This window comes from Oxyura jamaicensis, chromosome 2, assembly GCF_011077185.1.
Source record: "Oxyura jamaicensis isolate SHBP4307 breed ruddy duck chromosome 2, BPBGC_Ojam_1.0, whole genome shotgun sequence".
Classification (NCBI taxonomy): Eukaryota; Metazoa; Chordata; class Aves; order Anseriformes; family Anatidae; genus Oxyura; species Oxyura jamaicensis.
The window spans coordinates 45635446-45863716 of NC_048894.1; the positions used below are offsets into that span (position 1 = coordinate 45635446).

General features: G+C 42.8%; 5 protein-coding genes and 1 long non-coding RNA gene across 18 annotated transcripts in view; 3 read left to right on the forward strand and 3 right to left on the reverse strand.

The window, feature by feature from the left end:
- Positions 1-2127: 2127 nt before the first annotated feature.
- TMEM108 (transmembrane protein 108) lies at positions 2128-158103 on the forward strand. Of its 6 annotated transcripts, XM_035317061.1 has the most exons (7): positions 2128-2219; positions 8118-8247; positions 77991-78072; positions 80445-80785; positions 145772-146884; positions 156378-156532; positions 157762-158103. In XM_035317061.1, the coding sequence occupies exons 5-7, from the start codon at positions 145861-145863 to the stop codon at positions 157882-157884; spliced, it is 1302 nt and encodes a 433-aa protein (XP_035172952.1). In that variant the 5' UTR covers positions 2128-2219; positions 8118-8247; positions 77991-78072; positions 80445-80785; positions 145772-145860; the 3' UTR covers positions 157885-158103. The 6 variants fall into 6 exon arrangements, with proteins under 6 accessions (XP_035172952.1, XP_035172950.1, XP_035172947.1 ...); XM_035317059.1 differs by lacking the exon at positions 80445-80785 and having other exon boundaries at positions 156381-156532; XM_035317056.1 differs by lacking the exon at positions 80445-80785 and having other exon boundaries at positions 157762-158097.
- Positions 158104-160177: 2074 nt separating this feature from the next.
- BFSP2 (beaded filament structural protein 2) lies at positions 160178-178157 on the forward strand. Its single transcript, XM_035317067.1, has 7 exons — positions 160178-160883; positions 168166-168248; positions 169878-170034; positions 171845-172006; positions 176151-176282; positions 176892-177112; positions 177917-178157. The coding sequence occupies exons 1-7, from the start codon at positions 160437-160439 to the stop codon at positions 177918-177920; spliced, it is 1206 nt and encodes a 401-aa protein (XP_035172958.1). The 5' UTR covers positions 160178-160436; the 3' UTR covers positions 177921-178157.
- LOC118161584 lies at positions 177651-180250 on the reverse strand. Its single transcript, XR_004748088.1, has 2 exons — positions 180039-180250; positions 177651-179803 (listed from the first exon to the last, which is right to left on the reverse strand). It is a non-coding gene; the product is annotated as an uncharacterized LOC118161584 (long non-coding RNA).
- A 2452-nt stretch (positions 180251-182702) lies between these two features.
- CDV3 (CDV3 homolog) lies at positions 182703-197752 on the forward strand. 6 transcript variants are annotated; one of them, XM_035317088.1, is made up of 6 exons: positions 182703-182942; positions 184569-184648; positions 186775-186911; positions 187912-188074; positions 189134-189183; positions 189315-191410. In XM_035317088.1, the coding sequence occupies exons 1-6, from the start codon at positions 182712-182714 to the stop codon at positions 189320-189322; spliced, it is 669 nt and encodes a 222-aa protein (XP_035172979.1). In that variant the 5' UTR covers positions 182703-182711; the 3' UTR covers positions 189323-191410. The 6 variants fall into 6 exon arrangements, with proteins under 6 accessions (XP_035172979.1, XP_035172978.1, XP_035172980.1 ...); XM_035317087.1 differs by having other exon boundaries at positions 189565-191410; XM_035317089.1 differs by lacking the exons at positions 189134-189183; positions 189315-191410 and adding an exon at positions 194974-197752.
- Positions 197753-199552: 1800 nt separating this feature from the next.
- On the reverse strand, positions 199553-221384 carry TOPBP1 (DNA topoisomerase II binding protein 1). 2 transcript variants are annotated; one of them, XM_035317029.1, is made up of 28 exons: positions 221311-221384; positions 221111-221198; positions 220126-220260; positions 219404-219547; positions 218453-218634; positions 218130-218323; positions 216999-217178; positions 216207-216376; positions 215526-215689; positions 214755-215002; positions 214176-214495; positions 213215-213387; positions 212165-212376; positions 211728-212026; positions 210377-210550; positions 209552-209661; positions 208313-208436; positions 207777-207926; positions 207169-207277; positions 206400-206592; positions 205408-205610; positions 204194-204357; positions 203183-203297; positions 202507-202670; positions 201531-201671; positions 200809-200898; positions 200172-200333; positions 199553-199791 (listed from the first exon to the last, which is right to left on the reverse strand). In XM_035317029.1, exons 2-28 carry the CDS (start codon positions 221189-221191, stop codon positions 199648-199650), a joined length of 4545 nt encoding a protein of 1514 aa, XP_035172920.1. In that variant the 5' UTR covers positions 221192-221198; positions 221311-221384; the 3' UTR covers positions 199553-199647. The 2 variants fall into 2 exon arrangements, with proteins under 2 accessions (XP_035172920.1, XP_035172919.1); XM_035317028.1 differs by having other exon boundaries at positions 205384-205610; positions 221311-221382.
- A 2790-nt stretch (positions 221385-224174) lies between these two features.
- LOC118161576 (C-C chemokine receptor type 5-like) overlaps positions 224175-228271 on the reverse strand; it is a 19852-nt gene continuing 15755 nt past the window's right edge. Inside the window, exons 1-2 of one of the 2 annotated variants that reach the window (XM_035317076.1) lie at positions 228217-228265; positions 224175-226945 (exon numbers count right to left, since the gene is read on the reverse strand). In XM_035317076.1, the coding sequence (XP_035172967.1) occupies positions 225864-226934 (1071 nt within the window). In that variant the 5' untranslated portion in view covers positions 226935-226945; positions 228217-228265 and the 3' untranslated portion in view covers positions 224175-225863. Of the gene's footprint in view, positions 226946-228216; positions 228266-228271 lie in introns of those variants that run through there. The other variant, XM_035317075.1, reaches the window with a different exon arrangement.

A 228271-nucleotide genomic window follows, 5' to 3' on the forward strand; every position in this document is an offset into this window, starting at 1 on the left:
TCTTCAGAAAACATCTTTTAACCTGTGAATAACTAATGCTGGCTAGTTAAAAATAAACTACTAAATTGGCTTAAAATGGTTAAGCCCAGGTATGTAAAACACAGACAGACAAGTGATTTCTCTGAAATATGGCTTTCATATCTGGTCTACATGAATCCTAGGGTAAAGTTTTCTCAGCAGCTGATATTTCCTACTGAATTGCACTAAGCAATTCTAGAAGAAAAAGCTTTTACAGAACAAAATTATTCTGAAAGTTACCAGAGATGATGGACGTTCTGCCAAACAAATCCCCTCTGTGTGGAGCATAGGGGTGCTTTTTAACTTCGGACTAATACCTTATTCTGTACAGCCCAGCTGGAAGAGCTAACTGGTGCTCCTTTTCTCTTTGAATCTGGACCAGGGCTTCATTTCTGTCAAAAAGAAACATGTGCTTCTTGAGCAGTTACTCCATTTCCAACATGGACTCTGCATCGAGTCTACTCTATTGGAAAAAGATATAAAGCTATTATCCACCTCCAGTAATATTCCTGTTAATACCAACTACAGTGCTAGTAAAGGTACAGTAACTGCACAAAAGCTGGGAAAAAAGCATTTTTGAAGGGCTAGCAGCAAGCAACACTTGCTCAAAGAGGATATGCTTGATCCCACTGATTGCTAGAAAGCATTGCATATTGCAAAGCTGAACTGTGCATTTACAGCTGGGATTTTCACATTCCTTGCGAGCTGGGCACTTAGTGTAGATGAAACATTTTACAGATGCAAACCCTTTGTTGCCAAATATCGGGGCATTGATGCTCTCTCGTATTCTATAACTCTAAAAGCTGTTGACTATGTTACTGAGTCGATGAGCTGGCAATTGGTTTACTTTGTGTGAATGCTATAAGCTGCGTATCCACCAGCTGGCAGACATAACTGGGGAGGCTGATCTGAGAAACTGTCCTTATACTTGCTCATCCTGCAGGAGGCCAGGAATCTTACACTTCCTAGCCAGTAGTGAGTTTCTCCATTATTACAGCTCAGTTAGCGCTTTGGGCCCAATTATTTCATATGTGCACTGTGATTCAGAAACTTAACCAACTTCAGATGTTGCCGGTTGCTGGTGTGTGACATCAGCCATTTTGTTATTAAGCGTGAGGCAACTCAAAAGAAATACTGGGCAAAAGAAGAAAAGAGAATGGAAAGCCACAAAGACAGTGCAGCAGTTGGTGCTCTTCCACTGCCAAAGGGAAGTCTCATTGACTGTCCCGCAGTCTCAATGTTGGTAATGTTTTACCAGTAGCAATTCTTTCTTGGATTGGAAAGAAGACTGAGAAGCTTGCAAAGCCTTTGGGGTGAGATGCGGAGTGACCAGGCTGCCGGGGTGACCTTCCAGGTGTCCCACTCCTAGGGCACATTCGGAATTCCCACAGAAACACTGGAGGAAGTGAAAATTAAGACAGACTATGCTGGAAGAAGACAGATGCAGCAGGTTAGTGTTTGCTGCTAATGACCATACAGCAACCAAAAACCCAGGGCAGGAAGGTGCGACAGAAAGGCGGTGTTTCCACCCTACAGCAAATACAGGACCTCACAGACCAGCCATGGCCATGGTTGCTGAGGAAAGGGGAGCAAAGGCTCGGGGCTGTCAGCGAGCAGGAGCTCCTGGGGACGATGCCCAGCACGGAGCTCCGGGTTTGCCCCTGCCAACACCCCGGGCGGCTCCTCACCGGCGAGATGCGCCCACCCCGAGGCCCACCGGCCCCCTCCAGCCCCCCAGCGCTGCCCTGAGGGCACAATAGCCGGTTTTTAAACCCCGCTGCCCTGAGGCGGGAGGAAGGGCGCTGACCAAGCGGCTGCCGCCGCCTCCCGTGGGCGCCTTGTGGCCCTGCGGCCATCGCCCCCCTCACGGCCGCGGCCCCCTCCCGCCGTGCCCGGGAGCCCCGCCTAAGGCGGCGGGGCCGGGGGGGCCGTGCCGGTGCCCGGGCCAGGCGAAGGAGGGGAAGGGGCTGGGGCTCTGCTCCCCCCCACCCTTATTTTTTCTCTCATTTTTTTTTTCCTTTTTCCCTCCGTTCCGTGTGAATACGCGGCTGGGGAGGCAGGCGAACAGCGCGGGGTTCGCTTCCACTCGCTCCGCCTGGGCGGGGAAGCCGCTCGGAGGGGGGGACATGAATATCTGCCGCTGCCTGCGACGCCTCGCATCCCTAGCGGGAGGCAGGACCTTGTGAAGCAGGAGCTGCCCGGTGAGTACATGGCTGCTGAGGCACCGACCCGCTGCTTCTTGTCGCAGGGAGCCGTGGGGCTGGGGCTGGCAGCCCGCTCCTCACGGTGACAGAGCCCTGCAGGGAAGACGGCGGCCCTTTTTTAGCAGCTCTGGAAGCATAGCCCTAAAGAAAGCCTGTTTGTAGCTCTTAAATAGGCAGAACCTTTTATCTGGGCGGTTTACAAGCGAGAGCCTTCGTGTATTTCTTTTACATTGTAGGAGGGGCCAAGGGACTGTTTCAGGAAAATATTTTTAAAGCTTACAGTGAATAGAAGGGTGGTAGGAGAAGTAAGGCAGCCCTGGGTTGAGAATTAAGGACTGAACTGACTTCTGCAGGAAGAAATGGGAAGGGAATTGAACTGTGCTGTGAATAAATGGCCGTGCTTGTGCGGCAGAGCTACGAGATGTTTGATCTAGCAGAGGAAATCCACCGCTCCTAACTACCCACTGCGCCCGGCTCTGCGGAGGGAGTGCTTCGTGTGGAGGGGCATCTGTGGGGAAGGACACTGCTTAAAGCAAATAGGACCAATCCCTCCTTCTCCTATTGATAATTGCATGTTTTAAAACGACCCTTTTACTGTTCCAGGCGCTAAAGCAGCGATGGGAACACGCTTCTGATGAGCGACTCGGTCATTTTACAGACACTTGTTTGGGGGGTGGGCACAGGAGAAGAGTGGGTTTGAGGAATGCAGTTCAAAAACAGATTTTGAAAAGCTGTAATATCTTCTGGTGACTTGCAGCAGTACTTCTGGAAAGCAGGAGCGACTGTTCAAATCTATATAAAGTTCCCACTCCTGCATTTGCAGTGTGATTTAACCAGATCAATTGCAGGAACAGCTAACAGTATGGTAACAGCAGTATTACCTGTATCTGAAAACAATCTAGCAACTTTACTTAAATACTGTATTAACCAGAACTAAATCTGGGCATGCAAGCATTTAGGTGTTGCCTACTTTGCTGTTGTCCCAGTGTGACCTATTCTTATCTGCTTTCTGTAGCTGACTTACTGTAGGTCCTAACCGTAAAGTAACCTGTGCAGATGCAATGAAATAATTATGGTAAAACTTAATAACAGCTGTTCTGATTGTGATGAATCATGCTAATCAGCTGTGTGAACACCAGCTATTCCTTTTAAAGATATTTGTCATTTCTAAGGATTTGAAAACAGCAAAACAGCAGAAATACCTTTAATCCTATTAAGAATGATGGAATATACTTGACCCTTTAAACTGATATTTGCTAAATTAATGCCAGATAAGGAATAGATTGAACTTCAGTCTTTCTACTGGAGAGATTAAAAAAAGGGAAGGCTATTACAAGTGTTACAATGGGAGAGATGCAATTATGCAATTGTACACAGGATCTGCAGTTAGAATAGCATAATGCAGAATAAAATAAAACTCAAGCTATTATTGAAAAGGCCTTTTATTTCTGCTAATAAAACTGACACGCCAATATTATGCTAAAATAGCTGCAATAATGTGCATACATTAAAGATGTTTTATGTATTGATACAGCCTGCCTCAAAAAGTTTGAAAACACTGGGCAATCTTTCCTCTCCTGGCAACAGGAGGCAATATTGCTAAGTGCCTGCGCTGTAGCGTCTGCTCTGGTGCTGCCTTCCCTTGGAAGTTTTGCCAGGGCTGAATTTTGCCATAACAGATAAGCTGAATCAGCAGACATCATGTTCTTCGGAGGCTGCAGCTGCCCATGGCAAGAGTTCAGCTAAGCCAAATCCCTTGGTGGTGTGCAACAGATAAAACCCAACAAACTCATTCTCCAAACTAGCTCATTGCAGGTAAACAAATTCTTCTGTGAGGATAAACCTACGCCAGAGTTTTTGACTGTGGTATAAATGGGATTAATCAATTGCCAGGTAAATAGAAGCAATTAATGTATACATAAATTGTAGTGTAGATACTTGCAACTGATTTATTCTAGTCAGAATTTATGGATCTGTGTAAAAATTCTTTCACTTAATTATTTCATGACATCCTTGTTTGGGGAATATATGAACTGCTGTGTCTGGCAACACTTACTAAATAATTAAATTAATTAATAAACAAGAAATTTATGAATAGTGTAGTGTTTGCCTTCGAAGCTCATCCTGTGATGGAGCACAATTCAAGGCACTATGGTGCCTGCAACAGATCTCCGTTGAGTGGTAAGGTGGGAATTTGACTGTAAAACTTAAGTTAGTGTAATTGGCACAAATTAAAGTGAACCAAAACCTATTTTTGCATCCCCTGAATTGTTTCATAGGAAATCATGAGACAACACAGTTAGTTTGGGCTGACAGTATGTAACTCAACTGGAGGCATAAGCTGGCCACGCTAAATATACAAAATAAATAAACCAGTTAAATTTTTGACTTAAAATTCACAAAAAGAAAGCTTCACAGTTGTATCTCCTGACTGAAAACTAAAGTATTCTTCACAATTAATAGGTTAGGGTTGAGACCAGATTGTAATTTTGGACCCACTTTGTACCCTGTTGTAAATAAAGCTCTTCCAGTTGAGTTTCTGAAGTACTAGAACTCAGGATGTTGAGGGTAGAGGTGTTACCTGTAGTTAATTAGTGACATAATGTTAGGGATATGATACTCCCCAATGGTGATGGGAAGCTGTGATCCACCTCTTGCTCCTGGCTGATGGAGGGACCACAGTTTTTGTATGAGTGTGATGCATCTGTGACTGCTGGGTTGCCCTCACTACTGGCTGGCTGTTTGTATAATCCACAGTGGAAGCACTCATGGCCTTTGGTTTGCTGATGGCATCAACTGAAAGAAGTATACGAGCTGGCATGCTTACCAGTTTTCCTTTGCAAAGCTCTCTTTAGCACTGGGTAAGGATCCCGTTTGTCCTTTATCATGGGGGATGAGATTCTCCACACTCTCTCATCGCTTCAGCATCAGAAGGCAGGCTTTGTCCAGTGTGCTGTGAAAGAGAGGAAAAGATTTGCTCGAATTGCTTTGGCAGTCTTTGTTTGGGAGAATGATATAAAGGAAGAGGCATAAGATGATGTCAAAAGTGGGCAATGTATTGAATGCTGCATGAAGAACTACTGAGCTTGCTGTGAGCAGCAGCGACCACCGGGGCCATTTCTTACAAGAAAGGCACAAGAGGAGTTGTGTGATCATTTAAGTGAGGAACAACTCCAACATCCAGTTTGATTTTCAAATTCCTTGTTTCATCAATGCATTCCATCCATAGCGTGGAGACCTCAGATGAAATTCCTGTCCCACTGAGTAAACAAAAAGTGAGGAAGGAAAGAAAAAGGTGGGAGAAAACATGAGATGTGCGCAGAGGAATGGAGGCAGTTGGAGCCAGTGTGCTAGTTGCTGCAGGCTGGTTTAGCTCAGCCTCTTTACAATGCTTTGGGGGACAACCACAGGCTTGGCTGTAAATCTGCAGGTGCTCATGTGTGTGGTAATGTTGACAGGATTTAGTTTATCCTGGAACTATAAACAGTGACATTGATATCAATCAGAAAGGACACATGAGTTTTATTCTGAGGTGGGCGCATACACTTCTAGGGCACTCAAAATGCATTCCTTTTCAACAGTATTTGTATCAGCATAATTATTGCAGTTTTGGTATGACTTTAATTAAGAAGTTTGGCTGAGCAGCTCATGTTGCAGCATTAAGCTCTGTCTACTAAGGGAGACTTTACCAGGAGCAGCCTTCAAGTAAAGCATAACAGTGCTTCAGAGGAGCAGGTGGAGTCTTATGACAAGCCACTAGTACGATATATTAGTTGTGGAAGACATGGGAGAATTGGTGGTGAAAGAAGCCTTAAAGGATCACTGGCATTCAGTTTGTAATCCAGAGGTAGTCCTCTAAACGGGGCTACATTTAGGTGTCCTTTATGATGGTTTTAAAATGGCAGTTATGCAGTAAGATTGATTTTGGGATTTAATAATACATGTACACATTCACATTTTTGCATATAATTCTTTGAAAACGGGAAATGCATAGCTATTTTTGGAGTTCTTCCTATCTGAGAAATACTTGCAGCTTTGCTCCTCTCATCACTGGTCCAGATCAACATCCAATGTAAACAGGTTAATCAAAATCAGCGGAGTGGTACCTGTGTGGCCTTTGTGCACCTTGCCTGACGGCTTTCTACTTTCTGGAAGAAAAAACACACTCAGGACACACAAAATAGAGGGATTTTGCTTGATCAGTGGTGTTCCTACTCAGACACTTTGGAGGGGTGATCCATATATATTCAAGCTGCTAAAGCAATGTTTTATAGCATGTTCTACAATAACTTCAGATTAGAGTGGTGCAGGTAGAGTACTTGTGTACACAAGCACACAGAAAAATGGAGATGTGCTTTTCACAAGGTGAGATTTTTTGAGGGGTAGTTCTAACATCTGCAAGTAGAGCCAAGAGCGATGCAGTCGCTTTTACATATTGCTAATACTCCTCTGCTCAGTGATTTCTTTGTTGTTGTTTTTGTTGTTGTTGTACCTATGTAGATTAACAGTGTAACTGAAATCAGGACAGAAGCTAATCAAGATACATGTTTTCTTGAACAGTTCCCTTCGCTTTAGTTTCTGAGTAAATAGCTGAAGGCACATCACGTAACAAGACACTTGAAGGCACTCCAGGCATTTTGTTAGTTAACCTGGACATTACTTCATGTAATGCCTATCATTATGTGGGACAAACACTGTAAAATAATAACACAGTATTATGTACAAAGGACTGGAAATAAAATACATCCAAGGTTTGAATGCAAATAATATTGTAGCATTCAGTAAGTAATGGTAGACTAAGGAGATCTATTAATTTCGCTGTTTTCATCAGTGTTTGAGCAGAGTCTGTGTATTATGAAGATAATTAATCTTACTGAGCAACCAAGAAAAAAAATTCTAGATGTCTTTTCACAAACTCTTTATCATGCTTGTTGCTCTTGGCTCATTCTTCTTTGTTCTCCAAATCTATTCCTGCAGCCACATAATTGATATGTTTGCATACACTGAGTCCTTGTCCTATAAGAGTTTGGCACATAACAACCAATTTATTTTTTTAAAAAAATTTAATCAGTTCTTTCATAGCGTTGTGGCAGTGGTATGCCTCCAGAGTTCTCTTTACCTGCATACAGCTAAAGTTTATGTCCCTTTTCTTATTCCACTGCCTCCTCCTGAGAAGCCAAACAATCTGGTCTGTGGTTCAAGCATACGTATCTGCCTCATAGGTCCTGCCAGTGCCTAGGCAGAGAACCTGTTGCTTGGTTTTCAGAGCTCCTTTTGATTTGGATGCCCAAATTTAAATACGAGCAGCGCAGTTACATGTGCATTCAAGGAATCTCACTGTGTTTCCCTGAGTAGTTCTACCAATAATAATCCCTCTGCTGCTGAAAAAGTTTGAGCAGTGTTCAAAATCAATGTTTTGAAGGAGTTATTTTCTGATATCTTAATTGCTGAGCATAGATCTTGGCCATTCTGTCAACCTCCCGTTTCTCAAATCAGTAGCATTCCTACTCCTGAGCCAGTATTTAAATTTAACTTAGCCTCTTTCCACAAGAACCAGCCTTTAACAGATAAATTCGGAAATAAACTGACAATTCAAAGTCTTAAGTACTTGAAATTAATCGGGTAGGAGCATGTTCTCAAATATATGATATGCACATATGGAAAATGACTTTCTGGAAAGTCAGCAAAGGAATACTACAGAATAATGTATTTCTTTATCTACCAAAAAAAACAGTGACACACTGAAACACTGTGGTCTGTAAGTCATTGCACTGAAAGCTCTTGAGAGCAATAAGAGCCACATGGCACAATGCCATATGTATTAAAATTGAGTGCCTTGTAGAATGAGATGGATCAACATCTTGGAATAACATACTCACTTTTGTAAATTTACAGGTTGCACCAGTTGGCAAATTAAAAATAAGAAAACAAGAAGCTCAAAGAATTGCTGTTACCAGAAAGGTCAGAATCGATGGACTGTATGGATATAGATATGTTTGAAGACATCAGCACTTCCCATTACAAGGTAAAGCACAAAAGTGTTTTTTCTGCCAGCTTGTTTCTCTTCAGTGCGGTGCAGCTATCTCTTTTGCGGCATTGCACAAGGTGCCAGTTGAGGTAGTCTCTGAAGCTTGTTCAGTCTAGTGGCTCACTGCTAATAACTGTGGTCTACAATAAATGTGTAACTGGACAATATTCAGACCAGAAAAGGCCTACGTTTTCAAAGTTAGTGACAAATGTGGTTTCCCAGAGCCTGTAAAATAACATATAAAGTATCTGCTCAGGTAGATCTACAGGTTTCTTTTTTAGAATGTACCAATAGGAGCCCTTCCCTCTCCTCAGTTTTTTTACATGTGGTATATCATCTGCTTATGCGCTTGTTAATTGCCCAGTGATATGGATTGGAGTATACTTGAAACCTGTGCCTCCTAGTGCTGCATCTTAATCAGGAGAAAATGTGTCTAAACTAAATGTTGTTAGAGACACAAATTATGCCATTTTCTTTGTACAGTCTTCGTATTCTTTCACTTCTTGGATTGCTGTATGATTTGTTTACAAGAACTGGTACATTTCTTCTATATATTCCAATAAAAATGTTAATGATGCATTGTTTTAAGCGGGTAGTGGTGGAGAACTTCATACATTTTCTTGTTATCTTTTGCCTAATGCCTGGAAATAGTGCCACTTATTCTGAATGCTTCCTTTACTGAGTTATTTTCAGGAAACATGCACACAAAACAGATTAAAAAAAATAATGGTAGAAAGATGTGAAACAAGCTAATATTTTAAAATAAAATTTCTCCATATTTTATAGTAGGTGTGGTTCTGCATGACTGGGGTAGGGTTGATTTGAGACTTCAGATTCCAAAAATTCTGATCAACACAGGATTGCTGCAGAGCAAATACAAAACTGCAACAGCAGCTCTGTGTTACTTAAGAATTCAAATTAGGCAGCTGTGCAGTTACGAAAAAAAAAGGGGACAGTTACAACTGGTCTTAGCTGGTGCCTGCTAGTGCAGGGAGGACTTTTAGCAGAAGTCTGTGTGACGCTCCATTCTCACCAGCTTGTGTTGAATGATGAAGGAACAATCTCTGCAGGGGGATGCATTGCCTTTGCTTCTACTTTGTACAGAAATATGGACCAGTGTTATCTGTGTTTCTCACAAGCATGACATACAGTCCTCTCTTTCTTCTTTTGTGAAAGATCTAAGTTTTAAAGAGTTCGTCTTAAGGTGGAGACGGAAACAAGGCATGACATCCTATGAAGTAGGAAATGCTCCCTTTTACACTGAAGGAACAGGAATGGAATGTGTGAAGTATTTAGAAAATGCACAGATAAGCATCAGCAAATAAAATGTACAAGGAAAAAACACATTGAAACTCTTGAGTGCTTGGGACATTCCAGTAAATTTCCACAACTGTTGCTATGGAATGTACGTAGAAAGACCATAAAAACCTGGAAGAGCTGGTCTAGATAATAGACACTTCTCTGAAGTTTCATTTCCCCTCCCATATGCTCAGGTGATGCCTGGTGCCCATGCATGGGTGCTCTGATGGAATCTGTATTACTACCTACCTACTATTGTTAGGTTCAACAGGTACGAATACTGCTCTGGCCTGTACTTTCTCATTCTGTACACCTCTACACTTAAGTTTAGTGAAATCCTCAGCTTTAGTGCCAATCGCTAATATAATGGGGGCGGAGAGGTTAGAGCAAAAGCTTCGATTCTGCGTATGAAAAATGAGGATACCATTTTGTGTTCTCACCTTGCCTACTTTAATCCTGTGCCCTTCCGAGCAGGAACGTCCAAGTTTGTGCTCTCTGGCACAGGAAGGAGCTCAGTGTAGGATAGGGTTTTTGGCTGTTGTGTGACAAGTAATCCTTCCAAATAGGATTTGCATTCCTGCGGCAGCCATTCTGGGAATGGAGAATGAATACATAGAGAGAAATTCAGCTTACACAGACATAGCTCAGGTTCAGTCATTCAGAACACAAGTCAATCACGGACAGAGTTGCACATGAATTGACTCCTTTCTGAGAAGATCTGGTACTAGGGGCTAAGAAAAATGTACAGGGTCAGAATGTCTGCACTGTCTTACTTAACTGGATTTATTGGCACTTATGCACATCAAAAATGTTGTTACAGCCTCAGTGTTGCTTTGTTAGTTTTAATTTGCCAAAGGCTTTCATCCCTGCAGTAGTTGTGGTGTGGAACGTGAGCCAGCAACCCAGCTACTTCCGTGTACTGTCCGTGTCTTCATTTAAAACTTCGTTGCTCTTCAGTGCTGTTTACTGTCTGCTTTAAAACAACAGAGAGAGCAGAGTTACCATAGTAAACTCTTTGGATCGTAGGCTGTGGGATAGAATAGATAGCTGGAGGTAATAATGTCATAAATGTAAGCTAGACCTTGAATCCCCAAACTTTCATATTGCCATTTATTTATGGACATTACTCTTTGTAGCATCTTAGGTGTTTTTATCCTTTTTTTAATAAGAAATGTTTGAACCATAAAATAAAGCCGAGGAAGTAAAGGAATAGAATTCATTCTAGTTTAGACTCAACACAGGTATATCCATAATAACAGAAGTTATGCGGGTTTCAGTCGCTTTGTTTCAGCAATCTAGGTTTTAAACGAAAGCCTTTCTGGAAGAGCACCTGGAAACTTATGGGAAATAATACTAGAAGAGTTCAAAACTGAATAAAAATTTCCTTCAACTCATCAAAATGTTTTTTAGCTCTTGTTTTCTCTGCAGAACAGAGGGATGTTTGTTCTCGATATTGAAGCTCTCTCATACTTACTTGAAACGTTTATTTTCGAATATAGGGAAAGCTGAAACCAAACCAGTTTATTTTGCTAGGAGTTCACAACTTAGTGAAAGATTGCCATATAGTTAAAGAAATTGACCTTATTTATGATTTAGCCACATCTTTTTCCTCTCTGGTGCACTGAATTTCACGTTCCTATTTTTCACTTTTACCAGTAGTGCTGAGGAACCCCAGGCTTTGTCAAGACATCAATGGTACCAGGTCCCATGCCAGGCGTAGCATAAATGCAAATGATTCTTTCTGCAAAGAGCATCCATCTAAGAGGCAAGAAAGACTAGAAGGGTACATATGGACCCTGGAGTGGAGTATAAGGGACAGACTTTTTTCATTAGCACAGTAAGCAGTGGCTTCAAGTACTTCGAGGCAGCCATTTATATATACAGTTCTGTAGACTTGAAGCAATTGTATTTTAAGGTGGTGGAGAATCAAAGCATTTCATCCCTCCAGCTAGAGAGGGATCCTGTTGCCACTAATGTCACTGTCATACTCCCTGTGCACTGTTTTGATTTGAGTAAGAGTAGTTTTGATATAAATCGACTCAGAAATGGAAGCAGCTTCTTGGTGGGGGGATGGAAGCTTTGCCTTTTGGAAGTGAGGGTGACATAGAGCTTGCTTGTCCTGCAGTATAATTTGTCCTGACATTTGCTGGCACAGTAAGTTCTCACTAACTGTAGTGACACTTGCCCTGTGTGACATAATTCAAAACACTTTTTAATAATATTTCTGCTTGAATTGAAAACAGCCAAACTGTCTTTTCTAATTTCAGCCTGTTTGATCCCTCCTCCTCAGTGGTAAATTCTGCTTTGCAGTGTTTCCTTGTGCTGCCTGAAGGAAAAAGACGAGATAGCGACTAGTAATCCAGGTGTTTTTTGCCATTGACCTAACACCATCATAAGATCATGCTAGAAGTCATTGATCCTTCATCAACTAAATCCTGAAGGAGCTCGCTTCAGGAGGTAACCCTCCCAAAGCAGAGGTGTTGATATAGAAGTAACATCAGAGTCAAGTAGCCATATGCTGGTTTTGTACGTGCCACCATTTATTACTACTGACATTGAACACCAGTCACAAAGCATAATACTTAAAAACCCATCGAAAGGAAAATGGTGTGGAGTGAGATCAGAGCCTTCACAATCAAAAAGACTGCTATTTTCTTGTTTTGATGTGGGTCACTGAAAGGGGATTTTTTACAACTTTGTTTTTAATTCGTTTCTCCAAGGAGAGTCTGTGTTTTCTTCAGCAAAGAAGAATGCTTAAACACTTGTTGCCACTTAGTCATCTACTCAAGTAGCACACGATATGCGGCAGTTATTTTCCATCTAGTCTTCTGGGACTCTAGCTGCTTTTGATAACATTTTGTTCCTGCTGGCGCCACCAAATATGCAGAATTCACTCCACTTGGTGATTTGCCCTTCTTTGTTACTATTCCTAACAGTAAGCACTAATGCTTCTGTCGGATGGGAGCACACTGGTGCGTGTGATGTGGGTGAAAGTCTTATGGTGCAGTTAAAAGCATTCAGTAAAGCGTGGTGAGAAATTCACCTGTACATGGACATAGCTTGAGAGTATGACTTCTTGTTTGATAGTTGGTGTGAAAGCAAACTGGTATACTCAGTAAAGTCAGACTGGGAAATGCAGTGTAAAGGTAGGCTTGCAATAACATTAACCTAAGAGGTCTGTAAGAACTAACAAAAAGAAGGAAGCAGATACTTGAGTATACAGGATGCATAGTGCTACCTCTCTTTTCTTGCCAAGCACAGAAACAAAAGCGGGGGATGTCAGCTACTTTTAGCTATCCATTTATTTCTTGTCAAGCTTCTCACAACCCATGAGTCATGGGTTTGAGAACAACCTCATATCAACTGTGTGTGGTAGGGAAATACCCTTACCCTGTTCCCCCATACAAGTGGTCACTGAGCTTAGCCCAGGACTGTGCAAAGCAGAGAACGAAATTCCTCTTCTAAAACCCAGAACCAGGCTCGGCTGGTCGCTCAGGGCTCTTCTACCACAGGGTTGGTCTCTGTACACAACAAATAGCCCATACCACCCCTAATCTAAATTAGAGTAAGGATCAGGCCGTCGAATTTTAACTGTGCATTTCTAGGTCAGACTTAAAGTGTGAGAAGGTCACACTCTGCTTGAATTATTTGCTGTTCAGGAAGAGAACTGAGAATAGTAAATGGAGTACAGACAACTATAGAAATTCAGGAGACACTCAGTTTTGGAGAGAGTTCAGCTTCTTACAAGAAATAGGCCAAAGGGAACTTTTAAACTCTGGTAGCCTGTAAAGGTGAGGTTGCAGCTGAGACAGCATCACTGTTGTGCTAGAGAGGTAAATAAAGATTCTCTTACTGCAATGAAGTTATTATAGAAGATGTTACAGGTATATTCCGCATGACTTGTGTATTTGTTTCTGTGTATGTGCTGTTAGATTACTAAAAGTGGATTTTAAAAGTTCTATTTGTGAAGTAACCTTTTCTCTGTTGTTGCTGTTTTCATATTTTTATTAATCCTTATGCATACGGGCTAATTGCTTAGATTGCTATATATGTAAACTACATAAAACAAATGATAAATATATTTTTTAAACAGGTGTCTTCCTCCAGCATTTAGAATGGAAGCAGCAATGCTGAGAAGTTAAACAAATGCTCTTGCCTAGGATGGCAGAAACACATCGTGAATTTTCACAAGTGAAAGCCAGCATCCTCTTTTGCACTTAGTTTGGAGTTGCGTGTAGCTGCAAAGAGATAGCAGAGTGCTGAATCACAGTGTTTAAAAAGTGGGGAAAGATTTTGACTTCTTAATGTTCTGTAAAAGCTTGTGTTTATGCATTTCAGTCTGGGATCTGAATTTAGATTGTTGGTGTCTTTCTAAACGTGTATTAAAAGGCATGGGAAAATGGCGTGCATGGTATACAGTGTCAGAAGAAGGAAGGGGGGTTTCTTTTTACTTTGCCAGAATGTGAGGAAAAGATGGTCTGTGTATGGCCTTACCCACAAGATCTTATTTTTAAAAAATTATTTAAAATAATTTTTCTGTGAAATTAGCTAAATCACCTAATTTATCAATCTTATTTATCTTCTGTTAAATGGAGTAATAGCACTAGATTCATTTGACTTAGAGAAAGAAGTAAGGAGAAAATGTGTGTGCAGTTGTTGAAGATCCGGGTTGTTAAAATGCAAACTATTGTTCTTGTAAGACTTTGGTCTAGTATGAGCAATATAATCAGCTGGCAACTTTGTCTAGGTGTCCTGGTGAACTAGCAAACAAGTAGTTAATACCCTACGTCTTATACCGAGGTTGTCTTTTCATTACATCATTGTTTTAATTCTTGCTTTCTTTGATAACTATTCAAACACAAGGTTATCTGCTGCTTTTCTGAAAGCGATAGGCTTATTTAACCCAGAGCTTTTCTGAATGTTCTGAATAGTTGTGCTGCTTGTTCATTTAGCAGCATCCAGTGCTGGCTTTCCTTGCTAAGCTTAGTCAAATTTGGTACGTAGAATGTATTGTCTATAAACCTCATATGGTTCAGCTACTGTCTTTTACTCTGCATGTTGATGATGATGTTGTTGTTGTTTGGTTTTGTTTGTTTGTTTTTACTCCTTCAACCCATTTTCCGGAAGAGATTTGCATTGGTGCACGTAAAAGCTGATTTTCAGAGCTTTTCTCTGAAATGAAGGATGTTTTATGCATCACATCAAGCTTTATTAATTTGCAAGTGTTGCTGCCTCTTTTTGGATGCGATCTTCATCTCCTGGAATAGAATCTCTCTTAAGGTGCTCTTGTCTTAGGTACTGCAATTCTCCCCCACTGTCTGCTTTATTTCCTGAGGCTGCCACACAGCCTAAGAGCTTTCAGAATGGAGGCTGTCAGGTACCAATTAGCAGGAGCCACCACACTGCTCTCATTTGGGTCCATCTTTGGCGGTCTGTTACTGTATTCTTCAGCTTTCAGTTTCTCAGCAGGTAACTTGCCTTTTCCTTCATCTTTCAAAATCCATATGTTTGTCTTGCCTTTATTTTCCCCTTTTTGGAAATTTGATGTCTTTCCCTCCTTCCTTAGGCTGTTGAAATTCTTCCTTCATCTTATTGCACCTTTCCAGGTTAATTTTAGCTGTCTGCTTACCAGTGATCAATCTGCTTTTATCCAGCTTTACGCTAAGTGGGATCTTCTGTGTGGTTCTCTCTCCTGGGACCTTGTCATCCCTTGAACTTTTGCTCTGTAGAGAAGTGGAACTATTCTGCTTCTCGGTCACAGACACAAAAATCGAACTTGTTTTCACGTTGGTAGTTAGTATTTTGCTTTATCTAATTTCAGATCAAATAGATTCACAAAGAGTCTCTTAATCTGCAAAGAAATTATGCTAGCATTCTTGTACTCTTGTCCTAACTCATGAGACAAGCAGGTGCTGCCTTGCAGCTTCACTTCTGTGGGGATATACAAAAATGCTGCTCTGTGCTCTACACACACACTTGTTTGTGTGCTCTATACACACACAAGTTTGCAGTGGCTTTCTCCTGGATATCTCTTAAGAGAGTCTAGCCTGATTCATGCAGCCTCCCTCCTAACTTAACATTATTTCACTCACGATCAAGTTGCAGGCCACCTGACTTCCAGGCCTGAAGGAGTGAAGGGAATTTGGAGCTCATTAAAGAAATTTGGCAAGAAGTGGTGGTGACCAGCAGAGCTCCTTAGAATTAGGTTTTGATACGTGCCTGCCAGTGGTGACTTTTATTTTTCTTTTTCTCAAAAGAAAAGGCAATTTTGTAGAAATCAGCAACTCATTACAGTGCAAAACCACAGTAGCACTACGTCTGGTAGCGCAGCCCGCGCAGTTTGGGTCTAAGGCAGGAGCTTGTGAGAGAGGGATGGGAGAACGGGGAAGATAATTTTCACATTCTGCACAAGTAGCATAAGCTCTTTGTTTAATATCTTGAAATCTGACACGGATGACTATCCACTGGGGATATTCAAAGACTGTAATTAAAAAGTTTTAATGTAAGGAGAGGGTAAGTCATTGAAGCATTGCAGGAAGAGTAGCTATGGAACGCTTTCACTGGTATTTTTCAATGTTTTTATCTCCAGTTTAACCTCCAGTTGTACTCAATCACCTTCATTTTCCCTATCTCATATAAAATGTTTTAGTGGGTTATGACAAATACTCTATTGCAAAGAGGGGATCATTTCCTATTTTTCCTCAAACGACCAGTAACGGTCAGTGCTCTGCGGCTGCAACATGCTACCTTGCAGTGATGTAGCAAACTAGTCTGAGGCACTCCAGGTGCTTCATGTTAATGAAACTTCATCACTGCCATCCGAGGCAGCGTCTTATGTATGCTGGATAGTGCTCTGTGAGTAGTTGCATTGTAATTAGTGCAGCTATTTATGATTGGAACAATGATGTGGGTAATATATTGGAAGCTAGCTCTATCACATGTCCTACTCCTAAGGTCTTGAACACTGTGACCACAGGAGCACCAGAAATAGAAATCAGGATTCTCGGCTCCAGGGAGAGTGTGATTTCATCGCCAGGCAGTGTTTCCTCTCTTAGGAACTTCTGCCCATCTACCTTAACCCACTTTTTTATTTTTTTCCCTTTACCTTTGTTGCAGAGAAGCAGTCTCTCACTAAATGAGTTTTTAAATGAAAGGTAATTGCAATCAAATCTCTTAAGTGAGGGCTTGGTGTTGGTGATCGTGATTTTTTGTTTGTTTGTTTAAATTAGACACCCTAGGAATCATACGGAACTGTTTCTTGCCATGGAGCCAGTAGTGAATAAAAAAATGACAATATTTAGGCACCTTTTTTTAACAGAATGCCATTGCCATGGTGCAAGGCAAGTTGTTATTTGGTTGGAAATTTTCAACAAAAACACAGCCACCATTTTTTCTCTCCTCTCCCTCTTTTATGACCCTCCCTAAGTGCATAGATGTTAAAAGCTAAAATTCTTATTCTTCAGAGATCTTGCACAACTCCAGTCTAATATCTGTGGGGACATCATGTCAGGTCTAATGCAGGCTTTTTGTTGTTGTTGTTTTGCTACGGTGTTATAAATTCAGCAAAGTTCATGAAATGTGATCACCAAAGGACGGCTCAAGCTGATCTCTTATCACCAGAGCTTACTGTCTGTGGCTGACAGCTGAGCAATCGTAAATAGGTAAAGGTCAGGATTAATCCACCCCTTCACATTCTGACACTGCAGACCCTTTCCAAGTACAGTAATAAACTGTGTTATAATGAGAAAAGTAGCTAATGAAAGCTTAGTTTAATGTGGCTGTGATGCCTTTCGTACCTCAAAAGGTGTTGCCCAATTTCTGTTATCAAATAGCTGGATACTCACTGCTTTGTTGCAACCCTTCCATCTTCCGAAATAACATATTGGCCACAAGTACGGCTTGGTAACAGAGAAATTAGTTGATTCCATAGTGCTGTATGGTCGAGGGCAAGAACTATCACAGAGGTGCAGTCTCTTTGCACAGATCTCCGCTTGTTTCTGGGACAAGTCCTTTGGCTGAATTTATTTCCACTGTTTGCTTCTGCATTTTGAACTTTAATCTTTTTTTCAGTCACTTCAAGGGAATTCCTAGAAGCACTTTCTCCTATTTATTCATCTTTTTCTGCAGGGCAGGTAATCTGGTCCTTACTTAGTATAAGGCCATCTTGAGTAATTTATGCCTGTATGCTGGCTGCAGAAAACAGACTACATCAGAAACATTTTTGAAAAAGCATGCGGGGCCACTCCTTGAAATTCACAATAATCTATCCATTGACTTAATGGTGGAAATTGTGTTTTGGTGTTTTTGTGCAGTTATTTTCAATTATTTGGACAGGGCTGATCACATCAGTGGGACAAAGATTTAATAGCAAGACAGAACCGTTAATTAGAAACCTTGTGGTCCTGCAGTGGCCCTAGAGACCACCTAAGTAGAAATAATATCAGTTCTCAGCTTCAAATCAGTGATACCAGAAAGTACAGATAAAGTTGTTAAAAATTGAATCTGCTCCAGGTGTTGGGCCCTGTGCTATTAGTGATCATAGTTTTAATTACAATTTTTGGTGCAGCTTCTCTAGTTGTAATTCTTCACTGATGGGTTATGGTATTCTTCAGTTAGTTTCCATACTACACATTGTTTAGCACATTTGAGAATTGGATTTTGCCCAGGCGTGGAAATTCTACTGTCCTTTTGCAGGACAAGAATGGATCTGTGTTACCATACCTTTATATTCTTCTGAAGAATACCAGCCCTTGATTCCCACGGGGCTTTGTTCATGTACAAGGCTGCTATATAATGATCTACTTTATTTATAGATCAGGAAAAAAAAAAAAAAGAACACTCTAGGAACTTTAGGGATAAACAGAGTGTTAGTTACTCCTCTCCACAGCTTTTTTCTCCACTTCCTCTTCATAAAGAGGAAGAATTCAACTATTAACATGTTTATTCTCTTTTATTCAGTGAAGGTATCATTTGATATGTAGTAGCTAACTGCAGAGTTTCAGGGAAGTCTAGTAAGATAATAAATTACCTTGAAACTCCTAGGCAACTTTCTGATAATCTTGTTTCAGGACCATGTCATTTCACAGCTATGTACTAAAGCCAGTGTCCTCTCAGATATTCTCCCACAGTTATTATTACATTAGGTGAGTTTGGGCCAACTTACTATCTGGTGTGAACAGCAGTATCAGAATCTGGTCTTAAATCAGTTTATCTATTCTGATCTATTAAATGAAATACCAGGAATTTCAGGTCTTCTCTTTTTAATTAATAATTACAGTGTATTTATACTGTCTTTCAGTTCACATAATTCAACAGCAGATGATGAAAAAGATCATAGATAACTTGATTTATTGCAGTGCTGAAGCAGGATTGTTCCTGGTGTCATACTTCCCATTGCTTTGCCCTGTAGACTCTTAGGTGATTCGAAAGACAGATTGCCCATAATTTCCTCCTCCTCCCTAGGTTCAGAGCCTTCCTAGGCTCAGATCCTTAGATGAGTTTCAATAAGAGGCTCGTTCTTTGTTCCAGTAAGCAGTTCATCAATGCAGGATGACTCACCGGGTAGGGTGAGACGAGTCTATGTATTTCTTGTAATAAAGGAGCAGTTTATAAGCCTTTATGGCTGGATGGTGCAACTGGAAGAGAAGACATGACTCCTTGACTTAAAAGGCTCAGAAAAGGCAGAGATGTTTTCCTTCAGCAGTAGCCACGTGACAATGCAACCTGTTGTGGCAGAAGTTGTGGCTTCAGGCCCTTGTTAGGGAAGTGGCAGTGCTCCAAAACCACAATTACCAACCTCTGTGTATTGTAGAGAGGCAGGTTAACTAAGAGAAGATCTCTAGTATGAGTCCTTCCCTTTTTTAATAACGCAAAATGATGTGGACAAATTAGCAGTCCAGCCTTGTCATGTAAAGACTTCTTAATCCAGGCAAAACTTCTCTTCTTTTCTGCAGTCTACCAAACTTTAGTTTTTAAATAAGCCTTTAATTGTGCAGGATTTATCCAGCTTATTTTTATTCTACCTACTTTATTTTTCCCCAGGTTACACTCATAATCTCTTCCAAACATAATTGCTAGTGTGAAAGTGCTTCAAATGAGCTACTTCCAAGCAGAAAGTTTTTCCACTCTCTTACTTAACAGAGCAAAACATACGAACAAATTGTAGATTTTGAGCCGCTGTAGCCATTGTCACTTAAGAGGAGCTAGCACAAGTGATTACTGAAGTACGTTACATCCAGGTTTACCCCCATTTGATTAGTAGATCCACCCACTGAGTTTTAGTCTTCCTGTCCCTGTGGAAATGAGGTTGTTTGCCCAGTCTTCTCAATTTTGATCAGGTAATTATATCTGTAGGATTAAAAAAAAGGGGGGGAGGGGGGAGGAGAGGGGATAGGATAGGAGGAAATGGTCTGTGATTTATTTTGAAAACAGATGTTAAATACTTGATCCTACTTCAGAGAATCATGGAACAGTTTGGGATGGAAAGGACCTTAAAGACCACCTAATTCCAACTGACACTGGACCAGGCTGCCCAAAGCCCCATCCAGCCTGGCCTTGAACACCTCCAGGGATGGGGCATCCACAGCTTCTCTGGGCAGCCTGTGCCAGGGCTTCACCGCCCTCTGAGTGAAGAATTTCTTCTCAATATCTAATCTAAATCTACACTCTTTTAGTTTAAAAATATGTTCTCATCTTTAAGGAATTGTGCTGACAAAAGCACTTCAGTCACAAAATAAGAGCAGAAGGAAGACAAGAAGGCAAAATAAATAAGACAGAGGAAAGTGAATGTGGCTCAGCAAATCAGGTAAGGGAAGAGACGGGATCAGAATTCCTGATTTCAGAGCTGAATGTCTGATTTGCTCTGTGACACAAAGTACCTTCACCCTACAGTATGCCTATCTGTATGAAGGTCATGCATGCTGCCTGATTTAAAAGGGGTCCTGGTGTTTGTTTGTAAAATGCGTTGGCAACACTGAATGAAAAGGGTTGTATGTAGATGGAAACAAAGAGATGCAGAAATACAGACGTGCAGTTCTGCAGCACAGAACTGTTTCGAGCATAGAAGAACTGGAAGAAATGTACTGGGAGCTGTTAAGTAATTCCACAAGGTTTTTTAGACATTTACTACAAGTTACTTTGGCTTTGCAGTAAGTATGAAGTACTCAGCTTAATGCATAAAAGGTCTGGAGGGAAGAGGGGGAAGTGTGTGGAGGAAGGGTTTTTTGTTTATTTTTTGTAAATTCCTTTTGTACTTCTTCCCTTGTAATTAGACCTGAAATTCATTCTTTCCCTCTTCTAGAGCCCCAGCTGCTTACTCTGTGTTAAGTAACTGACATTCTAATATGAAAGATTTTCAGTAGCCAAGGATTATATTATGGAGGGAAAATAAAAAGCTTCTTCGTACATGCTCTTCCTTGAAGACAGGATGCTGGTAATGGATGGCTGGTCAGCTTCAGGACGGCATGTTTTAGATTATTATAGCAGCTCTTCTCGGACCACTCACTTCTCCTACTGCTCATCAATTCCATTTGCAATAAACCATTTGATGACTCTGTCTGGAAAACAATTCAGGTTATAGTGGTTTTCCAAAGGTAACACTAACCTGTTCTTCCACAGCATCATAGTGTACTTTCCCCTTGCTTTGTAGCTTCTGTGTATTTTTTTTTTGTCTTTATTTTTTTCCTCCCTTTATTCCTTAATTTTACCTGTCCTTCTAGCAGTGGTGCTCAGATGGAGTAGAAAGCATGCAGAGAAATAGCTCCCTTAATACATTTTTGCTGCACAATTCGGAGAGCAGCCTATTGCTGTGTGTGTCAGCGGTGAGGGAAGGAAGAGGTAACAGATGGCATGAAGGGAGAGCTAAGAAGCCTTGCATGGAGAAGCAAGGGAGCAGTATTTCCATAAGAAAGATGAGCAATGTTGTCAGAAAGTAATATGCTAGTGGATGAAGACACAGCTGGGGACCTAAGGTAAAGCCAGAGAACTCGAAAGGAGACTAAACACCAGCCTTCCCAGACTGAGCATCCTCCCTGGTGAAGGGCCTCTGCTGGGTTTCACGCTGGTGAACTTTCTGCTTCTCCACGCTCAGCTAAAAATCCTAGGTTTCTAGGTCAAAAAATGTACAGTCATCTCAGGAGTTTTCTTATGTTACTTCTTATGTTCAGGATGGAGCAACAACCTGTCTTGTGCCATTAGGCCATGTTGTGAGGGAGAAAGCTACAGGGCTGTGCTGCAGCTGGAAGCTTGTTACCTTACCTGGCCACTGTGACTACATTGGTATTAATAAATGAAATGGGGCCAGCATGGCCAGAGTCATCTTGGGCTGTGAGGACAGCAGGCGGTGCGCAGCCCATCCCTGGTCAGTTGAACTTTTTCAGTTTCCAGAATAAGACAGATCCATGCAAACTCCAGTAAGGGGGTGGGGTCTGCTTTTTGCTGACTCCTAAGCTGTGCCTGAGGATGGCTGAAACCAGACCAGTGACCATTTGAATAATTCATCAGAACTTGATTGATTTCCAGCAGCCATGGGTATTCCTTTACAACGTGGAACTTACAAATATGACCCTGGGTGCAACCAGTTGGCCTTTTCTGCAGAGTGTGGAAAGGGTTGGGGAGCTGATAATACAACGATAACAGCAGGTCAGGCATGTGCAGTGAGAATGCACAATGAGACAGTGATCCTGGCAGTGCCACTATGGTGTTTTGGGGTGGTTGTTTTTTTTAATGACCCCATTATCAGGAATTGAGAGAATGATTTGAATGAGTTTTGCTTTTGAATTTCTGCAGTTTATTTGAGCCCGAGGAATTTAGCTGGCAAAGCGAGCAGGGGCAGATTGCTGTCTACAATTTTTCAGATCTCTCTGCAAAAGGAAAACAAGATATTTGGGATTTTATTCCATGAGGACCAGTCATAAAACAATGCGTAATGGAGGCACTTTCTGATGACTGCACAAGGAATTGCACTTGGCAATGCCATTATATGAATGCGATCCTAATTCCTGTTTGCACTAGCACTGTAAGCAAACTTAGACCGTGGTTTGTTTCTAACTAATTAAAGTGTTATTTAGGAATATAAGTAATCTGTATACCAGAATGATTATTTATTTATTTTAAATCACAGAGAAAGGCATTTTATACTAAGTTCTGCTGCTTTTGTAGTGCAATGTATTACTCAAAAACTGATCTGGGGTTGCTCCTCTCTGAATCCAAGCATCTGTGACGTTGATGTTACTGCGTTTTATAATTGGTACTTGATAGTTTAAGTGGATAATCAGCTAAGACATAAATGCAGCTTACCAGGAAACAATTGAGAATTTAGGATAATAAGGCTGATTAGACGCTGTTACGCCAGTCTCATGCTAAGATAATTCTGCTGAGCTGAAGTAGTACAAATAATACTAGAAGATACGCAGTAGCCAGGCAGACCCCCTTTGCCTGTGCTTCTTTGCTCTACCTTTTGAGTAGATGCAAGTCAAATGATAAGCGGCTGGTAGTAAGACAGATGAAGTGATCCCCAAGTCTGCTATTCGAGACGTTACTTCCTTGCGATCTTTCATAAAGAAGTCTGAAAACAAGCTCAAAACACCCTGTGGCACTCATTTAAATATTTCCCTGCTGTTATCTAGCCTTAATACTTTAAATTAAAACACAAAAGGAGAGTCGTCTTGTCCAGCTTTACACAAACCTGATAGCATTTAGCATCCACTGGGGACACTTGTTTGCTGCTGAAGGAGGTGTTAACGCACAGCAGAGGGAATCGTGTGCGTCCTTCTAGCGGCCAGGCACAAGAGTGGCCATGCACAGCTTGTTCAGGCTCTTAATTCATGGCCCAAGCGGTAGAACCACGTGCTCTGTACAAGAGCTGTTTGGGGAGAAGGTGAACAAACAGCTTTAAATTACCTTCATGACTCCCAGGCACAAGGCTTCGTGAGGACCAATTTAGTCCACGGCACGAAATATTGCAGCCTTATTGCCAGGGTATTGAAGAGAGGTGACACAGAGCCTGCAGCGTCAGATGTTGTTGCTGGATATAGTTTCTCACAATGTTATTTGTAGCACGGGAAGGAAACCACTCGTTCCTGTGTCCCAAGGGCTTGTTCTGGTGCTATTTCTCAGGGTGGTGGAGGTGCAAAGCAAATGGAGAAAGTCCACTGATGAAAATATTCCTCTTTTTTTTTCTCTTTTTTATCCCTCTCTGTAGTGTGTGCAATGCTTCCTGCTACTGGGAAGTAGTTTTACTAAGTAGATTGACCTGTCAGTGTCTCATGTTGTTTTGGGGCTCATGTAACCGAACCCTTTGGATCCCTTTGTCAGATTCCTCCCTACTTGTGAGGCTCACCAAGCCCGCAGACCGACGAGCAGTAAATCCTCTATCTGAAAGCACGGGCTAATCCCCGCAGTGCCCATCTCTTTGGTGTGCCCCAGTGTCGTTGTTTGGCATGCCCTTGACAACTTCAATGTCATGGGAGCAGCAGCTGGAGCTGTATGTTCAGTGGTGGCTGGGTAGGATATGGTAGACATATGCTGTGTGTTTCAGGGCTATTTAAAGGATTAATTTGCATGGGCCATGCAGCTGAAACACTGCATGGCTACTCTTGTTACTCCACCATGCTTAAGCACAACAAGCTGTTCATCTTATTCAGTGTTTATTTTTCCTCCCAAAAAAAAGTCACTGGAAGAGAAAGAATATCATAAAACAGCCTCCATGCCTGGATAGAAGGGAAAGAGTGAATTTGTTTCTTCCATGGAGGGAGATGCAGGCAGAACTCAGCTGCTCTACACCCTGCTTGGCAGAAGCCAGCTGGCTGGGCTGTCGGGTTTGTAGCTCTGGATTAGCCACAGCATGCGTTTCTCTTACCCAGCGAAGACATCAGAGGGGACTGGGATGGCAGGAGGCCTTTCCAGGGCTTATTAAAGCAAGGGTGAGAAACATTACTGTTTAGGAAGCAGGCTACCAGTGGAATTATTGCTTTCTAAAGTAATGTTGCCAAATTTCTGCTTTATCTGCTATTTATGTATATTGAGCTATTCTTACATAAATTTGAGACTTTATTTTCCATGATGGTCCATATTTTCCCCCCCTGTATCATGAGAGCCATTTCTCCATGTATCCTCTTTTGTCCAAGGATAGGATGCTTTACCTTTTGCGTTCTGTGAACTCAATAGGTACAGTTTGTGACCGTTAAGATTTTGTTGTTGTTGTTTCATCTGCAGAAGTATGGCAAAGGTTCTGAAAACTGAGTGTTCAAGAGGAACTGGCTCCCATTTCAGTTCTTGCTTTGATGCCAAAGTAATTTCTGTGAAGGGATAGCTCTGGTCTATTTTTAGAATTTTGTCACAGAGGAAATGGTTGAACTGATTTCATCAGCATCTGGTAAAACTGGTATCTTCCTTAACCCATGGAAAAAGAGCCTTCGCATCCTTGGCCTGCTTCCTAATAACACAATACCATATCCATCAAGGTTAGGAGATTCTCAGAAATTTCCTGATAAATGCCATCTCGGCTGTTCCCTGCATTGCAGCTGTGGCTGTGGGTCCGTGTGGCTGTGAGTCAGAAAGACTGAGATATTGATTTCTGGCCATTTTTCTTGGATGCCAGTTATAAATCTACCTGACCTCCTATAACGCTGCCATTGGTGCTTGGACCGTACACTGAATTTCTAATAGACAACTTTTTCTTTTTTCCCTGCATCTCTATGTAATATTTGTTTTATTTGTTTATGCATTTTTGTATTCATTTATCACGCATCCAGCAAGATCAATCTGTCTGAAGAGCAGCTGAAAGCAGAGTGTAATCCAGCAATGTCCTCGCACAGCGTTTTCCAAGGGGAAATGGAAAATCCCACTATGACAGTCACAGGCCAGCTGCACAATTTAAACCCTACTGCGGCTCTGAATGACTCCATTGTAAAATTTAAATAATGAAGTAGAGCTAAAATGTTTTTATTGCAACCGAACAAATAGGTACACGTTGAACATGGCCCTGCCACCATTAACTGACATAAAACACTGGGAAATGTCATATTTCACGGTGCAGTTAAAAACCCACCAGCCCTATCTCAGCATGGCTGTCACATTTATATTGTTACAGTGTTTTATATGGCTATGGTTTTTATTGATGACCCTTACTACTCACATGAAATGTGTTTTCTTCCAGCAGCTGTATTACTGAGCTGACATCACCCCCCTTTCCCACCCATTTCCTTCTCCACATCCAAAGCAACTTTTCAGAGTAAATCAATTTAGGCATTAATACTTCAGATATTAAAAATAAAAAATCACTAGTAGGTTAAAATTATGAGATGAAATTATAACATTTGCTGTAGCTCCCCTCACACAAGAGTGCCTGACACAGAACATTATGGGAAGGAAATGAGGAATCCAAATGCTTTATGTAGCAAGAAAAATGTGTTTCTAGGCAAACTGAACATGCTGAATTTTGGTAAGTTTGCTTTGTGGAGAAGGTCTTGTGCAGTTGATCTGGGCACATACAGTTGTCGTTTGCATTTTCAATATCAGCTGGTGCTTTCTGACCAGGGCTGTTCGGTATCCAAAAATTCCAGACAAATAAGTGATTTTTTTTTTCTCTTGTCCATACAACTTTTCAAGCAGCAAAAAATGAAGACACAAAGAGGAAAACTTGGACATAGTGTTGCTCTGATGGGGTTGTCTGTTGTGATAGGCTTTGGTTTTTAAAGTAGGGCTGGTGATCTGCAGTTCATAAATGCAACATACTCTCCCTTGCTGACTTTTGAGCAAGTTGGCGGGGGCTCACATGGAAAGCTGATGATAAGCAGGTGGAAAGTAGAATTGCAGAGGTTGTCACCTGTTCTGCCTGAGGAAAAGCAAGTTGCTTACTGACCTCTTCTTGCTTTAATGATCTCTCTGTTCCTCCTCTTATTCCAGGAAGCTCTGCTTGCTTACTGGTGAGCATGATCCTGCACACTCAGTTGGTAAAGTGCTGTTTATTTACCACCTCAGCAGCTGCAGTGTTGTAGCGCAGCCTCTGAGAATGAGAAGAGCACATGATGGACACTAATTGGAAGGTTCAGACAACTGAGCAATACCTGCCTTGAATTATAACCTTGTGCTGGGCTCTGCACAAGATTTTAAGATCAAGGCAGAGAACCTTGCTGAGAGCTAGGAGAGAGTTTCAGAGACTGCAAACCTTCTGTTGGCAGTCGTTGCAATGCCTCATTGCCTGCCAGGGCTGAGTGGTAGAAGCGCCTCTCAGCTGCAGCTACCTGATGAGGAGGAAAAGGTTTTGACATGCTGCTGGGGAAATCTTAGCTGTAGGGTGTTAGTATTGCATGTCCTGCAAATCCTCATGAATGTAAGAAAGAGCTAAGCCTAAAGGCCTGAACAGGCTGGTTTTTCATACATGGAGTTGCGCAGAGACTGCTCTACGGAGAGAAGTTTTTAGGTAGCCGTGAATGTTGCAGGCTGCATTATGTAGATGGATGGGCAAAATGAAAACACCAAATACCAGAAGTACAAAGATCTCGGTCGCTTTTGGTGGTTTACTCGGTAGACACCAGTTTGGAGGCAAGATCCTGTGTTTCCTATGTGTCTGCTTGAAAGGAGCCGTTGGCCCTGCCCTCCTTTTTCTTTGTGGGCATACAGCAGTCAGAGGCAAAACAAATTTATACCATTATCCTGTGCCAAAAATCTGTTCAATGTTTTCCTAATGCAGCTAGAGTGATTCTAGGCATGTGTTTCTTCTCTTCAGCCTTCTTGCAAGTCATCTGTAGGCCTTAAAGAAAGCACTGTTCAGGGTCCTGTTTGGCCATCTATGTGATACTACTGGCTTTGAAATGTGTTGGTTTTTGTGTCTAAAAACGGGAAAGTTCTTAGTCTTGGCCATCCAGAGAGGCCTATTCAGTACAGATATCCACTTTGTAGGTAAAGCACCAAGGGTAGAAAGGAAGAAAAGATTGCTTGGCTTCTTGCTTCTTGGGCACACGAGCCCAAAGCAACCAGCCATGAAGAGAGCAATGGCTGTGGGGCCTCCCAGATGTGGAGTGACTTGCAGAGAGGCCTTCAAAGGCAAAGTGCAAAGCAAAGCCCTGGAAGCCCGCTCATCAGCCCAGGAAAATACTGTGGAGCAAAACACATACATGCAAACCTGGCATTTTGTGACATACGTTACGTACTTCCATACCCACTTTTGATGGGAGTGATGTTTAAGAAGCCTCAATAACAGGGCTGATGTTATTTGCACTCAGTCCTTTTCACATCAGCACAGCCAGTGTCAGTTGCCTCTGTAGACGGAATTTTAGCATGGGGTAGATATTCCCTAACAATGCAATTTGGGAATATACATGCTCATCTCTTAGCCTATAGGTAAAATTGTATTATTATTGTTTATAATAGCATGCGCACAACAGGTTTTCTAATCCAGGTATCTGAAATGCAGGTCTCATTTTTGTGGAAGTGCCGGGATTAGAGGCTAGCCTGTATGACAAACAGCCCTTCCTTGCTACGTGTGTCTCATCTCGGTATGAAGTGTTGACCTAAAGCCTTGCTTGTGTTTCTGCTTGTACACCCTAGCAGTAGAGTAGCTGTTGTTGTTGCTGCATGAGTAACAAAGGCATCCTATTACCATCTGTCATGTCATACTTATAATTTTCCAGATCCAGCCATGGCCCTCCTGGTGCGACTGACTTAGAGTCATGATTGACATTAATAGCTATTCTTAAAAGTCAAAAACTGGGCTTTATTTCTGACAAGGGGGGCACTTTTGATTGATAGTGAACTCATTACAATCATTTACTGGAGTCCGGCAGTCCTGATGCCATGATGTTTATGACAGCTGTGTTTCAGCGCGCACGCTTACAGCCGCACTCTGGCTGCTCCAAAACTTGGAACTTAATGCTGTGGTTTGGGGGTCAAACAGGGGAAAGAGGAGGGAAGAGGCACCTGTAGAAAGTAAACACACTTTCCAGACATCACATGTCTTTTCACGGAGTGGGAGAACATAAATGAAAATCTTGTGTGTTGACTTTAGCCATTTGTTTTGTTCTCGTTGATGCAAACTTTCTTCGTTAAGCTGCAGCATGCTGGCAGTGAAATGCACGAGGAGCTGAGACTCTTTCTGCCTGGTAAAAAATAAAAAATAAAAAAAAAATCCCCAAATGCTCAGCAATGGTATTAAATCCCTAGCCTGTGCGAAAGCTTCATTACATGCTTGAGAAAAGCAGACTTTTCAATTAGCCTTACTTTTGTCATTCATGCTTGGTTACTTTTTGTTTAATGTACAGTAAATAGTCAGGAGAGATACAGCCAAATAGTTTCAATTCAACTTTGTAACCAAGCTAGAAATAAAATGCTGTTGGAAAAAAAATGGCAAACACAGACTTGTATGAACTAACTTGGCAAGAGTAAATATTACACTAGCTGTAGTTGCATTGATTACAAGAAAAAGAAGGGACGGCTGTGAATGAAGTCCAAAGGACAACAGCTGTGGCCTGAAAAATCAATATATTAGAATAATTTGTGTAAAATACCAGCTGAAGTTGAAAAGCATGTTCTGTTGAGAAAATCAGTAAAAGTAGGTATTGGACTGCAGAACCTTTCTCCTCAGGAGTTTTTCTCCTTTGTTAAATTTTTAATGAATTGTGAACAACACTCTGAAATCTAAAGGAAATTTTGAAGATTTTTTTTTCTGTCAAAAATGACGTTTCAGTACTCAAAATGCAGGGCAACTTTAAGTTTAAATGATTACACAATAACATCCAAGTCTGCCACTAGAAGTTTTTCTGTGCAGCTTTAAAGAGTTTTTTTTTTTTTTAATGGTCATGAGCCTGTTCCTGATCCTTATAACAAGTTTTTAAAGCATCCCTACCCAGCATGCTGCCTCATTTTTATAGGATTGTAAGTTTGCAGGGCTGGACTGACAGCAAAGTAAACCAGAGCGCTAATCTCCACCGTGAGAGCCGTGAAATAAATAACAAACAGTAAAGACTAGAGCTCGGAAATTCTGCATAAGTAAATAGTGGGATAAAAATTAACTTTGTGCAGTGTCAGAGGCAATTTTGACTTTACACCAACTGTCATATCTTTTAATGAAACACCTTACAAAGATGCAGGCTTATTGCGTAGTCTGTGAAAACAGCAAGCTGTGAGTGGTGTAAGTACTTGTAAGTCTATAGGAACATGATACATGAGTAGAAATGACTAATCTGCTTATATCCGGTGCCATTTCTTATATAAAGCAAGGCTTTAAATGAGGCATTTGTCATTACAGCCCTCTGTCAAAAGATGAAGCAGGATATGTTGGTCCCGCAGCTTCTGGGAGCACAAGTATCAGCTGACAAACACATGAGGTTTTCTGGCAAAAATGTACTCATGCCTGTGGGAAAACAAAAACTCCCTCTTGAGTAAGGACTCTGGATCATGGTGCCTACCAACAGGTAGCACAACTGTCAGGATGCACAACCAAACTGTTGTTTGTGTATGTAATAAAGTTTTTTTTGTTGTTGTTGTAACCAGAGCATGAACATTTCTGTAGGTGTTTGTTGGACATGCTTGTGCAAACCCGATCTTTCAGTCAGCCTCATTGATTAAGGTTGCATTTGCATTTTCACTAAAAGTAGAGTTTATTTTGCATGAATATCCCTGGAGAAAGAATGCAAACCTATATTCAGGCCCATCAATTTTTGTCCCTTTTTTATATTACTTATTTTATATCTCTTCTAAAGCAACCCTCCTTTGTTGAGCTGACTTAGCAAAGTGCCCCAACAGCTCGGTAGCATTTATGGTCCGAATGCAAGGTTGAAATGCAAAGAATGTGTCTGCTTTAATACTACTAGTCGGGAGCAGAGAAGAGAACATAATTCTTCTCACTCTCAACGTAATTCAGTGCTTCCATCTCTTGGGAATAGAGTGGTTTTTTTGTTTGTTTGTTTTGTTTTGTTGTTTTGTTTTGTTTTTTAAATCCTCAATTTGGAAATGATTTATAATCTGTCTTTGACTAGTTTTTATTTTAGACCCATGGCCAGGTAAGATGTCCAACCTGGGTGTAAAGATATTCATGTTTTGGAGAAAAAAAAAAAAATGTGGAAATAGCTGGGGCAAAAACTTTTAAGGAGTTCTGTACACAGTGCAGATTTTTTTAAGCACGACAGTGCTTTCTGTAAAATCGGTAATAAAAGTCTTATCTTTTTTATGTTCATATATATTAAAAACCTGAAAAGCAAGATAGGGGGAACCAAATAGTTTTGATCAATGTTGCTTTTTTATTTATTAAAAAAAAAAAAAAGATATCTGAGTGTTAGTTATGCCTTGCATTATTCTCTATAGCTGTGGGTCATGTTGGACAAGGCTTCCATAATTATAACTAAAAGTAAAACAAAGTTCAGTTGCTAGCTGAAGGTTTCCCACTCAACAACATGCCCATGGCAGCATGAGTAGACCTGCAGTGGCAGCGCTGTGGTCATGAAGGTGATGGTTTGCAGATCCGTGGGACTTTGTGAATTGCTTCTACATGGTTCTACAGCAGAGATCACAGTCAAGTAAGTTTACTGTCAGAGACTTAAATGTGCATTAGAGATGGTCTCACCTTCATCAGAAGATCCCGCGGCCCCCCGCTCTGCAAATGGAGAAAGAATGAAAATCTCTGGACAACACCATTATGTATGTATTTTTATAAAGAGGAGCTAATTTGAACCTAGCTATAAGCTCCCAAGGTGGGTTGTTTTAACAATTAGCTTCCAGTATATTCTGGAAAACAAAATGCTTTTCTTTTGACTTCTTCAAATGAAGAGCATTTAGGCATCAGATTTTGACTTGCAGGGCAAAAACCAGATCACTCCTGAGAGCTTTCCTCCATGTCTGCTCTGGTTGGTACTGTTTTAGCAGACAGAATGCTTTTATGGTCAGTCATCAATTAACAAGAGTTTTAAATCAATTATTTAGATATCAAACATTACTTGGCACAACTGTTATCTTCTAGCAATGACTTTCTAAGTAGATTGTACTCAAGAGACAGATCAAAGCCTCCGTCTGTTGTTAGCGTGATTTATGCTTAGTGTTATACGTATCTTCAACAATGATATTTGTATACTCAATTATAACCATTTACAAGGGGAGCTTTATAGTCAGTTTTAGTTACTTTTGCTCACATGGTGTGTGATATGATTAACAACAAAAAAACAGGTTTCGAGGGATGGGGCTACTTGATACAAAGCTGATGTTTTCTCAGGCTATCTGTAATTGAGGCAAATTTCATGCATAAATTGATGTTTAGATTCTAAATGCATGTTTTTGTCTAGAGATTGAAGTGATCACATGTATAAATATTTGTGGCTCACATTCTGCCTGAATGTCTGGTTCTAAAATACTAGGTTGGGCTAGGAAGTATTAACAGGCTAGATTTTTCAGGATATATCAGTATGCCGAATAATCTGTTGTTTTACCGTTGTTTCAATACATTTGAGATGCTTATTATTTTTTAGCACATGCATACTAATATTATGCAGCTTTTTATGGGCTTATTTTCTGTTCTCATTTGACTCTGATTTTGAATGAAGGGGGATACTTGTGAGCCCAGTAACCAGAAAGGTTACTGTAATGTTGAGGGAGTCTAGTCTTAAAGACTCCATATCTTGCATACTTGAACTAAGAGAGTCAGAAGGATTTTTTCAAGTTATCCTATGTCTTCATTCAGCTGCTTTTGGCTAGAGAAGCAGCTTATGATGAGAGAGAAATCTGTAGTGATTACACACCTCCATGTGATTATGTCTTTTGCTCACTTGAGATCTTGGCCCTGATCAGCGTGGGGAAAGTATTACGACTTTTTCTAAACGTACTTTCTTCTATTGCCACAAGATAGGATCCCTTTGAGGATGCAGGGTGGCAGAGAATTTCAAACATATCCTCATAAAATAAAATCTCCCACTTCCTATTTTCACTAAAGACTCTCCACTGGGAGAGGAGTGCTCTGGAAATAGCAGTTCCAGGAGAAGTGCCTTCTACCTTTTAGTCACCCACTAAATACAAAGAGATGGAATCATACAAGTTGTGGTTGGAAGGGGCCTCTGGAGGTCTTCTCATCCAGCCTCGAGGTCAGTGGGGCTTACTGCCAGCAATAGATGAAGTTGACGGTGACTTCGCCTTGCTGAGTCTTGCAGACCTCTGAAGATGGAGATTCTGCAGCCTCCCTAAGCAGAGTAGCTCTCCGGCATGGTCATTTGGCTGTTGGGCTGGAGCTTCAGCTGGTAACCAGCAGGGCTTTCTTGAGCGCACACATCTAGAGAAAAGGGTAACTTAACCGCTTAAACTCTAAGACCTACTGAGCCCAGTCAAAACACTTTCCATGTGCAGGTGTGCTGAAGGAAATGTAAAGAGGAAATTCCACGCCGATTTCCTTTAATCACTTTGAAAATCAGCAGAGGAATTTGAAAATCAATTACGCAGATTTGACTGCAAGCCAGCACAGCTCTTCTGAAAACAGGCAAATTTCTGCTCCTTGTTTTGCTGATCGTGTCGTGAGGAATCTAAAAGCAGCAATCTGAACAAACTGGAGCTTAGGCAATGTTTTATCAGCAAAACGGTTATGGATTTGTGGTTAACAGCGTATCGACCATGTATTTTAGTGCAGTTGGCAGTTTTATCCTTTAATCTGCTTGGAAGCCCTTTCACTGGCTTGTAAGATAGGCTTTCTCCAAATATGCAAACTGCAGAAGGGATTGGAAACTGTGTAATGCTACAGTGAGGTGAGCACCTCTTGTAGTTAAAATGGAGCCATTTCTTAATATTAGAACTATGGAAGCAGTTTGATAAATATAATGGAGTTATTGGTTTAAATAAAAAGGGCAAGTCAAACCTGACTGAGCTAGGTACCACAGTAATTCATTTGAATATATATTAAAAACTTGGGGCGAACTCAATAAAAATCTGTATGGGGGCAAGAAAACGTACTCAGCGGTATGCCTCTAAGAAGTAATTCCTGATTTCTGCTAGAAATATGACTGCACAGAAATAACAGCAATAGAGATCCTTTGAGACACCCTTTTGTTGTTGTGCAGAGAAACCCAACAAGATTCCTTCAAACTAATTTCCCCTGGAAATTTGAGTGCCATTCCCCAATAAATTTGCTGATGTCTTTCAATTTCAAGAATGGATGATTGTTTTGAGTTGTAACTCATGATTATGGAATATGTCTGCAAATTGTACAGTATTTGTTACAGGACACCAAGATTTTAGTATTCAGTTGGCCGGAGTTTTTCACACCTGTGAGGGATGCACGTGTGAGGGCAGGCCTTGGTCGGCGCGCCATTTCCATGTGAGCCCTGCAGTGGAGGTCCATGTAGCCAAAGGCTGACTGCTCATTCCACCACTTGAGTTTGCAGGCTGCTGTGAGCATCAAGAGCCTCAAGATGTGTTATCCCATTTTAGCAGCAATAAGTTCCTGCCTTTCCAGGGCTGGCTGATGGTGAAGTTACTGTGAGGAAATGGGGAGAAGACAAGTGCTGCTGAAAAGCTACATTGTGACAGGCAATGTGGAGGAACAAAACATTTCCAGGGCTTTCGTTTGTGCTGCATTATGTGAAATGGATGAGAAACAGCTTCTTTGTTCTGTCAGGTTTCTTGTTAGAGGAAGCTAGGTTACCAAGGTTGGTTTCTAGTGAAAACAGGAGAGGAATCTGACTGAATCCTCATTGCTAGCCAAAAGCAGGATTAACAGTAGTTCATTCACAACTGAGAAACTTGAACTGGCATGGGACAGAAGATTTTCTGTTCTGTGAGATAAGCTAGGTAGAGAACTTCTTGTTAAGAATAGGAATCATTCTTGATTGAATGTGCAATCATAGATATTTCAGGTCTCAGAGCTGTATTAGTATCATTAGCAGTGGCCTTCCCATGTGATCCACAGTGGCTCTGTAGTAGTTGCATCAATACATTCCATTGAAAAGGAATGATTGAGAAGTCTGTTACTTTCTGTCTCTTTTCTCCCTCTAATGGTTAAACATTTTCTGTCTTTGTATGAAATGAATCAATACAAATGGCTGAAACTTCTTGAAATGTACATCATTTTTTTTTTTTTCAGTTAAAGGTTTTTTGATGGCAACACTTAAGGTCTATTATGTAGTTAGGAATCTTGAACTTCCCCTAAGGTAGGTAAGTAATATTATCTCCATTTACAGCCAGTTAAACTCCAGCAAAGAGATAAAGTGACTTGTCAAAAGCAACACAGAATCACTGCCAGAGACAAGGCTGGAACTCACAAGTTCCTAATGCCCATTGGAGCATGTTTTAAATGTCTTCCTGCTGTGTCCTCACCCAGTAATATGCACGTGATTAGCATGTAGCTGCACAAGTGAACAAGAATGTAGGTTTCTGTATTTCTTCACTGTTTCCTCATGCCAGTCATATGCTGTTTATTTAACATCACCATTTACTAGGGTTTTTAAAATTATTTTGTTAGTTTTTTGCATTTTTTCAGGTTTTCTGAATTCTGTGCTGGTGATGTACTGAGACTAGCAAAAGGGCAAGAGTCAACTTTAATAAAAACCTTCTTGAGGCCTTTTCTCCATTGTATCCAGATCTTTCTTCCCAGGTATCAGAGAGGAGTGGATTACTTTGTACAGTATATCAAGCCTGTGATGGAATGGGTAACAAAATTCTTCAAGGGATTGAAACAGTAATTTGCTTTTCTTGCTAGGGCTGTTCTTAAATATGATTGTTTACCCCTTTTCAGATCGTCTCCATTGATCATTGTTCATTGCTTGGTTTCCTTTTCTGTTTTAACATTTAAAAGCCACTTTGTTTCCTGAAAACAAGGCAAAATGGTTTGTACATAAAGAGTAGTGTGGAGCATTACCTTTCTGTGTTCAGAAAAACATGGAAACAAGTTGAAGCAATTAAGCATGCAAAATTAAAAACGTAAAATGCTGTGCATATATATAAGCATGTAAATACGTGTGCAGAATAAGTAAACGTCACATACCCATACACACTTTTCCTCAGTCACCCCAAATGCTCTAGATGTGTTTTACATGTTCACAAACACATTTATAAATGTGTCAACTCACATACATCAACACCTAATTTCTTCTTGTATGAGAGGGGGAAAAAAGTGGTGTGAGATGAGGTTGACATTGTGTGAAAAATCCAGAAAGAAAGGGGTGTTTGTTCTTTGTTGAATTCTGGCAGTGCAAAAGGTCATCTGAGCTTGTAGTTTTTCCTCTCAGCTGGAGCTGCAGGGGTTATATCCCTTCAGCTCACTGACAAGAAAAGGAGGAGACAGATACACTAGGTAGTGGCGAATCCATCAGAAGACCTTGATCCAGAACTATTTAAATTGCTTGGGGTTTGATACGGGGAAAGCATCAAGCCACTTGTGCCTTGCGTAAGGAGAGTAGTTTTTGGTCTTGCATTGGCTCATTACCAGTGGCAGCCAGCTATGCCCCTGCATGCCGTGTGTGTGTGTGACGATATGGCAAGAGTCTGCTTTTGTCCACATTCCCTTATTGACCTTGCAGATACCCATGGCCAATATTGCCACATCACTGCAGAAACATTGCTGATCACAGTGCTGTTGCAGCTCCGGGTGATACCAGCACGCTGGAGCTCTCAGCACAAGAAAGTGTTCCACTGGACTGCAGAGCAGATAATTATCTGCAAAGTGTGCTCTGCTGCTGCCAGAGCTGCTTGGAGGTAGGTAGCAGCCCAGTCCTTGTTCCACTGAAACTTGGTGTGTCTTACTCCAAAATAATGTATGTTAGGAAAGTAGGAGAGGCTGGTGAGAGGGAGGTTATAGGCATTGCTGCAGCGCTGTCTAGTATTGGGATAAACGAGAGGCCCAGAGAACGAAGGAAGAACACTATACCCAAGCAGTCAAAGAGAAGATTAATTTACTAGCAGCCTTATTGAAAATAAGCAGAGGATCTGGGAGTGAAAGCTAAGCATCAAATTGTGTTTGTCTTCCTGCTTGTTTCTTCACAGGGCTGAATCTGCGAGTAGTATGCAACCAGTGGTACAAGCTCTGCGCAATTTGGTTTCTGCTTCCTACGAGAGCATGCCAGGATGGTGCTGGGGCATAGCACACAGGTGCAAACATCACTGCGTTCAGCCCTGCCTGGTGAAAGCAATGCTAGCAGACTCACAAACAACCACAATGTAGAGCAGCTTGTATGTTAGTCTAAAATCATGCCACTGTATTTCTACTAATTTTAAAGGAATAGACAGGCCATTTAGGTATATTTATCAGTGTGAAATTCTTGTCATTTTCTCTTGCTCCAAGAAGGAGAGTATAAGTGTGAATCCAGATGCCCTGTGTTTTCATACTCAAGTAAAAAGGGAAAAAGTCACTAACCTTTCACTGTAGATTATTTCTAAGTATGGCAAATTCTACTTCAAAACAGCCAGACTTTCATAACAGACTGTCTGCATTAACAAATAATGTTTTAATGTCATTGAACAGAGAAGTCATATGGCCAATGAAGTGGGCCTGCCTTCCCAAGCCAACCTTCCTCCTAGGGACGAGAATGACCTTACTGCCCTTCATAGACCTGTGTGCTTCAGGCTGGAAAGGACATGCTCTTTGGCTTTTGTTGCCCTGGTGATTGTTGTTGCCCATGGGGTATTCAGCATTGCATTTTTCGCCTTTGGCTTGATGACAGCTTCATTTATGGAGCTCACTCTTAAAAACCTAAAGCTGCTGCTGTTCCTTTTTTTTTTTTTTTTTTTTTTTTTTTCATAGAATATTTTAAAGACCAAAAGCCCCATCTCCAAAATTTTAGAAGGTTCGGAGGAACAGCAGTCCATAGTCAGCTCACATTCAAGACAAGATGACTGGAAATGGTGTATTGCCTGCAAGGACAGTTCCCTTGAACCCTTGATTTAATACACTGTGTTTGGCCAGTGAAGATATGACAATTGGAGAGGCATGATCCTTGATGTAACTTTGCTTCTTGCATTAAAGGTCTGACATGGAGTGTTGCTGTTGTTCCAGACAGCTCATGGCTAACACTGGTTCAGCTCTGCTTAGCTAGCCAAACTGTACAAGAGCAGCAGAAGACAAAGTTTTCTATTTCCTACATGTTCAAGAGCACACACTTCTTCACAACCCCTAGCACAGGATAAACCTTAAAGGGATGTAAATGAAATTCATCTACCCCTCTCCCCTCTGATTATATGGTCAAAGTCACAGTTTAACCACCTCTTAGCTGTGTGATGTGTGAACTATTCAAAACTAGAAGTTAAATCCACACTGCTGTGTTGGTCTTGTAATATCTGCCCATCAGACATTGTATGTAGTGCACTGTACAGGGGCATGTGCAGTGAGATTCTGTCTCATACACAGGTATTAAATCACTTTTAACTAAACTGAACGATTTGTGGAGTGGGAGATATAGGATTTTAAAGAGCATGACATGGTTTCATAAGAGTATGCCTTTGAAAGTGCACGAGGAAGTCTACAAGCTGGCAGAATGTCATGTCTCAGTGCAAAATTAACAGTTGCTCCTGATCTTCCAAACAGTACCTTAGGGCTTTTTCATCCTCGTGCCGTACTTTTGCACCTCCTCTAAAACATGTTACTTCCAGCAGCAAACTGAAACCTCAATATCACGCTGGTTTGTCAGCAGTGTCCTGACTTTGAGGTAAGACTGCCATCTATTGAATTTCCTACATCATCTCCTGCAAAATGTAGTTTTCCATCCAAATACTGACCAGTTCCAGTCCTGCTTTGCTTACAAGACCTGACAAGATTGGAGACCTCTCTGGTATGCCTACAGGCTAAGTCACATTGCGAGCAGCCATTGAAGTGTCAGAAAGCAGCAGCTGAGCAAGAGCTCATACCTTGCTGCATCGATTCCTTTTACACTGAAAGAAGCCATTACAGATGCATCTTTCTAGGGTTTGGTTGTCAGATGCATTTTTCCAGGGCTTGTCAACTCGAATAGGATGCAGCTGTCTTCCATCAAAGAGCATTTCAGGCACTTGAGGATAATAGAGAGAAAGAAAGACAAGAATAACTTTCAGAAAACACCCAATTGGACCATGATTAAGAAGGAAAAAAACCCTTCCATTCAGCTTATTGATTCCTCTCAGTGGTTTCTTTCTACTTTCATTTATATGCAGAAATACTGTCTAGTGTAATAAGATTCATACCCTGCACAGTAGCAGCACAAATTTTTAAAAGCACTAGCAGTATGCAATTTTCCAATGCCACTTCCCTAGACACCACTCCACCTTAATAGTTTGATAATGTGGAAATCCCGTAAGGACAACACTTGGCGTTTATTCTTGCGCGTCTCGAGATGCGTTTTGTGATTAAGAGCCTGCTCCAAGGCCTATTGAGCTCTTCCATTCAGTGCAGTGGACTTTAAATCAGACTGTTTCATTCCAAGGAGAAACCCAGCCACAGCCATTTCATCTGAACCCATGTAGCTCAGTGCTCTTTCCTGGATGCCAGTGCAGAGTGATTTACCTAAGCAAAGATGAGGAGCCTCGAACACCGTTGCAGAAGCATTCTTTGTGAGGCTCGGGGGACTTGCCTTATGCAGTCAATAATAGTGTGTGTTGGCAGCTGGCGAGGCAGCTGGCCAGCTGTGTTACTAGCCTAGCGTGTGTGAAGTTCTCAGGCATTCTCTCTCCATGCACTGAGCAAGCCAAAGGTGCCTGGTGAAAGGCCTCCTCATTTCGCTTGACATTGTTTAGAGATCTGTCTGGAGGACCTGATGTCCCTCTTGGGCCCCTCCAACTTGTTCTTCCTCTTTGCTTTCCCAGGAACTGAGGTTACTGTGAACACTCAGTCCCAAAGTATTGGGACCCTTTGTCCCTTAAGAGATAAAGCAGCAAAGCCGCTTGTCCTTGCAGATCCTTCCCTCCGGATTAGAAAGGACAATGCTTCCGCGTTCAGGTACCATAAATGAGATAACCCATTACTGTCAGAAGGCAATGGAAAAAGAAAAGAACAAAAGATGATGTAAACCTTGTGCTGTGCAGTGCGGATGCCACTGTCCCCTGCTCACTTTCTACAGCACAAAAAGCAGAGGCCTTGTCTGGTTCTGCACATGGTAGTGCCTTGTGTCATTTACCCTGAAGCTGTGTGAGCAATGAACTCCTAATGGAGCCTGAAATGCTCAGCCAGTGTAATGTACAGGATGAAAGGCGGAAATGTCGTCCCTGGTAAGGAGATGAATTGAATGGGCACAGAAATAGGTTTTGGAGTGGATGGAGCAAAAGATGCATTTCACCACAAAGTACTAATGCATTCAGTGAATATATTGCTCAAAAGAGTATGATGAAGCATGTGACTGCCCATGCATGGACACATGCTCCTGTGTTCTTTCTGTTCTCATGGTATAGGACCGAGTGAAAGAAAACTGCATCAAAACTGAAACGTCCTGTCCATCCTTGCAAAATCTCCATTTTCTGTGTTTACCAGCCAGACTTGGGGCTTTTTATTCAGCCATCAATAAACTCATTCCCAAGTGCTAGGCACCCAGAGGACATTCATGGACGAGAGCTCATTGCGTGCACCAGCGGCAGCCTCTTGACCCTGGCTTGACTTTGAAGTTAAGGGAGATCTGATTTCTCTGGCAATATTGGGAAAACACTGAGAAGTGTGGTTAGATGTTTGCAAAAGTAAATTTCCCCACTGTGTGAAGAATGAGCCAAGAAAAACAGATAACTAGTGAATTTATCTGTGTTATTCTTCCTGGAGAAAGTATGAATATGGATTATCATTTGTTTATTCTGGACAAAGAACTTGCATAAGTTTAATAGGGCTTTGCATTAGCTTGTGACAAATAATAAAATGCCAATTCCAAATCATTCCAAACCCATTAAAACCATCAGCTTCGCAAATGATTGATATAATGCTCTCATTCCAGACATACACGCTTCATCCCTTACCATAACCACTGCTTCATGTATGAGGCATGGCATTCTCACCAGTTTCTCATCAAGAATAAGTAATTGGCCAATTAAATCATAGGCCATGGTAGCTTGTAGAGTGGGGTGAAATCAGTGATAGTCTAGCTGCAAACAATTTGAATCTTAATGCAGGATAAATTAAGCTCTCTCTTTTGCAGTTGCCTTCATATGGAGTCCTCTGGTTTGAATAATGAAAAACTTGAATTTGTTTTTCAGGTAGGGTTTAGATCTCTTATTCTTAAGGATGTTTTGCAGGACTAGGCTCTGCCTTTACCTTTGTTACTGAAAAGGCATTACAGGCTAGGCTGCTAAAATAATGCCTGCCTCATTTATGGCTGAATCCTGATATCTTAATAGCAAGAAGAGTTTTGTCAGTATGAGGGCTGCAGGACTTGAATTTGGACCTTTTGCAGATTACGTCCCCCTAGTAATTTAGACTTCTGAGTGGTAATTGTTGACCTAATATTACTATTCAAGTAGCATCTAGAGGTTCTGAGATACCACACAGCCCCATTGTATCACAGATGCTGCATAAACCCATAGAGGGGAAAAGTCCCATTCCTGCCGAGACTGTAGTGTAAACAGGCAAGACAATGCGTAGCAGAAAGGAAATGCTATCTGTCTTTTTCAGATGGGGTATCACTATTCACGTGAGATAACAGAACAGTAACACTGTTTTCAGAAATGTGGGAAATAAAACATTTTGCCAAATGTCAAAAACACAAATGTCGCCCTCAGAGTTGGGAGCAAGCCTGGATTTGTTGAGTCCCAATACGCTGCTCTGATCAAAAGACCATGCTTCTTGGTGATTTCTAAGGAAAGCTTAAGTGTACGTCTGGTAGGGTAGGAACAAAGTAGCATTTCTCTGGTAGCTGGGAAACAACACCGCTGGGTAGGTAACCTGCAAAAAGTAAACAAAGATCATAAAAATGAATTAGTTTTTCTTCTCACCCTCTTAATAATTTACAGATATCTTAGCAACGCAACTGAAAACGAGTTGTTTCTGTTTTGACACAGTGCACCTCCTCATACTTGGAATATCTTTGTAGCACTTAAGTTTAGCCAGTAGGGGTTCACAGGTATTTTAGGACAACATTTTACCTGTTACCTGGAGCAAAGCCAAAGTCAGCAGCCATGCAGAAACCTTCAATCCACGGTTGGATAATAAGGAACAAATGTGGTCAGTGTTTGAGTGCCTAGTAATGGAAGTTTTGTATGTGACACAGGTTCAGCGCTTACCCTCTCAGATCACTTCTCTGCATTCCTATGCTGGCAGTTGCTATTCCCACATTCAGAACTGAATGTTTTCAGGAAAGTCCCTGAGATAGGCAAGAAGCCCAAATGCTGATTTTTAAATTAATCCCATGTCCAGGTATTTTTCTGCACAGAAATGGGGACTACAGTTAAAAAATGTGGTACTCTTAAGAAAAATCCTTTTATGTTTTTGAAGAAGCTGCTTTTCTGATACGGCTTACCCATTCCTGACTTGCACCATCCTTTGGGTACAAGTCAGAAAGCACATTTGCAGAAGCAGTGGTAGGACTGTGAAAAGCCCGACCTTGGTTTGCATTCTCCACTGAACCTGTTCACAGCAGTGAAGAATTTGGTCTGATGTGTTTTGGCAACTGCAGGGGACAGATGAAGATGACAGTAATGCTGCTTCTGTTGCGCCAGAAAGGTTTCCTTTGCCTGATGACTGAAGCAAAACGCCAGCCTTGCTTGTGGTGGGGCTTTTCCCAGCCCAGCATGAAAAACTTATTTGCCAAGCAACTCTTTTCAGCACTTTGTGAAACTTTGTAGGTGGATCGTGTGCCCATACGTTGAAGAAGAAGCAAAGTTGGCCTTTCACACTGCATCAGAAGAGGCTCATTGCCTTTTGGAGGGAATGTGCCCAGACACCATCAGGAAGATAAGTGGTAACCAGCTGGTGAGAGGTATTTAGAACAGAGACACATTTGGACATTAAGTTTTGACTGTTGCACTGATGGCCTTCAGCCTTGTCGTGGTAATGGGGCAGACTTGGCAGCACAAAGGAGAAGGAGCACCTGTCTGTTGGCTTCCCCAGCTCTGGCTTGAGCACCACATCATCCGAGATGCTGGACATCTGCTGCTAGACATTGCTCTTGTAGGAGCACTGGTGAGCACTTGCATACATTTTCAAATAGTTGTTCATGAGATAAATGCATAATTCAGCAAGTCAGCTGGGGTAGCGTGTCAGGAAGCAAAAACTGAAGGTGAACACCTTTGCTTCTGGAGTGATCAGTGAGCTAATTTAGAAAGAGCCTGAGCTGCAAAACAGTAGCGAAATGGGTCTCAGCTGTGCCGCACACCAGGTTTGTGCAGAATCTGAAAACAAGATGCAAAAAGCACCTGCATTTAATCAGTCTGGGGAGAGTTGACTCTGAGCTTTATCAGTACTTCTGATCAACTGCTGGTGCCTGACAGCACCTGGGGAGGCACTGGGAGTTGTTATGTCACCGGCAAGACATAGTAGTGTTATTAATTTAATGTTCTTTATATTGTTTAATTTGGAAATTCAGATTTAATCAAATGTCAAACTCGCTGTCCAAATTCTTAAATTAAACATGAATTGCTTGGGAGATTTTCCAGAACTGCTGTTTGTTGCATCAACCCCACTGTCACTTTTATTGGTTATAGAAGCAACCATTTTGCAACAAGCTAATTTGGTCTTGGCTACAGGAGCCAGAATAGCTGCCTTGAGACATTCTGAGCCCATTTCCTATAAGAACCTGTGATTTTTAATAACATCATAAAAATCATTTTGTTGGAGGCTGAGCAGGAGTGGAATAAAAAGAAACAAAAGGAAGGGCAGTTTCCGTTCTTATTATGTCATTCATTTGGTCTCTGTATCTTGCAAGTTGTCTGCTTATTGACTGTTGTCTCCTTAGTGCTCCCATGAGTATTGACGTTTTTGTGCTTGTATAAGAAGTGAGTCATCTAAGCTGGGCACCCTCATTGCATAAAAGCATCTACAAATATGTAAATGTAAACATGAGATTTGTGTTTTGCTGGTTAAAATCCCGCTCCGGGATTCAACACTGCAAGTGCTGTGCTACCTACAGTTGCCTTGTAACAGCATTGTGGAAACTGGAAAAGACAGGTTTAGGATGTAAATCGGAATGGTTATTTGTTAGCAGATTGTTAGCAGCGTTTTATCTGACCCATACTGAAATTCTTGGTGTATATGGATGAAGGCTGCATCGCTGGTTCTTTGCTAGGAACAGCATTGGTGCAAGATGTGCCCTGCTAAAAGCTGTACCCCTTTTGTGTGTGAGCAGTTCTTTGCTTAAATACAAACACGTCCGTTTCGTATTCTCTTCCCTCCCCTCCGGCACCTTGTAGTGAATCGAGGACAGGCTGTGACGCAGCAGCCGTTCTGGAGCAGAGTACAAACGCCATGTGTCTGCCCCCATACCCTGAAGGACTTGAAGCAAGGGCTTCGCGTGAGCCCGCTTTCATTGCGTAAATGCATGTGCTATCACTACGATTTTCTGGATGAGTGTGGTTTCCGAAGTTCTATAAATCCAACATTTTTTTTTCATACTTTTGTCAAGCTAATTGAGAATATCATTTAGTCCTTCAAGAAGAATGTAAGAATGAAATGGTCATTGAGTTCATTATGTGCTCCACAAATAGATGTAAGCAATACCACTAGTACTTAGCTTTTTACTGTATTTATGTCTAGCCATTCCACTTGATTTCAGTTTCTGTATTAGATAGTATTCAATTGATTGTCTTTCAGCTTTTCTTAAAACCAGCCAGGGTATAATTCACTATTTCTGCTGTTGGAGTCCTTGTAAGAAAGCCAGTTACAATTAGGTTGCGTTCGTGCAGCATGGGTTCTCAAGACTTCCCAAATTTTGGCCTGATCCCTGGACTCTACACTGAGAACACCAAGATTTTCTTCTCCCACTTCTGTTCAGAGATCTTCAGTGCTACCAAAGCACTTGTGTTCCAGTACGTGTAAAAATCCTGAAGCATTCTTGGGATGCTTCATTTCAGCAGTCCTAACATTCGGGTATTGACCATGACTTCAGGGACTCTTGGCCTTGTGCTGGCACTCGAATTGCAGAAGGAAGGCTTGTCAGGAGCTCTAGCACAGTGGAGCTGTGCAGAGGCATAACTTTGGGTAATTTTTAAATGACCAAATTTGCAGGATTGTTGTTTTGTTTCTGTATGCAGTCAGAGCTGTCTCAGCAGGATGTGACTGAAAATTTTTCAGTCTAGACCAGTAGAAGTGTGTGTTTGTGTGTAAGATTTGAATCCTCTGAGTTCAGCTGAGCTGTTGAACAGTTTTCAGAAACCAGCAGACAGCTGCTGTTTACTTTCTGCTCACTCACTTGTCAGTTTTGACCTGTTTCATTTATTTTACTTCAGTATTGTTTCCACCCAAATGTGACTCAGACTTTTCACTGACACCTGCAGTATGCTGAGCTGGAAGGAAGTGAGAAAGGGAGAGGAGAAGAAACTGGCAATGGAATCGCAATTAGATGGCATAGGAGCAAGACTTCTTTTTTCCTGAAGGGTAGTGAAACCTTGGCACTCATTGAAAAATACACAAAGCTTTTTTTTGGTTTTGTTTTTGTTTTAATATCTCTTCCTTTAAGGCGAGTCTGGTAAAGGGCGGTATGACTATGCTGTGAAGTGGACGTACAGAATGGATAATTTAATTTTGTTGCCGTTGTAATCTGCTGGGCATTTTTCCAAAACAAGAGCAGGGAGTAACTGGCATATTTCATTACAACTGCCCAGATGACTAGGAGGAGATTAAGCCTTTAATTACAGGATGGAGCATCCTGAGCTCTTGTTACAGCTTGTGGCTGAAGCCACAGCCAATCTAAAAGTAACCTAGAGGATGTCAGATAGATCACCTGCTGCACATACCTGGTAAAGTCTTTTTCTGTCTTGGCTACTTAAGTATTCATTTTATTGAAATTATATATGTGTGTTTTTAGAAGATGAATATTTTCCATGAGCTGCAATAATTCCCATGAGTCTGGTCTCTTAACCATGTGGCATTGAAACAAACCGACAGCCAGTTTTCTTCTGTGTTTGTGCATCAGCAAGATAATTTTTAATACGTCTTACCCTGTCTGGGTAAGACCTTTAAACAATGCAGTGGAACCTCTTGTCTTACTTTTGACTTTTCCCTTCAAATTTGCGGGGCTGGTTGCCATCAGCAGTTGTGAATGATTAACATTCTTGCTGATTTTGCTTGCCATCAGACTGCCAAGCTTGGAGATGATATGCAATGCTCATGTAAAAGTGACAGATAATAGAATTTTCCCCCCTCCCCCCTTTTTTCCTTGTTGTAAAATGGGTAAAAAGCTGAACGGAGTGAGCTTCTCCAGAGTACCAGGAAAAGTTGTAATTTGAGAGTATTTCATTAAATCAGCCTCTATGAATGAATAGATTTCTGTTTTACTCTGAACATTTGGAATAATGATCTTTCACTTGAATGTTTTGGTTTTTAGGGAGCTCCTTCAACTCTACTCGGCTCTAGTGGGAGTTGAGTGGACTCATCTTAATACAGGAAGAGAGCCCTAAAATTACTCCTTATAAACAAGACTTCCTCTATTAAATTTGGGATCTATGTGTAGATGGTGTTGTATTCAGTAAAATATGCTGGAATAGTAGGCAAAGAGATTAAATTTATTCTGCTAGTTGTTACACATACGTTGGTGATTGGCATGGAAAGCTGCGTTTTGCAGTGTCAGATGGTGTGCCAGTGAAACGGATGAGGTAAGCATTTCCTGACGTGCTGCCTGCACAGCGCAGGCAGTACCTGTGAAGACCAGCCGTTCCCTTGCAGCTCCGTGAAGCTGTAAGATGCGGGCACTTTGGTTATTCAGGTGCCTTAAGAGTTGGGTTGCCAGTATTGATCCTGAATGTTCAATTAGTTTGTATCGTTCCTCATAATGCAGTGGTGACCAGAAGTCCCAAATAACATTGCCACCTTGGTAGAGCAGTGTTACCGGGCTGATCGGGGTCAGAAGTTAGTGGGGCCTCACACTCTGGGTATTCAGCCACCACTTGGCTCCAGCAAACCCTCCTAGTAGTGAGATGTTGTTGGGAAATATTCTGAGTTCCTAGAGGACAGATGGCAAAACAGAGGGCATGAAAATTGGTTGTAAACGTGTCTAAAGCCACCAGAGCAATGTGGATGGTGTGGATGGCTTTATTGGCTCAGAAATCCTGACCTTGCCTCCCCATGTTAGGACTTGGGCTTGTGTATCTGAAAAGAGGGGAGCTGAATGCTGCTTAATCAGAGTCATTTTTCTCGTAACCAGACTGTCCCATTTCCAAATTACTGGTTTTTTGTTTTGTTTTGTTTTGTTTTCTTGAGAGAAGAGAATGTATCAAATAAAAAAATACTTCCCAGTACTCAGAATGGCCAAGATGCAAAGGAGGTGTCCCTAAAGAGCTCATGTTATATACTGTAATCAGCTGCAGTGGTATTAAACAAACCGTGCTCTCTTTTTTTTTCTCTTCTTCATATTCTTCTAATCAATGCCGAAAGATTAAAAACATCACAGTTTCAAGTGCTTTTTTTGTGCACAGTATTTAATTTGTGGTGCAGATCAGTGCAACTCAGGAAGAAGGGCACAGAAATGTCGAATTGCTTTGCCAATGCTCTGTTCCGTGGCACGGTGGTGGTTTTCTTCATCCATGCTATCCATGAAGGCATCAGTATGAGCTGCGTGAGTATAAAAGGCTTCATTTTTGTGCAGGGTAAGGATTACTACATGCCAAAATTGTGGTTCTTGGGGTGTGAGGGTCAGTGCTTTAAACCTGCCAGTATGAGTACGGTTGAACACGTTCCCTGGGGGTTTCAACAGAGCAGGGGCACCCAGTATGGGATTCCAGTGAGCTTGTCTAAAGCATCTAATCAAGTCACGTCTGATGTATGTGGTAAATCACACGTGAAAATTTCAGTGAGAAAATTAGTTCATTTTCATCGTGTGTGTTGACATGATGTACCTGACCCTGAGAGAGGTCTCCAAAAAGGGAACAACAGTGTGGGGTTTTTTAGATGTTGCAGCGTGTTTGACTGAGAGACCAAGAACTAAGTGGTGTCAGGCATGTCGATTGTAGCTGAACAGCTGAAACATTGGTGGCCATCAGCAAAAACCACTAGTGCAAATGAAAACCTGCCTTAATGGGGTTACTGTGAAGGGCAATGTCCCATGAGTGCTGTTTTGCAAGCTGCTACTCAGAAACCCATAGATGACACACTATGGATATGGAGCAGCCTTTTCTGTATGGAAAGCGTACTTTCCTTTTTGCTGTACACCACAAGCAAGCAACGGCCTCGTTAGGTGATCCTCTGCAGCATCTCCGCTCAGGTTATACTGGAGTTAGGTCAGCGTGATATTTCTGCAGCTGACTTGTCACTTAATGAGAGAAGAGTATTCAAAAGTGAAAATATCCCTGCTAGCTTCTTCACCAAGGAGTTTTCTCTTTTTGAGAGCTTTGAAGTTGACATTGGGGAAGCTGGTATAAAGCAGCCAGCATTTCAGCACGTAGAGGTCAAAGCGAACCGTTACCCAGGGCGGCTGCAGAGGCAATGTGGGCCTTTTAGCAGGGGATTCATGCCACAGCAAGTTATAATCAGGCAGTTAAATAGCTGCATTATTTGCATCATCTGCCTGGCTCTGCCATGCTATTAACTGCTCCTCCTAGCTTCCTCTACAAAAATGGGCTTCAGAGTTTATATTTAATTGCATATCTATCCTGAGGCCCATTGCCTTGTCCTTGTGTTAGCGGATTAGCAAGGATACCAGGAGCTGCAGGCTAGGGCACATTGCTTTAGCATAAGAAATCCAAAGACTCTGCTAAAGTAGCTCTTTCAGTTATTTGTTCTCCTCTGTTCTGCTCTGCATCCTTGGAGCGTGACAGGAAATTTTTTGAATAGTGCTGTCCATTGTGAGCACTGTGTATGTCCCTTGGCCATCGCTGACAAATACAGGAGAGAACAGTTGTGGCTGTGCCTCAACCCGTGGCAGCCGGCACAACGTCCCATGTCTGCTGCTCCGTGTGCTCCACAGCTCCCTGCTCCATAGCTAGCACAATCAGCTTCGTTCGTTTATGGCTATGGGGTTACAAAAGGAGAGAATTTGGGGCAAATTTCCATTTTTCTGGGAGCTTCAGCTATTGCACAGACTCAGAGCCACCTTACCTCTTTCTGCGCAGAAGCTGAAATACCACCTGTCCCAGCCCTGCTATAAGCACCTTGTCTGTGCATCTACTGTCTCCTCGCATCTGGGTGTTTAGTGTCCAGCCCCACTGAAGAAGTAAACCAGCCAGCAGAGGGTAGGTCTGCATCTGAGTTTGGTTTAGGAATGTGCTTTTCAAGTGAACCCCTCCACTTGCCTGCACTTTTTGCGCTTCACAACGGTCCTGGTGCTCGTCAGCTGGATTCCTCTTGGATGAAATTTAACCAGAAGATGCACCTAACATAGCCAGCTGCTAATTCTTCCTCAGTCCATGTGAGGCTACAGTAAACACACGACACAACCATATTTCTGGTGCTTAGGGACATGGTTAAGTGGGTGATACTGGTGGTAGGAAGATGGTTGGACCAGATGATCTTGGAGGTCTTTTCCAACCTTAATGCTTCTGATTCTGTGATAGTGAAGTGTGTTGCTGAGCCCTTAGTACTTACATTTGTCATAGAAAACATACACTTACCAGGCCACCCTACTTGCTCAATGTACTTAGCCCATGACTACCAGGCTGGGTAGAGCAGCTTGCTCCTTGGAGTTCAGCTTAAGCTTCTATGTATCTTCACTCCTTGTTCAATACCCAACGTGACAGAGATGTTGACAGTTGTTTCAGCAGCCCCTACGTACATGCATCCATGGAGGGTGGGATCACATCCCCAGACACCAGCAGTTGGGCAGCTGCTGGCCAGGAAGGAACTGGACCTTTGTCATACAGTAGCTTTGGTCCCTGAGAGATGCCATCCATGAGAACTCTGCGATTCATTTTCCTTCCTGGCTGTTGTGGAGACGTGCCACCACCAAGATGCCCCACAGCAGATGGAAGGGCTTCTTTTCTTTCATGCTGTGTCAGAAAACGGTCTCTGTGATAACTGCATAATATCAACATTTTCAGTAGTTTATTACCATAACTGAAAATACAACTGAATTGCTAGAAAACTGCCAAATTAAATGTTCCAAATAACCCTGGTGCCATTTGTCAGAACGATAATGTTTGGTTTTCAGAAGAACCATGCAGCATGCAGAATTGGGCAAGAGGAAATACACTGCATAGTTATTATTTCTATAATACTTGGAGCTACTTAGCAATGAACATGTACATCAAAGCTTTGCTTGAGAAGACTGAGCTTTTGGAACAGAAGATACCAGGAGCAGTCTGGAGCAATGTGACAGAATCCTATAGGAGGAAAAAAAAACACTGATTACATTTCCATTATTTTTAAAATCTCCTTTGTGTTCAGTTTAGACATCTTCATGGCTGTTGTATTGCCGGTTAAATGCAACCAGTGAAGCACTTGATCTGTTTTCTGAAGTTACCAGGCACTACCATTCAATTTTTAATAAATATATTTGCCGTTTTGGTAGCCATCATTTAAGCAGAAAGGAAATATATTAGTTGATTTCTTATTATTAACATGAGGAATGAAAGAAGGTTGCAATAATCCTTTCCTCGTTGAAACCACATCCAAATGAGGTATTTCAGATGGGTCAGGTTTTCATGACCTCAATTGCTATAACTCATGACATGGAAAAAGGAGGCACAATCTTGTATTCCTTGTTGTGATGTGCATTTAATAGTCTGGTTCATATTTGCAACCCAGGCCTACCATAAATAGATTTGCTATTGATTTCAGTGGAAACAGAAATGGTGTTTTATACTCCAAAATTGTGTAAAGCAAAAATCTGACCCTCCTGAAATCAATAATAATTATACCGGAGACTTAGAAAGGGGTGAAATTTGGCCTCAGGCTCCTCTGAATATACATGTAAGCTTTGGAAAATGAATTGGAGCGCTACTGCAGCTCAATGACATGAAAAAGAAAATAAAACATTTAAGGGTCATTTTCCTCTCTCAATGGCTTTTTAGCGTTTAATGTACTCACCAACTTGATAGTGTCAAATCTTCTGAGATCATATACTAGTGGATATTACAACCTGGTGTTATTAAAAAGATCATTTTTTTAAAAGCAAAATGCTGATTCTTTCATTGCAAAAATGCCATATTGCAGTAAAGTTAATGTTCTTCACAGTGTAACTTTTAGTTATTGAAGAGTCTGATGTTTGTCTCATGAAACTGTAATTCAGTTTAATAAATTAAAATCTCTGTAAATTCTGTGTTAGCAAGAACAGAAACGGATCCAATGCCATTCTTTATATTTCCTTGATGTATAATGTGTGTTTATTTCTATAATTAGCACAAGTATAAAGAATAGCACAGATTAAGACAGTAAACAGCCTTGTTTACTGAGCTTTGACTTTGACTTACAGGGAGGGGAATTCTGAGCACCAGCTTAGCTAAATACACAAGACAAGGAATAAACCATCAGAACAGAAAAGTAGGTTTTAGGAGACGTTGATGCTACTTTTATGTTAATAACACTCCGTGTGATACAATAAAGTACAGAAATGGCTCTTTTACCAAGGAAAAGGTCACCAAAAGGTTACTTATTTTTTTTTTTTTTTTAAAGTTTCCTTCTCTTTTACCCCCCTCATTTTTATCTCCTTCCATCATTGGTAGTATCTCTTAAAAACACTTCTGGGGCTGCTTGCTTTGTCTGTATACCATATAAGCAATATGGGGCAAATTTCTAGCATGTGTAAAAATCAGTGTGGCTCCATTGACTTCAGTAGATGTACATTGATTTCCACCAAAGGCCTTTTTTTGCAAAAGAAATGCCTGGACCTTTACATGTTGTTGGTTTTTTGTTTGGTTTTGTTTTAAGTCTTACAGAAACGCATTACCATTGCTAGGTATCAAACGATAGTTTCAAAACAGTGGCGGTAAATAACAATTACCAGAAAGTATAATATGCCATAACAGAAATGTAACTATATCCTCCACGGCTAATTAGCAGTTGAAAGTCAGATTTCTACATTTAATTTGGGTGTGAATAAAGTCTTTGTAATTGAAGGTTGTCAGACGAAGAGATTTTAACAGCTAGCTTTTAATTTACAAGGTGATTCGCTTGTCAGCTGATTCACGGCTGCCACACTTCGTGGTGCACCTGAGACCCCGTGCACCCCATACACCCCTCTGTTTTAGCCACGCGCCTCTCCCTAAAAGCCCCTAAAAGCATCATGCTGGATAGGGTCGGCATTTGGACAGATCCTGTGACAGAGGAGCACTGTGAGGTATGGTGGATATATGGCAGCGCAGATCGATTTGGACCCTTGGTGTCCATCGCAGCTCATTGACCATGCCTGAGGCACGTTGTGAAGCCCCTCAGGGAACGATGAACGTGCACCAGTGGTGCCCTAATCCATGCCCTGCATTGGTTCGTTGGTACTGAAGTACAAAGCTCTTTTATGAAGAGGCAAACGTAAAATTATAAATGGTTTTTATATGCGGTTGGCTAGACTGCACCTTCAGGCGCAGCATGTGTTATGGTAGAAAGGGGGCGTGCATGTCGAGCTCTTCCCAGGTGTGATTTATGCTTGTCTTTGCTTTCCACTCACTTCTGATGGGATGAAGTTATACTCTTCCCATAGACTAGAAAGAGTTCTAAATCTGCTAATTTTTCAGCCAAACTCTGTCCAGTTTTGACCTTGAATGTACCACGGTATCATTCTGTGTAACGTAATAGCTCATTATCAGCAGCACAAATATGAAAAATGGAGGGAAAAACCTTCAGATGGTGTGATATTGGCTGGAACTGATTAAATGCTACTCATCAGTGTCATGGCTCTGTTCTCCTCAGTTTTGGACACTTGGTTCTTGTCTGCACTTCGTTATTAGAGACTTAAAGTTTGCATTTAGTTGATGGGAAAGTTGTGACCAATGCTGTTGTAGTTTTGCCTCTGCATGTGAAGTTTGCATGAAGTTTTGCATTTGTTGGAACAAAGCTTTGGGATTTGACCTCTAACTTAGACCAAGCCTGCACATTTAGACATGCAGGAAGCTTTGTCAGAAAATACTGTTGCATTGAGAGGTAAGTGTTGATTTTCTAAAATGCAGCCATTTGGTCTAACCTCTTTTTCTTGAGTACAAATTAGTTTCTGGTCACTGAGGAAGACTGTCCATCTCCAGAACGGGCAGTAATTATTTAGACACATGAAAAATTGGAGATATAGACTCAAGTCCCTGGGCCAAGAGCATATTTGAGCAATTATTATTTTTTTTCTAGTCCTGTGTAAATTTTTGTGTAGGGTTTTTGTTGCATGGAAATTTTAAGTGTAAATTCCTTATCCCGCTGTGGAACAGAAATGAAGAAAGATATTTGAAATGCTGGCAATTTGCTCAACATTTTTAAAAATCTGAATTGATACTACATTGTGAGGAGCTCTTTTTTTAACTGATGTTTCTTTCAGAAAGAAAACGTAATGGAGTAGTTCAGACCTGTAGGACATGGTCCACTGTGTCTTATGGACCCCTGTCTCTCTTGCACATTTTGGAAAATGAGGAGGAAAGTCTCCCTGCTGTGACAAGGGAGTTTCAGCGTTAGCGTACCAGTTTTTGGAGCTGTTATTTCCATGCTGTTGTAAAGATGGAGAAATGTGGGATCACGATGTAAGCTCCTCTCTGCGATGTCTCCCCTCCAGGGGAGTGGAGTTCGCATTTTGGGAGAGGGGTTGGTTCTCGTGCTGCCTGGAGGCCATGGGCATCAGCTCTTCCTGGCCATGGCGTAGCACTCTGGTGAGACTTCAGTAGGACTCGTCTTCTTACAGAGACAGAACAAAGCCTTTATTTTCTCCTCCTCCAGCTTTCTCTCCGTCCCCCACAAAAGAGTTATAAAAAATCTTCCCTTACAAGTACTCTTTAAATATACATCTGTATGCTTCTGTACACACACAGACGTGTGGGCGTATGTGGGTATTTCTCTGTTTCCCTGGGACGTGCAGGTGGTCAGCAGGTGGAGAGCAGCAACACATAACAAATGACCTGATTAGTTTTCTCCTGTTAGTCCAAACAATGCCAGCACTGCTAGTTATTTCTGGAATGTGTTACAGCAGAGCCATGCTCAGACTGGCTTTGTTGCTAAGGAATAGCAGCAACCACACACAAAAAAGCAGATTTCTAAGCTTTTCAAAAACAATGTCTGGAGGGATTTCCCTCTGGACTTAGAGTACATTAATCTTTCCATCTCTTACCAGAATTGCAGTGTGTTCATGTTCAGGTATCACAGCTTGGCTGAGGGAACATTTGTAAACACAGTCAAATGTGTCTTCTCTGAGCATGAGGGGTCTTTTCATTTCAGGAAAGCAATTTGGCCACTTCAAATAATTATTTACGTCTTGTGAATTCACCTCTCAGGAATGGCTCTGCTTTGACAACCCCAGGTACGTGGAGCTTCTGTTTTACTAAACAGCATTGAATTTGGAAAGGGTGTTATCTTTTCTATTGTCTCGTGGTCAGCACCTGGTAAACAACAAAGGAGAAAAAGAAAGTGACACAGCAGCAGGGTAGAGTTCTCCCAGTCTGCCTCCATCCATACGAGCAGAGAGACTGTGCAGCATCCCCTTAAAACGTGGAAGTTAAATCCGGTGTTGGTTGTGCAGGGAGGACGGGAATTTGCTGCTGCTGCTGGTGGATTGCAATATCCCTCTTGCTGTAACTGCTGTCAGTGCCCTGTGATGGCCATCCTACCTGTGAGGAGTTCCTAATGAATCTGTTAAATGTAGTTTTCTTGGCTGCTGTTCGGTGGATAGTGTGAGCTGGAGCTTGCAGCTGCTTTCTGGATATAACAACAAGTAAGGAGACATACAACTAGAGAAGAAAACGGTGAAGGAGGAAAAGAAATGTGTGTGTATCCAGTCAGTTGCGAGCGTCAGCTCTAAGCTGTTAACTGGCTGAAAGCATCTCCAAGAGCCAGGTACAACTTACACTCATGACAGAAGGGTGACGGGTGCTGGGAACTGCAGTAACCAACGGCCTTTTCTCTATGTGCTCATGGAGAATGGTCAGAAAGCTGACTAACTGCAATATTAATACCTAGGGACATTAATATGAATTATTGCTCAATATTAGCTCTCCCTTTTTTGCCTTCAGAGATGTTTTACAAAATTAATCTCCTTTTAAAGTATGGAAACACAGAAACTTTGGTCAAGAAGCTATTCTGTACTTCGAGAGAAATTCCCTTTAGCTAAACCAACATTTTTTGTACAATCGAAATTATGAAATACACCAGAATATAGATTTTAATTTTTCTTGAGTACAACTGTCAGTAAACCCATAGAGATGATTAAAGACTGGCTTCTCTCACCCTTTCATTTGTACGGAAAAAAATGTGCCAGTCTCAGCAAGCAGATGTCCACATCACAGCAGTCATCATCACAGTTGGCTTCAAATTGTCTGTCTCACAGATGCGGTTATGAATTGAAGAAATGTGAAGTTTTACCCCTCTTGGTCTCTGTAGGTCATACCTGAGAGAATAGCAAAGGAGAGTAAAGAAACCTGTGTTGTTACTGGCAGTTTCTATTAGCAGGGTTTTGAAATCCCCTGCTTTCTGCACAAGTCCTTTAGGAATATCACGTTATTAAAACAGACACATAGCCCAAAGGATTTGGGCAGTATTGCTGTGTGATGCTTTGCTCACATCGTGCTCAGCCTAGGGTAGGGTGCATGAAGGGTTTATTGCAAGGGTGGTGGGAAAATTAATTCAGTTTTACTCCCAGCCCCCAGATCCCCCAAAGCATGGGATCACTCCAAAGGAGCGATTTTATCAGAACAGGGGCTTGATCTGAGTGCTTTTGGGGTGTGCTTTTGAATTTTTGGGGTGCTTTGTGCAAACTCTTCCACTGACTCCTCTTAGCACTTAAGTCCTACTCTTTGGATACGCCTGGGATCTTGTATCCTTTTAAGATTTGATGCAAATGAGATTTCCTGAATCCAGGCTCTCCATCCTTTCTCAGAATAACAACAATCATTCCAAGAGTAAAACTGTGGAGAAAATAAGGTGTTTAGACCAACACTTTATTGAGGCACAACTTAAAACTGGCAGGCAATGTAACTTATCAGCCACCAGCATATACAGGATGTCCGAGTGGGATGCTTTGGGGGTGGTTTTGTTCCTGGGTGGGTTGCAGATTTACTGAACAGAGCCTGTGGCTCTGTTATTAAGTGATACATCACCGTATATCATCATCATATCACCACATATCACCATCAACCATGGGTTGTGCTGTATGTGGCACACGTGTCATGGTTCTTGTGCTGTGATCTGCCACATCTGGGGGGGGGGGCTATGCAGAAGTGTCAGGAAAATGTTTATCTTTAAAGAGGACTGTGTCTTGCCTACTTAGACAGAAATTATAATACTGCCTTTTTTACATCGTTAATTTCCATGGCAACAAAAATAATCTCATAAATATGGGATTATTGCTTCAGGATCAAAGAGGGGGGAGAACCCAGGCTGTGAAAGAGAAAGTTCTTTATTTAAATATCCTAGCAGCAAAAGGAGCAACAAAATGACTCTTGAGATCTGAGCATGTTTTCTTTTTATTTCTTGTTCACTCACAAAGCCCTGCAAAACACAACTTTAAATATCAAGCAAATAAAAGCAAAAATGTTCTGCTCAGTCTTACTGTATTAGTTTGTCAGCATTGCTCCTTGCTTCCAAGTGCTCAGCAGATGATGAAATATTGCAGTTGGGGCAGTAAAGTGTATTTTTAATAACACCCTCTTCCTCCTAGTGGTGTCCTGGCAGGAATTGGCTGGAGGATTAGAGCCCAAAAGAGAAAGTGATGCTGCCCACATCGCGAGCCAGAGTGACTCATCTCCCACTGCTCTTAATGGGGATTCCAGTGCACGTATTTTGTCTCAGCAGACTGGTTTTGGAGTGCAGCAAAAAATACAGGGGCTTGTTGAAGAATCTCGATGGAGCCCACTGCAGTTTTCCCTACGAGAAGATTGCTTCAAGCATCTCTGCGTCCTCCGCTCCTTTTCATCACATATCATTTGGAAGCTACTTGTCTCCTGCATACCTATTTACATATCATAAAGTTATGGAGGAAACGTAGGTTTACAGAAGGCACTTGCCAGCTGCCATTTTTCCTAAAAGAAAAGCTGCAATTTAATATTAACCTAGCAATTAAGCAAAAATTTACACTAACATGCTGCTTTCTTGCATAAAAATCCCTCTGAACAACTCTGAAAATTCTCTGTGTGAAAGGTAATAGAATAATTCCTGGCATCCTTGATTTGGAAAAGCCATTTTCTGGCATGATTGATATTTCCTTTGTGTTAGCATGGGAGGCCATAGAAAGAGGAGTAATCTCTCTAATGGGTGTACTCCACACTGGTGCCTGGGGTCCATGATACATTTGTCAGGCTTTAATTAAAGTGCTGGAGTTGAATTTCCACAGTAATTAACTTTTATTTGCAGTTATACCATGTCTCTCATTTTTGACACTGACACTTTCCTGTTAGAGATAGGAGCAGCAATTGGCACCAAAAATAAAGAACGTAGAAATGAGGAACAATTTAAGAAATGGCACTGAATTTTCTATGGATTCTGAAAGGAGGCAAAAATACATCTTCTGCCAAAGCAGTTTTGTTGTTAGCTACCTAATATGTTTCCTCTCGTGCATAAACAGACATCCCATTACCTTGGCTACCCTTCCTTATCCAATGCCCACTGGTAAACAAGCGACTTTAGTTCAGCTGTCAGCACATGCCCAGGATCCAAGTTACAACAGGTCTTTCTCATTGTCTTGTAGAAATGTTGGTTGTCTTTTGGCAAATGCTGACTTTTAGGCATGAACAATGCACTTGTTGGGGAGGCTGTTCAGATATTATCCCTTAACTGAGACTTCTGGTTCAGTTATGGGTAGGATATTTAAAAGTAAGCATCACAGGGGACGACATCCTATTGTCAGCAGTGGTTTTGGATTGCAAGAATCTCAGCCTCATTGCATGTACAAATTGCTTTTATTAAGAGGAGTTAGTTATGTAAGTCTAGTCTTTAGGTACAGCTCTTACAATATCTTTTCAATTCACTTTTATTTCATGTAATTTTTCTACTTGGATTTCACTCATACTCTGAAGCACTGTTACGTAAGAACACAAATAACAAAACCACAGATCATTGTTACTCTTTTTATTTGGATTGGACTTAACATAACAGCTTTCCCATGGCCAGAGGAACACAGTCCGTGAATCCAGTCCCCTTCCATCTCAGCTGCTGCTCACTGACCTTTCATAGACCCATTGAGCTCCAGTTTAAGGTTTTTTTATTCCACTTCTGCAGGCTGAAATCTCTGCTGATTAGTGACTGCCTTCTGATTTCCACAATGAATATGTTTACAGCCAGTTCACACCATGCCCTCACCTGTGCCGACAAACATACCCCTGTGTTCCCAGATGAGATAGGTGAGAGCATCCTTGCACTCTGCTATAGCTGAGTTAGACTGAGCAAAAATTAATTTCCTAGGCATCTGAACATTGTCTTGTGTCACTCTCACAATAATCCTGGTGCCTTTCAAAGAGGAGCAGACTGCTTGCTCGTTTCCTCAGACCTGTTGGTGTAGTCCAGTCTTAGGGTTTGCTTTCTATAATTCACAGCTGTATCTCATTCCTCAAATACTCAAAGCTTATTCTCTGTTTCTAAACTACAGATGTGGACTTGCTGATATAGCTTTGAAACAGGCAATAGGATGATGCTACCAATAAAGATACAGCTAAGAATAGCACCACTTCTGAAATAAAGCACTGGAGATAATTAAGTAGAACAGTGTAGTAAATCAGCGTGGCACTAAAGGGCATGACAAAGACCATGAAAAAGAAAGGTAATAAATTCCACGGTGAGAAATGCTAATTGATCATTGTTTGCAATTTCAAGCAGTGTCTCCAGATTTCATTTTAATATTTCTTGTGGACTGAAAAGCAAGTGCAATGCTGAACTGCCTATGATAAAATAGAAGCGTGGGCACTAGGAAGAGATGTGGTCTATTCAAGCACAAATTTCCTGTTAAAATATTCAGTCTGTAAATATATTTCTAAATCTTTTACCTATCTAATTTATAAAGTGCCAGGGGTTGCTTTCTCCAGTTCTCTTGGAAGACTGTTCCATAACAGAATGTGTCTGGGTACCATGAAATCTTTGTGATACTCTCCCTATATTTTTATCTTTCTTAATTTGTCTTGTTTATCCTACTTCTACTATCTCTATACTTCATATGCTTTTACAGTATTTATCCACTGTCTATTAAAATTGTTCCTTGATGATAATCTTAGCAGCTGCTTCATCACATTTAGTTTCAAACTTACTGTAGTACCAGTAGCTCTTGGGTAATACTGGTCTTAGTCCGAGTAGCATGTTTTATCTACAATCACTCTAGACAGATCATAGGGAGGAATCTAATCCGTTCCACTGTAACACCTGCTTTGAGAAGACAGTCAGAGACTACAGAACCCTTGGTTTGAATTCTGACCCTACTCAAATCTCCAGATCTGATTTGGGGTTGACCAGTTGGGCTGAAATGTATTTCATTAGGTCTTTGTCTAAACGAGGCCTGTTCATGTAGAGCAAGGCACCTAGAGCTCCATTTAATGGTCGTGCTGGGATGGGCACCTGCAGATAGCAAGCCAGCCTATTTTAAGACAGGGCTTCATCCCATCTGTGTTAAGACAGGATCAGTTCTCACCCAGGATGCCCTGTCTTTTGATTAAAAAAGAGCTTATGTAACAAGCTCAAATGAGATTCCAAATTTTTATATAGCTAAACTAAGGGGAGATAAGCCTTGCCTCAACTGCACTGCTAAGCTGGATAATAATTCCTCCAGACACCCTGGTGTTCTGTGAAGCAAGAATTAGTGTACTTGGTTCCTGCATTAACAGAGAGGAAATCCATTGTTGAAGTAAAAAATATTTGCAGCTTTGCTTAAAAACTTTTGTGTGATGTGCTGTATTGCATGCTGTTACTGTTGATCTTTTATGTTATTATTTCATTTCCAGTATTTCCTTCTTCATTTGTGGAGCATTTCATGACATAAATGCACAATCCTTTTCTTCCAGGATCTTTTTCCACACAGATCTATTACTTCATGTTTTACAGAGAGATCTCCTTTACCAGGAGTAGGAACTCCTGCCTATTGATGGCCTTTTGCAGACCCACCTGGGTTCACTTGCTTCTGACCGCCCCCAAACCACAACCTTGTACAGGAAACCATGTAGTAGTCTTAGCTATGCTTGATCCAATAAGCTCTGATGAAAAAAAGATTTATTCCCTGTAGCATGGCATCACACTGTGTGGCTTTTGCCTTCAGCTGACTCTCATCTTTGGCGGAACATTTGCCCTTATCTGCAAAAGACCGCGTAGATGTAACACAGATGTTTAGAGTGTCTGTTGTGCCTGGAATTGCAGGCTCTTGGCTCCTTGCAGAGATGCTTCTTTATTCACAGATGCTATGTAGGAACACCAGTTTCTGCAGTTCCCAAACCTTTAAGCTGTTTGAAGCCTTGCCATGCACGTGGTGAAACTGGGACTCCGCATCCGTTTGGGATTCTCTTTTGGTGCAAGTGCAAGGTCAGAGCGTGCTGTGCTGTTGACTGGAATCATGTCACCAAACACACAGGCTTTGGAGGCACCTGCCAGTCATCTCCAGCAGCTGTCTTTCCTTGCTCTTTCTGTAGACCAGCTCTTGCCCTCTCAAAAGACCTGCAATTAGCTCAGCTACTTTGCATCCAGGGCCTGTGCTTCATATCCCTGACAAAATGTGCATGATTTTTGAAGAGATCATCTCAGTTTAATGTTGTCCAGAGGTCTCAGAACATTAATGGTTGTGGATATTTCTCCGAGTCAAGACACAAGAGGGAGGAAATAACTACCTGAGTTCCAAAGCTGTGTGTGCTGGTTTATTCTTTTCACCCAAATTATAGGTTAGAGTCAGTCTGTTCCTCTCAGTTTCTCCTGCTAGAACTGTTGTGCCTCAAATGAATAATTCAGGGGTCATTAGGCAGAGAGTGTCAGAGAAACTGGCGCTGTCGCCTACGGGACTGGGCACTCACGTTACATGCAGGGGACTTGGGCTCAAGCCCTTGCTGTTTTGATGTGTTAATTATTTACACAAAATGGAATAGCTGTAGCAGGGCACTGAAGGAAGTCATAGGTTAGAGTGCTTAGCAGAGTGATGGTTAGAGAATTTATCTGGCTTGTGGATAACTAGCTATCCCAGCTGTACAACTTAACCACCAAACCGCAGGGTGCATCCTTATTTTTCTGAGAAAAAAGTTGAAAGTCTGTTTTCTCATCCAAGAAGGGTGGGAAAATGTCTGAGACCTTAAAAAAATGGGATGGGAAGCATACCTTACTGGTGAAGCTGAAACACTCTCAGTCATATGCACCAGCAGAAAGTGTCAGCATCGCACATCACACTTCCAGTTCGCATCTCTGCAAATGAGTCACCAAAGAATGTGGCAACACTGCATCAACTCTGCTGTCTCTGCAGTACTCCAGACCTGTGAGCTGAGGCAGTAAAAACCAAGCCAAAAAAATTTAACTCCTGTTTAGATAAGTCTTCAGAATACATAAGTAGTTGAAGCTGGAATAAGAAATCACCTAACTCCTTGAATCTGCAGTTTGTGGCTAATGCCATTCCAAAGTCTAAATACAAGGAGCCTATATATAGTCTAAGTTCACAAATACGCATCGTCCTCCTACTGCCGTATTAATACTATTCACATGGTCGGCTTTCTTTAGGAGAAGTAAGGTGTCAGAAAAATCTCGCAAACCCTAGGTAAGATAAATCTGAAAACATGGGCCTCGTTCACGATAGGATGGACTGATAGAGTGATGGAGATGTAAGGAATGGGGGCTTGCAGAATGCTGCTACTGTGTGCGAGGTCACTTGGGCAGTCTGAAGATAAAGATACGGCCTTTTTTTTTTCCCAAATTCATGATGAGAAGGACTATTCAGGGTTGTGTTTGTGTCACGGATAATGCAGAGGTAGCATATTTTCAGTGGAATGTGCAGAGAACTGGGCTGTACGGATAAGTTATTAGGGAGCAGCAGCACGAGATTTTCTTTCTAAATGAATTATAAAACATTTGCAATGTCCTCGGAATGCCTACTATTAACTTTTACCAACAACAAACCACCAGATTCAGTGGACTGCTCCTTTTTGTGACTGTGCCTGCCTTATAGACCCGGTTGGTTGTGACCATTGAGACAAATCCCTCTGTTCTTTGGTGCGAGATGTTCTGTTTTCTCATGAAAACTTAGATAATTTATAGAAAGTCGCTTTCTCTCCCAGCCCAAACAAACAACAGTGGAATTGCTCTTCATTTGTATCATTGCCTGTTCACTTCAGCATTTTGGTGAAAAGCAAGGAAAAGACTTTTGTTGTGCTGTGTCACAGTAGGTTCAGTTGTAGTCCTACCTGGTGGGTACAGACGCATCTACTTCTCCTTCTTCAGAAATGCCTTGCAGGGCTTTGAGACTTGAAATGGGCTATTATCTATCAAATAACAGATGTCTTCACAGATTAGCCTCTCTGAGTAAAAACACGATCACACCAAACAAAAGCTGATGATTAGCTAGTTGAATAACAATAGGCGAACTCCAATGCAGATGTACGGGAAACAAGGAAAGGATCATAAGCTTATATCTCTATTTTTCTGAGTTCATTATATACATTCATTTTTACAATAAAGTCTTAATGTTAAAGTTGCAATTATGCAGCTTTCTGTTTCTGAGCTTCTAACTTGTGATTTTTTCAAATTAAAATAATGTATTAATGTTTCCTCCAATTACATGCTAATAAAAGACTTAATTCAGTTTGCATACAATTAATGCATTTGTTGCAAAAGTATTCTATAAGTTATTGAGCGTATTTCAGTTAATTTCTTTAAATATTTTTTCAGTTAAAGGTTTGCATTCACATCTTTCAATATAAAGAAGTCTTCAGTGATACCTTCTCTAAATTGTAACACACCTCTGCATATTTGGTACTGACAAAAGCATAAGTTTCGCTTGCATGATTTGGAGGGAATTATATGAAGAATCAGACACAGCTCCCTACAGGACATCCCCTATTTGATGGTTTGCTTCTATGAAAACATTCAAATTCCTGATGTTATTTGGTGGATCAGTCTTCCTGAATGCAGAACAGTATAGAGAAGGACTATGCTGACCTTCAGTCTGGTAAACATTGCCAGATGCTTCTCTCAGTAAAGCCCTTTTGGTATCATTCAAAGTGCAATTTTCCAATCCAGAAAATTTCTGTTGCAGTTTCTGTATATTTTTTTTTTTTTCATTTCAGTAGAAGTAGTTTCTGAAAGAATAAAGATCCAGAGAAAATATCATATTTCATGAAGTTACAGTATCTTCCAATATTTTGTGGGCCTTCCTTATCACAGATCAGGAAATTCGTCAGGAAGAGAGACGGATGCAGGACAAAAACTAGAGGGACTTAATGAGGGCAGTCAAGGTTAAAGGTTTTTGCATTTCAGTGGAATTTTCCCAGATCAGTCTGCATTCTGGTCCAGGAAGTCCTTGTTCACATACAATTTATTTATTGTATAAGTTTTGCAGCTCAGCTCTCCTAGGATTTTGTCAGCAGACCAGGGATGCGAAGGTTGTGACCAGGATCCAGGTGGTTGACTCAGGTAGAGAAATGAGAGAAAGGGCAGGGCTGGGATCCGGTTCGTGTGTAGGAGAAACTGGCAGTGGGGCAGAGAGATGAATATGTGGAAATAAAATAGAAAGACAGAGGCACTGAGGAGGAATGGGTGGGAGTGGGAAGAAAGGATGGTGACACTACACAGAAGAAAGGGAGGCTGGCAGGGCTTGGGCAGAAGAGATCAGACTTGTGGTAAGGCAAGGTCAGGGGAGGAGCCTGTCATCATTAGACTTAATCTCCCCTAGCACTTGAAACAGAAAACAGGATTTCCACAGCTGAGTGTTCCTCAGTCCCCTCCCTCTCCTTTGCACCTGTCCCACATAAAGGACAGCACCTCAAGTTCTTGTGGCTGGTCCTCGCCCTGTTCGCTCAAGATTCAGAAGTCTGGGCCAAGGAGCTAAGCCCCCAGTTCTCTAGAGGATCACATGGCCGTCCATGCAGTTGTTGATACTGTTCCTGAGTTGGAGTCTTTTTTTTTTTTTTTCATTTTCTTTCTTTAAAACTGTGAAAGCTACACTGAAAAGCCCCTTAAGGGTACAAAGCAAAACTGTCTTAAATGAGGGAAGATTTCAGTCAACACTGCTCAGATGAATCAATATTTTATTTTATCTTAGTAGTTCATTATGTCACCCCTTCCTCCCATAACTGTACATCATTCACATCCAGATTTGAAGCCAGAGTTATTAATTTCCTGGGGAGCACTTCCGCAGCTCTCATTATTGCAGCATCTGAGTACTTTGCAAACATTAATGAATTTATCTTCACAATGTACCGGTAAGGTGAAATGGCGTTATACACCAGGGAAAATGAGGCACAGAAACATAATGTTAAGAAGGGACATTTAATTTAGATGCCCAACTTGAGATGTTTGTGCCCCAGTTTCACAGAAATAGTGTTTGATTGCACTTCTTTGTTCTGGAGTCGGCTTTCGCTGACTCCCTCACAGCAGGAATTGCTCCACACTTGCACAGATGAGAGTGCAGGTGTTTTGTGCTCTGCTCTTAGCAAACAAGGAAGATTCAATTAATGACCACCAGCACAGAGTTTGGTGTTTGTGTCTTTTTGGCATTGCACGCTGAGGTAGGGAATCCTGTTCCCCAGGGCAGCTTTTAGCTGCCTGAAGCACAACAGCGTTTGCTCTCCAAGCCATTATCTCTCTCTCTTTGGGCTGTCCATCTCCACTAATGGCGAGGCAGAGATGCAGCAAACAGCAGGTTCCTTCTTGGCGTGACCTTGACTCATTGAAAGGACGTTCTTACACGTAATGAGGCTGGATTACTGTGGACAAATAAAAAAACAAGTGTGCAAGTTTATTATTTAGACTGGCCACATGTGTACAGACAGGAGCCAGTGCCAACTTGTGCTCTGCAGGGATGGATATACCAAAAGGGCTCTCACTGCTTCTTATTGATTCCTGTCTTCTCTAGCTGCCATGGCAATGGTAACACTGGTGCTGGGGCTCCTGAAGCAAGCGAAGGTGCAGTTTTGTTTGAAAAGGATTCTTCATTGCATCCCTGGGCTGCCACATGGCTCAGTTGTGGGAGCTGCTGTGGGGTGCGGGTGGATCCGTGCTGTACAACAGACTCGCGGCTGGGCACCTCCCGTCTTCCATTCCTGCAGGGATGAACTCACAGCTCAGAATTTAATTGCACCCAAAAGAGGCAGCTCATTTCCCCCAGCTTTTTTACAGTCTACAGAAACAAAGTGAAGGTGAAGTGAGGTATGGCATGGAAAAGGCAGTCTTTCCCTGGGAGAATTTTCTTTAGGAGGAAAACAGAGGGGAAGGAAGATAAAGGCCATTCTTCCTCATTCTCCCTGATCAGTTCATTTTCATATTCAAAGTCCAGCTTAATCACATCATATTCTGACAAAGTAAGTCACTGGAATTACTCTGGGTTGACCTTTGGCAGCTGAGAACATGGCTTAGCCCATCTTAGTTATGATGTAGGAAAAGAATATCTAACACGCCTGAAACTGTCCTCATTACATTTAGTTGAGGTGAATCATTCAGCCAGATGTTTATTTATTAAATCCATCTATCAAATGTGCAGTCACAGGGATTCTTATTCTTCTCCTGCCCGTGCTGTTTCTTACCTCTATTAGAAAAACAAAACAAAACAAAACATCCTTCTTAAAACAGTGGTCTTCTCTTGGACTGCTTTACAAATCCTGGGCCAGATGCTGGGGTCTCTATTGAAGCAAAGCTCCCCTTGGGGTGAGTGGATTTTGCCTGAGGGAGAACATCTCATTTCTGGACAGTAAATGAGAGTTTACAGTAAGCTATTAAAATAAATTGTGCATCTGAACATAATCTTACTTGACAGCATGACATGATTTCAGATGCTGCTGTTTGAGATTTCCCATATTCTTTTATATGCATTTCCTTCTGGCTTACCTGCATGTCTGTCTATGCCAGTGTTCAACCTAGTGAAGGAGGGAGAATGAGCTTTTCAGCCAATAGCGGTCTTACTAGCTGCGTAAAGCTGTGGGGGAGAAAATAAGACACAGCCATCAGCGTGCTAAATCCTCTTTAAAGCTCCAGAGCTGTCATGTAGAGCTAAATCTCAGACAGCGCCATTATCAGTGCCAGGTTAGCAGTGGAAGCTCCCCTATCTCTCCTTCTCTTTCCTTCACTCCCCCTGCCTCCAAAGCCACTGAAGTTAATTCATCATGTTGACACAGAGCAGGGCATTATTATTCAGAGTTGCATAAAAAGTGAATTTACATTGAGCAAAACCAATAAGCCTCACCGCTCTGACATTTAGTTTTCTTGGAAACTCTTCCTATTGAACCAGGCAGGACTACATACCTTCTCAAATGAAATGCACCACAATAACCTTGCCTAGACAAGAATGAATAACCTGGAAATTACCAAGCGCCTATTTCCTGCCGCCTCCCTCCAAACCTAAATTTTTATGGGGCTATATTTCTGTTTGTTGCCCTGTCCAATTTTCATTTTATTCTCCCCTGCTGCGTCAAAATGGTGTGCAAAATATTCTTATATAAAAGGGGTTGCTATTGATGTCTGGGTCACTGATTGGTAGTCCCCTGTTCTTTCTGAGGCCACTTCTTCCTTTGACATCAAACCCTGGGGCTGAAAGTTGAGGATAAATAAATGGTGTCCCTTGAACTACACACAGTCATAATAAACTCTGAGATGAAATGTCAAGTCTAAGCTAGTGTACTCTTCTACTTTCTGGTGTATGCTGATCAGCCCTCCAAAGCAGAGCAGTCATATTTCAGAGCTCACTTTATCTGCCTTCTCTTCTTACCATATTGAATGTCTGATTATAGGAGAGGTAGTAAATAGCTCTCTTAAAAGGAGGTTTAACCAGGCAGACGTAGGTCAAGACATCAACTTACTTTCCATGGCGTATAACTGTGTGCATGCATTTATGCATCCATCCATCCCAATCTGCCAAGGATATCTCTGTTCTTAGAGCATGAGTTATTATAATTTCATACAAGAAGCTACTTCAGGCAGATTTGAAGTGATAGAGATTATTCCAAGATTAATGTATGGTCTAAAATAGCTGCTCATAGGAAACTAGCAAACATTTCTGTTGGCATTGCCCCAGAACTAACACTAGGTCATGGGTTAAAAGAATCTGGCAAAACACACACAGAGATCTTCAAAAATGCACCTTTCATGTTTGTTTATTGTACTGATATTTTTACTAAAGTATCATTACAGACTGTGTTGTTTTTGTTAGGAATTTATGCCCTATGTTATTTAACCAACAGTACATGTTACTGTTAAACATATTATTGCACTTTTGAGGCTGGATTGTTAAGAATTCAAAAGGCAGTTATGCTTTCCTACCATTTTTTTTCCAAATGTAATAAAATGTTTCTTTCAATCTTAGGTACTTGTATATGTCTATTATAACCTGTCATTGTGAAATTAGATCCTTATGCCATACTTACACATTATGATTAGAACTGGTTCAAAACATTCCATCCAAAACTGAGATGGAAATATTATTTTTAAACATATATTTTGATTGGAAATTTAATATGATTTTCTTTTCACTGGAAAAAAAAAAGAGAGAGAGAGAGAGAGAAAATGCCATGTATGTGTTTATTCATTTTTTCCTTTCCTTTTTTTGTTTTCCCTTGTCACTGGAGAGGCACGCAAGTATAAATAAGGGAATAAGGAAAGAAGCAGAAAACAGTCATCATCTGCCATCTACATACAAATCCAAACATAAACGTACAATTCAAAATTAAAATTGCAATAATGAATATGTTACTTTTTACTAAAACTTCTGGCAGCTGAGGTGTTTATATTCTCCTTAACTGCGTGATCGTGTCTGATACAATAGAATGGGCCACATCTAGCATCTGCTGGTAGGGCTCTAGGTCCCGAGTCAAAGATCTGGTTCCTTACCCAACTTCAGTTTGCAAAAAGACACTGTTTTTGTGGACTGGATTCAGCAGCTGATGGAGTCAGAAAGAGTATTGTGTTGGTATTCCTCACTGGTGATTATTTCCTCTGTGCTTTATAGACATAGATTAGCCGAGAAGTTTGGAGACAAAGCAGAATGTGTGAGCCTGGGGACAGCCTCACCTATACTTATCCTACATCAGGTCAGTTGAAATTCCCCTAGAGATGGGCCAAAACTTATTTAGTCTATCTTGACCTTTTTCCTCTTCTCTATCTCACCCCCTCAATCTTTACAGTGTATTGGTGCATGCTGGTGAAAGGAACCCTGTTTACAATTGAAGCTTTCAAAGCCAAAGCCCAGTTCATGAGATTTTTGTAAAAAACAATTATAGGTCCTCTCCTGCTTTTGCTTACATCTTCTGTTCACTGTAAATCAGGTAGGAGTGATGCAGAATAATGAGCCTCCTTTGTGGTGATTTGTTAAGGGTTATTTGTTTAGCTGGATAATTGTGTTGCTTGCTAGAGGGAAGGTTGATCATGCAGTTAAAATGTTAGACTGAGCTGTTTCCATCTCTACTATAGATTTTCTTTAAAGTCATCTAGGGCCAGTGTAAGACCAGTGTTTTCAGTGCTACAATACAGGTGGTTTTGGTAGCAAGGCACCTGCTTACATCTTTAAATGCTTAAGCATCTTTCTGAAAGTGCTATTTTGGCCTAGATTTCAGACGTGCAGAGCCTGCATACTTCTCTTTGTTTACAGTTGATTTCCATTCCTGAACATTTAAGCCAATCAGCCAATCTCTGGAATACAGTACTATACTATAAAAGAGAGAAAACACCTCTTTTGCATGCTTTTCCCTTTCTCTACTTGAAATATTTGTGTTTAATCAAGCAGAATAATGTGGGAAGCCTGATTTCAGCAGCTTCACAAAGGTACACCCTTCTCCTAATCTTCAGTGCTTATTACAGTGCAGGCAGAGCTATTGGCTTGCTTATTCCTTACATTAAGTCTTTTTTCTTGTGTATCCTACACCATAGGAACAAGGGACCAGTTTAACACAGCTATAGAGGAGTTAACCCCATAAACCTTGAGATCCCTACAGCTGGAGAGAGCACTTGGTGGGACCCTTTTGTACAGCTGTTGGCATCCTCATTTTCAGTGTCACCAGCTGAAATTAAAGGTGGATCTTCTGCCCTCTGAAAGTCACATGAGAGAAACAGCCCTGTGTAAGGGATGGAGCTCCTCATTCCAGCACAAGCATTTAAAGCAGTTCATGGGAGCCAGGCTATAGAGGAGCCTGCTACCTACAGAGAGAGTTTAGATGAGTAAATTAGATGTTAACATCCACATTGTGGACACCCTGGGACAGGTGAGATACTGTAGAAGATCCTCCTGGGAAAGCACACCATCAAAAGTGGTATGTGGAAATGGAGCTGGTTTCTGTGTTTGTTACCTGCTGCGATTGACAAAGAAAATACAGCTTCTTTCCTTCCTTATTTTCCCAGAAGTTACAGAGATATGTAAAACAGTTGCAGGGGGCATCTTAGGAGATGATAGACCGGGGTAGCCTTATGTGCCAAGAAAGTCTTCTAGCAGTAGAGCTTGCAATGATTATAAAGTTTTCATGTCAAAGAGCAGACAGTTTACACTGCAGAGTGCTTCCTAGGCACAGTACTGCAAAGTGAAATTTTTGTCATGAACTTGAAATTATTTCAAAGTATGTATTGTTTTGGGTCCCGTAAGATCCATAAAGAAAGAACTGAGAACTTACACTGCTTAGACTTAAATCTATTATATTTCATTAGGGGAAAAAAAATGGCTTTCCAAGAGGACAGTGGGATGGTGAAAGGTTCTTTTCACTAAGGACTATTTTGGTCCAACTTTCTTGACCCAGTTGTTTCACTTTTTTTAAGTTGCAACATGAAAGATGCTCCTTCCCCAAACTGAGAGTAGTTGGGCTCTTTTCCTTCAAACAGTTAGCAAAAATAGCATGTTTCAAGCTGTGCCATAAAATTTCAGCATCAAAGTTCCATCTGGCCATTGGTAACTGCAAAGAAAGAACTATAAGGGAAATATTTATGTAGCTAGACCTTGACATATCATTATTAGTTTTCCAGTGGAAATAAATTCACAAAGTCTATCCTTGCATGTGTGTTATTTCTTGAAAGAGGCTTGAATGGTTCATTTATGTGTCCTGTGCCTTGTTTTACTGTCAGATAATAGAGATTTTCATGTAATTGAAGTGGCAGAAGTCACTTCCTCCACCTGGAAAATAAAACTGTGGTACTACGGCTGGAAAAAAAATTGCCTTCGTAAGCAACAGAAGACAAATGGGCACCCAGAAAGCCTTTTGTAGTAAAACATTTGTTGTAAAATTAGAGTATCTAATGGCAATCTGTAGTTCCTTAAAATGACTACAGTGTCGCAATCTAGTGTTAGGCTGTTGCAGAAAATTGACAGTGCCCTGTGGGACTGTGTCTTTCAACCTTGATGCATAACTTGGTAACAGTTAACAGATGGTTAATTTGTTTGGAACTAATTGACAATAGTGGAAAAGTAGATTTTAAGTATGGTATAACTGCAGCAAAATGGTATCTAGCTAACAAGTAGTGTAACTTATGGTGTAGGAGGAAATGGAACAAAAGAACTTCTACTTTATAAATGCTACTGGATCTGCATTCTACCATAGGAAAGTTACAAAATTCATACATTGGTCTTCTCTCCACTCCTAATGTGTATTAATGACCAAATTCCAATGATCCTTGTAGCTGCTAAGTCAATTTGATCCTTATAAATATGTTAGCTTCTTCTCAGAGCTCCACAGAGATGAATGATGGAAAGGAGAGGCTTACTCTTAGTTCCTCATTCTCCAAGTGGATGGACAGACACACAGCATCATGTCTGAGTGCCCATGGGAGCAAGAAGCAACCAGAAGAACTGAGGATCATACTTATCTCACACTGGAGTTGCTTTTAGAATTGTTTGCTAACAGCAGATAAGAGCAGAGTAAGAAATAAAGTCCCTTGCACAACTTACGGAGTGTAAAGGACATTGAGTAGCTAATGTTTTGTAGTTCTTCTGATCACCATCTCTGGGCCTTCCTGGTTATAATCAGCTCAGAGAGTAACCTTGTCTGTCACAGCTGTTCCAAAAAGGTCACGGGGCTCAAGCTTGCTGGAGGGCAAGCACACATCAAAGCCAGGAAAATCGCACATGAAATGACCTTTCATTTACACTCTGGTATTCTTCCTCTCAGTTTTTCCTACCCTTTCAACGCTTGCCCATGGCTTTTCCAGTGATGGTTCATAATGTTACCACAGATGCCAAGGCATTAGACGGCCCCAGGCAACAGCAAGGCTACCTGGCCTTTTCAGACTAACTTCTTCCCCTAGCCATGGCCACCAGGACATGAGGTCCTTTAATGCCAGTCCATTTTTGTGACAGCGCACACAAAGAGCGTAAGCCTTTCCTTCCTCTCCCTCTCATTGACATGCCCCAGGTTCAACATGTGGCTAAAGGAAGACGATAAGGAACAACTGAGGTAACTGGCACTGTCCTCCACTCACCATGCCAATGACAGCAGCCTGTAAGTGATCTCCTAGCCTAGGACTTCCCCACGTTCCTCTGTTCATGGAGAAGACTGTTTACAGAAAGAGTCAGGAGGAGGCCTATGGGGATGCAGTCATTTGAACTATTAGGTTAGAGAGACTGGGATTGTAAAAGTTACTGATGAGGTAGGGGAACTGGAGAAAAGGAAACAGTTTCTGCCAGGTTTTCCTGTGTATTGACATTTCTTTCTCTGTGTAAGTTTCTTGGTTTGTGTTTAGGCCTGCAGTAATGGGAAGGTTCAAACACCAAAACTAGAATATCCACAACCAGGCTGAGGCCCAGCGGAAATTATAGATGCCCTGCAAAGTAAAGAGAGGCTTTCATGTTGTCTGTTGTATTCTTTCTTTCTTTCTTTTTCTTTCTTTCTTTTTCTTTCTTTCTTTCTTTCTTTCTTTCTTTCTTTCTTTCTTTCTTTCTTTCTTTCTTTCTTTCTTTCTTTCTTTCTTTCTTTCTTTCTTTCTTTCTTTCTTTCTTTCTTTCTTTCTTTCCCAGGTGGTGTTTGATTATCTGCTTGTTGACAGCAGTGTTTGTAAGTCTCTGTCACGTAGGGTACAAGTCTTTTCCATGTAGAAAAGCACAATAGTATGTAGTTCAGCTTCTACCTGACTACTCCTGATGCTCATATGACAGGTCAACACAATGCTAACAAGACTGGTTCTGCTTAGTTGTGGTATCCTGGGGGCAGACCCTGCTCTTTGGAGACCTTAAGAAAGCAAAAGGTGTGCACTTCTGAGGATAATTGTGAAAGTAGATGTGAATTGTTCTTTCTTGGCTCTGCAAAGAGGAATCCATTCCAAAGAGCGCTTCAAGATCTAAGTATAAAGGGGGCATAAATATCAAAGTTGCTGCACTCAGGATGTTATGAAGAAAGATGGTAACTATGGTTTGCCTGTTCCAAGCAGTGGGAAATAAATCACAGTGGAAAATGTGGCACATGCTGAACAAGAACACAGAATTCTTGCTTGAAGGAATCTTAGTGCAGCAAGTTAATCATCTTTTTATTAGCATGCCCCAAAGGTTTCAGGGACATAAATTTTGCAAAATAACAGCTGGATTGTGGAAGTAGGCCATTGAATTAAGAAACAAATCACACAAACATGAAAACACAAAGCTACACTTGAGCCTTGTGTAGCCAAAAACAGTACACTTGCTTCCTGTTATGAGACACCCTTGAATACTTCCAGAGTGGCTAACCTGTGGGAAATGGGGTGAAAACCTTGGTGGTGGAATTAAAGCTGTGTGAAGCTGGCCTGAGCCAGTATTGAGTGAGAACCTGTGCCTTTTCCCATTGGCCACGAAAGCCCACCTCATGGTCAGGACCACAGGCTTTGATAAGCAATTCTGAATTCAACGTATGATGCAACAAGAACAGTCCAACCAGGAAGAGAGGTGGGAAAATAGAAGGTCTTGCCTTTTTGCTGGGAGACGTCTGGTTGCTGTTGAAACTACCTTTTGCAAGAGGCATTTCCCTCATGGGGAAATCACACCTCCATGAGTTTTAAGTTAGGAGCCTCTGCTATTGCTTTCTTACAAGGCATTTGTGGAGCCCTAAAAAACAGGACAACACTAAAAGGGTCAAGGCTGACTTTTCCTTGATTGTGGATTTACCAATGATAATTGGAGATGGAGGTACTTCTGGGTCTGTCTTGTTTTCCTCTTTCACGTTCTGCAAAACCAGGAATAGTATAGCTGAGACGACAGACAGAAATAAAATAATAAAGTTTTTGTGCTTCATGGGTTACAACTGGTATGTCTTTCACCTATCTCCTCTTTCCATCACCTTTTTTTCATCTTCTTTGTTTCAGTCTGCTGGTTTCTGTGTGACAGACTCAAAAGGCAAAAAAGCTTGTCCATTGACTGTTAGGTTTGTCTCAACACTCATCTTCTGTTCTCCTCCATTTCTTCTTTAATTTAAGGCACCACTGGTATTTTTTTTTCTCATCAGACATAATGAATGGCTGGGAGCTGTCAGCTCTTTTGGACTCCTTTGTCTTCTATTCATCATTATGTCTTCATTGTCCTCTTTAATTTATCTGAGACGTTGAAGGGATCACTTACTGTGAAAGACAATATTGCTAGCTGTCCGTAGGGGTTTCACATATCTATTCATCATCATGCCTAAGATAAACTATATGTGAAACATCGTGCACTAAAAAGGGCAAAATACGTAAGCTCTATTCAAACACCACATATTAGCTGGTATTTTCAAACACAGGTATCTAAGACTAGGCATGTAACACCCTTTGTGGATACAAATTTCCACCAATTTTACTACTGAAGATGGGTCTTTATAAATTAAAATGAGTTTGAGTGTACAGTCTTGCACTAGATTAATTACTTGGTTTCTAAATATATCAGTAGGTAAACCAACATGAATTGCAATCTAGAACAAAAAATGAAAATTTTTTAATTAGAATTTTATATCCTAGTCTTTAGAGGAGAGCCAGTGGGTCTTCAGAGTGATTGGGAATATACCCAAGTACTTAGAAACATAACTACAAATCTAGGAAATGAAGTTTGAGAATCTTTATTTTTTTTTCAATCTTAATCAAAGATCCATCATATTTGTAACACATAATTCCCTCAAATAGTCAAAATAGCTCATCAAATATTGAAGCTCAATATGTTTCAAAATGAATATTTTGGCAAAGTGTACTCCTGTGAAAACTTGGGGAAGTGTAAAAAGAGTAGAGTGAAGCTAGAATGTGCACAAAATTCATCTACTCAGAATAGATCTTAGATTTTTAAAGCTTAACACATACTTTTCAAATGCAGGTGTTTTTTTTCCTTGACCATTTTTTGTTTCTGCTCACTCTTTATGTTTTTTCTTCTTGTTAGTTACAGTTGATACAAAACAGGTGGCAATACTCTGGTTTTATATTAATCTGTGCAAGGTCAGGAGCTGGCTGTGTGTCTGCATTTTCCATCTGCATGTGCATAGCTCTGCTAATCTGTTAGTGCCTAAGACCGCTCCATTAGTTACTTCAGAAAGCATGGGTTGGTGAACCAGACCCCCCCCCCCCAGCTAACACTCAGTTTGTAACCTCTCTTGTTCATGACAGATCACAGAATCAGAATCACAGAATCACAGAATGCTTTGTGTTGGAAGGGACCATAAAGATCACCCAGTTCCAACCCCCCTGTCATGGGCAGGGACACCTCCCACCAGACCAGGTTGCCCAAAGCCCCATCCACCCTGGGCTTGATCACCTCCAGGGATGGGGCATCCACAGCTTCTGTGAACAGAGCAGCCAGTTCTGGTGCCTCACCATCCTCTGAGTAAATAATTTCTTCCTAATATCTAAATTAAATCTCCCCTCTTTTAGTTTAAAAACCATTACCTATCATTACACTCCCTGATAACGAGTTCCCCTCCAGCTTTCCTGTAGCCCCCTTTAGGTACTGGAAGGCCACTACAAGGTCTCCCCAGAGCCTTCTCTTCTCCAGGCTGAACAACCCCAACTCCTTCAGCCTGTCTTCATAGGAGAGGTGCTTCAGCCTTCTGAGAATCCTCATGGCTCTCTGGCCTCACTCCAACAGGTCCATGTCCTTCTTGTGCTTAAGGCCCCAGAACTGAATGCAGTGCTTCAAGAGGGGGCTCACAAGAGCAGAGGGAGACAATCACCTCCCTCACCCTGCTGGCCACGCTGCTTTTGATGCAGCCCAGGACACAGTTGGCTTTCTGGGTTGCAAGCACACATTGCTGGCTCATGTTGAGCTTCTCATCAACCAGCACCCCCAAGTCCTTCCCCTCAGGATTGCTCTCAATCCATTCTCTGCCCAGCCTGTATTTGTGCTTGGGATTGCCTTGGGCCAGATTCAGGACCTTGCACTTGGCCTTGTTGAACACCATGAGGTTCACAAAGGCCCACCCCTCAGGCCTACCCAGGTCCCTCTGGATGGCATCCTGTCCCTCCAGCAGATAGTAAGATTTACAGATAATAAGACATACAGGTAAATGCATTTATCAAAAAAGACCTGCAAAAGTTTTTCATAAGCTAGAGACTACAAAAAGCAGGTACTTCCGGGGGAATAAATTTTGGCTTAAGTGAGCCTTATGGCCATAAGGTAGTACTGCGATGGTTGGATACAAGCTGACACTCAGAGAGGAGGTTTTCTCTGCAGCTTTTCAGTTTAGAAAAGAGATGCTAAGTGATCCAGTGGAAGACTAAAACTGTGCATGACAAGGAAGAGGAATAATTATTAATGTTAATAATAAGACATGGCAGCTCAGATCCTGTGTTCAGCCCAGGATTGCTGGAAATTGAGTCAGATGCGGTAGGATGCAAGGATTTCTTTATACTCAGATTGATTCACATGTTGTTTTCCTCTGGTTTTGCTGCTAGATAATATTAAACACAAGGCGGTGGGCTCGCTGGAGTTTTCACCTTGGTAGATACCGTGGTTCCTCTGGTCAAACATCAGGTCACGATTCAGGCTTGTAACACGATGGTTCATCTGCCTGAACTCTGTGCAGTGTTGATAGTGTTTGCAAGCAGACCCTGTCTTTGGAAAATCGTTGCTGGTGCGATTTGGCTTCCAAACATACAAATAAATCTCAATCTATCTTATTTTACATTATCTGTCAGATAAATCCTTGCTTTGCATGTATCTCTTTTACACAGGAAATGAGATACTCAAAAATATGGATTTACTTGCACTATTTTCCACACAGTTATCACAGAATCACAGAATTTTCTAGGTTGGAAGAGACCTCAAGATCATCAAGTTAACCTTAAGTCATGCCAAGAACTTTGAAGAAATTTCAGAGGTTGTAAACTCAACGCAGTTTTGGTTTATGCAGTTTTCCTGAGTTCTTTCAGTATAATTATCTGGCCATGTAATCAAGAAGATAAATTTTCTAACTGAAGACAACAGAAAAACATTGTGAAAGTTTTCAAGTGCTAATCTTTGTTTCTTTCCCCATGTACACACTAATTCCTACATCTTAGCAAAGGGTAAACTCCCCTGAAAGTCCCATCTAAATAAATAAATATTCAACAGCATACCGTTTATTTTAAACACAAGACCAGAATTTATAAGTAAAATGCTTTTGTACACTACGGGTAGTGTTAACATGGAGATGGAAGGGAAATATGAATCAGTTGTGGTTCACAGCCCAAAATAGTGTATCGCAACACAGTTGCCAAGCACAGTGTGAACTATACAAAAAGTCTGCATTGACCATGCTTTCACTATTAAGGTGTTAATAAAAATATATGCAGAAAAGGGTAAGAACCAGATAAACCACTGACAATATAGATTCCGTATCCCCAAGGGCTCTGGCTTTAAGTGTATGTCAGACCAGAATTTTCAAACACTGAACAATCTGGAGTCATGTAAATACGATAAAAAATGGAGAATTTGAAATTGCAACCCTAAATCCATAGGCTTTTTCTATATGTCTTTGAAAAGTGCTGTAATGGACTACATGATATGCATATGATTATGCATAAAGACTTTTTTTTTTTTTTTTTTTTTACTGTGTTTGCCTTGTTGTTTGATAAACCTCAAGGAGAAAGGGAAGACCAGGAGTCCTTCAGGAAGTCTTCATGATCCAGCATCATTATGAGCCTAATTCTGATTAAAAAATAATAACTTCATTCACAGATGATTGCTTTCATTTAGAAGAAAACACCTTACAAATACTGAAAGTTCTGCGAGTTCCTCTGATGTTATAAGGTTCCTTTTTAAATGGAAAAGAAAGCATGAGAGAATCCAAATTTGTGTATACAAATTGCTGTATCCAGTAACTCAACAAAAACCAAGCATCTTTTGTTACGGAACACAGGAAGGAAAAGTGATAATCCTTACAGAGCTTCTGCATAAAATATAGTTAAATACAGCTCTGTTTTCACAAACTGGTCAGCATTTATTCAGTTCCAAAGTGTTGCTCATTGGTTTGGATTCTTTATCTTACATATTCAGGACTGCATTTTAAGTTCTGAAAGATTTTTATGAGGGCATGTTAAAGTGTCTCAGGAACATCCCAAGTAGTTTGGAAGAAGAAATCATTGAACTGAAAAAGAGGAGAGAGAACACACTGTTTAATATTCACAAGAGGATGATCTCAGTGTCCTATCTTTCAAAGTTGGTTATGAATCTCCAGCAAATGTTTTTTATAGAATGAAAAGCATAAATGCTGTGCTGTCTTTGGGTCCTCAGTGAGACATTACTCACAGTAGTGTTTGGGGATTGTGTTTACTTCTCACTTCTGATTTATGCATTTATTTGCCTCAAAATGTGAATAATTAACATCAGTGTGGCCAGGGCTGATTTTTAAAACTGTGGTGAAAAATACCTTTGACAAGTATTTGAAAATATTCTCTGAGGACTTCTGGAGTGATGCAAGAAGGGGAGACTCCAGGAGGTGGCTCCAGCTCTGTGGGGCCTGCACAACTGCCTGGCAGTGTCAGCATCCCACATTTGCTCTTCAGTGAGGACCCTTTCTCCAAACTAAGTTTTGTGAGATAACATTTTATCAAGTCATAGGCACGACACAAAAATAATTTTCAGTGTATGTGTTTTTTATACTCCTAAGAATTTTTCCCTTTTCTTGTTTGTAGCTCTACCCTTCACTGCCAAGCTGTTGGAAAGCATGGCTAAAAAGGCTAAAGCACAGTTAGGCATTTTCCTTTTGCTAATCAATACAATTTCCCTGTGAAGCTCCATCTTACTTTGTAATCAATAGGTGTAATAATAAAGCATGAATTTTGTAGTAAATCACAAATCATTTTCTTCTCTTGATTTCCTTGACAGAATCATGAATAAACTGGCAGACCAGCAGGATCACATGATACCATGAAGAGAAGCTTACAGGTCCTCTATTGCCAACTGTTTAGTAAGTAAATATATATTTTTTTCCTGTAAGAAATAAATCATTCAAATTCATAAATAAGGTAGTATTATTTATGCCAGCCACAATTGAGGAAGGCACATAACCATGTGTCTTGTGTCTTGTGTCATGGACCTGGAGGAACCATGAGGAAGTTAAATTCTCTTGTTCACTGAGATATTTGGAGATGTAATAAAGAAAGAAATTAAAGTATCAGGTGATTCCGCAGAGTCCTGTACAAGTTTGAATTCGATCTGCTGTGCCTTGAAACTGAAAACCCTCAGGAGAATGAGAATTAGAAGCAGAAGATGATGGTTGGAAGAAATAATCCAACAACCTTTTTTTAACAATGGTTTTTGTCTAATTTGCTGTGGACAAATGGGTTCCGTCTAGCATCTGGTGGGGGTCTTTCAAAAAGGTCTGAGAATGATGAGAAGGGAGCCCCAGACTCACACAGACTAAATTCTGTGTGTCACTTGCTGAGATTACTGGATTCTTTTTTTCTGAGTTTTTGCTGTCAGAAGAGTTTATGCGATATAAAAGTCCAGCAAAAAGACTTTCAAAAAGGTGAAATTTAGATTGTGCAGATAAGGGCTCTTTGTCCTATCCACAGGCATAAAGCAAGATTTTAGGTGCTAGATAGTATTGACACTGTTAAGACATTTCTGTAGACTGATATTTTTAGTGCAAACATCATAATTTGTAACTTTTTCTTCAAAATTTTGGAAGGTAAGTAAAATGAGAAGACAAAAAATAATCTAACAAGTATTTTATAGACTTTTACAAAAATCTAGTTAATGTATCTCTTTTTTACTCATTGCCATTAGGGTATAAAGCAAGATATTTCTTTATTTTACTAGACTGGCTGTTTTTGCTATTCTAATTTACAAAAAAAAAAATATCAAGAAGAGTGTCAAAGTTGGTATGTTTTATTTTGACTTGAATCACTGATGTCCTACACCTTCCTTCCTTACCTGCAACTGCAACAACTGGGTCTGTGGTGCTGCCTCTCTGATGTAGCAGGATTTTCATCTTGTCTGGATGTTATGAGTGGTTAATTGAGGGTTAGGTTTACAGAGAGAGGTGCCCTATGTATGTACTCCTATGAATCAAAAACTGGGATGTCTTGAATAAAGTGTTGGTGGATTTTGTACAACCAGTGATCAGCTGGAGAGGCAAGACAGGTAAGTAGTAGTTTCCTCCCAAACCTGGTGTACTGCTATGAGACTTGTCACACCTTAATTGAGTCCCAGCTGTGCCACTGGGCCAGTAGTGGCTACACCCTTCTGTGTATTCATTTCTACCTCTGTTCATTTTCACTGTGTTCAGCTGTGTGTCTATACAGAATCTGAGACAGTGGGACCCTCATACTTGTGAGGACTGCTTGGTTTGTGGGCTAGAAGAAGAGACTTACTCGTCTGATTTATAGACCAGTAGGAAATGTTAGCTGTATTTTTTAAGGAATCAGGCCCATATCTAAATAAGAATTTGAGAGACTAAATGTAGCATCTGACTGTTTCATGAATTTTAGATGAGTTATGTAATCAGTCTATTGCCATCCATATTCCTCTGCTGTGCTTTCCAAAAAGAGCATATTCCATCCATTTATGCTGATCAAGAATAGTATGTGAAAATGACACGAGCAGCAGCTGCTCTTTTGAATATGGTTGTAGCTGGCTTGAATCTGATCCCAGTAGTCAAGAGATAGACTTTGTAAAAATTGCAATACCACATTTGGCCCAGGACAGGGGCTCTGGGCAATGCTGCTTTACCTCTAGTCATTCATAATTTATGAATAAGTAATTAAACATGTGATAGAACTGTGAAGAAGCGCTGCTTTCAAACTGTATCTTCAAAGATTCTATTTAATCTGAAATCTCTGAGACGTTTAAAAAAGAACATAAAAAGATTAAACCAAAAATTTTGGAAGAGGTTTCTTAGTGAGAGCTCTTTGAAGTCACTAGCTAGATTGAGTTGATGAGGACCAATTAAAGCAAAACATGTGTCCACAATTTGCTGCCATTTGTTCTAGGCACATCTTTATGGATGAAGTTTGTTGCCTCTGTAATGATGAAGATGCAAATGCCTTTCCCATGAGGCTGAGCGATCTCCATTTTTTATAAAGACCTAATGTGATGATTTAAGCCCTACAGCATGAGCCACAATATGTCTGCATTTTCTGTAATAAAACATGCACATTATAATTTACCATGCATGCACTGCTCACGGAGAGGATCCAAGTTGCATATAAACTAGGGAAAATGTGGAGAAAGGTAACTGGTAAAGCCCTTGGCACACAAGCTGTGTATGAGACTTTCTTCTTCAGACATTTATTTTCCTGAAAAATGGAACGACTTTTATTTTCTGTTTACTTACAGCACCAGCGTCTGTATGAGGACCTGTCACCATAGCATCTGGAAATGAATGCCAGTCTGAGTGTTTCTTCATGCCATTATCACTTAGTGCGTTCCCAAGCATCACTCTTTCATCATTGAGGCCTGGCACGATGCCCAGTAATATCAGTAGAAAGAGTCTCCCATGTGCAGACGCACAACTCTCAGTAACAAACCGAGCAAAAATGGCAGAGAGTGGCTGTGCCTCAGAACACACGCTGTCACAAATCTTGTGTCCTCTTGCTGTGGAAGCAGCTCGCCTTCCTCCTAGCAGCCTGAGTGCATTTTGTTAAGTCTCTTGCAGTGAAGTTCATGCTGTAGAAAGGGTAAGCAGGAGCCAGTGCTCCATGTAAGTCTGACGCTCTTCTGGGGGCACACCCCTCCTTCCATAAATATTTGAGAAGCAACGTGAGTTTGTCAAATTGCTGTTCAAGAGACAGCCAGTTCTCAGTGGCTTCTGAGAGGTGCTGAGCACCATTGTCCCTAATGGCTACTGTCTCTGATAGGAACCAGCACCCACCGACTCCTGTTTCTGTTGTCGAGTAGTGGCTGTGAATAATTACGTAGCTTCACTAAGATGGTATACACCAGTGCTTGTGAGCAAGCGGGGAGGCATGGCAACAGTACAAAAAAGACGATAGCCAGAAGCAGGGAAATAACCTGTTCTGTGCCCATAGTAGATAAGGCATGAAGAAATGGATTTATAAAGCAGCAGGGAACTTGTCATTAGACAACAGGCTGAAATGCTGTTGCAGGTTAAGGCCCTGAAATGCAACAACAGAACGGTCAGCAGGATTGTACACGCTCTGCCACTGAAGCACCTAATGGAAAAAAACATCTCTCAGGGGAGACAGGGGTCATCAAGATGATTTCAAAAGCTCCCATCAAACCCTCTGATCCTGTGACCACGTAGATGTTCTGGGTACTGTGTCCTTAGCGTAAATGAGCCTGCCTGCTTTGACAGAGCTCTCTCAGTTTGCACGAGCCATGTATAATTAATCCACGTGATAGGAACATACGGCTGACGTATGCTTTAAGGTACTGGGATCACTTGATGCATGTTGGGAGAGAGTCTCTTTCAATCATTCCTGGAACTTGCAGAAAGAAAAGAAACTGCCATTTTCGTTGTTCTCTGTTAGACTGGTAGGTGATAGCTTAAGCAAAGAGAACAGTGGGGGAGTGGTTATCTAGCAAAGAGTCCATCTGTTTTTCTTAAAAATTAGAAAGGTAAACAGCCTCTGGGTATGCAGTGTTTCATGTACAAAGTGTTTTGGGATACTTACTGGGTTGCAGCCTTTGTATTTGTGAGTCACGTGGCTTGGTAACAGGCTGCCCATCAGGCAGCACACAGCAAGCAGTAAATCTACGCTTGCTTTTCCCACAGATCAGTTACAGATTGTTGCTTCAGTTTCTTAACAGAAACTTTGCCTTCTTGAAAGAAGCTGCTGCTTTCCATTTCCTTTCTGTGATCCTTTCCTGGAAAAACAGAGCTCTCTTTTAAAGAGGGCTTTAAAAGAAAACTGGCATAGCTTATAAAGAAGTTTAATTGAATATACTTTCTTATCAGATATAGGCTCCAGCGTCCTTGATGTGCCCTCTGGTGAGATTTCCGCTGCACACACACAAGAGAACATGTCCCTGCTCACTGGCTGGATAAGCACAGCTCTTTGAATCATATGGCTCTTGTTATTCTGAACCTGAGAATGTTCCCAAGAGCAGTCTGCAATATTTATTTTAAATTTGCTGGTTCCATAAACAGTCTTGTCCTTAAATACATATCGTTTGGGTAGCATTTCACACACAGAGTGCACAAACTCAATAAAGATTTTGACAGGGTGGAGGGCATATTCTGCATTGTTCTGCTAAGAGCTGATACAAATTCAGGACACAGGGACCCTCCTGAGCAACTAACATATTGTGAGAGCTCCTTCACTGTTCTTGCAGATTTGGTGAAACAGAGAAAAATATGGAGCAGGCCTGGGGCTATAGAATTTCAGGTCATGGCTTAAGTCCTTGACACTGAATTTAGAATAAAAAGCCAGCAGACAGTTAGGTTGTTATGTTTGCTCCTTCTATTGGCAGACAAGCAATTCATGCTTTCTCACATACCATTTGATAGTCTGATTATGTTCTTGGCATTAAGTACCTTCATTTATATGCTTATACTGGCACTGTTTGTGTTAGAACCCTGTAGATTTTTGAAAATTAATGAGAACACGCATAACTTCCCAGTGTTTGTATGCGTCAAGCATTCAGGCTGGTAGTGGGACATCCTAGTAACAATATCTATGACCATTATGCTAGAAAACAGAGAGATATTAAATACATTTGCATAAATGTGGTTGTTTACCCAAACTGGAAAACGCTGCAAGGGTTTGCTTTTAAAATTCCTTTCACTCTTGTTAAAGAGATTATTTGATAGATCAAAAATTAATCCATAATATTCTTTCCATCCTGTGTTGTGAATTATTTGTGTTTTGGACCTGGAGCAATCCCCATTATAACACAATGTGTCTGTCTAATCTTTTATTTTAGATCCAGTGTTGTTTGCCTCAAGCCTTGAGAGAGGTTTTAGAGGGAAACTGAATAGATGGCAGTAAAAATTTGACTTTTCCCTATTTTCTTTTTCAAAAGTCTATTCATCCATCTCTAACAGAAATGAAACTTTAGGAACAAAGACTCAGCAGCTTGTGTAATGTAATGTGTGTGTCTCTGAGACTCAGCATCAAGTTAAGTGGAGGAGGAATTGTTACTGATACACTGACAGGAGCCTAGTGACCATGAAATAGTGGTCCTGTTGACTTCAGCAGGATTGCAATTCTATTCCTGGCCTCCATGTCTCCAGCCTTGCTTTATGTTGCATTATAAACCAAAAACATCCTGCCAAACGCGTATTTCCTTCTCCAAACCCTTCTCTTCTTGCTCTTTGTGCCTAGGAGACATTGGTATGTTTCTGACAATGTAATCAAGCCCTAACCCAGCAAATGCAGTTAAATATGTAAATCGAGCTCTTAGCAAGCTCCTATGGCAGCACTAGCCATACGCTTGAATCTCTGTTGGACTGTGTTCCAATAATTAGACATACAGCAATTTTTATGGCAGCACACACACTGCTGTCTAGCGTCCATGAATAATCCAGTGCCTGTGACAGCGTTCCTGCAAGGACAGAAAAATGACTAACTGTTAGATACTTAATAAACATTGTTATCTGATATTCCCTTATGTGTGAACTGCCAGGCACATGGACACGTAGTAGTGCTATCAGTAATACAGGGATATTTATACTGCCGTGTTTAGGTTCTGGAAGTTTTATATTTTAGAAATGTCTTCGATTTTTTGCAAAGCCTTTGAACGCTTCCCCTTCCACCTACCCGTCGGCACTTTTTGTCATGGAAGTTCTAACTGAGAGGTTATGCTAGCTTTGATCACCTCTGTATGTCCATTGTAGACTGCGTAGATAATTTAGAAGAAGCACATATAAAACCAATTGTCATCCAAAGAGTATGGCCGCATGTGACGGTTATTATCCCTGTCACATCTCTAAACGGTAAATATACAAATGTCCTATCCAATTCTACAATAGATCGACAAAGAACTTGAGCTCATGTCAAAATTTAAGCACATTCAACTCAATGAAAGACTTTAAAACTCCACCTGCAACTAACACTTGCAGAAAGAGCACTGCTGAATAGCTCTACCAGGTTTCCCATTGCTGAGCTTTTCTTCTGTACAGGGATGATTTACGTGGTTCTCCAAGCTACTCTTCTCACTTGAGACCTGGCTCCTGTCATTTTCAGGGACAAAGGCAAGACTTTGGGGCTGGGTTTTCCAAATCAGCAAATGCTTAATAATTCAGTTGAGAAATCAATGAGTTCCCCTAAGTACCTAAGCAGACTAACCAGATGTTAATCTGCTTTTTATTTTAATGGCAGTGAAGTGTGAAACTCTTGCAGGTGCCTTTAAGAATTGCAGTAGGCATGTTGCTTCGATATGGAGTGCCAGGATTCTTTGGAGAATCTGATCCTCTTTCTTCTAATGTAAGGGAGCAGACTTTGTTTCAAAACTGTGTAATACCGTGCAGAGCCTGACACGTCTTCTGCTTCAGAGCTGATGAATAATAATCAGTGCCTTGCAAGAACAAGAGTTACAAAGGAAAATTTAAAAAGGGACACTGAATCAAGCACACATTTACAGTGGTAGCAAATTAGCGACAGAGCTTTTGTGTAAACTGCGTGGAAAACAGCATCACTTCTGACCAGATTAGAAGCCCTTTTTGTAGGTCCCAGGACTTGGCTGCTGCTGGAATTCCCTTGCAGCGAGCCCACAAGAATCTCTCAGTTCTTTAGCGTGAAGTTTCTAATTCTTTATGATTTGAAAAAGGCACTGCTTCTTGAAGTAAGCATCCCATGAGAAGGAGAATGATGGTTTTGCAGTATGTTTTAAAGCATTAGATATCACTCTCTCCTGTGGAGGCTACAAATTCATTGCAATATCACAGCTTCTCATTGCTGAGGGCATTGACAATTAACGTGCAGACACTACAATTAAGATGTCAGGGAGAAGAGAAAGTGAAGAGAGCAAACAATGCAAGTACCTGATAAATGGACAACGGTAAGTATATGCTTGCAAGGCAAACCACTTATGTTTGTGCTGAGAGAGTTAATGCAGAGCCTTAAAGCGCAGCACACAGAGAGAAAGAAATGGTTGCAAACCCTGTGATCTTTTGGCCTTGTCTTGGAGGTAGAATGGAGCAATTATCTCCTGTTTCATGTCTTTCCCTTCAGTAGTGCTCAGGTTTGGCAGTGTTGTTTCCTTAGAGCAATTGGCCATTTCGTGTAATTCAAAGCTGTATTCTGCCATTTCAGGAAGGAAGAGCTGTTTTTCTGACCAAGGCCCTGTACGTGCCTGAGAGCTTCATGTCAAATCCCTACCCTGGGACCTACTTCTTACACCGAAGTTGTGAAACATAAAGTTAATCACATTACAGCCTGTTCTACACAGAAGTGCACTGACGGTTATTGAGGGTGAAGCCTGCACTAGAGAGAGATGGAGGGCAGCACTGCCAGACAGAGGGAAAAAACTCTTGGTGCCTAGGGATGGAGAAAGTGCCGAGTGATTCCCAGGAGTGGACAAGGTGAATGCACAGGAATGGAGTAGTTGCAGTGGCTTAATAGGAGTGGATGCTAGCAGCTTTTTTTCAAGCAGAGCAATCTCTTAGGGAGAGAGATCATTTGCCAGATAGGGTAACATCTAAAAGATAGGTAAAAAAGGACCCTGGGGCTTGGCTGTGTGTATTTGCAGTGCATCTTTCCAGACCCTTGGGATATTTATGACTGGGACTATTACTAGCAGAGTAGCCACAAGGCATAGATGCTGCTGACAGGGAATCAGATAGAAATCCTCTGACCTCCGAGGTAGAGACATCACAAGACAGAGAGTGCTTAGTGTACATCTTCCAAGGAAGGGCTGCTGCAGGAAAAAGGAAGGTCCATTTTCCTTGTAGTTTACAAAGCCAGAGAAAACCTGGGGTGAGAGGTATGCAGTGCACATAGACTTAACTCACTCTTTTTTTCAGGAATGTTTCAGAAATCAAAGGTTGTTCTGAGGCAAATGTCTTGGTCTGTATCATTAGTGGGACCATCTCTTTACCTTCCTGGCCATTGACCTTATCCTCTGGATTACAAGGCACCTGTCTTCATTGGTGTTTTCCAGTATGGAAAATATCCTTCCTTCTTGTGGGAGATAACGATGTCATTTGCTGACTTCATGTGGTTCTTCACAGCCCTGAGAAAGTCACTGTTTCCTGCACGTAAAATAAGCAGCAGGGAGAGCTGTGGGGATGCTGTAGCACCAAGCTCAAACCAGAACATCCAGCTGCTGGCTTCACTGCTAGCAGAGCAATGTGTCTTTCCCACAGTGGTTTTCACTGCTTTATAAAAATTTTCAGCATTGTTCCACAGGCTCTGCTGTGACCTAGAGCTGCATGGCACGGTCCAGCGTGGGAGCTTATGCTGCTCTGGACTCCGGGCTGGCTGTACTCCAGAGCAGCCCCATCACACAAAGAAGAACAGCTTGAGGGTTACTTTCAATTATCATAAATTGCTAAAGGCCCAAAATATGTTGTAGAGCTGGTGTGTGTTGTTAAGCCCCTAAATATGCTCCCTTTTTCTTCCTTCTTTCCTTTTGCTGACTGTGGGGGAGAAAGAACTCAGAGTCCATTTTGTAATTCTCAGATGAGGGATGATCCTGATGCAGCTGCAAGGAGCAGGGACTAATTCACTGCCTAATATTGAGGAGCACCTGGGCTGTTGTCACTACATTTCTCAGTATCCCCTGTTCCTACGTCTTAATCTTTTGAACTGCAAGCATTTTGGGTTAAGATTTGACAGTGCGTGGATGTGTTGTACAGTGCTGAGCATATAGTTGGCTCTTAGTATTTATAACAATTAATAAGAAATACCATATGGCTAAAAATACTGTAACTCTCAAAAGAATTGTTGGGCCATTTATTTTGTGCTTTTGAGCATGTGCCTCATTTAAGCCAATTATTTTTCTATTAACAGGCATTGGATATGTGATCCTTCTGGTTTTATTTTTAGAAGTACTTGGATTAATACAGAAAGTGTGAAAAATGAATGAAAAAAAGAAATCTGTCTCCTAGTACTTATCTTTTAAAATTAAATTTTCTGGTTGAATAATCCCGTGTTTAGTCCTCAAAGGGTTGTGTCCCCTACAGGGAACGTTCTCTGCACCCTCAGGTGTCTGCTGTCAAAATGTCAGAGGATGAGACGTGAATCCAAATGAATTCACAAACCCAAATGCTCATCTGGAAATCAGATGGTGTTTGATTATGATGTTGCCAACACCTATCCTAACACATGTAATCATAATCATGAGATTTATGGAGTAGAGACACGTTACTCTCCAATTAATTTGCAAGTTGCATCAGCTTTTCAGACAATGCAGCAAAGTTAGGACAGAGTCCCTCTTACACTCACTGTCTCTTGACTTAGGGGAGACTGGGAAATCTCAGTCCCCAGTGCTTCATGGTCCAGCAGAGGTGATGTTTTTCAGCATGGCATGGACAAGTGAAAAGCCTGTTTTGTCCTGTGGATTGAGAGGATTCAAGCTTTGTATCCATGGAGGAAAGGAGATCATACATGGTCCTGCTGCGTCTCAAAACTGTGTATTGTATGTCCTAATTTTTGGACTGGAGGCATATTGTCACTGGCTGTGACAAGAGTTTCTGTTCCTGTTCAGTGGCTATGTTGATAGGAGTGGTATGTTACCTAGTCCATGATCTAGAGGAAAGGATGTGCTTCTGTGTGTTTGCTCTGGGCAGTGTTATTCACAAAGGAATGAAACTCAACCCAAGCATCAGGCTCACCTAGGTACTAAAATCTTCCAAGTGGTATTTACAGTTGATTGTTGAAGTAACGCATGAGCTTATAGAGGTATATTCCTCCAAAAGTTAGTTGTGAGGAGAAGGTGATGCTTATCACCATTAAGAAAGGACTGGTGTGCAGTATGTCCATTTCACATACGATTTTGGAAGATCAAAGTCAGAGGTGTTAACAAATATTTTATTGTGATTGCATGTTTAAATGTGCTTCCAGGAAAGCATGCACATGTATGTTGCTACAAGTGGAAACAAGCATCTGCCTTTTATACCGGATACTTTTATAACTAAGGAGACTAAGCAGAAAATCCTGGGGGGTGGACCCTGTGGTACGGAGCCGTGTGGGAGTTTGAAGAGCTGCTGCCTGTGGGCAGCCCATGCAGGCTCAGTTTGGGAAGGACGGCATCCGTGGGAGGGACCCCACGGGGAGCAGGGGCAGGGAGGGACCGGGAGGGAAGATGAAGTTTTAGGGACTGACCGCAGCCCTTATTTCCCATTTCCCTGCACTGCTTGGGGTAAAATGGTAGAAGATGGTAGAAGATGTTGGATGAGGGAAAGGTGGTTTTAGTTCGGTTTTCGTTTCTCAGTGTTCTAGTCTGTTAGTAATGGGCAATCAATTGCATTAACCTCCCTATGCTGAGTCTGGTTTACCCATGACAGTAATTGGTGAGTGATCTCCCTGTCCTTATCTCAACCCCTGAGCCCTTTCCATCATGTTTTCTCTCCCTCATCCTTTGAGGAGAGGGAGTGAGAGAGCAGTTGTAATGGAGTTCAGCTGCCCAGCAGGGTAAAACCACCGCACACTGGCAGATGAATAATAAGATAGTGAGAAGAATCCCAGACTGCTCAGCCAGGCTGATTTTTACTAGTCAGAGCGCTTTTGGAGATTACAGCATAGCATGAAGAATTTATAGAGGTGATTTATCCACAGTGCTTGGGAATACATTACACCCATACTCCATCTCAAGTAGTATAGAGCAGGTCTCAATATCTGCAAATGTATTATTAATGTTACTTTGGAAAGGAATACATTTTTGCATAGTTTCAACATCCTTCACGTTCATGGATTATGAACACTCCAAACATAACTCTAGAACTTGCAGTAAATCTTTTGCTGCTGTAACAAATAAATCTGGGAAAAATATTAATAAAAAGACTTTTAAGAATGACATTTCATAACAAAGCTCAGTCAGCTTTTCTGCTGCCAAGAGCCCCTGGCAACCAACCAGCAAGGGAATCCTCTATAGAAGAGACTTCTGAAAAGCAAAGGGGAAAATCACTTATTTTGATTTTGCCTGTGGCACTATCTTCTTGTTTTGGAAGCTTCCATCATAGGTGTACTTTGTAGAAAAGACAGATGGAGAAAAGCAAGCTAAAAAAGGCAGCAGAGGTGGCATTGTTTCATGTTCAGTACCCTGCTTTTCACCTGGATCCACCACTTCTTGTGCAAAGAGGGAAGCAAAAAAAAATGTATTTGGTAGAGGAGGGAATCAAGGACTTTTTTTTTTTTTTTTTTTTTAATAGTCAGAGATAACAATAGAACCATGCTAGGAGAGGCTCCTCAGCTTCTGTAGTTTTCTCTGTCATGGGATCAGTGAGGGTTAGTTCTCCTCTCTGCTTCACAATGCCAGGCAGCTCTTCACACGAGCCGCTAGATGACTCCTGCCCAGTATGCAGGTCTGTTTTTTTTTTTTTTGTTGCTGAGGATTTACAACCACAGATGAGTTACTAAAAGAACTCCTTTAGAGCCACTAAGGAGGACCCACATGTGGAATTTCTTAGAGCAGCATTCCTGGTTACCCTTTCCAAAGTGCAGCTGGAAAGCCCTTCCAAAACCCTACCACTGAAGGAGGAGAAGAGAGGAGCGGGCGCGGGGAACTCAGCCAGCAAGGGTTGAGAAGATTGTCTCAGATCAGTGTGGCTCCCTGCACGTCCAATCTGTAGTAAGAAAGAAAATGAAGTAATTCTGTGAGACTTTCTGTCATTCTGTGGCTGCTTTTTCATTCACGACGAAGTAAAACGTATTTTGTACATTGCATTTGTGCAAGAGTAGGAAACAGTCATGAAGTTGGCGGTGAGAAAGTTTTCCCTTTATAAAGTTATTAGCTGCAGTGGTTTCAGTCTGACAGCCCTGAAATGCACTAGACACTGAACTGAGAGCTTCTCAGGTTTGGAAAATGTAGAACTATGGCAGTTCTGGATTGAGTTACGGCAGAATATTGTGAGAGCCTCTGGTAAATGGGCTTTAGAGATTTACATTCTTAGCTTTGCTTTTCCAAGTAAGCCAATATGTATTAGTGCAGCATGCAGTATTTTTTACACAGGAAAGGTAGGATGCCAATAACATTATGCTTGACACTATATAAGCTTGAAAAAGCATTAATTTATATGTATTCCAATTTTACGACCCTGTTAATTTCAATAAATTACAGGGTTTGGTTTGAAGGACAAGTGTTTTAATGAAGAAATAAATCACCAGTCATAAGCACCTCTTTTACGGTTTTCATATATAAAATCATCAGCTGTATTAGATGATATCATTGATACCATTCATATTGTTTCTTATCACTATCAATGATGCATTTTCATGACAGATCGGAGGCTTTTTTGTTTATATTAAACTGTAAGAGTTAAAGATTGGAAACTGTGTTTGTCTAGAGGGAAACAGTTACCTCATAGTTTACTCAATTTGCCACATATTCCAGCATTTTAAAATATTAATTTATCTTTATTCAATACTTAATCCATTTGTCCATTGTTCAGCATAAGAGAATTCCAGCCGGTCTGCCACACGTGCATTAAGCATATTTAGTACCCTGTGGTGCATTCATCAGGCGCTGTAGATTGTTAAGATAATGCCTCCAAGGCAAGTTTGCATATGAACTGCATCAATCTTGTGCCTTGTTCCCCATCTTCATCCCCGTTTTCATTTGTAGAGGACCTTGACACTGCTGATTGACACAGGAACATGGTAGGATTGTTCAACTGGAAAAAAAGATGTGTAGCTTTACCCATAACTCATTCAGGAGATGCACATGAGCAGCAGCAAGGAGCACAACATGGAAACAGTCATCAGTGAATTTGCAGTTTGGTCTGCCTTCTTGTTAGGGCCGTGGTACTTCAGTGTTACTGGTTCTAGCCCAGGAGCCTCTGTAGACCCAACAAGGACTAGGAACCCACTGCTTAGATGCTCTACAAACATAAGGCTGACGGATATCCGCAAGTGCACTATATGTTCAGCTATCATCTTGTGGAGAAAATACATTGCAGTGGTTGTTTCGACAAAAATGCTACAATTTCTCAAGTGTTTTGTTGGGAGACGTTGAAGTTGCCTGTATCTCCTACAGCCTTCTCAGGGAGGTAGAAGCTAACCTGTGTTGCAGATAGCTAATCTTCAGCCCCAGAGAGTGCTCCATGGCACACTTTGGAGATGCTGTAAAGAAAGAGACCTTAGAAATCTATGTCTGACTGCTGTGCTTCTACAATATTCCCATCAGCAGCCTTCTAGCTATTTATTCAGCTTTGAACTGTATTGTATTTGTGATGGCTCCTCTCTATAGACAGTTCTTGTGATGGAGGGGATTAATGGGTCTCTTTTTTAAAGGAGCTTTGCTAAGTTCTAAGCCACTATGCTAAAAGCACCCCTAGGCTGTTTTTAATGTATATTCAGATTGCAATACTCTAAAACACTGCTGGCAATGGTCGAGCACCTGCAGTTTTCATTCCTTTAATTTTATTTAATAGCATTTGAACAAGAATTAATCAGACTGTGAGGAGAATGTTTAGGTAGGCACCCAAGCTGCTCTCCCTCAAAAAGCAATGTCTGTCCCTTCCACTGTGCTATGCTTGCAGTCACTGAATTCAATGCTTAGCCTGAAAGAGTGAATGGAACCTACAATTCAAAATATATATACTTATATCCAGAATATTCGAGGAAGAAAAAAAAATGATACTGAACTTCTTTTCTCTGAAAATTATCATTACAACCAAAACAGAAATCATTAGCATGCTTTGGTAAAGAGGAAGCTCAGTAATTGCAGATCAGTCAACGAAGTAACAGTATATTTAATGGGAACATGAAAGCATTGGAAATGGTTAACTTTTAGTATTGTTTAGGAAATACTTCACACAACTGAACAGAGGATGCAAGAACATGAATCATGGTGAATTCAGTCTGTAACAAGAAGAAAGTTCTCACTGAAGGGAAACCTTGGGATCTCTGGTGCTCTGCATAACAGCTGCAGGTTTCTTTCAGAACTTTTATCTTCCACTCTGAGCTGCTGGATACCAAATTGTTTCACTGCTGTAAACAACAAATGAAAGTAGTTTTTTATTAATGTTTTTATAGGGTCTGAAGATTAAATTCTGCCTATGCTTCTAATAAAGTAAGCCCAAAGTCAATCTACTGATGCTGTTTCAATTCACTGAATCAGATTCACAGAAATATTTGAGTGCATGATTAGCTTTAAGTCATTAGAACTCCATTGAAATAAATGACAGTATTTTACTTTATAAATTTACTTCACATATTACATTAGTAAAACACAGAAATGGTACAGACAAGTGTGATGGACATAGATCAGTTAGATACATGAGCTGTGACTGGCTTTCTTGTGCCCTTCTGTTGACGTTCATACTGAAAACTGTGTTCAAGCTTCAATCCCTACTTTTTCCATTAGCTTCAATGCATACTGCATATTCTGTAAGCCACACTGTGCAGGTACTCATTGCTTTGTCCTTCTGACATACGTAATTATAAACTTGGGCCGTGCCTGCAGTACAGAAAAACTCTGGATTTGTTGCTTCGATTCAGACAGTAATGAAGACAAAGCAGGTTTTAATTCTAGTTAGGGCTTGCTCAGCTCATAGAATCACAGAATCACAGTGTGGTTTGAGTTGGAAGGGACCTTAAAGATCACCTGGTTCCAACCCCCTGCCATGGGCAGAGACACCTCCCACTAAAACTCACTTTTTGGCACATCTTTACTGCAGCTAATGTAACACTCATACTGTATTGCAAATGCATAGATTTTGCAGAACATTTATTTGCAAAACTTAAAGTTAGTAGGTATCCATTAAAACATCATCTTAAGGACATTCCTTCTGTTTTCCACATCAGCATATGGGAAGTGTGTTTAACTCCTTTTCTTACATGCAGTTACTCGCATGAATACTCATCTGAGATCGCTCAAGTATCTCTTAATTTATTGTCTTTCTATTATTATTTTATTTTCTTGACAAGTGCTTGCTTTTGCTATTACATTAATTTAGTCATTGTCAGCCCACAGCTGGTGTGATCAGCTCCAGGTTCTGGTCTTGGTGGCTCTGATAGTTTAATTTTCAGGGGAAAAATTCCTATTCAGTAGATCATATTTAGACTTACACTAATGTTAAATATGACCTGGTTCCCTCCACCCCTAGTTCCAAAGAGACAACCAATCTACTGAATCATTTTAATGTTTTCATGTCTCTTCTTTGCTGCATTTTCTTTAAATTTTGCCCATTTACACTAATGTTAGATACTAAACAGCTATCTAAGCTGGTTGATTATCACATGAGACAGAGGGACCAATAGCAGACACTTGGCAGGAGCAGGATGCTTTGTAGGAGAATGATCCCCTGAACTATACCAATTTTGCAGCCAAAGCATGATGCCTGACCCAAGGAGGAAACTCGAGTGGAGTGACAGATGGATGCCTCTGGTTCACTTCCCTGTAGGTGCAGGAGGAGCAGATGGCAGGCATGGTAATGTCCAGCCTTGTGATTATATGCACCTTTGCCCCCTCAGCATGGCTGTGAATAGTAGTAATGTCGGGGTCTTGTGAGTTACCGTGGCATGGCACAGTGTGCTTCTCTCACCAAAGCAACAAGAAAAAAAATAATAACCTCGCTACTTCGTGCTGCATCGAAGACACAAACATCTGTGGTAATTCAGACACAGATGCAGTTACAAAAAAATTACAAAATAATGGTGTTGTGCATTATTTCTTCTTCTGAGGCTCTCAGAGTGTTTTGTGCAGATAAATTGAACAATACGTACCTCATCAGTGAGACCAGAAATGAATAACCCTCAACTGCTTCTGTGCTCAGTGTACTCTAAATGTTTGTCAGAAATAAGCACCATAACAAGGTGCACGATTAGTTTCTCTACCTGTTCTGCAGGTGGGAAGCCAAATTATGCAGGGAAGAGGCCCAAGGCTTACTTGAAGACCCTCAGCAAGTCAGTGGCAGAGCAAAATTGGGGTGCCAGCTCCTGTCGCCCTGCTAGCCACCAGAGGGCAATCCGGCTGCAGCATCTCAGCATCGCCATGCCTTGACGTAGGGTGGAGGTAGCCCCGACCTGGGGCTGCTCAGGGCACCAGGGCTTCAAGCATCAATTTCTAGGTTTTCTTTGCTCATGGGCCTCAATCCTGAGCACGGAAATTTTGCCAGAGTGAGGTTTCAGGTACCATTGGACAGTAGGAATCCTGATGTAGAAATATCTGAAGAGCAGTCTTTCCCATGTAATTACTGATTATTGTATGATTTTGGTGAACAGGGACACAAGTTTTGAGGTTTTGCCTCAAAACGCATTGTTTTGGTTTTTGTTGTTTTTCCTTGATTGGACTTAGTTCAGATGATGACTTGATTAAAGCAGGAATGATGATTTGATCTCAGGTTGCTTTCATCTCTCAGAGTGATGACCGGGTAGTTCTCCTTCTTGGATGAAGTAATGCCTGACCACGAACAGACATTAATCTCTACTGAGAACATTTAGTGTAATGACAAATGGAAAGGGAATGAATTCAGGCTTTTCTTTTTTTTTTTTTTTTTTTTCCCCAGCTCTTCACTCTGTTCTTCCACGGCAGGAAGAACTGAGTGTTTTATATGAAAAGTCCCAATTCTCCCTTTTTTGGCCCCAGAGAGTATGAAGCTTAAAGGCTAGATAGAGCAAAATGCTAGACTTAGCAAAATGACAGCGCAGTCAGGGTGCAGTCAGTGACTGGCCTAATCTCTGGTATGACAGACCCCAGTGTTTGTGTGCACGTCTTCCTTTCCCACTTTCACAGGGAGAGATGAGATTGCACAGATTTATACATTTTCATCCTATTAAGAATCACAGATGCAAATCTTTTTTTTCAGTTGGTGTCTTAAGCTATCTTGGGTTTTCTTACTGTCTCATGTACTTTGCTTGACAGAGGTTCCTTACCTTTCATGCATTTTTCTTGTCTTTATGTGGCGTCCTCTTTGTTTCTCACATTTGCTCAGTTTGCTGACCCTGCCTGGTGGCATTATCATGCTGGGGGAGGAGGGATGTCTTGGCTTAAGCATAGCAGAGTAGGGCTGAAAGGTTCTGAATAAATGGCTCCACTGCCCACTTCCCATTCGGTCTTGAAAGATCAGCTTCATCTGTGAAGTTTTGCCTTGTTTTCCCATCCATGCACCCATCTTGCCCATGCTCTGTGCAAAGACTGGGGCCTGCAAACATAGCAGAGCTGGTCGCCAAAAGTTGTGTGATGGCTTAATGTTTTCTTGTGGGTTTTATTTTTAAACTGGAGCTAACTCCCCTTCAGCAGTGCTCTCAGATGGAAAAACCTTAAAGGGTTGGTGAGCTTTAGCAGGGAAGGAACCATTTATTCTGTATGAACCCGCATATGCCCTGGAGGCTCCTCAGAATGAGCACATTTGAAGAAAACAGCAGTTGACTTTTCCAAGAAAGTAAAGATTTCAATTCTGATCTGAGCGTCGTCTGTTACATAAACTCAGACCTGTGCTGTTCCTCTGGTTCACATTGGTTTATGAAGAGCAGTTAAACACACTTTCTTGCTGACCCTTTGTGATCATCCTTATAAACCAAACCCTAAACTTGTTTTTTCAAGTGCTATTTGCGCAGAGAGTTAGTGGCATGTTCAAGACCTTTCATGTATCCAGAGGACAGAGGGAGACAGCGGGTTGTTTATCAGCTCGGTGTCAGTGTTCAGGCAGGGGACATGCTCAGCCTATTGGCAGTGTGTGAGTGGAAGAGGTTTGGCTATGCCAGGGATGAGCACGTGCTCTAATTTTGAGAGAAGGGATACTTCTTCTAGTCTTACCCTTACAAAGTGTTAGTTGCCATGTGATTAAATACAGTCTTACTCATTGTTTTGATCATCTGCTGTTAAAACTTTATAAAACTGCCTGATAGAACAGATTCACAGACATTGGAAACAGAAAAAAAAAATATATATATATATTAGGACATACAGTCTATTTTTACACTCTGCCGATTGTCTCCAGATGTTCTCACATCATATTTTCCAGCCCTGATAACACTCCTCTCTTTAATCACACCTCTGAGTTTCAGAGTTACTAAGGAATAAGAATGTAAGGGCTGTTATTATCTCTCCCAGTACCTCACGACTATGCAGTACATAAAGCCTAAGTAATATGCAGCAGAGCTAGAATTAAGTGAAAAATCCCACAAACTTCTTCCCTGGCTCCTATTTCTTCTTATCTGTATGCCTTTGTTTTTGTTACTAAGCTCCATTTATTTCATATTGACTCCAATAGTTCCACTCCTGGTGTGTTGTCCATGTGCTCATGTAAAATGCAATGTGCACGTGCCCCAGCGCACTACGGAAGTTGTCCAGTTCGAGGTTTCGGTAGCAAGACTACATCTTTCAGGAGTTTTCTAACTTTAGGAAGTATTACATAATATTGATTAAAAACCTGATTTGGAGTGACCCTTCCCTTTCAATCTGTCTTTGCACAAAGTTGGAGATAGCTTAAAGTGAGTGCTCGAGGAGCGTCTCCTAATAACGGATTAATATATTGCTTTATATAATGATAACGACCCCTGCCTACCACCAGTGGAAAAGCACTTCTTTCTGCTGATCAGGTAGATGATGAACATCTTAGAATGACGATACTTAGTTTGTCAGCATTAGTATTCAGAGTGAACACTTTGTAATGAGTCAGAGAGAAAATTTCACTTCCACAGCTGGGGCTGCTGCTTATGCCTTGTGCTGGTCAGATTTAGAAGGTTTTTTTGGTTGGTTGGTTGGGGATTATTTTTTTTTCTTGGAAGTTTTTCTATGCTAGAAGCACTAACAACTTTAAATCAAGCCTCAGACTGTCACAAAGCTAAGTTGTAACTTTTAAAAATGAGGTATTCCTATGGCTCTTTCCATCCTCTCATAGTCATCTATTCAGTGGAGTTTGATTGTTTTATTTCCTTGCACTCTGAATTCTCAGACTGCAAACTCCTGCTAACTGATACCCTGCTGCCTAATGTGCCGTGTGTGTCTGCCAGCGTTCTTATGGTGTCCAGCGAAGAGCAGGGTCCCTGGCACCAGGTACTGGCTCTACAGAGAGAAATAGAGACTCTGTATCACCATCCATGTTGCTTCCCCTCCTGTCTTAGTAGGTGCTTCAAGAAATTCATTTTGGAATTTGGCAAGGCAACGGGAGATCATAAATGGACAGATTCCTCTGCACAGATAGCAAAGCAATTAGTTCCAATTTAAGACGACAGTCATCCAAGCTGCTCAGTACGGAGCCAAATTGAAAAGTACCCAATGCAGATTGCAGGATGTGAGCCTAGATTTGAAACTCCAATATCCTCAGAACTTTTCTTTATAATTTAATTATTATTTACTATTTGTTTATTTTGTACCAGTTCTTCCCTCATTGATCAAACAGAAAATTTCCATTAAAGCCAGCCAGTCAACTTGTGTAAACGTGGCAGCATCAAGCTTTTGATATTAGTAATAAAGAATACATTTATGGGACATTTTTTCCAGAACGTAATGCCAGCTCTTCTTTCCAACAAGACAGACTGGCTGTTCCATGACAACTGGAAGAGAAATATGATTTTTCAGTTGAAAATCCTGAAGAGACTCCTAACAATGAGGCCCACTCAAGACTGATGGGAGGGAATCGGTGGTTTTGAATAAAGAGCTCCAACAGTTTTAGGCGAGGCTATTTTCTGAAACCAGTAGGGCAGCAACTCTCTGACAATTCAAATATAGTCAGGCAAAGAATGAACTTCTGCTTTATAGCTGCTAAAATGAATTATCACTAGGAAAAAAAAAAAAAAAAAGAAGAAGAAGAAACAAAAACAGGTTTACCCAGACATTGATTCTCTGTTGTTGTCAAACTCCAGCTGTTCTGTGAGCAGGAATAGTGGGGTCATCACATCGCTCCTGTTCCACACAATGGAGGATCAATACCTGCAGTATAAGTCAGGTGCTTGTAATTACAAGGTCCTGGCACTTTTGCCTGCAGGTTAAATGACAGTCAGTGCCGAGTTAGTAGGTTTCTTTTTTCTGAAGGCCCCCAAATGCACGGTTTTTACTTTTCTAACAAGAAGGGATCTTTGATTCCTGACATGTTTAAATTGTGTGCTCTGCATACTGGGGGTCTGCCCAGGGTGTCTGTGCGGGGTTACCCTTGGCACCATTTCTACCAAAGAATTGCATTTCTTTGCTTCTCAACTTCCCCGTGATTTACTCCTGTTTTACAATGTTAAGAGAAACAGAATGTGTGGATCACGCCAGGAATGGGGGAAAGGCCTTTCCAGCGGCAGGGACTGAGTTCCCTTTCACAAGAAGGTTCAGGCTGAGGTTTTCAAAGCTGCAGCGTGTGCTGGTGGGGGGCTTGCAAATCTAGATTAAAACAGCAGAGCCCCAGCAGACGCACTGGAGAGCTTTCTGATGGACTGCCGCTGCTCATTGACTTGAAGTGCTAACCTGAAATTCTGACCTTCACCAGCTGTCACTCTAGATTACATTATAGCCATAAGGCTCCTTCTGCACCTATGCATGTGCAGCCATACGTGCCTACCAAATGCTCCTGCCAGGCTGCAGTATCTGTAAACTGATCTTCTCAACCCCCTTTCTGGGAGCATGTTAGACTACCTAGAACCTCACAAAAAACTGATCTCTGCCTCATATTTAATGATTTACCCCAACAAGGGTTTTCCCTAACTTGGAACAATGCAGTGGCTCCCAATATTTAGTTACCTGTCATGCCAGTACTTTCATCTGGAGGGAATAGTAAATATGGAAAGAAAAATCTGAGCTACAGAAAAAGATATATTGTTAATTATTACCAGTGATGGAAACTCAATGAAAATCCCAGGGTCACCCTTGCAAATAATACTTACACTCCTGTCTCACATTTCATATGAAAAAAATAGCATCGCTAGCAGCATCTAAAACCATTGACAGAGGTGTGCCACCCAACAAATAACAAATACCACTGTCAGCAGTACCTGAAGCCTACAATTTTTAAGAGGTCTGTCATCTTAGCATTCACTACTGCGAACCATACTTAGCTGGGGAGAGCAGATGAGATAACAGACAAGCTACAGACTGTCCCTGCTGTGGACACCTGGTAAAGTCATTTAATATTTAGCTGGAGATTAATCTGTAGACTTTCACTTAAATGTCCCTGAATCCAGAAGCAGAGAAAAGGATTATATCTAGCTAAAAATCTCTATATAATTTTTACATATTTTAAAGAACAAGAACTTCTGAGTCAGGGAATTTTCAAGCTTGCGTTGTTCTCATAAAATATAAATTGCTAAATATATCAAGTCTGCAAAAGAAATGAAGGACAGTGGGGCATATAGCCTCAGAACTTCCATGCAGATTAGGAAAGGAGCTGTTACAAAAACAGAGGAATCTTTCAGGAAAAGTATTTCTTGAAAAAGTTTGAAATTTCTGTAGCTGTCTCTAATTATGTTATGGACAACTAATTAATTTGAATTCTGAATATTTATTTACACAGAAAATCCACCCTGATCCTTGTTTTCACTGAAGCATCTGGTGTTGGAATTGTTTTGGATCTCCCCTTTAGCTGGGAATACCTGGGACAGGATTTTCAACAAAGTGTATGGAACACAGTGAGGAAACACTGATTACACTAGTCCCCTGAGTCCAAGTCAAGATATTAGCAACTGCTGTAATAACAAAGAAAGGTGCATCCCCTCTTGGCTAATTCCCGTTGTTTCTTTATCTCATGTGTGTCTCACGAGTGTTTTATTTGAAGAACATTTATTGATTGTCCCTCATTAACAACTGAATGAAATGAGTCAAGCCATTTTTGATATACTGCCTTCAAACCCTTAAACTTAGTGCATCCACCCTGGTGGTATTTTTTTCCCCCATTGCTCCTATTCATTACTTTTAATGACACTTTGAAAACTGCATGATTAGAAGCTGATTGTTCTTAGTTTTTGTTGTTGTTGTTTGCTTTTGTTTTTTTAATGAGGAAAGAACTCCTATACTGTAAGAGCCTACTAGCTCATCCAATTTGGCACATCTAATGTCTAAAGCTGAGTAAATCTAATCCAATACTATCTTCCTGATAATGCCCAATATACCAGACACTGCAGAAGAGGGTGTAGGAAATTCACTTGGGAACAACTGTTAGGTTAACTTCAAATAATGACTGACTTTTGTCCTGAAATAAAAGAGTTTATTGTTCAATTTAACTCTATTTCAATTAGCAGCGTCTTGCTTGAGCCTTATCAAATTCCTCTTCTACAAGAATAGCACAGGCTAATTGTGGCCACCACCCTGTCCCTCTCCTATTCTGTTCTGAACCTTACGCCAACTTATTTTTATTTCTGCGGCCTCTCAGTTTTCACATACCTTGCTGTTCTAGAGGTCTAGGTGTTCCTGAATTCCCAGTCGGAATAAATAGGAATAAAATGTCAGTTTTACCTTTTCTGCTGTGCAGAACTCTTGCACAATCCCCTCTGTACATATCTCTAAACAAAAAGTCTCAATCTTTTCAATTTATCCTTGGAAAAACCTGAACTGATTTAATTATTTTTGACATCTTTCACATATTTCCTCCTGCCTGAAAACACAAAGTATTGATAATTCTGGGGCTCAACACAATGCTCTTTATCTGATCATGTCTATTCCCTTATTCATATGTCTATACTTCAGCTTCAGCATATCTAGCAGAATATTGGCTGCATAATTAAAAAGGAGAAGAGGACAGGCTTGATAATTGTATAAACGGATCATAAGAAGTGACATTTTAACAATCAGGTAATTGAACGGAAACTTAGAAATAACTGGGGAGATATGACCTCCGCTTGAGGAATGTAGTCCTGCTCCTTCGGCATAACCATAATTCTGCTGCCTGACTCATCAATTCCCGTGCTGTCTGTTGTTCTCTAATGCTGTACACATGTATCAAGCTGCACTGATACAGACACAGTTTAAGCCACTTTCATCTCTGGTGAAAGTAAATGCTACTGCTGATGCTTGCTGCAAAGTCATCTATATCTGATGCAAAAGTTCTGCTGTTGTTGTCATATGATATGCCATAATCCTTTAGAGCCCTGGGAAGAGAAGGCGGTGCTCGCTACTGCTTGGATTGGAAATTGGGCTATCTGGGGGTTGTTCAGTATGCATTTGGGGATACATATATATACATATATATATTTAAGTTTGGTCCTCAGCTATGTGTCTATTCTACAGCAATAAATTTTGAATATAGAACTCCACCTCCTTGGCACCAGTGGTGCTAAAGCATGAATTCATATGAAACCACTGCGTGGTGTGGGTAGATGCCTCCATCCCGTGCCATGCCAGCTCTTCATTCCTGATACATTAAGCAGATGCACCTTGTGGAATGATCATTCTCTCTAAGTCAGCTGCAAACTAATAGCACTTTGCTCTCTTCACTGTCAGGTCATTTTTTTTCTTAGTTTATTTTTAGTGGGAAGTGTGAAAGGACCAGGTGGTGCCTGACAAAGGGCAGGATTGTGAGATTTTGTCCAACTAATATCCCGGAACATGCATGTCTGAGCAGGCAATTTCTTGTATATGACTTTATCGTGCATTTCAGTGAGCAAATTCAACACCTGCTGCATTTGTGCTTAGCTACAAAAATTGTCCTTCAGGGGCTCAGCTTAAGTTTCCAAAACACTTTCTAGCCTTAAAAATTGTGGGAAAAGCTCAAGAATGTGACCTCAGTGTAACAGAACACCCCACTGGTGGGGTGGATGAGCCTTTTAGGTGCTTGGTCTCCTGCTGTGGTTTGGGATGGCTTGAAGCACCCCTGATCTGCATGCTGACCCTACTTGTAATGTCAGCCCATGCAGATGGCAGGTGATTTCCGACGCAGATGCATACGTGTGTGAATTTTGCTAGCTGGATTTTACAGGAAGGTTTCCTGGCGCACCATTCTCACCAAACAGGCTCTCTCATCTTAACAAGATCTCGCCTCCGGGAGATGCAGCTATTTCCAGTTTCCATCACTTTGAATTCCCAAGTCAACAGAGGCATTGAGACAGCTCATTTCACAAAAGCAAGTTCAGCTCGGGAGCACTGTCTTGCACCAGGGGCCAGCTTTGGCTCGGTGCTCTTGGCTTATGCTGATTTGGAGCCAGATGCCTCCAGCAGCCACTGAGGTGCCCAGCTCCTGCTGGGAGCCCAAGCACTGAACTCAGTGGGAGACCTGAACTGGGATCCAGTGCTCAACACACATTAAGACACAGTTCCCATTTCTGTGGGGCTTCTGAACCAGTCTGCTCTGTAGTGCCTTCAGGAAGCCAGTGAGAAAAGTTGTTCTTACGCGCACAAGGTGATGTGTGCATGCACCCAGGTCTGGAGCACAAATCCAGCCCCCGCTGTACTGCTCCACAGCTCCTTTTTGCATGCTAGAGAGTCACTCACTGGGGAAGGGAAGGAAGGTATGACCTTTAGTGCCTACTACACTGTCTGTATAACAGGCTTTGTGTCTGCCTAAATTGGCATATAGCCTGAAATACTGGGTTTGAGCAAATTTGAACTAGCCCATTCATCTTATTGGGGTGTTTAGTAACAAAAAGCATGAAATGAAACGCTGAAAAAAATGGAGTATGATGTAAATAAAAGGAAACTCTCTCTCAAAGTAAGCAACATCAACAACTGTGCCCAAATTGTATGATTCATTTTCATTTTAGTCCAAAAGCCATATATTTTAAAATAATCTGCAGCTTTCACATGGTTGTTGTAGTATTTAAGTACGTTGTGATTCATACAGCTTTGGTGCATGCTTGTATTTCTCCAAGGGTGAGCTTTTGAAAACTAGACTTCCACTTACAAGATAATAACTACCACAGGGGAGCCAAATCCAACACGCACACAGACCCATGATGTCAGATCCCAGCTTCTGCCTGATTCTTCAAGACCTCTCACATGCCAATGTTTGTGAAGGGCACCTGTTTGTTGCTGAGGTCATCTCCTCACCTTCAGGTTGGAGAGCTCACGGGCAGCAGTAACACAGTTCTTTGCCCTCTGCAACTCCCAGCAGTGAGCTGGAAGGTATTCCTCCAGGACAAACGGACCATTCATCACTCAATCTTATTTTGGCTTCTTTTCAAAACTAACAAACAAACTTGCTCAGGACAGTACTTCATAGTAAAGCAAAACAAGAAGTTTGTATTATTTGTGAAGTCTGTTGTCTCTTTCAGTTGTATCAATGACCTGGGGCACTTCTGAACATCGGCCTCTGCTTCACCAATTGTTAACAGCTGCTGCACATTGACTGTATCCTGGCCAGGCCCACATCAAAATATTCTGAAGTGTATTGATGCATCGTAGTCTTTTGAAATGGTTGAAGGCAGATCTGTAGAGTTCAAGATTAGTCTCAGAGCATCAGAGCAAGCTTTGAAGCTTTTGTCCTTGAGTATTTTCTCCTCTGACCAAGAAACTTTTTCCTATGAACATGTACAAACAAGTAGCACGCTGATGGATAAACAGTATTCCCACTGTGTCCTGTTTGGGAGCTGTAATTATTACTCAACAAATTACTGCATACCCTGCTGGGACAGTATTTAATGTTACCTCAGGTGCACAGGAACTGATTAACGGAATGCCTCTGTAAGCAGGCACTGCATTTATTGTTGTGTCTCACCTCTGGTGGGTATTTGAGGGGCTTTCTCATTGTTCAGCTATCCTGTGTCATGATCATTTGTGTCTAAGGCAGAGGGAGGAGATCAAGCCCTTCAAAGTCTGTCTGAGACGGTGCCTTGGCTTCGGTGGGAGTGTGCACCACCTCAATTAATGTGTAGCCTGGTGGCTGGTTCTTAAGCTGATGTGACTGAAGATTTTCCTCCCCATCTAACCCATATGTCAGATTAGTGAAGCCATTTAAAACGACCCTCTGTCACAAAGGAGAACAGTAATCAGGGCACTTTAGCCTCAAAATCCAAATGAGTACATCTGAGATGGAGCTCCCTCCTCGTATGGCAGCTGGGATCTTGCTAATCGAGATGGGTTAATGGAAAGATGAGTTTGGACTGCTTGTGAGTTAATCCACAGCAAAAATCTAAATTAGCTGTCTGGGTTCTGAGAGCATTAGGATATTTTATAAACCTTTAAACTGCTCATGCACTTCATGTATTATCCTGCATTTTAAATCAGTCTCATGCAAATCAGCCCCACGGGAGGAAAAAAAGGTTGGTTTGATCCTGATTTCTAACCTACAGATTTGCTTAAATTGTGTTTTTCCAGGACTGATTTACCGTCCTGGAGTACAATTCTATAAGCAGAACCTCAGCTGGACTAACCCACCATGGTTGCTGAGCTAGTAGAGTACAGAAATCCAGACCTGTCTCCATTTATACTGCACCAAAGGAAGAACTACCTTTGTTCTTTCATTTTTTTTTTTTTTTTCCAGTGGGCTTCACCCTGCAGACGAAGTAGATCTGCAGGTAACAAGAGGTAGTTTGGAGCTCCCGCAATGTATTTCTGTTAAAGCAGAAACGTGTTCATACTTTCAAAGAGTCTGCTAGCATCTGGCTACCTAAAATTGGTTTCTAGTGGTATTTGTGCCAGTGGATCTGTCCCTCGTTAGGAATGTCTGCATGGTTTCTCCACTCTGATTTCTCTGTCAGCAAACTGGCATCGTTACCCAGACTGATTACCTTGAGGTCCGTGACCAGATCTGTGTCTGCACATGTGCGCCTGACTTCTCTTTTCATTGCATCTCATCCACCACTGAAAATTAGCCACACGCACACGGAAGAATTCATGGGGTGAGCAAGTCCTCTTTCTTCTTTTCCCTTGTGCTCCTTAAAGACCTTAATCAGTCTCGGTGGAGAAAAAATAATAATCAACACTTAAACAATGAGTTTTTGCTTAAGACCCAGGGGGGATATTTTTGAAGCAGCTCATCGTGGTTCAGTCATGTGAAACTCATTTGAACTCACTGAGAGCTGCATGCCTAAAACTATGCAAAGCAGTTTGAAGTTTGTACATAAAGCAGTGCATAAACACTAGCTATGAAAGCTGTCTGCTTTCAGGTTGGTTTTCATGCGACATCGAGTACATGAAGAGGCACCGATTCTGCTGTGATGTTAAGATGGGAAGATGTCAGAAGTTACAGTGTTTTACTGCTGGAACCTTTCCAAACAGAGCACAAAGCTAACTGCTTCTGTGGAAATTTCATGTTTGACTCACTGAATTTTCTTCTGTCTATTAACTGATCTTTAAAGTCTCCTAACTGTAAACAGGTAGCATCATCAGTTTCTTGATTTCTTGAATGCCTGAAGCATAAGGGGCTGCCCTTGACATGGCTTCAAAGTACCTTATTTTATTCAATGTCCCGGTATTCTTCCCAATGGCACTCTGGATTTCAGTGACGGTTTCTCATGCAGGCCAAGCAGTCTAGGCCAGGTCAGCATTTTGTTCAGATTAGGGAGATGTTTTTGAAGTGAATCTCTGCCTGGCCCCACTTACTGCACTTTGGTTCACATCAGGGAGTGAGCTCAGTGTGTGCTGGGACCTCAGCACCTGCTGCTCCACTCTACAAGTCCCCAGCTATTGCACCACAGTATTTGCCAATATAAGGATGTTGGTGCTTGCTTCCAGAGTCCCCTAGTGCTCTGAGTCAGGTTGGGTTGTGCACAGATTGGGTTCTCCACCCTTCTTCAGCATTTCTGGGTGAGACAGGTGACTCCAAAGAGGCCACAGCCTCAGCCTCACAGCTACCCTAAGCCCATTATAATTCCAAAGCGAAACCACTGCTACTGTAGGAATTACTACAGATTTACACAAGGCAAAATGAACATCAGAACTTTACCTTGGGGATTGGGTAGGCAAGTGACTTAATTAAGGAATCTACAGCTATTACTGGATACGTAGCTCAAAAGTCATCCTGCCCATGTTAAAATCATAATTACCAGCAAGTGAGAAAAGCTTATCCATTTAACTCAAGTTAAAGTCAAGTTTGTCTTATGTTGCTTATTTCTCAGTTTTCATGCACTATCAGATTTCAAGTTCCCTGTTGTGAGGTGTAATTACTTCAGAAGACTTGGTCAGTAGAAGCAAATCTTGACATTTTCAAAACCCCTCTTGACACAGTTCTTCAACCCCTTTCTGCCTGTGATAGGAAATGCAGTTAGGCTAACTTGGTAAATGCTTAAAATAATTGAATAAAAACCTACTACATTCTACTTCAAATGTAGAATACAGAGGTTCAAAGCAAATGGTTTCAAATTGAGAGATTAAAATAGAAATGCTACATAATGGGTCTTGAAGGAGCAGGAAAAAAAAAATCCTTTCATTGTGGTGAAATGCTTAGTTCTTTCATCCTCCCTTACAGCGATTCTGAAAGTTTTCATCTTTCTGTGTTTTAAACCACAATGCCAAAAGAGATAATTTATCTTTGTCTGATGGCATATTTCTACTTAATCTACTTAACACATTTCTACTAGCTCTGTCAACCATAAACACAACTCGACCCTTATACAGATTTGTTCCAGTGCTTGTGGCTGTGTGATTACCTCTCTCATCTTTGCTCTGTAAGCTTTCTTTCATAAATAATGGCTTGCAGCTCAGCCATGGCTTCTCAAAAAAAAAAAAAAAAAAGTATATATTTGATTACATTGTTGGGAATACAGCATCAGTTTTTAATCAGGAAATGTACATTGGGTATACAACAAAGCTGCTGTCCGAAAATACTTGTGCTGATACTATATTTAAGTGACTTACAACAAAGAGTGTCCGTTTTGCAATTTTTTTGTGTGTGATACAAATAAACAAAATTATTATTTTGCCGGTTCTCAAGTTGTGTAAATACATGTGAAATCAACCATACAGGCAGGTCCTGTGTTTCTCAGCCCTGTTCCTACTCAACATGTGTTTAACATTGCACCTCTGGAAGTGGGTCCATCTGGTCTCAATCTTGTTTCACATCTCTCATGAGCACTTCAAACTATTTATGCTGGTATCTATTCTAGCAAATTAAGTGTGCCTGAGAACAGTCCTGAGTACTGATGCCAACTGGTGTGATGTAGTGGGCTCCTGAGGCTTGCTGTTATCTCTAGGGTAGGAACTCCCCCAGCCTCCAGGGCAGGGGGCTGCATGCAAGCTTCAGCAGAGCTGGGTCCCCATGGCACCCGGTGTGGTAGCCCCGGTGGAGCAGCATCAGCCCTAAGCCTGGGAACCGCTCAACTTGTGGAAAACAAGAACTGCAACCCATGGCCCAGGGTCTTCCTGACTACTGCTTGGTCTGCGTGATATTTTCCAAGGAACATAATAAGTACAAGTCTCTAAGTCAGATTCACAATGCAAGTTTTACGTTTCTCAGAGATTGTAAGTTTTCACAGCATTTCCAAAAGAAACACTGAAAATTTTTCATGCTGCCTAGTTGTTGTGCAAGAGCAGTAGCAGAGTAGAGGGGACAGAAGTGAGATGAGATTTCTGTATGGTTGTTCTGCGGAGCACTAACACTGAGCAAAGACAGATACTTTAGACATGCAGATCATCTCTGGTGCTGATGTGATATAGAACTGCTATGGAATTACTTTTTTTTAGCTAAATTACATTGCCAAATTTCTGTGGAAATGCACCGTATTAGTACCTATGGTAGAGAAAATGGAGAAAACTTTCTGGCTTTATGCCAGACTCAAGGGAGAAAGAAAACAGCCATGTAGCAAACCTCACTAATTTCTCTTATGAAGTTTTGTTTACTGCAGTTTATCTACTATGGTGTTATGATTTACTTTGATATTAAATTATGAGTGTATATTAAGAGAGCTCCCTTGCAGTAGTTTTTGTCTCTCGGATGGGGAGTTTGCACTGAGATAACCACGAAAGTGTGTTTCTTCTCAGCCTGCTTGAGGAATGATTTTAGTTGCCAAATCATTCTTAATTTCAGTAGGGAAAGAAAAGAAGTCTTTAAATATAAATCAGAATATATAGCAAATACTTCTCCCTTCCAAACCAATTACTTTAACACAGTGCATTTTTAGGAACAGTTTCCATTGATTAAACAGTATGTAGCGAGTCAGAAAGTTCTGACTCAATTTTTTGCAATGATGTATTGTAATAAGGCTTGTTCCTGTCTGAAGTTAATATGCATCAACTGAGTTTATTTAATTTTAGCAAAAGAATTGCAACAGCAGCAATAGATCATATTCTGTCGTGTTGCGTTTTTGTTCCACTGAAGAAGATGGTAATAGTAGCTGGTGGTGTTTTTTGCCGAATAAAGAGAAAAAAATGCCGATCGGTTACTGGCTCATCTCTTTTGGATCCTATCACCTGTGTTCATCATCTTTCTGTAATGAACACGATCAGATGAGAAAGATAGAGAATTTGGCTGCAATGAAATAAAAGTGAGATCACTTAATGTTCTGCTGTTAAACATCCTCACGATAGGGAGCTTCTGTCTCCATTCAAGATAATAGACAATGAAGCCCTAAGACAGGAGCAATTTAAATTACATTTTAATCAACTCTCAGGAGGGAAGGCAGCATTATGTGAAACCATTAATAGAAAACCAGCAATGTTTCTTACTCTGGCTATCATTTGTGTGCATTATGCCTGAACAATCTGATGAGTTAACAGATTATCTTCTAATACATTCAAACAGTCTTCTGTGATGCTTTGAAAAAAAATCCCATCCTTCCTTCATGATGCCTTTTCAGAGCGATAGGATCAGATAACCAGATTCTCTGATCAAGTTTCATTTAAAATCCAGTAGAGGGGTGGGGGATGAAGGTAGTGAATGGAGGAGACGGTGTTGCTCTAACCACTGCATTGTGAATTTGAACAGAGATGGTTTGGCTTCCTTAGATTTTTACACACCCTGTCAGTGCTGCTGGAAAGACCCTATAATCTGTGCCTACGCTAGAGACTTGGCCCTGAGCCCAATGAGTAGGCTGTGCTTTCATACAACTTGTTCTTCTTTCAGTAGGAAAACTCAATCAGCAAAACATGCTGAACGTAAAAAAAATTATTTAGTGTGAGGTATCACAGACAGAGACAAAGCGGCAAGTATGCTGCGTTAATCCCACTTCTCAGGTTGTAAATGGAAACTGCTGATTAAGAGCAGCAAATCAATTTGCTAACTGCGACTCTAAAAATAAGGTGTGCTGCAAATAGAAAATTAATGGAAAATGGATAATGTTGTATGGATTGATCAATGGAAATGTAAGAGAAGATGAATGATGTGTAACTTTACTTTTCCCTTGGCTAATCAACTTCACGCCCACATGTAACCAATAAAGGGAGAGGGAGAGATCGCATTAATAAAAATTAACCAAGCACGCTGAGCGCCGCGCCTCCACAGCCCTCAGGAATTAGTACAGGAAGGAGAAAAGATGTTTTACATGAAAACGCTTGTATTGCGGAGACTCTTCATTAAGCTGCAATAGAAACATGCCTTACATGATCCCCAGAGCCATCGGTCTGTAGCGAGGAGATACTGGGAAAAGGACAAAAATGTAAGCAGGGACACTTCTTCTGGGAGAAGGGGTGATGTCTAAGGAGCTTGCAGTGAGCTAGAGAAAATACTAAAGGATGACCTACTTACTGCTCATTGCCACTACTGGCTTTAGTTGTGATAGTGACCAGGTTCTGTGTGTCATGGCTTAACCTCACATGCTATCCCAGTGAATGATTTGGGATTACTTAGGGTGAAAGAGAAGGAAGAACTTTGCCTCTTAAGGCTGGACAACACTAGTGAATTTTGAAGGAACCAAAATGAAAATCTCCTCAGCTCAGAGATGTGATTATGCTCCCAAGTAAAGCTCTGAACAAGATTAGTCAGAATATCTGCAGTTGTGCCATCTTGTTTCGAGTTCCCTGGTCCTCCTTCTAGAGGAGAAACAGCAGGATGACTCAAGACTTCTTCTGGGAGTCAAGCAAATATGTCTGCATGGGCTTCCAATGCTAATATAAGTGCTTTTGGAGAGCTAGTGTCTCTGAGTGGCACTGAGTCATATCTTGGTACCTAATCCAAAAACTGTAGCAGTATTTCATGTTCTGCCAAAGCATCAGATGGTGGAGAGTCCAGGCAGATTCCATTCTTTTTGGAGCAAAGGTCTATTTTTCAGATACTTTTTTTTCATAACAATGGAGTTCTGAACACATTTTTCAATGAAAATATTGATTTAGTCAGTAATACTTTGTACTAACTTGTATAAAACTGAAAACACTGAAAGTGTTCCAGTTTTTGAAAAAAGGGGGAAGCCTGGGGGACATTTGTCTTCAGAAAAGACAAAACTAAATTATACCATCAGTGTTCATGGGAGTCTGCTTGGTTACCTAGGGAATAGAGGAGGAACAGGGGAGGGGAAGGTCTGAGGTAGAGATTCAGTTACATGTGCGAGATGAATGAGTAACCTTATTGGTATATCTAGTTGAACAAACCAGACATCACTTGATCAAAAAACTGGCTTTGGAAGCTCTCCCTCGGAATGATGTTTAGAGAGGGTGTATAAATCAAATGGTTCTGACTGTGCTGTTCATCCGGCTCTAAAAGCTAAGCAACCTTGAGGTTCCTGCATCATGAGGTGACCATACTAATCTAGTATTTGTGGTGCGTCAAGTGTCCGTGTCTGGAGATGCAAAGAGCTTTGAATCAGACATGGCACGTCACCCCAAGGAGAACACTGTGCCTGAATCTGCAAAGATGCTCTCGTCTCATCGGCTTCCAGTTGTGTTTATTGGCAACCTGCAGCGTGTTGCCACACAGCTGGTACGCAAGCTGAGGAGAACATAAGCAGCACAGTTGGGAGATGACACACACGCAGCTCCCAGAAAGGAGAAAAAGTCTGAAATACAACAGCAGCAGCAGGAAAGCATGCATTATGATGGGAATTTCAAACATAAACAAAGCAAAACACAACTCATCTCCCAGATGATTATCTTTGCAGAAAACCTTCCCTCTTCCGTAAGGCTTCCTCTTCAGCAAACTTCATCTCTCATTCTTCACCATTAGTTAAGGTGTGTGGTAAGATGCAGGCATGGGTCTAGCCTGCAGTGCGCCTTTTTGGATGCAATCATCTTGGCAGATAACAGCTTAACCTTCTGGTCAGCTTTCTTTCCCAGATCTCCCACTCTTGACACCAGCACTGGATTTTTGCGCAACATCCAGCTCTTAAGGTGTATGTTTTCTTTTCTGGATGTCATGACAGCAGTTCCTGAGAGCCAGGTTTTGCTCCAGCAGGTACAACCTGCTGACACTTAAAGCACTACCTGTTTCTTTACACTAATTGCATGCAAACTACTCCATCTGCCTTACTCTGCTGCTTCTCTCTGTCTGATAAGGACTGCAAATCAGGTGCATGGCAGGAAAATAGGCAGAGGTCATATTTGAATTTCATCTTTCCAGAGAGACTGGCACATCAGAAAAGAACAGAAGGTCAAAGGCAACCTTTGCACCCTTCAGTGTGGTTCTACCTCCTTGACTTCAGTGAGGATTTTCTTGTAACTTGTTGGCCTTTGCTATGCTGGCATCTTTTGCATCCCCAGGCCAAGTGTGTCTTACAGTCATCTTTAGCTCTGCTTTGTGAAGGTGAATATTCTTCAGTGAATGTGTATCCAGACTGAAAAAGCACTGAATAAGGGTCTGCCTAAAGTGAGTGACACAGCCTACCTGCTGGAATGGGCTTGGGCTCAGCTTTTATACAAGCAAATGTCAAGAATCGGACACCTGGAGAGAAAAGCAGTTGTTATAAAGTAATTTATTAAATAAAGTTAGAGGATATCAGATCCCCCCTGGGGTCGTCAGAGTCCTGAGTATTTGAAAATCATTAGTCAGGCTCTGAGAATTCATGAGATTGGCTTAGATAATATGAGATTAGAAAATGCGTTTGGGGTTAATTTACTTGCCTTTCCATATCAAAGCATTAAAGACTCACATGTATATTGGTTAGAAATATAATTTATTAAGAAGTGAAGCAGAGCTTTTCAGCAGGTCTGCTTCCATGTTTGAAGAAAGTCACAGGAGATGTCTGAAATCACTGAAAAAATAAGGAGTTTTCAATCTCAAAAGGAGAACACTGTCGGCTTTCATTGGACACGCATTTGGCTCTCCCTGCTCCACAGGCACCAAGGTAGCTGCTCCAGATTTACACTTGAGTGTGGGAGATCAGACTCAGAGTGGAATTCTGCTGACAAAAAAATACTACAATCAATTTTAAATTAATCTTTTCTTTGTTTACCTTCTAATTCCTTCTCATTTATTTTGTTTTCTACTTCAGCCAGAAATGTACTGGGCAAAAAAATGTAGAGTATGATATAATGAACATGATGCTCATACAAGGTCATGGTTTTTTAGTAAGGGCGATTACTCCTAGTTATTTCTATTTATATGCTGGCATGAAGATCCTTTTTGAAGATAAGGATTTAACTTCGAGGTATTCATGTATGTTCAAGAATGATAAAATCTGTTAACCAGTGTAGTCCCTACGTAGCAGTGCTGAAGTACATTATGAGAATTTCAAAAAATCTCTATCTTCTGTATTGATAGGAACTAATTATAACTAAATGCACCACAGCAGTTTTAATTAAATTGTCAGTATAGTGACAGTGACGTTGAAAAGGTGGTTGCACAGTCATTCCTTTTTAATGATGGCTCTTCTCTGTAATTGGGGTAATTCCAGATTTATGAGGATTAGAAAAGCCATCTACCCTAAACTCTTTCTTGGAGATTCTTGTAAAAGACTGGAAGTATTGTCATAAAGTAAAGCCATAGACATAATGACAGATAGTTCTGCCTTTCTGGAGTCATGTCTTGTGCCTTCTGGAACATTTCCACATCTCTTACATGTATGGCTAAAGAGTGCTAGCTGCCCATGAAGGACTGGACTACACTGTCCTTCACTGGGGGACAGATCACCAGGCCTTTGCCATGACATGCACTAAATTACTTGACAAAAACCGCTTGGCTTTTCATGTGTCTGGTTCCTGACATCAAAGCCAGGCAGGGTCACACCGAGACTTAACTGGATGGCAATGCGCTCATGTGGTGAAATCCCCAGTTCCGGTAAAATTTCCACTGATCCCAGTGCAATTCTGATTTGGGAGACTGAGGGTTTAATGCTGCGATGCAGCGAGCGGCTGACACAGACAGTGGGAGCTGGGGGCCCTGGGCACTTCCCCGGCCACACCAGGCCCGATGCCGCCATGTGCAGCAGGGCCGAAGCTGAGCAGGAGCGTGCAGGCCGTAGGCTTGCCCCGCATCCCTGGGCCGGCTGTGGGTACTGGCATCCTTTCAAGGAAACCCTCGTTCGCTCAAGAACGCTTCATGGTTCCTCAGTAAAATGCATAAATGGAAATAGAAAGTGGTAATTAATGTCCGGCGCACATGTGCAGCATCGCTGATAATGTTGCCTGGTAACGGAGGAGGGGATGGCAGGGCCCTGCCAGGAGGCAGCGGCAGGCTGCGAGTCCTCTTCAGTGCCGAGGTTTTGCCCAGGGGAAGGAGAAAGCCCTACAGACAGCACTCACCGCCTTAGCGACCCGCATGTACGGGCGTGAATGCATACACGCATACATACATTCTGTTTTGGACTGCAAAATGCCATCCTGAATAAATAAATGTATGCGCGCTCTTTTTATCTCGTACCAGACACTTGTGTTTTGCTGTGAGGTGCTTACAAAGGGCTTTGAATAACAGTATGTTCCTGCGAGGAAATTTTTCACATCCTGCTCCTTTGATCATGGTGGCATGGGGAGAAGGAAGCAGGCTGTCTTCATTTCTGTAACTAGGTAGGGTGCCCAACTTGACAAGGAAAAACAGTTCTTACCCTACAGATTTGCTTTTTATGAACAAAAGAGCATTAGTACAATTTATGCATTTGTAAGTGCATTAGAAAGAGGCTTGAAAAGAAAATTGGCAAATTCTTTAGGAATCAGCATTTTTTTTCACTCCTTAGCATATTCCAATTTTCTGAAAATATAATCTGTTTTCCTTGGTTTTTAGTGTGTTTCTCACAGTTATAAAGCTAGTTTCATTTTGGGTTCTTCCTGCAGTACATGAAACTATTAACCAAAATTTGTGTTCAGTTACTAAGCAAAAATATTTCATTATTGTAACAGCTACTAACGTCACAAAAGCTTTCAACACGCAGTCCTAGCACACCCCAGGAAAGGTTTTTGGTTCAGCCACTCTCAGTCTCGCCCAGTGCTGAGACCTCTGAGCCCAGGTTGCAGTCTCCCCATAAACTACATGCATTGCCAAGAGAAATGTGTGCTCCGAAACAAAATTCCCATCTCGTAAGGACAGGACTAATTTTATTAGGCATTTGAATGCTGAGGCAAGTCAGTCAGATTATGAATGCTTCTTATCAGCTCTCCCAGAGGTCAGAATACTCTTTATCTGCAGCTGAGTTGTACCCGAAAAGTACATGTTCTTTTATTTCAAAATCATCTTGTGAATTCAAATAAATTACTTCCTGACAGAGATGTGGCAGAAAATGCTGGTGGCCAGCACAAGCTTTTGGAAGCCCATACGTACACACCTACCCTTGCAGCAGATCTGTATGTATTGCAAGTTCAGGTTGGAGGCATCACTTTCATCATAGGCCAAAGACTAGAAAATTAAACAAACTCATCATAAAAGGATTTCAAAATGCTTTTTCATGGTAATGAAAATTAAATGCCTGCAATCAAAAGTGAAAATATGAGTACACAAGGGAGATAATTTGAAAGGAATCATAAAAATTGTTAGGAGAATTAAAAGTTACAAAATGTACAATGCAGTACTTTTCACCACAAACCTAAGGAGAAACAGCAAAAATACCAGCTTTGATTTTAAGTTATAGCAACACTAATTGAAGACAATGAAGAACTAAAAAGTCATATTTTAAAGGCATTTTCAATTTATTGGCTGCATTATTCTGAGACAGATTGCTGAACTGCTGAAAATCTTTTCATATTTAAAGTCCTTACCCATACTACTTTACCAGAATGATATGCAGCCCCAGTTCTAATTACTTGTGGTACACATGATTGATGGATTTTCTCTTCACTTGGGATTATCAAAGGAGCAAAGAACAAGGCATTTTAAAGCAAGCAACCTAGTGAAATATTACCTAGCACTCTGAGTAGTCAGGAGGGAAGGTTAGATGCCCTGAAAGGTGCTTTTCTGCACCTCTGAACCCATGAAATTGAATAGCAGCCAACCTCTTTAAAAGACTGTGCAGTAATGAACTGTAAAAAGGGGGCTAGTTCAGTGAGATAGTGGTTTATAAACAGTAGGAGAGAGATTTTGGCCAGCAGACAAACTCCTTCCAGCATGGTGATGAAGCATGCATCAGTCTTCCTGCTGGGGAGCTTCCCATTAGCATCAATCTTGGCCACAGTGCTTTGGGTCCTCCAAAGGAGTCTTTGACATTAACGACATGAACAAATATAAATTCAGATAGCACCTTTTAACCTTATATGGCTTCTTTGTGTGTTTTGGTGTTACTAAAGACAACTGTAATCACAATAACAGCTAACATTACATCTGAAGGGGGCAGCAGTGTTAGGATGTGGAAATGCAACGTGCATCCACAAATTGGTATAAAGTTCACCATACGGCCTTAGTGGGAACTTCAAGCTGTGGCAATTGGGTTTCTGTTAATAATACAAAAGACAGTTCCATGACTCCCTGCACTGAAGAAAACATAGCCAGCAAATTCTGTTTAGTGTTTATTTTCTCCCTCCCTGTTTGCTGTGGTCCTACTGCTGTTTTTTTTCCAAAGAGCTGTGATTGCCCCACAAAGCAAAAGGCAATGTTTACAATGCTAAGGAAATAATTGTGTGGAGGTTGGTGTTAGTGGTGTTCTCTCCTTCTCCATGTAGGCGACAACCCTTTTGGTTTGGGAAGCTTTGTCCCTGACCTTCTGCTCATTTTGAACTTTTTCTGATGACGACCTAGCTGACAGAAATGCCAACCTTTGTTTAATGCCATAATATGAAGCAGACTGAGCCATGGCATCAATGGGGTAGTGACAGAGAAAAAGAGGTAAGCACAGCAGGATGGACTTATGTGCCATCTGGCTTCAGAAGTTTTTCATTACCTGGGGTTTCTCATTTTCTCAAATCACTTCAGCTGTGAGGGGTTACCACCCTGCCAATAGGCTCACTTTTGTAAGGTGCTGGAATACATGTTAACATACTTAACTTTACATGTTCACATTTGATGATTTCTGTATGAAGGCTGGAGAAAAATTGTATGGAAAATTTATTTATTCTTTCATTGAAAACTAATACATTGATATTTGTCTTGTTAGAACTGTGCTCTTCCATCATTGTACACCAACACATCAGTTCCCAAGAGGTGAATGTGGTCCAGAAAAGGGTTGAGTTAGCAAATAGAAAAAATAGAAGAAAAAAAAAAATACTGTATTGTCTTTAAGTTTGAGCATGGATAAATTAGTAACCTTTACAATGGCAGATTTAAAAACACATAGACCCTGATTACCTCCATTTTACTCATGACTGGTATATTTGGATTAGGATGGGGTCTTTCAGATAATCCACCAAAAGTCTGACCAGTTTCATCAGCCTTCATGAGCCTACTGGGCCCGTCTAGTTGGTTTGGAAAATATCAAAGTCAGATCCTTAGATCTCCAGTATGTTTTTGTTTCTTCCAAGCTAACAACTCTTTATCTATTAAAACCTATAAAGGTTTATCTACTGATGGCCAAATAATAATTTTACCTCTGTGGAATATTTGAGCCAGTGTCTTGGCAATTCTGGTTCTTGCAATGCTGTGTCTGCAGTACCACTTAATCCAGAATATAAATGTGATGGTGACCCTCTGCTCAGCTGTGAATTTCATGTACGTTATACCTGCCCTCTCAGGTCCCCTTGATTTTATGGCACACAGGAGGTAAAATGGCTCATAAGGATCTTGTCTACTGCAATGTTTGTGTTAACTTGTATGTCAAAGCTGTTGAAGCTGGAAGGGTTATAGTGTTTCATAAGTATACGTGTTCCATAGACCCCCAGCACCTATACCATAATAACAAGAACAAGATGCGGTCCTAGAAACTGAGAAAAATGCAAACCTCAAAGCTGCCAAATTAACTAAATTTGTCAGAGAAGCAGTGAAAGCATCTGCAGGCTGAAACTCATGAATTTCATAAGGAAGAGAATCCCACCAAACTGGGGCCAGGCACATTCCAGATGGCACAGATGGTTTAGCAAGTGACAGATTGGAAACAGAACCCAAATTATGAGCAAGTACATAAACAGAAATCAAAATTTCTCCAATAGGTAGGAGTCAAAGTCTGAAGGGTCTTCAGAAACAATAATAACATGTTAATTTTAAGTCTCAAAAGGTAGCCAAGTGCAATGCCTGAGTAAAGATGGTATATGACAAGTATTGAGAGGAGCACACAACTTTTAAGTGACTGCCAAGTTTGGAGTAGATCCTAAACAAAACAGAGAGGCAGAAAATGACCACCCAAATGCAACTGTAAGCCAACCTAGAAACTACATATAAACAAGCCAAGATTTCGTTAACTCATTTCAAAACCGATCTGATGGAAAAAATGACTTTGTTATGTCTTTTTAAATCAAAATGTGATTTTGACTGACTTGTATGAGAGCCAATTTATAGATGGGTAGAAATGTGCAAATCATAAAAACAGTAAGTACCCATGACCATGCAAAGAAAAATGTGTGAAACCAATAGGAGCAATGAAAGAAGAATCAGAAGTAAGAATATTTCCATATCAATAAGGGAGGGAAGGAGATCACAGCAAAGCTAACCCTCAAAACAACATATGGGGAAAAGTGAGAGGACTCTTAGCTCAGAATTAAACAGAGACTGATTATTTTATACTTCACTAATGCAAACCACCATATGTGCTATCTTTAAACTCAACACAGCAGAAAAATTGAACTAATAGAATAATAATGCTAATAATATCGTAGGGGCAGTTTAAGAAGCTGTGAGTGTGAAAATGCTAATCATAGTTCTGTGTATCTGTGTGTGTATATGTATCTGTGTGCACATAGATATTTATACACACGTACACACACATGTAATATATATGCATACAATTTTACAGCTGCAAGCATCTCCACCTCTCTTTTAGCCATTGGTGATACAGCTCCCAGACAGCCATCCTGTTGGTGACAACACCCATTACTGGTAAATCCCTGGATACTAAGTACAGCCTGAGGTTTTCATTCACATGTGTGATTTTGTTTTGTGACCCAGTGAAGGACTTCTGTAGAGACAGAGTGATGGGGAATGTGCTGTGGAGCTGGCATGCCCTCTCTTAATACCTTCTAGTCTTCTCCTGGCATTAAGAATGAGGAGTATTTTGCTGGAAAGGGGTAATACTAATAAAAGAAGCAGTAATACAGTCTTTCAAGCTATATGGCACAATTAGATCTTCTGTATGTTCTTCTACAGAGGGGCTATAAACATATTGTCTCCTCCAGCTCTGTTTTATGGGCCTGAATATGTTCCACGTCCTAGAGCTACCAACAGCCACGTACTGTGAAGTGGCTGGAGTGCTTCAGTAGCTCTGCTGCGTCCCACCATGCACACATACATTCCTCTTCAGTTTTCAGGGTTGCAGAGTGTCATTTCATCCCATAGGTTTTGTTTATGCTTTTCTCTGGCCCAGCGCACTCAGTGTGCATCCCTAGGAGCCAAGTCAAGCTCTGGATTTGTTCTGCAGATGTGGTTTGGAGGAACTGTCTTACAGCAGGGATTACTTCACAGTACTTCAATGCAAAGCTGTATCATAACTCTCCTGTCACCCTAAGTCAGAAAACATTTTTTTCAAAAATAGTACGTGGAGCCTATGAATAGGTCATAAAATGTCTATTTGAGAAAATGAAGCGGGAAAATAGATCCATGTTTTAATTTAGTAGCTTTACCTGCTGGCCGGGCACATCTCCTCTTCTCTTCACCTTTAATCCGGGCTATGTGCAGCACCACCTCTGTGCCTCCTCCCTTGCTTTTTTTATTTCCCTGCCAGACTCTGCCCTACTCCTTGCCCCACTGCCTTTCTGAGTTGCTTTGATATTCAGATCGATTCAAATATGCTCTCAGATCAAGCGGCGGTAAAGGCAATAATTGAAGTCACAATTATAAATCCTAGACGTGCACTGAAGGTCTCTCTTTGTATCTGCCTGCCTTCCCCCTGACCCCGCCAGCATGTTCTCAGGGACCAACACCCCCTGCCTCCCCTATTTTCCTGAGCAGGGGAGAAGGATCCCCTGTGGGGCAGGCAGAGCCCCCCGAGCCTCCCGTCTCCTCTGATGTGCAGCGTCTGCTGCTCGTGCAGGAAGGAGGGAAGGCAGCCCTGCTGTGGGGGAGACGCACGTCCTGGGGGGCACGCAGCCAGCCCGGCGCTTAATGAATCAGTGCCTTTCATCTGACAAGGGGCTCATGCCCCGCGCTTAATTAGACATCTCTGGAGAACCGTAGGTACTAGATCTTGCCCTAGAAGGGGGAAGGTGGTAACAGACGTGGAAACACAGTAGGTGCGGCGGGGCCCCAGCCCCTCAGCCATGCCGCATCGCATGGGGCCACTTTGGCAAATGTGTCCCAGGCACAGCAGGAGACCCTATTAGAAGATGAGGAAACTGCCAGCTTTCCTGTCCAAAAAAAGGAAATCGTGCGACAATTTGTGCAACCCTAGGCTTCAATGAAGGAATGGGAATTCCATTGAGAGAAATGTGTGTTCCCACTTCTTTCCCAGGTCTCTCCTGCTAAAGTCCTGCTGTCCACGTTCACACCTTGCCCACCTCCCACTGCCAACCCCAGTGCCCCAGCGGGGCATGTACCAGCACCAGCTTTCTTGAAAAATGAGTCTTCATACCAGGAGCAGATTATCTGACCTATCTTTTTTTTTTTTTTCATCATTCGCTTTGCTATGACTGTTAATTTTTTTAAGTAATTTTGTTCTTTGCCATCCCCAATTCCACTTCAGATGCTTGATCCTCCATAACACTTTCTCTCTGACCTCACAGTCTGTTGCCATGGAAATTCGGCTTTGTAACTTCGCTGATGGATTAGGGAGAAGACAAAAGATAGACTGTGTAGGAAATGAACCTACATTTGCTAAAGGGCAAGATTTTGGTCATGGCTCTACTGCTCCCAGGCCTGAAGAAGCTGTTTGTGAAAGTCTTGGCTCTGCTGTGGCCCAACTTGCGTGTGACAGCACTGGAAAAGGGTATAACTCGCAGCCAGGTGCTGGAAGAGGGGGTTCACTCTGTGCCTTTGCCCACCCCAGGTGGGTCACATCTTGGTCACTTGCAGGCAGACGCCACAGCTTCAGCAGCAGCTTCAGCAGCAGGGTGCAAATCCGTTCCTTCGCTTACCCAAGCGCAAGCGCACAAGGCTCGCTGAAATCCTTGCATTTCAGTAGAAGGTCTCAGAGAAATCCTGCAAGAAAAGGCTCCCTGTGAGCAAGGCAAGGCCAAATGTCCATTGAATGTTTTGGCTTATCTCACCTAATGTTTGCTGTAGAAAATTGTTAATGGTGTCCTTTGGCTTGCTCGCCTCTGAGGGATTACGCAGTGGTTTCAGAGGCTTTCCAAATGGGTGGGCAGGCAGCACAGCTGCCTCCATGCAGCCCACGTGCTGCACGTGTTGCTCAGGGAGCCTGGATCCAGCCGGGTGCAGAGCTCCTCCCGGGCACGGCTCAGCACTCTTGGTATTTTCTGCAGCAGCAGAGGGACGTGCAGCACTTTGCTGATCAGCCCCTGAGGTCCCAACAGCATCCAGGGCTCTGCTTGACATTTCAGGAGAATATGACGACTTGCAGCGCATGCCCCGAGCACCGTATTGATGTCACTTTGCTGGATGCGGGCCAAGCATCCAAAGGGCGGTGAGTTGGTTAATATGATAATCACGTTGCATCCCAGCATCTCCGTATGACAGAGCTTTCCGTTCCTGTTCGTGATGCTGCCACGTTTTTCTCCGAGGGCACACATGACTTAAGCAAAGTGGCAGAAGGGAAAGAGACTAGTCAGCATTCATCGGGGAAAATATCTGTAGGAAAAAAATAAAAAATAAAATCCACTAATAGTGGTGATGATAACCGTCAGGAGTGATTGCATTCTCTGTGGGGTCCAGTCAGCAGGGTCTGGTACACCTCTGGAGACCGAGAACCCCAGTAAGCAGTGGGAATGCTGGAGAATGAATAACCAGAGGAGGGGATCAAGAAGCCTTGGGGTGGCTGGAACTTCCATGTCCAAGCCAGAAGACAGAAGGGGGAGCTGCCTAATCACCAAGAGCTGGTGCCTCTTCTCGGAGGGAAGTTGAGAGCCACAGCAGCTGGAGAAAGTGCAGATGGCTGCAGGCAGCACTTAACAGCTGGCTTAGCATCCAGCCCTGCTGAACCAGGCAGGGCAGCCCTCACACTATGGGGAGTACTCAACTTCCCAGCATGATCTTGTCCCCTTGCCAAGGACGAGGGCAGTCAGGGGCCACTGCTGTTTTGCAGGGACAGAGCAGGGCCCAGGTGCTTGTACAAAAGGAGAGGCAAGCTAAGGGTTTTATCTGCAGCCTCTTTAGGTTGGTGGAGATCCTTCTCCTGATGTCAGTGGCCTTGGGATCAGACCCTGAGTCTTTGCAGTTTGCCTTGAACAGATCTGAATATTCTGAACTCTGGGTCATGTGTGTTATCCTACAAACTTGCCAGTAGTCCCAGCCCTGAGATGGTCTCTGCCTTCCTGCAGCCTGATGGTTCCATTCCCTGAGATAATCTTGTTCCGGAGGTCTCACTGAAGTCTCTTCCCTCTGCAGTTCTTGCTGGCACCAAGGGACTGCTCTGCAGGAGCTGGCAGTCGCTGGTCCTGGAGCAGGCAGTCTTTGCCATTGAATCAGGGGCTGCATTTTAACAGAGGGTGAAGTAACATTGCTCATGCAATACTTGCCCACCACCAGGCTGAAGCGGAAAATTGGTTGATATGATCAGCATCTGACTGGCAAAGCTGTGACGTTACCAGCTGAACCAGAAGCACTTTCAGCTCACTGGCAGAGTCCTTTCTTAGTGCAGCTATATGATACTTCAAAAATATTTGCAATGGGTTTATTTCCAGCTGGATCTGCCTCCTGCAGCAAACCCTAGATTTATTACCTCTATCATGTATAAAATACTTTCTTTATACCTCGTATCAGCTTCCTTTCAAACCAGACGATACTTACAGTTTATGGCATACTACATTATAGTCATTTACCATCATACATACTGTGTTCTTGCATGGCTTTAAATGCTAAAGGACACCTTGCTGCCCTGTTTGAAAGGAGGGGGAGAGCAGAAAACCCATGTATTAGCAAAATTGCTGTCATTTATTTCATCACATCAAGGCAAGTGTGGTTGAAATAACCAATCCGTTATAAGAGAGGTGATATATCATTCATTATTTGCTGCTTGCTATGGCAAGCCACTGGCTCAGCACATCCACACTTATAGATTTGGTATGTGGAAAGGTGTAACAAATGTGCAGTGGTGATGAGCAAAATTAATGTTAATATTTACTGCTCTACTGTGACTGCTATGTATCAACTGCTTCCCCCTCCCTTCCTATTTGCCCCCCTGTGTACATGCAGACAAATGTTCCGTCTATTTAATTTACATCCCAGCTCTCACTCAGCAGCGAGCCAGTCAGCTGGGGCTCCTTCCCTTTAGCAGAACAGAAATAGCACAGGCACCTGGGGGAGGTCACTTCGCCACGCCGCTGTGCCCTCCTGCCTTTGGCTGCCGCCGTGCCTGTGTGCGAGGGCAGCTGCAGAGCGATGCTGGCTGCGTGCTTCTCCACCAAATATTTCACTCAAATTGCGTTGAATGGACTGGGGGGTGTCTGGCTGTGTAAAGCACCTGTGAAATTGCACACCAAATGTTTTGAACCATTGTGACAATATAATATACTGGTATAGATATTATACTGTTTGGATAGATGGACTGACGGATATAAAACAGTATACGTAGCATAGAGATAGATGGCTTTGTTATTGTATCCTTAATAAGCCAGCTGGTTGCAGCATCCTGTAAGAAGTCCCTGGAGCTGCAGACAGCCCTCGTGCAGCTTCACCAGAAGGCTCCTTCTGTGGCTGCTGGGAAGGCAGAGGCAGGCAGGGCGGCACAGTTGATGCCAAGGCTTGGTGGGTTTCATTTTAAAGTCCCTTTGTCCTGATGTCAAATCCTGCCCGTTCCTCTGCATGCAGCCTCAGTGTAGCCGAGGTCCCTTGTGAAGAAAGACAGAAGCATTCACGTGAGTTCCCAGCCTAGCTCTTCAGAGTCACTTGTCTTATGACACAACAGGGCATGCTTGAGGTTTGGTGTTTATAGATTCTGGACTGCTTAACTACATGTTTGGGAAGTGAATCTATAAAACAAATTAACCCCGAGCAATGCATCAGTGCTCCTTACACTGTGGACATCATTCCTGTACTCCTGTTTTGCATTACAGACAGCAAGAGCACGCTCCAGGGCTGCTGAGTCCCAGCCAGGACATAGAGCTACTCCACATGCAAATCCCAGGCAGTTGAGCCCATATTAAATCACCTGCTCATTGGAAAGTCATGGAGAAACAGTGAGAACAGAAGGTCACCTATGACCTAAATGTAATTCATTTCATATGAAGTACAACAAAATACTCTGTATTCTCTGCTGGGATATATCCCACAGCCCTGATAACTGCTTGCCACCTCAGCACCTCCCAAAAAATCCATCTGATCTTTTCCCACCATGAAAAAATCTTTTTTTAATTAAAAAATAAAATAAAATAAAATAAAATAAAATAAAATAAAATAAAATAAAATAAAATAAAATAAAAAGATACCCTTCTCTACTCCTCTAAGCCCCTGGGCAAGTTTGATCTACTTTTTTATTGTTGCTACGATTGTGTCATATCATTCTTTTCAGCATTTGTAATGTTTTTCTAATCAAATTAGCCTGCTTTTCTGAATGCTGTGCTGCAGATGCTTTATAAATACCATTACTCTCTTATTTTTAAATAAGAATGCTATATGTTTGCTGAAAATCTGAGTGGTGAACCTCTTAATTTGTCTCTCCACCTCTCAGCATTCCCACATTAAACACATTTGCTAAATGGGAGTTGCATGTGTGCACCTTGGGGAGCAAAGCCCCATAAATATGCATACCCAGTAACCCATTTCCAAACAGGAGCAGCTTTGCTATTACAGTTCATTTCTCAAACCAGACAGAAGATAACGGGTCAGAATCTGCTCCCGGCTCTGCTTCTGTAACCCCCACGACTTCAGCGCAATGCAGGTGCCTCATGGAAAGGCAGATGCCACTCCCCTCATGTCTCGTTACATCCTGATCATCTTCAGAGCATCGGTGCAAGAATGAACCTAACAGGGATTCCTGATAGCACATGGGTACTATGCAGGACTTTTAATTCAGAAGCATAAAGCAGAAATGCCAGAGGAGGTGTGTGGGTCTTTGAGAAATTGCTATCTTCTGTCCAAGTGCTTGCCCTTGGTTGCCCTAAATCAGTGTTTCTGCACCCTGGTGCCCCTTCTTTTGGGTGATCTGGATATGGGCACTTCTCTCTCAGTATTTCCAAATCTGCCAGCAAAGCTTGAACAAGAGCAAAACAAGTCATTCATGGCTCACTAGAGCAGTGAGTGGTTGTAGCTTTTGACAGCATGACAACTGAGTAATAACAGGTTTTCACATGGTGGCTCCACGTGATCTCTTTGGTGGCTACAAGTTGTACTAGAGATTCCCTGTCCTGGGGAGTGACATGTGAAGCGGAGCATACGTGGTGCTTCATAATCAGTCTTTGGCTAAGGATGTGCATTCCAATAGGCCAAAAGGTTTTCGAGTCCAAATATTTTTTATCCCAAACGGGACATCTAGAACTGAAACAGCTTTTCTTGCTAGTCTCTGTGTCATTTGTGCAACAAAGCAACTTGTTTTTTTAGGCACCAAACTTAAATTCCTGCTTGAAGCAACGTCCTCCATTATGAGCAGATGGACCTGGGGTTTTAGTTCCCACTGGTTCAAATTTTAATAAATCTATTTTGCTCTTACCAACACTGCAGAAGATGAGCATGAGCTTGAGTGTTTCTTGGAGAACAGATGGACTAGCAAGTCAGCATGACCGCAATGTCCCTGCAATGCCTAACGCAGTGAGGGCCCCTGATCTTATCGCTGTGTCTGGATGTGAAAGCCACAAATACATTGGGTGATGATAAAAGTACTGGACAGGCTTTGCTAGCAGCTCGTGTGGTTCTGGCTGTGAGGCTGAACTTGAAAGATGGGGCTGCCGAAGCTGGCAAAGAGCTTCTGGATGAAGTCTTGCAGACGGTCCCAGTAGTCGCTGTGGCAGGGTTCCTGTCTGCCAGACATAAGAAATAAATTTAAATTGCCCTAAACAACCTATGATTATCTGATGCTAAGAGCAAAAATGTCTCTTCTAGGAAAGAGGAAAGCCACAGGCCCACTCAGGAACACGTTGGCTTGTACAAAGCTAATTTATGACCACTTGGGAAATGTTAATTAGTCGTGTGAAAGCAAAACACTATTACAGCTTCAGCTCAGTTTCTGTTTCCAGGCTTACCTCCATTTTTCAGGCGCTCCTAATTTTCTCAAGCAAGTTCCTCGGAGAGGCCAGTGTACTTTTCAGGTTTGTCATCAGCCTAAAGGTGAATATTTTGAGAACTCTCAGCAAAATCAGCTCGGCTGTTTTTATGACATGTGGGTGTGAAGAGAACCCGGCTATTCCTATTTGTTCCGGTTGCAGCTTCTCTGCCCTCATAACTCAAGAACAGCTGACGCTAGAAAATTTGAACTCAGCTCGTTTTAGAGACCTCAGTGATGAAGGAGAAAACAGTTCGTGTTTGAAGAAAATCAATTCAATATTTCTGGAGCTGGGAGCAATTAGAGTCGAAGGCCGAATTTTGCTTTGAATTACAGCAGTGCGGCCCCCCTGAAATGCCAGTCTGAGGGCAGATTCATCTTGGCACATTTTGTACATATTCATAAAGAAATTTGTTTTTTTTTCCTAGAATGCTAAACAGAGGTCAAAAGGAAGAATGTCAGATTTATTCTGCATGAAAGGCCCAACTCCAGCTCTGATGCCAATCCATGGGTTGAGGTATAAATAATGTGCATGCAGTGTGGAGCAAATATCTCTGCCATGTCAATGCGAGGTTTGTGAAATAAACTGAAATAGAACCTTTGCAGATAAAATTATTTATTCTGGACATATTTCTTGTATCCAGTATCACTGAGTAAGGAAATATGCAAGCTGCACCATTTTCCAGTTTTATTTTCCTCCATTCCCCTTTTTCTTTTCTCTGTCTTTCTCCCTCCTCCCTGTCTTAGAGCCTCTCCTCTGTCCTTCCTTCTTCCTTTCCTTCCTCTCAGCAGTGCTCTAAGACTGTTATCTGCAGAGATCTCGCTAATGATCTTCCCCATGCCAATGAGCAGTAACTAAAGAGTTAATGCTGGCATTTAAGTGTCGGTTTTGGGCTTCGACTTTACGTGGTAGTGACAGGAGAAGAACATACTAGGGAAAAACTTCTATTTTTTTAGAAATGCAAAACAAAAGTGTAGATTATATCTTATTAAAATGTTGTGGGATCAGTCACGTAAATCCATGGAGTGGGTTTCCATCAGCCTTCGGTTTGGGGTTTTCATTAGGGGCTTATTGCTGTTTCTGTCAAATTGAGGCCTTGCATGAAATTCTACAAAATGCTACCAAAGGGGCCCTTCAGTAATGTGCCCCTTCGTCTTGACATGAGCTGTTTGGTCCATGAAAAATCACCATGAGCTGTAAATGGTTAAAGGGAATAGATGTGTTAAAACCTCTTATGTCCATACCATATTTACAGAAAGTGGATTTTTCCAGTCCCTGCCCGTTAGCGGATTGTCACGTGCTGTATCAGGCAAACTGCAGGAAATGGAGTCCGTCTGCTCCTGTGCCATCACAAGAAGCCTCCCCAAATGGCCCAACCATTCCCTGACATCCCTTGAAGCAATTCTCTGCTTGGGCCCACAGCAGGGTTTAGCTAAGGTTGGTGCATCAGTTCAGTCTCATCCATTTTCAGGATGATTTTACCCCTTGTGAGCTGGCCACAGCACTCCCTCCTTATGACTGAGCTGAGCCTCAGTCACCATGACATACATTTAGATTTAAGCAAATACGATTGTGGCTTCACTTTGTATGAGCAGTCATCCTTTTAAATGTGCTTTATCTTCCTAAGCTGTATGCCTTGCATACTTGGTATGAGACTGTGCCCTGTGCCAAGATGGTAATGCATCCTATGAGACAGTTTTGCCTAGGGTCTGTAACAGAGACTACCAAGGAATCTTTCAAGTCTGGATTTATGTCTTCTGTCCCAGTGGAGAATATCCTGTGCGGACGTTTCAGACTACATCAGTGTGCTCCACCTGATTCACAGGACTGTCTTTCTTGGGCAGGGGTTGTCAGTTTTTTCTAACTTCGCACAAGTTGAAGACCTTGATGTGTTTACTGGAAGAGAGGCCCACATCTAAACTATAAAAGATTGAATTTTTTCTAATCTGTTTATTGATAAAAGATGAACAAAACTCAAACACTGAATGTATGTGTTTATGTTAATAAAAATAACGTGGATAAGTCCAGCCTTATTCCCCCACAACTGCTATTATAGCCTGCCTGTGCCTGTGGGTACACAGAAGGGATGGATTGTCAATCCAGAGATTTCTTTGGACAAGAAGACTCTTCAGCATAATCATACACACATCACTGAAAGAAATGTAAATGTACACCGTCAGGCATTTGTTAAGAGTGGGATTTGCATATTCGCCATCAGCAACTCTTATTCTGTGGAGGTTGAGTTTGATCATATTTATTCCTGTGAATGAAAGGGTGATTCATTTTTTTTTAATGGAGATGACAATTGGTTATTTTGTCCTAACATCTAAAAATATTATTCAGTTTCTCCCTTCCCCTTCTCTCCTCCCTTCCTCCTTCTTTTTGCAATCAGTGTGTTTGTTTAAGGCTGGTATCTCAATGGCTCTGTCTGAGGAGGGAAGTGTAGGGAGAAGCACATTTTGACGTGATCCTGTTAATGAGCTGTGCTGCAGTCACCAGGCTGGAGCTTTGGAGGGGTTGCTCTGCACTTCTGGCTTAGAGTGAGTTGTAAAAATGTCATCCAGCAATGAAATGCTCTTGCCCTTCCAGCTTTCCAGGTACAGAGCCAGCCGTGGGATGGCTCCATGTTGCCTGTGCTTTTTGGGTTTCACTAGGGCCAAACAACTCATGCGAGCTGAGGATCTGGTCTGTTGCTTTAAACTGCATATAAGATGGTCAAGTGTGTATGTTGCCTGGGCTAGAAATCCAAAATGATGGGGCAGAGGAGGCCTGCTTGCCCCAAAGGTCCTGCTGCAGGAAAAGGCCTATGAACCCCTTCCTTCCTTCCTTCCTTCCTTCCTTCCTTCCTTCCTTCCTTCCTTCCTTCCTTCCTTCCTTCCTTCCACTTGTGCTTTCAAACAGTCCCTCGCAGTCTTTCATTTTAAAAAACACAGATATTTTGTTTCCAGCTACCATTTTTAAAATAACTCCTGAGAACTGTTGTCGCTGTATCCACCTCTCAGTCATGCTCTGCAGAAGTGGCTGTTCCAGTGCAGTGTTTCTGCTCAGCTGCTCCTCAGACCCCGGTGAGCAAGCAGAGGATAAGCGCTTGCTCTGCTTCAGTTTAGGGCTGCTTACACTGCTCCTTCCCCCTCTGCCTTCTAGAAATATCACATCTGGACTGACTCCAAACCTGGAAAGTTTTAGCCCAATTAAATAATTATTGTGACAGTTATGTGTCTCTTGAAAACCACAGGCTTATTACAGAACCATAATTTTGGTCATTGCCATAAGTACATTCAATCCCTTTACCATCTTTTCAGCCCTTTCAAAGCTATTCCACATACATTTTTAACATGCGCCAAAGATTTTACATTATAAAAAGAAAGTTTGGAAACAGCACGGGATAAGTTAGGTAATACGATGCAAATTCAAGGAATAAGTCTGTATTCTTTTTTTCCCCTACATGGTGTGTGCCACGTAGCTTGGAAATTCAGCTGCTGCCCTTGACATACGCATGGACGCTAGATGATTTTTCAAGAGACATGATGGAAAAAGCAAGTAGAGCCAAGCTGAGCCTAGTGCAAAGAGTAATACAGCCTTTGACTGCAGTTATTTACTAAACCCAAAGATTAATCTGGCTAAAGAAATTAAAAATATGTCAGGAAAGAAATGTAAAGGGCCCAAGGCACTGCTGATAAATATGAAACATTTGTGTCTTGCTAAATGTATTTTTTCATAATTACCAGTATATGGATTTGTATTGTTCAAAGCCCTAGCAGTGAACCTCCTGTGATGGATGCACAATAAAACAGGACTAATTGGAAGCATTAATTTAGACAGAGGCATAACTTGATGTGGAGCTCTTAGAAAGAGATGCTTTAATACTGCCATAGCAAGTACAAAATGTTTGCCTGCAATTTGTAAGCTCAAATCATGCCACCTTCACAAACAAATCATTGCAAACTGTTGCTGTCTTTTTTTTTAGTCTTTTTGTTTTATTTTCCTGCTGATAAATATCTCAGACCGAGGGTCATCTTAAGGAAACAGTTGTAATGCAATAGAAACGTTGCTGTAGGTGCTGCCGTGTTTCTGGGAATGTAATTGACAGTGAACGAGCATGCAGGAACAGCTCCCAGCAGGGACACTTGAGAATAAACATACAGTAAATAAGCGCAGCAGAAGAGGAGAGCAATGTTTCTACATAAAGAGCAGCACGCTGTACATCCCTGCAAAAATCTGTGGTTTATGCCTGTAACAGCATAGCTGCACGTTTATTTTGGTGCTCCCTCTGCTTTATCTGCCTGCTCCCACCCCGGTCCCAGCTCAGTAAAGCATTAATCGTGTGTGACACCTCCAGCGAGTGAGCAATTCCACTGAAGTCAGAGGGAAGCGGCTCCCGCTCAGATACCTTGCTGAGGCTGTGTCCAAAATGAGAGGCCAGACTCTGACTGCAGCAACCTAAAACTTCAGGCTGAGATACGCAGATTTCTTGTTACCGTATGCGTTTCAGCAGCTGGCCTTGCTTCATGCCAGATAACTTGGTTTTAGCTGCTATATATGACTTACTGTTTGTGAATAATCCCAGGCCAAGCAGCTGTTTTCCAGATTTTTGGTATGAAAAGTACTTGAGACTTATTTAAATCCCCTATTTCCAACAAACCATGTAAAGGGGAGGAATGAAACAGCCAAACCATGGTTCTGCTGAGCTTTCAGAATGGCTCACCACAATCTGTGGCCACCAGCACCCAAACCTGAAGAGAACAGAAGATGATCCTCTTGCTCCTTTGCCTGCTCGTTCCAGTTATTAATTGCTGTTTGTCTTCAGATAGTTCCTTACTTCTCATTTGATGACATTGGTCTTCAGCTGCCAGCTGTGTTTTATTTCCGCTGGTTCCTTTAGTTTTTCCTATGTTCTCCTCTCGGAGTCATTTATATGCTGAATAATTTGTCTAATTGCGGTGCGGTTGTCCTGGATTTACACCAGTGTAGCAGAAGCCATTGTTTTCCCAATGGACTTTTCCTGACACTGCTATCGATGGCCCTGTAATTGGTCCCTCAAGCAAGCCTGCCTTTATTTATATCCATCCAGTCCTTTCAACTCGTATTGAATGGGGCTGAAACTCAGCACTTTACCTGAAAATTATGTCCTCTGTATAATGCTTCTTGATATTCCTTCTTCTCTGTGTCCTGACCTTTAGCATGGCTGCTGCTAATACATTCGCTCAGCCACGGTAGTTAATGTTAATGCAAAGACTAATGTTCTCCTGCAGCTGTAATGCAGATATGCCACACGTAGTGATCTGGCTCCAAACAGGATTGCTTCCCTATATTGCACTTTACTGGGAATAATTTTACTGCTCCGGTACAGTGACAGCTGAGGATGCTTTAAAAGAGAGGGAGAAAAGGGAAAATGTAATAAGTGTGAAGTGTGACAACAAGACACTTATGTCAGTATTATCATTATATTTCATGGGAATGTAACATCTGACTGCCATTCAGCTCTTCCAGCACGTGTCTGCTGAGAACCCAGAGTGATGTTTAATTGTAGCTCATTCAAAACGCCTGAGCAGAAAGTTCGCAACTTGTCACTGGCTCTGCTGTGCCCCAGTTTCAAGGTTATGCTTTGTGTATTAATAAATTAAGTCCAAACCAAAGGAAAGCCTGCATCAGAGCAGTGTAACTGGCAGAAACCTGTTATTAGCTATGTCAGGGATGAATTTGCCTTTCCAAATGCACCACTTGGTGCGTTTGCGCCTGCATCATTTTGGTAAAACAACATACAGCTGTGCTTGAAGTTTGTTCCCAATGCATCGGGAAACCTCACGTCCTCCCTGGGAGCCAGGCAGCCATACGTACCATAAGGGCAGTGCGGTGAAGCCAGGTGCTACCACTGAGGTAGGCACTGACACCAGCACAAATTGAATCTTGCCATTACATGGCTGGCATTTCTGCACTTCTACCAGAAAAAATCAATTTCTGCTCCTTCTACCAGGAGCACAGCAGTCGGATCACATGGCTAGAGACACGCCGTGCAGAAAAGCAGAACAAGCACCTCAGGACTTTGTTCCTGCAATGCTTTCTCAGCATGACACCCCTGGTTTCTGTGGGGCTTACTGTAAAGGCAGCAGTGTCCGGGCACTGGGTGCTGCCAGCAGCCGTCCAGTGTAGCTGTTTTTCGGAGATGGGGCCGGGCAGGAGGAGAGCGGCTGCTTTACCCTCTGACTCCAGCCCCCAGCATCACCAGCTGAGCAGTGCCGTGCTTTGGGGGCTGTGTAAGAGCCTAGCTGAGGTAAGATGAGGCTCCTGTTGTAGCTGCTGGAGGGGGAAGGGGAGAGGTAAGATGTCCACGTCGTATCACCGACAGCAAAACGGGTGTTAACGAAGCAGAAGTCAAGGCTGAACGAACAGCGAGGCTGAGCTAACTTTCACATCAAGAGAAGATCCCTGTGGGCTGTGTGCTGACAGGGCAACATGGAAAAGCTGGTGCGTTTAATCTCTTCACAGGGGCTGTTGTGTGAATAATCAGAAGTTGTTAGGGTTGTCAGCCCAATTTCCTTCCAGAATAAAGCTGAGTGTGGAGGTGATGACATTTCAGGAGCGGGTGAAGTAGATTCTGTCCTGTATACAAATAGAGGCAGGTTTAACCAGAAAGAAAAGAAAAACAATTAAAATAGATGGCTTATAAAGTATTACGGGGATAATGCTGTTTATGCCTGCTATTATTACTATTATCTAAACAACTGTTCCATGTTGTTGGCACAAAGAAGCACACGTGACACTACCAGCCCGTCACATTGAGGCAGGGTGAAACTCCAATGACCTGCATCCACTCTGAACACTTAAACAAAAGCTCAAGGAGAAGTTTTCATGTTTGAAGCTTTGGACTTATTTATCATCTCGTAAATACACATTTCTTGTGGGTATCCCTGTAAAGACAGAAAATAACATCAAAATTTGTGGGTTTAGTTGATTTGCTGATTTAGCTGATTTGTAAAGTCTTTGTCTGTACCCCTTATGATTGCAAACTGTCTTCTGGACATGCAGTGTGTTCCAGAGAAAAGGCAAGGCAGTACCTGTTCAAAGTAACTTTCAGAAGCTGTACATGATAGCAGTAGTGGATTTTTTTAAAAATGCCAGTGTGCATGCAAAAAAGTGGCCATCCACACTAAAAGGTGAAACACTGCACTTCGTTGTGCAACGTTTTTCATGCTGAATAGAAAATATGAATTGCAGAAATGAACGAACTGCTAAATTGATAGAGCATATTTTTAAAAAGTGAGGTCCTCGTCCTAACTTCATTTCCAGCTGAATCGCTGATCTCCTGACTAATCAAGTACACTACCACCATCTCACTCATTTATTCCCATCTCCACCTATTGAATTTAATGCAGGAGCAATAACACCGAGTGAAATACAAGCAGCAGAGTCCTGCTCTTGTTAGCAGAAATTATATCCAGCAGCTGCTCTGGCCTTACTGATAGGAACATAAGATTTACTACACCGACTTGGACCATCATTCCTTCCAGTCCAATACCTAGCTTCAAAGGTTGGAAAAAAAATCCGTATCTCAATACCTGTGCAATCTTGCAGTTCATCTAATGGAGCCGAAAAACCCTTCCTTGATCTCTGCAGTGAGCAGCTGATATTTTCAAGAATGGAATTTGATCCTTTCCTTTTTCTCTTGGTGTATCCTAACACTGACACTCATGCCCCTGGCGCTCTCAAGGTTCAGGTATGCATCTCCAAGCAGTGCTGGGTGTGGAGGGGCTTTGCCAACAGACCCAGGCCATCAGCAGACCTCCTTGCAGAGTAGCCATGCAGCCCCATGGAGATGGGCCATGACAAACACCCTGGTTATTCCAAAATCAGCCTCAGCTGAAGCCTGGTTCAACTCAAAGCAGCTAAAAGGAAATGCAAAGTTTAGTTCTGAAAGCCAAGACTGTCACTAGTCTTTAGGAAGGATGAGCAGAAATGAAAAATAACAGCTCACTTCTTTCCCTAGCAACCTCACATGCACTCCAGAGGCTTCGCTAGCCCTGTATAATCCAGCAGATAATGAGACCATCACACTGCAACCTTTCTGCCTGGTTTATGTGTAACCTTACATCCTTGCGCTGTGCTCACAGGAGAAAATCTGGATATGGAAACCTTCATTGCTGCTTATAGCCCAGGTCCACTCTGGGAATTATTCACATTGAAATATCACCCCTTTTCCCCAAAACCAGTAGCCAGTCTCCCATACTGAAAACGCCAACTCCCTTGATCCTGACTTGGTTTTGTTCTCACTTGCCCAGATGACTAACTGAGGCAGTGAATAACTGTACGAGCCCCTTAACGAATCATTTCCTCACTGTGAGAGACACGGTGTGTTTTTTCCTTAAACCAGGCAATGGTCAAAAATCAGAGCAGAGCTTTCCTGCGTAAATGTAATGGTTTCCCTGCAAATGTAATGGTTTATGCACAAGTTGCTTTCTAATTGTGTTACATGCTCACATAACGAATCAGTGCAAGGTCCTCATTACAAGCTCTCATTTGAGATCAAACACAGGGATAACCAGGCACTTGGAGGCAATAATGAGTTTGAAGGGGCCATAAGTAATAAATCATCCAAATTACCTTCAGTGAACAGACGAAATGACTGAAATACCTTAAGGGGTTGTAGAAGTTAGTCAGCCTATGCATAACTATAACATCCCTTCTGACTGCAGGATCAACATTTCTGTACCTGCAGCTGGAGAATTGGATCACAGCTTTTGCAAGTAGGGAAATAAATGTCTGCTTCGTTGAAGCACAGGGATCCATGAGCAGGGCTCTCTGTTCTGCCTCCTCAACAGGTTCCGTACAGTGTGTTACAATATTTTAAATCAGACATGGATCAAAGTTACTGGGGAAGACAGATAGGAAGAGGGATAGACAACCTGGTCATATAAACCTCATTTCCTTAGCAAAGACAAGCTAAAAATGACTGTGCTGTAATGAAGGACTATCCTGAGTCTAGAATAAAGGTCCCTGATTGATAGGTTCATTGGTGTAAATTAGTAAGAGCTGGTGGCTCCATCCTGAACAAATTAGGTTTGAAAAAGACATATAATCTGGTGCTGGAATGAAAAACATGTGACTCAGTTACCCAAAACTGCAAAGATTTTGAAAGGAGTCTGGCAGGTCTAAGAGCTATGACTTTTTTTTTTGAAAAAGGAGTGTGCCTGAAGAAGTTGCTCCTGCCACACCACGCTACCAACTACTTTCCAGGCCGGCAGACACCGTGCCTTGTTGGGGTCAGGCGCGGCTAATCGGTACCATGCTGGGTCTTTGAGAGGCAGCAGCTCCTAGTCTCAGCCAAATTAGTGCTCGCCCGCTTACCTGCTCATATGGGAGAGAAAAATGCTTCCTAATGCATTGCCATGGAAAGGCTGCCAGGCCCTGCCCCAGTCCACTCTTCGTGCCACTGAAATGTTGCTCTCTAAGGCTTGTTTTCTGTGTTGAGTAGGAGCTGGTTCTCAACGTCCAAAGTGGGAGGATTTCCTCTCCTGAAAAGCATCACAACACACTGACTGCGTTTAACCTTTTCAGACACCACTTCTACTTCTGCCTTTATCGTCCTAAACGATTCCTCTTTTTGCTTTATGATGATGCCATCTAAAGAGATAGAGGGATATGGGGTGGGATTCATCTCACCCAATTTTCATCATCTGAAAGCTGGACATTGAGATAAAGCTCATCTCCTGTGTGACCTCTTTTGCTAATGGTAAGAGAGGAGTCTCTCCAGGGTACTAGTCAGCCCGTGGCAGCTTAGAGACTTTAGGATGCGGTGAGTGGCCTGCCAGAGCTGTGCTGCCTAAGACATGCAACTTCTGCATACCTGAGGTTCGCACAGTTGTCAGAAACCTTTGTTAAGATGTGTTTGAATCCTCCTTTTTTCCTTTTTATTGCTGCTTGTGAAATGGATACCCTCGCTTGAGTCAGCATCTGTGACATCAACTACATCCTCTCTTTGGCAAGATCCTATTTTAAGCCTTCCATCAGAGGCCACGGCTATTTGTGTCATTGTCAAAACTCTTCAAAAGGTTCGGTGACATTGATGCTAGGTCTCTTAGAAGCCAAAGGTTCTGCAGCAACATAAATAGGATCAGCAGCACTAAGTGCAGGTGGAAGAAAAGCCAGCTGCATATCCTTTCTGTCTCCCTTGGCAACAGCATCCTGCCAACAAAAACTGCTGCCAAGGAAAGGGTGGAAAGGAAGGGATGTGCATTTGCAAAGCTGGGGCTGGACAAGCTTTGTGTGAAGGGGGAGCTGTCAGACTGGGGAACATTTGTGTGCTTTTAAAATTATTTTTGGTTTGTTCCATGTGTTTTTGGACAAGGGAAAGCACGGGGCCTCTGCCCTTGTGAACAGTTTTCATCTGAAATTCCAAACGACGGTCTCTGCAATTTTGAACCATATGTTTCCATCCATGACAGCACACAGGGAAGAAATCTGTGGTGAGTTACTACTTACAGATGTGGCAAATCCTCCAGCAAAGGTTAAAATACGTGGCATGGTTCTCTTGTTACGCCAGCTGCAGCTTCATGCTAAATCATTGTTTCAGCAGCGAGCTCTTAATAAGCCCTGAGTTCCAGAAACTGCTAAACAAGCTGATATTTGTAAGGAGCAATTTTTCCTGTAATGCACTGAGTATCTTTATTTAGAGAAACTTTCAGATTGGAAGCAGGAAGGATGAAAAGTGAACTGCAAATGGCAGGGAGAAAAGGAACATCAGCACAAGAGCACAAAAATGCAAAGCAGATCTAAGATTGTTGTTTGTCTTTGCACATCCTCTGTGAAATGACTGTGGCTGTGAAATCATGGTACGTGTAAATAGGGGTGAAATACTCTTGTGATATAATACACGCACCTGTGTATACATATCCTTCCTCACAGGGACTTTATGCTGCGAAAATCAGCAGTGGGGTCACTGTCTGAGGCCCCGTAGCTGCTACCTCTGCCAAACCTCAAGCCTGTTGTCACAGTGCTGCTCCTTTGTGATCTCCTCACCTGGTATAATGAGAGAGAAGAAGGAACTGGCTTTTCCCTCTAGCAAAGTATTAGGAACAAATTCTGTGAGCAGCCCGTGTAACAAACTACTTGGGCTGTTGCAGCACCCCTGGATATGACAAGGGCTCTGAATCAAAGACGGAGGAGCAGGGATTGTCCCGTGACTCTTAGGGGATTCCCATGCTGCTTTCAAGCAGCCCCCAACTTGTTGCACCCTTAACATTTCCCCCTGCCTCCTGAGGGGTTTGTTGCTGGCTGAAGAGGGCACATTTTTGTGTTCTTGGGCTGTGCGTTCTTCCAGACACCCAGCTGTGCCAGGGAGAAAAAGAGAAACAGAAAAAGAAGCAGCAGAAAAAGAAGAAACAGAAGAAGGGAGGCAGGATTATGGCTTTAAGAAACACAGGATCTGTGGACTTATTTTATAGGTGCAAAGTAGCAACTGCCCATTCATCACCGAGAAATGAAAAAATAGCACAGAGAACATGCATTTTCCTGCCAAAGAAGGAGAAGGAGAGAAGAGCATCCCTATTTCATTCCACATATTTTCCTCTGACAGGATTATTAATACCATTAGAGATAATTGAATGAAGTGGAAAGTCTGGTGGAGGTGCAGAAGCAGGAGGTGGATCTGTAAAATCCATCCCCACACAAAAAGCTAAATGCTGCGCTGGAGGGAGGGCACTCTGCCTTCAAATAGGGAATGAGCAGTCTCACAAGGACGTGCAGCTGGGGTGCTTGTTGCTGTTTTGTTCCCAGAAAACGAGAACTGCCAGCAATCCTCTGGCATCTGAATAGACCCGTGTCAGACAAACTGTATCTGGACTTGATGGGAAACCAAGCTGGAATACCAAGCAGCCCTTCGATCTGCTCCCAGAGAGGGGGACTGGCTCAGTAAGTAATCTTTCCCTGCAGTTGCAAAGGTACTCCATAAAGGAGCGAGCCCTCTCGCTGCACAGCCCTGCAAGACACGCCTGCCTGGGCTGTCTCTGTCCTCATTCCTCCAAACCCATTCCAACAATAACAGCAACTCCTGCCTGCCGCTGCCTCGCTGGGGAGAAGATGTGTTTTTCCTTTCTCTACTGAGTGATGAAGCTTCCAAATCTGTGTGATGTGAGCAGGTGAGGATGTCTGCTGACAAGTCCAAATGATATTTTCAGGTAAGTGATTACCCTGAACAAGCGGCTGGAGTCGTGTTCTTTCTTTTTATTACCGTCCCCTCGGTAATCACTGTTGTCCTAGGTTGTCAGTGAGCCTTTTCAGAAGGATCAACAGCTCGGGTGTCTGTATATATTTATCTGAATAGGGTATCGAAAGCATTGCTAAAGCATCTATTCCCGTATTATCTGTGAGTATCTGGTGCAAGCAGAAAGGAGCTGGGAGCTGCCTGCTCTGTTACTACACGGCAGCGTCCTGTGTGTATCACCCATTGTGGGAATCACGGGAGGACCAGAAATGAATAATGATTTACAGACTCGCTCTCTTGAAATCTAAGTGCATCTTAGGAACAGTAACGGTGCTCTGCAATGTTTGTGTGTTGTTAAAGGGCCGGGACATGCTTGCCACACGAAAACCGTGGCTACCATTAATGTTGTTTCATGGGGAGTGTCAGTGAGTGCTGCTTAATTTGGGTTTATACATGTGATTGCCAAAGCTGTGGCTGTGTTGTGTTGCTGTGAATAGAGCTGTTGCTCTGTGTGTCTTGTTCTCTCCGTTTTATCAAACACCTTGTATTTTGAAGTTGGGGTTGATCACTTGTAAGTTAATACGTGGGAGTTCTGGCTTGACAGACAGTGATAAGCAAAGAGAAATTTTCTATGCAGAGTAACCTACTTTTTCCTTCAGTTCTGCCACCAATCATGGAGATGAAATTTGCTTAACTCTTTGTTTGTACAAAGGCTTCCTCACAGTGTGTGAACATCACATTGCTTTGACAGATTGCAAAGAAAATGGCCATAACAAAAATAATAATACGTACTTTCTCCACAGTTTCCATCTGTTAAAGATCCATTTTGCTCCCTGTAATGTTTTGGGTTTGCTGAGAGCAACACGATAAGTTAATAGCGTCAGGAAGAAACCTTGCTTTGCAACAATAACACTGCTGCTGCTCTGAGCAGGCTTTGCACAACCTTCTCTCGCTATCACTTAGGAAGTCAAGACTGTTTAGGAGCACGGAGAGCCATCGGCATCCTGCACGCTGCCCACGTGCCTCCCAGCCCTGGGTCTGTAGATAATGGGTCCTTTTGTAGAGCAGCTCCCTTTGCTTCCTTTGCCCACGGCAGTCTGAAATAATGACTCCAGCAACAGGGCTCTGCACGAAAAGCTCTTCCTGACTTCTAGAGCAGAAACATTTGCCAAGTACCGCTCGGGGTGGCTCTGTTTGTCTTGCCGCAAGGTCCAAGGTAGCAGAGGCCAGAAGGGGTCAAATGCCAGATTGAGCTCTTCGTGCAAATTCGTTTGCTATAGAAAACGTGAATGTGCAGCTCAAAAGTTTCCACTGTATCTTTGGCAATTAGGGCTTGGTCCAAAGCCCACTGAAGTCAGTGGGAACCTTTCCACGGGCTTCAGATCACAAGTTACATAAGTTTGTGTTGTTTAGCAGCGGTGCTCCGCGGAGGCTGAATGCGTGAGCTGACTCCACAGCCGCACACAAGGTCTGCCATCATGTGGAAAAGCTGCACTCAGAGTGCCCATAAAGCATCCAGTGCAGCACCGGGTGGTATTAACTCCTGCTTGAAGCGAAGACACCAGCTCCTAGCAGGGGCTTTTGATGTCCTGACCTAAAGCAGTCAAAGAATTTGAGCTGCTGGAGCCCGAATTGCTTTGTTTTTCTGATTTGGAGGGACTCGGTTCTGCCTCCTACCTCAAAACAAGAGTGAGAAAGTCCCAAACGATTCTCAAGGGTAGGACTTTGGTTAGAGACTCCCTTCTGATTTCATCATCTGGGAAAGAAAAATATTCCTAACCCCCAACTCTCCAGATACTTGCTGAGGACATCAACTCCAGTCTTTATTAAATAAGTCTGTAAAGGAGCTTCTTCATTTTTCTCACGTGCAAAACCATGGACTCCTCCTGTGAGCATACAAAGGGAAGAAGTGCTGCAGCGAGGTCCTGTTGAGATTTGAACCATTGCACCACGTAGCCAGGAAGGGTTTGTATGGCTAAATGCATACCAGCCCCCTCTGTGTACGCTCTGCTGTGCTTCATCCTTGAGTTAATTCGTGTTGTACTTAACATTCAATTCTTGGTGCAGTATGCAAGAACACGAGATGGCACAGTTCACACCACTGAGACATCGGGTCAATCAACCTTCTCATTAGGGTTGCATGGTTTTAATGTAGTCATAAATTTAGACTCCAAAAGTGGGAATTTGACACGCAGCATTTAAAAGCCAAACCAGTGTGACCCCTTCTGTGCATGAGCTCCTATAACTTAGAAATGGCCCTTTATAAAAAAAAAGCTAATGGTGTGAACTGACCTTTGAAAATATAAGCAATAATTGTTATTTGCCATGGTGTACTTACACTGGTCTGTATTGCCATTATGGCAGCATATAGCAAGGACTGCCAGTTCTTACCCCAGAGGGCTCACGTCCTAGGTAAGGTCAGTCCGAGGAGCCTCAGGCAGCCAAGACTGAAGGACTTTGGCAGAGAGCTTCAGAAATGGACTCCGAACTGGCTGAGAGCATCTGCTATGTACCTTATCATCTGGTATATCATCTCTTTGGCCATGACAACCTCATAGCAACCAAAATGTTTCCGTTCAGTGTTAATCTGCCCGTGGCTAAGCTGAGGCACAGGGGACAATCGGCGCCATACCCCCCATGGTCCTTTTCTCTGTGCAGGCATGCTTGAAGCAGAGCAAGGCTGGGGAGGGAAGAACTCTGAAGGGGTTTCTGTGCTAAATGCCTCCTGTGCCTTAGTAGAGAAATTCAGTCTGTTATTTCCCTAGGTTTAGGCCAAAGCTGTTACACAGGGCCATAGTATCAGGGGCCATAATAAGAGCCCCATTTGGTAAGAACCTGCACACCCTCAAGTGGTACAAAAGTGGGAGCTCTGGGCAACCAGGCCACTGCAAATCCCACCAGCACGTCTTTATGTGGCCCTGCATGGATGATGCAGAGCATCTGAAAACACTGATTCCAACTTTACTTTTGCTTTCCAGTTGGCCGTTGATCAATTATAAAGCCAATTAATTCTACTTAAAAGGGCCAGCAAAGCCCACTGTGAAGTCATTATTACCAGCTGGTTTTCCCTAAATATACAACACCAGCTATTTTTACAATGATCTGCTAAGCTGAATGTTTTTTAAGTAGTTATGGGCACAGATTAGCACTGGTTGTCACTGAAAGAGTTGCTGTGGCCCATTAAACCAGGAAAAAAATAGTCCTAAGGAGCTGTAGCTTATGGGGCAGTGATGGTCCTGCAGAGACTGCTAAAGGGAAGCTAGTGGACAAGCACAGCCTGACTGTCACAGCCTGAGAGAGCCAAATGTCACGGGTATTATTGTTTATTGTCAAATAAACAGCTTAGGACGTAGTATTTCCTTGGAGTAATTATTAGTGCTTTACAAGCTCTCTGAAGGTACCAGCTAAATGTATCTGGCTTCCCGTGCCTGACGTGTGGTGACCTGCCACCACAACAGGCTGCCCCAGAGAGATTATAAATCTTTGTAGCAGCAAGCTTCCCATTTATCAGTATTCAGGTAGAACAGATGGATATTAGGTTCTTAGCCAAAGATCAGGGCTGCTAACCTCAGGGCACAGTATGCAGAAAAGCTGACATCTTCCTTATTACTTAAGAATATCCTGGAGAAAACAACATTAATCCAATAGAGACGTTTTTCTTTGTGTGAGGCATGAGAGACAGTAGCTACGCAAAGACCACCCAAAAATTTTAGCGGGCAGTGCATCAATGTAATCACTGTAATCTCCTATCTCCTAAGATCTGCCAGTGCCCTTTATCGCGTGTGCTCAGAACAGCAGGCCCGAAGTTTTCTGATACATTATCTACACGCACCAAATCCAAAATAAATCTCCATCTTTTCCTCTTTGAATTTGTTCTGTGGCAGCAACTTGTCTTGGCATGAATTATTAGCCATATGGACACTAGAATATCTGCTTTGACCTTGACCTCGGAAAAAGCGCTGCCAAACATGTGAAGATAACTCCTGCCTTTCATTTCCAAGAGTGACACTTCATGAATACAGCGCGGGCTGCTCTCCTGGTTGCGTCTCAATGCACAGAATAGCCTTTTCTCTTTGACTAGGTGTTCTGCTGGGAGCATATTGTCTGTGGCAGGCTAGAAATTGGGAAGCGATATTCCAGATGATCACGTATTTGGCAGACAGTTATTTCAGAAATAAAACTGTGAGCTAATTTTAGCATCCGGCATTGGAAAGTGCATTGCTTTCAAGTGGCTCTTGCTACGCTATCATGTCAGTGTTCAGATCTTCTGGGTGCTCTGCAAAGAGGCTGCTGGGGGCAGGATGAGGTGAGTGTTGTTGGTTGCAGAGCTCTGTTCTGGTTCAGAAGTGATGGTTAGTGATCAAAGCATGGCACGCACCTGGTAAGACAGAATCACAGAATCACAGAATTTCTAGGTTGGAAGAGACCTCAAGATCATCGAGTCCAACCTCTAACCTAACACTAACAGCCCCCACTAAACCATATCCCTAAGCTCTACATCTAAACGTCTTTTGAAGACTTCCAGGGATGGTGACTCCACCACCTCCCTGGGCAGCCTGTTCCAATGCCTCACAACCCTTTCAGTAAAGAAGCTCTTCCTAACATCTGACCTAAAACTCCCCTGGCGCAACTTTAGCCCATTCCCCCTCGTCCTGTCACCAGGCACGTGGGAGAACAGGCCAACCCCCACCTCTCTACAGCCTCCTTTAAGGTATCTGTAGAGAGCGATAAGGTCGCCCCTGAGCCTCCTCTTCTCCAGGCTGAATAAGCCCAGCTCCTTCAGCCGCTCCTCGTAGGACTTGTTCTCCAGGCCCCTCACCAGCTTCGTCGCCCTTCTTTGGACCCGCTCAAGCACCTCGATGTCCTTCTTGTAGCGAGGGGCCCAAAACTGAACACAGTACTCGAGGTACGGCCTCACCAGAGCCGAGTACAGGGGGACGATCACCTCCCTAGCCCTGCTGGTCACACTATTTCTGATACAAGCCAGGATGCCGTTGGCCTTCTTGGCCACCTGAGCACACTGCTGGCTCATATTCAGCCAACTGTCCACTATCACTCCCAGGTCCTTCTCCGCCTGGCAGCTCTCCAACCACTCATCTCCCAGCCTGTAGCTCTGCTTGGGATTATTACGCCCCAGGTGCAGGACCCGGCACTTGGCCTTGTTAAACTTCATGCAGTTGACCCCAGCCCATCGGTGCAGCCTCTCCAGATCCTCCTGCAGAGCCTTCCTACCCTCGAGCAGATCGACACTCGCACCTAACTTGGTGTCATCTGCAAACTTACTGAGGGTGCACTCAATGCCCTCGTCCAGATCATTGATGAAGATGTTAAAGAGGACCAGCCCCAGCACCGAGCCCTGGGGGACGCCGCTAGTGACTGGCCTCCAACTGGACTTGACTCCATTTACCACAACTCTCTGGGCCCGGCTATCCAGCCAGTTTCTAACCCAACGAAGCGTGCGCCAGTCCAAGCCAAGAGCAGCCAGTTTCTTGAGGAGAATGCTGTGGGAGACGGTGTCAAAAGCCTTGCTGAAGTCAAGGTAGACCACATCCACAGCCTTTCCCTCGTCCACCCAGCGCGACACTTTGTCATAGAAGGAGATCAGGTTCGTCAAGCAGGACCTGCCTTCCATAAACCCATGCTGACTGGGCCTGATCGCCTGCTTGCCCTTCAAGTGCCGCATGATGACTCCCAAGAGGATCTGCTCCATGAGCTTCCCTGGTACTGAGGTCAAACTGACAGGCCTGTAGTTCCCCGGGTCAGCCCTCCGGCCCTTCTTGTAGATGGGCGTCACATTCGCTAGCCGCCAGTCAGCTGGGACCTCCCCCGATAGCCAGGACTGCTGATAAATGATGGATAGTGGCTTGGCCAGCTCCTCTGCCAGTTCTCTCAGTACCCTTGGGTGGATCCCATCCGGCCCCATCGACTTGTGCACATCCAAGTGCCGTAGCAGGTCACCAACCAGTTCTTTGTGGATGGTGAGGGCCACATCCTGCTCCCCATCCCCTTCCACCAGCTCAGGGTACTGGGAATCCAGAGAACAACCGGTATTGCCGCTAAAGACTGAGGCAAAGAAGGCATTGAGCACCTCCGCCTTTTCCTCATCTCTTGTAACTAAGTTTCCCCCTGCATCCAGTAAAGGATGGAGATTCTCCTTTGTCCTCCTTTTTGTGTTGATGTATTTATAAAAGCGTTTTTTGTTATCTTTAACGGCAGTAGCCAGATTGAGCTCTAGATGAGCTTTGGCCCTCCTAATTTTGTCCCTGCACAGCCTCGCTACATCCTTATAGTCCTCCCTAGTGGCCTGCCCACTTTTCCAAAGATTATAAACCCTCTTTTTTCTCCTAAGCTCAAGCCACAGTTCTCTGTTCAGCCAGGCTGGTCTTCTTCCCCGCTGGCTCATCTTTGGGCACATGGGAACAGACCGCTCCTGCGCCATTAGGATTTGCCTCTTGAAGAGCGCCCAGCCTTCCTGGACCCCTCTGCCCTTCAGACAGATAAAATAAGACAGACAAATAAGTACTGCTCCTTTGGTGAGTTGCTGCTACGTGTATTGGGTTGGAAGAAACATGCTTCATGGCACTTGCCTCTGGCCAACATGCAGCGGAGCCTTAGGACCTGCTGGGCACCTAACCACAAAGGTTGTCCCATCCCAGCCACCGCTTTTCTGCTGGTGCCCAGCATAGTTGTTCCCAGGGAGGGCAGAAAGAAGTGGCATAGCAGCAGTCACAGAGAAAGCCTGATGGGGGAGAAGGGGGAGAAGACTGCGACAACATCTTTCACCTTGAGACCGTGGGCTGAAATTGACACCAGCACCGTGCTGATGGTGCCATCTGATGACGCTCCCTGGCCTGTGCAAAACGGACTCATCCCGCGTGCTTCCTAGTGGGCAGAGGTCCGCACTGCACTCGGCAGCATCAGCCCATGGAGATGGTGACGTGTGATTGATGTGCTACCTGCAGGTCACACCAACTCGGGGCACATCAGCCCCGCATCCTGGGGAGGCATATGCTGTTGCAGCTGCCCACGTCCATTAGCTGGACTATGAATAAATGTAAGAATTGATGTTCCCAGCGGTGTGAGTGTGGCACCTCATGAAATGATGTACAATACAGAGAGAGGAGGGAGGCAAACCTCATGGGATCAAATCCCACAGCACGTATAAGCACAAAACGGGACCCAAACCAACATTTGTACATGTGTGAAGGGGCAGTTGTGTTAGATGGAGTTAGAGCCTTAAAAAATCTTTTTAAAATGACTGTGATAGCTACATTTTCTTGTTCATTTTTAACATTTGTGGATTTTCCCCATCTCATACTCTGAATAAGAGGCTAGATACTCCAAAGTCACTAAGTAAAGGATGCATCATGAGCTAGGAAGTCCCCTCATGAAACATCCCTTCTTGACCTAATTTTCCCTAGGGCTAAGCAGCTGCTCTCTCAAAAGCAGATTGCTTAATGGCATTCAAGACTGGAGGCAGCCAAATTTAGGGTTTTGCAGCCAGAAGAACGACCAGACTAAGGTTCCCCATCACGATATGGCCATTCATCTGGAGGCCTCCTGGCCAAAACAAAAATGAAAACATCTTTTGTTTCTACCACTGAAGAGTAGGAGGCTTTGTAGCTCTGCCGGGGAATCACCTGCAGCTGTCTATGATGCTTTAAAATATCCTCACTGCAAGCTCCTTCACCGCAGAGATTCCCTGCAGCTCTCCCGTTCCCACGGCTGCAGGGCTGCTGCAGCCCCCCCCCAGATCCTCTTTTCTCTTCCTGATTTCCCAGAGGCACTGACTCCTCTGTTGTGGAGTGTGGGAAAGGTGCTCCTTCCTGCCAGGCATGCAAACCTCCTCGGCCGGGGAGAGCAGAGCAAACAAGCACACAGCCCTCCATCGGCTCATCCCTGCCGCTGCCTGACCCTCTCTCTCTGTTCCTTCCTCCAGGTGTTCTACTGATCTTGGCACTGACAGAAGAGCTGGTGTTTTCTGTTCAGGTACTGTCTCCCACTGTATCCTCCTCTCAGGGCCTCCTGATGGACACTACCACTGTCACAGCCATGGGAACGACGCCTGGCCACAAGGACCGCCACGCGGCAGAGCCCGCTCCCACCTCGGCTCGCGCCGTTCCCCATCCCGTCGGCCTGGCGGGGAGCAATGCTTCTGCTGGCCAGGAGCCTGCGAGCGGCCCTCACGTCGGCGAAAAGGAAACGTATCACTTGTACAACCAGAGCGCTTTGTACTCGGGACAGACTCGCCCCAAGGGGAAAATATTCCAGATTTTCAAAGGCAACTTTACAGAGTCTTCAGAGCCTTACCTAAAGACCACCCTGCACACTCCCTTCCCTACCCTGAGGAGCCCTTTCACAGACCATCCATTTCAGTCCCAGACTGCAACCTCCAGCGATCCCAATGGCACGGGGCTGGCCAGAACTACACCCTCAGACCCTTCTCCTCACCCCAGTACCTCGGGAAGCTTTAGGAAAGCAGAGCGAGGGAAGGGGGCCGAGCGAGTTGTGCAGAAAGCAGATTTTGCCACCACAACTGCTGGACCGTCCACTGATCCCGAAGCAGTGTCGGTGCCTTTTAAACCCACCCGCTATGGTGTATGGGATATGCTGAGCAAAAACAACTCTTGGGTAACCTTGAATCTCAGTACAAACGTCCCCTTGTTTGCTGGCCCTGGAACTGCAGCAGCAGCAGCGGGTCACTCGGTTCAGACCAGCTTTGATGTCAACATCTCCTCCCCGGCAGTGGGAGACCCCAAGGGCAGCACCCCAACACAGCAGGGCCTGGTGACGGACACCACCTTGCTGGGCAGTGCTCTCTCCACGGTGCCCGCCACAAGGTTGTCCAGCTCCATGTCCACTGCTGGCTCCACCGCCACTGGAAACTTCCTCAACAGACTGGTTCCTGCCGGGACCTGGAAACCTGGGGTGCAAGGAAATATTTCCCATGTCACTGAGGGGGACAAGCCCCAGCACAGAGCAACCATCTGCCTCAGCAAGATGGACATTGCCTGGATCATTCTGGCTATCAGCGTACCTATATCCTCATGTTGTAAGTTAACTGCTGCTTTATTTTTCTTTCTTTCTCACATTCCTTAAAATTCAAGTTTCGGCCCATGATTCAAGGTCTAGGTGGAGAGCTGACAGTGCCAGGGCAGCTCGAGACGGATGAGAAGCAATCACTACACAGGTAACACATGTGCTGAACAAAGTGCTTGGGAAGAGCAGCTCCAAATGCGGGTCTATAATGTTCACGCTCAAAGCATACTTTCTCTGTTGCTATTAGAAATCACTTAGTCTTCCGGGGCTCTATTTGAGGGTATATGGCAAAGGCTGAGCAACTCTAAAAGGCAAAGCAGCTTTACTTCAAAATGTTTAAGCTGTGACCAAAAATTGTGCAAGTCTTTAATCTAGTGACTGCTATATTTTGCCCTGGAATTGGATTTTAAAAGCCCACTGCTAACCCAAAAGATTAATGATAATTATAATGACTAAGACCATAGGGAACAACAATTTTACCAGTGCAATAAAATATTTCATTGAAGGCGGTTTGTGAGCCATCAGATTTTAAAGTCACATCATTCTGATAACCAATTTGCTATTTTCCTCCATTTTAATTCTGAGTCTGGCTTGGCAGCTGCCTAGGGAGCAAGAAGAGTTTGCAGTCTTGGCTTCCAGACCTGCAGGACCAGCACCAGCTGGGGTTCCAGAGCTGGCTTAGGGTCTCATCATTTGACTCAGTTGCATAAAAACATGATTGCATAATGTGGATGCTGGTGTGTCCCCTGCTTAGCTGGGCTGTATCAGCAAGGTAGGGCAATATATTCTCTGCCATTTCACTCTATGGAGCCAAGGAGAAGCCACTCGGTGTGTTATGGGATGTGATTATGCTGATCTGTTGGGAGTGAAACAAAAACATAAACATTTCACAGCCTTTGCTGCCTGTGGAAAAGTGAAAGGGTATCAGCCAGCAATACTGAATATTAATCCCATGATTTACAGCTGCGAGCTGTGCTGAAAACAAGGTTAGATGTGTTGACTGAGACAGTCTTACACAGAGCATACTGCTGCCCAACGGGGCCGTACTGCTCTTCCCTGCCTTCTCCGAGGCTCACCTATGTGATCCTGCCTCTCTGTGCCTTGTCTTCACCTGGTACCTCCCTGAGCCACTTTCAGATCGCTGAAGTGGCCAAAAATACTTTGCTCTCTGTGCACATAGTGGGCTGAATCAGCTCCCCACAGGGTCAGGTGAGCACAAGATCTGGAGAAGGTGAAGCTGCAGGGATACACGCCTGGAAAGGGAGCAGGACCAATCCTCTTGGCAGCTGAAAATTACTGGACTGGCTCAGCATATCTGTTAGGCTTGTGCCTCTGGGACCACCAGTCCTGCCATTGCCAACGTGGTTAAAACCACTAGCGAAAACAAAGCTTGAATCTAAAAGACTGACAATATAAAAAACAAAGTGATTGTCCTTTCCCAAAGTACGAGCGTGCTTGTGTACTTCTGTAAAAGATGGAGAGGAAAATCTGGGATATAGTGAGCACAACATGACAATAAGAAGCAATATTTGCTGATCTGATGAAGAGTGCCTTGTCTATCCATCACTAGAAATATAGGACCAAATAAATTCTTCCCAGCATTACCTTTGAAGACGGTATTGAGACAGAAAGCCAATCTGGGTAGAATGCCTCCAAATACAAAATGCACAATATAATACCATGCAACACAAGCAGAATAGCCATAACCAGTGTGTAAACCGGTGTGTGCCCCTATTTGCATTATACCATATATGAGCTAATAACTAATGATAGGTATTATTCATAGTAATAATAATAAAAAGAGTCTGTTGGCAGAACTTCTAACCCACTGTTCGTTGTACGGTGGGTGTTCACACTTCTCTTACCCCGTGTGCCACAGCAGTATGTGTTCCTATGGCTGTGCCTACCCTGTTTCTTGTATTTCTAAACCGTAGTTAAAAACGGGGAATTGTTGTCGCCTGTACCAGCTCTGACAACGCAGCCAAGTGTTTCCCTGATCCAGCCATTTAAGCCCTGCCCTCAGCCCCCCACGAGCTGCACACCGCAGCCGTGAGCCCCGCGTCCCGAAGGCCCGGCTGTGTGCGCGCTGTGCGGTGGCCAAGGGGACTGCCGCCACCTCCAGGGCAAAGGCACTCGCAGCTGAAGGCAGAAGGCAAATCAATCGCTGGTCCCTGCTGCTCTGCGGGCAGCGATGCTAGCAGGGGGATGAAGAGCACAGCCCTTTGGATTTCATTTCGTCTGCCAGGGATGGGAGTGTTTTCATCGGGTTCTCACAGCCGTGGTGAGCGTGGGCTGAGGAAACACTGTCTGCTCCTGCCTTGGGATGCTGCAGGGTGGAGGTAACCAGGGCATTGAGACTTGGCCCCATGCTGTTGAATACTTGAGCTGCATTAGGAGGGAACAAGCCACAGAAAAGATCACTGAGGTCTCCTTTTGGGGAGGTTATTGCTGCCCTGGGGGAGCAGGACCCCCCTGGAGGCTGTCCTGGAGCTGCTGGCACGCTGAAGGAAGCTGGCCAGACCCCTGCAGGGACAGACCCCTGGAGGGGGACAGCAAGCCCTGAGCTGTGTGCTGAGAGACCTGTGAGAAAGGACGAGCCCCCTGCACTGGAGGAGAGGCAGTCCTTAGGCAGGGGAATTACCAGTGCACCCATGAGAGAAGGGGAAGGAGGTGTGAGGAGGCAGCCAGAGCCCGCACTGGCTTCAGAGCCACAGGAATCTAATTAACTCAGCTCCCTCCCCCTGTTAATGAGGAGTGCCCCTGAGCCAGCCCACAGACATCCTGGCTGCTTCTAGAACCTGTGCAGAGCTGCGCAGATGCCAGCACATCTCTCTTCTGCCAGGAGTCACAGTATCACAGAACCATAAAATCATCTATGGAAAGACAGAAAAGACCTTCATGATCACCAAGTCCAAACCTCAGCCTGACCTACTGAGTCCCACCACTAAACCATGTCCCTTAGTGCCACATCCACACGTCTCTTAAGTACCTGCAGGGATGGGGACTCCACCACTTCCCTGGGCAGCCTGTTCCAATGCCTGACCGTGCTCTCCATGAAGAAATTCTTCCTGATGTACAATGTAAACCTCCCCTGGTGCAACTTGAGACCATTTCCTCACATCCTTGTGCCTTTCCCCAAAAGGGGCCAAAGTGGTTATAATCCCTCCCCTGCAACAGGGTGGCGACAAGGCTGGAAAACCCTTCCTTGCCAGGGTGCTTCTGGGCACAGCTCAGCTCCTGCTGCCCAAAATCCTTGGAAAGGAACACGCACCTCAGCACCACGCTGAGGACTGGCAGCCCCTGCCAGCCGTGCTGGTGGCATGGCTCGGTGGCTGGAGCGTAGCCTGGAGACCTGCGCCTCAGGAGCTCACCTGCTGAAATGAGAGATGGGATTTAGCTTCCCAGTCCTCATAGTACTTATTTTTTAGGGATGCGTAAGTTTCTGAGTCCCACTGAAAAGCTCTTCAAATTCTAGCCAGAAAAGTAGTGCTTTGAATAGGAACACACAAGCTACATCGGCTGTGTGAATCTGGGGAAATCATCTCACCTTTTGGTACCGCAGTTTCACAGTATGAATAATGGGGAAAATGTGGCTTACTCCACTTGAGGGCTGCAAAAATGAAGGATTCTGTATCATTTAGTCCCCAGAAAAGCCAAGTAGTATATATCACTGATACCAGTATCTTCTGCATGTCACAGCTCCGGTTGTTTTTGCTGCATTCTTCAGGCAGCCTTGAACATTTTTCTGTGTGCACACACCTGTGTTGCACACCTGGCTGCCACGCAGAACAACACACAATATGAACTCATTGTAAAACTCACAGGCCCGATCCTTGGGCTCCCGGTACTTACAGCTCCGTAGTTACAGACACGACAAAACGTTGAAGAACAGAAACTTGCAAATCAGAAGCGCAGAAGTGAATTCGTTCAGGCAGTTCTGCTGACGTGAGAAAACACGAGGGGAAGGCTGAGCCGCAGAGGGAAACGTCAGCAGAACTCAAAGAATAGATGAAGAACTGCCTCGGACCTACCCCTGCTCAGCTCACATTTCATGCGCTGGGACACTCTCCAAAATCATCTCACCCACTTTCTCAGTCACAAAACCTGCAGATGTTTGCCTCCTGGGCTGCAGAGAGAGCGATCCCAGGCCCTGAGTCTCATCCCCAGGGCTGAACTCAGACAGAGCTTGAGAAGAGCCTCCTGTCTCCAGGTGGAAGCAGCTGTGGTTGGTAACAAACCCCGTCATGATACCTGCAACACAGCTAAGGCTGTACTGCTACAGGCAGCCCAAGTGACAGACACGCTCTTACAGTGGTGCTTAATGATGGGCAAATAAGATACACAGCCTCAGTAAATGAGAAAAAATGAAAGAAAAATGGATGAACCTCTATTTTAGCCTTTAAGGCAAGGGTTGTCTGGAAACAGTGTTCATTTTATGATCTACAGGCACAGGGAGAAATAAATTAACATCCTGCAGCCTGAATGTTTCCTGACTTTTAACTTCCAGCATTCAATTGTGTTTTATGTGGGAGCTGGAGAGTGAGTGCAGCTTATAGCTCTATAAGAATGGTAATATATTTAAGTGAGATGAAAGAATAGACAGAAGACTATCAGATAACTGTAGGGAGTTGGTGTGATCTCATCACACTGCCTTTATGAGGCCAGTATTGAATATGGTGTATAATCCTGGTGGTTTATGTTTAAAAAAAAAAAAAAATGAGGAAGGAGCCATGTGAATGATTCTAGAGCTGAGAAATTCAGTGTAACTCCACTTGTGTAAGTATGTGGTCCAAGAAAAGGTTGAATCCCACATTTAATTTCTGATGGTGGAGTGGAGGCTTTTAATAAAACAAAAAAGGCAAGAGGAAATTGAGGAAGCGGGGCTGAAGCTGGAGGTTTTCAGCACACAAGCGAAATGTAAACATGTCCCCATGATGGGTATTAAATATTGAACAAACTTCCTGGGAATGCAACGGAAATCCAGTCACTCCAAGTCCTTAAACCGAGCTGGATGTTTTCCTGTGTCATCCGCTGACATAGAGCTCCTGGGCAGGGGACCAAAGTTACCAGGTGTAGCTCTGTGTGTGCAGCTGTTGGGCAGCTGAGAGACGCTTCCACCAGCCTAGAGAACTATAAATGCGTGAGAATCCTGTGTCTCTGTGATGGTTTCACTCGGGTGGGTGACCGAGCTCCACCACAACCGCTCTCTCACTCCCCCTCCTCAAAGAGGAACAGGGAGAAAATACGACGAAAGGGGCTCAAGGGTTGAGATAAGGACAAGGAGATCGCGCAGTAATTATTGTGACGGGCAAAACAGACTCAGCATAGGGAGATAGTAAGATTTATTGCCTATTACGAACGAGCTAGAGAAGTGAGAAACAAAAGAAAGAAACCAAAAGCACCTTCCCCCCCATCCACCCTCTTCCACCTCCTCCCCCCGAGCGGCGCAGGGGAACGGGGGAATGGGGGTTATGGTCAGTCTATAGAAATTCTTCTCTGCCGCTCCTTCTTGGTCACTCTCGTCCCCTGTGCTGTGGGGTCCCACCCACGGGATGCAGTCCTTGCTAAACTGATCCAGCGTGGGCTTCCCACAGGCAGCAGCTCTTCAAGAACTGCTCCAGATATGGGTCCGTACCACGGGGCCCATCCCTCGGGAGCAAACTGCTCCAACCTGGGTCCCCCACAGGCAGCAGCTCCTGCCAGGTCACCTGCTCCTGCGTGGTCTCCTCTCCACGGGCTGCAGGTCCAGCCCGGAATCTGCTCCGGCAGGGGTCTTCCACAGGCCGCAGTCTCCGTCGGTGCAGGGCCACCTGCTCCACCGTGGTCTCCTCCACGGGCTGCAGCATGGAACCCTGCTCCACCGTGGTACTCCATGGGCTGCAGGGGGACAGCCTGCTTCACCATGGTCCTCACCACAGGCCGCAGGGGACTTCTGCTCCGGCGCCTGGAGCACCTCTCCCCCTCCTTCTTCACTGACCTTGGCGCCTGCAAGGCTGTTCCTCACTCCTCTCACTCTCCCAGCTGCTGTGTGGCGCAGCGTTTTTTTTCCCTGTCTTAAATATGCTCTCACAGAGGTGCAAACACCATCACTTATTGGCTCAGTTCTGGTCAGCAGTGGGGCCCTTACCAAACATGGGGCAGCTTCTAGATCCTTCTCACAGAAGCCACCCCTATGGCCCCCTGCTACCAAAACCTTGTCACATAAACCCACTACAGTCTCCTGTTTGTGGTATGTATTGTGTCCCGTTTCAGAGGTGGGGGATCAGATAATGCTCATGTGATTTGCCTGAGGGCCAGAAAGAAGCCGGTGTTGGAGCTGGAGCACACCGGCAGCTCTCAGTCCCTGAATGTGCACGTTGACATTTCTCTCTCCAGAACAGCAGCAGGTCAATGGTTACGTATTCAAAATGCTTCTGTACAAAATTCCGGATGTTTCCTACTAGCACAGGGAGCTTTAAGCTGACCCAGGGACATCACCAAAGTGCCCTTCTCATGGCACTTGGTATTATTAACTGCAAAATGGAGCAGCCGCAGCAAAAAGTCAGTTTAGCTTGCCTGACTCCCAGAAAGGAGCTGGGTGAGTGTTGGAAAATGAGAGAAGAGTTAGCCTTTTTTCTGGCCAAAGGGCTGTCCCTCTTTGCAACAAAGGTGGTGCTGCAGCAGTGAGCAACAGCACTTTCTCAGCCTTACAAGGGCATCACATAACCTAACAGGGAAGATACAAGGGGCATTGCAGCCAGCCTTGCTCTGTTCTGCTCTGTTGCTCTTGTTAGTGCCATTGCACCCTTCCAAATCATCTCTGCCCTCTGTGTGTTATCCACGTTAACATGTCCTAGCTGACCATCACATCTGTCTGTGTGGAACGAGGTTTTCTGTAACAGACATAATACTATCCACGGGAGTGAACAGATACCAAGATTGTAAGTATAGCTGTACCCTATTCCTAGTATTGTTCTGGGAGCAAGAGCTTCTATTGTTAGCTACATCAACTTCAATAAATTAGCCCCAAGAAGGTTAGTTAATATGAAATGAAGAGGAATGCCCCCTTTCCAGCTCTTCTGTCCTCTCTATCCCTCTTAAATCAGGTCTCTGCTTTGAATTGAGGCAGCTTAGGCAGGCAGCCTTCTGCTAAAATATGTTATATTCGCAGAAACTCAGGAACTCATTTTCCACAGTCTTTCATCCGTTTGCTCATTTGTGTGCTAAGGTTGGAGGCCAAGAGCCTAATTAAGGGAGGGAACATTACTGTTATATGGCCAACCTATCTTCACGCAGCAAGGACATCTCCTGCTGGAAGAAGCAGAGATCTCCCTCAACTTAGTGTCAGGCTTTGCAGCTCCTAAAACCCAAATCCGACACTTCCCTGTCAGCAGCCACATTTTATAAGCTGAAAAACCTCGGGCTTTCAAAATATTTGCACTGAGGTAGAGTTGGCTTTCCTGGGGCCGTCGTCTCCTCAGGCAACTTCAGAAACGCCGTGCGCCTCAGGGAGCACTTGTTGCTGGAGCACCAGTAAGCTCAAAGGTTTGCTGGCTCTACCCATGCTCATCAGCAGTGGGAGAACTAAATATAAGTCCGGCTTTACTTGCTAATCTTAACGAGCCTTCAGGCTTGGCTGGGACATGGCACGGCCTCCTGGGCTCAAGCAAAGCAAGGGGCGAAGACGCAGCCCTCCGCTGGCAGAGCGGGCCAGCAAATTACAGCCCTGGCAGTCGGGTTATTGGTGTTGAAGCAAGGTGAGTCTAAAACTGGATAATAGAAAGTTTGATAATGGCTGGCTTTTTTATTTTATTTTAATGCGCAGGAGTTTTTTTCCATTAGTTTCATAAGACGATTTATAGCATAAGCTCACCTTTCCCTTTGAATGAGACATAAACTGCCTAACTCAAACCCATTACAATTTTTTCTTAGGAGCTTTTTCTTTTGTTTTAAATAGAGCTCTAGCCTTGCACTTTCGTATTGCCATTTTATGTGAGTAGATGGGTTAAGAAATTAGATCCATGGCATCTGGGTAGCTGCAATGTTTGTCAAGACATACAAAGTGGCTTTGACCTCTCTGCAGTCTTTTCTTTCTTCTAGGCTGTAATTCTAATAAATAATTTTGGCTTAACTGAGAAAATAATATATTTTCCTGCTTCATGAATATTTTCTCTCTTCTGTCATGAGGGGTTTCGAAATTATAGAGTGAATTTACAGCAGGGCATTCCCTATTTCACAGGTACAAATCAAAGTAAGTACGTACCCGGCTACCTGTCTGTCTGTATAGATTAGACAGATTACAAGCACAAATATTCGGTTAATTCCACAGATAGAAAATAAGCACATGGATCTTATGCATTACTCCTCTGAATAAACCCTTGTATGCACCTCAAGTACTGCCTGAGCAAGGAAGGGAGCAGTATGTTTGTTACAACGAGTTTGCCTAGCTTTCATAAAATCACCAAGATTACAAATCTGAGTTGCAACAGAGATGACTAAACTGAAAGCAATTCCAGAAAATAACATTCCAGCATCTTTGTGTTCAGCCCGCCTGCTGGGGGAGCGTTCTTCCAGCATCACTGCCGCCGGCCGTACCCATGGCCTTAAGGCCAGACGGATAGTTATAGCAACAAGTTTCATTCTGGTCACTTAGTTTTGCTCGATTGCTCTACCTTAAGCTCGAATATTTCAACTTGAAGAAACTTAAATCTGCTCCACAGAGAAGAAAAGAAGCCAGGCTCAGACATCACCAATGCCCAGGCAAGTGTAGGGAACAGATGATGCTGCATTTGTCTTATCGAAAGATGCCACATTCCGTTGTGGCTGATGTAGGCAGGCAGGAAAACCCCAGTTCTGGTTGAGTTGGGTCATTACTGCCCTGGAAATGTAAGCTACACAAGAGAGGTGTCGGGGTGGATCCTCCACCCCTCCTTAGTCACCGTCTCTTCCCACTCAGGATCCCTTCTGTTCCCATAGCTGGTCTCTGACGTTTTGGAGCATGGCCACAAAGTACCCAGAAGCCAAGTTATGAATGTGAGGTGACAGGGGCAGCCTAGTGCTGGGATTTGAGCCTAGAGCGTGTCTCTCACTGCCCACTTGCTAATGTACTCATGATTGCAGTGTCCGAATATGCCAGAAGCAGAAAAGATCTGCATAGAGGCATCCTTTGCAGCCCTTGTGGAGTATCCTCTGTCCTAGAGGGTCTATAAATCCCCAGCAAGGTGTTAAAATGCCTTCAGTTACAACACCAGAGCTTTTTCATTAGCCAGGCAGCCACATTATGCAGACTATAGAGTCGCATCAAAAAGAAAGAAAAAACTGCCAAGCCTCAAGTCTCATCTGCTTGGGGCAGGTTCTGATTTAATTGTGTGGTTTCTTTTAGATGGGAGCTGGATCTAACTGAGGGCAAATTGTGTGAATGAAGGTCACCAGCTTTCTCCTTAAATAACTTAAATACCAAATCCCCATTACTGAGGAGTCCTTACTACATGGAAATAACCAATTTTATGGCATGTTTCTATTGACAGCAGTTCTGCTGACAGTCTGCTGCATGAGGAGGAAGAAAAAGACATCTAACCCAGAAAACAATCTGAGCTATTGGAATAATGCTATTACCATGGACTACTTCAACAGGCATGCTGTAGAGTTACCGAGAGAGATCCAGTCCCTGGAGACATCAGAGGTACCTCACTTGCATAATTAGTGCCTGAAAACTGTCACTGAAGCCATGCTGGGAGAAGGGGAGAGGAAGTGGTATTAATAAAGCCTTAAAATTCCTACACATATTCAGGGAAACTGTTTTTTGAAAAGCCTCTTCCACCCTCCAACAAGTGTATTATGAGATTAATAATAATAAATAATAATAAGTAAGCCCATAGTTTCTCATATAGCAGGTCAGGGGTGAGTGCTCCCAGTACGTAAGCAATCAAAAACACCAGCATATGGGAGCGTGCAGTGCTGGTGTGTGCCATCAGCCTCTACTGAAGAGATCTGGCAGGTTCAGGGGTACTGTTCGCATATGGGAAGGTTATCCTACTGATAGAAATATAGCTGCCCTCAGAGATGGAGGGGAATAATTTAGCTTAGTTCAAAAGTTTTTAAAACCTAGAACCAGTGGAGAATTTGGGCTTATGTTAAAGTGATTTTCCAGAGATCAGGTGACTGACTAATTCATCTCATTAAATTAAAAAAAAAAAAAAAGTGTTCAGAAAGGAATCTCTGAGATGTGCCTCGATGAGCACTCACAATTGCTTCATTAGCTCCACTTTCCTGGCAATTGTGTTGCTCAAGCTAAAAGGAGGATCCCGGTCTGGACTTACCATGAGCTGCTTTCACGTGACAGGACTATGCACATTGTCTCCAAAAGCCGCCGTGTCAGTCCGCTAAAACTGATCTGAACGTTACTGAGCTGGGACATGCTCAGGTAGCTTGGAACCATATGTTTGGTTTTCTTAAAAAAGAAGCTGAAAATGCATCTTTCATGAGTCGAGCCCAGCTGACAGAAAACTGTTACAATATGTCATGAAAGTGAAAAAAAAAAGAAATGTTAAAGCTCAAATTCTGCTATGGGACCTAAGGTTTGGTGTGTCTGATTCTGGGTGCCCATACTGAGAAAAAAAATCATCCTGATTATCAGCGGAATTGAGGATTATCGGAGAAAAGAGGATTATCAGAGCTGTGAGCAGTTATCTTCCCTCACGGCTCCTGCTGCCTGAAGAAGGGCCAAACCAGTTCGCTGACGTTAGCTCCCAGCAGCTGGGGCCCCCGAAATTCAGGCACTTTCTGAGGGATGGGACCAAATGCCCGAGTGACAAAAGTAGTCCCTTTCTCACGTGCCGTCACAGAGCAGTGGACTGTCGGGAGGGTGAGGGGATATGGAGCACTCACGCTGCTGCTCTGCCTTTCTCCTAGGACCACCTCTCCGAGCCGCGCTCCCCCGCCAACGGCGACTACCGCGACAGCGGGATGGTCCTGGTGAACCCCTTCTGTCAGGAAACGCTATTTGTAGGACATGAGCAAGTCTCTGAAATATGACCCCGCAGCTGCCCTCGTGTTGCAGTTTCATCTCTACTGTCTCCAAATTATAAATAAATATATATATTATAAATATAACCTTTGTGTAACCCTGAATTACAAGAAATGTTTTCAGCTTTTCTTTTTTTCCCTCAAATTGTCAACCCCTTTTTTATAAGTGTGGTAAAACTTTACAGAACAAACTGTGGCTTTATAAAATAAAGGTATTTCTAAGCAAAACACCTGTCAGATGGACTATTTTTTTTCCCTGTCATTTTTTTTCCTGTCATTTCCTGTCATTTCCCTGTCATTTACAATCCGTTGCTAAACCTACTTGGTCTGGAAGAATATCGGTCAGTTTGGGTGAAGGCCACAAGGTTTTGGTACGGCATCCTGCAGTGGCTTTGGAGTGAAGAAGGCACATGCAGTGTCCCCTTCACAGGAACAGAAATCTCCTTTAAATTGATCAGAAATCTTGACACCTGAATGTGGTGGCTTTGACCCCATGTCCATTTCCGTGCTGTTTTATTCATCTTCGATGCTGCCAGCACCACTGAATCACAGTTCCTTACCCCCTCTCCTCTCTGAGATTCCCTTCGTCCCTCAGAGATGCAAACACAGTGTTTCAGAGGAAAGTGTTTCAGTCCTACCCAGCTAAGCTCTAGATTGCATGCTGTAATAGTAGTGCGGAAATTGGAGGGGTGAATGAAGTTTAAATGATGGCTTAAAAACAGGCTGTTACAAGCAGGGAGCAACACGGAACATGGAATGATTGCTAAATCGATGTTCTCTCTTCGAGCAACCCAGAACTGTTACCGCGGGACCAATTTTCAGCTTTCCTCCTCAGATTGCCTCTCTTGTATTGTTCAGCAAGTGAAATGGCCTCTGTCCTTGGAGGTCTCAGCCTTGTGCTTCCCACCTCTGGCCATCAGTCATTGCATTTTCTGCCGTCGCTGCTGACTTCATCAGGGCTATGAGACAGCGGGGAGTGCTCCGGCTGACTGCTTTGCACCACCAACCACTCAGGTTAGCGGTGGCTTGCATAAAAGGGATGCTTGGGCAAGACGGGGTTAGCAGAGCATTGAGGTGAGCCCCGTCTGGCAACAGGGAAGGGAATTAGAGCGGTGGCACATCTGGCCCAGCTGTTCCCACCTGCCAGCAGGGTCCCGGTGGCTGTGGTTACCCAGAGCAAGCTGACAACTTTGCTAACTGGTGCTGGAATCGCACCAAGACACAGCTCCCCTGGGATCGGGGAGCCACAGAAGCATCTTCTCCCCTCCTTTCTCCTCATCCCACACATGCATTTCTGTGCTGACGCGCAGATGTGAACGTGGGCCACAGGCTGCCCAAAATGAGAAAATTGAAGCACGATAGTGGCTCTTCTAGATGTTGGATTTTCAGAGAGTAATTCACTGCTTCCCTCAGAGGTGGCTGGGGTAGGCAGTCAGACGGGGCTATACACGGACACAGATGGGCACTTTGGGAATACGTGGGATAGCTGCTACGCAGCCTGCTCTCTGTGATCCTCGTGATCCAATACTAAATGGCCTCCTGGAAACTGCTGGTGGACGACAGTAAAAGCTTCCTCAGCTTCTTGCCAAGAGTGAAAGCAATCATACGAGGGCCTTCATCTTCAGCTCCTGCGTGTTTTGGCAGGGAGGTGTAAAGGAAGAACAGGGTGGCAGAGAACCAAACCCCATTCTTTGCAAAAACATCGGCATTTTTGCATTTGTTTTCTGCACACTGTATTGCTTTTGTGAGGCAGATTTGTTTTGCATTTCACACGGAGCAAATACACTGAAATTCACAAACGTACTGGAGTATTCCTCGCATTTAGCCAGCACAGTTTGCTTGGAAATCTCAAGCCAGAATATCCAGAAACTAACCAAAACAACACGCAAAGCCATCAGATGCGGCGTTCCCAGGCTTTGTGTGAACGTGCAGTGCTAACCTTCAGCAGTCTCGCTGTGCTCAGCCTTAAAATGAGCAGAAACGTGAGGGTGCTTGTCCCTGGGCCAAGCGTGCCCTGGGGGAAGCCGAAGCATGGAGAAATCCAGAAGCTGCCGAGAGGACAAGGGAAGATTCGAGGCCCTGCAGCAGCGAAAGGCCAGCTGGGGTTGGCCACGGCACTGCTGTCTCCTCAGAAGTTGGTTTTAGCTCGTTTTGAGTAATGCCTTGCTGCAGGAGGCTCTGTGAGCATGGGTGTGAGCGGCTAGTGTGCACCGTACGGCTGGATGTTAAGGGCAGGAAATCATCGGGGCGTCAGCGCAGACACCACCACTGGCATTCTCACACGTCCGTTGTCATGAATTCCTGCCCCTCAGTGCCCGTAAACACCATTGTGCTGTTCATCTGCCGCATTTGCAGCAGCAGCAGCAGGGAGATTTCCCCTGAAATGGATTGCTGACCCAGCGGCCGGCCGGACAATGCGATGAGCGCGGCACAAAGCCCGCCTTCCAGAAAGCCATCGCACAAAGCCGAAAGCCCCGTCCGAGCCCCAACCTGCTGGGCTCCGCATATCCCTCCCGCCAGTGTGGGGCTAGTGGCGGGGCTGAGCGGGCCGCAGCGGCAGCATGCCCTTGCCGAGGCGCCGGTCGTCCTTCTTGGGGCAGCAGCCCCCTGCCTCCACGACAGAGAGCGCGGCGGGGCCCGGGCGCCGTGTGAGCGTGGGGGGCCTGTCGAGACCCCCCGGCGTCTATGTGGGCTCCGTGCCCACCGGAGGAGTGAGCAGCTTGGGCACCCGTGTGTCCCGCCGAGCCCTGGGCATCAGCAGCGTCTTCCTCCAGGGCTTGCGCAGCTCCTGCTCCGCCGTGCCCCTGGCCGCGGGGCTGGAGAAGGGCAGGGGGCTCTCCTACGAGAGCCTGAACGGCTGCCTGGTGGAGTACATCGAGAAGGTGCGAGCCCTCGAGCAGGTCAACCAGGAGCTGGAGGAGCACATCCGAGTCTACCTGGACAAGAAATCCTCCAGCGTGGGCAGCTGGGGCGCGCTGCGGGAGAGCTGGGAGGCCATCTACCACCAGGTGAGCGCGGGCGGCGGCGGGGGCACGGGGGGCCCTGAGCGGCAAGGGTGGGTGCTGATGAGAAGCCAGGCTGATCTCGGCACGCGGCGCCCCAGAAGGAGGGTTTTAAATCTGTCTTCATGATAATTAGCGTTATCATTTCACAGTGTGGCGTGGAAAATGCCTATTAAGCAGGAGAATTGCCTGAGGCATCCTGTGCATGGGGGCGATTGAAATGCACCCCAAGGTGCTGTAGTCTGCTCTGATTAAAATGGGTGATTTTTTATTTTTTTTTTCCTTAGCTGAGGTTATTACGCCAAGCATCAAAATTATTAAAAGAAAACTGCTAGGACTGAATTAGTTTATCCATCAACACGATATCATTACAAGCATGGTGTTTTTTTTTAATTAGCAATTCAGATTTTTACATTATTCCCTCGTTTGCTTAATCACATTTTCAAAAGCTCTATTTATTTAAAAATACTAATTACGTGGCTACAAATGAGCGCCTCCTTCCCTTCCAGTTGTGGCCGCCCCAGCGCCCCTTGCTCCCCGCTCTCCGTGCAGCGCAGGCTGTGCGTTCCTGGGGGGGCTCTAAAGGAAAGCATTCACCGTGGGGGTGCCAAATGGTGTCTGCATCGTCGCTGGGGACATGCAGCAAGCCCAGAAGGACCGCATCCCCCGGTTCCTTTTGCTGGGAGGATGAAGGAGCTGAAAGCAGCAAGGCTGTGCGTGCTGCTGTCCTGCAAGAAGTGCCATCGGAGTGTCCTCAGGAGGCCTGAACGTCAGCTTTAAGTTCCCTGGGACAGTTGTGTGTTGTGCCATGGGCTGACCACAGCGTTACGCCTGGCTTCAGGGAGAGGGCGCGTTCTTAGGGGGCTGCAGTTTTAGGGCAGCGTGCACCTAGCGTGCCGCAAATTGCCTGAGCCCCACGCGCGGTGGGATGAACTGCTGTGCAGAGCTCACGCCAGCAGAAACGCCCAGTTTAGCACCGACTTGTAAAGTTGCTCTCTTACTATATTGATAAATGACATTGCTGCCTCTAATCCTATAAACTTGCTGCAGGGACTGGCTCCTGAAGGCAAAGGGTGCTCCGAATCGGGGGTGCTTGCAAAAAGTAACAGCCCTGAAGCTGCCTGGCTGATGCTGGCGGGGGCTTCGGCCTGAGGGGGGTTAAAGCGTCCCAGCCAGCAGCCCCCCACTCCTCAGAGGAGTGTCCCTGTGAAACCTCTCCTGTGAAGCCTCCAGGGGCAATTGGCTAAGAACCTACCGGTTCAGTAATTTTTCATTCAAACTGTTTTCCTTTGAACCCTTCTCTGTTATCGTCATCCTGGCAACTTTCCACTACCTCCCTTGCTTACAAGCAGCTCATGCTGAGGTCTGATTAAATACTGGGAGCACCAAAGTCAACCACCAAGTGTCACGACTTCATCCCTGTTTCCAGCATTGGCTTTTGCAGATACTGAGGAAGAGAAATCTTTATACCGAGACAATAAAAGATAGTACAGAAAGAAAGAAACAGCAGCCCACGGGTTTAGCACAACAGCCCCTGGAAAAAAATAAAATAAAATAAATGTTTCTATGCAAAGGCACAGACCAAGAAACCTCTCTAAATAAGTGTTTGAGAGAGATGGAGCTGCAGTGCATCTCCTGCTGCACGGACCCACGCAGGGAAGTGGGAGCCCTCTGGGGGACAAATCCTGCAGCTACTGCAGCGACAGCAGAGCCTGGATCTGGCCACAACGCTTCAAGTGGCACCAAGTGGATCAGAGAGCAGGAGCGGAGGGTCCCTGGGGAAAAGCCCCCTGTCAGAGCTGTTTTGGAGAGGGGTCGCTGACAGAGAGCTGAGAGGGGAGGCCACCATCCAGGCTGCAGCACTGACCTTTAGTCTGGGCAGCTGGCTTTTAGCAGAGCAGGTGTACGCACGCTAGCTGGGATGGGCATGAAGGAGGAGGATTTTTTGCAGGAAGAAGGTGAAATGAGAAATCCTTGCTGAGAGCAACTCATGTGACAGAAATATAAATGAATCTCTTTTTGTCCTGGTCACACTCCTTTCCTCTAGTTTTCACACCAGTCTTCCTATGGGAAACGCAAAAAAGATTTACTAGAGATTGTCTAGTCCAACATGCCTCTTCAACAAAACAAAACAAAACAAAAACAAACAAACAAACAAACAAAACAAAACAAAAAAAGGCTGTTTGTAATGATAATCCTTCCTGGGGAGCAGTGCAGCACCTGGGAAAAGAGGCAAGAGCAGAGCAGAGCAGAGGAGTTAGCTCAGCCTCCATGGCCATTCAGCTATGGATGTGTGGGAGACACAGAGACAGACGTACCGCAGACAAAAGTAGAAGGAACAAACACCTTGGGCCAGTTTCATCACTCCTGTGACTCCCCTGCATAGCTGGGAAAACATGGAAGATCGCTAGAGTTTTCCACAGGGATGCTTTTATTTTCTCCTAGCCCTCCTATTGGCATTTACTTGGTGTCAGTACTAGGTGTGGAGAAAACACAGGGCTGACAGCCCGAACAACCACCACGTTTGGGCGTGCTCCCAGTAATGTATTTGCTGTGGGAGCAGCAGAGCCCCCGTGCAGGAGGCTCTCCTGCCCTGAAACCGCACCAGCATCGTGTGCAATGCACTGCAATGCAACACAGTGCACTTCCATTGTCTGCAATATTTCTTGGAGAGCCAGGCATCTTTCTGATGCAATCCCAGCTGCTTATAAACTATTAGACATATAAATGGAATCCCAGTTTCCTGTGGACAGCAGGAATCAGCAGAGGACACATCAATCTTCCCAGTCTCCATCCAGGTACTACTTCTCCCAAGGTGATGCAACAAATGCCACTCTTGCTACCTTCATGTTTTTATCCTTTGGGCTCTGAGAATAGATCCACCAGGGAAAGGATGACCAAAAGCATTATGAGTTTACTGCTTGGCATCCGAGCAGCAGTGTGGGGGTCACTTGCCTTTAGTCTGGTTTAGTTGTAAATGAAGATGTGTTGGAGATAATGGTCTGATATAAACCATTTATTCCAGCATGCGGAAGGAAAGACTAGACCAGGATCTTCTGTTCTTTTTCCATGAAGGCATCATTTGTAAAATTAAAAGCCCAAATGATTTTCCATTACATGAATCATTAAGCCATGAGACTCATTATCCCAGGATACACCTGAGGCCATGAACTCAGAAGCATCCAGAAAGGGATCAGGCATTTGTACAAACAGCAAAACTGTACAAAGCTATCAATTAAGCACAGCTAAAAAATTGGAAGGCATAGTAAATCGTGCAATTCTAAATTTGGTCAGATGTCTGCTAAAAATCAAAAGTTTTGATAAACCAGGGCTAAGTTCACCCAATAAGTGTCTATATCACATCCCCCTTTAGCAAGGATGGAGTCTGCAAACTCCCTTGAAGCGCCTGGTTTTCCTTGTTGCCATACCTAACCCACCAAATGGGTCAGTGCACTGATGCAACCTGAAGTTTCTTAGCAAATAAGATTTTTTTGCTCAAAGTTGAAGTCGTGTTTTCATGTCCATGAAGGTACGATGAAGTCAAAGAAAAGTGCTGAGGCCTTCTAGTTGTTTTATATCACAAATATTCAGTGTTAATTTGAGCTGGAAAAAAAATAATAAATAAAACACACCACGTTCCGAAGGTGTGCGCATCACAGATCCGAGTGTAGCAAGGCAACGTGTGGCTTAAAGGAGCTATTATTAGGAAGAGGATTAGCACTTTTGTAATACTTGCTGTCTTGGCAGTTCAAAACGCCCCATGAGCATCCGTGAGTGAAGCCTCCCCACAGCACCACGAGGCAGCACGGCGCTGCTCTCGGAGTTGCAGACAGAGCAGGCAATACCCAGTGAGGCTGCCTGCCCTCGCACATCCCCTGAGCACAAATAAGGCTGTTTTCTGAACTGCTGCGTCGTGTGTTTTACTACATGTGTCAGCAAAGTGGCTACAAATCGGCCTCACTAACGCTGTGCCTTTGGATCCAGCTGTTGGTTATTAGGAGAATTAAATCAAACAAAGGAGCCGCTAGATGGGAGTCTTACGTCTCTTCTATTTAAGCCTGCAACAGGGCTTTCGCAGCTCATGCAAATTAGAGAGAATTTCCCAGGAAACCTGATTTCTAGATAGAAAGTATGGTGTAATAATCCTCCAGGTTCATTGCTGTATTTAAATTGTACACAGCTCATTTCTGCTAGTTTCAACTGTGCCTGCCATCTTCTGAAGCCTTCTAGATATTAGTCTTTTTATACCTTTGTTACTTCTGTGGCACAACTCAGGTTTGTGTCCAGTCCTTGAAAGCCCCAGACTTGGCCACAGAACATCTGGCACTGGCTGCAGGTTCATCAGGAGGGCTGCTTGTTGCCTGCTGGAGAGGGTCACGACCAGTTACCCCAAATGCTTCAATAAAACCACAAGCTTACTACTAAAAAGCACTTTTAAGAAACAGCTTGCCTCCACATAAAGGCAGAAGCAGTCAGAGGAAAACAACTAGCTCTTCCCTGCTCCCACTTCCATTGCAGAGCAAAAGCCATTTTGCACTGAACTCAACTTCTCAACCTAGCGATCAGCCTCTCTCTGAACTGCACTGTATAGCTCACAGAATTTACTGGCGTTTTTGCTGAGGCGATGTTCCCAATTTCCTCAAAGGCTTTCATTTTCCTCAGACGTTTGACCAGGTATTGCAGCCGCGTGGGCTCACTGCTGGAGGTAAACGGACCTGTTTTGGCAGGTCAGGGCAAACTGCGAGGCTGCGTTTTCCCTGAGTTGAGCCAGGGAAAAAATAAAAGCTTTTGTGAAGATCCATACATGTATGAGTGGCCGCAGGAAGACAAAATACAATAATTTCTGTAGAAACTAAGGAAAAAAATAATTTAAAAAATCCCGATTAAATTTTCTAAAATTGAAGGAAAAAAAATGATTCATTGTATGGGTCAAAGAACTGCCTCTGCCCCCATGCTGCTGCCATGTGATAACTCGAGGTCATTTCTCCATCTTCCAGGAGAAAGTCAGATCCTACAAGGGGATCCGAGTGGGCATGGCAGCCCTGAAATGCCCCAGAAGGGAGCATTTCAAGGGGGTCTGCAACAAAGCAGGGAGAAGGAGATAAGGTGTTGAGTGCTGCTCTGCGTGCAAGAGGGCACAGAAAGGCCTTGTGTGCCCGTGTATGGGCCTGGCTGGTATGCCACAAGGCACCAATTCTTTGCCCACACCTGTGGTTTTCGTAATATCCCTGACTCCTGCATGTGCTCTGCACTCTGAAGGTTTCTCACACCCAAACTGAGGCCTTCTGGGGGCCATTGGTGGCATTCACAGGGTTCCTCTCCTCTGTCTAGATGCTATTTTCATGACACATATTGGAACTGGCAGTCTTTGAGATGGCCTGACCCTCTGTCAAATCAGTTGGAATTGGCCAATAAATCCCTAAGTTATGAAGGAAAAATTGGCAGCCCATGCAATGGGTGAGCTGTTTCCTCCTGGAAGCCAGGCTAAGCTGCAGCTGGTAGGAGCCGGCCTCCAACCACAGGCCACCAGCCATGGCCGCCTTTTCCTGTTATTTCTAACAGTGGGTATAAAATAAGCAAATCATTTCTTTTCTTCTAGTTCCTCCCCAGATTTAAGCAATGTGGAGTGCTATTAAATTCATGATCCTTTATGAACTTCTGGATGTGGGGAATAGGTTTTTCCTCCAGCTCTCTTCTAGTCCATGAGTTTGTAGGATATTTAGGGCAGCGAGCCATTTTTTTGTGAGGATCGATGTTAATTTCCACACACAAATGCTTCAGCCTTGCGTTTCCCCCTCCACCCCTGCACCGAGCAGCAGGCCAAAGAGCAGGCAGGCGGCCCACACTCAGGCAGCGATCCCCATTGCGGTACTGGAGATGACTTGTCTGGACGCGGCCTTGGTGCCTCCACACTGCACGGCCTCTTTCACCTCGGGAGAGCGCAGTGCTCCAGGGGATTTGCAATCCCATTTAGTAGCAGAGTTAATTATCCAAAGAAAGATTTCTACATCGAGAAGCCTCCTGGCCCACGTAGAAAGCTGCTCCTATTCATGTGGTGGTTTGGTTTCCACCACAAATCTCCATGGGGATCTCCTAGAAAAGGCAGACGAGGTGTTTGTTTACACAGCCTGTCACGGTCCCACAGGCTCCTCTAACACCATGCAGCCTCTTGCACGCAGCCCACCCTTGGTCCTCCCACTACCACCCTTGTCAGATGGACACCTCTCTTGTTGATGAGGACTTGAGGTGCAGACGTGGTGTCTGCACATCCTGGTGTGCCGAATTTGTACAGGGGGCATTTCCAGATGGGCCCCAGCTCCAGCTTGCAACCCAGGTGTATGCCCAGCCCTGAGAGCTCAGTCCCAGGCACCACCTCGGCACCTCCACCTTCGGGTTGGGTTCAGCTCCTCCAGAGCACAGCAGGGACCTTGGGGTGTCCGGGCCCAGGGAGCCCCCATCCAGGTATTTGCTCTAACTCTGGTACCAAATTGGGTGTTTCTTTGTTCACCTCCACAGCACAGTGCATATCTGCCTCCAGGGCAGGCTGTGGTCTTTTTTACCTTTTTAATCATTTTATATAATCTCAATAGGCTGCAGTGTCACAAGCCTTTCAGGTTTGATTCCCCCTCAAGTGCCTCCTGGGGATTAAAGATACACCAAAGAATTGTAGCAATGATATCACAGTCTTATTTGTGCAATCTCTCCAAAGCATTTCACATTCAGTGTAATAATCTTTGAAGAATGCCTGCTTCCCAGGTCTCTTATCTATTGCAAGAGCTTACGCGATCCCATCAGAGAACAAAAACAGCGCTCTGGGAGCTGAGGACCGCTCACCCGAGGCACCAAATATCCCTTGGCTTATGGAAGAGGATGACCCTGAGGAGGACTGCTGATATGGGAAGTAGAATAGGAACTGCATAAGTGTTGCTTAAACCATACCTAGAAACTATAAGTGGGACTTAAATGCTGAGCATACCTTGTATGCAGTAATGAATTTTACCCCTTGTGACCAGCTGACAATCGGGATAAATGTGTTTCCACAAGAAGATGAATGCTTAGGAGCAATGAACAGTGTGATGAAAAATTGCTGCCTATTTGCAGACAATTTGTGAATTGATATGTACAAAATTCAGTGATTAAATTACCTGGAATGAGTCACGTGAACGGCCTTAGGCTAAAGGATTATTTTCAGAATCAGAGCTATTCATCTGCTGAAGATAGATGGACCATGCAGGCAGTGCCTGTGCCGAGTCCTAATTGCTTGAGCTCTGTTGTCTCTCCCTTGCAGGTGGGTGAAGCAGTCCTTGAAAACGCCCGTCTCATGCTGCACACCGAGAACATTCAAGCCTGTGCTGAAGACTTTAAAGACAGGTAGTCCTGTGGTGGCACCTGGCTGCCCAGTTTCTCTGAAACTTTGCCTTGGCAACTGCTAACCCGATAGGGGAGGGATGCTTAGTGAACACTGGGTTCATTGGGAATACTGAGTGAGGGTTGCTGTAACATCGCAAAGTAACTGCCAAGCTACCATTGCTTTGGAACACATTTTTAAGAGTAATATTTAATAATTTATTAATATGTAATATTAGTCTGATAGATGGACATCGATTTCTTACTGGGAGGTCAGTATTCATTCAAATTTGGGTTGATATTTTGTAAAGGCAAACATTCATGTGATTTTTAGTTTCAATTTTCAGTGCTGCAGAAGTGATTTCAGAACTGGTAGCTGTTCTGCTGCAGTACCTGAAAAGCAGACACTGCACCACTGCAAACCTCACTGATAAGAATAAGATAAGAAAAGAGAAATGGGCTACACTGATTTTCCTTTTATTTCCTGAGAGAAACGAATAGCAAAAGATCCTAAATATTGATAAGCTACTTTTAAAGTCTTTCTGTTTGCAAAGTATAATATTTATGTACATGAGTACATGAAGTTCTTTAAGCTTTATTCACAAGGTCTGACTCTTCTATCTTGTACTTACAGTTGTCTCAATCATTTACCAATAGTTTTATGCAATATCTGATACACAAACAGTATTTTGAACAAATTGATTTTTATTTCCTATGTTTTTTGTCATCCATTAAACTTGTGTTCCCCTCTCTGGTATTATTTTACTTAATTACACCAAAGCATGTGTTAATCATGGTCTTAGGCTTGCCTTTTATTCCAGAAAGGTACAACTCTGAGCAACTCATTTTGTTGCTTTCCATCCCATAAGCCACACTTGTATTTTAAGTGTTATAAAAAAAAAATCTAAAAATGTCCACGGACTTGTACAAACAGTGTACACAACAATGTTAAATGAATCCATTACATAGTAAAAGCTCCTGGTGCTCGCTGGGGTCAGCTTCCCCATTCCCTTGCTGCTGAATTCCCAGCAACAAAGGTGGCTAGCAAAGGACAGAGTGCAGGAATTGTTTCACAAAGCTGGCTCCCATCTAAGAGGAGCCAGCCACAGTTTCAAGGGACAAACCACCTGCTTCCTGAGCAAGGTCTTGGCTCCATGAGCAGCTGCCACCTGATGCCAGTTCGTGTTTGTGCTGTGCAATAGTGATGAAATTAGAAATGTCCATACCATTATTATGCAGTATATCCTGATGGTTTGAAAGCACAGCAGGGAGGGAGCAGGAATCAGCAGCAGCTGAAGAATTCACACTGAAGTCTGAGGAAGGGAAAAATCCACACATCTTCATCTGGTACATAAATACCAGACCTGGCAGGAGACCACGTGCCTCTCCGTGTTTATTCAGCAGTGCTATCAGTCTGATACTGCCACACCACAGGCTGACAGCCTGGCCAGTTTTATTAGGCTCTGAGTTAATGACTAGGTACTTGAGGCAGTGGAATTGAAGTACATTGAGACAAGGTGAGGGCAGAGTACATCTCATGTGTTTCTGTGCCTCTGTCTGGGACATGAGAGCTAATTAGCAAAATGGTGTAATTTAGAAAAAATGCAAGTTTTTCTTGCTGAGCCATGCTTATCTGCTTTTATCTCTCTGTAGGTATGAAAATGAGCAGCCATTCAGAAAGGCAGTGGAAGATGAAATTAATTCCCTTTATAAAGTGATTGATGATGCTAATTTAACTAAAATGGATCTGGAGAGTCAGATAGAAAGCATGAAAGAAGAGCTGACTTTGCTGTCAAAGAATCATGAAGAAGTAAGTCCAGGCCTGGGACACTGCAGAGCTGATGTGTGCCTGCTTCGTGCGGTTGGTGTAGTGCATCTGGCAGAGCAAGCATTGAAAAGCTGAACCTGCCATGTCTGGATGGGGAGAAACTTCCTATTTCTCCTCTCCTCTCTGTTAATTTAAAGTGCTAACCTTTAAGGCAAATTATGTACATGTAAGTTTTAACTCTTTCTCGTCTGATAAATATGACATGGAAAAGATGTCACTTCATATCTTGCTGGACACCACGAGTTATTCATGGGGTTGGACAGTCTGTGTGTTGAAATCCCAACAGTTAGAGGTCTCATTTACAGCCACAGAGCTGCAGAGAGAAAACGCCTGTGCAGGGAACCAGCTCTGGCCACACTAACACTGAGCATTAACTGGGTTCGGCTGACCAAGCTGCTTGGTTCCTGAAACTGAGCCTCCCCTGAGCAACGCACCACTGAAGCAAGCCGCAGGAACAGGCAGCTGGAAGAGGACCACCTGATAAGCCAGTTTTGCAATACATTACTCATTACATCCACCGGCACCATTTGCATGAAGGTGGTTTATTCCCTTCAGCGAGGGTTTCAGGATCTGACCCAGATCTTCACTGATGGGACCGCATTTACGCAGCTGCTGTTTATTTACTGATGCCTCTAAAGGAGAGGTTGAACCAGGATGTTTCATGGAATTGAGGAGCTCTCTCTTACATTTCTTATAGATGATTTTTCCAAATGCAACATCTGAGCAACATTGGCAGGCATGTAGAGACTTGGGCTGCCAAGATAAAGCTTCATCTGCTCCCTGCTTTCATGTAACCAGTGGCTTCAGCACCAGTGCAAGCCCGGAGGAAGATGGAAGTCATTCTAGACATGAGGGAAAACACATAAAATTGAGCGAAATATGCATGGTCCCTTTTAAACCTCCATGTGTGCAATGTTTCCTGTGAAACTGGCAGAGTTGGCATTGCTGCTGTCCTCTGCCTGTACATGTGGCATAAATAGAATTACAGCTTCCCACCACTCTTCTCGTGCCACATTTAGCCAGTGCAGAGCCTGTGCAGGGTGGAAGGATGCTCCTCATCTGGGCGCTCGTGGGGCCAGCCCAGCATAGACCTGCTTTTCCTGTGGCAGTGACACCAGAGTAGGCTGTTCAACAGAAGTCACAGACCGGAGGCTGGAAGCAGCTATTGCAATTGCTCCATCTGATCTCTGGCACAATAAAGTCCCAAGGACTTTCCTGAACTAATTCAAACCTTTCTTGCCTCCAGTGTCACCACTAGGAAATCCACATCAAGTCCTTTTGAATCTTTTGCATGCTCTGAGTGATGACTTTGAACAGCACATTTTGAGGTTTCCATTCCTCCAGGTTCCTGTTCACATACACTTGCCCAGTAGGTGCATGTCTACGTTACTGCAGCAGACAGGCAGGGACCAGGGTTTGACTTGCTGTGAGCTCCTACAGTTCCTTGACCAGGGGTCCATGCTGCACCTTTGCTAGCAGTATTTGTGCATGTGGTGCCTTTGGGTCCAGGTGTGCAGTGTGCATGTGTCAGGCTGTGACTGCTGGAGAAGCAGGCTGCTGTGGGGCAGCTGCTGTAGGCAGCATCCTGCCGCAGGGCTCCAGCCTCCTTCCACCAAGGGGGAAACCATGTCCTGTGCCCAGTGTTGTGACACCCACTGCAAGACTCCCCATACACAGGCATGACAAATCTGTATCCACACAAGAAACCCTCCAGTGCACTAAAAAGCCTCTCTGAAGCTGCCATTCAGTTGTCCATTTCCCCTTTTCTTAATGCCCATTACTTTTGTTCAAGGACGTGAAGGTATTGTACAAACAGCTTGCTGGATCTCAGCTGGAAGAACTTGATGTTCCCCTGGGAAGTGGCCTGGACAACATACTGGAAAAAATCAGAATCCACTGGGAGAGAGACATCGAAAAGAATCGTGCTGAGACGGGTGCCCTGCTCCGTACCAAGGTAAGCGTGGGCTCCAGCCTCCACAACTTACTCCAGCATTGAGGGATTTGAAGCAAGCACAAAATCTGCCTAATACTCTGCAGTAACTTGGAGAACCGTCTTTGGCTTAACAAAAAAAAATGTTGTCAAAATCTAAAGGATTTTGGTCCAAGTCCATTGAAAAATACTCTCGTAAATATAAGTGATTTTCTTGGGATTCATAGAGTTAAGTAGCAGAGGAAATGGCCCCTCTGATATCACAGGTATCTGTGGGAGACTTCTAAGGGCTCTGAAATGTTGTCCACAAAAAATTAACTTAATCAGCTGATACCTCCCGTGCAGGATGAGCCACAGCTGTTACCCTACTTACTGGGGCCGTTCCTCCACTGGAGAAGTTACAGGGGCCCATAAATCAAAAGGGCAAAATACATTGCTCTACACTAATTATATAGCTATGCCTTGCTTGTGGGTTTCTCCTTGAAATTGTTTCCTTTGGCAGCAGTGGGAAAACGGGATATTAATCTGGAAATGAAAAGTGATGATAACAGACATTCCCCTTGAAAATTGTCTCCTTTCCTGATGCTGAGTTTGAAACAACCCTCTAATGCAGCTTTTCTTTGGTCATCAAGGATCACTCATTCTCCAGGCTGGTTGACGTATTTTTGCAGAGCTGAAGCATTAAGTTCATGATCCTGTGTTTTAGTAGCCATCTCATTCTGAGTCAGCTATCGTGGCAGAGCATGGCACACTAAATCAGCTGTGCTACAGAAATATTTAGCGTCGACACAGCCCCATCTGCCCTGTGGTACAGAGTTACTATGGGAGGGGTAGGGAGTAGTAAAGCCAAACAGCAAGAAGAAAAGCAAGAAATATGTTTGCAAATATATATGCAATCTCTGGGTGGCTGTTTCCTTTCAAAATAAAGAAGAAAAATCCCGTGTCAACAGCGCTAACAGTCAAAGTGGGGACATTTTCCTGTCCTAGTTATTCCTCCTCCTGTGCAAACACTCGCTTCACAACTTTGTTCTTCTTATTTCTTTCATACATCCAATATCTGCTCTTTCAACTTCTCACAGACATCGTGTGAGCAGGAGAGAAAACTACCAGCTTATCCTGACCATTTGATCCCACTGTTGTGTTTTCGACTGTGGCTAACACCCAATGTGGCAGAGAAACTCCAGTAGGCAGACATAACCTAGCCAGTCCCTACTTGGCCACCTTGCAGCTTTTATTAGTTAGGGATTAGTTTGAGTTACACTTGTTTTTTGTTTTTGTTTTTGCTTTAATGGGAGGAAGAACCAGTATATCACACATTTCTGGGAAGATCAGTTCTGGTTCTGAGCAGGTCCTGGCATGACATCCTAGGGTTGGTTGGTTTTGTTTGTTGGTTGGTGGTTTGGTTGTTGTTGTTGTTTGTTTTTTTTTTGATCCCCAAATGAAACCTAGATGATGCAGTTTTGTACCACTCATAGGTCTGTACCTCATACAGATCTATACCGATCATTACTATTTATACAGATCACAAGTGTTATGCTAATTATTTCCAGCCCATTTTCCAGCTGTGTGTGTGGCCTTCTGCCATCCTGTGTTGCTGAGTCGCACCATTTAGTCATCCACATGGTGACAAATTTGTCCTTGCTCCCTCCTCATCACAGGAGGGAGATCGGTTCTCTCCTCTCCTTTGCTCTTCATTGCTCTTCCTTCAGTCTCTCTTTGTGAGTTTTCCGTGGTTCCTAATATTTTAATTTCCTTTCTCTGTATGCAGTCTTTGGCACTGTTGTGACCAGTTGAGACCAAGGTATTTCAAGTGATGTCCTAGCACTGGCTTAGATGTCAGAGCAGAATTTTCATTATTTTCTGACCAAATCCTTGTCTCATTTGCTTTTCCTTCTGGCTAGACTTGCAGTCGTGGGTAGATTTTTCATGGGCACCAAACACAGCAATTTATATTCATACCTAATGAGGTTTTACATGGGATTTCTTAGGTAAATAAGTAGCCTTAAAACTCCAGTCCACTGTTTTCAGATCTGCATGTATTTGTCTGTAATACATTTTTTTTTCCTTGAATTGACGCAGTGATTTAAACCCTTGTACAGCATGCAAGCTATTTTTTTTCCTGAAACAGGCTTTACTTTGCATTAAACTACATAGAAGTCCACTTAGTGATGAGTTGCTGTTCATTCATGTTGTTTGATTCCACACGTCACTAATCTGTCTTGTTTTCTGTCACCCATAAATCTTTCTAGTTCATGATTCATCCCCAGGGCAGTAAACCTTGAGGCACCACGCTGTTAAACTTCTGTTGTAAAGAAGCTAGGCCTTAACCCTCCTCTTCATGTCCAGTCTCTTGACCAGCTGTTGATCCATGGCAATGCTCTGCCCTGAGCACACAATTACACAGCTTCCTTTCTCACTCCCTACGTTAGACCTCATAAAAGGTTTTGAAAATCTTGTGGATTATATCAATTGTTTCTCCCTCCTCCACCGATTTGCTAACACATTCCCAGAGCAGTTAAGAGATTAACAAAGCCCATTCCCCTATGCAGATACCAAGCTGATCAGATGTTAGCATTCTATCCTTAATCATCCTTTAATTGTCTTGATTTCATTAAAGAGAGATTAACCAGAGATTCTGCGCTCTTGTACGATGCCTGGCTCAGAACTGCACAGGTATGCTTGAAATCCACATATTCTTAGAAATTCAGGCACTAAAAAGCTAAAGAATTTGAGTGATTTCATCCTCTGCCTCTCTTAATCCAGCTGTTTGTGTGTACTACGATTCAGTACAGCATTTCCCTGTGGAGTGTCTTGGGAAGAGGAAGAGCTGGGCCCCCAGAGAGCACCAGCTGCCCAGTGAAGAGGGCCCTAACATTATGTCTGCACTTCTCTGCAGAAGGAACCCCAAATCCGAGGCCAAATTTCATGCCCAGCTGCACCCTCCTCGTGGACTCTTTGAGGTGATGCAATTGGTAATCCTGGAAGGAGGACGGGGAAACCTCGTGTGCACCAAAATCTTCACAGCTCATCCAGTGCACACTCCCTTGCTGTGCCATCCTCGGTATTTAGGGTCTGATGGGCCACTGCCATCTATTCCGTCTGCCTGGTGTGCCACTGACATCAGGAGCATTAGGAAGCTGTAAGAGCTTAGGGTACCTCCTGAAGGAGCCCCAGCATAACGTGTGGTGAGGGGAAGGGGGATTGATAGGTAGCATTTGAGTCACCGTAAGGTAAATGTGAAAGAGCAATGCAAGGCTTTGTGTAACGTGTAGGCTGTAAATATAGATGAAGAGTCATCCTTCCTGCCCTAAGTATTTACAGCCCTAGTATCATCATAATATGCAGACTACAATTTCAACACAATTATTGGATCTTACCTTTAAAATAAAAGAATGCATGATCAGAAAAGCAGGACAGGACCAAGATGAATGTTCAGGGTGGAATGGAAGTATTTTACATAGCCTAACTTCAGGGTCAACCAGGAGAAGAAATACAGGATTTGACTGAAGAATCGTATTAGCTAGAGCCCAGAGCCCTAGCCTGAAAACATTGATCTCAGCCCCCCTTAAAGGTACAGGAATTTTATTTTTACTAAAGTAAATTTTCCTTTGGCTATTTTCAAGGAGCCTGAATTGAACATATATAAAAAATCATAAGCAAAGAAGAGAATGAAATTGCATAGGATATCTTAATTCAATTAGCAGAAATCATTTTTTCTGTCTTATGTGATATGACTTGTTCTCTGATTCATAGAATCCCATGTGAAAAAGCATGGTGTGAATACTTGAAATCAAATGGGCTAAATGAAAACACTGAACTTTTAAAATATGTTACAGTATAGCTAGAAAGAAAAGCAAAATTACAGCATTGTTTTCTTTTTGTAGGTCATTTTAAACATACTAGTAGAAATGCTGAATAGCTTTTATTGACTTAGATAAAATATGTGCATTTACATGTGTAAGCCATTTTGCAGTATGTGCATAGAAGAACAGGTAAGTTTGGCCCTAGTAAGTATCCAAACCATTCAACCAAAGAATTTAATATATAGGAATCAAACTCAAAATCAGAATTGCCACAAACTGTGAAAATATTAACCGTCATTTTGGTATGTAAGGAAACTAAAGCATAATTTGAGTGCGCTGTGATGACAGCCATAACCTTGTACCAGCAACAGGCTGAAGCGACAGCTGCAGTGCGAAGCCAGGAGGAAGAACTGGTGGAGGGCCTCAGAACCGAGTTCCACGAAACTGCCTGCAAAATACAGAGCTTGCAGGCCGAAACTGAATCCTTGAGAACCTTGGTAAGTAACATTGGTTTTGAATGGGTATCTTCTGTGTGAATTCATCGTGCCTTCTGAAGAGAGCATACCTATCTTGGGGTGCAGAGTTGAGAAAAAAATTGTATTTTTTTCCAGTGGATATTGTTTCCAGAGATGCCAGACATTTCTGAGCTCTCCCTGATTGACGTGGTAAATTAAACGTACCTTGTTTGAAAACTGAGCCCCAAATTTCAATTATCTTCAATGTCTTCATACTCGCTTTATTAATAAATTTCACTGAGATTGCTGTGTGGGTTGTATTCTACAGCACAGAATAGAGTAGTTGAGTTGGAAGGGACTTAAAAAGATCATCAAGTCCAACTGCCTGACTTCTTCCGGGCACATCACTGGGGGCATTGTCCAAATGCCTCTTGGACACTGACAGGCGCGGGGCATCAACCACCCTGCTAGGAGCCTGGAACCAAACTGGTTCAACCCTTGCAATGATAATAAACATTTTTCAAAGTGTCTAGAGAAAGGAGTTCTCATATTAAAGCATAGTCAATGAAGATATTGGCCAAGCCTGGATAAATATTACTCTGAAGCATATGAAAACTGACTGTTTTAATGTCTGCTGTCCTGGCCTTACAGAAGAGGGGTCTGGAGAACTCCTTATATGATGCCAAGCACTGGCATGACATCGAACTGCAGAACCTAGGCTCTGTCATTTCCAAGCTGGAGGCAGAGATGGCAGAAATCAAAGCAGAAACTGAGCAGCAGCAGCGGGATCGTGAAAATCTGCTGACCAACAAGCAACAGCTGGAGAAAGACATTGCTGCATATCACTGCCTTCTGGATGGAGAGCAAAGCAGGTACCTGTCATCGAAAACAAGTGTGCCATGGGAAGGAGTTGTGGCCAGGGTGGTTCTCGTGTTTCTTAAGGCTGGGTGCTAGCTCGTTAAGTTTGGAGAAGATGCCAAGGGGGAGGAACATGCCAAATCTGTGCTGAGACTCCTGATGTATTGTAGAGGGCTGCTTTCCTGCACTGCCCCAAAAGGGTGAGGTTTGGGAGTACAGCAGTGGGTCTGTCAGCCTCACTTCCCTGAAGACTTGGGATCTGAGATTTTAAAACTACTGCAGCATCTGGGGGCTGCACACCACCCAGCCCCTTGTTTCTTGCCTTGGCTATGTTATGCCTTCCCTCCCTCTCCCGCTGTCCAGTCAAAATATTACAGCTGTCATCCTGGGGAAGCTCCCTTTCTCAGCACACAAGTTGCCCCTGAAGTCTAAGAACAGAACTTGGCACACCGACTGTGCTTTTTGTGAAGAAACATAACTCACACTCAGCATTTGTCCTCTGGGAATAACCTCTAAACTCAGTTGACATGGTTGGGTTGCTTGGTTGTTGTCTTTTTAAGATCCTCAATCACTGTTAGTTATGGAACTTTTGGAAATCTGATCCACAGATCTTGACTTGTTCTCTGCTTAGGTCAGGGTGAAAGTTTGTACTCACACAGAAATTTCAAAAAACAAAGACCAAGTATACCAGATGCGCTTTCTGCTGCACAGTCAGGTCCTGTGAAGCTGATGAGGTCTCACCAGTAGAACTGAAGATAGTACTTGGTTCAGCAGTTTTCCTATTTGTAGTAGTGATCAATTTTATTTTTAACTTTCAGCTGATTATGAAATTCCCAGCCCACAGAAGACCATTGCCATTCAAAGCAAAAGATGTCACTGCTAAGTATGTTCGTGGAAGCTGAAAACCCATCAAAGCAGCCTGCTTTACTCAGTTTGATTCAACAGTCGAAGTAGGTTGTAGCTTGAACAACTTCATTAGACCCTCTTCATGTAACTGCTTTGCTTAAAGATTTCAATTTACTCATGTTGTTAAAATTATAATAAAAATAAAGAATATCAGCTTTTTTGTCTTTTTTTTTTTTTTTTCTTTCAGTATTTTTCACAATAGCTGAGGGGAGCTACATTAATAGCATAGGACCTCCACTTTCCAGCAAGTGAACTTCTTTTTGTGTTACAAATACATTGACTGAACTACTCCTCCACTGTGCAAACGGCACAAATGGCAAGTGCTCTGCTGTGTCACAAGACCAGCATTAGTGCGAAACGTAATTCAAATACGGCTAAAGCAGTTAAACTTAAATGACGTCAACTTGATGCAATTAATTTTGCAATACACAAGCCAGCAGAAGCAGTAATGCAAGCACCCCAGCAGCACTCAGTAAACGCATTTTAACCCTCGGCTAAACTTTTGGAAAAGCTGAAGGTGAAGGAGAGCGACAGCAGTTCTGTTTGCAGCCTAGGTCGCATCCTTTTAACACCCACTGTGTTTCATGGATCAGGATTTGATGATAGGGACAGTTACAAAGGGGGATAAGATGTTTATTAAGTGGACTCAAAGACTACTGAGAAATGGGATATGTTAGAGAACATTATGGCATACAGCACATGAGACAGGCTGAAGATATTGTGATCTTTAATGAAATATTACCTAACAGAGCTGTTTAGTTTTAATGACTGATAACATCAGATACACTCCAAATCCACTACACTTGTTCCACCAGTGAGTAAGAGGAATCAGCAGGTAAGTTTCATGTCTTCCTTTGCGCATTTCCCCACACACGGGAAGTCCTTCCTCATGCAGTTATTTGACAATTTCTCAATTTTTTGAAAAAAAGAAAGCCCTTTTTGGCATATACTACCTGGAAGATTTTTATTTAAAAAAAAAAATGTGATTAATAGATTAACCAACAGCAACCCAAAAGAAAGATAATGGCAAAATCCTTTTTTCTCTTACAGACCGTAGGCTCCTCAGAGCAGCAATAACACTTTCTTCCTTATCTGCAGAACTTACCATTTTGTGAATCCATCAAGAACAGCGATGATGATGGAAAATACCCAAGAACAGTTGTACAAGAGGTGTGATGGCACTGATCCTTGGGTTGCTGTTAACTGGATGTGTCTAGGAATAGTTATGTGTTGATGTCAGTGAAGCATGATGTTCCCTCATCCTTGTCATACAAGACAGCAGTTTCTCTGAGATTTGGGCTATTTGGGTTAGCCCACACTCATTTCAGACTTTGTACTCAGTGGGAACATACCGCACCAGCTAGGATTTGGTACTCTAGCCTATGATCCTTGTGTTTACATCTTAGCATAAGTATTATTATTATTGATTCTATGTTTCAAAGATTATTTTAAGGTGGCTTCAAGCTGGCACTGTGTAAAATTTAACACTGTCACCACGGAATGCTTTCATATGGCAACTACTGGTGGAGAAATGGACATAACACAACTCCCTTCCAGCTCTAAAAGTCTTAAATTACAGCAAACTGAGCAGCACAATGCTGACATGAAGGTTAAACTCCTAAAGAGAACCAGGGCCCATGCTGTGGCAAGGACTCTGCCAGATTCCTTCTCCAAGCTGCTCCGCACAGCAGCTGCACTTTTCCTAAGGGCAGCTTCTCCCATTTCCTTAGGCCAATGCCTGCCTAAGAGTTACCGGGCGTTCTGCTTGTGATCTGCAAACGTCAAAGCAGTTTGCAGGGCTATCACCTTCATTTCACAGGATGGAGATAATTCGGTACAAAGAAGATGGGATAAGACAAAACACTGGATGACTGGAAGTGGAAGTCAGTTCCTAACTCTTGCCCAGGTTTCGCAATCATCACCTCCAACCCACTTTGTTTTACCATTCTGCAGTTTCTCCACACGAGCAGTGACCACTGTGGCACCTCCCCTACATGCAGCAGTACTTTGTTCCCCAGGCTTTACAAAATGCACCACGATGCGCAGGGAGCAGCATCGCAGCCCCAGGAGGGAGACAAGAGCAGTTCAGGCACCTCTGTGTGCCATGACGCGCACGCTGCATTGCACGCTGCGAACGTGGGGGAGGAAGGAGACAAAGTCCTCTGGGTAAACCTGCACCTGAGCAGAGGCACCCAAAGCACCGTGCCTCGCCAAGGGCTGGCCACTCCGGTCAGGGATACACCGTGCGGTACAAACCTGCCCGCTGAGCTCATGCTGCTCTCCCTGCCGCGCGGCACGCTGCACAGAGTCCTCGCATCGCAAACATTGCTTCTGCCAGCCGGTGCCTGCAAGCTGTTCTTCAGCCAGACGCCCTCTGCTCATGTATAGAGGATCGCTGGATTTGAGAGAGGAAAATGAAACAATAGCCGTAACAACCCTTTTTTATGGCTCTAGCATATTATGCAGCAATGATCTTGACCATATAAGCTAATGCAGTGCATTCACCGAGAGCTACACATTCTGTGCATCAGCACATTTTCACAATTTTGCATAAAAATAAAGCTAGATGTGGGAGGAAAATCCAGGCATAACTGCATAACTAATGCTTCCTTTAAAGTGCCAACTGAGACACGTCTTTAAATCTGTATCTAAGCCTTCAGAGGCCTAAATCATTGCTGATATTTTCCATGGTTTCCGTTGAGTCTGTTCCAGATTTAACAGCGGAATTTTTCCTTGGTACTCTGCTCCTGACAGGTATTAAGTTTCTAATCCAGAGTTGGTCACTCCAGACTTACAGTATTGTGTTTGCGAGGGACAAGTGACGCAGACGCTCAAAGCAGCAAAAAAGCATCAGGTTCACGTTCTCCAGCCTGATACTAGGGATTACCCACACTAACGCAACAAAAATATTTTACCAGCTGCTGAAATTCAAAAAGCGTATCTCAGAATCAGCCCCAGCATTGTGCTTTGTGGCCATTATTAGCTTATCCGCTACAAAAGCTGAGGGGTACAAACCATCTGCTTAGTTGCATTTTGTTACCGGGGCTGAGCCTGCAAGTCACGGCGTGGCGCAGTGCAGAGGCATGTGTGAGCTTCCCGGGCAGTACCATGGCACTAACACAAGGGAAGGCAGCGTCTCAGCACAAGGGGTGTCTGGCACCGAGCTGTCCGGTGTCACCCTTCCACGTGACCCCATCCTATTGACTGAAAAGGGTGAGAGTCCAGGAGCATGTAAAGAAGCAGAGAAAATGGGACAGCTACGGAATTTGTTCTCCCCTTAGGTAATCATGCTTGTCGTGAAATAGAAAGTGTCACTGATCATGCAGCGTTCTGGGTTACTGGATGAACTGTCACGCTTGCAGCTTTTAGTTGCCAGGCCCTGCTCTGCGTGGGATCAAATCCCCTAAGAGCACAGAATGTCAGTGGCAATAGAAAAATACGGGGAGAGCACAGCACGACACATGAAGAGGGTTGTAACAAATCTCTCAGTCTGGAACACTTAACTATGGTGATTCAGGTCTGACTACAAAACACAGGGAAAGACACAGAGTGCCTGACCCCCTCCTGCAGTATGACGGTGACACCTGCCTTCCCTGTTTTTTCAAACAAGGCGAGGATTATGGACGGTAAATGCTAAGCAACAGTATTTTCAGACACAAATTACAGAGACTGTCAAACGTTCCTCAAACTTTAAAAACACTTTTAATTTATACGTTAAAATTTACACACATTTTCAGGATAAATTTTCATTCATGTTAAGATACACATAATATATTTTTAGGATAAAATATCACAAAGCATAAAGTGACACCAGGTAAGCCCGGATATAGACATGCTTGTTTTTATGTCATTACAATACACACCTACGGCTATTTGACAGGTAATTCCCGTCAGGGCTCACACTTTAGCAGCAGGTACATGTCCTTTGGAAGGCTGACCAGCGAAGTGAGCCATCACAAACAGCAACTCCGTGTAATTACGACTCAGGACAGGCTGCTTTTCGAAACGCCCTGACTCAGAGCTTTTGACGAGGCACCGGGAAACCGCGGTGAGCTCTCTGGCCGCCCGAGTTCCTCTCGGAGCCGAACGCCCAAGCCGGCGGCGACACCCTCACGGCCCCCCCTCAGCGAAGCCCCTTCCCCCGGAGGTCGCGAAGAGGAGCCGGGCGGTCCCCGCCGGGCTGAGGGGCCGCCTGAGGGCAGCGGGCAGCGGGCGCATCCCCCGTCCCGTCTGCACGGGGCCGTTGCCCCGAGGCGGGAAGCGGCCAACGCTCGCCGCGCGAGGCCCAACGGCCGCTGGGCCCGCCCGCAGTGCGCACGCGCGTCCCCCCTTCCCTCTTCCCCCCCCCGGCCCCTCCTCGCCCAATCCGCGGCCGCGCCCGCCCGCCACGCTTTCACCACGTCGCCGCCGCCGGCCCGCCTGGGCCCGGGGGAGGCTCGCGAGTGGCCGGCGGCCGCTCCCTGCACGGCCGCTGATTGGCCGAGGGCCGCGTCAGGCCGCGAGGCCCCGCCCCTTCCCCCCGTTCCCTTTCGGGCCGTGTCAAGCGGCGGCGGCGGCGTGGGGTGCGGCGGCGGCCTCCTCGCGCCGGGCAGCGGGCGGCCGTTGGCAGCCGTTAGGGGGCTCCGGGGCCCTCAGCCGCTCAGTCAGTCAGGGCCGCGCCGCCGCCGCCCGTTCCCTGCCGTTAGCAGCGGCCCCACTGCCACCGCCATGGCGGAGACGGAGGAGCGGAGCCTGGACGACTTCTTCGCCAAGCGGGACAAGAAGAAACGGAAGGAGCGCAGCAGCCGGGCCGCCGCCGCCGCCGCCTCTTCTTCCAGCGCCGCCGCCTCGCACAACGCCGCCGGGGCGGCCGCGGCGGCCCAAGGTCCCCGCCCGGCTGACGGTGGCGGCAGCTCCAACGCCGCCTCCTCCGGCGCCGCCGGCTCGGCCAAGAGCAAGGTACCGGGGGAAGGGTCGCGGCTCCCTCCGGCCGCGGCCCCGGGGCGCCGGCGCCTTCCTGCCGGCAGGGGGCAGCCCCGGCAGCGGCGCCGCCCCGGCCATGCGGGCGGCTGGGGGGGGGAGCCCGGCTGGCCCCGGCCCTGCGGAGCCCGCGGGGATTGGAGGAGCACGGTGGAGAGGCTCTCTGCCAACCCCCTTTATTTTATTTTATTTGTTATATTCGTGTTGCAGTGAGGCCGCAAGATGATTGAGCCCTGGTAGGGAGCGCCTGCCAGTTGGCGTGCGGCTTCAAGCGAGTCGGAAGAAGCTTTGGGGCTCGGGGTGTGAGGTGCCAGCAGCGGGCCGAGGTCAGGGGAAAGAGCTCCGCTGCACCTCGTAGGGCGAAATAACGGCGCGTTTTGGCAGGGCTTCCTATTTCAGGAGTAAAGGTCGTTAAATGGGAGAGGAACACTAATTTGGAAACGGCGATGTTTCCATGGAGATGGGGATGGAGGAAATCTAAACCGGCTTGGAGCTGTGGAGTCACGCTCTTAAAAAAGACTGAATCCTCGGCAGGCAGCACGGTAACGTGAGGGCCCATCCTACGTCAGCTGTTGCTTTAAAGCAGGTCACGGTTTCTCTGCTAGGGGTTGATAACGTAGAAGGGCCTAGGCCGGTGTTCTTCTAACAAGCTGTGCTCCCAGCTGCTCAGCAGGAAGCAGGCTCAGCCATTGGCAGACCTTGCTTGTGAGGTCTTCATATTTCAAGTAATAGAGCATAGGAAGCGTGTAACGTTCTCGTTAGGCTGTGTGTTAAGCCTGTGACGAGGAACATGGGAGGACTGCTTATCTGCTCTGGTCCGCTTCGGGCCTACCTTAATAGAACCACAATCTGCTGATCAAGCAGGACAAAATTGGCTCATTTAGGTGGATCTCTTTCCCCAAACGCACTACCAAGCTCCTGTTTTGAAACCTCAAGCAAGTTCTCTCCAAAGACTAGTATTCTGCTATCTTTGTGTATTAAAGTTGCTGCAGTTCTGAAGCCTGCTTTTGTACTGATATTTTTTCATAAAAATACTATTTAAAATAAAGAGGCTCTGAATGTGATTGTGAACATGAAAATGTGAACGTTCCGATATTAATCTTTGTCACAAATCTACTGCAGGCTATTCCAAGTATTCTTTATTGTTTGGCTCCTAAGAAATAGGTGATGGAAAATTAAACCTAAAGCTTCATGTGCATTCAGGCTGTTATAAAAGCACAGTAAAAGGGAGAGGTCTTGCCCTTGCATTTCGCTGCTCTCGACTGCATGGTCCTGTTCCCTACTTTGTGCTGTGCCTTGACTTTCCTCTGGCTTTTTTACAGGGCTGATTTGGTTTTCTTTCACTTGAATGCCTTTTTTTTTTTGCTGAGGCGTTTTGTAGCTGTTTAGTGAGTTAGAATTATCTCGCAAGCGCATCATAGATGGCGTACAGTAAGTTAATGGAGGAGGGAGTGTGATCTCTTTCCCTGTTGGCAGTGGTGCACACAGATTGATTAGCCATGGAGCTGTGCCTTCACCATTAGTTTTCTTTGTCTTACCTTGGTTATGTTCTTCTCTTCATCTTTTGGTATAAAGATGATAACTTATATTTTTCTCTTCTTACAGGAAGAGGATGACTGGAAGGAGTTTGAGCAAAAGGAAGAAATTGATTATAGTGGTCTTAGAGTTCAGTCCATGCAAATAAGGTACTTTTTTCTCCCCTTTTCTTCCCTCCAGTGTAGTCATTTCATGTTTCTAAACACTTTTTTTCTCTATGGTGTCCAATTAAGCAGAGATCTGAGATATTTCTTCTAGTGTAGAACCGATTGCTGTGCGGTAGCTTAGGTTATCTATCACTTTGTTTTAGGTCTATGTTTTGGTTGGGATTCACAATTTTTCTTAACAAATGCTTAAAATTCCCTTTTTTGAAGACTGCAAAATAGGAATTCCTCTGAGAGGAATGCAGGATAGTAATTCCCCTTGAATCACTTGACTGTAAGGATAACTGACTCCATCTGTGGTGAATTCCTGAATATTTGCATTTTTTTTCAAGAACATGGTTGGTTAAACCAGTGTTCTGTGACAAGATGCTGCAGGACTGCATTTGTGAGTGTCATCCAAGATTCTTTGCTTACTTTTTCATTAGACTTTTCCTGTAGTCTGGTCTAAAATAAGTCTACTTAAGCCTATTCTGGTTAAAAAAAAAATGGTTTCTTCAAGCTGGAAAAAAGTATTAATGACCTTAGTTTAAGGCCAGAAATGTCATGTAACTCCCCTTGTCCAGGTGTATTGATAAGCTATGCAATTCTAAAATCATTTTACCTGTAACCAGTGAAATAGATGTTATCATTGCTGTTTGAGCAGGCTTCAGGTGTGCACTGATCTATGTAGTTCTTGAGGTTTTCTTTTTCTCTCTGAAGACAGCTGTCCTCTTAAGCCACTTACATGTTTCTGGTCCACCAGCTCTCTGTGCCATTGGAGTGTCACAGCAGCTAATGACATGTCCGAAAGGACAAGTAACAAGTGGGCTGCTGCTTCCCTGGCTGCTGGCGCTGTTGGGCTGAAAAGCGAGTGCCATGGCTTTCCAGACAAAGGCAGTGTTCTGAATACTTCTGATGCTGTGGCATATTTTCAGGCACGTGGACCTTTGTCACAGGATTTTGTAACTGCTCAGTTTGTGGGTTTGGGGGGGGGGGGGGGGTTGGACAAGCAAATGGAGGAAAAACCCACCAGAGGTTCTTAGTTGTCCAGCTCAGGAAATCTTTAAGCTGAAAACAAGACACAGAGTACTTTGAGGGGGGAGAATGTTGTATGTGCTTACTCTGTTCTTACTGGTCTGTAGGCATCTGCTTTTAGCTGTAGTTTCAGGTAGGACAGAGAAGCATTTGGGCCCTTGGCCCCATTTATGGTTTTTTATTGAAAGTGGCCGAACACTGAAAGGCCACTTAATTTTCAGAAATGTTGGGCATTTTTAACTGTTCTCTGATTACTGCTTTTACAGAAAGCTTCTCTCTTCTTGATTAGTAGGAGTTGGTGTGTTACAAAGTTCTGCTGTATTCATACTTTGCTGTTCTGATCGGTGTCTTTTTTTAAACAGCCTCACCCTTCATATATGTCCCATTACACCGTGAAGCTTTTCGTAGTAGTTTGGTCTAGCATGTTATTTTGAGTCTCTGGCTATTTCTATGCAAAACAAAATAGTCTGAATAGAATATATAGTCAGGCTTTTGCATAGGATTTATTACCAAAAAATTATTTTTTAGTCTCTGTTTTTTGGTTGGCCACTTAAAAAAAAAAAAAAAAAAGCACAAACCAAGTGAGATTTAAGTGAGGTTTTACATGCATTTGGGTAATATAAGAGTGTTTTCCAGGTGCTTGTGGTTATAAGGAAAAGGACCTCAGCATTGGTATTCTGCCACTACTTTTCCTTAGTTCCTTCCACCTGACCAGTATTTCACAGAGGCTGGACTTGTAGCCTTTCCCTGCTTTCTGTTGTCATCTCGGCGCACTTCTAAATGCATGTCTGTCACACTAGGAAAAAGCCTTAAAGCTCAAAATAATAAATCACTGTATTTGACCACTTAGTACATTTTGAACTTCTCTTTTTCTTTAAATTTTACTTTTTTTTCCCCCCCCTTATCAGTTGACAAGTCGTGTAGCACTGTACCAAAAACTGTTCTGGCAGAAGTACTAGCGCAGCAGTCACAGGACTAACGTAGTCTGATTAAATCTTTGATGCAGTAGCCAGAAAGTCTTGTCTATGGTGATTGTGTAATCTGTGTCGAGTCTTAAAGCTCTGTTTGTTAAAAAATAAATTAATTCTCTTTCATAGTGAAAAAGAAGAGGATGAAAGTGAAAAAAGAGAAGAACCTGGTGATAACTGGGAGGAAACCGGTGGTGGTGTAGATAGATCATCTGGGCCTTGGAACAAGTCAGCTCCTGCACCGGCACCTGTTGTTGAAACAATTGGTAAATTTACTTCAGAGTTGTTGATTTTACTGATCAGAATTAACCTGCTCAGAAGGTTGAGTGCAAGGAGCAGTTCCTATTCCTGTGAAGGGTTCTGAGGAGCTTAATTGATAATGCTGCACAATAAGCATGAATGGAGGTTGTTTTTTAATTTCAGGTTTCAAAGTGGGGAGTTGGCGGGGGTGGAAAGCACATCCCATTTTTAAATGAAATCCTTCTACTTTGCAACTCGCAAAAAATCGTTTGGAAGCGTTTCTGTTGATCTAAAAATATTGCTTTGACAATTAAGTGGGTGTTTAGCCAATATCTGACGTTTAATATGTCAGTTCCTGAGTCAGGCTCAATGATTAGTAGCACACTGGGTTTTTCTTTTCAAATCAATTCTAGGGTATGCAGAACATGACATTACAAAATGAATTCTCTTACTGGGAGAGGACTTGAGTTTTTATTAAATATAATTCTTAGCCTCTGTGGAGGGAAACTACTTAGCCATAATTCCGAGTTCAGACTATTCTCTTCCACTGATAAATAAGCACATCAGAAAGTGGGCTGCTGTGTTTTTTTGTTCATCTGTGCAGGCAAGCTAGTAAAGTTACTGTGTTAGTTCATTGTAGATTGCTACCCTAAATATGAACTACTTGAATATTCTCTTAAGCATACGCAGGAGTGCTGTGAATGAGACTTGGCAAATACATAATTATATTTTTAGAACTAAGTTTTAAATACAAGCTGCTAATAGATTGCAAAAAAGGTAAATGAAGTCCTTGGTGGTTTTGGTACCCTGAGCTTTGTGAGGCAATACACCAGAGCCACATCTTATTTAGGCTACTAAAGATCGGTTAAATTGGTGACACCTCACTCCCTGCCTTGTCCAAAATATTAGAGCTTTAAGATGTGCAAAAACATACTTGTAGTTTTTTTTTCACTTTTCTGTCAATTGGTGTTTTTAGGGATGAATGGAAGCTTAATTCTGTTGCCTAAATGTTGTTCTTACAACCAGTTACAGAACCCCCCGAACCAGTTCAAACTGGCGGTGTATACAGGCCACCTGGCGCCAGGGAGGGCGGCAGGCCACGGAGAGCACAGCAAGGACCACCTGAAATCTATAGCGATACACAGTTTCCATCGCTGCAGTCCACTGCCAAGCTTGTAGACAGTCGAAAGTAAGTACATGCCATTAGTTCCCTAGGAGACTTATTTAAACTGCTGTCTCTTAAGTTCTTATTTTGTTCCAGGGCTTAAGCCCAAATTTTTCCACAGAGGAAAGATAGAACCAAGAATTTAGTCTCTGTTTGGCAAAGAGATGGGAAAGGTCTGAACTGTAATTTCCAACTACAGGAAGGGCTTCCCATGAAATAACTTCTACAGGACATAGCCAAACAAGACTGCCAGTTACCTAATTGGCTTGCTGAGGGATTTCTCCAAGTAGGCTTTCTGCTCTTGACAGCATCTGGTTCTGCTATGTACTAGCTATGGTGAGGCTCTTTTTATTACCTGCCAGTGGAAATGAGTAGGATGTCTTGAACGCAGTTCCTTCTCATCAGAGATGTGAAGGTAACTTAAATAGAGGAATGGGGTTTAATACAAATGCAAATTTGTAAATGTGCTGTCTGAGCTGTGGTTTAGAATGAGCCTCCCAACTTTGCTGAAGCATTTGTGGTGCTGAAGACTTGAGTCTCACCCTGCTTTTGAGTCCTGATCTTCCCTATAAATGAGAAAACTAGCCCAATACCTATTTCACTTGATGTTTTTTTGATTTCTCAATGTGATATTGAGTAATACAGCCTCACTGAAGCTTTGTTTCCATCTATTTTTGGTGTGGCTTTGTCTACTTGGCAAGTGAGACATGCTGTCAGTGTGTTAGGGCTGTAATGATACAAATTGGGCTACGGTGAAAACCTGTGTGTTCCAGAAAGTGAATGAACATCTGTTTTCTAAAACTTATCCTTCATAAATGCACTTTAAATTTACTTTTGAGAATGTCAGTATTGAGACTTATAATGTAATCTGAATTGTACTGGAAGATGAGCTTGATTCTAGAGAACAGGCTTTACAAGATTTGCTTGGGGATGTTTGGTTATTCTGTTAAAACTCTAGGCCTTGGTATTTTATGTTTATAATGTAATGTTTTTTGTTGTTGGGATGGGGTGGAAATCTAATAGAAATTCACAAATCACAAGCTAGAGATAAGATACTTACTGATTACATTTATTTTCCCGTAGGGATAAAGAAATGGAGAAGAGCTTTGAAGTAGTAAAACACAAAACTAGAGGTAGGGATGAGGTCTCAAAAAACCAGGCACTTAAACTTCAGCTAGACAACCAGTATGCTGTGCTTGGGGATCAGTAGAGCTGCATACACATTACAATTAAGGAATGCTTTTCTGGTAACCCTTCTACTAAGGTAACTAAACTACAGCTAACGGCTATGATGAACATGCCACCTTATTTCTGCTGGATCTGCTGCAGCAAGTGCAGACTACTTTGGCGTAACCGATTGGTTCTCCTGCACTATGTAAGCATAATATGTTGCAACTTCTCCATTGGATATGGGGCAAATTAATGTAAATGATTGAACAAGAGTCATCAGTGTTCTGTAATGCTCAGAAAGATACCTACAGCCAGTGGTCATTTCAAAATCTTTTTATGTTCAGATACTGAGCCTTCGTAAAGGTTGACTACCTCAGACTTGCTGCACTCATTGTGGACACCATGTGGATCACAACTTCTGGAAGAGAAGGTTACAGCTGTTTTAGTGGCCATCTGAAACTTGAAACCAGCTCTACTGGATTCCTGTCAGAAATCCTGCAGAAGTCAGCCATTTGGTTCCAATTTGCTATAACAAAGATTTAAGTGACCTTAATGAAAAACCTATTCTGTTCCCCTTCTGAGGAATCCTGTCACGTGTAGCCATAGCCTACTAGAGACTTCTGGAGCATACCATACCACTCATACTATCCAAGTATAACACAGAGCTGTAGTTTGTTTACCTTTTTAGATAGCTGTACTGAAGTAATTGCAAAACAAATTAAAACTCATTCAGTATCAGATTTGAGGAATGATGGATTTGAACAGTCTGTTTGCATTAGACATTTTCACAGTTAACTGTTAAAACATTTTTTCTATTTTCCACAAAAAAAAAAATGCCTTCCTTGTTTCTGGTATCAAATTGCAGGAAATTTAAATAACAATATCATAGTGAAATAGGGCTGTTTTTTGTCATGAAGTTTGTCTTTTTGACCCTAAGGCGCTAAAACTTAAGTTTTGACTTGACACTGAAATATCCAGACTCCAAATACAGTCATCGGATTTTGTTGTCTTAAAAATGTAAGATACATGGCAGTAGTAATACCAGATTTAAAAAAAAAAAATCTCCATTAAGAATGGGTATTTGTCTGTTGAAGGGCAATGGTTGCTTGATAACCAAAATAACTTTGTATACAGAGGGATAACTAAAGCTTGGTAAGCCTTATTTGTTTGGCTACTTTGGTGAAGCCTGCAGGCTTTTTGAGGCAGAAATCCTTCAAGTGAAACTCATATAAATGGTGTTTATTCAAAGTCAGGAAGTTGCGTAATAATGGAAGGCAGTGACTTCTCTATGTTGTTGTTGTCATTTCTGTCTTAATTTAATGGAAGTAGGCAAAATGGCACTGATACACTAAGAGTATAGGACATGGCCCGTAACTTCGATTCAGTGAACAAAACCTGACAAGTGCTCAAAGTGTCCTGCTGTAACTGTTTTTGTTATGCCAGAAGGAAAATGAAGTACTATTAGTGGCATGGCCCAGTGTTGAGATTACTGAGTAAATGCCAAAAAAAAAAAAAAAAACAGACCCAACATCTATGAGTTGCCAATGGCAAGAGAAACAAGGGAACAAAACAAAACTCGCTTAACTTGTGTGAGAGTACTGTGCATTTGCAGATGAGGGTAGTGCTGGAATTGCATAGTTGGTTCCTTTTGATTAACTGCTGACTTGCTTTAAATCTACTTCTCTGAGGCCAAGGAATTTTGCTGTTGACTCTGTTGGGGTGGGCTTTCACCTGGTTCTTCTGTGCACAAGCTAAAACTGGCCTTGCCCTTGTGGAGTTGCTAGAAGCTGCTATTAAACAGAGGGCTCAAAAGACTATTTCTAGTTGGAGACTTTGTTTGGAACCAAAACCCCACTGAAAGGCTGGTACCCATACCTTGAGCTCTTAGCCATGTATCTTCCTCGAAAATAGATTGTTGCCAGCGGACCTGTTGATGTGTCACTAAAGGTTTCTGTGGAATTCATGGTAAATGGACATGTCACTTGATGTGGTAGAAATGTGAAACCTTCTCCTGATGCTCTAAAGCAATCAAAATCACTAGTATGTGTGAATCAAGTTCTAGTCTACTGTATGACGGGTAGATGAGACTGTCCATTTTACTGTCTTTGAGGTTTTGGGGCATGACTTCTGGCAGTTCAAGAAAATCCTGTAACAGCTTAAAATCAAATAAAATGGAAAAATATACATGGATTCTGGAGTCTAATGAATCTTTGCCTTTAGTACTAGCTTCCGAGCCTGCGACAGCTGAGCAAATGCAGTGTATTTGGATCTCTTAAGGGACAGGCTGTGGAGTGGGTAGTAGTCAGTGTGACTGTGGTCAGGTGGACTGTGGCTAACAGCGTGCAGCAGTGCACGTTAATAGGTTTCTATACATAGAAGTTGAGTTTGCTACCTCTGTGTCTTACTGCCACCATAGGACTGTTTTGAGACTAAATTGAACATGAATGAAGTTTTGATTTGCTTTTCACTTACTGTAGCCCTGCTGAACTGAAGAATGGCAAAGTCTGGTTGCTGCTGTACAGCAGTCTATGAGGAGTCCATCTGCTACTGATAACTAGAGGGGTTATTTTGGGGGGCTTTGCTTAAGTTTATCATTCCAGTTTCTTTCTGCAGGGCATGAAGGAAAAAAACAAACATATGCAGCAGATATCCACAGTAAGGCATGTTAGGCTATTTTGAAGTGCTTCTTGTGTTAAAAATCACTGCCAGCAGCTATCAAAATGCCCACTGTCAGTGTTTTCCATGTAACAATTAATTGTTCTGCATGCCTGAAGTGTTGAAAATTGGTACTCTTTGGAAGCTCAGTATGTTTTTAGGACTCAGAAGTCCAAATTTCTGGTTTGTTGCATTCATTTGAGGCATACTAAGAATGCCAATTCTGTTCCTCCAAAGTGCTTGTTGAAGACTCGTGCTATAAATGAAGGATTGTCAGTGAGCTTCTTCATACCAGTCAGTGGAACGTACCTGTGTGCTGCCTCAGGAACTCTGTAACCTGTAACATACTTTTATGGTGGGTTATTAATTTCCACCTCAAGGGTTCAGTAGTACTTTTTCTGGCTTAAAATAAAACCACAGACTCTGTAACTTACCGAGGCCATCAAATTAGCAATTTGCTAGAACATTAAGTGTCCAGTACTGACTGGGAAAGGAACAGTTTGCATTTGTGGTTCTTGGTGATGCAGTACTTTGTTTCAAATGTCAAACTAAGCAGTTTTGAAAAGGCTGGTCTTCCCAATGCCTGCTGTAGGAATGTGGCATACATATTTACTTGAGCTAATGAGAAATGTAGGGGAGAATTATTTTTGTTGTTGCCCATACTCACCCTCCTCACTGGTGTAATTGTGTTGGGCTTCGTCTTAGTTGCAAATGAAAGGATTGACAAGTAGAAGTGACCCTCTCCTGCTTCTATGGTTTCTTTGTAGCTAGCTTTACCAGTCATGACCAAGGTAATTCTCTTAAACTTAGGAGTAGATTGACAAGTTACTAAAGGTACAAATTGTGTTAGAAATCTGACATCATAGGAACTAGTTGTTGTTTTTTTTGTCTGCATCTTTTGGCTTTTGAAACCTTTCACCACAACGCTGCTGAGACATATGCCGTTTAAGTCAAGGAAACCATACAAAATTTGATAAGGCTGCTCGTCTTGGAGTTTGCTTCTCCAGGCTTCTTCAATAATTACATATATATGTTAAATTAACCCTGCTTGAGCAGTTTTAAACCTGCATGTGGCTTTCAGATGCAAAAAGTAGTAAAAGAGGGCAGGATCTCTGACATGTTTGACCAAAAATTGTCCAGGAAAAACTAAAAATTATATTAATCTGGATACAGACAAGCTGAAAACTTAAAAGCTGTAGCAAGTGGGAAAAGAAAAGACAGACTCCTTGGTTTGTTTTCTGCTGAAGCTGTTCTGGATAAGTTATAACTATCATGTATCTATAGCCTGGCTGCTGAAGTACCACATGTAGTTTCACTGTGTTCTGTTGGAAGCGAAATAAAACAGAAAATCTTTCCTTTTTAAAAAAAAAAGTGGAAATCAAATAAAACATGGGGGTGGGGGAAAATGAGAAGGAACAGGAAGGGTTTTTGCGAAGCGGCAGTATTTAATGTATAGGGTGAGATAGTACGAGGAAACATACTGCGGAGGTCGGGACTACTTTCAGACATGACAGTTCCATCCAACTTCAGATCAGCAAAAGCATTTGAAGTTCAGTAGTTGGGGAAAGTTTTTCCCTTCCTTAAAGTGTGCCTGGAGAGAGGGTGGATTTTTGCCTTGGCACAAAGCTGTCCAACCTAGAATAGAACAAGGAAGCACAACTTCCAAGATAATTCAACAGTCTTATTAGGAAATAAGTTGTTTCATATTGAAGAAAACCTTTTTCTGTTCTTGGATGGTAAAAACCTGGGACACTGATCTAAATTGCTATGAAGACGTTACCTTTTTCATGAAGCATCTTCTAATGGTATGTATATCATGGGTTTATCTACAGTTGCTTAGAACACGTGTTCATATAGCAAGGTTAATGAAGCTTTAATATTAAAATGGCACCACAGTGTTAATGGAACATTGGAAAAAGTGCATCTGGAAAACTAGAATGAGAAGTGTCATCACCGTATGACTGCAGTGAGAAGAAGCAAGCACATTCTGTAGCAATAGCGTAAGGCCAAGAGTGGGATTTGGCCATTGCTTTTTCTTTCTACTGTTTGTCTTGTTGAGTAGCATGTAAATACAAAATAAACGTGAGGGAGAGAATAAACTTCCCTTCAAAACTGTTAAAACCTGATAGTGAGGCAGGTTGTGGAAGAAGAAGGTGAAGGGAAGAAAAGGCAAAAAGAAATAGTCACTCTTGTAGAGGTTTCTGTGAAGCACTAAGAGAAGTGTTCAGAAGAGTTGGGCAGAAAGAAGTGTTGAGAAGGTAGAGCTGGGGGGGAGTAAGCATAGGGAGAGCTGGGAGAGGAGGAGAGGAAGGAATGCAGATGCAGAGGAGATGCTTACTCTGCTTACTGTTTGTTGGTTTAGCAGTTAACTGCAGTAGGAGGAACACGAAGAAATAACTTACGAATATGCCCTTGCCGGCTGTTGCTGGTGATTTCAAGGTTCATTGCTCAGCATTTGTAGTGGGCCTCCGCATGGAAGCAGAGAACACGAAGGCGGTGTGCGTACAGACGAATCAGAGCTCTGGCGGGCACTGGCCAGAGAGTTGAGGCTCAGCAGCTATTTCCTCTAACTGATATTTTTATCATTGCAACATCTCTAGGACAGTTGTTAATGTGTATCAGACATGACAATTCTCTGTCAGAAATGATTACTGTTAAATGTAACAGTACAATGAACTACTTCAGTTCCTTCAGAGGAAATGTTTAATTAGCAGAATAATGAACATTAAAGAAGAATATAGGGGGCTTTTTGGCATACTTACGGTGATAATGAGTGGTATTTTTCATGTAGCAATGAGATAACAGACTGGTAGCGGTTTTAAAATGACTTTGAGAAGTGTCCTATTACATGGTGGGCAGGAGAATTATGTCTAAGATGTTTATCATCTGTTTCTTTTTTTTCCCCTTTACTACCTTGTTCTTACTATCTTTCCAGTAACGAAGGGCCGCTTCTACCAGCCTCTGATCACGTTTCTCCCTGTATTTTTCTAATGTGTCACTTCTTTTAAGGTGCTGATGAAACAGCAAATATTCACCAAGACCCTCTAAGAGAAATATATGCTGTAATATTTTTCCATATTGTTCTGTCTTTAATACAGCCTAACATCTTATTCGCTTTCTTGACTGCAACTACACATTGAGCAGATGTCTTCATCAAGCTGTCCATGGTGATGCCTAGATCGTCCCCTTGAAAGATCACAACTAATTCAGAATCCACCAGAGCATGTATGAGTGGTTTAAAGCCTTTCCAGTATTCATTGCCTTTTTTTTTTTTCCTGTTGACATCCATTTGCCACTACTTGCCGAGTTTACAGAGTTAGCTTACCCCGGCAATCACCATCTTCCCTAGTGCTGACAAACCTACTAATTTTCTATGGGCATTGGGTTTTGCCACCCTATATGTTGAAGTCCTCAGCTTCATGTATATAATTCACTCTTCTTACCAGTAACTAGCATGGCATACTAACTTTTACTCACTCTGACCTTTTCTGTTTTGTTTCTTGTCTATCTTCTGTATTGCATTTTTTTTCTAGCTCAGTTGTTACAGCATTGAAGTCATCAAGTTACAACTGTCTGCTTTAGTTCAAATAATATGCCTACAGAAAAGTGTTAGTTAAAATGTTGTCATGTTTTTCTTTTAACTAAAACAAGTAACTTATTCTGTATCTCTTTCAGAATATGTACAACAATAACAAAATGATTCAAACCATAAAAACAGGCTGATAAAAAGTAAAAAGAGAACAAATGCAATGACAAGCAGCTAAAGTGCATATAAGCTAGGCTTTGGGAGATATGATTTAATTGAATTGGTTTCAGTGGAGTTATTCCTTTTTTACGGCACTGGAGATGAGTTTCACTAAGTGAGATCTCAAATGAAGTTCTAAAGTCTAGATACAGCAGCCAGGATCAAGTGCAAGAGAGAAAAAGCCTTAACGCAGACTTGTTTTAAATTTCTGGTTACTCTTTGTTTCTGGCAGAGTTGAAGCAAATGTCTTTCTTGCTCTGGCCAGCGATCCAAAGGGCTCAAGCACGCCTGATGTGACATACCTGCTGTAATATCAAACTGGATGTTGAAATTAGATATTTGAGATGAAGGCAGTGCAGCAACACTGGGGGGCAGGCTTAGTCTTTGTGGTTTGTTTCATCTCTTTACATTCTCATCATGTACTTTAAAGATCATCCAGCTGTAAATAATGCTAAGTCTTTAAGCACTGACAGCATTTACCAGTAATGCTACATTTGTGAATACGGCAGAGGTGGTGTAACAGAGGACTCAAGCCTGTTAGGATATACAGCCTACCTCTTACCAGCTGTATTGTCTCAGTATTGGACTACTATCATACAAAACAGCTGCTTTCTGCTATTAACAATCTCTGAGGGGATTATACCTTGGATTTTGCTTTCAAATAAATTGTAGGTTAGGTATTCAGTCTGTAGTGCTTACTAGGATTGCCAAAAATGATTGTGGCTGCTGGGGGTTTATCAAGTTTACAAATTGGAGGTGAAGTTGTGTGTTTTTTTCCAACCCCTCTGACAGCAGAGGTAGAACAGATGTAGCAATACCCTTTGTCAGAATGTAGTACGTTGTACCTTTTTCTACATATCTTAAAAGACTTAGCTGTGCTGCTACCACAGACCAGAGCCCTGTGTGTTATTTACTGACCAGTCAGCACCCCCCGACTGACTGGCTCTCTGACTGCACTGTGTCCTTAATCTGGCAATTAGGTAGAAGGCAAACTGTCTCTGTAAGCTGGCATGACTGTTTCTATGTAATTGGCTCTGCTATTCTTTTTCCTGCAACTCAGAGCACAGCAGAAATCTCTCAAGTATTTGACCTTTTTTTCCACTGTAATATTCCCCCTTTTTTTTAAAAAAAAATTTAGCTATGCTGCCATGCCAAGGAGCTCTAGCCAGGTGCTTCGAATTACTCACCATTTATTTAGAAAGCAGTTCTGTAAGCAAGAACTCCTGAGTCTTGATCAGGCTCTATTCCTTCAGTCAGGGCTCTAGCACCACAACAGCAGCTCTACATCTCTTGTAAAATGCTTAGCAAGTAAGCGTGATATCCTTGAGTGCTGAGGAATTTAAACATAGATCATCCAAGGCTCCGGGAGCGCCTCCTTCCATTAGAATACAGCAAAATGAAAGAAGTAGCACAGCCCAGCTGTTTTACCGTGATCAACAAAAAGGAATAGGGTTGCAGGACTGGTAGCCTGTCAGCTCAAAGAGAAGTGTCTGAGTTGGATAGCAATCGGCATGGCCTAGCCTCTAGGGTTTTTGTTCTTTAATAAGGAGCTGATGAGTGAAGAACAGTAAAGACGACGCACCAATAAATGAACGAATAGGAAACTGAATTTGCATTCAACAGTGTACCAGAATGCCTCACCACCAGAGCTGACCTGAAGTAATGAAGATAAAGCCCTTGGAATGATTACGGTAGAGTACAAAAGAACGAACGATACTGTCTAGCTGGGAAAAGGGTTGGCTGGGAGCCCGTGCAGCACAGCAGGAACCACGTCAGCAAAGTGGAGTACAACAGGATCTATTTCTGAGAATCACTGTGTGGCCTCCCGCAGTTAACACAGGAACCTAATGATGCCTGTATATTTATATAATTATATCTTTATAGTCATAATTTAAGTTCAAAACCTGAACTATATATATATATTTTTTGTCAGTAGATTTTTTTACCCTGGTTTACCTATCATGGCTTCTGCATATGACAACTTCTAATTGTGCAGTGCACACTGTTGTCTTTTTGTCCCATGTTAGAGTAATGGTATCAAACTCTGTAAAGCACTTTTGTGATGTTTCCTGTGAAGAAAGCTGAAGAAAATAAATTTATCTTAACAGCAGCAACTGAATTTATACCTCCAACTTTGTCTCAGTTTGTGTTCACTCATCACTTCATCAAATCTAAGCATTTACAGAGGTTAACATGCTGGGTACAGAAGGGCTGTGTTCTGTCTGCTTTTCCCTAAGACCCCTCACTGCCCTTTTTGCCTCACTGTGTGCTGAACAAGTGCCTGGAGAACAGGCAGTGCCCAAAGCCCCCCCCTGTGGGTGTATCCATAAACTGGATAGCAGCACTACTCTTCCAGAGCAGCAGCCTCTGAGGGCAAGGATGAATGAAAGTTAAAGTACCCCAGGCCTCTTGGGTCACACCTACTAACTACACCTATTTAAAATTCCTATAACGCAGCCTTTTGGAAGTAAAACAGTGAATTGTCAGTGAGATGCAAAATTAATGTAAAAAAATGTGACACTACAAACAGCATTGTTTTTCTGCACATGGCTTTAAAGCAAGGCGGAGATGCAGTGTTTGACATCCACAAATAGCAAAAAGCATCACAGTGTTAGGATCAAGCAAAGCAATTGCTATGACCGTAGTTGCTGCAGTTTGATTTAGCCATCTTCTCTAAGCTCCTGCTGCTAGGGCCTTGGATTTCACCTTTTAAAAAAGCAGCAGACTCCTCAAGCCCCTCCCGCTTTCCTGACAAGTCCATCAGGTCACCCTGCCAGCACGTGCCAGGGCTCACTGATGGAACAGGTACCACGGTGAAGCGCAAGCACAGTCCTGCACATAAAGGCACGCTGCGCCTCCTGCTCTCTCACCTGAGGACTCCTGCAGCTCATGCCCCTTGTCCCATCTCCTCAGCAGCAGAGGGGCTGTTCTCCCCCAGGTTGCACTGGGCCTTGGGTCGTGGTGGCTGCGTGTTCCTTACACAACTGCTAGCGGTGCAGAGGCTTTCTATAATACAGGGGGCATTCAGCAGCTAGAAAATGAAAGTAGAATCCAGCCCCCTGGCAGCCCTCAGCTTCACAACAATAAAAATAGCTAAATAGACTTGGAGGATGTTCCACACATTTCCCTGGGCACCTCTACTGGGGCCCTGGCAAGGGGAACTTGCACTCTGCAGTGCAACCAGGCTGCAGCAATTCCAGCTGCTTAAATGAAGCTCTTATGACTTAAAAAGCACTGATAAGCACCTTTACCCAGCCCAGCATGGTGCAACCAACATACAGTATGTTCTGAGCCAACAGAGACCCAGACCCCACAGCTACTAAAAGGTCAAATGACTTGTCAAACATTCCGCTCGTCTGACCAAGAACAGTTCCAGCAGCTGGAAACTAACATCTTTGTTCTACCTCTGGTTCACGCTGCAGACTCAAACAGTGAGCTCAGCCAGAGTTCAGCTCCTGTGAAAAAGAGTTAGTTCTACGTTGGCTTAACACAATCATTAGCATTCAGAATGGCTGAAATGCAGAAAATGTTTTATAGAAATAATTTATTATACCCACCATTAGTACCAAAATTTGTAAGCCCTTTTTTGGTCTGGTTTTCCCCCCCTCCCTTTTTACTGCCTCAAAAAAACTATCAGGTTTTATGTTTTTCCTCTTCTAAGCCCATTGCTGTGTGCAAATGTAACAGCATTCTCAGCAACTGCTGTTTTTCCCACAACACACAGATAAAAGATGGACCAAGCACCTCACCAAGTATTTCTTAACTGCTATTATACAGCGGTGTCTTTAAACCGGGTCAGTAATAGTTATCGCAACATTATGGAGACAAAACATTTTTTGAGTAAGCTCTTGCAACAGTTTTGGATGGTACCAGTAACCAAAGCAATCTTTCCTATGACTGTTCTTGTAGACTTATTTTTATCTCGGGACAAATTAGAAGTGGTACTCAAAGCTTTTAATTTTCATGGTAAGAATGAAAAAATATAAATATGAATATAAAATGTACAAGTTAAAAACACTGAATTTTCTCAGCGTATCCTGGATCGCTTGACTCTGCTCATTTCCCCTGGTGCTTTTCTTTTCTGGGATAATCCAGTCCCAAGTTCGTTGTTGTTCTGAAAATAAGATTCAGCTTCTGGCAGGCAGTAAGACTCCATCGGGGGAGGTGGCTCCTTCAATAAAGGAAGGGAGAAAAAGAAGTGGCTTAGCTCAAGGAGAAGCTTCTGAGACGAAAGAAACAGCTCATTTGTTTTCTGAGTTTAAAAGTAATAAAATGAACATTGCGCACCTACATTTTGAATATTTTGCAAGCTCCCTACCCTGCCATAGATCTGACTGCCAGCACTGGAACAAGTCATGTTACAGCACGACTTGTTAAAATTTGCAGCCATGGATCAAAATACTCAGCACAGGCATTCGTGGCCATAATTGCTAGCAAACAAAGCTCGTTGCCAGCACAGCAGTAGCCACTTCTGGAGGCTCCCAGTGACCTGGCTTGTTAGAGGTGAGGGGCCTGACCCATCCCTCCTGAGAGCGCCCCGGGCACGCACACCTGGATGAGGTAGTCAGCGATGTACTCTGGCTTCAAGCAGTTCACTCCCTGGGCTGCTGCCTCAGCTACGTTCACCCGGGAGTCGTCTGGCTTCAGCTTACTGAAGTCAGCAAAGAGGTGAGTCGCTTCTTTGAAGAAAGATGCAGAATGACCAGAAAACACCTACCAATGAAAACATGAAAGACAAAAACTAGCTTTTTGTGTTTCCTCCCCAAGAAAGACAAATGCAGTTCGTGACCTATAAATTCACATTCATCAAGCAGCAAACCAATACGAAACTAAATACCATTTACAATGCATCCTGTACCATCGTGTGTGTACCTTTCAAGAACGTTGATCCTCATTATCAGAGCCAGGTCCAGAAATTCTGTCCTCAGCTCTCACCAGCACTGCTGACTCGTGTGACCTCAGACAAGCTATTCTGCCTGACTGCATGCAACGTGAAGATGACAGCTTCCTTCCTCCCACCCTTCGACCATGTCTCAACTATCATGTCTCAGCAATTTTGGGTAAGTCCTATTACTAACATAAGCAATGCCCAGCATGACATTTCAGAAATGTTACTAATATCTTACAAAAAAAGATTAAAGCGTCCTTATTTTTTCCAAGAACAAAACTAAAACAATAACATACATACTTTTGCTCCTCCTGACTGAAGAAGGCGTCGGAATCCTGCTTCCTTGGTCTGATCAACATTCAGGATCACTTTCCAGCCACTGAAGGCTCCCTAGATAAGAAACTCAGTTTACTACAAAAGTACACACTTAGTGGATCCGTAATTTCTCTCTTTCAGGAATATCCATCAGATGAAGATTTGCTATCATCTGGTTTTGTTTTTCTTCAATATAAAAGGCAGGAAAAAAAACAACAAAGCAACTATTCCTGATAGCTGTTGAGCCAACCGCACACACACCAGGGCTTGCCAGCAAGCCCTTTCACCCACGTAGTGAGACGGGCAAACCAGCCTATTAAAAACACTTGGCAACGAGTATTTTTTCCAGAACAGACACTGATTTACAAAAACACATTTTAAGAAAAACAGCTACTGAAAACAACACTTTTAACCTCTACTCTGTGCACTGTATTACGCACTCATTTATAGCAGAAGCACCTGTGGCCAATGGGGTTTCCAAATAGGCAAGTGGCACAGAGGGTTTGTTACAAGCACTCATTTTAAAAAGGTTATTACACTTCAATTCCTGGTTTGAGAGAGTAGTTAAAAAGGTTTGTGGAGCTCAAGTCCCACTTTCAGAAATCTCACTGAAACAAAAGTTTCTTCTCTGCCAGTGAAGTTCTGGTGACAACCACTGGCCTGGCCACCCCCACTGTACAGCTTCCATTCAACAAATATCTAAATACCTCAGCAGTACCAGTTTCTTGCCTTCCTTTATGAATTTTTTTCCTCCACCTCATGGCTGCGAGTGCTAGTTTCTTCTGGTTTACATTGATTCCAGACAAAGCATTAAGTATGGAATTATTTCCCCACTCATAATCTTCTTCCTAGAACAACCATAAGCTTCAATTACAAAGGAGTCCTCCCAGCTTCAGTATTTTTTCCCCGATGGTAAAGAAAAACAAATAAAAAACAACAATGTCCAAAAAAAACCCAACCCAGTTTTGTAGATCAATTTTAGTAGCTTTGTAGATCAATTTTATCTGGGAAAGCAGCATTAGTTTAAATTCAATATGGCTCTTAATTGCACATAAGTATCTTTTCCATGCATAAAAACTGCCCCGTTTTAAATCAACTCACATTTTCTGTGACATCAGTTCTCATCATACACAACCAGATTCCTCTCGTGGATATCAAGAGTGGAATCCAATACAACTCACTATTCTGGACACCATCAGCTACATTCTTACAGTATCTTCCAAAACAATTCAAGTTGGTTTTGATATGTAAAGATATGATCCAGTTTAAGTTTAGTCTGGCCAATGTGAAAATACTGCCAGATACAGGAGAACTTCCTTTTTTGAAATAAATCAAGATTTAATTCCTGGTACAATGAGATCCACATGTCCTCAGCTGGTACCAGTGAAAGTTTACCAAAAGGTACTCAAGCTTCAATTTTCAGAAGTAATTGTAAAGTATAAATATTTAATTTGTACTAGACCAGGACAAGATTTTGTCTGGGACTAGTTTTCAGAGAAAAGCTTGCCAAACGTTTCTCAGACTTTGGATCCTCTAAAAATTCCAAGGCTTGGGCACCCCAAACTGCTATTCGCCTTTCAGAGGATAGGCCCTTTCCCAGTAGGGTACAAAAAAAAACAAAACACCAAAAACCCACATAGGAAAAGAAGTGCAACATACTAATTTCTCAATAAGGTTACATGCCTGAACAAAGCAGCCAGCTGCTCGACATGCCTCCAGGTAGGAACGATGAAGCACCCACTTCCCAGCTGCCATCGAGGCCAGGAATTTTTCATTTCGAAGAGGATGGCCCACAATGATGTGTGTGCAGCTTGGATCAAAGCACTGCTTCTCAAGTACTATTCCACCTTCAAATTGAGGAATTCATTTGATTCAAGTTATTTAAGGGGCAGGCTGTACCACAGAAAGGATCACTCAAAGTGAGAATTGTATGAATTTAAATAAAAATACATTTAACTCAAATTTACATGGATAGCCATAATCTAAGTGACATGGGCAGAAGGAGGAGGAGCAGTCAGAAAGAGTGGCTCTGATAAAAAGAAATTGCCAACGTAACACAGACAGGAGGAAGACACCAGTGGAGGGCAGATCCTAAACACCCCCAACAGTGAAGAATGAGGCTGTTGTGGAGACAGCTAAAAGAAACAGCAACAGTTTTGTCTCCTGCAGTTTCATGGCAAAGCTGATCACTCATATAATAACAATGTATTCAAGGAATTGCTCACAAGCACAAAAAAACATAAATTTGAGGCCTCAAATCTGCTGAGTCATTAACAGAAGCCCTTTCTTTTCCCAGAGAGCCACAGCTCACCAGCTTACAGACGCAAGCTATTCTGTGCATTTCACAAGTATCTGGTACCTAATTCCTCAATCAGATGGCAGTAATCAAATCTTTCTTGAGGATTAAGAGAAGACAGCTGAAATTTACGGTGTTTTTCTGGTTCTTCATCATCCTTCTCATCTTCTGTGACGGCCTGAAAATACAGTAGGAGATTTTGAAAAATACAACAAAGACTACGCTGACAGCTGACTGTATCTCTGCCAACCATTCGGGGTTATTTTTGTATTTCCTTTTAGCCAGGAAAAGAAGAACCAAACCCATCAATCACTTGACAAAAGCTGGATCTCATCAAATCGACCTTAGGGTCCTGCTTAACTTCCTCTTGGCTTCCCCCTTTCTTCAGGGCACAACTGAACCCATCTGTCATAAAAACTAATCCTTCATTCAGGTTCACTGGATGCCAGGTTGAACGCAGCCATCGCCCACCTATCACACTGCTTTCTCCGTGCAGGCTTTCTGTAACTTCAAGGGCCTTCCTGCTGTTCCACCACAGCTCATTTAACAGGGCACTTCATGCCTCTGATGCTCAAAGTTTGGCTGTCGTGATACATGGCAAGCAAAGAACTAAACTCATTTTCCTAGCACCTTCCAAGTTCACTATAACACACGGAATTTTTAAGCCAGGTTTTTGGCAGGGGAGGGGGATGGACACAAGCCACACATTCATTTTGTACTTCAGCATGAATTCCAGATACTACCAAGGAAACAAAGGCTTAACCTTTTTTTCCATCGTCCTAACAGCTGGAGGAGTTCTGCGTAACACACGCAGCCCACCTCAGCGTTCCACCAGGAACTATTTTGCTAACATGGCAAAAAGTTTCATTTGTCCGGACAAGCGAGCTTTATCGATTCAAGCAGCCATTATTTGTTCAAAATCTTGGAGAAAGGAGGACATAAATCGAACCGCACAGAAGTAATCCATGACAAGATTTTAAATTCAGATATTCACAGCCAAATTCAAATTTTCTTAAAGTATAGTTATATCTCTCAAAGCACCTGCCCTTATAAGCATTTATTCGTAAGACAAACCTTTTCTTTGGGCTGTGGTGCCACAGCAGGGTTAGCCAGGGGGAAAGCAATGCTGGGAGCCTGCGGAGTGGGGATCACATTATCTTTAACGGGTGTTTCAGGATCTCTATGTACAGGATTCTTTAGACCCTCCGTCAAATCTCCATCCTCAGCCTCAGGAACAGCTGTGAAAGTGAAGTATTGTTACATGACTTGTCTTTGGCTGAATATAATTATGGACAAAGTAAAAAAATAGTTATTCTAAATGTCCAAAAACCACCTGCTGCTACAACATGCAGTTACATGTCAACACAGCCTTTCTTAAAAGATGCTCTGCTTTATGCCACAAACCATTGATTGCAATATTGCAGATTCGTCTCCAGATATCTTGTTTCAAAAAGAAAACCTCAAAAAACGCCTAATTTCTTTGGCTAAACTGCATTGATTCAGTTAAAACAAAAATCAATTGACAGTATTTAGCTAATTTCCTTTAACCTCCTCTAGGAGGGTGTCAGTTTTCGGGAAGCCTGTTACTGTAAGAAGAATCTCTACAAAGTAGATTGGGGTGGGGGGAGGCAGCAGGGAGAAAAAATAAGTGATTATACTCTCTCAAGGAGGCATAAGTGGGAAGAAAGCAAACACACCTATGTTTTCTCACCTGTTTTGCTTTAGCCCTAGCAGTAAACTGAAGATTTCAAAACTTATAGGAAAGATATCCTGACCGAATTGTGACCTAATCATATTCATAAGTGGCTCAGAGACATCTGTCTGGGGGGCTCATGGGTATCATCACCCTGTAACTCTGCTCTTCACCTACTATTATTTCCACGACAATTAAAAAGACTCTGCTGCTAGCATTCCCATTTGCATTCCACTATAACTACCTGACTTGTAACCTGAAAGCCAGATGGGGTTCCAAATAAAAATACAAGAGGTATTTCCTAAAGTTGATCCAGGCTATTTTATAGGCAAGCGCTGCCTTGGTGTTTGACCACAAATGGCAAACGGGTAGGAAAGCTCTTCTTTAAGAAATAGCAACGCATGACAGGGCTCAAAGATGTAAAACTGTATTTTTGTCATCCAAGAAATACCAACAATGCTCACTTTCTATTGTTTTTAAAGTAGAATCCAAACACTGCCATAATTTAAAAGCCCCAGGGATCAACCTGATGCTGTTACAGAGAAAAAGGTAATGTTATTTGTGATTTTACCTATACCAGCAATCTCTGAATCACCGATGGATCCTTTGAAGACAGACTCATCCATGTTCTTATTGACGTTACTCTGAACTTGCTCCGGATACTGGGAAGGACTGTTGGGCCACTGAAAGTTGCTGACAAGTCTCGCTCTCTCCTCCCTTGCAGTAGGATCATCCCAGATGATCTGCTCGCTCTGGGAAGGCTCTGTGTTTATATCTGTAAGGGCTTGACGAGATTGCCTGAGGTAAAATGCATAGATACTTTAAATATTTGTTTTACAGAAAACTATCATCCTAGAAGGTAATGTGTTATAATTACATCAATTGCAGCATCCAAGTGGCTTTATTAGAAAGCATGGACAGAAAATGAGAAAACTTCAATATAAAAACAACTCTGGCAGCCTGGCTTTGTGTGTCTAAGTGTCAGTGCGGCTGAAAAAAGTCAGCCAAAACATAAGTAGGAGATTTTTTATTGCTGATAAATTATTCCATAATCAGTGTACTTTGCTCTTTACCGAACCTATTAATTTGCAAATAAGTACCAAGCTAAACGGAATAATTTGCAAGGTTTCAATTAATCTCTCACTGTAGCTCAGCTCTGTTAGAGCTCAAATCCTATTCATTGTGATTTAGAGAGAAAAGAAAAAGAAGAACAAGATTCCTGCAAAGCGCTACTGTGTATGACCTATGTACTGAAATACTGCAACACTTTTCTTAAAACAAAATCTCTAAGAACATTAACTAATCTGAAGAAAAAGAAATCAGCATAATGCAATACAAAACTAAAAAGCAAATATTTTGCTATTGTTCAAAAAGTGAAACATACCCACTTACGGGTAATCTTAGGATTAACAGAATATTCTGAGTCTGTCTAGCAGGTCATGTTAAAGACTGAATTACAAGAGAATTAACTGAAGTACATCAGCAGAGAAAGACAATACATCTGAAAACCCTGCAGACCTATTCATGTTTCTGTCTGAGTATAAGTAGGGAAGACAAAATAAGGTGCTTCAAAATGCAAATCAGTACCTTAGAGCTTCCAAAACCCTACTGCGGCCATTTCGCATAGGCCGCGTGCTATCAGGAGTAGTTGGAGAACCATCATAACTGCTCCTCGAAAGGGATCCTCTTTGTCCTTGTGGTTTCACTATTGATGTGGCAGACATGATCTCCTGCAGCTGCTTCTGGAAGTTCTCCCTCATTTCTAGTGCTTGGGTCAAAACTTCAAGAGAATAAACAAAGCTCACAGGATCAGGAGTGTTACATTGCAACAGGTGAGAAGTACAGAAATTCAAGTAAATTTCCCTCCCCCGCACCAAGATGCAGGCAGTATATTAAAGAGGGGAAAAAAAAGTATCTAGGAAAAAGATGAATGCCCCAAGTCACCTATTTCTAGACACAAGCAGTAATTCCTATTTGGATCCCTTCTGAAATTGCCCGTGTGATCTAGCTTATATCCACAATTCTCCTATAACACATTTCTGTATATCACACAAAAATGTATAGTATGAAATATCGATTTGTCACATTAAAATCAAACTTCAGTGTTTTAAAAACAAAGAAACAGAAGGCAAGTAATTTGTTATGGATGATCACTATTTTCTTATGGGCTAATAAAAATCTTTAAACTAGAGAGCAAAACATTTCAAATCCAGCAACAATGGGGGCTAGCTGTATTTGACTGGTATATAAATACAGTACCTAAAGCTTCCAGATCCGAACATTAAGCACTGTAAAAAGCTTATATTGGCAGTTTGACATTCTGCAACTATTTTGAAAGCAGGGATTTTTAATTTACCTCCTTTGGATTCACTTGTTACTATTTGTTCTTCTCCTGTACAGACTTTTTCCTTTATTTGGTCAGTAGTGACATCATCCTCAGCATCATCTTCATCCACTGGATGAATCTAAAACCAATGAAGACAAGTAGAATTCTCAAATGCCGAAATTTTTGCTTTTTACCCTTGCTCAACACTTGCACAAATTCTGAAGATTAATAATCTTGCTTTAGAATAAGCTAACCCTTCTGCCACCACAATGACAGCAAGACAATGAACAACAGCATCAATGGCAACACCTGTTCTGCAAGTCTAAATGTCTACTAGGTTGAGTTTATGCCTTGGATCTCTTATTGATTTATAAGTGAAAGCAAAGAATAGGCTACATTCTTTCAAATTTGGAAAGCACATCTAACTCTGAAGTGTTTGGGTTTCCCTCCACCGCCTTAGAAAAGGATTACAAATGCTGGAAAAACCTGAAAGATCCCCTGCTGTAGCTGCTATTAATTACTACCTAAACCTGATTCAGAGCATCACTAAGCATCAACTTTATTTCATTAAACATAACGATTAAGTGAACTGAATCCCCATGGTGTCATAGAACATGAATTTATATCTCACACTATACCTCATTTTCTTCTGCTGGTTTTCCGGTTGATGGAAGCTTACCCGAAGAGGAAAGCCTGACATCCTGCACTGCACTGATATCCAGACTCATTTTGGGATTGTAGGTGTGAGGAAAGAGAGATTCAGGAAGCCGTTTATATTCTTGGGCACTCTGTAACAACATCAGTTAACATATGAAAGATGAGAAACTGGTTGAAAAGCAAGAGAAGTACCACATCTAAGCATAGGAAAAGCATAATAAAAGCATCACAGAAAAGTAGTTTTCACAAGAGAAAAAATGTAGCTCTTAGAATGAACCATTCTGAGAAACATGTAGCAGAATTGTTGAATGGAAGAGAATTTCTTTTCCCCTCATGGAGAACAAGGTAAAAAAGTACATTAGTGAAAACTGTTCAATTTATAAATTCAAAGTGGAATAAAGCATCAGTTCCTATATATGTTCCATGTAAATTTAAACAGATAATCAATTGCCATCTAACTAGTTTTAAGCCTCTGTTTCCCTTTACTTTTAGCAAGGGAACAAAGCAAGTTCCATACCTCTAAAAGCCAGTGTTCCGAAACAATATGTATCCCCCGTTCTTTAACGGATCTATACTCCTTGTTGTTGTCATTTTGCCCTCCCTTGTAGATGAAGTGTGTTACTGATTCATCAAAACACCATCTAGAAAGGAAAATGAAATGCAACTTGAGGATATAATTTGCTACCAGAAGGAATTAGAAGCCAGTCCCAGAAATTTTCCTGACCTTCGCTCATGATAAAATACTGTTTTGCTTATTTTTTTATGCCTAAATAATGAGTCCACTTTCTTCACCAAAAAAAGACAGCAATGAGTTTCAGGATTGAATACCTTCAGTTTCTTCTAAAAATATTCCTGAAGTAAACAAAAGTCAGTCTGCGAAAGGTATGAAAGAGGGTTTGTTTTTCTTGTTTGTTGTTCTTTTTATTTAAGTAAATGAAGTTCCAAATCAGTTTCTAAAAGAACATATGACATAGTACTAGAGCTTCTCTTTTCATTGATGCACTGAGCTGCAATTGAAATGCTAATTGCTGAAGCTCAAAATAAATAATTTTATTTATACTGATAAAAATTTCAAAGCTATTTCCATTACAATATAAAAATATTAATTATAATATAGAATTTTACTATATGATTGTATAGTAATATAATGCATTATGTTAATATATTATAATGTGAAATAATATAATATATAAAATATTAATTTTTAAGTCCCTACCAGATAAGGGCAATTTTATCACCCATGTTGTGAATGAAAACTTTTAGAGAAGTCAGTAATAAAATCCATAAACAGGGTTTAGCAAGAACAGAATTGCCTTAAATCAGAGCAGTTATTTCATAGTTCCTCTTAGTGGCAACCTATTTTAGTTAAGCATGGCCAACTTTCTGGTCTTAGAAAAGCTTACAATCTATAAAATAATTAGTTTTGAGCCAGAGATCAGATTCAAAATCCAAAATACGTATTTTAAACTAGTCAAAAGCTGAAAAACTTTCAGTCTTCTGCAAAATGAGAAAGAACATTACCCTGTGCTTCTAGAAGATCTCAGGACAAACGGTCTTTCTAAGACAGACTTATCAGGAACATAGAGACGGTAGAAAAAGATAGGCGTATTTTGCAACAGAAATGATCTAATATAGTGAAACCTCAAGTTCAGCTATAGCAAAAGGTCATGTAGATAAGAACATTATAATGTCAAGACTCATATTTATTAGAATTCCTAACAGCAGAAGCTTAGAAGCTGTTTACGTCAGCTGATACCTGTACTCTGCGCCAAGAGAAGCTGCTACCGCATTCAGTTCACTTTGCTTCTTACTAAGCTTTTTACTAACACAGATAACAACATCAGCTAGGGGCTTGGGCTCTTCTTCCTGGTCAAGGAGGAGGAAAAAAATAGCCATGTTTAGAAGGTTTCTGTATAATAACAACAATATTTAAATATTTAGTGTAATATGTGATAACACATACACTAACAAAAAAGATAAACACATTTTTTCTGTATTTGCTACTCCCAATCCCCATGGTCAAGAGAGCACTATTATCATTCCAAACACTAGGAATCCAAAGACAAGAGATTTACTCTCAGCCAGCCTCCCCAAACCATATTGTTCTCCTTTCACCACAGACTGAGCACTTGCTGTACACTGAAGTTAGGGAATTATCAAACCTGATGCCACAACATATTTCACTGTACTGGAATGAAGAAGAGCAATATGAAGAACAAGTGAGTAACATGTGATAGCCTTCCTTTACTGAACACCATTAGCTTTCTTGCCCCTCTTCTACATATACCGTTGACTACCATGACAAGTAGTACACATCCTTTTCTCCTGCTTCTTCTTCTGTTTTCTTTCATTAGGGTAGATGAGAATACAACTCTCAACTTTAGCCCAAAACAGACTATTTGATCCTGCTCATCTGGAGCCTAGGAATTTAAGTGGGATAAAATCCTCCTATTCTAATACTAGAGAAATTAAATTGCTACAGATTTATATAGCATGCTGCTTAGCAACTACTTAGTATTTAGGTAGTTGTAAAGGCAGAGGAAAAAAATAAATAAATTCTGTGCCTTCTAGCATTTCCTACCGCTTCTGGCTGTGCAGCCTTCAACTGCGGGCTGGCAGTAAAAGCTTCTGTATTCCGTGTGCTGTTTGCCAATGCCAATTTCAAGTTCCTGCCAATGACTTCAGAGAGAGGTGTGCTCAGCTTCCTGTGTTTTTGACCAAGACCTCCTGGAGTTTCCAAAGCTGCCAGAGCATCCTGCCAAAAAAAGAAGTGACTGACTTTCACGAACACATTACAACCAATATTTTCCACTCAAGCGCAAATTTCATAACTATAGTAGTAAGATCTCATACTCATAAACCAGGAGCACATACTACAGTAGTAGTAAACAAGTGCAAATAGAGCACCATTGCACAAAACCAGTAAAAAATATGCAGACTCTAAGATTAGGATTAAGTAAAACAGAAAGATTAATTTCATTGCTATCAGTGAAAACTGCCTTTAATGGAAAAAACAGCAGCCAAACCCAGGTATTCTTAATCCCAAGCCAGTGCTTTAATTTATTAACATTCATATGCAACTTCCTATGTAAGGGCAATCTGATTCCCCTGAACTTCTAAAACACCAAGCTCTTTTTTTTTTTATATGAAGAATTTTAACCTAAAGAATCTTGCTTTTGAAAGTTATCAAGGTAGCAAACTATTAGATTTCAAAAAGCAGAGTACTAGTTTCATGAAACAGAATTAACTCAGAAGAACATTGGATAATTCCACTTTTGTAATGTTTTGTTCTGTTGGGGGAGGTGTGTGTGCATGCATTAGACCCCAGTAATTTTGCAGGAATTCAGTGATTTCACCTTTTACTGAAGGCCTTGAAGACAAAAAAAACCTGAAGACTTCCCAAGAGCACTCAGGTCACTCAAGAGTTATTCCAGCACAGACACTCCCAAGTGTCAGAGGCTTCTTTGTTTTGTTTTAAGGCTAGTAGTTTTCCATGGCTTTCAGAATGAGAAAAGAAACCCAAAGCCCCAGTCCACTTTTCAACTTGCAGTAACAGCTTTATAGCAGTTACAATGATACTTTTTAACATAATAATTTTAAAGTAGCCTCTCATCACAGAACACATAACCATTTTCAGTATCTGAAGGAATATGTGCTGTGAGGTGTAGAACATGTAAGATGCAACAGGCACAAAGGAGCTTTGTTAAGGACATTAAAACATCTACTACACAATAGATTTCATCCACAGGTCATAAACTATAAATGCATGTAAATAAATAAAGCCGTTTTTCCTCACTTTATTCAAAATTGAAGGGCTGCATGTGAACAGCTTAAAGAGGCCTAAGATCAAGTTTCTGTTTTCTTTTTAAGTTTATGCATATTTTTTTACCCTCCTGGCTCTACTGACTTAAAAAACTTGCAAAGAACATTACCTTTACATCAAAGGAAGGCTTGAATAACTTGTCTTTGGAAAGAAACTTTGAAGGCGTGTCAAGGTGTAAAGACGGTTCTTTTTGTGGCAGTCCCCCTTGTGCATGAGGGCTTGTGGTCTTCCCAATGTGATGAGAGATCACAGCCTGGAAAGCTTTACTCTGGAACCTGTTGATATCAAGAGGGGTCACAGGTGCTTTTTTTCCAGCTTCAAGCAGGTAAGTAGGTCGTTCTGGAGAATCAGGAGATTTAATAGTTGCTGGTGTCTTGTCGTTACACTGAGTAACAGAACTCTCTTTATCTTTAAAAGAAACAAAGCAAACGCAAACATACAATCTGATTTTTCTTTTAAATACAAATCTCATACACATTTATTTAAATAGCAACTTCATTCACCTAGCCTTTCTTCCCATACTCCCTTAGCTTGCTAATAACCAACCTTCAGCCTCTGCATTTTCAACCAAGAACTTGTTCTCATCTGCTCTCTTTCCTGTCCTTGCAGACTGCAGAAGCCAAGCTACGGTGACTGCAGGCAAATTCCATTTCTTTGCAGCCTCGTACTTGGAACCATTTGGCTCTTTCACCACGAGATGTGTACTGGCAAACATCCCCTTTTTTGCATTGGCTTTTCGCACAAAGAATTCCTGGACTCTAAAATTAGATTAATAAAACATTTATTTATTCACAACAAGGTTAACTTAAGGAAAGTTTATAGTACTATAAAACACATTCAAGCAAGTGAAGGAGAACCAGTAGAATTACCTAAGGCTATCCACTTAGCATGTACACTTCATGTACTGGGCCTAAGATTTTTCTGCAAGATTAACGGGATAGGCTGGATTCCCTTCTGGAGCTGACAAACATTGTTTCCAAATCAGCAACAGTTTTCCTATTACAATTTTTTCCCCTATCATGAAGGACACAATTTTGCAAGACAGAAAGACTGAGAACTCACCAGCAAACACTTCTGTTCAAACAGACTAGGAATCAGATCAAGTGATGCTATTATGAAAATATGCATTTTTGCCACTCCTGGACTGAACACGGTTTTGTTAATGCTTCTCAAAGCTCCTGATGGACTGTAAGCAAGTAATTCACCGTTCTAAGAAATGGTGCACTGTCACTGGTTATGAGGTTGGACCAGATATTACTGAAGAAGAGAACAACCGTCAGCTCCCGGACTCTGAAGAGCAATTCAGAAGGCCCAATATCTGAAAAACTGTCCTTTTTGTCAGCAAATATTAGAAACATGAGACTCAGGGGATTCTGATGGAAATTAGTCTTTGTGAAAATAGACTAAACTTCTCTAAAGGAGAGGGAAATAAAGAACTGCCTATTAATGCCTCATAGCTTCAGCAACGTAAATTAAGAGTCTGAAAGAGCTTTACACCAAAATTTTTTAGTCCTGTAAAAGAAGAAATGAAATGCATGAAGGATTTCATCACATTGGCTGCCTACAAACAAGAAGGAACAGTAACAGGAGACATACCTTGCTCCTAGCAGTCCTGCCAGATAAGCTAGGGTATCTCTCTCTGCACCAGTGAACTGGCTAAAAGAAAGAACACAGTCCACCAAGGGAGTAACTCCTTCCATTACTGGGACTGGTGTGAAAAGTGGATTGGACTGGGGATCTAAAAGGAGCTGCTCTTCCACACATGTTACCTTAAAAAAAAAAAAAAAAGATAAAAATGCAGATCAAGACAAATAAATAGCAAACAGCAATATCTCAGAAACTGTACAACACCATTTTTGGCTTCACTAACAAGCAAACCTGCTTCCATTCTTATGCTTGAGACAAATTATTTCACAAGCTATCATTCTCTTCTAGATAATTTTAGTTTTGCCAGGTTTGACTGACTTAGACTTTCTTCAGAACTTTTCAGTTACTACTCTTCCAACTCTGGCAACTCTCTTGAAGTAATTCAAAATATGATCTGAGGGTCTGCGTACATTTACTTCCGAGTTATCTAGTACTAAAAACTACTAACAGCAGCTAGTCTAGATCAAGTGCCCCTTCTTGGTAAATGTAATTAATGTTTTTTTGACCTTGAGTTATAAAGGTGACTTGCTCTCTGCCACAACAGAAAGCTGTGGAAAGCATGTAGCAAGAAACAGTAAGCACAAAGATATCAAATGAAATCATTATTAGTCAACATTTCATCTACAACTTCATTATTTAGAGAAAATACTGGTAGAATCTCATATGAAAAGCCTTTGAGTTGTGACAACTCTTATTTAGCAAAACCAGAGAAAATAAAATCAAACAAGTGAAAGATACCTTAAACACGCAAAGGTTTTAAAGCCTGCGTTCACTTAACACATTTCCAAAAATTAAGACCAATTTCTCAGTACATTATTTGCATATAAGCCACCAGTAACTCTGCTTTCTGACAAGACTTATATCTAATACATTCTGCTTAATCACTGAACTGAGAAGTTAACTTCCTTACCAGCCACGTATTGGTGACAACATCACCAACAGTTGACTTCACAGAACATCCCAATAAAGGCACCACAGCATAGTCTGCAATGGTTCTGCTTTGCAGCGGCACAATTTTCCCAGCATTCTCCTTTATAATATCTGCAATGCAGGACTCATCTTCTCCACCAAAACCCAGAAGGAGAAATCTCTTTCTGGCAAATAAGCCTCCTTCAACCAGTGCGGAAGGCTCTCCCAAAGAACCATTGCAGACAGAAGAATTATTCTCTTCTTGAACAGTCACGTGAGTAACATCATTAAAGCTACCAGACGGTACTTTCTCAGCTTCAACTGGAAGAGAAAAAGGAAAAAGTTGTTTGACAGGAACACCAAAGGTGATTCAATGGCTTCACGGAGAAGTACTAGCATTCTGCTGTCTTCCATGAAGTTTAAATCATAAAATCCTCTATACGTTCCTGTTTAAATTCCATTTTTAAAATACAACACAGAAGTTAACACGCTAGATGTGACTAGATTTTAAAAAAATAAATACTGCAAAACTCAAACTCGACTCACAAACTGTCTATGGTGTGCTGGGCCTAGAACCTACCTAACGTAGAATCATTATTTAGATACTGAGACAAGAAGTCATCTTCTGCAGCTCGCTGGTGCTTTGTAACGTTCACAGTTTCTTTCTTCAAAAGACTGTTGTTTTTGGGAAAAACTGACTTCATGCCAGGTTGCTCCAAAATCGGATTCTCTAACGGCTGGTAGTTGAGAGGGATATATTGCTCCACTGGACACAGATAACCTTTAGTAAATGACTCCAGCAACCATTTTGCTGTCACTACATGAGGCCTATAAAATAAAGTATTATACAAATAAGTCACAGCAGGTTTCAAAACCATGATTCTTCTTTCCCACTCTGCAAACCACTGGTGTGTATACATACACATACATACATGCATCTAAAGTCTGCAACTCCAATACTAAGCAAGTATTGTGCACTTTACAGATCTTGAGGCTTAATTCTTCCAGTCTGAGAACAGAGAGCTTCACATACTTACTCTCCTACAATGTCAATTTTATCTGCCCACTGCTGGGTTGCCAAATCCTTCTTCTTCAACATATTAATACATCAACACCTCTTTTTCACCAGTAAGAATGCTTGCTTTCTATTTATTTATGTGACCCATGGCTATCCCAAAACGTAGCATATTCAAGAGCACATGAGGATGTAGTTGTGAATACCAGCTGTGATTCTTCCTAAGCAGTTTTCTTAAACAAGGCTTTCAAAGTGATACGTATTTTCTTGTTTACAAGGCAGTGGGATAAAGAAAACAAGGAAGAAATAGACAATAGGCAATGTAATTATAAGAACCTGTGAAGTGTCTTGTCCAAGAAGTGTTTCAGTTCATTATTATTTTCCTCCAGAATGACATGGGTAACATCTTCATTAAGCTGATCAAATCGAACACCACCACCGCAGTTAATAAGCCTTCTCATCTTGTCCAACTTCCTGCCACTGAAGCCACATAGATAGATCTATAATGAGAACACAGAAACAAAAAAGGCTTTTTAAAAAGCCAGAAAAAAAGGAAAAAAATTGAAGTAGAATGTTTTAGTATAATTTGTTACAACTGCTGTAGAACACAAGTGGTGCAGTTTCTGAGAAGCAGCAAAAAAAATAAGTTAAGCAGTAATTGGAGCAGTAATCTTTACATGCTATTTTAGCAAAGTCTGGATATTTACTAATGGAACAAAGCCCCAGCCTGAAGTTAAATATGGAAGTTGTATAACAAAAAATAAATAAATGAAGAAACACCGTCCACCAGTTCTAGAACCCAATCACTACAGTATTTATATACATATAAATATGTATATATTTAATTATTTCATAAACATGTGACATGCACGCTACAGTATATGGACACAAAATAAACATGGCATTTGTGGCTGATAAAAAGAAAACATTTACTCTAGCAGAACTGTCAGCACCTCAGTGTAGTTTGCTTCCACAGAGTAAGACCGAACATTTCAAAACACAGATTGTTAAACATACTCGACAGCCATCTAATAAATCTTCAGGGGCTTGAAAAGAACTTATGTCCAAGTTTTCCAGCTCATCAGGAGGAGGATCCAGTCTGCTGCTCATAGCAGAACTACAAGCAGTTTCATTAACACCACTCAAATTGATATTGGAAATGTGGCTGACATCCGAAAAGTTATGAGCTTTAGTAGAAATAAAAGAAGATACATTAGTTTTCGCTCCTCTCTTTCCACTATTTAACTAAACAAAATATAAAACTGACATATATGATTTTGTTGTGCTAAAAGGAAATGTGAAGTCTAAAAAAGGAAAAATAAAGGAAATATAAAATAAAAAATATATAAAAATAAAGGAAAAAAAGAAATACAAAGTCTAAAATTAACAGCCTAGGTAAAAAAATAAAACAGATACTTGAAAATCAGCGTTTGTTTTCCCTCTAAGGCTGTTCTAAAGTTTAATTCATAACTGACACTTGATTTAAATTACAAGTGTTGGAACAGTCCTGTTGATTTTTTTTTCTTTTTTAGGAGAGAGTTACACACTGTTGGTTCTTAAGCAGACAGGTACACCTAATTCAAATTGACTGTTTAAACAATTATTCACATGTTTAAGTCTACAGATGTTGGAATTTACAATGTACATAAAAGTAATCTGTTGCATTTTAAGCATGAGCAAAGCTGAAACCAAACCTTCCGAACATTATCATTGCAAAAGCAGGCAGCATCCTACTAATTCAAAACCATTCTTCCTTCTTACTACTAAAAATATTTCCTACTTTAATGCATCTTAAAAAGTCTTACTTACTATCAGGTTTGCTGGCATGACTTGTAGGCGTTGAGGTGCTGGGTGTGTTACTTAATTTTGATCTGCCCTCTATTTTATACATTGTCTCATCCTGACAGAAGCCTTTCTCAATACTCTCAGAAAACCACTGCACGGACACACAATGCACATTCCATTTTTTGGCACATTCATACTTCTGACCTTTCAAATTTAAATAAAAGAAAAACATACAAGTGATTAACAAACTAATGCTTCCAAGAGTGATCGCCGAAAGATGGATTGACATTAAAATTTTAAAACTCAAATAAGAGATTTCAAGGTGCAAATTGTGTTATCTTGAACTCATCTCATGAGCTGTTTACTTATTCTTATTTATTTAAAAGTTAGAGAGAAAAAAATTGCTCTCATTGATGGGTACAGCAGTCTCATTGATGTTCATGGGTACAGCATCACAGGGCACCATCCTACAACTTGAAGCAGCCAAGCCTCAAGAAGCCCTCTGCAGCCCTTTAGTCACAGGTTCCACCACTAACAACACTGCTAACAGTACATCACCTTGTTGGACACCTGATAAAACCCACCTGCAAGATGTTTGCAGTAACATTGCTACATTAACTGGAAAAAAAAAAGCAGCTGTAAAGTGCAGACAACACCTGCACATATAAATATGAAGAATTCATACATAACTGTCTTGTTTCCAAATTCTCATTCTACTAGGCAATGAAATAAGAAGCTTCTCATTCTTCTCACAACAAAAGGACAAACAAGAGGGAAGGAAGAATCTTCACACAGCATTCAGAAGATACAAAGAATAGTTAAAAACAATGAATCCACAATCTAATTTCAATCAGTGTATAAATTAAGTCCCATCCTACTCTCCCAAAAACTTAGTTTTCTTTATTCTTCCCTTCCCTCTTGGATTCTCTCCTTCCCTTCAGTTCTACCAGGGTCTCTCTTTTCTTCTTTTGTTCTCCTTTCATATGCCTTTAGAGCAAAGCCAGTGTGTCCTGTGTTCCTTTTCTCATCAACACTATTCCCCTGTACAGAAGCAGTAAGACTACCACTGAAGCAGACACAGACTGTTTAAACTCTTATGCGTATTTACACTACTTCAATTCAAAAAGGGAAAATAATATTTTCTCTAAGTTCTACCTTTTGGCTCTTGAACTATGAGGTGAGTACACTCATTCATCTTGAGCTGTCCCGTGTATTGTCCACCGTGTTCAGCCGTGAGGCGCTGGACTTCTTTTCGGTCCGAGCTACTTAAGCCAGTTACACAAATTGTACAGCCAAGAAATATAGGACAAGCGTAGTCTTCCATGTTAACATCGGTATACCTCATCATGCTGAAGGAGTGAAAAGGAGAAAAATAAACATTTTTTCATCCAAGTAAAATTAACTGGTAAACGAAAGAAGTGTGTTTCACCGTAAGAATTACCAGCCCTCAACACAAAGTAAGTTTTTGTTTGTTTTACCTTTGCTGAGATTTATCCCACAGTGTCTTAACCCAAGAGGGAAGCAGAATAGGTTTTTTCAGAGAAGCAGCTACTAAGTATTTCTTGCTGCCAACTTCTCCAGCTATGAGATGAGTTACTGACACGTTGAGGTCTCTGTACACACGTCCACCCATCATCTGCACATATTTATGAACTTCCTCCTGAGTGGGAAGAAACAGAAATAAAGAAAAAAATAAGTTCTATGTGTTTTTTTCTAACAAAAAAACACCTGTTCATAAATCCAAAATGTATACGCATACAGAAGTGTTCAAAAATATCAAATATAGATTCAATTTTACTTACATTTACGGTAAGCTGAATATAATACATATCCTTAATAAAGATGTTACAAGCATACCATATCAGGAAAAAAAATTGTACTGATGGTTGTTCTTTTAGGTAGTATAAGTTAGAAAGAGATGTTGGAATAATTAAAAGAAAACATTTAAGATAAACGATGTACACCACAGCTGGCTGGATGCTTAATGTTTACCATGTAGTTTGAGAAACCAAATATACAGCATGTTTTCTGTAGCGTGCTAACTGGAGACAAACTGGCAAGCTAAATGATCTACATCTTCAGCTAATACAAATCCCTAAACATACATTCACTCCCATATTAGTAAGACCAATGTCTTACACCATTATATATGTTTATATAATAATATACACGTGCATGCATAGATACAGCACTACATACATATTTCTACACTACATATTTACAGGAAGAAATTCTCTTTCTCCATTCAATTTTACAATTCGTTACATAAACTATACATAGTCTACAAACTACAGAAAGACTAGACATGTATACGCATGAGCACAGTTACACTTAGTATATATACTGTGACTGATGCCTTAGTAATAAGCCATCTGAAGCAAATGTCACAGAAAAGTCAGCTAAACGATCCGTCATGTACAACGCATTACCCTGACATCTTTTTCAAGGCTGGTACAGGATATTGTTACGTCAGCCATGGTCATGTTGTACACAGGATACTCTGCTCTTGGGACACAGCGCTGGGTCTGCATACAGTACAGGACAACCTGTGGTCCAACAATTCTACAGCCAAGCTGCAATGAAATAACAAGAACAGAAAACAAAGAAAATTAGCAAAAGGTTTGCACTGGAGCAGGGAAGGTTTTATTTGTCCCTGAATCCTGAGGGACAAAGCAGGGCCCTTGCCAGTCCTCCTCTAGCATCACCAGATAGGTGATAGTTCTGCTTTACTTTCTGCTGGGGATTTTCAGTACAATCCTCTTAGGTTTTCATGCCTTGATAAAAGAAACAGACGCTACACCTAGCATGTCACAGAATTCCAGATAGTCTGTCTTTGTCTGCTGGACAAGTCCTTGCAGGTCAGACAAACTCAGGTTACTCAGGAAGAAAGAAAGTGAGAGCCAGCTCACTGACTTCAGCAGAACCAGAATCAACCATACTGTTTTTTAACATTTGCTTCAAGATAATCCTTTGCTCATCTTCTTCATCCCTAAATACAGCATGCACTGAAGTTTTAAAGTTTTTTTTGTGAATACTGAATACTACTGTATTTAGTGCGAGAAGAAAGAACATGTGGAGTATAAACATGGCCAGGAGTGCTCCTAAAAAAGAAAGGATGCAGCTGATATAAGCAAGTTGATGGGTAGCATACCTTTTTGAGATGATTGAAAACATCGCCTGTAAAAGGATCACAAATATAAAGGGATTTATCATTTTCTTTTATATTGAGTGCTGTTTCTTCTTCAAGGATCTGGAGATGTTCTTCTGACTGAAATTCTTTTATAGACTGCAGGAAAACAATTCATATAACTACATGTAGTTAATTGACAAACCACAGCTAGTTAATCCTGTGGAAACTATAACAGCACATCTACCGCAAACAGCCCACAAAAAAGCTACCCTGGCAACAGTATACTGGCAGAACAGATAGGTAAAATATCTAATGGGTCCTCAACACCCCTCAGCTGTCCACAATCATCAGGCTTAAACATTCAGCATACAAACTTTCATAAGCTTGTTATACAGCACCTTCATCTCCCTCTAACCTCCTAAGGTGGAAAAAAAAAAAAAACAAAGAACAAAAGCACACTATTCTCATTCAGACTTTAGTAGCCTGGAGGAGTGACCAGCATACAGACCTTCCTGGTCCACATGTCACTTCACTAAATGTCAATAGGCTTTGAATCACAGAATGGCTCAGGTTGTAAGGGACCTTAATTGAAGATCACCTAACTCCAATCCCCCTGCCATAGGCACGGATGCCACCCGCTACATGAGGCTGGCCAAGGCCCCATCCAGCCTGGCCTTGAGCACCTCCAGGGATGGGGCATCCACAGCTTCTCTGGGCAGCCTGTGCCAGGGCCTCACCACCCTTACAGTGAAGAATTTCCTCCTAACGTCTAGTCTAAAACCATCCTCTTTTAGTTTAATTCAATTCCCCCTTGTCCTATCATCACCCCCAAACGTGAATGTTCCGTTTCTCTTTGAAATGAGAGTTCTTGTTCAAGGCGTGCTCTGCCCCACAAAATTACAGCAGCCCCGTTACAGACACAGCTTTACCTCCAGACCCACCCCGCACACCTCGGCCCACCCCGGAGCCACCTGACGGGCCCTGAGGGGCCGCCCTGCCCACTTACCTCGAGAGCTTTCCAAAAGCACCCCGAGCTGCCGGGAGACCTGACGAACCTCACGCAAAACGGCTCCTTGCCTCCTGTCATCCTCCACCTGAGCACCAAGACCCGGTGAGACCCCCGGCTGTCCCCTCACCCCCTCCTCCCCCCGGCACCCCTCGGACCCTTCCCCTCCCCTCACGCCCCGGCCCCGGCCCCTCACGCACCCGCCGCAGGCGGGAAAGCGGCGGCCTCGCACTGCGCAGGCGCGGGGGAGGAGCCGGGAGGGGCGGGGGTCGCCCCGCTGCCGTCACGGGAGGGCGGGAATGGCGCGCGCAGCCGTGTGGGGAGTAACGGCCGCGCTAACGCCGCCCTGGGGTGGGGTGACCCGGCGGGGAGGATCCTCGCCCGTCACACAGGCGCAGAGTGGCCGGGGCTGGGAGGGAGCTCTGGAGATCGTCCAGTCCAACCTCCCTGCCGAGCAGGGTCATCTAGAGCACGTTGTGCAGGATGGCATCCAGGCGGGTTTGGGGTATCTTCCAGAGGAGACTTCACAGTCTCTGTGGGCAACCTGTCCCAGTGCTCTGTCACCCTCACAGTACAGAAGTGCCCCCTCATATTCAGCCAGATCCTCCTGTGCTTCAGTTTGTGCCCATTGTCTCTCATCCTGTCACTGGGCACAACTGAAGAGAGACTGGCTTCATCCTCTCAACACCCTCCCCTCAGATATTTATACACATTAATGAGGTCTCCCCTCAGTCTTCTCTTTTCCAGGCTAAACAGGCCCAGTTCCCTCAGCCTGTCCTCGTACGACAGGTGCTCCAGTCCTGTCATCATTTTTGTAGCCCTCCTCTGGACTTGCTCCAGGAGCTCCATGTCCCTCTTGTACTGGGGAGCCCAGAACTGGACACTGTACTCCAGGTGTGGCAGCTGCTGCTGACACAGGAGGGGACAAGGAAGGCTGGGTCCCGAGCCCTGGTGTTTCCCACCTCTAGTCTTTACCCCCCAAGCCCCTAAGTTTAACAAAGGGGTTCACTTGGAATAGGCTTGGGGTAGTGGTGTTGCCAACTTCTGCTGGGGTGCGTGGGGTATATCACAGCAGGCAGGGTCTGGGAGAGGCTTGGGAGTGTGATCATCCCAATTCCAGGTAAATTTCAACCCCAGCCATCCTTCTGGAGACAGTAGAAGAGAGCCGTTTTATTCTTGTGACGTCCAGGCTATGCATAGGAAGGCAAAAGGCAGTCCTTCCAGAGCGGCTGGCTGGAATCCGGATACGAGCACATGCAAAACTTTTGCAGGAGCTAAAACGAGCCTTGCCTCTCCCATACCACGCCATTGCACCTGCCTGACTCATTAAAAGCAGACAACACCCAGTGAATCAATGGACCTCCGTTCTTCCTTGCCATTCCTGTTCTCCAGGGCTTGCTGCTGTCAGCACGCTGCCCGAGGTAGTCAATTTGTCAGAAGATCCTCTCAGAAAAATTAATATTTTATAAGGAAAGCAGCAAAACCAGTTAAATGGCAGCATTGAACGTTACAGTTGTCCCCGAGATGGCGCTGTAGTCCCAGGAACCGAAGAGACTTGGTGTGTGCACAAGCCTCCTGTAACCACTCGAGGTTAGCTCTGTGGTCGCTAGGGGGTAGACATTAAACACGCTAAAAACTCTTCTGTGTTCTTGTTTATCTTAAAAACAGCGTTAATCTTCTAGGATCAGAGTGGGTTAAGAGGCAATCTATGAAGTAGTGTTCCTCCCATGTCTAACAATAAAACCAAATGTAATGTCAAACAGAATGGCATGTTTATTAATAGATTACTAGTGACAAACAGTTAAGGACACTGAAGTTGTCCTGATGGCCCTGCGTTACTTAATGGTGCTAGTTCTTTGCCCACTTGTAAAACCCTGAATTTGACCTGCCTGCTCATTCAGCATTACAGCAACCTGTTTGAAGAGGAATTTCTCTTCATTTTTCATTCGTAAGAGTTATTCTATAAAAGGGGATGGGAGAGGGAGAAAGGATCAAGAAGCCTAACACACAAAACTTAACCAACTTTAATATATTGTGTAATTAAATATTGTTGCAGCCTGTTGGCAGAGCCCTTAACTGAATGTACCAGCAGTGCTACCAAGTACTGTGTTTTCTATTATCACCTTCCATATCAGTAACAGTTTACTACAGTAGCTGAAACCTGGATTGTTTCATTTGCTGAATCATCGTCTGTTCTCAGTGAAGTCATGGAAACTCTTGATAAGCTGCTGATCTACTAGGCCACAAATCTCCAAGATCCAGTTCTGTCCTTTGGAAGCTGCTTGTCCCTTGGAAAGATCTGTGCTGTAGTAGAGAACTGCAAAGGACTGGGTCTGCTTTTTGGCTTATCTCCCAGGAAAGCTTCTCAGCGTGCTTTTGCACATTTCGAGAGGCAGGAGACCTTTTCTCCATTAACACCAGTGACAGGACCCGTGGGAACGGGGTTAAGCTGAGGCAGGGGAAATTTAGGCTTGACATCAGGAGGGGGTTCTTCACAGAGAGGGTGGTTGCACACTGGAACAGGCTCCCCAGGGAAGTTGTCACTGCACCGAGCCTGTCTGAATTTAAGAAGAGATTGGACTGTGCACTTAGTCACATGGTCTGAACTTTTGGGTAGACCTGTGCGGTGTCAAGAGTTGGACTTGATGATCCTTAAGGGTCCCTTCCAACTCAGGATATTCTATGATTCTATGATTTGATAGCTGTGCTTTGCTCCTGCAAGGCTGGTCAAGACACATACCTTGCTCAGCACCCAAGCCTTCTAGAGCAAGTAACTCCTTAAAGACAATGTGTCTTAGGATCCAAATAAAAGTTCTTGTCAAAGGCTGAATAAAATGTGAAAACATTTTTAAAAGAAATATTACACGAGGGGAGTGGGTGGGAAGGGAAGGCCACCGTAGCTAAAAGTTACCACACGTGGCTTCCTGTCTCTTAAAAAAAGAAGCACAAATATTCATCATTTGATGTTGAAACTACCTGATTTCTATTTATACCAACTATAAAAATAGATGCAGTATCTTCAAAAAGAGTATGCAGTTGAAAAAAATGTCTGAATTAGAAGGCGTAGTATGGTTCTGTTTTATTTCCCTTGTGGATGTTGTCCAAAAGTGGTGCTTAATATGGCAAAACAGAGTAACTTAAATCAAGTGGTCTGATAAGCAAAGATTTCCCTATTTCACTTCCTGCTTTCACATGCACTTGGCAATGTAAAATTTCTTTGTGAATCTTTGAAACATTTATTTGCAAATATTTAAAAGGCTATCTAGAGGAGCTGGAAAACAGAGACTACCCTACTAGATAAGAACAGCAATAAAAATATTTGCTCTGATTTTCCTGCCTCCAGAGTTGTCCAAAAACAAATCCATTAGGGGAAATGTAAGAAATGCTAGAAAGACCAAGTTGGTCTTTTATTAATTAAATTATTTATTAATTAAATCAATAGCACATTTTCTATGTGTTCGAGGGCTTTGCCATTTCTGAACTCTAAGGGGAAACCCAATCATATTTGGCCACCAGTATTACTAATTTTGTTTGCATTATGGAAGCTGTTGATTTCTGTAAAACTCCCAAATAACAGAAAAAAATCATCATAACCCCTAAATGATACCTGTTTCTAAAACTAAAGAGATGCTATATGTCCTTGGCTCTGTAGATTGGTGAATCCTTTTACTTTTTTGTGTGTGTGTTTTGACACCTTAAATGTCTATAGCATATGCTTATCTTTAAAAACATCTGGGTCAACCTTGTTCAAAAAACATTTTCACACCTCTAATGCTGTTGTGTTTTTGCAGCCTTTACACCTGCATTAATGCTGCTTTTTAAAGTTTTTTTCTTAATGTAGACCAGAAAAATGGTGAACAAAATAACTGCACTAAGAAGCTAAAAAGTGCTATTGAGTAATTGTCTGCACTTGATCTAACCTAATTAAAGCTCCATGTGTAATACTGTATTTCTGAAATATTGTAAACATATTGATTTGCTGATCAATGACAGGCTATTGTACTCATTTTAATACAAGTAGCATATAAAACAGCAGTTGATTGAAAGAGCATTCTGAAATATCAGTGTCTTAATTAACTTAGTGACACTTATTTGTGACACTTAATAGTAAAGACTATTATAAGAATAATATGAGGAAAACCCAAAGGGTTAGTACACAACCATACACAAAGGAAATATACACTAAAATACTGGAGTCTTTTCTAAATGTATAATATTTTCCCATATCGCTTGTAAAGATTCTTCATCACAGACCTCAGTAATTAATTTAGCATTATCTAGAGAGATACACAACCAGGTGGGATTGAGACTGAGTTTAAATGAGTGAAATGACTTTTGTAAAGTACAGTGAAGAAATGTTTCCAAAGAACCAATATCAATTTCTAACCACCAGTTCATTTCAAGTATCAGTTTATGAGCCTGCTAGCTTAAACCCTTAGCTTTATATGTTTTTGGTGTCTGTAGTAAAAAACTATACTACTACATTCACCAAAAACAACAACAACAACAACTTTTTTTGTTCTTTTTTTTGCTACAGAATCCTACATTACCATATCTAGATAGCTAATTTGATACATCCTTTTTATTTATGTACAAATATCCGTTAGTATGAGCAAATACAAGCTTTGATAGATATATGTGCCATGATCTTTTGCAGCTGCTTTGGAGCTAATATCTAGAACAGATTCTCCAGGCTTTTATCACAAGAATTGATTTCACAAAAGTCAATTCCACTTTTTTTGCTAGGCACAAATTACAATGCAGCAGAAACTTCTTGTTCTCCAGTAGATTGCGTGTAGGTGGAGCTAGCCCGTTCAGCTGGATCAACATAGAAAACTGGACAGTACTTAGAAAAGTGGGATGCAATTTGCTTTCTGAAAAAGCTATAAAGATATTTTCTAAATTTTTCCCCAGCAAAGGCATAAATCACAGGGTTGATACAACAGTGGATCATCGAAATGGTTTCTGTCACTTGGGTTGCTTTGTGCAGTTGCCCACTGCCTTCACAACTAGTGATGGAAAATGAACCTTGAAAATCACGCAAGAGAATACAGATGTTATATGGTGCCCAGAAGAAAAAGTAGACAATCATGATGATAAAAATAAGCCTGACTGCTTTATGTTTCTTCTCATTCCTGCATTGCAGTAATGTCTTTATAATTTGTGTGTAGCTGCAGATCATGATTAACATTGGAATAACAAGTCCCAGGATGTTCATTTTTAAGGTCAGGAATTGCTTCCATACATTTCTCTGATCTGATGGGTAATGAGCACTGCACGTATACCTTGAATTTTCCTTCTGAGTTTTGTGAAACACTATCCCAGGAACAGAGGCAAACATAGCAACAGCCCAAGTGACAATGCTGGTGAGGATGCCGTAGGTAACTGTCCTCGCTTTTAAAGCAAACACTGCATGCACTATGGCCAGATACCTGTCTATGGTCAACAGGATTATGAAAAAGATGCCGCTGTAGAAGCCAAGGAGATAGACACCTGAGAGAATTCTGCACAACGCTTCCCCAAAAATCCAGTCATGAACAGCATAGTAGGCCCAAAAAGGAAGAGAAAATATAAACAGCAGATCAGAAATTGCCAGATTGAGCAGGTAGATGTCAGTCATACTCTTCAATCTCTTGTATTTTATCAGGATAAGGACAACGAGCATGTTGCCTGTGAGGCCAAATATTACCACCAAAGAATAAAGCGGTGGCAGAAGATTAGCTGCAAAGTGCTTTTCCTCAGTTCCCATGCATGGTGCTGAATCGCCGTAGTCAAATTCTGTTGTCACAGTCATGTCAGGGAAATCCACAGTATAGTTTTCCATGGTGTGTTGGTCTGGAAAGGAAGAGAAGGGTGGTTAACTGCAGGAAACTTCAGGCTTGGCAGTCAGGGGAATGAATGCAGTGGTTTTACGCAGCTGGGCAACTGAGCTCCACCACAACCGCTCTCTCACTCCCCCTCCTCAAAGCAAAAGGGGGAGAAAATACAAAGAAAGGGCTCGAGGCTTGAGTTAAGGACAGGGAGGTCACCAGCAATTATTAACTCAGGTAAAACAGACTCAATGTAGGGAGATTAATACAATTTATTACCTATCACTAGTGGACTAGCAAAGTGAGAACTAAAAGCAAGCCAAAACCACCTTCCCCCCATCCACCCTCTTTGACCTCCTCCCCCCGAGCAGTGCAGGGTAACAGGGAATGGTGGCTGCAGTCAGTCCCTGGCGCTTCGTCTTTGCCGGTCCCTCACGGTCCCTCTCTGCCCCTGCTCCCCGCAGGGTCCCTCCCAGGGGATGCCATCCTTCCCGAACTGAGCCTGTGTGGGCTGCCCACAGGCAGCAGCTCTTCAAGAACTGCTTCCACACGGCTCCATACCATGGGGTCCATCCCCCAGGAGCAAACTGCTCCAGCATGGGTCCCCCACGGGCAGCAGCTCCCCCCAGGCCCCCTGCTCCTGCGTGGGCTCCTCTCCACGGGCTGCAGCGCGGAGATCTGCTCCATGTGGGACCCATGGGCTGCAGAGGGACAGCCTGCTCCACCAGGAGCCTCTCCACAGGCCACAGGGGAACTGCTGCTGCCTGCCTGGAGCACCTCCTGCCCTCCTGCTGCGCTGACCTTGGGGGCTGCAGCGCTGTTCCTCTCACATTTTCTCACTCCTCTCACTCAGCTGCTGTCACACAGCAGTTTTTCCCTTAAATCTGCTCTCCCAGAGGCCCACCCAGCATCGCTCACTGGCTTGGCTCTGACCAGCAGCGGGTCCCTTTTGGAGCCGGCTGGAGCTGGCTCTGATCTGACACGGGGCAGCTGCTGGGCTCTGCTGACAGAGACCATCCCTGCAGCCCCCCTGCTACCAAGCCCTTGCCACATAAACCCAATACAGTGACAGGACCTGGCCACCCCCTCATTTTGCCAGCCTCTTCTGCAGCCTCTCCCAAGGAAGAGGAGGCAGCAGGGACATGTAGCTGTAGGCCCACAAGGGCTCCCTGGCACTGGTAAGACCTAAGTGACCGCTGCTTGTTTGGGTTAGTCATTGTTTCAAGCCTTGAGGCCTCTGGGAATGGGGTCAGTGGAGGTATAGAAACACCCCTTGGCAAGGGGGGCTAAATGTACCCACCTGGGGAAGCAGCAAGTCAGCGGTGTTGGTCTGCAGGGTGTTGGTCAGGCC

Bases quoted from the DNA above. Each gene is read 5' to 3' on its own strand.
- TMEM108 (XM_035317056.1), top strand. From the start codon at position 78,033: ATGAAGAGAAGCTTACAGGTCCTCTATTGCCAACTGTTTA. The intron at 78,073-145,771 runs GTAAGTAAATAT...TCCTTCCTCCAG, and splicing joins CCTCTATTGCCAACTGTTTA to GTGTTCTACTGATCTTGGCA. The intron at 156,533-157,761 runs GTACCTCACTTG...CCTTTCTCCTAG, and splicing joins AGTCCCTGGAGACATCAGAG to GACCACCTCTCCGAGCCGCG.
- TOPBP1 (XM_035317028.1), bottom strand. From the start codon at position 221,191: ATGACAGGAGGCAAGGAGCCGTTTTGCGTGAGGTTCGTCAGGTCTCCC. The intron at 220,261-221,110 runs GTAAGTGGGCAG...GTTTTCCTGCAG, and splicing joins GCTTTTGGAAAGCTCTCGAG to TCTATAAAAGAATTTCAGTC. The intron at 219,548-220,125 runs GTATGCTACCCA...ATTTCATTGCAG, and splicing joins TTTTCAATCATCTCAAAAAG to CTTGGCTGTAGAATTGTTGG.
- BFSP2 (XM_035317067.1), top strand. From the start codon at position 160,437: ATGCCCTTGCCGAGGCGCCGGTCGTCCTTCTTGGGGCAGCAGCCCCCT. The intron at 160,884-168,165 runs GTGAGCGCGGGC...TCTCCCTTGCAG, and splicing joins GGGAGGCCATCTACCACCAG to GTGGGTGAAGCAGTCCTTGA. The intron at 170,035-171,844 runs GTAAGTCCAGGC...CTTTTGTTCAAG, and splicing joins TGTCAAAGAATCATGAAGAA to GACGTGAAGGTATTGTACAA.
- CDV3 (XM_035317085.1), top strand. From the start codon at position 182,712: ATGGCGGAGACGGAGGAGCGGAGCCTGGACGACTTCTTCGCCAAGCGG. The intron at 184,649-186,774 runs GTACTTTTTTCT...TCTCTTTCATAG, and splicing joins GTTCAGTCCATGCAAATAAG to TGAAAAAGAAGAGGATGAAA. The intron at 186,912-187,911 runs GTAAATTTACTT...TCTTACAACCAG, and splicing joins ACCTGTTGTTGAAACAATTG to TTACAGAACCCCCCGAACCA.